General features: G+C 38.0%; 1 protein-coding gene across 2 annotated transcripts; it reads left to right on the top strand.

Moving 5' to 3' along the window:
* Window positions 1–39,129: 39,129 nt before the first annotated feature.
* Window positions 39,130–226,414, top strand: myrip.L (myosin VIIA and Rab interacting protein L homeolog). 2 transcript variants are annotated; one of them, XM_018267523.2, is made up of 18 exons: window positions 39,130–39,893; window positions 59,478–59,601; window positions 112,173–112,394; window positions 148,933–149,069; window positions 153,010–153,090; window positions 156,602–156,699; window positions 168,496–168,576; window positions 170,694–170,843; window positions 174,391–174,568; window positions 178,420–179,054; window positions 187,126–187,359; window positions 208,150–208,338; window positions 215,595–215,756; window positions 216,840–216,944; window positions 218,426–218,486; window positions 220,880–220,998; window positions 223,574–225,006; window positions 225,742–226,414. In XM_018267523.2, exons 2-17 carry the CDS (start codon window positions 59,492–59,494, stop codon window positions 223,604–223,606), a joined length of 2,595 nt encoding a protein of 864 aa, XP_018123012.2. In that variant the 5' UTR covers window positions 39,130–39,893; window positions 59,478–59,491; the 3' UTR covers window positions 223,607–225,006; window positions 225,742–226,414. The 2 variants fall into 2 exon arrangements, with proteins under 2 accessions (XP_018123012.2, XP_041422021.1); XM_041566087.1 differs by lacking the exons at window positions 220,880–220,998; window positions 225,742–226,414 and having other exon boundaries at window positions 223,574–223,673.
* The last annotated feature ends 15,573 nt before the right edge of the window (window positions 226,415–241,987 follow it).

Raw genomic sequence — 241,987 nt, 5'->3', positions numbered from 1 at the left:
TTTTGTTTCCTATAATAGCTGTCTAAAAAAAACTGCAACAAATAGTATGGCAGACACAAATACTTTAACAATACTATCTGTGGTTGGATTTTTAGCTGTGTGCTTGACTGGTGTTTACAAGGGTGAATTCATAGGGTCAACAGGATTCTAAAAAGCTGAATGGTAAGCTTGGGCTTTAGAAACATGTGTGTTTGTGTGTTTTTTCTTTTTAAATCAAGTATATAAGCCATATTGTTAAAATGTTTCCATTTCGCTACTCTACTATCCAGTGATGGCAGCCCTGAGCTGATACATAGAAGTTTCCAGTTTTGTCTACTCTGTGTGCTACGGACTCCCTGATGTTTTTCTATGTTCCCAGGACTGGGGGGAATTATAAACCTGCTTTTTAGCTGTACACACACCAACCGCCCTATCTCAGGCCCCTGCTGTTTGATTACTTTGTAATCTCAGCCTGTGCAGTAATCTCACTGTGTTGTCCAACAGCGGGAGTGCTGAAATAACACAGACAAACAGCAAACTCACTAGGGAATCCTGTTCCATCTGCAGTACAGTAGCAGGGTGTTGACACTGGATTCCGAAAGAGCACAGAATTTTGCGGAAGGCGTCTGTTCAACAGACATAGAGTATATCTCTATTCAATCTAAGCCCACATAAATATGGTTTATGATAGCATGCACCCTTTGTAAAGCATAAGAATATATTAGATTATATTAGAAGTCACTGAGGAGTTCCATGCTCATATAAAAGCATGAGGCAGCAAGGTGGATACTATCATAAAAAAATCAGAGGTCATTTGTAATATTCTTATACTTTACAATGTGGATACAGTTTTAATAAATAATATAACACAAATTACATCAATAAGCACGGACTGCAAATGATTATGCATCCTTTATACCTGTATAAAGAGTATTGTACTTCCTATTGTAAGATACAAAGGATATTAGACAACATCAAGGAGACCAAGTCCTTTTATACAAGTCATGGACCTCCAAGGTGGACTCTAATATCTTAATAAAACAAGTACTGATGTTTTATTATCTATATAATAATACACACAATTCAAGAGCCACGACACAAGTAGCATCATTAAGCACAATGATCCCATAGTTTATAAAGTTACCAGTGTGTTCCATGGCCTGTATAATATCATTCAACTTTCGTCCTCGGTGAGTTGAAATATCCTTATTTTTTTTACAATATAGATACATTATTCACTATATCCTTCACAAGAATATTCTGTCATTTATATCCTTATAAAGGGTGCTTAGTGATCTCATTAGTTGTAATTGGTGCTCAGTGATGTCTTGTGGCACATGAGTCACAAAACTTGTATATTATAAAAAATATTGTATCCCTGTTGTAAAATATCAGGATATAAGAAATAACAAAGATTATATGGTTATAAAACTCCTTGGTAACCTCTGATATGATTATAATTTACAAAAGGTGGTACATTATTCTTTATAGGTTACTTTCTTGAGCGATAGATAGATAGATATTTTGTTGTATTTTTTAAATAAACATTTAAAATTGACTTCTACTTTTATTATAACTGCATCCATTGGATTACAATAACTGCTGACAAGGAGTTAATTTACTTCCTTGATGAATACTTACTGTACCTTTTGCCTGTGCTTTCCAGCATGATAAATTTGAAGGAGTTCATTAGTAAATGAGTGCCACCTGCAGGTTCCCATCAAATACAGATTTTTGCCACGTTTCTCTCTGATTCCCCATTATTGCAATAATGTCACAATTCAGTGTAAATTACCCTGAAGGCACATGTTGAAGAGAGTGATTATTTTGTGCAAACATAAACATAACTTTGTAGCATTTCACTAGTACTCACCTTACATTTTGGATTTGTTTTCGCTGGGTGCAGTTTCTGTTTTTTGGATAGTAGCTAATTTGTATAGTTCATTGTTAGAAAGGAAATCCATCCTTTGTCTGGACACTGATATTTTAGGTTTTCATTCTCACTAGACAATCTCTATTGTGCCTCATTCTTCACCTGAAAGGTTGCTGCTGAGCGAAATAAATTAGTAATGGGTAGGAAGGGGGTAAAACAAATTAATCATGCTTCCCAGGTGCTTAAACTGACTATGTTCCAACAAAAGCCTTACATTATAATCATCTCTCTTCGCATTCTTCCGCTGACTGAAACAGAACTATAAAATGTCATCCCCTTCATATTTCCAAAATTTCTCACTTGCATCTTAAGTAAAACTGGGATGGTTTGGAGGAAAGTGTAATTTAATAATGCAAGCACAATTAACATGTGTTTTAATATTTAATGGCATATTGTGTTCTCTGTCTATATTTATTTAACGCTGAGCTAAAATAATCAGGAGGTTTCAAGATTCTACAAAGCGTTGTTGTTTATGTGAACTTTAACGTCATCTTTCTAAAAATTCGGACTCACAACTTTATTTATTTACCGCTGCATATATTCTGTGGTATAAATTGCAGAACACTTATTTAGCCCTGTAAACCACAACATACAGTCATATAAAAAAGTTTGGGAACCCCTCTTAATTCTTTGGAGTCTTGTTTATCATTGGCTGAGCTTTCAAAGTAGCAACTTCCTTTTAATATATAACATGCCATATGGAAACTGTAGTATTTCAGCAGTGTCCTTAAGTTTATTGGATAATAGAAAATATGCAATATGCATCATGACAAAATTAGACAGGTGCATAAATTTGGGCACCCCAACAGAGATATTACATCAATACTTAGTTGAGCCTCCTTTTGCAAATGTAACAGCCTTTAGACAGCTCCTCAAATTCCAAAATGTGTAGAACATGGGCACACTCCACATAATGCTTCTGCAGACAATCTTTTGAAGAAAACTTCTTTCCAGTGCCACTGGATGAAGGGGCACGTCCCCGAAACGTTTGCTGGGATCTCATAAATAAAATAAGTTTTCTTCAAAAGATTGTCTGCAGAAGCATTATGTGGAGTGTGCCCATGTTCTACACATTTTGGAATTTGAGGAGGCTTTTTGTTTGCAGCAGGGCCTACGTGGAGCACCACCTGTGAGTAATTAAACAGTTTTGCATACGAAACAAGTAATTACAGGGAATGAGTTTACAAGTTTTAGACAGCTCCTATAGCCTTTGCAGAGTGTCTGGATTCTGGATGGCGGTATATTATACTTCTCCCTCTGTATAAATGCCTTTGTAGATTTCGAAGTGTGTTTGGGGTCATTGTCTTGTTGGAATAAAAACGGGCAGAATTCAAAAATGGCAGTGGCAGGATCTGTAAAACAGAATCCAGCTTGGGCACCAGGAAGAGCAGGGCTTAAGAAAGAGATTTGGCACCAAAGTTCTAATTGCGCGCCATGATGACATCATGACACGCCGTGACAAAACGCGAGCTTCATGAACTGCGCGAACGTGGGCGCCAGCGGCATCTGGGACCGCACGCCAAACGTGCATGTGCCCATGGGACCCGAAGACAGATGCGCCGGTGGGTAAGGAAAGGCGCCAATCTCCCGGCGTGTCTTCAATTGACAGTAGGTAGCAAGTGTTTTCTTCCGCCATGCAAAGCGCTTTTTGTTATGACCAAATAACTAAATTTTTGTTGCAAAATGACTGTGGCTTGTCTAAATGAGTTTTTGCATACAACAAGCGACTCTGTTTGTGGCGTGAGTGCAGAAAGGGCTTCTTTCTCATCACCCTGCAATACAGATGTTCTTTGTGCCAATTGCTCTGAATTGTAGAACAATGTACAGATACACCATCTGCAGCAAGATGTTCTTGCAGGACTTTGGAGGTGATCTTTGGGTTGTCTGTAACCATTCTCACAATCCTCCGCATATGCTGCTCCTGTATTTTTCTTGGCCTGCCAGACCTGGGTTTTACAGCAACAGGGGAGTTTTTAAAAACACATGAATTCGAAATACAACCTTTGATAAATGTGCCTCCAAAAGTTCACTTTAAGGTGAACGACCCCTTTAACACTAAACAATAAAAAGAGTTATTTTTTATCCCGAAAAATTCAAGTTTTCACTGAAACAACCCTTGAAAACTTGAATTTACGCTTAGGGTACACTGAGGGGGTTATTTATTAAAGGTCAAGTTGTGTTTTCCCGCAAAAATTTTAGTTTTTCAAGGGTAGTTTCACTAAAAACTCGAATTTTTTGGGATAAAAAACCCTCAAATTTTTTGGGATAAAAAACCCTCAAATTTTTTGGGATAAAAAAAAGATGTATTATGCCTCGAAGTTGCTAAAAGCCTGAATCTGAAAATACTCCAGCTAAAACGTGCCCAAGTCATGTAAAAGTCAATGGCAGAGGTCCCTTGAACCATTTGAAGATGTTCTTTGCCTTCATGATTTTCGAGTTTTTTAAGGTGGTTTACACTAGAAAAATTTATCAATTCAAGGTATTAAAGGTTTTTTACTCTGATAACTCTATCAATTTGAGTATTCACGTTTTTCCCTCCAATTGCATTCAATCAAATTTTTTACATTCAGGTTTTTTCATAAATAGCAAATGTTCAAGTTATGAGTTTATTCGAGGTAGAAAAAACCTCACAAACTTGACGTTTGATAAATAACCCCCAGAATCCACTATTTTGGGATTCTGCTGAATCCCAAATGCTTCATTAGATGCACCGAAACCAGAATCCTGCTAAAAAAAGAGGTGAAATCCCAACCGAATCCTGAATCCGGTACATCTCTGCTACATTTGCTTCATTTTTTTTTTTTTTTTGGTCGAATAGGTCTGTATTTGGCCGAATGATACGAATTGAAGGAATAGCGCATTCGATCGAATTTGATTCAAAGTTTCCCCCCAAAAATTTACTCTGAATAGGTTCTAGGAGGTCCCCCATAGGCTAAAACAGCAATTCGGCAGGTTATAGATGGTGAATGGTTTAAGTCTAATTTTTAAAGAGATAGTACATGATAAATTTAGATTTTCAAATTTTTTAATTTTTTTCAAATTTGAGTCGAATTTGGACTATTCCCTAGTCGAAGTACACAAAAAATAGCTTGAAATTCGAATTTTTTTCATTTGAAAATTCACCTTAACCTTTGATAAATCTGCCCCTAATTTGCGACGAAAAATATTTGGACGGCCATTGACTTAAATGCATTTGGAGCAAATAAAAATTGACACTCGCGTCAAAATCTACGGGCATCAATATTATTTTGACGCCATTGACTTTGCTTTTCGCAATTTTTTCGCTCTTCCGCGGCACAGAATTGCCCCATCACTAATATTGACCTTTAGGATTATATATTCCTCATATGCATTAGATAAATATTTTCAACTAGTTGGGCCCTTTGTTACACCAAGTGCTAAAAAGTGGCAGAGCCAGGTACGGTATTTACTGTGTTTATTGCAACTAGAACCCAGCATTCTTCGGTATATTATCAAAAGTTAAAAAAATTTTGGGAGCTGTTGTCCAGCAGCTACAGAGTATACAGAATTACAATTTTCAGAGTCCTTCAAGGACAGCGACTCAACTGATGCCAAACAATTCTCCAATGAGATACATTAAGGGCCAGAGCTATCAAGGATCGAATTGGAAATTTCGAGTTTATTTTAGTGTAATTCAACTAGGTAATAGTCCAAATTCGTCTTTAGTTTAAAAAAAAGATTGAAATTTCAAAATTATTCATATAGAGAGATATTTATTATGCAATGAACGAAATTCACCAAAAAAAGTGTAAAAAGCTGTGTAAAATAAATGGCGAGTTTATGAAGGTATGTTTTCTTTTACGCCATGCCATGGAAGTCACCAATTTTTTTTGCCGTTTTTTTACACGCCAAAGCCTGGCGTGTAAATGTGTGGCGAATTATTCCACCATTTTTTACACCACATAATAAATCTGCCCCATAATGTGCTAATCTATGTAGCCTAAAATCCTTTTTTTCCTTTTTTCTACATTTCTCAGCATCAATGTCAGCCCAATTATACCAGCTCCCCAAATGTTAATGATGTCTGTTACAGGGCAATGATTTCAGTCTGATACATAAACTGATGACTAACGTATCAAATTTTGACCTTTTCAAAAGTTACATACCTGTCTCTCTGAGCTATTGTTTCAAATATACATTTTAGAAAACTATTAAAAATATTTGAGAACAGTTGGAGAGTGAAGCTGAACTACCCTTAAATCATATTATAAAAGGACATTTCAATCACAGTAGTGTTAAATGTACAATGCACTGTATATGATTTTTAACATTTTTAATATTCTAAATGTTGGCAAACATTAAAGCCTAGGAAAATGTTTTGTGATTAAATGGTGTGATGAAATCATAGGGCTTGGATTTGTTGTCTTAACTGTTCAACGTTACATTGCGTGACCTGCTACATAGTTTAAAGTCTATTGGTGCACCTAAGGTAGGGTTTGTTCATCTTTTTATATCCATATTTTGGTTCTGTCAACATATTAATTCAAAATGTACCTTTAAAGGGGTTGTTTGCCTTCCAACACTTTTTTCCAGATCAGTTGTTTTTGGCTGGTTCACCAGAAATAAAGACTTTTTTTTAGTTACTTTCTATTTTCTATTTGTGGCCATTTTTCTATTATTGAAGCTTAAAGATAAAATTTTCACCTTCTTTTGTCTTAAAGGACCAGTAACATCAAAAAATGTTTTAAAAAAATTAGTTAGTATACATAAAAAAAACACCAGGACAAATGAAATTTTAAAATCGCGAAGACTTTATTAAGAAATAATTTACCGAAACTCTGCTTGTGCTCTTCTTCAGAAAGCGATTGGGCGATCTATTGTGCGACGCTCGATTTCTCCTCCCTGCCTCCCTTATCAGAGATAGCCAGGAGGAGAAATCGAGCGCAGCACAATGGATCGTCGCCATGTCGCCTTTTCTGAAGAGGAGTGTAAGCGGAGTTTTGCTTTATGATTTTAAATTTTAATTTGTCTTGGTGTTTTGATGTTACTGGTCCTTTAAAGCTCTGGGAAACTGTTCTAAATTGATACATTTAGTAGATACATTTCTTATCTTTGTCCCTGCGGAGCAGAATCCCTGGGTTTCATTACAGGCAGCTGTTAGAATTGATACAATAGTTGCTAATACTCCAGAGATGCTGCTGAGAAATGTATCAACTAATGTGGCAAAATTGTAACAGTTCTGCACCTGAATTACTGAGCTGCCAGACTCAAATACCAGAAAATTGGTGGAACCACCCCCCCCGACAGCAATCAAAAAAGACATGTTTATTTCTAATGAACAATCTGAAAACAACCAAACTGAAAAAGAGTTTGGAAGGTGATTACCATGAGATAAACTGGAAGTTGTGAAATGACCATGAGAAGTAAACTCAGTGGCGTTACTATAGAGGAAGCAGACCCCAGGTCTCATGGGAGCTGGGACATAGGGGTCTGCTTCCTCTATCGCTAAAAAGAAAATCCCCATCCCCAGCTTCTCTCTCGCCTGTGGTGGAGAAGTGGTGCGCAAGTGGGCACAGGGCGAAAAGTGGGTGGAGAGTGGTTGGAGGCAGGGCAGAGAGTGGGCAGAAGCAGGGAGTGGTTAGAGGCGGGGCAGGAAGTGGACGGGAGGTTGGCGATCAGAGTGCGCCAGCCCCTCTGAATATTTTTTTGCAAGGGGAGCCTGGCGCACTCTAGTTATGCCACTGAGTAAAGTATTTGAGTATTTAGTTCATATGGATATGGCCCGAGTTTAGAATTCGTGAAAAAGCCTTTTGTTTTTTGTCAGCAGTGATTGCAGTATTGCCTAGCTTTGGCAGAATCATTTGAGTACATTTTCAAAAATCCTAATGCAATTAAAGGAGAACTTTGTCATAATATACAATCCATTAGAAATTAGACTGTAGTGGATGTTGATACATGAAATAAATCTGTTTCACAAAATAGTTTATATCACTTTTTTTTTGCTTACAGTCATTGTATATAATTATTTATTTAATGATATTAAGTTTTTTTAATGGTATATATTTTGCAGTGGTTCTGGCCTAAGAAGTTTGTAATATTAGTGCAATGCCCTCTTTGTGTAATTATTAGGTCGTAAAAGAAAAGGCGCAACGTTACACAACAGCTATTTACACAACAGAAGCTATAAATCTATAGGAGTTTCCTCAACAGCTATATTTCTATTTAAAGATGTCTGCATTGCATAATGTATTTACACTTATCCACTGAAACTCTAGTGAAAATGATATACATTTCCTTTAAATAAAATGCAGGTATTTCTTTGTAACTGATAAATTATTTTGTAGCCAAGCAGCTTAATACATTTTCCCATTTTTATTAGAGTTTGAAATATTAATATGTACAATAAAATATTAATAAGATTCCACCACTTATGATGATCGTTTCAGGAATATTTCAGCATTCTTTCAAAATTACAAATCAAGTATCCAAATTAGAGAATTATATAAAAAGTTACTCTGATAAAAAGGCAGTGTTGCCTTTCCACAAGGTCTGTAAAACAGCAGATAAAACCCTATTATAACGATTAGAATGTGTTCAGAAGACTGATTTGCTAAAAGAAGATTGTGGCTTAGAGAACCTGAAGATCTTTTTTTAATTCTGGGGGCGGGTGATGAGATCAGGGAAATTAATGGGGACTTTTCCTTTTTTCAGAGTGATTGCCTGCAAAAGTCCTAAATAAAAATTGTCTTTAATATGGTTCCCTGGACATGTGGTTTAACAGTGGAAATGTTAAGTATTTGAACCAAAATTGACAATAAAGATGCCCATACAGCTTTAGATTTCCCGCCCTATGCAAATTGACCGGAGCGCAAGATCACTAGCGAATTTTCGCAAGGCAGAAATGAATGCTAGCGCATCTTAGCTTTGAAATGCTCACATTACCGAAGTACTGCTAGCGAAAAGTCACCAGCGTTCGGTGCCCAGGACGAAACTCCACATATTAGAGAATTAGCTTTGTTTAAGCACATTTGCGCTTGGCGAAGAGTTGTGCTAGGTGCAAAGCAGTCGCTGGCGAATTTTCGCTGGTTAGTGAATCTGCCCCTAAATTGGCTGCTATGGATTAATGAAGTGGTAAAAACTTTCCCACACCTGCTGTACAACACCCTATGTGTTAAGACATTAGATTCATACACATTGGACACGTGCAAAGAGCAAAGAAACAAAGAAATAAAGGAGAATGCATTAAAATTATTCGCAATAACAGAGAGGTATCAATTATTTATTAATGCAAAAATATCCATGCTATATAAACTCAACTCTTAGGGGCATATTTATCAAAGGTCTAAGTTAAAAAAACTTTGAACTTCAAATTCAAAAAGACCAAACGGATGGTGCTCGAAGTTTTTTGGGGTCGAAATGGGCCTACTTTGAATCGTACGATTCGAAGTAGCGATAATTTGATCTACTTCGATTCAACATTTTTGTAACTTCGACCTTCGATCTCCCAAACTCCCCCAACTGCCTCCATACAGGTTCTAGGAGGTCCCCCATAGGCTAAAACAGAACTTTGCTGCTTTTAGGTGGCGAATGGTCGAAGTTGAAGTTTTAAAGAGACAGTACTTCAAAAAAATGTCGAAGTTTTTTTCAACTTCGAATCAGAGTTGGACTATTCGATGGTCAAAGTACCCAAAAATTACTTCGAAATTCGAAGTTTTTAACTTTGAACCTTCATTTATTTATGAAGTTAATGGGTTATTTATAAAAATTCAAATGTTTAATTAACTAATGAACTAATTAACTAATAAAAAAGTTAGACCAAACTAGAATCCCTTATTTATCAATTAAAAACTCAAAAAAATCGGTTCAGGAAAAACAAGACTTTTTTGGATTGTCGTACAAACAATTCAAATTGACATGGGGAACAATCTATAGGAGTTGGCCATCCTGTTTTGGAGCTTTCTGGATAATGGGTTTGCAAATAACAAATCCCATACCTGTACCTGGTTAGCCCATAGTGTTCAGCTGACCTGTGATACAAATATGCACCTTTTGTTTTGGTCTAGTTAAATTTCTCAGTGGTAACTGTGCATTTATACATTGAGCTGGGGACTGTGGATATCAAGCGTATGCGACTATGTTGAAAGCATCATCTCTCATGATCAGTAGATTACTGCTGGATCAGTAATTATAAGATATCTATTACCTTTTGTTGTGACATGTTTTTATTGATAAGGGATCGTTTTGTATGTAAAGAATTTAGGTTAGGTGACAAATACAGTATGGGAACAATTATAGTTTGCAAAAAAGATGGCATATCTAGCCTAAACGTTAATTCAGCTTATACAGTATTAGAGCGGCTGGATGCAGAAAATATTAGCCTTTCACTAGTAATTAAATTATTAATAGTTGGAATTTCAGGCTAATTCCAGCGCATACCATTTTTCCATTCTTGGGGTATACCGGTAATAAATCTTAAAAAAGTCAAGGTTTTTTTTCCACTAAAAATTATAATTTTATAGTAAAAAAATAACTCAAATTACACCTTTATGTACTGCACCTCATTGTATTAAAAGGTGGTTCACCTTTAAGTTAACTTTTAGTATGGCCTAATTGCCCTTCATTTTTACTTTTTTATTCACTTTCAAATGGGGTCACTAACCCCATCTAAAAAATGTTCTGTAATAGTACATATTCATTGTTATTGCTCATCTTTTGCTTCAGGTCCACTTCTATTAATATTCCAATCTCTTATTCAAATTAATGCATGGTTGCTAGGATAATTTGGATCCTAGCAACCTGATTACTAAGTTTGCAAATCGGAGAGCTGCTGAATACAAAGTTAAATAACTCATAAACCACAAATAATAAAAAAAAATGAGAACAAAATGCAAATTGTCTCGGAATATCACTCTCTACATCAAAAAAGTGACCAATCCATTTAAATGGTGTCAACATGTAGAATATAGGATAGAAACAAGCTCAAGATTAGTAAACAAACCTAGATACCAACATAGAAAATCAAAGAAGATATATGAATTCTTTAGCAATTCAAATAGACTGGTTATTTTATTTCCATAAACTTCAATGGACTTGGCCAAATCTATTGCAGTGTATGACTTTGCTACAAATTCAAGCAAAACTCTGGTGTTATGCACCTTAATACTTACCATATACAGAGCCTTTGAATACAGAGTTTAACTATTTAAAATGATTTTTATTGTTTTACCAAGTTAAACAAGCAGAAACTCTGACAAAAGATGAAGGCTGAACAGTGAAGCTCATTTAGTTATAAAACAGTAGATGGAGCCATCTTGATTGTTCAAGAGATTACGACACATGTACAGAGTTTACATCAAGTAGGAAGTTCAATGTAAGACAGCTTTTATACTTTTCATATAAAATTAAATAAGGACTTTTATAAAGACAATGAAGCATCAATTTAACATCCCCTGATTTTAAGTTTCCCTTCATTTTAGATTTTTTTCTACCAATATATAATGCATTTCCCTGATTTTACATTTTCCCGGATCTTACATCATTTTTTTGTTGTAAAAAGACTTAAAATGGGGGTTCTTATGTATTTGCTTTGCATAGAAGGCTTCTCTATTGAGACATTAGCAGTGAACCATAACTAACTATTCATAAACATGCTGGTCCGATTTATCAATGCCTCCTACAAATACAAAGAGAAGGATATTTTTCCACGTTGAATTAATGTGTGTACAAAATATATAAATAAATAATAATATATAGGCTACAGCTGCTCAGTGCAGAGCTCACTCAGCATAAAATTGCTAACATGAATTAAACTGCACTGCATAGAGCCATTAAGCTCCTGATTTTGTGTTTATTATGGCTCCTTAGTCTGAAATTGGTTCCTAATGCAGTCAGTGAGAATTGTATATAAAGCAGAATTCTTAATGAGGCTTTGAAACAAAGCTTGTAATAGTAATAACACGCTAAGAGAATAATGACAGCTATTGTTAAAAACAAATAGTAAATGAGCTTTTCAATTTTTACATCATATTTAATTGTTTAACAAGGTATGGTATTCTTTGTCACGGATGCAATCACAAATGGCACTGCAGGGGCCTGCAGAGAAGCAGCATTTTTTCTATCCTTCTATCAGCTTGTAAAATTGTACTATTGGTCTTTTCAGAGTTACCAATTAAAGAGGTTCTAAATAGTGATGAGCGCAATGGTGAAAATGGCTAAAATTTAACAAAACGCATTGAAGTTAACGGGGTCAAAAATATTTTTACATGCTACAATTTTTTACACACGCGACAATTTTTCTCGATCCAATTGCATTAAAGTCAATGGGAGTTTTTTCTTGTAGCAACTTTTTTTGTCTCTGCGACTTTTTTGTCCAAAAAAAATTAAAGTCATTGGGTGTTTTTTCTTATTGGGACTTTTTTGTCTCTGTGACTTTTTTTGTTGCAGCAAATTTTTCCGCTGCAAATTTCCCAGCGAATCCATGGCTAATCACTAGTTCTTAAATTTTGATGATGGTACTATGGCTTAAACCAATGTCACAGAACTTATAATATAAAGTGTGAAGGCATTCTGCGATCTGTTCTTCAGCAACATCAGCTACGTCCCTTATCTTATTGTTATTGTGGTTACTGTGCAATTTCTGCTTGCCAGTGTTAGATGGTAATTAAATATCAGAAGGGTAGATATGTACAGGTATTCAGAGTTAGCAAAAATCAGTAATTATTGTTTGACAACAAGAGAAGAGAGAGAAGAGGCAGCATTTTCATTAATGGTCTTAGAAAAAGTTTATCATGTAGTGTCACTTTAAGAATCCATCTCTATAGTAAGTAGATGACAGCTCCCATCATGCTCTAAACATTGATAATATGATGGATAATGGGGGAGTTGTAATCCAGTAACATTTGAATGGAGCATTAAAGGGGTGGTTCACCTTTAAGTTAACCTTATAGTTTTTGAATTATTTGCCTTCCTCTTCAACATCTTTCTAGCTTCTTTCAAATGTGTCACTGACCCCAGCAGCCAAGAAACTATTGTTACTTGAGGCTGAAATGTTATTATTATTGTTTTGTTTAATTACTTATTTTTCTATTCATTTCCTCTTCAATTCATATGCCTGTCTCTCATTCAAACCACTGCCTGATTGCTAAGGTAAAGACCCTAACAACCAAATAGCTGCTAAAAATCCAAAATGGACAGCTGCTGGACAGGCGCAATCATGGGGGGAGGGGCACACTTTTCTTTTTTTTTAAACCCTGGTTTGCTTGGCCTAATAGTTTTTAAACTGCTTGTTTCAACCCACCTCCCTCTTGGCAGATGCTAGCGCAGGTAAACAGATGATCAGGGGAAATATGATCGATTTTTGGCTCCTGCTGGCACAGGTACATATTTGGGAGCAATATTGTAGATTTTTTGGCTGCTGCTGGCACAGGTACAGATTGGGGGCAATATGAGGAATTGGCTGCTGCTAGCTCAGGTACATGGGGCAATACGGTGGCTGCTGGTACAGGTACACAGATGTTATATGATGGATTTTTGGCTCCTGCTGGCACAGGTACAAATTAGGGGCAATATGTTGGATTTTTTTGACTGCTGTTAGCATAGGTACAGATTGGGGTAACAATATGATGGATGTTTTGGCTTATGCTGGCACAGGTACAAATGGGGGCAATATGAATGGTAAGGTGGGAAATGGTAATGCAGGACCGGGTGGGGGGGCACTGATTAAAGCCCTTGCCTAGGGTGCCAAAATACCTTGGCTCAGCCCTGGTCTCAGAATATCAATGTCTCTGTCATATTGAAAGTTCATTTAAAGATGAACAACCCCTTTAACATAGACAATTACAGGAGTCCAACTAGCAGGAACAGTTACCAACTACACAACCAAATATTAGCGAGAGAAACTATTGCACCTATATACATTATAGATATACAAGTCTGAAGGGTCCCCAAGGTCAAAGCAAGGAATGGGTCGAGGGGATGGGCCATGACATTGTTAGGTAATGCCCAGTTTAGTTTCCTGTTAGTAGTATTCTGGCAAATGTAGGCAGGAGATTTACTGACTAAGTTGGGGGGGGGGGAATCTTCTAGGTTAAATCATGCAGAACTTCAACTCTCAACTGCAGCCTTCCAAGATCCCTTGTTACCCGATTTACATTATGTTATTTAGTGCTGTTGGTATATTACTATTATCTAATGTTGTTTAAAGATTAACTTTATTGTTAATAAATTGAGTTGCAGACTTTCCGATCCAAAACATGAGTTATGTATAGGGTAAGGGTTTATAAGGGGAAAGGGAATGAAGCTAAATGGGTATAAATGAGGCCAACGCATTGGTACAGCCCAAGTCATGTACATAGACAGAAGTTACATATAGGTTTAAAACAAAGAAAACTAGATTAATAATGGTTCTGTACTAAGAACTAGCTGCTAATTCCATTCAGGTTTACTGTGATAGATTTCTATTGGTAGGATTTCATTTAATAGTTCAACACGTTTTCAAAACAACTTATCCAGCATGAAAGCCCCCAATGTTTGAATGTCTTTAACAACATAGCATTGCCAAGTTCACTGAAGTAAATGTGTTATTCCTCTCATCTGCCAGTGAATTAATCCATTAAAGGAACAGTAACGTCAAAAAGTGTTTTAAAGTAATGAAAATATAATGCAGTGTTGCCCTGCACTGGTAAAACTGTTGTCTTTGCTTCAGAAACACTACTATTGTTTATATAAATAAGCTGCTGTGTAGCAATGGGGGCAGCTATTCAAAGGAGAAAAGGCTCAGGTTACACAGCAGATAGCAAATAAACTCTGTCTGTCTACTTTAAAACACTTACATTTTTTGGTGTTATTGTTCCTTTAATGACTACATTATTTGCACCATATTGACTCAAGGTCTTGCTGCCAAGCATTTTCCATGTCTATAGCTTCCAAGAAGCTAATTTCTATCTGGCCATTTCCCAATATTTTATTGCTGAGGTAACTTCACAGCAACTTATTGTATAAATTAAAAGCTCTCCTTTCCATTACACTAGTAAATCCCCAAGCTTTTTATAATTACAGCAGACTCAAAAGTCCAGGCTAGTATCTGGACCAGGGCTGCATTCTTAAAGCAATACAAAAGGCATTAGAGAGGTTATTGTACAATCCTTATATATTTATACATAGTTATCATATCCCCTAAAGTGCTTCTTGTCCAGCGTGAACAACCTCAACTTGGCCAGTCTTTCCTTATAGCTGAAATTTTCTATACCATTTACGAGCTTAGTTGCCCTTCTCTGCACCCTCTATAATTCCATAATGTCCTGTTTGAGCACTGGAGACCAAAACTGTACGGCATATTCTAGAAGGGGCCTTACCAGCGTTCTGTACAGTGAAAGAATAACCCCCTCCTCCCGAGAATCTATTCCCCTTTTAATACAGTTCAAGACCTTGTTTGTAGGGATGTAGCGAACGGTGGAAAAAATGTTCGCGAACATATTCGCGAACTTGCGTCAAAAATGCGAACGGTTCGCGAACGTCGCGAACCCCATAGACTTCAATGGGAAGGCGAATTTTAAAAGCTAGAAAATACATTTCTGGCCAGAAAAATGATTTTAAATTTGTTTAAAGGGTGCAACGACCTGGACAGTGGCATGCCAGAGGGGGATCAAGGGCAAAAATGTATCGGAAAAATACATTGTTGACACAGCGCTGCGTTTTGTGCTGTAAAGGGCAGAAATCACACTACGTCACTCAGGTGATGTTTCTGGACACGGAATGTGAAAAAGCTCACACAGCTAGGTGGCACTTGGTTAAAGACTGGGCAAACAATGCCTGCAAGGGCAACGTATACAGTAGTGGATACGGAATATATTATTGCTGCTGTAAAAACATCACTCAGGTGATGTTTACGGACACGGAATTATTATTGTTATTTAGACAGAATGTGAAAAAGCTCACACAGCTAGGTGGCACTTGCATACCTCCCAACTGTCCCTCTTTTGACCACTCAACCCCCTGTCCCTCTTTTGTACTGGAAAGTCCCTCTTTTCTCTGCACTGAACAGCCAGAAAAAAACCAGTTTCTAACTTAATTAGCTTTTGGCAGAGAGCTCAGAACAGCTAACAGGTGCAAATAAGATACTTTGTAACAATTTTGAATCTGGTTGGTGCTGGTGGTGGTGAACTACTAGGAGGAGCAGCACACCAGTCCCTCTTTTCTCTGAACTGAACAGCCAGAAAAAAAACAGTTTCTAACTTAATTAGCTTTTGGCAGAGAGCTCAGAACAGCTAACAGGTGCAAATAAGATACTTTGTAACAATTTTGACTCTGGTTGGTGCTGGTAGTGGTGAACTACTAGGAGGAGCAGCACACCAGTCCCACTCCCAAACACAGCTAGACTAATAGCACTGGGCTCTTACAGTAGCAAAGTAAAAAAAACAAAAAAGAAAATAAAAGCAGTCCTTACAAGGACTATTGGGTTACAGGCAGCAGTCAGCAGATGAGAGATCAGAAGCAGTGCCCACAGCAGCTACATACAGAGCACTGCAGTAGAAGGTAGATTACTAGCCAGCAAAGCTACCTAACCTAAAATGTCCCTCAAATCCCTGCAGAGTTCTGTCCCTACAATACAGAGCAGTATCAAGTAGATTACTAGCCAGCAAAGTTACTATCAACTGTCCCTCAAATCACTCAACAGCTCTCTCCCTACACTAGCTCTTCCAAGCACACACAGGCAGAATGAAAAAACGCTGCAGGGCTTCAGTTTATATATGGAAGGGGAGTGGTCCAGGGGGTGTGGGGGTGGTCCAGGAGGGAGAGCTTCCTGATTGGCTGCCATGTATCTGCTGGTCTGGGGTGAGAGGTCAAAAATAAGCGCCAGCTAAGGCGAACCCAAATTGGCGAACGTTGCGCGACGTTCGCGAACATTCGGCGGACGCGAACAGTCGATGTTCGCGCGAATTAGTTCGCGGGCGAACAGTCCGCGACATCCCTACTTGTTTGCCCATGAAGCTGCTGACAGGCATTGCTTACCATAGCCAAGTTTATTATTTACAAGTACTCCATTATGCCCAATAGCCCTTAGTTTAGAAAGCAGTCATTTGTGGGGCACTCAAATGACTTGGCAAAATCCAAACAGATCACATCCGCTGCCCCCCGCTGTCCAGCATCTTATTTATCTCATCATAAAAAAACATCAAATTTGTCTGACATTACCTATCCTTCATATAGCCATGCTGATTGTTGCTCATAATGCCATTCACTGGGATAAAATTTTGAATGTGATCCCTTAACAAGTCTTCAAATAATTTGCCCACCATGAATGTCAAAATTACTGGCCTATAACTTCCAGACTGAGATCGATCGTAATCCCTTTTTAAATATAGGAATTACATCAGCTTTCCTCCATTCCATAGGTACCATACCAGAAGAAATGAGTCTGAGAAAATCAGAAATAGTGGCCAGTCTAAAACTGAACTAAGCTCTCTTAGAACCCGAGGATGTATTTCAGCTGGTCCTGGGCCTTAGTTCAAACTAATTTTTAGTAAAGCTATATGAACCATGTCCTGAGTCAGCCACTGACTAGATTGAGCTGAGCCAACAGTGCAGCTATGAGGTGGGTCTAGGAACATTTGCTTTTCCTGTATCTGTTACAACCATACTGGTACCATTATTTAGAGGAGCCACTCTCTCAACCCACATCTTTTTACTATTAATGTACTTAAACTTTTTGAGGTTAGTCTTAGCCTCTGCTGCAATGCGCTCCTCATTTACAATCTTTGCCTTCCGGATTGCTATTTTACAACATTTATTATAGTGTTTATATTAGTTAAAAGCAGCTTCTGTCCCCACACACTCATAATAATAATTTTTAAATGCCTTTCTCTTTATTCCTAATAACTTCTTTACTTCTATTTTAATCCACACAGGGTGGTTCTTGGTGCTTCTATATTTTTAAGGGAATAAAAGTAGGGAGAAAAGTAACCATTTAATATTATTTTAAATGACAATTATTGCTGTTCTGTGCTTTTAGCTGAAAAAATAGTGCTCCAAACTATGCTCTGAACGGCAGAGCTAAACTTTGCTTTTCTGAAATTCAGGGTTTTTGCTGCCCAAGTGTATATTTGGTTTTTTTTTGCACCAGATATTAAATGAGATCACATTATGGTCACTATTTCCAAGGGGTTCATTTAATAGCACATTTTTAGCATTAGTTAACCAGCATTTTTTCTGGTTGGCTCCGCAACAGCCTGCGCCATAAAGTAGTCATGCAAAAAGTTTATAAACTTGTTCTCATTAAGGGGCAGATTTATCAAGGGTCGAAGAGAATTCGAGGGAATTTTCGAAGTAAAAAAGTTTTTTGGATACTTCAACCATCGAATAGGATACTACGACTTCGAATTTACTTTGACTTCGACTCGAAGTAAAAATCGTTTGAATATTCGACCATTCGATAAGCAAAGTTCTCTCTCTTTAAAAAAACTTCGACTTCAATACTTCGCCAACTTAAACCTGCCGAAGTGCTATGTTTGCCTATACACATCGAATAAAAATCCTTCGATCATACGCTAAAATAGTTCGAATGATTTTTACTCGATTGCCAAATTCGGTGAAAAAAACGTCAAATTCGATATTTGAAGTTTTTCAAGTCGATGGTCGAATTTCGAAGTTTTTTGTACTTCAAAATTGACCCTTGATAAATCTGCCCCTAAGTGTCCGGCCTTCAGCCCCTCATTTTCTAACATCACCTCCTCCTTTATATTAGATTTTAAATCCTGCCTAACAAACAGACATACCCTCCATCCATTTCCCTCCTCTAAAACAAAGTATAGCCAGTGATATTAACTGCCCAGTCGTGCAACTCATTCGGACATGTTTCACCAATACCAATCACATCATAATTGGTGTTAAGCACCTGATTATTGCTGAACATGTAACTTCTTTGTATTACAGTACAGTATTTGCATTCCATTTAAAATATTTAAATGTGGACATGATGTGCCAATGGCCCATTCAGAGATTTGGTGACATTTTAGCTTGTGAGAGAGGGAAGAGTTATGATATACTGACAAGTGGATTAAATTCCAGTCACACAGCAGCTAAAGAAGACGTGGCAAAAATAAATTGCCTGTTTAGCATTCATGTGTTCAGACTCCACTTCTGACGCATTGACCTGAGCTGAAAGGCCAGAACATCTCTTGGAAGCAACATTTTATAGTGTTTGTTTGTCATTTCTGTGTAAATGTTTTCCATGATAAATTGACCATCTTTTTGTCAGCTGCCATGCGCACGATGTTTTGATGAAAGGAGGAGAGACAAGTTTCCTTTAGAAACCTATTGAAAGCCTATAATCACCGTCGGATAAAAATGGATCCTAGATACAATATGAAACAGAATTAAAATACTTCTGCATAGAACAACATTACTAGCACCATATAAATTGCTGCATTAGTCCTTTCAGTAGGGGTGTACTGAAGGTATAATTTTACATTCATCTGAATGGCAAAGCCTCCAAAATGAAAAAATGTACTGATTTTATGTAAAATTGCTGTGTTTAGTTGTCCAGTGCATTAATGTCACAGGATGAGACATGAGATAAGAGTTTACAGTGGGTCCATCTGAATAGTTGAATCCCAAATCAAATCCTAGGCTTGGTATGCCTAACTTTTAGAAATACCAGTCGGTTGGTTTTCTGAAATTTGTGGCAAAACTTTTTGGTTTTCCGAATTTAAAAAAAAGACTTTCCTTCTCCTTTAAATAAATGCCCTTTTACCTTTGCTGCATCAGGGAGCTAGCACATGGGCGGATTCAGGGAGATTTAGTCGCCTGGCGACTAATCGCCTCTTCTGCGGGGCAACAATCTCCTCGAACTGCCTTCGCCGTGCCTGCCGCCTGCTATAATGACATAATGCTAGCCGCTGCACTAACGGCACTTTGATTTCTGAAGTCACCGTAAGTTTGCTCATGAGGCAACTTCGGAAATCGAAGTGCCGCGAGTGCATTGGCGCTAGTGTTGGGATGGGCCACATCTGCACTAGAAGAGCTGGATTTCCGGTTTATTATTCTGGCTGTTTTGCCATCCCTGGTAACTTGCGGGGCAATGTTGTCAATGTTTCACCTTGCATCATGGCAGGTGCACCCCTGGTACCAGGATTATTTAGAATAGAGAATCACCATTTACCCCAATTGTAGCCCTATCAGCTATTAGCATATTGTGTTAAAAAAATAATTGCATTGCATGGTATAAAGCAACTACATCATAGTATGTCTGTGTAATTCTGATATTGATGGCTAGTTCACTTTTCACATATACCATACAAGTATGGGATCAGTTATCAGGAAACCTGTTATTCAGAATGCTTCGAAATTATGCGAAGGCCATCTCCCATGGACTCCATTTTATCCAAATAATCCAGATTTCTTAAAAAAAGATTTCTTTTTCTCGGTTATAATAAAACAGTGTCTTATACTTGATCCAAACTAATATATAATTAATAATTATTGGAGGCGAAACCATTTTCTAGTAGATTTGAGGTATGAAGATCAAAACTACGGAAAACCCCAAGTCCCAAGCAACAGGTCCCATACCTGTATCAGCAAATACATTTGCTTTTTGTAATACTTGAGTGCACTGTGCAAAGGTTCAAATACAGTGGCGTAACTATAGAGGAAGTAGACCTTGGTCGTCTTCCTTTATAGTATAAAAATCCCCTCTCCCCGTCTCTCTTCTCCTTTAAATTGAGGCGCTTGACCGCCAATTTGTGGAGGGGGGATCAACCAGCAGAGTGGGAGAGTAAATTAGTTTTGGCGGGAGGCCCAGCTCAGTCTTGTTTCACCGCTGTTCAAATATTATTAGCCACAACCATAAGTTAGATAACAGCAATATGACTGATATAATGCTGGCCCTCAGAATTCAACATGAATAATCTGTAAATAGGTCTGGGCTTCAACTTTGGAGAACTAATGGCTGCTGTGTGGGAGTTTGTAGATCACCTCTATGGATAATGTGACACGTGAGAGTGCCAATCAGTTGTCGCTCGCCCCATGTCCTGGCAGCACTGACAGTGACAGGCATGGCATTTGGGCAGATTTTGACTTAAAAAATTCAGAGTTGTACATTTGTTCCTTGTGAGCACTAACAGGTAGATGCCATGCCATGGAATAAATGCCATGTGTTCCATTAGGATAAATAGTAAAATCATTGTATTCTTATCTGTTATTTGCTATTTGCTATGCAATTATGGACTCTACAGTATATGGAGATTCAAATGAATGGGAGACGCAGGAGGCAGTTTTATGTGCCACTTGTCTCATTGGCAGACCCTTTACAACTTGAATGCTTGCATAACAGCCATATTATTTATGTAATTAAGTAGATTGAAACACATGCCAGTGCAAAACACCAAATGTTTTTGTTGTTGTTATTCATCCTTGTATGCATTTGTTCTCCTAACAAGCACATGTTTTAGTGGAGTTAAGAACGATGACAGCAAGATTGCATGTGTAACCTAGTTCTCTACTATAGAGAACTAGGTGGTGCAGTGCTTCATGGCTGGTTTTAGTTCTAGCTTTTTTTACTTTCCAGTCACATGATTCTAGATTAGTGTTAATAAAAAAGGTGAAAATACAGTAGCCTGCTTATTACTTTTTAAATAAATGATCTAAAATGAATCTTGACATCACAATTTTACAGTATATGCACTTGCAGTATATATGACTGGAAGATATTATTGCATGCTATAATATTATCTCATCGTGTCTTCTAAGCTGCAGAATTTAGTAATAAGTCATTCTGGCTTTTCACCAGCGTTGCCAGCCGCAGGGACATCGCCAATTCACTAACAGACGCAGGTGCCAATTCGCTGGCGAATGGGACCGTCGCTAGCGTTCATTCCCACTCTATCGCCAGACGCCAGAGTTAACTTCACCACCTCAGACCAGGTGAAGTGCTAAAAAGAAGCTAGTTCTTCCTCAATCTTCTGTCACTTACATCATATCTTGTGTGCCGAAAATACATTAAAGTTAAAAAAAAGCTAGCGACTTTTCCATTTTTAAAGGAGAAGGAAAGGCAAAATTAAATACTTATCTCCCATTAATGTACACCCCAAGGCCTCTACAATCGCTAAGTTAGCACGTCACAGAGGCCACTGTATTGTTCTGTAATACATCTCATTGGGCGTAGTGCTTATTTAGGCAGGCACCATCTTGGAAAGGTAACGGACGCTTCCTTCACCACCATCTCGGTACTGCGCATGCTCCAAAAAAAACCCCCACCTTGACTCCGTGAGTGCATCACTAATGACGTAGCGCTCATTACAAATCTGAGCAAGGAGGCACCCACAATACTAAAAATTAATAATTTGCCTTTCCTTCTCCTTTAAGTGGTATTGGCTGCAAATGTCCTAACTTTGACTTTTTTTGGGTAACCGGTTTTCTCCACACATTTTATAACACATGGAACATTAGTTTTACAGGGGCTCATGTGTAGGACATTATATTAACTCTCTTGTCTTTATTAAGGTTCCCTGGACATGTGTAATAAAAAGTGGTAACTTTAAGTATTTGCACCAACATTTATAATAAAGACCTCTATACAACTTTAAATTTCCCACGGTATGCAAATTGACCTAAGCACAAGCTCAGCAGCGAATTTCTGGTAGGCACAAATGAATGCTAGTGCATCTTCGCTATGAAATGCTCGCACAGCCAGACAGAACGATATCGAAAAGTTGCCAGCGTTCGACGCCCGGGAAGAAACTGCATTTTAGTGAATTAGCGTATTCGTACATAACACTATGGGGCAGATTTATCAAAATGTGAGATTATAGTTCACCACAAAAAACGCATCCACTTTCTATTCATTCGTATAGGAATTTAAGAATTGCATTTCTCTTCCCTAGATTGGGAGATGCAGGCACCATGAGGATGTAAATCCTGCAGCTGGTGAAAGGACGCTAAAAGGATATCTGCCACCTTTAGCCTTCCCACTCCCTGGAGGCTGCAGACTCAAGCTCCCCCCTCTGGAGGTCTACCAGTCCCTGCTCTCTGGAGGTCTGCTCCAGTAAATCACTACCCTTACCTCCAGACCTCATTATGCTGGGCAGTTGGATAAGGGCTGTAAGTACTCTACACCCCCGTTCCCCTCCCCTTCTCTCACTCTCTCCCCAGGCTCCTGCTCCACTGGCCCCTCTGCTGGCTCTCCTCTGTCTCTTTCATCCCCTGCAGCTCGCTTCTGCCACTACAAGTGCGAGCAGTTCTGATCTCCAGGGTCCGTTGACTGACATCTCCTCCTCAGAGCCATCCCAAGAGGGACCCTAACAGCCTCCTAGGCAGCTCTCATGCTCTTTATAGACTTCTTTGGAGGGACACACGTTGCAGATAAGTGGATATTCCTCCTGCCTGCTTTTCTCACTCTGCAGCAGCCTATACAATGGCAGACCCTATAGAGAAGGCTTCCCTACTCAAAACAGATCCAGCACCTTGGTGTCCTATTTCGCACTTGCTTTTTGCAAAACAAAATTCCAGGCGCCATCAGTGGACCGCTAATGCGCTCCCTCCCTGTAAATCCGCTCACCCTACCCCTGCCCCTGGTCTGCTCCATGCAACCTTCCCAACCAGCTGGTCAAGTAAGCATGGACTATGAATAAGCATGCATTCTATCCCCTTCCCTTGTGAGATTGCAGAACTTAGCTAGCATGCGGGAAACTCTGGGTAGAGTGCTAGAGTGGCTTGCTGCTCCAGCCCAAATACTCCAAGATCAGCCTCCTTCCAAATCCAAGAGAACACCCCCTTCACCTCTGGGGGCCCCTGTAGATCAGGACTTGTACTCTGAAGAGGAAGGCCAGGTGCTTTTAGGTGAGGATTCGGAACCAGATTCCGATACCACAAGATCTCAGCAAGAAGTTGAGGGCCTTATTCAGGCTGTACTCAAAACATTAAACTTAGAGGACTCTGTTTCCTCTGCCAAACCAGGGAAAAAGACATGAGGTCATCTACGTTTTTTCCGGCTTACTTTCAACTTAAAGTCGTCACCTTTGTCAGTTGACCCTCCAGTGTCCAGACTGTAAAGGATCCCATGGACAAAAGAACAGAGGGCTTTTTTAAGGCTGTTTACACCACTTCAGGAGCCACCTTCAGACCCATCTTTGCCATTGGACCTCGGTGAGTGTCTTTCCCAATGATTCAACGCCCTTTCAAAGTTTCAATCAGAGAAGGAAGTTTATTGAGATACAGAATACAGAAGCATTCAGCAGTTTGGGGTCTGCCCATTCCGACCCTTACACATGTTTATTAGGTTTCATAACATATCATATTTGGTTTTCATATCATATGCATTGTGTTATACATGATTGGTTAAAATACCACTGCAAAATCTACATAATGAGGCTACGAAAAAATATTCTTATATGGGCATCAACTTTATCCTTGGTACAGTTGTTTATTCACCTGACCACAAGCAATTTCATAATAACCAGCTAGCTAGGCATTGGCTATTAGGTTCTGCTTTTATAACCTAATATAACTTTTATAACTTTTATAACTTTAATAACACATAGCTGCATCTTATAAAATGATTACTGTTGCAAGAAAATATATACTTTATAAGAGATAGAAAATTGCATAGAAATTAACCAGAGTTCAAAGGTCATATAGGCCTTAGAACAGGCTTCAGGCTAATTAGGATTAAACACTATGGATCGAACAAGTGGCTCAGCTGTTAGGATCAGAAGACCCCTCTACGGACCTGTTGCTCTCATAGATAGTGGACATCAATGCATACCTGTGTGACGCAGCCCTGGATGCAGCCAAACTAGTAGCCAAGGCTTCCACCCAGTCTATATCAGAACGCTGCTTCCGCTAGCTCAAGACCTGGATGCCTGACCTCACATCCAAAAAATCCCATGTCAGTTTACCATTCGCTGGCAAGCTAATCTTTGGAGCCTAATTGGACAAAATTATCTCTCAAGCAACAGGGGGCAAGAGCACCTTACTACCTCAAAATAGGTCCAAGCGGCAGAATACCAAATGCTGTCCATTTTTTGTATATATAGCATAGATAAGATATATAATCAATTACAAGAAATCCAGTCTCTCCCAGCACCAGGAGTATCTGGGCCTACCCATAGACTCCAGCAGGCAGAAGGATGATCCTTCTTCACACCAGAGAAGACCTTAACCAACGCCTATCCCTCTTACAGTCAGCAGAAATTATTAAAGCCATGAGGGCACAGCGGACGATGGTATCAACCTTTCCATTGATCCCATACGCTCAACTTCACACCAGACCCTTACAGAGTGTGATCCTGAGACACATGAAGTTGGATCGTCAAAATCTGGACCGTCTCATACAGATACCATGGAGGGTTCGGGACTCGATTTCCTGGTGGCTGCTACCACAAAGACTGTCATCGGGCAGGCACTTTCCCAACCACATATGGACAATTGTCAAGACGGATGCCAGCCTCAAGGGGAGGGGAGAAGTCTGGGGTGGATCCATCGGAACGACTCCTCCTACTTAACATACTCAAACTGTGAGCAATACTCCTCACTCTAATGCACTGGACAGATCTCCTGAGAGGTTTAGCGGTTTGGATTCAGTCAGACAACATGTATCTGTAGTCTGTCAAGGTTGGGGTTGTTTTTTTTCTGGAGAAAAGGCACTTGCAAGGAGATATGATATCATGACAATTCCTCTATACAAATACATTAGACAACTGGTCGTTAGATGCTGATGGATCTTTTTTTCCCATAGGAAAGATCAAAGGACCAGAGGCCAACTCTTCAGAATAGAGGAACAGAACTTTAATTTAAAGCAATGAAAATGGTTCTTCATGGCACGAGCAGTGAGTTTGTGAAATACCCTGCTGGGTGATAAAGTGTGTCTGAGTAGAACTCTTTTTAATAAATGTCCCCAACAGTACAGAGAGCTTTCCTGAGAGCTGAGGTATTACCTACAGTAGTAGGCATGCTCTCTAAGGGACTTATTAGGAGTCTCTAGATTTCTACTGAGTGCGCTGAGGTAAACCTCATTGTAGAAGGCATGCTCTTTAAGGAACAACTTATGATTCCCTAGGGTTCTTAATAGTAAGTGTGCTCTATGGCCCATATTCTCTATGGTAGCAGGCAAGCTCCCCAAGGGCATCTTGAGGTTAACTGGCAGTTCAGATTGCAACTGTAGAATTGATACCATTAGTTGAATTTTGTATGAGTGTGATCGGGGGAAATGCTTACCCTAAAGGCAGTTGATGATGAATAAATCACTGAGTATTAACATAACCATAAATTAACACTGAACGCACTAAGCATTCCCATCCTAGTTTGTTTTGAGAAAATTTTACATGTATAGAAAATAATATTCTATCTGAACAAATTTTTTTCCCTACTGGTTGTCAATAATTTGAATAAAATAAATAAAAGTTATGTTTTAATAAGTGAGTTCCCAATAACAATGTTTCCTATGTTTTCCAGTATTTAACTCTTATGTGGTGTGATGGCAAATTCTGTTAATGCTTTTGGATGACATCTTGAACAAGCATAATATTTAAGGCTTATGTGATCGGAAGATCTACAGTTAGTATAGGTATCGGTATGTATAGTTTATATATGAGAGTGTATAGATAAGTCTGTATATCTGTACATTTATGTGTGTGTATTTACCTGTATATGAACTGGGGTTAATTTGGAACTCAATGGAGTTTTTTAAAATCCAATTGTGCATGTGCAATAACCCATACCAACCAATAAGACATATGGGGGTTTTGCAATGAAAGGCACTAAGTTTGGCCAGGAGCAGTAATGGATAGCAACCAATCAGCAGGTAGGCTTTCCTGGTCACCTGTTAAAAAGCAAACATCTTATTGGTTGCTATCCGTTACTGCTCCTGGCCAAACTTAGCACCTTTTATAACATATGGGGGGTTACTTTTTAACAGGTGACCATTAAATGTTACTTGCTGATTGATTGCTATAGGTGATTAGACCTGTACCAAACACTGCATTTTTCATTACATAGCCCACTAAGTCTCTTCTGAAGACTTGTGTATCAGGAACGACATAGTGGGGCTCATAAATTTGCACCATGGTAGTAACCCCTGAAATTTTCTATTTCTTTGTTTTCCTTGCAGCTTTCCGAAAATAAATCACTAATTGGGTGCTTTGGTTTACTGCCCAGGTACAAATGTAAAAAACCTCCAATATTGGCACATGGCAGTGTCGGACTGGCCCACCGGGATACCAGGAAAACTCCCGGTGGGCCCAGGTGTCAGTGGGCCTCTTGCTTCTAATAATTTGGCCTATTTCATGGTCATACCCTATTTCTTAATTGGAACAAAGTGGCTTAATAATGGAAAAATAGAGTATAGTATGTAAAGAAAAGAGACCAGGAGAATAAAGAGATTGAGTGCGGAAAGGAGGAATAATAGTTTGAAAAGTGGGCCCATGGTCTATGTTTTCTGGTGGGCCCCTGGCATCCCAGTCCGACACTGGCACATGGAGTGCATCTACTTAGCTAAGATAGACTGGCCAATTAGTCCTTTAAAATATATAGTCCCTTCAACAACTCAATAGCCTAGTCTTTGTACAAATTCACTTCTGAAGAGCTCTTATAAAAGCACAGGTAGCACTACTTACCCAAAAGTACATTTGCTTAAGGCAGATAAGCTGCTCCCATATAGCAGACACTAACTCATGATGTCAAGTTAAGGTCATATACCCATGGTTCAGTCAGGTGTGGAGTATGAGCACCAGGCTTACCTCTGCAGGGCTTCCTTTTTCTCTGCATCCCTGTTTTTATTCTTTTCTGAACTTATCTAAACCTATTAACAAGGTTCCACTCTGCTTAACATAGAGACCATCTCCTGCCTATAGATAACAGAAATCTACAACAGTAATTTAATGCCTTTTAATACAAATGCAAGAGGAGCAGAAACCAAGTTCAAATATACTACATAATTATTTTACATCCAGACATTGTTCTTCTCAGAAATGTACCCTGTATACCAGCACTGTCAATCAGTAATGTTAATCACTAAGCTGCACCTACAGTACATACATTAAGTAAAATGAAGGTTATTATCACTGAGCTGATATTGCACATCATCACCTACATCCCAAAATAATGCCTGACACAGAGTAATTTGCAGTGATTTTCTCAATAAATCTGTCAGTTATAGCTTGTCATCAAGAAGCAATAATCATATATACTGTATACCCTGCTAATGGAAACAACTGTGTTACAGATTGTCCACTAAATTACTGGGGGTGCAATGAGGCCGTGACCACAAAATTCATACAGACAAAGGCAAGAGGTCCTCTGTACTAACTCATTATCTATATATAGGACATTAAGGGGGTTATGTAATAAAAGACACTAAGTTTGCCCAGGAGCAGTAACCCATAGCAACCAATCGGCAGGAATCATTTACTGGTCACCTGCTTAATAGCATCTTATCTTATTAAGTATCTTATTTGTTGGTAGTTGTCACTGCTCCTGGGCAAACTTTGTGCTTTTTAGTACAAATGGGGGTTAGACATATATATATATATATATATATATATATATATATATATATATATATATATACACTACCCTTTTTACTTCCTTGTTTTGTGACAAAAAGTTACATGATTTCCCTTCCTGTCCCTTATTTGCATATGCAAATTAAGATTCGGTTCAGCCAGGCACAAGGATTCAGCCACATCTGAATCCTGCTAAAAAAGTCTGAATCCAGACCAAATCCCGAACCAAATCCTGGATTCTGGGCACCCCTAGCCCTGGGAAAACCAGATTAACCAAGTACATGTACAAACTTCTTCACACCAAGAGAGGATGCCCCGCAAAGTTTTAAAAAATGTGGTCCCTATGGCTGTATATACACAACATGGAAGGCTAAACACTAAGGTACCAACCCTAACATTTCCCAGTATTGGCTAAATATGAACAAATACAAGATCCCTAGAGTTAGCATAACCAATGAAAGCAATGCACACTTTGTTTGATTTACAAAGTTTTCTTTATTATTTAAGTTAGTTACAAAAAAGAAAAAACGAAAATTCACAGATGAACAAATATACAGGTTGTGTAGAATGTAATAGATAATGCAGAAGGTCAAGGTAATTGATGTGTGCACTACCAATTGTAACCCATGGATTGTATCTGATAATCTGTATCATAACCTTGTTTATATACTTTGTTCAAAATTTAGTTAATTTTTGCAGTGGCCATCTCCATGTTGTAGCTCCTATCATTTCCAGCTACAGTCAGGTGATCCCAGTGGTGGCGAATATAAAGGGCAATCGTTGGGGAATTGTAATCTTGAAAACTAATGCAGGTAAAACTTAATCTATGTGAAAAATAAAACGTTTAATTCTTAATGAATCAGGACTGACCAGACCTGGAATGGCTTTGACGTAGTTGGCCATCTTGAATTTATAGTAATATATGGAAAAACAGTGCCTGTTTTGTTGGGAGGAGATTTTTCAATAGCTTAATCCACAAAATGTCTTAATGTGATATATATATTGATAATGTGTGAGTGGAAAGACCTCTTGTCCTGATTGCAAAACAGTGCAGATCTACGCATCCCTAATTTCCTGATTACAAGATGGTTGTCAAGGCTTTCTATGTAGGATTTATCTTGAAACTGGTTATAGGTTAGCCCTGTATAGCTGAGTGGTAAACTAATGACAAAGCTGGTTCAGCACAAACCTGGAGAGTGTTCAGCACTTATATTTTCATAAGTGATTGCAGCACTTGCATGTGATTTACTTTAATTGGTTTATTAACGTGCAAGCCATACTCGTATTCATGAGCTGCATGTTCATAATGCTAATGGACTACCTCTTAGAACAGTGTACACATTTTGCATAGGCTAGTAACAAAGGCTGCTCTGCTGTTTTCCTGCTTCTCATAACTAATCGATACATTAAATTTAGCTTCAGTCTGATTAGATTAAATAAGCACATTGAACTGATTCTGAGCTAACATCAACTGCAGCTCAATGAAACTACTACTCGATACAAAGAAAAAAAGGGATTAATACAAGGGTCGTCTCATGTTTTCCATTTTTGTAATCCTTTGATAAAACTGTGCTTTTGCGAAGAAAACCTCATTGACATACTGAAGCATAGCATAGGTTTTATCTCTCTTGTAAAATGTTGTGCAAATTATTGAATTTTAGAATTTTAGAATTAATTTTATTCCTTTCTTGCTAAAATGGTGACTATGGTTGCAATTCACTTGTTTGGGTAAAGTGCATAGATACATAATTGACAGATTTATAATTGTCAGAAACAAGAGAGAATGATTTAAACTCTAGGTTTGGCCTTTGTTTCATTGGAGCAAGCAAGGGCTTGGAATACCCAGGGAAATGCTTTCCTCTTTCCATAATGCAAGGCCAAAAATTATTTTGTGGTCATAAAGTTAGCACCTAAAAAATTGTTCGTACAGTATTTACAAAATGTGTTTTCTGAGGCTAATGCCACATGGGGCTGATTATACACATACTAAGAATCTGTCACTCTGTAGGCATCCACTCAGTTGTGTATCTGCATCCAGAGCCACTGAGTCAGCCTGGGTGCAGATACATGGAGAGGATTCCGGAGCCAAAATGCATACACGTGTATTTTGGTGCCAAAATCTGATCCATGTGTCTGTGCCCAGGCCAACAAAGTGGCTCTGAAAGCTGGGAGGCTGCAAAAAACTGAGCAAAGGAGCTGTTTCTTGGTCTGCACTTATATATAGGTGGAGAAACAGCCCCATGTGATGTTACCCTAAGGACAAAATTAATTCTGTGAATACAACATTTGTTTTTCATAGGACATTGTAGATAAGAGGCTTAGTGGATATGGTATATAACAGGCTTTGCCGTTCTAATCAGTGTCTGCTAATAATAAGCTAATAAAGTACTCAAATGTGTATATATAAGTGAAATGAGACCCCACAGGGTTGCATTCCCCTACTAGTTCAGGTAGTCCCAGTATGTCACTTATTCCATGTGGGAGGGTGGCTTTCCCCTGTTGGCCCAGAGATCTAGTAACTGTTACCTGCTCTTAAGCTGCCCATAGACGCAAAGATCCGATCGTACGAATCATCGTACGTTCGGACTTCCCCATCTCCCGACCTGCCACTAACCATTCCGATCAAATAAAGTACAAAAGAACAGAACAGCAGATGTTCTGCCCCTGACAACAATCGTACGATTATATCCGACAAAAGCTAGTGACAGTCTCCCACTGAAAATCGTTCGATCGCCAATACATGCAGAGATATTATCGGCAGCCGACAAATCTTTTAACCTGTCCGATCGACCAAACAACCGATCTCCGCCGGACGAAAAATGTCGGGACTCTCCACACACGGTCCGAAAATGGTATGAATCCTTGATTCGTACAATCAGATATTTGCGTCTATGGCCAGCTTTAGTCTATATAAGGGGAGCGGGCACATGTCTCTCTCTCTTCTTGGACTACATCCTAGCAGAAGGTGGATCCGTCAGCAGACCTGCAGTAATCCAAACCTTAGAGAAGTCAGGGAACAGGGACCCAATAAACGAGACATAGAAAGTGGATAGTAAAACTATATAACACAGTCTCGGAGTTGTGGGATATAAAGTTCAGCTAGCAAGAGCAGAATCAGCTCCACAAGGCTTAATAGGTTGTGGTAGCTTAACCACGCAATACTCTGCCTAACAGTACAGGACTGGGGGGGGGGAGGTCCGGGCCCATCAGAGGTGCCACATCAGAGGCCCACACATCCCCCTGGGCCAACCGATGGCCACCCGCCCGGTAATTGGTTTTTATTTTTTACTTTGTTGTTTTTGAATTATTTCGCTTTTTATTCAGCAGCTCTCCAAATTGCAATTTCTGGTTCAATCAGTTCAATCTGGTTGCTATAGTCCAAAGTACCACAGCAACCATGTTTAGATTTGAATAAGAGACTGGAATATGAATAGAAGAGGACCTGAACAGAAAGGTGAGTAAGAAAAAATAGCAATAGCAATCAATGTGTAGCCTTACAGAGAATTTGTTTGTCAGTGACCCCTATTTAAAAGCTGGAAATAGTCAGAAGAAGACAAATAATTAAAAATCTATGAAGATCAACACATTTAATAATGTTATTCATTAAGGATGGCATGTCGTGTTGTGCATCCAAACCCTGAATGAATTATCAGTATTTGATAAGCCTTATAGATATCCTCTAAAACCCTTCTGTGTTTGTGTGAACAGAACACTGTAGTATAATAAAGTATAATTATAAACTATCACTATGGTGATTTCCCAGCTTTTGCCATACATGTTTGAATAACAAATAGGAAGTGAAAACAGACAAATGAACCTGATTTCACTTATATTTTCTTACTGTTTCATCTGAAGGTTGGTGTCATTGTTGTTCTTCAGTGCAGTCAAGTGATCTGCTGTTCCTGTAAAAAAAATCGTTTGCTTGTCTGCAGAATGGGTCATGAGAGAAGGTCGTTGTGAAAAATGAAAAGATGATGCAGTCAGTTTAATTGCTTAAGGCACATTTGGCATCTGAGATCACATTATATCATTCTGTTGAAAACATTTTTTGTAAAGAAACAACAAAAATATTGAAATTTCTGATTCTGTCAGGGAAAACATGCTTTTTTCAAAACGCATTAGTTTATAGTGCACTGCACTGAATTCCATTTTTCAAAAGAGCAAACCGTTTTTTTTATATTTAATTTTGAAATCTGACATGGGTCCAGACATGTTGTCAGTTTCCCAGGTAACCCCAGTCATGTGCTCTGGTAAACTTTAGTCACTCTTTACTGCTGCACTGCAAGTTGGAGTGATGTCACCCCCCTAGCAGCCTAGCCTAGCCCAACCTAGCAACAGAACAATGGAAAGGTAACAGGATAACAGATCCCTGACACAAGATAACAGCTCCTTTGTACAGCACTCAATAGTAAAAATCCAAGTCCCACTGCGACTTCTTCAGTTAGATTGAGTTGAAGAAATAAATTAACTGAAAGCAGTTACACCATAAAGTGCTTGCTCTTTTTGAAAGCACAGGATCAGGTAAAATGACCTGAGATGGCTGCTTACACACCAATATTACAACTATAAATACATTTGTTGGTTCAAGAGTCAAATTTTATATGGTATACATAGTAACATAGTTAAATCGGGTTCAAAAAAGACAAAGTCAATCAAATTCAACCCTTCCAAATGAAACCCAGCATCTATACACATACCCCTCCTCCATACCTTTACATAAATTATATATACCCATACCTATACTAACTATAGAGCTTAGTATCACAATAGCCTTTGATATTATGTCTGTCCAAAAAATCATCCAAGCCATTCTTAAAAGCATTAACTGAATCAGCCATCACAAGATCACCCGGCAGTGCATTCCACAACCTCACTGTCCTGACTGTGAAAAACCCCCTACGTTGCTTCAAATGAAAGTTCTTTTCTTCTAGTCTAAAGGGGTGGCCTCTGGTACGGTGATCCTCTTTATGGGTAAAAAGGTCTCCTACTATTTGTCTATAATGTCCTCTAATGTACTTTTAAAGTGTAATCAAGTCCCCTCGCAAGCGCCTTTTTTCCAGAGTGAACAACCCCAACCTTGACAGTCTATCCTCATAATTCTTCCATCCCCCTAACCAATTTAGTTGCACGTGTCTGCACTCTCTCCAGCTCATTTATATCCCTCTTAAGGACTGGAGTCCAAAACTGCACTGCATACTCCAGATGAGACCGTACCAGGGACCTATAAAGAGGCATAATTATGTTTTCATCCCTTGAGTTAATGCCCTTTTTTATGCAAGACAGAACTGTATTTGCTTTAGTAGCCACAGAATGACACTGCCCAGAATTAGACAACTTGTTATCTACAAAAACCCCTAGATCCTTCTCATTTAAGGAAACTCCCAACACAATGCCATTTAGTGCCATTTTTTGGTAGACTGTATTATTTGCAGTGAAAAGGGTGTAATTAAGAAATAAACACCATAAATATCATGACACAAGGACTTTGTGCGTTCTGTTTGTGTCTGTAATATTTAGTCAAACACCTGAAGAATATACTCCGTCATTCTATTTTGTAGCCAGCAGTGCAGCTGCAGTCCCATACTACTAGGTTAGCAAGATCTTCTTACTTCCCACAAGTGGGAAACGTCTGTATGTAGAGGGTAGAGGGTAGAGGGTCCAATACTGGTCCTTAATCACAGTCTTATGTGCAGCTTCTTTTCAATATTATTAAATGTATCACTTCAAGACCATTTAAAAAAATGCACACTCAACTTTTAGGGAGTTGTTTTTGGGGGGGGCAAAAACTCAAATTTTTAGTGGAAAAAAATCTTGAATTTTTTCGAGATTTATTATATCCCGATGCTGCAAAAAGCCAGAATCTGAAAATCTACCATCTCAGACCGGTTGAGGTCATGTATAAGTCAAGGGCAGGTTCGATAAATTCTGGGTTATCAGGCAAAAATGAGAAAAAATCGAGCGATTCAGAAGAAAAGTAAGAAAAAACTGTATGATTCTGGATTTTTTTACCAATTAAATTGAGTTATTTTATTAATAAATAAGGCTAAATCTGGGATGGAAATTTGGTTGAGCTTTTTTTTATTGAAACAATGAGATAAATTCAGATTTTAGTAAATAACCGCCAGCTCTGAGCATGTACACTTTTTTTTTAAAAAAAATTGAAATTCAAATGCTTCAGTAATTTGCAGGTTTTGTCCCAAACTTGACTTTTTATAAATTTAAATATTGTTGTGCAAAACTGCAATTTTTACTGTCATGCATGCAGGAAAATTGATCTGAATGTTTGTAAATAGACCCCTAAGTGTCTGACATTGGAGGTTTAAAAAAAATTTCTTTCATCTGATGATAGGGAGGATTTATACTGGACAGTCCTCTAATTAGGTGGCACCACAAAGCTAAAATTGGAACTGGGGATTTGGTGCATGCCATATATAGCTTTCTACAAAGTATAACTTCTGTTTGCATATATGGGAGTGCAGAGGGGGTTCTTTCATGTTTTGTGTCTGTGCATGTTTTCCATTAATACAGATGAAAGAGTCAGTACCGAGACTGAAAGAGAACAGGAAAGAAATAATTTAATAAGACAATGTCTGGTTGCAACCATTTCATAGTGGTTTGACAATGCCCTGAACATGTGATGGCACATTCTAGCACAACTGCAGCTCACTAAGGAGAAATAATGTGACCTCTCTGCATTAAAGGGGTCAGAGACTCTTTGTTATTTGTTCTTCACTTCCTTGAGCATGTGATAGCTGAAACCCAGAAGAATGCAATCAGGAAAATTGTATAATTTCTGCTTCTTTATTAACACAATATTCACCTTCTTAAATCCTTCATACCAATTCCCTGTCATGATCTTTTAACACTTTCCACAATGAAATCCAAGGAAACCTGTTCAAGGAATAACCTTTTCATTATATTTGTGTCTTACAGTAGTATACGCTCTCTCTCATACACACACAGAGGTATGGTATCTAATATCCAGAATGCTCGGGACCTTGTGTTTTTTGGATAAGGGTCCGTTATTTGAATCTCCATAGTATAATTCTGCAAAAAATCGTTTAAACATTAAATGAAGCCAATATGATTGTTTTCACATTAACAAGAATTTATTGTACCTTAGTTGGGGTCAAGATCAAGGTACTGTTTTGTTATTACAGAGAAAAAAAAATATTTTAAAATTTGGAATTATTTGATTAAAATGGAATCTGTGAGAGACAACCCTCCCATAGACTGAGCTTTCTGGATAATGGGTTTCAAGATAACAGATACCATTGGGCAAATTCACTAAGATTCGTAGTTGCGCCGCACTTCGCCACACTTCGCCAGGTGTAGTTTCGCCAGCGCTCCGCAAATTCACTAAAATCCGAAGTTGCGTTTAGGGGTAGCGTAAGGTTGCGAAGTTGCGCTAGTGTTGATTCGCTAAGCGAAGCGAAGTTACGTTAGCGATGGTTAATTTGCATACGGCGCCAAATTCAAATTTCAAATTTCAATGGAGGAATACGTACAATCACTACAAATGCCTGGGAAACCTTCAAAACATCAAATAAAATTTTTTTTTTGCCCTACACATGTGCCCACTGTATAGTTAAGTTGCCATGAGTTAGGAAATGTAGGGGGGAAGGAGGGGAGCCCCAAAAAAATTTTCGATCTTTTTCAGCCTATCACCCATAATATAGAAAAAACGCCAGCGTTTTTTGGGACTTACAGAAAATTTTAACTTTTTTGAAGCAATCCCTATCTACTCTATTGCGCTTCGCCTGGTCTGAGGTGGCGAAGGAAGTCTAGCGTAAAAGGTAGCGTTCAGTACAATGCGCGCGTTAGTGAATTTGCTTATATCTGCTCGTGTATGGGGGCCTTTAGTGTATATTCTGAGCTGTTCTTTCTCAGCATTACCTGACTTTAACCTGGATTCTTTCAGATGACTTCAGATGTTATAATCACCATATTATGTAGATGGGTATTGTTTACATGTGGGAATGAGTCTCAAGTTGCCTAGCGACATGTTTTGGCGCCAAAACCCCCCTAGAGGGGTTTACATAGATGTGGGGGGAGGGTAGTGCTCTGTTTTTCCCTTCAGATGAAGGTTTCTGTGTGAGACCCAAAACTTTGAGTGAAAAAAACTTTTTTTTTTTTTGCGTTTACAGTACATTTTCGTTTGGCAATTCTTTCAATTCTAGTTTGTCCCTGGTCCTATGTATTTTTTGTACTAGTACCCAGGTTTTGTTGCTACATATATTTTAGATTGGCCAGACACTTTAGAGGCATATGCTTTATTTTCTTGAAAATATTAAAAAGCCGTACAATGTGTAAAATGTGTTCAACAATAGAGCTGCCCATGACATAAGAGCATCAATGGCCACCAACACAAATAGAATGAGTTTTAAGGGATCCATGACATGATTTTTATTGTATATTATATATTTGCTATGGCCATTTCATAGTGACAGTGAAAATATTTGAAAATATAATTATTTGTCGCCACAGTATCCTTTAGATGCTCCTACAGTGTTTTTAAGAAAAGTAAGGAAGTTTTGTATATGCAAATTAGGGGAGAAAGAGTGAAAGAGAACCGTCTGTGCAACAATTTTTTAACTTCCTTGTGTGTGTGACGAAAAGTCACATGATTTTACGTATTTGGATTCAGTTTGGTCAGGCAAGAGGATTCGGCTGAATCCTGCTGAAAAAGGTTGAATCCTGGCGAAATACCAAACTGAATCCTGGATTGGGTGTGCCCATGTTTTGTGATTGAGAGTTCTATGTTCAGCATTTACATGAAGAAGGGAGTTTTAAACCTCTCAAATATTAGGGATCATTCATGCCCCGTATGGGTGCAAGTGTAAGAGCACTAAAGGATGCAAGAGCACACCCCTTTGTGCTTATTTCCTAAGCACTAGTGCTAGTTGTGTTGAGAGGCACACCTTATCATCTTCCTTAGAGCCTCCTCTTGCCAATTAAGCACAGTATTGATGCAGGGGAACCCTGGTGATAGAACCATCATCAAATGTGGTGGTATTTCCAGGGTTCATACAGCAGTACACATTAACCGACACAGCATACTTGCATCTAAAGGATTAGGCACAGACACTGTTATGATGTTAGGATTCAAAGATTTTCAGTATGTGTTTTAATGTATCAGCTGCCATTGCATCTGCACCATCGCCACTGTAGGGGGAAAACTCTGCACTGTAGGTAAATATGGCAACTTGTGGCCAAAATTACACTTTGCACACTGCAGTTACTGTCATAAATCACAAGTATATACTAGAATGCCGTTTTTTAAAACCTTTAAATTTGACATCATTTTTAAAAATAATGTGCTATCCAACAATTTTTTTATTACATTTTATATCCATTCAGGGCCTATTCTCTCATTCAAACTACAGCATGGTTGCTAGGGTAAATTGGGCCTAGCAACCAGATAAGTGATACAATTTTAAATTGGAGTGAACAATTGGGAAGGCGATCCCACAAATATGCAAGACAACCATTTGATTAGATACTCTAGGAACACTTGTCTAGGCTACAGTATATAGCTTGGATGGAGCTTGAAACTTCAGCTACTGGAGTCAACCTCATTGTATTTTACTGCAAAAGTGCGCTATAATGTCTGTTCTAGGAGCCTGATAGTAAGCACAGTATCCCTGAGCTACTGTGTTACATAAGATATTTAATCTTATTAAACATTCCTATGGCACATACAATTACAAAGTCTCTTAAATTGTTTTTAAAGGAGATGTAAACCCCAAACAATAATTTAAAACGTATTCAGAGTGCCTCTGAGCACTTTTGTATATGTTTTACATAATAACAGTTTCAGACAGGTTTTTCTATTGCTAATACCAAGCTTTTAGCTCAGTTTATCTCTTAAAACTTTGAGCGTTAGCGACTCTAACTATCTGCGTGCTTTCTATGAGCTTCCTGTAAGAGCCAAAAGCCTAGTATTTGAAGTCTAAAATTGCCAATATCTCAGAAACTGCTTAAAAAGAAAACAAATGGAAATTACAAAGTGCTGAGTAAGTTTACATCAGTATTTTGGGTTTGGCTCCCCTTTAAAGAGGACCTGTCACCCAGACATAAAAAGCTGTATAATAAAAGTCCTTTTCAAATTAAACATGAAACCCAAATTTTTTTCTTTATTAAAACAGCCATACCTGTTATAAACTTTTTTTTAAAAATCTCAGCTGTCAATCACATCTTGTTTCCCTTCCTCTATTCCTTAGAGGCGGTGCAGGCAATTACTTCCACTTTTGACCCTGCACTTACTAGATATGACTTTCCCACTCCCTCCTCACCATCTAATTGTGAAGCCAGTGCAGAGCGGGCACTCTGGCCAGGCACTCTAGGCAAGCAGGGCAGTTGTGGCGCTGGATTAGCGTGCGCATGTGTGAATTTGCGCTCACGTGCGTGAATTGGAGTTCACGCACATGAGCAGAAGCGGAAAAAAGCAATAAAAAGTACAGAGAGTCGGGCAGAAACCGGACTTGGGGTAGGCAACAGAGGAGGTACGTGCCTGGCGCCTCCCAGCTTTGCACCCTAGGCATGTGTCTACTCTGCCTACCCTTAGTTCCGGCCCTGAGCCAGTGTATGGGCTTTGGCATCAGGTTCCCCATTCTGAAAAATAAACAAGATTTTGGCATGAAGCAAAACTTTCCTTAATAAGTGTCCACAAAATGGCGGCTGCCCGCTTTAAATGATTGTGAATTCCAAGAACAGAAACAGGATTTAAATAATTTACATAGTGTAAGTGAAGTTTATTTTGCTTGATTAACATCAAATAGGATTTGGAATTATTTCTTAGGGCGACAGGTCCCCTTTAATATGAAGTAGACCATTCCCCAAGCAGCAAATACCTAACCCACCTTCTAACCCTAACCCACATAAGGACCACGCTTTAGGCTCATAATTCAACTTTATCCTTTTCAATATAGAGACTTCCTAGTTATGCATTCGGTACCAGACTCTGTGTGTGTGTGGTTCTTTGGGGGTGGGGTAGAACAATCAATATACCAATAAACAGATATATTTAGAGCGTTTCATGTTTTCCCTCTGCAGTGGCACAGAATACGTGACAAAATAAATATGAATAGCGATTCCAGCACAGGACACATTCTCGGTGCTTGATCTCCAGGGAGGATTCTGGGTGTTGACAGGGAGCTGCTGTGCCAGGGCGCACACATCACACGCCTAGCCATTCACTACAAAGCCTACGGGCTCGGTCTGGCTCAGCCCCTTCTCCGCGCTAGTGATTATCCGTGTCCTGGCACTCAGGTGACTTTCAGTAGCCTGCCACTGCCGTGACCCCGCTTCTGCATCCGACCCCCAGCCGGCGAGCCAGGGAGCAGCGCTGCAGTGCGCGCACATACACACTCACACATCACACACAGCAGTTGTATCTGCAGGCTCTGCACTCGTGTGAGATCTGCCAGCAGCAGCCGAGGTTGTAAGAGAGCGAGGAGTATCTCCATCCAGCTGCAGCCTGAACCCCAACACTGCCTGCGGATCTAGCAACTTGGGCTGACACACAGGTACCATCTTGCCTTTCCCCTTCTTCTGGCATCTGCATTGGAGGGGGAGGGAGGAGGTCATGGACGGTGGCTGGCAGGGCCACTTCCTTCCATTGGGAGAAGGATGTAGGTCCTTGGGATGGTGCAATGCCATGCTGTATTATAAGGGGAAGTGAAGGAGCTGACCCTGTGCCCTAGGCTGGCAGTGGCACTAGTTCAGACCTCTAGTTCACTGTGGCTTATGCCATTATAACAATCTGCTCCTGTTCTCCTTACAAATACAGCAAATGGCAATTACAAAGTCTATCAATCACATATGAATGTCCTTATAGTGGCTGCTGGGAATTACCAAGTCCCCATGGGCTGGCTGCAAAACTGCAGACCTTGCAGCAGCCAAGGATGTTATACATGCCATGCATCAAGGTTTTCAGTGAAAGAAAGTGATTTGTCTGTTACTGGATAGTGTTAATGTACAACACTGTATTGTATAAAAGGATATTTTATAATACTTTGCTAAATGACAAGTTTGGCAAACAAATGTTTGATAAAAGTGCTGAAAACAAGAATGGAAAAGGCATTGATATTGATCTAACTGGGCGCAGGCTGTTGCTGTTGAAACTGCAGTTCATTCAAATATCTATCATCATGTGAACTTGCATTTCTTTGGGAAAAAAAGGAATAATTTGGGTCATGTCTGCCTCTCTGGATGGAAGTGGTGCCCTAGAAACCACCTCACCCCACACATTGGGAAATGTAATGGAAAATACATCTGAGAAGTTGGGCAGTATTGCTGCATTATCACACAACCTAACCATATACGTAGATCTTGTTCTATTCAGTGTCAGCTTAGGGAATTATTTCTGTAGTGCCCCTACTTGGTATTTGTTTATTTCTATACTTTATATCCATAGGTTTAAATGCAGCAGCTACCAACACCTGAGCCTCTAAGCTACTGGGAACAGAGTTTGATATGTCACAACATCCTCCCATATTTTCTCATTGTTGTACTCAGATACTATCATTACTATATAGGTCTAATTTTCAGTGAATACATTTGCAGGTACTGATATTGAGCTCACCAGATAAGGCATCTTTCCATCATGCAGAGTAACATGCCTGAAAATGAAAAATAAGGATTAATTTATCATTGGCATGGATATACTCTGGCACTGTACGAGTCTTACTATTACACAGTAAAAGCTTATGGAGAATTGTTTCAGTAGAATGCTTTGGCTTATTCTGAGCCTTGTGGATAATAGGTTGCCAGATAATAAATCCTATAACTGTGTTTCAGTAATCAGCAGTTATTTTCCTCTCATGATTTTACATTTTCTCTGTGCATCTGGAAGCAAGTGACATTTTTGCATCCAAACCACGCTTTTCATTCACAAAGGCTTTTAGCAAACCATTTTATTTGCTGCATTTTGGTACACAATATCTTCTTAATACAGTTTTTCCCCAAGTTTACAATTATCGTTGTGCTCATTTATACATTTATATGAACATATTTGCCAGATAAAGATATGACTCCTTGAGTGGAAGGTAGTGAATGCCAGTGCTGAACTGGCAGCAACCTAAATGTCAGACACAGGTAGTGCAGTGTATCCCTTCTGAGCCTACACCCAAAACTACATGTGATTTTGAAGGAAAGTGTGCTCTGGACTATCATAGCAAGACACTGCGTTTATACTAAATCTTTTAGGGACTGTAGGAAACAATCACAAAGGCACTCCCATTTGACAGAAATAAAACTGCCTTTATTTTCACATATGGCAACTCCAGCAACTTTTCAGGCCTTCCTGGTCCTTTTTCAAGTTGACAAAGTATCATTAAAAGAAACACTTGCAGCTTCCTTATATACCCACATAACACATTGCCCCATAGTGGTACATACTGTACATAATAATATAAATATAAATAATACATATTACCGGTTTCCACCAATAGTCATTCATGTACAAATATAATCAGGGTCAGACTGGGCGGGAAACCAGGAAAAAAACCCGGTGGGCTTCAGCCTTCATGGGCCCTGGCCCAGACCCACTCCCCTGATCTGCTGGCTCCCAAAAGAAAACAATGATTTGTGGTGGCATTCGCGCATGCACGCTGGGGCCCCTGACGTTTGGAACCCGGTGGGCCCCCAATGCTCCAGTCCTACCTTGAATATAACCTCACCCAAACCTCTTAACATGTGCTGGAGGAATGTTGTATTTGTGGACTGTAGGAAAGGTCAAAACTATCAAAGAGTGTGGCCAATACCATGACCCTATAGTCCTGAGACTGCTGTACATGAAAGTGGTTACTATTATATTTTCTGATGGATTGAATAAGAAGGCTGGTGGAAAGCTCTTGTCTTGCACATGGGTCCATTGTTTCAACCAACATCAGGACACAAAAAGCATTTTTGAGGCTGTTACATTTTTCTGGGAAGGGTAGTGGCATATACAACATGTTAGTCAGTGTTTGATAAAGGGCTTTGCTCAAAACATGTTGTGTTCACCACTTTATTATTAAAGATTATTGTAGTTTTACTACTAGTTAGAAATAATTCACCTGCACCTTATACTAGTTCCCCTTGCATATGCCCTTTACACATTACAAATGATGGGCTGGCACTTCTAGTCTCAATGCCTCTTTTGTATAAAACAAAATCTCTGCACAAAATGGCAATTGCAAGTGTTGCAGAAACCTGTGATTCTTTATTTGCAGTAAAAATGTAATGTTATGTTTTTTTTCTGCAAAAAATCACACAGGTGCTTATGCCCTGCTTGTAGTTCTACATTGTGCCAGGATTTTGGTGTGATGCAGTTCAACTACAGCCTGGAGCTTACGTCTCGTAGTTGTACATTGTGGCAGGATTTTTTTTAGTGTGATGCAGTTCAACTACCTGGAGCTCTCATACTTTATTTTCAAATTTTATTTATTGTATAATATTGCTTGCTATGTGCTATATTTATAAGTGAGGCTTACATGAGTATTTATTATCTTCCCAGAAGTCAAGACAGAAACAGAATTTTTAGTACTTTTTATTTTTTAAAGATAGTTCCTAGCTGATTCTTCACCTTTATCTTTATTTCAAAATATTGATACAACAAATAAGTAGATATGTACTTGACACTGCAGCTTTTATAATGATTGTATAATTGACATAGCTGCAAACATTTATCACAAGTGCTATATAACAAGTGATAACTGACACTGTCTGTCACAACTTCCATGACTTGTTGGAAAACATCATTAATATAAGTTTCACAGATTTAATCAAATATTGTAGATTTCTCTTTTATCTATTGCATAATGTATAGGTTTTTAACATTATTAAAATACACAAATGGGAAAACTGTACATTTTAAAATTAGTTATTTTGTGGTTGATTTAATGACATTTTGTAGTGTGTAGTTATGAAAGGTTCAATTTGTGACAAAATGTAGATTCAGATTTTGCATACATGACTCTTCACAAGTGTGATTTTTCTTTCTATTCTCTAATTATTTTATTAACTTTTCGTCTGCTCTAAAATGAGCTGATCTATTAAAACCGATGACAAACTTATTGTTTATTTTCTTAGCAATCAAAATATAAATTTTGAAAACAGAAATGTTATTTTTATATCTTTTTATACTAGACATTTATGAAATTTAGAAAGTTCACAGTAAAATCGTGAAAGTCGAACGTTTTCACGAAAAAATCATGACATTCGAACCTTTTCACAAAACAATTGTGAAATTTGAATGTTTTCACGAAAAAATAGAGCAATTCGAAAGTTTCACAAAAAAATCAAGCAATTCGAACGTTTTCACTATAAAATCGAGCATTTCAAACCTTTTCACGAATAAAATCGAGCAAACAAAAGTTTTCACAGAAAAATCGGAAATTGACGCCGGCGAATTTTCACCAGCAAATTCTCGCTGGAGTTTCCCGCCGGAGGCGAAACGCGGGAATTCACCGCAAATTCGTGCCAGGCGAATTTATTCGCCCATCACTACTTCCCATGGGGAAAACAAGAATTGGTCTATAAGAATTGGAAAACTTGGAATACTTTTTTTTTTTTAAAAAAAAAAAATAAAGACTTTTTTCAATTGCTTTCTATGTTTTATTTTTTACTGTTTTACCAAAATTAAAGTTTAAAGGGGAACACCACACAAAAATAACTTAAGAAGCTTTTTGAAAAGTAAACATAATTCAAGCAACATTGCAGTATATACATCATTTGAAAAATATGTAGACTTTTCATGATTTTTAATGGTTTCTGACAGTTTCCTAAGCCTAGCCCCCTGCTCTCCTGCTGATCTATCTGACTACTTTGCTGAGCTGGCTGACTACTGTTACTGGTTGGATTATGTAGTTCCTGCATGCTGTCTGTGAGCTGTGGAGAAGTTGTTACAGTTTGAACATCGGAGTTTAGTCCCTCCTTCCCTGCCAGGATTTCAAATGATGCAGAAAGAGAAGAATTGTTAAACAACTGGATTTCAGCATAGAGAAGGGCATTTATTAATATTTTTTGAAGAAACAGGTAACTGTGATGGGTATAATAGGGGTTTATGTGTTATGTGGGCCTCTTTATGAAATTTTGGTTTGAAAGCCGGAGTTCCCCTTTAAAGTTTAATGTACCTGTCTGGTGTTTGATTCTGGCAGCTCAGTAATTCAGGTGCAGATTCTGAACTGTTACAATTTTAGTTGATACATTTCTCAGCAGCATCACTGGAGTATTAGCAACTATTGTATCAATTCTAACAGCTGCCTTTAATGAAACCCAATGATTCTGCTCAGCAGGGTCAAAGATAAGAAATGTATCAACTAAATGTATCAATTTAGAACAATTTACAGAGTCGTTGACCTCCCTCCTAGAGCTGCTTCAGAAAGACATAAGGTGAAAAATGACACCTTATAAATAGAAATAAATAGTAAGCAATTGAGAAAAGTCTTTATTTCTGGTGAAGTGTCTGAAAACAACTGAACTGACAAAAGCGTTGGAAGGTGAACAATCCCTTTAATAGCTCTGTAACAGGACATCAATGAGCATTCATTTAAAGGGGCAGTGTATTCTTGTTCATTATGAGTGCAATGATAGGGGCTGTGCTAAATATATATTTGCCTGTTATTTTTATCACAAAAATGTATTGTGTTTATTTTTACTAGAGCTAAACAGGGCAAACATGGAAACTGAAGCTACTCTATGTTTGGTCCTTGTCAAGGTAGATAATTAGATTCCCAGTGCACAGATAATCTCCCTGTATAAAGGACTTCATTATGGTCAAAACATAAGGTGAAGGGAGGGGGTATTTACTTGTAATCTAAATATCTACTCCACAAGACCAAACATGAAGTACCTCAAATCTACCTGTTTGACCAGCAATTGCCTTGGGATTGCCTAACGCAATCCCAAAGGTTTTGACACCCAAGAATCCAATAATTTTCTCAGAGACACATGGAATTGTTACCGGTGTCAGTGCCCTTACAGCTTACAGTTGTGCTGATTGCTGCTGTATGTAATCTGCAATGTCACGGACCCCCTACTAACATTGGCTTTAAAGTGATACTGACACTAAAAATGTATTTTCAAATTATTAATTTACATTAAAAGTTACAGTACCTAAAGGTCATGTTGATTTCACGGATAGTACTGCTTTTGTAAGTAATTTTTACTTGAAGTTCCTTAACCCGACTTGCCAACCTGACTGACTCTTCTCAACCTGTCAGTTAGAGTGTCTAATGCTAAAGACCACCTGCTGCACAAATATGGCTGCCCCCTCATAGAGGAACAGGGGGGTAAGAAAGGTAATGTAAAAGCATCAGGGAAATACATTTATGGCATAATTATAAATAGTATGCAAAGACAATATTATGACAGATATAATAAAGTTATTTTCTGGTGTCAGTATCTCTTTAAGAAAAGCTTTATGCGGTTTCAGTACAAAATATTTTCATATTTTTTTCTCTTACCTGATTGTTGTTTAATAGATTCTAGTTCTCGTTGCAGTTTCTAAAATTGTTTCCAGTCTGCCTTAAGCCACATATATTTTCTTTACCCTAGATCTGTCACTCCAAATGATCTCAGATGACACATATTACTTTTAGTTATATGGGACAGTTGAATGTTGGTACTGTACAATAAACTAAGAAAGGATAAGGAAAATAAGGGATGAGGGGAAATGGGGAGACAGAGAGAATAAAGGGTTAGGTGATTTTCTAAAGATACTAAAGAAGCATTTAGTTACCAAGCATTTTCATTGAAATATTTGTATTTTGTTCATTAATAAATCAGCACTGTTCAAGTTTAAAACGTTGAGTATATTTGCAATCACATTTTATACTTAGATTGTTTTGGATCTATTCCTTTGGGGTGTCTGAAGGATCTGAAGCCTTGCAATGAAGAGGTATTAATACTTTTGTGCCATTTTGTAGAAAGGCAAAGGTTTAGCCATGAGGAACAATGGTATGTGTTTGGTCAGTCTGGGATATTTTGTCAGGATCATGTTAGGTTAGTTTTTTTCTGGGTCAGTCCCTGCTATTTTGGCCCAGCTCCATCTTGCCATCTTAAACATATATGTCAGAGTAGTATGTAGTATGTGATTTCACCTTCCTAGGACTAGTCGAATATCCCTATTACGTTCAGCTGCATTGCAGCATCCATCTATTGAGCAGTAGATTTCCGTCTTTGATAAATATACGTTTTCAAAAGTGGAAACAAAACATGGCGTGGTGTATTGTGTATTAAAATAACATTTTCACTTTGTAGATAGCTGGTACTATTCACAATGTTTTTTAAACATTAGTAATAAGTTACTTTTTAACTAAGATCACAAGATGCAAATAAAACATATCTATTCAGATGTGATCTTCTGAAATCCTTTGAAGTGCTGGCAGTGACCTTAGAGGAGGCAGTTGCTGTTATTAATATCGCCTCATGATTAGGACTTCACACAACTTTAGTCTTTTTTTCTATAAGAGAAAAGCCCATAAAACAGTCAATACCCCAAATAAAGGACAATGAGTAATCTGTTTCAAGCATATTGTTGAAACCCCCTGTTGTAGATTGCCCCAGCACCCTTGTACTGCATTACACAGAATTACCACAGATTTCCTCACTCTGCAATGAATAAGTAAAGATGTTTTATTTATTTATTTTTTGCTCTGGAACTGATCAGCATTGCAGCATTCCTGTTGCTTGTTCAGCGTAGTTGCAGATCCACATAAATTCTCTCAGCCAGCCCTGCAGGGCCTTGTAGCAGATCAGCACAGGTTCTGCCCTTAGCCAGACATTGTAATGATGCGGGACAGCTTACTCTGCCAGTAGCTCATATAAATTATCAACATACGTTCCTCCTGAATGCCCTTTCATAGATCGGAGCAGTTTTGTCCTTTACCAGATGATCGATAACTCTATTTGAACCCCTCCATTTGTGCATTGCAGTGGATTACCAGAGGGTTTCCCAAGCCCTGTAATGTTTCAGTGCATCTTATGTCCCATTTTGTGTAACTGATTAGCATAGGCGCTTTGTGCCACCACCCACTATAATGCTGATATACCCAGCACATGACTAAAGGAACAGTTCAGTTGGAAAAATAAAAACCGGGTAAATAGGCTGTGCAAAATAAAAAATGTTTCTAATATAGTTAGTGTTACATGTAATGTATAAAGGCTGGAGTGACTGGATGTCTAACATAATAGCCAGAACAGAAAATGCACTGGGCATTGTAACATTGCATAAAACCTGCAGGGTCCAGGCCTTAATTATAGGCCTGCCTGCTTAGCCTCCTCATTAATATAATATGATCCTCAAGCTATATTTCCTGTTATCATAACTGTATTGTTTATTGGAGTAAAGACAATTTTCTCCTTATGGAGCAAAGGAAGTAAGCGTGTTAGTGTAGGCATTTACTTTTGCCTTGATCCTGCCACACTCTTGCCTTCTAGGAAATTCTACCAGTACTAGGTTGCAGCTCATGGATTATATTGGTTATTGTTACTAAATGCTTAGTTTCTAGGCTAGTTTGAGGATGTCAGGATACCATTAGTGACATTCCTGGGGCAGTCTGGCAGACCACCCTCAGGATGGCAATGATGCTGAAAACACAGGAACCATTTTTAATAACAAACAGATATATGATGGCAACTAAAATCCTACAAAATGCATTCCTTTCATATAAATGATCAATAAGTTCTAAAATGGAGTCAGTAACGGACAACTTAACAGATGCTCAGGGTAATGCCTGATATTTCTGAATTATATTTTTAGCAGTCAGTGAAAATAAACATTATTGTGTTTGTTTCGTAAATCTCTTACCCTGAAACCTGATATTCACAAAATGTAAAGCCATTTGTAGTAGTAAGCATATAATCCTGTTTTTCCAAATGAGTTTTCTCTGTAAAAACAAAATGGTACATTTTACTTGATGGTGACTAAGATGCATAAATGTTAGCAGCAAAATAAAACTATTTGTTTTATTAAATGCTAAAATGTTTGTTTTTTTCAAATATTTTGATTTGTACATTTATCCAATGTGACACACATAGCCGTACATTTTACACAATTGAGTACAGGCAATTGTAGACTTTCCATGCGTATATTTGGCTTAAATGGAGTGGGAAATAATCCCACTGGTCACAGAAAAGTAACGTTATATCCTTTCGTCAGATAACATATCTTAAGTTCAGGATTGATAAATATATCATATTGTAGTACAGTAGTATACAGAACTATGAATGTTATTTGTAAGTTATAAGAATGAAATGTACATTCAATTTCCTGTTTAATATCATCAATACATTAACAATTTATGTAACTCGGAGAAAATAAACTGTTTCTAAAACAATCTAATGGAGACTGATGGTCATTTTTTTTCGACATCATTTAAGCATTGTTGGGTCTGGAGTGAACTGATGTCATTCTATAGGCAGGAGTCAAGTAGGGAGTGTACCATTAAATCTATATTTAACCCATGGCTGCCACGTTTTTTGGACTGATTGGATCCTGTCTGTAGCTGTCTCCGTTAACCTCTCAATATAAATCCAGTTGATTTTGTTTTTAAACATAATGTAATTTATGTTAGGGGACATTTTGCTATAGATTGTCTAGCCCAGGGATCCCCAACCTTTAGAACCCGTGAGCAACATTCAGAAGTAAGAGAAGTTGGGGAGCAACACTAGCATGAAAAATGTTCCTGGGGTGCCAAATAAGGGCTGTAATAGGCCATTTTGTAACCCCTATGTGGACTGTCAACCTACATTGATGCTCTGTTTGGCAGTACATCTGGTTTTTATACAAGCAAAACGTACCCCCAGCCTGGAATTCAAAAATAAGCATATGCTTTGAGGCCACTGGGAGCAACATCCAAGCGTTGGAGACCAACATGTTGCTCACGAGCTACTGGTTGGGGATCACTGGTCTAGCCGCTAGGATTATATGGTTCGATAATTTACATTTTATTTTAGGGACATCCTTAGGTGGCAATCCCATTAAGGCTCCGTAAGGATTTTTCCTTAGATTCAGCTGTAGGACTGAAAAAAGAGTAAACTCTTACCCAAAACCTGATCATCTTAGGACATGACCAGCATATATGCCCCATAGATCCAGGAATCATACATCCCCAAAAGCAGTGGTTATTGGGGGCTTGGTATATCTTTGCTATGAATTAATACCATCGCATAAGAACCTTGTAACCTGCTTCTATTAGGATCGTGTTGGCTGAGCTATGTTTCAGGTTAGACGAAGCTTGTGAAGCTGTGTCTGGATTCATTAGTTTCCATCTCTCCTTAACCCAGTGTAGGAGTTGGGACGCTCTAAATAATTCTGTCTCCGGAAGGCCATGGGTGTCAGTTAAATAGGGTATTGTACAAGGACTCCTAACTGTAAATAGGTCAACTAGTCTGTTTAGTTTCTTGGATATCCACCACGTAAATGAATGGGCCTGGATCCCGGGTGAAAACATGGGGTTACAAGTGATTGGTGCAACCTGGTGGTGTGGGAACATTAAAGTGTATTGTTTGGCATTCAAGTCCCAGAGAGTAAGTGTGTGAAGCAAACTTGGGCTTAGTACCCGTGGTGGATTTTTCTGTGGGGTCCACACTAGAGCTTCAGCAGAGTATGGATGCGTCAAGAAGTTTTCTAATCCAACCCACAGTGGTGGCTGGTGTTGTACTGTATGTGAAATGTTGGGATCTGTGCGATTTGGGATGATATAAAATATTTTTTTAAGTTTAGTAAGCCTAGGCCACCTTCTAGTGGTCTTCTGTATAATGAAGCTTTGTTCGCTCTCAAAGATTTGCCCTTCCAAATGAATGCCATTATGTGTTTTTCAAGCTTTTTGAGATCCTCTGCTTATTTTATTTATTTATTATCCTCTAATTATTATATTTATTGGTATCACTCTAAACAAATAGAGGATTTTTGGAAGTAAAGTCATTTTTATTGCCGTAATCCTGCCTATCCAGGAGATATAGTACTTGCTCCAATCCTCTAAAATCTTTTGTAACTTTTTGTAGATGTATGGATAATTAGCTTGATATAGCTGGTTATATAATGAGGTAAAGCAGATACCTAGAATTGTAATGTGTTTTTTACACCAGTGGAAGTCAAAGTTGATTGTTAATAATTTAACTAATTCTGGAGGGAGATTTATGTTCAGGGCTTCGTTTTTGAAGGATTCAAAACTAGAGCAGAAATTGACCTGAATTTTTGCAGTATTCTGCTCATTAGTTCCCATTCGTAACCCATGTATATCTGGGTCTGTTCTGATGGCTATTGTTAATGGTTCAAACAGATCAAACAGCAAAGGGGATAAGGGGCAGGCCTGCCTTGTTCCTCTAGCTATAGGAAATGTGGGCGATGAATGTGGGCCTATAGTGATCCTGCCTAGTGGGTTGTAATATAGTTCTTCAATCCATTTGTTAAATTTGAGACCAAACCCTCACTCTTGGAGTGTGTGATACAGATAAGGCCAGGCAACCAAATCAAAAGCCTTTTTTATGTCTAATTTTAGTAACTTTGTTGGGATTTTGAGCCTTAAAGCATAGTTCGTCAATATTGTGATTCTATGGAATTCTATTTAGTCTGTCAGTCAGTGTTTTGGCTAGAATTCTTATGTTAATATTTAATACGGATATTGGGCGAAAATGTTTACAATCTGTAAGATAAGTGTGAGGCTTCGGATAGTTGAGATATTTGCTGTGAGGGTTTGGTTGAACATTCTGGTGAGATGAGCGTTTAAGATGTTGGAGAATTTATTATAGTATATGGCCGTAAACCCATCTGGGCCCAGCACTTTGGGGAGTTTAAGGTCATAGATGGCTAATTGGACTTTTTTTCCACAAAATCTCTGTATCCATAATAGATTAAAAGTCGTCTGAAATTTTGGGAAGCTGTAGTTCCCTAAAAAAGGAATCAAGCTGGGTTTGTGGTATGGAGGTTGGGGAGGCATATAGTTGTTTATAAAGCATGTAAAACATCGCATTAGTAACTTGCAGTGTAGAAGTTCTAAGATTTGTTATTGGGGTATATTCTAGCCTATTTCTCAGTTGCTAAAATGTTTTTTTTTTAGTAGATGGTGATCCAAAGTACAGAAAAAACTAGAGGTGCCAAGGATATACTGTCAAACAAGTAACATGGCTTGTGGAAACATTTTATGTAATAGCAAAGTTAAAATATGTATATATTGTACTAAATCTTGTGCTGTTGCTTTGCAATATAGGTAAATAAAAATCCCAGAAATCCAGGGATTTGCAAGACATTACAATGATTCCTTGTATGATCTGAGTACTCCTTTACTCTCTACCGCTTCAATCACTACATGTCTCAGCCATCACTTGCTTTTGTTTGAAGGCCACAGAAACATTGTTTCCTTTTGAAGAGAATGGTGCACTCTGTGAGCCATATAAGAATATATAATATCTGTGTTACCTTTCATGAAAATAAATAATTTTTTCCTCAAAACAGATACTCTTAAAACAGAGTTCAAGTCCTTCTGGTTGATTAAAGCGTAGTCAGGATAAAATATACAGTATATGTAAGTATAAAATTAATATAAATTATGGAATCTCTGGAATCCATTGGAAGGCCATATCCCAAAAAGTACTTTTTAAGCAAATCTCATTTTATTTATTAATACTTGATTAAAGCTAAACTGCATGAATCCATATTGGTGGCAAAATAATCCTATTGGGTTTATTTAATGTTTAAATTAAAATTATAAACACTTGTTAAGCAGACTTAAGGCAGTATTCACCTTTAAATTAACTTTTACTATGCTGTAGATATTAATATTTTAAGATGATATACAACTGGTCTTCATTTTTTTATTATTTAGGTTTAGGGTTTATGCGCCGTTTCGCGAATTTTTCGCCGTTTCTCGTATTTCGCAAATTTTTCGGCGAAACAGCACAAATTCGCCCATCACTATTTATTTGCCCTAGCACCCAGGCAGGAATTTGAATGAGAAACTGGAATATGAATAGGCTAAGGACTGAATAGGAAGACAGAACAACACAATTGTAGCCCCAGAGAGCAATGGTTTTTGTCTTCCAGCGTCAGTGACCCCCATCTGGAAGCTAGAAAGTGACAGAAATAGAAGGAAAATAATTTAAATCTACAAAAAATAAATATTTGAAACAAATTGCAAAGTTGCCAGGATTAGGACATTTTATAACATACTAAAAGTTAACTTAAAGGGGACCAGTCACCCAAAAAAATTATTCATAATCCTATTTTATCATATCAGTCAGGAAAAAATAACTATAATTACACAATATAAATTTTTTGAATTTTGTTTCCTTCAGTCTGGGAATTCATAATTACAGCAGGCAGGCAGCAGCCATTTTGTGGACACTGTTATTAAGGCAAGCCTTGTATCACCTCAGAATCTTGTTTGTGCACCAGAATGGGGGACTTGATGTCCATCCCCATGCCCTGGCTACACAATTAAACGGTGAAGAGAATGGGGGAATGTGGGGCGAGCAGCGATTTCTAGGAAGTGCTGAATGGAAAGAGAAAGTAATTGTCTGCCCCGCCTCTATGACCAGGGCAGGGACCAGAGGCGTGGCAGGCAATATTTGATTGACAGCTGAGATGTTTAAATGAGTTTACAACAGCTATGAATGCTTTAATAAAAATAGAAATTGGATTTCATGTTTAATTTGAAAAGGACTTTTATTATAATAAGACAAAGTTTTTAGGTACCAGCGGATGATTTCCAGATGCTTACAGCTGCATAATTCCTGGAGTTTGTGTCACACTCCCAAGGCAATCAGGATAAGAGATGGCTGGAATAAACAGCAGTTTAGAGGCAGTAATTTAAACTGCAGGTGCTTTCTTTATTTAGCAGTGCAAACACTCATTTAAGGTATTTTGGATAATAGATCCCATACCTGTACTCTAGATGAAAATAGTTGTGACTGCATTGTTATTTCTTACCATCTGAAGTTCAGCTCCATGAGTTGTGCTTCGGATAAATATAATTAAATACACAGAAAGTCAGCACATCTTTACCACGCTCCCTAAACAGAGCAAAATGTTTTTGCTTTCCTGTTGTTTTCCTGGTTTACTGCACTGACCATCCACAGATATTATGTACGACTTTCAGAGAATGAGTGGAAGCATTAACGTTTTAATAGGGCTGTGACTGGTCAGAGGCTTGTTATCTTTTTATCCTTTCGTTAGAATTGTCCGAAAAGGAAATGTATGTGAAATTGTCTGGAAGTCAGTGATATTTTTCTGTGAGTGTTTAGAAAGGCACAGCAGCATATACACTCTTTTATATAAAATCAGTCAGTCCCCAGTGCTGATTGACCCCTCCAGTGCCTTTCAGTTCCCTCACAATGAAGAGAAGAAATTGATGTGCATTTTCACCTGCTGAAACCCGATTGATCCACTTGTAAAAGTTTTTTTCAAAAGTCAAAGTAGAAGTTGGTTGGTGCTGTGTGGAATAAGCCAGTTAATTGTGATGTTTTTGAGTTGTGGATAGAAAACTCATTAGCATTTTGAGGAATCTGGTATATGGCTGTTTATTAATGTGTAACCTGCTATAATACAAATTAAATGATCATCCAGCAGAAGATGAAACGTACATAATGTACACTTGTACATCTAGGTTGACATAGCATGAAAGCAGTGCTTGGGTATGAGTGTAAACGGGCATTATACTATTATTCAATAATAAGAATTTGTGCCAAACATACTTTTTGTCTTTATTGAAATCACATATTTATCATATATGTATTTATTTTCTTGAGCTAAACAGTGCAAACAGGGAAACTGAAGCTACTCCAGGCATCCATTATATTCAACGAACTCTTGCTGATCAAGGAGCAAGCTTCCCCTTTAAATTTGGGGTAATCTAGAGAAAGACTAAAATAAAAATTTGACCATGTCTCCAATATGTTGCAAAAGGGGACAATCTAGTTACTGTACTATATTCAGTATGTAAAATGTTTACCTCCCCTATCCATATTATATTAAAATGGTCAGATAATACACCATCCTCTTGTCATTTTCAGTCTATCACAGTACGGAGGTGTTCCATTAACTGTCATACAATCTACTTCTAGATAAACACTGGAAAACAACATGAAAGAAATATTGTTTGGAATATATTATGTATCAGCTTTGCCCTCCTAGAATGCAATTTTATACCTTCCACTTTCAGTTTGCATTGAGTATGACATCTTTCAAATGGACTATTGATCTTAGTATGGTATTTATTATAGTATAGTATTATAGTATAGCTTTGTACTTTACGTGCAGTGCTTTCCCTTTTCCTTGCCATTAAGTATAATAAAGCACTGTGCCATAATTATAATATAAGTGGATGTGTTCTGTATAGATTTAAAATAGCTTCATGATTGTCTACTAATCATTTCAGATCTGTGCTTCTGTGTGATGTATATTGCACTTTTATTTGACTTGGTCCTCTAGTAATTCAGCTTTTTTCTTGTGTATTCTGAACTGGAGAGATCTCCAAAATGTGTTTTCATTAACAATGTCCCTGTGTTTATAAACCTCTGACTCTTTTCTAGCTGAACTATATATTTTGCATTTACTGAAGCATTTGACATTGTGCTCCTGAACTCAGTGTGCCAGGTTATTGAGCTGTTGTTCTGTATGCAGCATCAGTGACCATTAAAAAGAAATAGTAGCCAATAGAGAGGTCAGTTAATAAAAGGTCATGACATATAGATGGATGATGTCCAATCCTTCTCTAAATTATTATAGATATTACAACATGTGTCTGGCACATAATGGTTAGTACAGAAGACATGTAACCTTTATTATATGAGGTATTTAAAAAGTCAATAAAAACCATGATATGTAACTGTACAATTCTGTTAGTTACAGAAGCAACATTCCTGAAACCCCAGTTCCCAACATGCCTTGTAATGGAAAATGAGTGGGAATATGCCACCCACCACAAGAGAAACACAGAAATGTAAACAGGGTGTCAAATTAAACTTAAATTTAAACCGTCATAATTGTTGGTATATGTAAAAACAGTTGAAATGAAAAAAAAGTTTGGAACTATTTAATTCAGTTAAAATGAGCAAGCACAAAAGCAAACTAGTGTAAATGAGGGCAGGAAGCATCTATGTGGAAGATGGAGACAAAACATGACTGAAAATAGGATCAGCATTCTATTTATTTCCTTTTCCTGTTACTGAGGATGGTGGTGAAGGGGTAGGGAATGTGTTACAGATCTGTTTTTATCTGTAGGGGAGACAGGTTGAATGCAGTATATGGAACCAAACCTGCTGAATAGTTACACTCCACATTGTCCAAACCACGGTCCATCAGAATTGTGAAGTTTGATGAAGATGAATTGCAAAAAATCCTACTGGATTCTGGTTTCCCTAGCTCTTTAACATGTTTATCTCGATGCCGCTACATAAAAAAAATCCATTTAGCTATGAATAGAGAGTTAATGTATAGGCAACTTGTATATTATGTGAACAAAGGTTTTTCACCTGCTATTGTCCAGTATTTTGAAGTCATAATAAAGTGTTTGGTTGAACAAATTGTTTCATCATTATTAATGGAGGATTAGAATCATGTAAAACTATATACACTTGCTTGGTAAAGGTCTGTCTGCCCATTGGTGAATCTTTTTATAAGTCCCGCATTGAAATTCAGTCATATCCGTCCGTCCTTTTTTTCCATTGCTGTGCTATCAAACAAGCTAAAAACCATTTCTTGATGGAAAGTATTTAGGACATGATCAGTAGTTGATTCAATTTTAAATACAAGTGGAAATGAACAAAAAAAGGATTTTATCTTAACGTTACTAGAACAAGCATCCCACTTCCTTAAAATAATCAGAGAGAGCTGCTGTTTCAGTATAACACATTATTTTTAGCCACACTTATCACTGGGTGCTGATACAACATTGATGCTATCGCTATCTCATAGTGCGGTGAATGAAAATGTGGGAAGTGTGTGGAGTCATAACATGATTGTAGTTAGGATTATTAGCAAGAAGTTTATTTATCTAGTAATCTTCATTTTGTATAAGTTTAAAAGTACCCAAAAGTTAAAAAATATATTCTTCTATTCTACTGGGTTATACTTCAGTAGTGCCACATTATTTGTGTGCTGACTTCTTGGTTTTTGACTGCTCAGCCTCTTAGGTCATACCATTCTATATATAAAACTCTTCCTGTCTTCTCTTCAGCACTCCTAGACCAGGTCCTATGGGCCAAAGGGGTTGTAGAAACTTCATAAAACTTCCCCAGTGTATATCCTACCATTGTATACTTAAATGCAGAAGGTTCACCAATCAGAACCAATATTAGGCAACATCTAATGATCTAATCATATAATATAAATACAGAGATTTCTGAGCAGCTGTGGCTCCCTAATTTGACACTGTAATTCAACATTCTAAGAGAGAATACTGTTGTTAAATTGTTCCATATTAGCAAAATAGTTTAATACTTCCATCTCTGCTAGCAGGAACATGGAGACAGATTTACACATATTAGGTGGGAATCCTCATTCACAAATTTTCTTGCATTTATTGGGCATACAGCTCAGGAGAGCTGGAGAAATTATTTATTTCTTTTGAATCACTACATGCTTGAAATGGGGATTTAATCCCAGTCATAAAACTGTGCCCCATAGTTCTCTATGAAACTCAAGAAAATGCTAGCATTGATAATTCTACCAGCCAATAACATACAGTATATATTCAAGAGCGTTCACCAGTTAGTATTCTGCTTATCTGTACTATGTCAGGCATCTTGCTATCGTACATAGAGTGGTTATTATGGCGTTTTACTTCATTGTATTGTACTGTAAACATGGAGATAAAGGACGTACTTGTTCAGTGCTTTTAAAAATGTGCTTAATTCCTGCACCTCCAGTTGCAGGAACAAAGAACATATTGTATATTTTAATCATTACTCTTGAACAAATTAAACTTCAAAATTAATCCATGAAAATCTGCATTGCCCCACACTGTTAATGTAACACGTTTTGTGTTTACCAACCCCTTAATTATTTAATTTCTCATTGCTGCCACTATTTGTTTTCGGTGGGCAAATATATTCATGTCCTCTGGTTGGTTTTCAAATGGAATACAAAAAACATTGAGCCAGGTTTATACAGCGAGGTGGAATTCTTCTTGGTATTTTATTTTGCATGTTCATGCAATTACAGATTACAATTCTAAATTACAGTGCTACGTGAGCCATTCTGCTGTTATGTAATGTATTAAAGTGTACACTTTTGTAAGCTCTTCTGACAAAACCCATGTCTGCTAATTTTCTGTCAGTCACCTGTGTGTAAAGATATTATTGTAAAGCACTGTGCATTATTATTATGATGATGAATTTTGGTTTGCCAAAATAACTCTGTAATAAAACAGTAAAAGGCATGACATACTTCTGTTTATATGATAGATGTTTCATCCCTCTAGTGCCAAAGAGAGGGAAGCAATCTGCACACAAATCCGGGCAGAATCTCACAGGAGAATCATCTTTTATGTATACTTATATATAAACTGTAAGTCATTATCACTGGAGAAGGGACGAGAGCTCTGGGAGAGTTTTATGGAAGATTTTATAAAAGGGTTGCATCTTATTTAGGCCTCACCATTCAGCAGGAATCTAACTGTAAACAATAGAAATGGGGTCATTTATCATTTGACTGTACAGATTGGACTCTTAATGGTGGCTGAATGATTAATGATACTACCTTGGTCTTTTCAGTAGAGCAGGGGTCCCCAACCTTTTTTACTCGTGAGCCACATTTAAATGTAAAAAGAGTTGGAGAGCAACACAAGCATGAGAAAGTCCACGGGGATGTCAAATAAGGCCTTTGATTGGCTGTTTGGTAGCCCCTATATGGACTGACAGCCTACAGGAGAGTCAGTTTGGCAGTACACGTGGTTTTTATGCAACCAAAATTTGCCTCTAAGCCAGGAATTCAAAAATAAGCTCCTGCTTTGAGGCCACTGGGAGCAACATCCAAGGGGTTGGAGAGCAACATGTTGCTCGCGAGCTACTGGTTGGGGACCACTGCAGTAGAGGATCCTTGATTATTTGTGACTTGTATCTAGAGTTGATCTGTTATCCAGAATGTTCAGGACCTGGGGGTTTTCTGAATAAGTGATCTCTCCATAAATTGCATTTCCATACCGTTTGCCTTACTTTTTTTTAAACTAAACCCTAAAAGTGAATATGGCTAGAAATACCAAATACTGAATTACCAGCCTAATAGTTCGGCATCCCTATAGTAGCAACGATCCAGGCCTTCAAAGTTGTCACAGGAGTTTCCCATCTTGGGTTTTGTTAGAAATGTCAGTGATAATCACATGCTCAGTGTGCTTTAAGCAGCTGTTGAACAGCTAAGCTTAGGGGTTGTCGCAAATCATCAAGCAGAATGTACAGGTTTACCTGAAACCTATGGTTGACCACCGGTTGGGCAGCTTTGGGTTAAAATGATACAATAGTATAATATTATACAATAGTCTACTTGTGTTAAATAACCAAAAGATGATTTGGCATTGTACTCAAGCCTGAATCTCACTGAAGGATTCTCGGTTATCTGTTGCTAATGGATACTGGGCCTTGAAATGTAAAGAATGCACTGTGCAGAGGTTTAAGCTAGCTCTGTCATTCATTTAGTCTGAGTTGTTTTAGAAGCTTAGCCATATTTACAGAGCTATTTAATGCTTTATTGAGAGCCTCTTTTCTCAAACCATAGAGAATATATGGCTATTTTTTCTCAAGCCATTTTTATTATGTTATATTGTTTATGTATTAAATGGAATGGCCTATGATTGCTGTACAACCTGAACAGCAGGCTGTTATATCTGAGTCATTTATAGCGCAATTGGTTTGTTCCGTAAATACTTACGCATTACTTGTGAGATCTGCTCTACTGTGCCCAATGTGAAGTGTAAAAAAAAGACACTAAATTCTGTCTCTATTACTTCCCATAAAGCAAGCATTTTCCCTATAAAGTGAAAGATAATACAAGTCACACTGTGATTCTAACACTGCAGACATTTTACCAATTCTAAATGCTCACATTATATATTGGTAAAAAATCCTTTCTTGTATAATCTGCTGTTTTTTTCCTATCGAACTGCGATTGATTTTTATATCTTTGGATTTAGGATAAAAGCAAAATATGGGAAGGAAACTGGATCTTTCTGGCCTGACAGAGGATGAAGCTGAACATGTCCTTCAAGTAGTCCAGCGAGACTTTAGTCTGCGGAAAAAAGAAGAGGAGAGGTTGAGGTAAGACAGTACTTTTTATTTTTCTGAGAATTGCCTTCATAACTGTGTATTTATGAAGAGGTTAAATAGTAATTTGCCTGAAAAGCCATTTTCTTTGCTGTAAGATCGAAACACACTGTAGACTAATATAGTGCACATTGCTCTATAAAATCCATACAATTTAGCTGAATATCTAGAGGGCTACTGTAAAGGTTTCTTACCCTCCTTATATAAAGATTCCCAGAAGAATATGAAAATAAATTAGTCTATATATAAGGCAGAGCCATTTCACAGCACATACTGTATTTACCCAATGATTGCTGGAATTATTACATGACTTCTGGAGTACAATCTGTACAGTAGGTAGTCATAAACCATAATGCCATTGTTTCTCCTTGCTCACTGTGTGGATCCACAATGTTTGCCAGTGAGAACTTACCCCTTACTCCAAATTTTGACAATTTCTCAACACTACTTACCAAGGTAGTAACAATCTATGGGGCAAATTTAATAAAGGGCGAAGTGACTAACGTTGGCGAAAATTCGCCAGCGTGACGTCATTTTGGTACTTCGCCAGGCATAACTTCACTAGCAAAAGAGACTAACGCTGGCGTTCATTCAAACTCAATCGCCAGGCAAAGTTGCGCTCTGGCAAAGGGACATAACTGCACAAATTCACTAAGATGTGGATTTTACTGAACGTTACCTCTTGCGCCAGATTTGCCTTCGCCACCTCACACCAGGCAAAGTGCAATAGAATAGATAGGGCTTCCTCAAAATTTTCTAAGTCCCAAAAAACGCTGGTGTCTTTTCCTTTTTTCAGGGTGATAGGCTGCAAAAGATCGTAAATTTTTGTGGGGTTTACCGGCTTCCCCCCTACATTTCCTAACATATGGCACATAAACTATACACTGGGCTCATGTGTGGGGCATTATAACAACTCTATTTTATTTTATTAAGCTTCCCTGGGCTTGTGTAATGTAATGTAATGTATTTTCTGCAACGTATACGTCCATTCAACTTGCGTTGTCTGATCGAATTTTCTCCTGGCGAAGTTTTGCACTGCCTTTTGAAGCTGTCGCTGACTAATTTTCGGCGCTTAGTAAATTTGCCCCTATAACTCTTGCTGGTCTACTGTGACGGTTTACATCTTAAAAGAAGGCTGTGGCGTCTCATTTGCTCTGTACAAATGCTCTGGCGAAAGAATACTTGTTTTTTTTTATATCTGGCAGCTTAAATTGATTAGTGCACACTGCTGGTAGGGGATGCAGAAAAAAATATGACAGCCTCATATGTCCATGAGTCAGAGACTAAAAAGGAGACCAAGAAAACAGCTTTTGTTTTTGTAACCTTCTACCTAAATAGATAATTAGTCTACCATTTTCCAGCAATTGACAAATGCCATCCGTCCTACAAATGTCATCCTGAATGAAGTCTGATTTTGGAAATCACTGAGTTATTTTTCAACAGATAGAAACAGTGTCTTTATTTGAAACTCTAAATGCATGACTCATGTTCTTAAGTGTAAGGGAGATGTTGTCTTACTGTATCTGAGTGCTTTAAAATGTTTAGCACCATTACAGTATGGTGTGATGTTCCTTGACACTCTAATTTATGGACTACAATTCTGTGGGTTTCATCTGATGGCAGTCAGTCATACCAGGGATACCATGCTTTGGTAAAGTAGGAAAAGTTGGTAGTGCAATGAAATTCTGAAGAGGCCTAGCAAGGGCTTTGCCGTACAAACATAGTTACATAGTTATTTGGATTAATTTGGGTTCAAAAAAGTCTCCAAGCGACCACCAATATCTGAATATCTATCATCTATCTATATACATCATCTTCTAAATGAATAGGTAGTGGTACCCACGAATGCAGAACCTAATTAAGATCTTTTGGTAGAGTATTTTCCATTAAACAATCTTCATAAAGTATTTTCATTAAGCAATAAACATAAAGATGGGGCAAGTGCAGGAATAGATAATATTGATCCTTTCTGCTCAATGAATCTGAACAATGACCCCCTAAATTCAAAATGGAGCCCAGGAAGAAGTGATAAGTAAGAATCACAGCAGATTCACAATTTAGCTTAGTGAACCACTATTATACCTACATCTCAGTTTTTCTTGGGGGTTATATTTGTCTGTACTAATATTCTACAACATTCAGAAATACATAGACCTGCTTATTCAGCACACTGCCTGGGGATAATCTTTGACCAGTCCCTATCCTTCTGTAATCCTCTTGTTGCCACTGCCAAAGCCTGTCACTTTTTTCTCTATCATATTGCCATGATACAAGTTTTTCTTTCAAAAGTAATTTCTTAAACACTATTACATGCCGAATCCTATGCCGAAAGCTATTACAACTTCTTAACTAACTAGTGAAAGCATTTTGCTGTCATTATCGCATAGAAAATCCTTCCATTAACATTCAAAGCCCTTGACCCCTGTTTTCCTTACTTCATTTCTTCACTTGTCACCCTGTATGTTACTGGCTGTCTCCTCTGCTCCTCTCAGAGCCACCCTCTTTTTACACCATCCACACCCACTGCTATTTCTTGTCTTAAACCTTTCTATTTCACTGCTTCTTTGGCATTCCATCCCTGAATTCCTCCATAGGGAAAACTCTAAACCCCTTCAAAATAAAACTCTAATCCTTCCTTTTGGAGCACTAGAACATTATCTGACCAGTCTTAGAACTGGAACTTAAGGGCCAAATCTTTGCGCACTTCTGCCTCCTATTTTGTGCCTGTATGTTATCCTCCCACTTAGAATGTAAGCTCTAAAGGGGAAGGGACTTCCTTCCTACCGCGTCTCCTATTGCATGGTATTTCATCTCTGTATATTTCTGTCTTTCCTGTGTGTATTTTTTTATATTGTAAAACCAGAGCCGTGTATCCTAGTAGCTGCATGAAACGTTGCAAATGCTTAATGCTTTTATGGCAAGCTAATGCTCTATGTGTGGAGCCCTGGTACAAGCATTTAGAATGGTAAAAGGGTGTGTGTTACTGTGCATGTGTACAGGTATGCTTTGCTAGTTTGGTGTAGGTGAGAATACATACAGAAACAAAGATAAAGTGCTTTTGTGATATGTCTAGCCAAAAGTGTTGGTTTTTGAAAGGTAGAGCAGTAGCACAGTAGATATTTCCCTAGGTTTTCTTGTACTCTCCTCTGTGATGCTATAAAAATGTACTAGGTATTCCTTGTATTAAGCACAATGCGACAAATGTGTTTAGGATATCTTTAATTCTTAGCTGATGTGATTGTATTCGATTTTTGAAGGGAGACGTCTTTCATATGGAATCAGGATCCAGCTAGTTGCAAGGAAATCAACACTCATCTTGTTTCCAAGGTGACAACAAAAGTTTTAAAGTTGCAGCTTGCAGGATGTGCATGTACATGAGCTCCATTGAAAAACTCTATGACTAATAAGTTTTACTATTTATAGTGTGATCTGAATTCTGGGGAAAAAATCACCAGTGTACATGAGGTCCATCATTCCACATATGTACACATTCTATATTTAACGCTATCTCTGCTAAATAAATTCATATTTATACATGATTAGTGGACCCCATGCACAGGCTAAAGGTTTAATGTGATGGAAGTAGTCTGTGCACCAAGAATGCATTTCCAAAGAAAATTAAACCACCTCTGCAAGTGAGTAGAAGGCCTGGCCAGAAATATAAATATATAAAGAACACCTTTTCTAAAGGGGATGTCAATCTTTTCCTGGATAGATAAGGTAGATAAGCCTAGATAGCAAAATACTAAAAAGGGTAAAAAGTAATTGAATACATTGAGGGCTTCCTAACACTGGCATTGGCATCCTGGGTGTTTACTCTGTCCTTGTCCTTTAAATAAAGTTTCTCAATTGGTATATTCTGTTATGTATTAACTGCCCAATATATTAAGTTCCAAATGGAACTTACTAGTAAGTTCCATTTGGAACTTAATATTGGCAGCATCAGACTTCTAATGCTTTTAGAGAATAATAGACATGTATTGCTATAGTTAGTTGTCTTTTTTCAAAAGAAAAGCAACTGGAAGGCCACTGAAGTGAACTATTCCATTGTCAGTTATATTGCTACTGTAGGAACTTTGAAGCTTATTCTGTTTGCATTTTTCATCTCATGCAGTATATATGCTGTGTTACACTCTGGGAGACTGGCAGTGTTCCTTAGACAAAAAGGGGAAGTTAGACACACCCTGCTGATTCACAGCTTGTTCCAAAGCATTTTACTTCAGAGGAAAAAACAACTTCCTATTCATTAACCTCATCAATCTTCAGATAGTAAGGCTTAGATTTATGTAGTGAGAACTTTTGCTATAGCATTTCTCCGGAACGTAGTTATAAAGATGTATTGCCAGTTTTGTCTATAAATTTTATAAGTTTCTTAGTTTAACACAAAGGGGTTTTCTGACTTTCTGGCTTCAGTCACCCAATATGTAATCAATTTCTGTAGGTCAAAGCAAGTCTACAGGTAAATAAAAACATAGTTATACTATAATCTTTGCATCAAATAAGCATTCACAAAATATATCACCCTGATGTGGCGCGTAGGCTGCACCCCACCATGCTTTGGACGCCACAACTTGGGAAGTATTAGTGAAAAATAACAAATTTAATATAGTAACATAGGAATTTGAGGTTTTAGAATAACAGATGTAGATCATTTTAAGAAATTTGTATATTATGTATATGTATATTATGCTATATATGTATGTAACATAAACCTGAATAAATAAGTTTAACATCTTTTTAATGTAGAACGTAATATGGCCCAACAGTCAAATAGATATTTATTTATATGTAGTTATTCAAAATTGGTGGACTTCCATTTTATATTTTTATCCAGGTGCACTGTGGTTATTAAACTGGAAATTCAACACTTCTAGGGGCAGATTTATCAAAGGTCAAGGTGAATTTTCAAATATAAAAAATTCGAATTTTTTGTGTACTTCGACTAGGGAATAGTCCAAATTCGATTCGAATTTGAAACAAATTAGAAAATTTGAATATCTAAATTTATCATGTACTGACTCTTTACAAATTCGACTTCGAATATTCGCCATCAAAAACCTGCCGAATTGCTGTTTTAGCCTATGGCGGACCTCCTAGACCCTATTTGAAATCAATTGGTGGACTTTGAAAAAGTTTTGGAAAAAACTTTGAATCGAATTTGATCTTATTTCTTCGATTCGTACACTTCGATACGGACCTATAAAACAAAGACTTAATTTCGGTTGGTCTTTTTGAAATAGAATTTTCGAAGTTTTTTCAATTCGAAATTCGACCCTTGATAAATATGCCCCGTAGTGTAGAGAAGGCAATTCTACTCTCTGGCCTAGCGATGCTGCTCACCCTTGTTTTTATGGTAATCATGCATATTTAACAAGTGCTTTGAAAGTTCTAATCTTTGTGCAGCAGCTTAACAGAAGGAGAAGTTAGCTTATAGTTAAGTATTCAGTTTTGAGGTGGTATCTGCATAGTAACATAGTAAGTTAGGTTGAAAAAAGACACGTCCATCGAGTTCAACCTTTTATACCTATATAGAACCTGCCTTACTGCTATTTGATCCAGAGAAAGCAAAAAAAAAATCCGACCAGTCCCTGGATCAGCTTTGTACTAAGTTATTTTCAATAACTGTGTTTCCTCACTTGCTAAAAAGCCATCCAACCCCTTATTGAAGCTGTCTAATGTATGTGACAGTATAGCTGATTCAGGGAGAGAATTCCACAACTTCTTATATCTCACTGAACAAATATTTAGATGGAACCTGCTTTCTTCTAATCAGAATCAATGCCCTTTTGTGACTTTCCAGGTATCAGCCTATTTGACCATCTGTGGACTCTTTTTAATTCAATAATATCCCATTTGAGCAATGGAGTACAAAACTACACAGTATATTCTAGTTGGGGCCTTACCAGTGCTCTATAAAGTTGAAGAATGACTCCCTCCTCCCATGAATCCATACCCCTTGTAATACCTTGTTTGCCCTTGATGCTGCCGACTGCCATTGCTTGCTACAGCCACGTTTATTATCTACAAGGAGACAATGTCCTTCTCCATTATGGATTTGCCTAGTGCAGTCCCATTAAGGGTAAAAGTGGTTTGGTTACTTTCACATCCCAGGTGCATGACCTTACATTTATCAGCATTGTATCTCATTTTCCACTTTATCGCCCATCCTGAATTAAATCAATTGGGCTGCTTTGCTGCTCCAGCAGTTAATAGTTATATCATGTTTAATATTCATGTTTAATTGTCATTGATGCATACAAATGTTGCAACCTGGTGACCTAGGTCATACTGCAATATGTTTATTTCCTTGTCTGTATACCCCTCCTATTTCCCCTTTCTTATATGTGATGTCAGTTACTATCATCCTGTTCCGGCATCCTATGTGTGAGGAAGTTACAAAGGGAAATATTCCTTTTGGCCGCTAAAATTTGTTCATCCAATCGAAATAAAGAACCTTGGTGGATTCCTAGTGTCTGGTAGGTTCAGATATCTGGCTGCAGTGGTTGTTATCAGTTCCATTTAGGCCAGTTGGAAATGTATCTTGGGAAAATCAATCACTGTCACAGCAATTTGATTCAGAATAGCTGCTTAGTTTTGTGTAATCTGCAAACACTAATACATTACTTACAATACCCTCCCCTAAGTCATTAATGAACAAGTTAAATAAAAGTGTGCCCAATACAGAACCCTTAGGGACTCCATTAAGAACCTTAATCCAAATATAGAATGTACCATTAACAACCACTATTTTTACCCAAGATTCTCTTACGTGCAGCAGTTCTCCACGGCCACAGCTTAGTTTCTTGTCTAATGCAGTTCTCTAGGGAGAAACTACGGCACAATTTTGGCTTTAGTTGGAGTTCCAGGGAGAGTATTATGGTAGGCATAGAGTCATGTTTATTATTCCTCAGGAATAGGATTTTAGGGCATATTTTCTATATATATTTTTTAGGGCATATTTTCATATAAAATTCATATACAAGTGACCAGAGAGCTATGGAGCAGCCTACTGGGTAACTCTGGTGACTCTATTTTCACTCTTTTATCAATACACCACTAGGATTCGTTATCCAGAAACCCCTTATCTAGAAAGCTCCAAATGACAATATGGCCATCTCCCATAGAGCCAATTTAATTAAATAATTCAGATTTTTAAAAAATGATCTCCTTTATCTCCAGTACCTTGTAGTTGATCTTGCCTAAGATATAATTAATCATTATAGGAGGCAAAGCAAGCCTATTGGGTTTATCTAATGGTTAAATTATTTTCTAGTAGACCTAAGTTGTGAACATCCAAAATACGGAAAGATCCTTATCCGGGGAACCCCAGGCTCTGAGCTGAGCTATCTATCTCTCTCTCTCTCTCTCTCTCTATCTCTCTCTCTCTCTCTCTCTCTCTCTCTCTCTCTCTCTCTCTCTCTCTCTCTCTCTCTCTCTCTATCTATCTATCATCTATCTGTCATTGCACACACGACATAAAGTTGTTCGTTTATTCAGAATATGTGCCTATTCATGAGATAAATAGATGATTTTTTGCTTGAACTCATGCCAATTCTCATTAAATACAATAAGAAAAAATTATTTTGAGTGTTTTGTTTATGCAACTTTATCCTAGATATGTCACAATTGTAGAACTCAAGTGTGCCAGAAGTTTCTCTATATGTAGCATGAAGTTCCATTTATAACTGAACTGGTGAATTGTGTGGGAGGCTTACCTGTAAACTGGATACTGCTGCATTTTTCATACATTTTCATTCACTGGGATTTCACCTGAACATCTAAAAATAATGCATCTAATCTCCTAGGGCTCATTTTCATGACAAGTTTGTTATGTATATTCTGCATGCATTATTCTTAGCTACATTGGAGATTCCAATTTGCTTGTCAGTTTCTGTCATTATCCATCTTATACTTCACAGTAGAGCTTTCAGAAGTTACTTGGTGGCAACATATTACAGAGTTGTTATACCTATTCCCTAAGGTATTTATATACATTTATATAAAACAAAAAAACTGGTTCTTCATGGGGGATTTATTAGAGAACAATCAGATCTATACTAAGAGGGACATGTTCTGTAGATGCCTAAATCTGTATTCCTGGGCAGTACATACTTCTTGGTGGATGATCCATCTATGCATGTGGTCATATGATCTGGATCTGATTGCCTAATCCTCTTTTCATGGTGCTTCCTAAATTTAAATTGGGCAATGTGATTCACACGAGATTTGTATTAAATGGTATTGTTTACATCTTTTAGCTATAGTTTAAAATACTATTATTTCTGGGGAAGCAGACACGTTGGGGGACATGCATGTGCAGAATTAGCTCCCTGTCTTGCTCATTATGTGAATTTATATGACAGGGCCGGCACTAGGGGTAGGCAGATGTGGACCGTGACTAAGGGGCATTGGGGGTGGGGCACCAGGCATATAGACTTCTTACACCACTTCTCTGGGCCCTTGTCCCCCTGCCTGCTGCTAATTACTGCCGGCTGTTCCCTGACGCTTTCTCTTTATGTGTCCACGCCTGCTCATCATTGCCATCACTTTGCATGTATGTGCACTTGTACTTGTGTGACAGGAGGGAGGGGCAAGGTGCCAGGCTGCCTCGGGCTGGGAACTGGTATGTGATGTAGAAATGATTGCATATAGAACAAGCTGGGGTGCATGCTGGTTATGGGCATGCATGTGCCCCAACATGTCCACCCACACCAGAAGCTCTCTGCTGGTGCAGGGTGCATAGCACTTGGAAGAGGGTGTTTTATTAAAGAAATACTACTGCATACTATTATATTTTTTAACCAGTTGGTAAACCATTTTTGATGTGAAATTTAGAAAATCATTATGACAGAACATGTAAATATGTGCATGCTTCCATCAGTCATGTTTTCTGCGTCTTGATTTTTCCCCTTTATAAAACAGAAAAATTATAATTAGGCTTGCACCAAATCCAGGATGGGGTTCGTAAATTAAATCGGTATTCAGCAGGATTTGGGTTAGGCCGATTCCCTAAAAGGAATTGAATTTTTACTGCTGCACTCTTTCATAATCATATTTAATAAAATTCAAACCGTAGCATCTTCCTGTGAATTTAAATGTTTAGAATAACAGGATGATGGTAAATTTGGGTCCTACATAAAGAGGCCCATTTATCAAAGGTCGAATTTTGAATTCATGTGATTTTTTTTTTAATTCAAATGTACTCACAATTTGACCGGGAGATGTTTAATATTCGATCTAATGATTCAGATTCAAATCATATTTGATTCGTACGAATTAAATTTTTTGCCCGGAAAAAAAACTTGGTTGTCAGGAAGGCTATTAAAATCTACAAATGGCTCAACGGACCTCTGACTTGTACACGAACACGGCAGGTTTTAGGTTGACTATTCAAATTAGGACTGTTTCCATGGTCGAGGTTTGATAAATCTCACATTCAAATTTACATTTGAATAGGGGGACTTGAAAATACGAATTTACTATTCAACCCTTAATAAATCTCACCCAAAGTGCTGAAATTTGAGCATATCCTGGATTTAGTTGATTCCTAAATAAATCGTTATTTATTATCTATCATGAACAAAATTTAGCACATGCAAGCTAGGGAGCACCAGGATGCTAGGAGATCCTATATTTACCACCTGCTTATGGCAGACATTAATTATGGGGCTCCTTTGCACCTGTCAGTAATTTGCTCTGCTTTCTGGGCACAGAGTGCAGTAACGGCTTAATGGACTAGACACAAAACCGTGGGCTTGGCACACCAGAGGCCATGATTGGTACTTACCACTCCTGCAGTTGTGCCAAGCCCTTAGTAAATATACCTTACAATATTTTATACACTGGCCTCAATATCTCATAGAAATAAGGAACTTTCTTATAATAAATTAATCAGTCTTATTGTATTTTTTGTGCATAAAGCTACTTAAAATGCCTTCACCTTTGAACAAAACAGTGATTATCCATATATTGCAATGTATTCAAGCCTGCCAACTATGTCAAAGTCATCCCTGGGTTGGACCAGTCTTACATTCACTTTCATCTAATTCATTAAGTATTTTACTATTTCTTTAGGCAATTTCTTTAGGGACTACATTTTTGTTGAAACGTGCTTTACATGGTTGAAACGACCAAATGGCTGCCCTTTGTATCAGACAGCACATAGAATATATATATATATGAAGTGGGGATGCACTAATGCTATGGGGGAAATGTAATAGAAGTATCAAATGACACAAATACGCATAGCAAATTTTTTTCCATTACCGACTTTTATTACATCCCCAATATAAATTATAGTTGCTAAATAAAGAGCAAATCCTTTTCAATTAAATTAGGGTAACATCACTCTATGCTGAAAATGTTATCTTGTAAAGACTTTTCAGTTGTTACTATGCATTCTTTATGGTGGCAGTGTAACCTAAGGGTGGTCCAGCAAGGACTGCAAATAAGAATGACATAGCTGCTGTGTTTTTAGTTAGTCAATTTTTGCTTGGGCAAACCCCCTTTTTTCCAATAAAAAAAATAGTTTTTTTTTTTTTTTAGAATAGTGTATTTTTTTCACATATTCTTTTTAGATATGTTAAATGAAGGCTACAATTTAAATTGCTTACATAAGTGTCTCTCCCTTACATTTTTATGGTAATCTCCATATCCATTCCTGCTACAGTACTTTTCTTTTTAATTCACATTGAAAGGGGTTATAGACAGTACTATGTATTGATGACTCCAGAAAATCAATTAAGCAGTCTAGTAATAAACTAGAGAGGTACATTTCCTGAACATGTGAGTGGTGCTTGCCGTGGCAAAACTCAGGCCCAAATCTGATTGGCTGTTGTTGCCCCGCCCCTTTTTTTCCTAATTGTGAACCACAGTCACTCAGTGACTAACATACCAAAGTTTGGGAATGCTGTCATTTAATGTGTAAAAATGGCAGCATTTCTATTTTTTTCTATTGAAAATCAATGAATGAAATTTGATTGGTTGTTGGTGGCTCCGCCCACTTTTTCTAAACTTGAAGTGGAAACCCCCAGCGACCACATTTGTGATATTCAAGGTCCCTGACATCAATACTGAGAGAATGGCAGCCTTCTTAATTTTTCCCATTAAAACCAATCAAAGAAATCTGATTGGTTGGTTTTGGCTGCACCCACTTTTCTTAATTTTAATCCCAGTCCCCCAGTGACCAACTGTGCCAACTTTGAGGAGGCTGCCATTAACCGTCTAAGAGCGGCAGCAGTTTAAAATTTTCCTATTTAATTGAATGGCTGAAATTTGATTGGCTGTTGTAGACTCCGCCCACTTTTTGTAAATTTTGGCTGCAGTCACCCAGTGACCCACGGTGCCAAGTTTGGGAGCTCTGGCTTTATTACTGTGAGAATTACAGCTGTTTACATTTTCTCATTGAAGTCAATAGGGAAAATCTGATTGGTTGTTTGCGGCTCCGCTCACTTTTTTGGGTCCCCAAAATAGGACAGAAAAGTCACAACACCCCATTCCCGAATAAGCTGAACGGTTTGACACCTCATTCATGGGTCTGCGACAAACTAATTATTCGATAAATTCCCCATTATAAGTCAATGGGGCAAATTTGGGGACCTCTCCTGCCCCGGGGGTAAAACTTATACCCTCGTGTGGGGTATCATCTGACACAGGTCGCAAACCTCTTCAAATGTGGTAAATTTAACGTTTCTACAAGATTCCCTCTCTGCGCTAGAATCCGTCAAAAGTTGGCCTCAATGTTAATCTATGGGACTTTTCGGGGTGGTTAATTGCCCCCGCAAGGGGCAATTAACCACCCACCCCTTAGAAAAGTCATACCACCCCATTCCCGATTAAGCCGCACGATTTGACACCTCATTCATGGGTCTAGGACAAACGGTGCGGGACTAGTTACGCGCCAAACTTTCATACGGAAGAAGAATAAAAATAAGTTTGCAAGATAACAGTAGTGATGCTTTGCTTCGCAAGCACCGCTAATAAGTTTGCAAGATAACAGTAGTGATGCTTTGCTTCGCAAGCACCACTAATAATCCTATAGACCAAGAAATGGTGTCAAATGAAAGACCAGTATTTGTTATGCTAATTAAGCCAAATTGTGCTTTTATTTATGTAATTATCATTCATCATTTTAGAAATCTGCTTGAAATCTGAAATCTGCTTGATCTCTACCAGTTTAGTATAAATATGAATAATGAATCCATAGAACTATTAGAGAGTTCAGTGGCTTCCTGAGCATGGTTAAATTGTAAGCTTTTAAGGTAGCAGAGTTTTCTTGATTGGGCGTGTATATTTTCTGAAGCTGAAATTCTGGATGTTATAATAAAAAGTAAAAATGTGCCGTCACCGAGTATGTACTTATGCCACAATGCTGTCAAACAATGCAAATGGTTTATAAAACTGGGTGGCTAGCACAAGCTGTACACAATCAGTAGCTGAGTCACTCCTTATCCCCTGATAAATACATCCCATATAGTAGCGCTGTGGCAGCCTGCTGTGCTAGAGCTTTTAATACCCGCAGGATTCCATTTTTAATGCAATTCAAATTTGTTATTAAACTAGGCTTCCTGCTGACTTTCTCTTATTCCGTCTGCTAAGTCATCATATGAGACTGTATGATATTTGTGGCAGCCTTTATATGAATAAGAATAAGGGGCCGATTCATCAAGAGTCGAATATCGAGGGTTAATTAACCCTCGATATTCGACTGTGAACTAAAATCGTTCGACACGATTTTGGGCAAATCCTGCGATCGATCGATCGAAGGATTTTTCGTTCGATCGAACGATTAAATCCTTCGAATCGAACGATTCGAAGGATTTTAATCCAACGATCGAAGGAAAATCCTTCGATCAAAAAATCACAGGCAAGCCTATGGGGACCTTCCCCATAGGCTAACATTGACTTCGGTAGCTTTTAGCTGCCGAAGTAGGGGGTCGAAGTTTTTTTTAAAGGTAAAGTACTTCGACTATCGAATGGTCGAATAGTCGAACGATTTTTCGTTCGAATCGTTCGATTTCGTTCGAATTCGAACGAATTTAACCAATTCGATGGTCGAAGTACCCAAAAAATACTTCGAAATTCGATTTTTTTTCATTCGAATCCTTCACTCGAGCTTAGTGAATCGGCCCCTAAGTGTTAGCAAAGTTATGGGATATGTTATCCTGCAATCAATTATCCAAAAACCCCTCAAATTACAGGAAGGTCATTACCTATAGAGTTCATTGTAAAGAAAATATATTTATATTTTTTATTTCTTTAAAGGGAAGCTATTGTGAAAAGAGAAATTTAATATAAGTTTCCTCATACTGAAGTAATAAGCTTTTTAAATACAATCAATTTAAAATTCTGCATTGTTTCTGAAATAATCAAGTTTATTTTCACTATTCCTCTCTCAGTTTCTGTTTCTCTTCATTCTGTCTTCATGCAGCAGTTGGGTGTCAGATGAATGATCCAATAAATCTTATAGGGGGCTGACTTTCCCTTCCTTTCCTAGCAGATGTATTAGAGCTCACTCATATAACTGATTCCAGTACAAACAAAATCTAACTAAATAACTGCCCGTTGCATAAATTCTGCATGTAGAGAGACAGGATTTCTGTTGATTTTAATAGAGTGAGCTCTAATACATCTACTAGGCAAAATGAACCCCCTTATAAGAGATATTGGATTAATTATCTGACACCCAACTCCTGCATGAAGAGGGAATGAAGAGAAACAGATGCTGAGAGAGGGATAGTGAAGATAAACTTCATTATTTCAGAAACTGTACAGAATTGTTAATTGATTGTATTTAGAAAGTTTCTTATTTCAGTATGCTGAAGCCAATGTTAAATTTCATTTTTGTGATAGTTCCCCTTTGATAATAAATCAGCAGAGCTGTCAACTCCCCCTATTTTTTTGGCAGTTTTTGGGACTATTACACATTCCCTGATTTCTGACAATTTTCCACAATTTGCAGGCAAAAATGCATGCGCAGAAATTTTCAGTGATGTGCATATGCGCAGCACGGTTTCTTTGGCTTCAGGAGAGGTTGCGCACATGCGTGTGACATCACTTCCTCTGATGTCACGTCCGCTTACTTCACAGACCAGGAAAAATGTTGGAGGTGCAATGTAAAAAGTTGACAGCTCTGAAACAGTACCTACTACTTGATGGTTGTTAAACTAACTTAAATCCACATTGGTGACAAAACAATCCTGAATAAATAATTATTGGGTTTATTAAATGTTTGAATGTATTTCTTAGACCTAATGTATGGTGATCCAAATTACAAAAAAAACCCTTACCCTTAAAATCCCAAGCATACCAGATAATAGGTCCCGTATTTGTAATGCGTAGATTTCTTGTCAGCGTGTATAGATCATGTGTTCATAGACAGTTGGGCATGAAAGGACATGCTCCTCCTGACCTTTGTATCTTTTTCATATGAGGTATAATGCCTGTTGAGTCAGATTTGTTGTTGACTGAATGCCAAGTGCAACAGTTGGAAAGCTCTGATTATGTTTAATTGAGCCCAAACAATAATTGTCTTCCTGTTGCTGTCGTAGCAAAGGTTACTTTCATCCATACTGTGCACTGCCATCAAAGTATATTTTTCAGCATTACAAATATACTGTATTCTTCAATAAAGGCGTCTTGCATTGCTATTTATAACATGAGGGCTAATGACAGTGATTTGCAGTCCTGCAGGAGTTTGCTTCCATTTGTAGATAACCTAGATTAGACTATATTGAAGGAAATTGTAGCAAAATACATTTAGAAAAAGGCCCCCTTTTCGTGGAATACTCTGTGGTACGGTATTTCATGTTTCACGCAATCACAGCTTTTTGGCTTGCATTATAGATATGTCTGTTGTTGTCTGAAGCTGCAGTTTTTCAGCATAAATAAAAAAGTACACATAAAGAATTCATTAAATTCTTGTTTGGATAAAACTGAAGAGCTGCAATAATACACCTTGATGGGGCATCTGCACTAGTGAAGCTATCTATAGTAAAAGGCACATAAATACACTCTCCTGGGTACCTTTCTTATTTACTTTTTTTAAAAGTATATTTTCTCTGACAGCTGCTGCAGCAGTCAAGCATAACTGCATGTCTGGAAACACAGGGTTTAATCTCATATGAAGGAGCTTTTACCATTTAGAAGCCTTCCTGCAAAGGCTGCTATTCGTGCCTGCTAACCTGATCCCTGTGCTTGTCTGTGAGAGGAAAACACAGCTTCCATAATTATCTCTAATTATCAGACAAATTCAATATTTTCTGATTATACCATTCAACAGTATTACATAGGTTTTGAAAGGTTTTAAAATATATAAAGCCTATGCAAAAATGCAAATTGGAAAAAGAGAGGAACAGTACTAATAAGCATGCTACCTTTCTTAGAACTGACAGTAAGTCATGCAGAATGCTCATTTAAAGAGATATGTTAGAAATTCTGCAGTAGGTGACATTGACCCATATCTAAGCAGGAATCTTTCATCTGGTATGGTATCTATGGACTGGAGAAAAGATGATGTAATTCCTATATTTAAAATGGGATTACGATCTCAGCCTGGCAATTATAGGCTAGCAAGTTAGACATGCGTGGTTGGCAAAATATTTGACGTCTTGTTAAGGGATCACATTCAAAATTTTGTCCCGGTGAATGGCATTATGAGCAGGAATCACCATGGCTTTATGAAGGAAAGGTCAAGTCAGACAAATTGCTTTTTATGATGAAGCAAGTTAGATGCTTGTAATAGGGTGAAACAACGGATGTTCCTCTCCTGCTGTAACTGCAGTATAGCTACGGCCAGTATCTGGTTTAGGGCGAGTTGCAAATGAACCAGCTTAGTTGTAGAAAGCTGTAAAAACCAATTTCTGGGCTGAATATAGAGACACATGTAATAGGGTGAAATGTTAATTGTTTAATGTAAATGTGTAATTAATGGTTTATATATATATATTAAAGGGGAACTATTTTAATTTAATATAAGTTTCATCACCCTGAAATAATACACTTTCTAAATAGAATCAATTAAAAATTCTGTTCCGTTTTTGAAATAATCAATTTTATCTTCACTATCCTTCTCTCAGCATCTCTTTCTCATTCTGCAGCAGTTGGGTGTCAGTCATTGGCAGTTAGATCCAATATATGTTATTCTGGGCTTCCTTTCCTAACAGATGACTTAGAGCTCATTCAAATAACTGATTCCAGTACAAACAAAATCTAACAAAATAACTACCTTTTGCACAAATCCTGCATGTAGAGAGACAGGATTTCTTGTTATTTTTATAAAATGAGATCTAATACATCTTCTAGACAAAAGGAGCCCCCCTATACGATATATAGTTAATAAAGCACCCCCTCTTGTTAAATATAAGGATATTATAAGTTAACGAGGAGTTTCATGACCATATAAAAACACGAGGCCGAAGGCCTCGTGTTTTTATACAGGTCATGGAACTCCGAGGTAACTTATAATATCCTCATATTTTGCAAGTGGGGGTACTTTATTTATTATAATACACAAATTTCAGTTTATAAGGATATAATTTATAAGATAGTCATAGCTTTTGTGTATTATATTGAATATAACTGTCAATCACCATCTGATACCCAACTCCTGCATGAAGAGAGGAATAGTGAAGATGAAAGTTATTATTTCAGAAACGGTACCGAATTTTTAAGCTATTCTATTAAGAAAGTTTCTTATTTCATTTTTACTATAGTTCCCCTTTAAGGTTGGCCACTAGCATGGGCTGGAGTATAATTGTTGAGAGAGGCCCCAGTGGGTGGAGAATAGCAAGTTATAAAAGTGAAGGTTTCAGGAAGTAAGATCAGAGATGCGTCATGGGAAGGAAGCTGAGCAGTGGGCTCTGCAACAGTAGAGTCATATCCTGGAAGAGATACTGAGCCTAGGTAGTGTGAGGCCTAGTGTTATAACAGTACACTCTCGGAAGTGTAAGAGAAAAAGGTAACTAGCATGGGCATCTATGGCCCCAACTAGAAGTTAGTGGGCATAATGTTCCCAGTGGGAATTCGGTCAGCCAGGGCATTAGAGGAAAGGTGTGATCTGGAGTGAGCTGGCCAGGGCCCAACAGGGGTGCCTGTGAGCGTGAGTCCCCCCTGGCAGTGTGAAGTTACTGGAAGTGTCATATGGAAAGCTGGGAGGTTGAGCCCTGTGAATGTGCTGCTGCTTAACTGAAGGCCATGACAAATAAAGAGAATGTGATTGAACTACAACTGTCTGTCTAGTGTGCTTCACTCAAAGGTTCCCCCACACAAAAGGTTGGTGGTACATCAAGGGTTAAATGATGGTCAGGTAAAAGCCCATCTGCAATATCAAGTATATAAAAAGCAATATTTTGGGGAGGTTTTTCAGAAGCAGCAAATCATTGTCACCTAATTAGTGTGTATGGAATACTATGTTATAGTATGTAGTATTCTGTCTAAATCACCTCTATCATGTACTCTGTGTAAAGAAACTTAAAGGGGTTCACCTTTGAGTTAACTTTTATTATGATTTAGAAAGCGATATTCTGAGACAATTTGCAATTGGGTTTCATTTTTTATTATTTGTTTGCAATCTGGTTGCTAGGTTCCAAAGAAACTGGAATATGAATAGTAGAGGGCATAAATAGATAGAGGAGTAATTAAAAAAGTAGCAATAACAATACATGTGTAGCCTTACATTGCAATTTTTTAGATGGGGTCAGTGACCTCCATTTGAAAACTGGAAAGTGTCAGAAGAAGAAGGCAAAAAATTAAAAATCTATATAAAATAATTAATGAAGACCAATTGAAAAATTGTGTAGAATTGCCTATTGTATAACATACTGTACTAAAAGTTAACTTAAAGATGAACCAATCCTTTAATGTTTGGTTTATTGGTTTGTCCTATGTAATAATAAGACAGTATCTGATATTTGTATGTGTTCATGTATATGTATATATAGCAAAATACAGAAATGCCATTTCCCATATTGTGCTATGTAAATAAACAGTTCTTTATTTATCTATTTGCTTTTTAGTCATTTAGAAAACCTCATGCCTCAAGCAAAGTGGATAATATGTCCATATGGTGTAAACTAGAAAAAATATGCAAGGAAGTTTCAGTCAATGTTTAAATTCTTATGAAGACAGTAATATCAGACTGCAGTGCATGGCTTTGTTTTCATGGACGGTGTGCCTTTAAAAGGATAACATTACAGAGTACTAAAAGAAAGGAACACATTGTGTAATGTGTTTTTTCTTGCTAATATACCTGCCATATCTCTGCAAAATGTATGTAGCAGGCTCTGACTGTAAGAATAGCAGCAGCCTATGATTTTACCTTAGCACAGATCTGTATATATATATGGTTGGAAACATATACATTGTGAAACATTAAAGATATGGGGGTTATTGAGCATTCTTTTTTGCTGAAGGATTTTTAAAGGTGAAGTTCATCGTAGAGCTGGCTTTTAGTATGTTGTAAACGTTGCTATTCCAAAGCAGTTTTCAGCTGGCTATCTGTTTTAAAATGCCACCTGGTTGCTACAGGAAGCAGTGGGAAGCAACCAGTAAGCAGAATAATTCTAATGCTGGATTAAATTTACTGTCTATGGGTATTTATGTATTATGCCAACTCTATGAAAGAGAGTTTAACAGGAGCATGGGCACTGGAAGCCGATCTGGTTCTCGCATCAGCCCCAGACCAGAAGTGAAGTGGTGAAACAGGCCATTCAAAGGGTAGGCAAGGCCATTTTCATTTGTCTGGTTACTGTAGTGGAGAGAAGGCTGTGCAGTGGCCCTCTGCTCTATAATTGACTTTACTTTTCATTTAAGCCCCTCTTCTCCATTGTAAATAATCATATATTGGCTAGCCTTCTTTCATAACTGCATAATTGAAATATTCCATAGCACATATCCAGAATGTTTTATGCATGGGCATCTTGTTTCCATCAGTGCTGCCCGAGGAGAATAGAGTATCCTGTTCTGTCTGGCAGAACAAGTGTTTAGCACATTGTTAATAACTATATTTGCTGAGGTTGTAAAAAAGCACTTTGAAATAATAAACATTAAGGTGTGAGCTGAGATGGAAGAAACAAGGTATGTGTTTACATCATATATTTGTGTGATACCTGTATAGAGAAATACATGTCTTGCAAAGGGAACCTTGGAATAATCAGGAGGTAATATTGTAACCGAATGACCCAAAGCCTTAATATGGAAGCAGGACATGGCAGGGTTAGGGTGCAGGCACCCCCTCCTTCCTGATTGATTGGCAGTGTTTAAGGGAGGGCATAGTTTCCCTGGACTTGCCAGGGGTTGGCTTATGGGCTGATTTTATAGAGGAACCTTGGGGGGCAGCCCTGTCAGTGTCCCATCCTTCTTCCTTAAGATGTCTGACTAGGTGCATGCAGGAGTGGGGGCCAAGGTGTGGGATCCAGCAGACATGGTAAGCAGGGAAAAGTTCCATTAGAACTGGGGTGGTGGGAGATTGGTGAATTTAGGGGGAAGTAAGATAACTAGGTCAGGTGGGATGGGGTTAAAAACCGTACAGGATTCAGGCAGTGGTTAGAGGATCAAGTGATTAGCTTTGGGGTTATAGTTCTTTGGCCAGTTGTTCATTATAGAAGCTGATCATAAGTAAATGTTGTTCTTGGTGGTCCAATTACAATGCAATGTATATATAATAAGCTTTGGTACAAAGCTATTTATAATATTTGTATTTAGTAAGCAAGTTTTCTGCAACCTTCTGATTCCATGTCTGTATCCTGGTGATTAGTTGGAATGTAAAATCATTATTCTGGGGCCAGGAAAATAGCTTTTGTATTTTAAATGTTACCATACTTAATTCTTGCATACAGCTACATCTGCTTCTCCCTCACATGCTTTCTGCTTAGGCTTTACATTTGACTAAACTTGTAGTCCACGCCTCCTCTCTCGCAAGTCCTGTTGCTTTCCACTCCATAACGCTGAAAAAATGTAGCCATATCACAATCCAGATGCTGAAAGGTATAGGTATCTAGATATATACATCTTTATACATATCTCTATATATGCATAGGCGGAAGGGTGATTTTTTTGTTTGGGGAGGCTAAAGGTGGTAATATATAGGCAGTCTTAAGGCAGAGACAGACGTTGCTGATTCGGGAGATTAACAGCAGCGTCCCCGAATTGCCTTCCCACCAGGCTACTGCCTTCCCGCCAGCGGAATGGTACTTCGAACGCTTTGTTTTCCAAAGTCGCGCGAAGCCGAATCGATCCAAGTGCCATCCCACCAGCGATTTACATTCTAGCCTTCGGGAAGGCAGTTCGGGGAGATTAGTTGCCCAAAGAAGAAGCGATTTGGTGCTGGGCGACTAATCTCCCGAAATAGCAGTGTGTGTCTCTGCCTAAAAGTATTACCGGTAACTAAGGAAGGATCAAGTCTGAGATAAATTAGTCTAAATGAGTTTTATTTACTTTGTTTTTGAACTAGTGAGGGTTAGAGTTTTCTGTCTTTTCCTTAAAGGGGTGAAAATAATTTTCATTGTTGTCTGATGGGCACACTTATAGGGGCAAATTCACTAAGCGCCGAAGCACCTAACGCTAGCGTTAATTCGCTAGTGTTGGTCATTTTCGTTACTTTGCAAATTCACTAACGAACGCTGGCATAAATTCGCTAGTGTTACTTCGCACCCTTACGCCTGGCAAATTTTCGCAAAGGACGTAACTATGCAAATTCACTAACGCGCGCATTGTACTGAACGCTACCTTTTACCCTAGACTTCCTTCGCCACCTCAGAACAGGCGAAGCACAATAGAGTAGATAGGGATTCCTTCAAAAAAAGTTCAAATTTTTTCTAAGTCCCAAAAAATGCTGGCGTTTTTTCTATATTATGGGTGATAGGCTGAAAAAGATCGAAAAATTTTTTGGGGCTCCCCTCCTTCCCCCCTACATTTCCTAACTCATGGCAACTTAACTATACAGTGGGCACATGTGTAGGGCAAAATAAAAAATTTTATTTAATGTTTTGAAGGTTTTCCAGGCATTTGTAGTGATTCTACGTATTTGGCGCCGTATGCAAATTAACCATCGCTATTGTAACTTCGCTTCGCTTAGTGAATCAATGCTAGCGCAACTTCGCAACCTTACGCTACCCCTGTGCGCAACTTCGGATTTTAGTGAATTTGCAGAGCGCTGGCGAAACTACGCCTGGCGAAGTGTGGCGAAGTTACGCCTGGCGCAACTACGAATCTTAGTGAATTTGCCAGATAGGGCACACAATAAGCACTGACAGGCAGACAGCTAGTGTATGCTGGTAAACTAAGTATTTCATATGTTGAGAAGCAGTGGGCAGTACTATATGGGACCTGTTAACCAGACTGCTCATGGATAACAGATCTTTCTATAATTAGATCTCCATACCTAAAGTCTACTAAAAAACATTTAAATATTAATTAAACCTAATAATTGATATACCTTAGTATAGCATCTAGTAGAAGGAATTATTTTATTATTACAGAGAAAAAAGAAAAAACATTTTAGTAAAATAGAGTTTAGAGGTAATGACTTTCCCAGAATTTGGAGCTTTCTGGAAAAGCTTTCTGGATAGGTATCACAGGTTTTATATGGCAAGTCAGTGGGTACAGTCCTAAATATAATAAAAGTTAGTTTGTACTGGCACCCCAAGTATATTATACAGTACCAGCATGTGATACATGGCAGCGGGCACTGATACCTAAAGCACCCCAGCACAATTCTCTTAGGTTATAAGATACAGTTTAAACACTTTGCCACTGTTGTACCACCAACATAGCCAACGCTAGGCATGAGGCAACATGAATCATAGGCCCACAACCATATACATGTATGGATGTACAAAAAATATACCTGCCCCCTATTTTCATATTCTCTCCTGTTTTTCTTCATTTTCTATTTGTTATTCCAGGATTTTTTGGTTAATTTTTGTGTTTTTTTTTTATATTTCACATCACAAAAACCGCCCTTCGTTCTTAATTTTTTTTCTCATACTACTCTCACATCTGAAAGTTTATCAGCCACTTTTCCCAAATCCACTTGCAGGTTCTCTGTACATTTATATGTGTCCTTTTCTGTGTATTTTAAATACTTCTTCCCAGTCTTCATAACATTCTATGACCCATTTTCTTCCTTGTTTAATATTTTTTCTCCTCTTTTTAATATTTTACTCTACCCTACCTGGTACCCACTGTCTCTTCTCCCCCATAATGTTCTATATTGACACTGACTGCTCCTTTACTGACCTGTTAGTGCAAAGTCTGTTAGGGGTAAAAAAAAAATCTAATAAGAGTCATTTGGTTGCTGTAGTTATTAGTCTAAGAGATATATGTCTGCTTAGACTATTACTATGTGCCTCTTACTTTAAATATCCAATATATTCTTCTTTTTCGTCTGCAACAGCTTCAATGCTACTGATTTTGTCCACCTAGTTCAACTCTCAGGGGAGGGGAAATTGGATTGGCTGTTGAGAATGTCAGACTTTAGACTTCAGCCAATCTGGTTCCCTGCAGCTGTAGTGGGCGGGACTTAAACTTTATTGGTACAGGAAGCTGAAGCAGACGGGCAGATAGTGCTTCGTGAAAGCTTAAAGAAGCAATCAGTAATTGTCCTTCCATTAATATGTGTACAGTCGGCTACTAGTAAGATTCTCTGCCCCAGATGGATACAGACCAGCAGAGTTAGTAAGGGAGCCGTCTTTTTTTTTTTAACTGACAAGCAGGTTTGGGGAGGCTTAGCCTCCCCAAGCCTTATTGAAAATCCGCCCCTGTATATATGTATATATACAGTATATCTTCTAGACCTCTGCAACCTCTGGTTGGTTACCTGGTCTTCAAATGTGGGCCAGATTCCTTTCAGTGAGAAAAATGTTTATCACGTGAAAACTCATGGACATGATTCAATTTATGATGCAATTCAATTTAGTAAAACTTATCTCATGGTTTATCACGAGAAAACTGTATTGAAGTCTATGGGAAAAACTGGAACTGAATTAGTAGAAAAGCTTTTTCTGTTCTAGCTGTCTGCTCCTATTTTTTCTCCTTACCTTCTCTACTGAGCTCAGCATAACCATTACAGTGCTCAGTCTAAGCAGAAAAATTCTCCAAAATTTAAACTCCAATCCGTAAATTGCAAGCTCTTGTGGGCAGCACCCTTTGACCTCATATTTTCATTTACGCTTGTTTCATATTTTATTTTTTCATACTGTTTGTGTTTTCCCTCTAATTCATTGGACATCAATGTTATAATAACAGTGTGTATGCTGTAGGAGTTTTTTTATGTTTTTGTTTTAATGCTTCCGTGCTAAGCATAAACAAATACCATTGACCCATATGCAACAAGAGCAGAAAGGGTTCTAACCAGATAATCCTTTAGCACATGTAGTATGGTATGTAATAAGACAGTGAAACCTCAATTTTATATCCTGTGATTTTAACGTTACCTTCTTTAACAGTTTTTTTGAGGCCCCACCAATATACTGTATAATGCATGATTTATTTATCTGGTTTCACATTTTCTCAGATTTTACATAATTTTTCTGGTCTCCTGAAAAACATAAAATGGGGGTTCTACTGTTTATTTTAAAAGGCTGACTATTAACCCCCTAGTGGTAGTCCCTGTTGGTAATTACTGTGGTTAAATAATGCTTTCTGTTGTGTTGGATGTCTCGTGTTCTAACTGTCCCACCACTGGCTAAGTAGTTTTTTGGAAGGTGTTGGCACTTTGATGTTCACCTTAGGAGTGTAGCTCCTCTAATAGCTTGCTCAAGGAGTGCATGACAGTCAGGGGTAGTGTCGGAATGGAGTCCACCCCAGTCAGGAGCTACAGCCCCAGCTACTCCAAACAGGACACTCCTGCACATCCATACCCCCCAACCGTCCCAATTTTCACGGGACAGTCCTGATTTTGACAGTTCAACCCGCATGTCCTGGGTTTGTTACTTTCTCTCTGATCTCCTGCACAGCCAGAAAATGATACAAAGTTTCTAACTTAATTGGCTTTTGGCAGAGAGCCAAGAATATGTGCAGGTGCACTTCAATACATTTGTAACAATTTAAGATAAGCAAGTCTCTTGGGAAAACCTTCCTTAGCAAAACTGTAGTATCACATAAAAACCACACAAATGTGTTCAAACTTTCATAACCTGCCAAATTTTGTAAAATGAACATGGAAAATAGAGGGTGTGGTAAAAAAAAATGGGCATGGCCAAAATTGCAAATCTTTTTGTCCCTCTTTCTATTTCCAAAATGTTGGGAGGTATGCACATCGCATACCTCGTAAATTACCTCCTCCTACGGCAGGGATGATGCCCCTGACATCAATCGTACGAAAGTTATTTTCGACTAGTCTAGTGACAGTCTCCTACTGAAAATCGTACGATCGGAAATACATGCAGAGATATTATCGGCAGCCAACAGAACAGGCAATCGACCAAACGACCGATCTCGGGACAAAAAATGCCGGGACTCTTGACAAAAGGTCGAAAATCAGATCTTTGCGTCTATGGCCAGCTTAACAGACATTGCCAAGGCTTAGTCTTCTTTTTGATCCAGCTCTTAGTTGCTTCTGGCATGACAATCTTGCAAGCCATTTGATTTCCTGTTTGGCACACATACACTGTACATATCTTACCTTCAAATATAGATAATAACTTGTTATAATAACTTGTTACATTTCAGATATATTATTAAATTGTTTGAACAGCTATACAATGCATATTTTGAATAAAATGCAGAAAGTAGAACATGCTGTTATACGTCAGATTTTTTCTGAGGAAATATATTTTTTTGGAGCGATTTCCCCATATGTTTTCATTTGCTGCCATTTAATTCATACTGAAGGATCCTAAAGTTGGCTAAACAATGTAGTATTCAGTCAGCGTTGGACAGATTTCAGATAAAATCTACATATGTGAATGTCATTTTTTTTTTGCACAATACCTGCATGGAAATACAGAACTGCACCCTTTCTCTGACATTCCATTCCACATCTTTTCAGATTTTCTCCCATTCTTTCAATTTTTAAAAGAAATCTTAAAACACATTTATTTAGTGAAGATTGCCCTTAGTTAGTCTAACATTACTTTATGGTTGCTGATGCCTAAAGGACATGGTTTTTTGCAATTTACTTCCTGCAGGCAGGCACAGGCCTTCGGTAAGGACAGGGCTGCCTTGTGCCACTGACATGCTCTCTGCACCACATGCCAGATATTTTATCTGCCGTGTGGTGAATAGCACAGCCAGACCCTGGACAGAAGGGGAAGGAGCCACCAAGATGCACCTGGATTACTTTGGATCCATACTGACATCTCTGAGCACTACAGAATATATTAGCACCTATTATTAATAAATATTCAGCAACATCAAGGATTCTTAAAGCATCACTGCTCAAAAAAACCTTAAATTTGAGCCACCTGAAGAACTGGGAATGTAATAGAAGAAGTTTATTAATGGTCTACATCCCCATTTAAAATAAGCAGGATATTTGCTGTAAAACATGAACCTTCTATTTTCAGAAACACCCCTAATTAGGCAAGCAGTGGTAACATCCATTCAAGTACCCTATAATCCTAGTACAATTTCTTGTGGTTTACGGTAAATAAATTCATCCAGACCATGTGTAAAGCCTGTGAAGTGATACCTGTGCAGAAGTGAATAACTAATTTAATTTCTACTGTGTATCTGTAAAGTTAACAAGTTATACATACTGCACTAGAGCTGTTGGTGTACAGGTGACTTATAGGTTTTTTTAAGGGGTTTGTACAGATATCGCTGCTAAGTATCACTAATACACATCATTATACAGCTGTTTAGTAAGCGCCCTTACTCCTTTTTTTAACACTACCTCAATATTGCACAGATCCTGCAACCCCCAATGTTCATCACTAAATTAGCATTACTACTGGACTCAGCATTCTACCTGCTCTACCAGCATGCGCCTTTCACAGCTAAGCATTTATTGAGGCTTAAGCATCTTACCTGCTTCTTCTCTGAATTACCACTGCATCACAAATCCTCACCATATCCTGCATACCTCACTGCATTGGTTGACGTAATATGACTCCATAATCCCATTCTTGGCAGCTATTCAGCACTCTTAGTATATTCTCAGTATATTATTGCTGCACATTTCTGATACATAGCATTTCACTCCATGGCAATTTTTAACATTTTGATTGCTGACCTGTATGGAAGAAGGTGCTCCCACTGATGCAGATGCATTTTGCACTGTTATTTAGACCTGCACAAGCTGAACTAGTAATTGAATTAAATTGCAAAAACAGGTATGGGATCCATTATCCAGCAACCCGTTATCCTGAAAGCTCCGAATTAAAGAATAAACATTTTCCATAGCCTCCATTATAATCAAATAATCCATTTTTAAAAAAAAAAAAAAAAAAAAAGGATTCCCTTTTTCTCTGAAATAATAAAGCAGTACCTTGTACTTGGTCCAAACTAAGATATCATTTATCCTTACTGGAAGCAGAACCAGCCTATTGGGTTTATATAATGTTTACACAATTTTCTAGAAGACTTAAGGTATGAAGATCCAAATTACGGAAAGATCCGTTAACCCGGAAAACCCGAGCATTCTGTATAACAGGTCCCATACCTGTATATATATATATATATATATATATATATATATATATATATATATATATATATATATATATATATATATATGCATGCTGATCATCAGCAATGAAGCTGGCAGTTAAAATAGCTTTGCCTTAAGGTAGCACACAGGGTAAACTAGCTGTATTTATCTTTTTTTCCATTTCTGTTACATAAGATGAAAAAGAGGTTGTATAGACAAGATGTGTGGCCATGGCAAATTTAATTTATTAGTAAGAATGGCAATCAATCAGTAACATTCATTGTCATGTAGAGAATCTAGGAAATGCATGTCATGCCAAGAAACCCAGGACATAATACACTTTAAAGATCAAAAACATTTCCATATTTCACATATTGTCACCTTTTGTTCTTGAGCCACTCCAGTGCTACTTTAGCCTGGTTTGGGATCACTATCCTGCTGCAAGATTAACTTTCTCAAGAAAACATGCAACACTATTCTACAATATAAAAGCTTGGCTCAGACCGTAATAGCAGGCAACACATAAGGCTGCCCCTGGCATTTTTTAATACTTTCACCCAAGCTTAATTTCTAAGCAGATACATGTACACTTGCAGTATTTCCATGTCTTTGGTACCGTCTATTCTTTTTAATTTTAACATGATGTCAACACTGATGATGAAAAACAGCCCACAGTGTGTGTTTACCACCACCATACTTCACTGTTGTATAAGCCAACGATACGAAAGCTTAACATAACAGTAGCTTGTATGGAATTGTGGTACAAAAGAAGCCATTGCTCCAAATGATCCAAAAAAGCAGGACAGTGACCCAGCTGACTGCTACCATAAATGCATATTGATAGAGTTACAATCCTGCTTGCTTAAAATGCTTGTGCAGAATCCAAAATAGCAAACAAGAAAAAAAAGCTCTTTAAATGGAATGGCTGGCCTGTTTATTGTTACATTATTGTCATGGTATAAAAAGTGAAATCAGTCACTTTAATTGGTTATTTGCAATTGCTCTCATCCCTCATTACTGAGCAGGCTTTTGGCAAGGATATAAGCAGTGTGCAGAAAAAGTACTCCATAAACTGTTACAAAGATATTATTTTTTCTGGTTACAGTATTTTATTTTAAAACATCTTCGGGGGAATGTAATAAAAATCGCTAACGGAAAAATTATTCGCAATGCGAAAAGTTATGCCTTTGCGCGAACAAATTTTGCTTTGTGCGAATTTAATATAGCTTTTGCGAGCCCGGAAACTGTTTAGCGACCACTTCCGACAGTGAAAGACCATTTGCGAATTTTATAGTTTGCACCAATGCGCAGTCAATGTAATAAAACTTCTTACTGAAAAAGTCGTTATGTTTGCTCCAAAAGATTACGACACCTTCAAGCACTTCTTATGAGTGCGCAATTAAAATTCGCAATGCGCAATTAAAATTCGCAATGCAATAACAGTTTAAGGAACAATATTACATTGCGAGATGTGGATTTTTAGTCTTATTGGTGTGAATTGTTTTGCTCTTTGCGACTTTTATTACATTCCCCTGCTTGTGTTACTTTGTTAGGACTAGAACTATCTCTTATTTTGATTATAAGGAAATAATGTCATTCGTGTTATTCTTATAAAATGTTATAGTTAAATGAATGGATTTTAACAGGATTACAATTTACTTGAATATAATCCTATTTTATGTGCAAGTAAATGATGTCCCAGCTGTTTTCTTTATTTCTAATAATGTTCACATTTGAAAGGCATATAGCCGGCGACCAAGGACCACAAATTGTTTAAAATAACCTGCTTTGAACACACAAATATAGATCACACATGCAGGTAAATACAGAGTAGACTGGATTCTTATTGGATAATCCTCTTGCATCTATAATTAAGCAGTGAGCCACTGGTGCTGAGTATAATGGGAAAGTTTTAATCAAATGCAATTAATGTCACAGTGATGATTCTAGCCCTCTGTAGCAATATGCATAATTGGTAAAATTGTACATTAAAAAAAAAATTTCAAGGAATTTTGGTTTCATACGGTCCACTGTTTAAGAAGCTCTAATTTTACAGAATAAATACAGTTAAATCAGTGGGTTGTCAGTGTTCAGGTGGCACAAGGATATTCAGTCAGTAGAACAAATGCTACTGTATGAGATACTGCTTGTATATCATGAAATAAAAGTGAGGCTAGTACAGGGTCCTCTAAAATGTAGTTAACAGTTATGAGAAATAAGGATCATAGTATGAAAAAGAAAATCAAGAACAATTATATACATAAAATGTCTTCCTCCATCACAAGCATCTTTAAAGAGCCATGAATGCCATTCATGATGAGCAGACTTAAGCTGGCCATAGACGCAAAGATCCGATCGTACGAATCAACGTACAATCGGACTTTCCCATCTCCCGACCCTCCACTAACCATTCATTTCTAACCTGTCTGATCGACCAAACGACCGATCTCCGACGGACGAAAAATGACGGGACTCTCCACACATGGTCCGAAAATCGTACGAATCCACGATTCGTACGATCGGATCTTTGCGTCTATGGCCAGCTTAAAGGATATTACTGTAACTACTAAAACTCTGTAGAACTCAAATACAGGCTGAATGCTATAGCTCCAGTGAAGCTACCATATATTGCGACCAATGAATAAGCAGTGTTAACCTTCTTAAGTGTTGAGATTGATCGTGAGTTTAGTAAGAGCAGGAATAACTTTGGCCTCTTGGTTGGAAAAGGCTACACATACAACACATCTTTCCATCCATACAGAAAAAACATTTACAATTTATAATACATTTCAGACTTCAAAGAAAATACCTTCTTCCTTCTGCCTCATTTTTTATACAGGTCATGAACTTCCGAGGTGACTTCTATCCTCATATTTTGCAGCAGGGGGTACTTTATTTATTATAATGCACAAGTTTCAATTTTGGACCAGTTTTTTCTGAGATTGTGAAATCTAGATCTTCCTCTCATTTTCATGTAGGGTTGGTGCATGTCTGCATGTCTGTATTGTCTGATGCGAGGCAGCTAGTTATGGGCGAATTTGTCCCATTTCACTTCGTCACGAATTTCCTGGGAATTCGCGAAACTGGTAAAAAAAATTCAGAACGCTGACTCAACTTTGCCGGCCCCCATCTTGAAACAGGTGGATTGTCGTCAAAGTTGACGCCGTTGACGAGCTTTCCTTAATCGTTGCTGGCATCTAAATTATCACGGCGTCAAATTCTCGCCTGCCGAATAAATTTGCCCATCGTTAGAGGCAGCTATATAAACATGAGATTAGGGGGCACATTTACTATAAGTCGAGGTAAAATTGAATATCGAAGTCAAAGGATTTACCGCATTTCCTTCTTTCAAACGATATTCGAATCGTAAAGAGAAAGTACTTCGAATGGTCGAATAGTCAAACGATTTTTAGTTCGAATCGAAGTCGTAGGTCGAAGTAGCCAATTCGACGGTTGAAGTAGCCAAAAAAAAACTTCGAAATTCGAAGTATTTTTTATTCTAATCCTTCACTCGAGCTAAGTAAATGTGCCCCTAGGTGTGTTAGGTATGAAAGTTTATAGCAAATGGACAGATTGGGTTGGTTTCTGACCTTAGAGTCCACGTAGTGTCTGATTTGCAGATATCAAAAAAATTGTGTATGTGGGATGTCATGGTCTTCTTTACATTGTTAAAATGGTATGACTGTTGGTCAGGAGTAAATGCATGGAGAGTGAGCATGTTCGCAACTATCTAGGGTTTAAATTCTGCTGGGGCACATCCAGGAGGAAAATATTTGTTGTAGAAAATGGTTCTATATCTAGTGTTAGGAGTACTTAATTTCATTTTGATTGCTGTTGCGTCCCACAAGTCAAATGCTTGTTGTTATGGGGGGTAGGAACCTCAGTGAGGTGTCCCTGGACGTTTTTGGTATCCAGAACAGGTGGGCTAGTTGTAGCGGGGCTGAGAAATGATTCTCAATGTCTTTGTATGGTTTGCTGTTTGGGCATGTGTGTGGGCCATTGCTTCTAGTCTGCTAGTCTGTATAAGTGTGGTACTTACAGTCCTCCTAGTGACTTGGGCTTGGTTATAATCGCCACTTTAATTCTATTTTTTTCCTTCTCCAAACAGGTCTGAGATGGCTTTTTGGAGAGAGGGGGCTATTGGTAGTGTCCTGAATAAATATAAGAGTTGTGGCAATAGTAGTAATTTTGACCACTGCTATTCTGGCAAACCATGAAAGGTTATATGTATTCTAGGTGGTCAAGTCTTTTTTATCAGTTTGGGGTAGTTTGCTTTGTATAGGTTATCGTATGAAGGAGTAAGATAGATCCCTAAGTGTGCCAGTGGGTCTGTTTCCCATCTGTAGTAAAAGTTAAGTTGGCATAACTGGGCGCGAACCTCGTTCCCATCGCAGTCCCACAGACTTGGAGATAATGGTCTCCATCATACCAGAAAAAGTTGTGATCTAAGATAATTTAATACAGCCCTTATACCTTGTTGATGTTGGATACTCTTGTATAATGATTTAACATCTAGGGTATCCAACATCCAACAAGGTATAAAGGCTGTACTATATTTTTTATCAAAAGATGACAATATTAGCCAGGAACAAAAGGAATTTATTATAAACAGCATACAATTTATCTTAGATCACAACTTTTTCTGATATGATGGAGACCATTATCTCCAAGTCTGTGGGACAGCGATGGGAATGAGGTTCGCACCCAGTTATGCCAATCTTTTTATGGGGTACTGGGAGAAAGTAAAAGTTAAGTTGTAGTAATTTTAGTTCTGTTGTACACATTTTCAATGGAAGTGCATGTGATCTTGTGGGATTGATTTTTTATCCTAGAATAGTTCCATAAGCCGTAATGTGGTTTGGGGAGAGGTGAGTGTAAGGAGAATGTCCTCTGCGAAAAGATTGATTTTGTATTCCATGTCCTCCACCTGGAAGCCTTTGATGTGGGTATTTTGTCTGAAGACATGAGCCAAGGGTTCTAGAGAGTGCAAATAGTAGTGGGAACATTGGGCACCCCTGACGTGTGCCTCCCTTTATCTCAATGCAGTGGAGTGGAGACCCATGCTGGGCATCTGAACGGAGGATCCTGTATAGAGTTGTTTCAGTCCTGTAAGGAAAGGCTTAGTTATGTTTAATTTTCTAAAACTGCGAACATGTAACTCCAATCTTGCCTGTCAAAGGCTTTTTGTGCATCTAGAGTAGGAAGGAGAAAGTCTGTTTCAGTGCCAAGCATACCAGGTCAGTCACCTTGCCACTGCTTGACAACCTGGTACGAAACCTACTTTGTCATGGTGGATACATTTGGGAAGTATTTTAGCAAGTCTTTTGGCTAATATTTTCACACACAGCTTAATTTCAGTATTGATCAGTGATAGTTGAGTTGTGGGGTCTTTCCCTGGTTTTAATAGCATTATGATGGATGCCGTTTAGTCTAGATTAGAATCTTGCATGATCTGTCCAGATTGTTGTTTACTGTTGTGTCAAAATCTCCCCCTCAATTACTCTGCCTTCTGAGAGTACTGAGAGTTTGGTAAAAAAAAAAAAAAGCCTTTGAAAATGCTTGTTTTGAAGTGTTGGGAGCATAAACTGATGCTAGAGTTTTGAGCTGTTTTTATAGGAGGCCTGTTACAATTACATATTCGCCCTCTTGATCTGTGTTTATCTGCTTGATTTGAAATCTGGTCTTTTTTGCTATAAGGATGGCTACTCCTTTGAATTTAGTTGTGGAGTTTGCTAGGTATACCTGAGATTGTGTTTCAAAACATATTTGGGTGTGGATATTTTAGTTAAATGTGTCTCTTGTAGTTGTAGCAGCAAGACATCTACCGAATAGCATTCAAAGATAATGTTGTGATAGTTATTAAAAAAGTCTATTTTCTGGTGTATCTCTTTAAAAGCTGAGGAGGATTCATGTATATTTATATTTCAATTCATTTTTGGTACATAAAGACTCTGGCTCTTGTTCCACATGCAAGAAAGATTGGTTAGTAGGTTTTGTAGACGAGGCTCCACTTTTAAAAAAATCTGCAGTGCCATCATTTGGGTTATTTGCTTGTTTCTGCCTGCCCCATGTCATTTTGGAGTAAGGAAGGTGTGAGGGTATAATGCTTGTAGTACCAATTAGTGCTGCACCTTTTCAGACTGTGTGGAGCTGGATGTTTGCCTTAGACAGAAGAAGGTTCAGTATCAAATATTGAGCTCCTTTGTCTTTGTGGTTTGAGTCCTAAGTGAACAGCGTAAATACCTCTCTTAAGAGTTAGTTGCAATAGGCAAGGTTCTGTCCACCCCCTAGTGAGGGAGAATTGCTAGAGGAAGACTCTGTGGGAACATAGTGTCTTAATCACTGGCTGGCCTGGGCACTGTTAATGGCAGTGTGAGTACCCATGTTTGTGGTATTGGGTTTGTGGGTATTGGCTAGTAGTGCAAGTTGGTGCCCCACCAACTTCCAGAGGATCCCGGTACTCGGCTTAAGGTGTCCCAGTGTTATGGTGCTTGCTTATTTGGGCGGGCGGTAGGACAGGAGGGGTCACCAGTACCTTTTCCAGGGTTGGGTAGTCTCCCGGCTGTGCTCTGTAGGCCTTTGTGGGTGTGTGAATTTTTATTATTTCTGTGGCAGTATGCAAACCATTTTCATGCTTTATTGGGGCATTAACATATATTGTAACTCTTTGCAGTGGTGTCACCTGAAGTTACCAAGGCTTGAACTATCTTTGAACTGGGTATAGTCCAACAGCATATACAGGACTAGACTGACCTATAATGAGTTGAACATTAAATTATTAAAAACATAAGACTTTGCTTGCTCTCTTTAAAGAAGTAAAGACATACACTTTCTAGTGAAAATAAGCACAGCTCATGTTTTATCCTGCTATATGGTCTCAAAGCATTACATACGGTATTACAGTTAACATTAAAAACCACTAAAAATTTTTAAAGGAGAACTATACCCCAGAACAATGAAGGTCTCTATAAAAATGCATGTAATAAAAAACTCAAATGTAAAACCCTGCTTCATTGTAAATAAACCATTTTCATAATAATATACTTATTAGTAGTACAGTATGTGCCATTAGGTAATCCTAAATAGAAAATTGCCATTTTAAAAAAAGAAGGACCACTCCTTGGAATCCTACAATTCACATGCTCACAAACAAACCAACCATACTTGTTAGCTCACATGAGCCAAGTAAAATACAAAGTTCTGTCTTTTGCTTCCACATTTCTTCCTGTTACAGTTGCAGCTGCAGTATTTCTGGTCAAGTGATCTCTGAGGCAGCACATGCATTGGTGGCTCAAGGGAAAAGATGTAAAATTACAATAATTACTTAAATATATTCCAGTTTGGTAAGATTCTTTAATTTGCCACTTAATATGATATAAAATGTCACTCAAGAATTCATTTTGGGGGGTATAGTATTGCTTTAATTAACATATATTTATGGCAGCTGTCCAAACCTAGCAACCTTTAATAATAATAATTGCCTCACTGAGAGGCTAAATTCTGGTTTCTAGGGCCACAGATTTTACCTTCATCTACAAGATACTAAAATTAATTTCACGGTGAGCTTCCTTTTTATAGGATGTCCAATTTTATATACGTGGCAGTAAATCTTCCAGCAGGGACAAATAAAAATGGCTAATATGACTGTGATTATGAGATGGAACAAAGGGAAATCGCAGGGCCTTCCACTGAAATAAAACACACAATAACCAGCAACATTATGATCCATGTTCTCTAGAAACTGTGCAAATGGAACCTTAATGTGACAGCTGTGTATTAACAAAGGAAACAGTTTGTTAAGTGACTAATTGGACAGGCAAGAGACAAACTGCTGTGTGGGATTTTCACAAATGCATTTAGAACCTAATCACATGAAGTTATTAATTAGGGAAGCAATAGAAGCAGAACAAAATATAGTTCCATAATGGTATGGGTATAGACTACAGCCATAGGAATACACTCCCACATGTATTGCTTTTGGAGTTTAATACATTATAGGCAGCATATACACAAACCTATCTAATGCAATAATTTAAGTGTGAAGCAGTGACTCATTCAGCTGTTGATTCTTAGAGCTTGGCAATCTAAGTGCTAACTGAGGCTTATGATTCTGCTGCTGGCTGGTGCGTTATCCAGGAAACCTGTTATCCAGAAAGCTCCAAATTATGGTAAGACCATCTCCCATAGTCTCCATTTTAATGATGAAACTATAACTTGTAATTGATGGTAACTAAGCTTTGTTACATTAATCAGTTAGCAAATAATGTCACATTACCACAGAAACCCCTCACACTAAATAGGTGATTTTTCAAAGGTCAGGTTTGCCTGGCATATTCCTAGCATTTGTTTTAATGATTTTGCCAATTTGTCACTTCTCCATTGTTTCCTGTGGGCTAAAATCTTTCGAGCCTTCTGCAAATTCTATTTCTGAACCCTTTCAACTTGTTTATTAATGACCTGGAGGTGGGCATTGAAAGTACTGTTTCTATTTTTGCAGATGATACTAAATTGTGCAGAACTATAGGTTCCATTCAGGATGCTGCCACTTTGCAGAGTGATTTGTTTAAGTTGGGAAACTAGGCAGCAAACTGGAAAATGAGGTTCAATGTTGATAAATGCAAGGTTATGCACTTTGGCAAAAATAATATAACTGCAAGTTATACACTAAATGGCAGTGTGTTGGGAGTTTCCTTAAATGAGAAGAATCTTGGAGTTTTTGTTGATAAGTTGTCTAATTCTGGGCAGTGTCATTCTGTGGCTACTAAAACAAATATAGTTCTGTCTTGCATTAAAAGGGCATTAACTCAAGGGATGAAAACATAATTATGCCTCTTTATAGGTCCCTGGTAAGGCCTCATCTGGAGTATGCAGTGCAGTTTTGGACTCCAATCTTTAAGAGGGATATAAATGAGCTGGAGAGAGTTCAGAGACGTGCAACTAAACTGGTTAGAGGGATGGAAGACTTAAATTATGAGGGTAGACTGTCAAGGTTGGGGTTGTTCTCTCTGGAAAAAAGGCGCTTGCGAGGGGACATGATTACACTTTACAAGTACATTAGAGGACATTATAGACAAATAGCAGGGACCTTTTTACCCATAAAGTGGATCACCGTACCAGAGGCCACTCCTTCAGACTAGAAGAAAATAATTTTCATTTGAAGCAACATAGGTGGTTCTTTACAGGGAGGTCAGTGAGGTTGTGGAATGCACTGCCAGGTGATGTTGTGATGGCTGATTCTGTTTGAAATATTTTATTTGGTTTTCACAATAAACCATAAAAATCAATATGATAACAAATAGTATGCAGAATAAGAAGATTAATACAATGACATATTACACAGAATGCATAACTTACAATGAAGTAATATGTAAAATAAAATAGAAACTAACAAGAACTAACTATCACTAACTAAGCCAGTGGGATGCATAGACATTCGTAAAAGAAAAAGAAAAAGCCCATTGTCTTGGGAATGTCAGATAACCCCCTCTATGAACATTTTACAATTGAAGAAACTGAGATATTTGACTTCTGGTATTGGAGTCACAGAACTCAAAGTAAGGAGACCATATAAGTCTAGATGATTCTTTGGAATTATTTCCTTTTGTTTTTACTAATAAAGCTTCCTGCCAACTAAGCTTGTTCATATAAGCCATTGTGTCTGTCAATGAGGGAGACTCATTTTGTAGCCAACAGTTAAATAAAGCCTTCCTGGAGGCAGCCAAAAATAAAATTGTCAATATTTTATTTTCTTGGGACTTAAATTCTATATTAAAATTTGAAGAGAGCATACTATCGTCTAGTAGCAACAAAGCAAAACCTGGAGATAATTTAATTTTTATTTTCAGATTAATGTAACTTCCTTCCAAAATATACTGATCTTTGGACAAGTGAAAAAGGGACACATTATACTCATCACACTTGGGACATTATGATACAGGACTAGAAAAGATACCTTTAGAAAAAATTTTCCCATAGCCTAAGTGAACTAACTTAAAATGTTGTATCCTCCAACTCTCTGCCAAAATGAATTTACTGTAATTACAAATAGACTTCACCAAATCTGAAGGGGATATTTGACATTGTAGAAACTCAGCCCATTTGTTGGCGGCTGATTCTGTTAATGCCTTTAAGAGTGCCTTGGATGATTTCTTGGATAGACATAATATCAAAGCTATTGTGATACTAAATTCTATAGTTAGTATAGATATGGGTATGCATAATTTATGTGAAAGTAGGGAAGGGTGTGTGCATGTGTATGCTGGGTTTTTATTTGGAGGGATTGAACTTGATGGACTTTGTCTTTTTTCAACCCGATTTAACTATGTAACTATATGTATAAGGTTACACAACAATTTGACCAAGGGGAGTTCCTCAACTATCATAGCCGCCACTAAAACTGGCTATGGATATCGGAAATGCTTTATACAATTAAGTCACTCTCTGTCAAAACTATAACTGGATTCTGTTTTAGCTTTTAAGGCTTCTTGCCAACTAAGTTGGTTCAGGTAAGAAATGATTTATGATAATGAGGGGGAACTCTTTTTGCAGCAAGTAATTAAATAAAGCTTTCCTGGAAGCAGCCAAAAACAGAATTGTCAATGTCTTACTCTTGTGGGAAAATTTGAAGCAAGCTTATTGTTATCTAGATTCAATAAAGTAAAACATGGAGACAATTTTATTCATATTTTCAATCTAATGTTCAAGAAGCTGGTAACCTCCCTTCAAAACAGATTCATCTTTGGGCAAGACCATAGATAGTGGAAAAGTGATACATTCGTCTCATTACATTTTTTTCCATAACCTAAATGGACTATGTTGTATCCTCCAACTCTCTGCTAAAATTAAGTTATTATAATTGTGTATAGACTTTATATTGTAAAACCCCATTTGGTGGAAACTTTTAGTAGCGGGTGCAGGTTTGACCCATTAACCATTCCAGAATTTTTGAAATAGAGAGTCGATTGAAATCAAAGAAGGGAGTTCCTTAAATCCAATCAAACGCATTAAATTATAAAACAATTATATTACATGAACTGAGAGTAAAATCTTGTCTATGGAAAAATCTTGTCCTATTTTAATTGAAAATGGTATCAGTTAGTAATGAAGGCCTATTCCTATGATGAAAACTTGTCTTTATTTTCACTAAACTTTTTGGTTCGCTCTTTCTTGTTTTTATCCTTGCCTTGTGATTCATGCTCTTAGTGAATTCTCTGTTTGCTAATCCAAATGGTATGATATATCACAAAGAATCTTTTATGCTGTGATCTCAACTGGGTCAAATCATGGGATTAACATTTCTCTGGATAATACATTTAGGCTATTAAAGTGTGAAAATCTATTATCTTTTTTAAATTACATCATGTTCTTAAATGTTATATATTTCTATGAACAAAACAGGGGCTATATTAATTAATATCTGCAAATTCTCAGAAGCCAGATTGCTGGGTAACTTGCAGCTTTTATATAAATACATGATAATGATTGCTTTTCTAAATCTTAGAATATACATCATTGGAACTTCAGCTCTACTGAAACTCACATCCTCATCTGTTATGTGATTCTGGGAACTGCAGTCCTGCAATCAGTTGGAGTGCTATTGATTAACCTCTTTTTGCCCCTATGAACATCTTACTTTATTGAAGTGTAGCTTCCTAAAGATATAGTATCACCTAAAATGAACTTGCCTTGCTACAGGAAAACTATACCAGCAAGCTTTGAAGCATTGCAATCATTGAATTAATTCCATACTTAGAGCCAATCAGTGTATTTATAAAACTGAGTATCTTTTTATGCCATACTAACCCCTAGTATTGTGTTCTTTTTTTACACCATCAGCAGCACAACTATAGACACATGGGCCTTTGCCACAATGCCTGCTGTCCGCCCGATGTAATATTTGCATTTCACATATATATGTAAAACATATATAAATATATTTACAGGTGGGAGGGTAAAGGTTTGCCATCCTTTTATTCCTTTATTCCCCAGGAGTGATTTGGCCAGCAAGGTTTGGGCCTATATTACAATTGGGAGGGGGGAGTATTTCTTTTGGCAGTTCAGTATTTGGGCTCTAAAACCGCACTGCATACACGTTACCAGGGGCAAAATTATGTTTTCATACCTTGAGTTAATGCCATTTTTTATGTAAGACGGCATTTTAGTTTCTTTAATAGTCATTAAATGACACTGCCTAGAGGTACACAGTTGTTACCCATAAAAATCTCCAAATCCTTCTCAATAACATTTAACACAATAATATCATGAGGCAGATTTATTATGGGTCAACTGAAAAATTGAATTTTCTAATTTCTAATTTTTAATGGTCAAAACTATTAGATTCGACTAGGGAATTATCCAAACTTGATTTAAAGGAGAAGGAAAGCTACGGAGTCATTTTATTGCCAATTGATTAGCTGAAATAGTGCAAGCTAGAATGCTATATTTATTCTGTAGAATGTTTTACCATACCTGAGTAAAAAGCTCTAGAAGCTCTCTGTTTGTTTAGGATAGGAGCTGCAGTATTAATGTGGTGTGACATCACTTCCTGCCTGAGTCTCTCCCTGCTCTGGGCTCAGATTACAGTAGAGAAGGGAGGGGGCGGGAAGAGGAGCAAACTGAGCATGCTCTTGCCCAGGGCAATGAGGTTTAAGCTGAAGGCAGGAAGTCTGATACAGAAGCCCATGAGTACACAATAGAAGGAAAGAAATGCTGTGTTTCTTTTGACAGGGGACTCAGAGCAGCACTACTTTGGGGGATTACTGGTATATTTAGATGGACTTTTCTGATAAGGCTTACTTAGTTTTTACCTTTCCTTCTCCTTTAAGTTTTTTTTTAAAAAAATCGAATAAAATTTTCAGGATTTATCATACTCTGGCTTTTGAATTTGACTATTTGCCACCTAAAACCTGTCGAAGTAATGTATAAGTCAATGGGAGAGGTCAAGTGACCAATTTGGAGATGTTTGTAGCCTTCCTGACATTCAATTTTTTTCAGAGAAAAAACTCGAATCAAGTTTGGTCGAATTCGAATTGAATTCGATTCGAGTTTTCGGGTCGGTAAAATTAATTAGAGTTTTGGATATTCAATTTTTTTTAATAAATAACCCCCCAATCAAATTTTGAGTAAAATCTAATTCATGTGAGTTAAAAGAAACGAACATGAATTTGAATTTTGAACCTTTAAATGTGCCTCTAAAAGTGTATAACTAGCATTTATGTTATTACTGCCAAAGTGCATTACCTTGTATTTATCAACACTGAATCTCATTTGCCAAAATGCTGCCAAGTTCTACAGGTTAGTCAAATCTCACTATACTTATAAAGCAAAAAGGACTGTCCAAAAAGCTGCAATAGCTTTGATGTTCCTTCCAGCACTTTTCACATTGTAAAATGTAAATTTGTCTTTTCAGCATTTGAAAAAAACAGTTGTGCCTGCTTACATTAGTTAGCAATGTTTATGGTTAGAATAGCATTCATCTTTCTGCTCTAGTTTTTTGTAATGATGTACAGTATGGCTAGCTGCCTTGGGTAGCTCCAAGATCTGCATTTACTGTACTTATTTTGTTGCATTCAGTGCAGAGTACCTTCTACGTTAAAGTTATGGTCCCTTGCTCTGCTCCAAGTACAAAAGAGGTACATTGGACATTGAGGGGTGGGGCATCTGCCTTTAGACACCATCAGGCCATGACTAGTCTTTGATTTGGATGGGTACATAGTTTAGCTTGAAAAAATATAATTAAGCATTAAGATCTTTTGCATGTACACAAAATAATTTTCAACAATAAAGCAAAAATGAAAAGATGTCTATAGAAGATGATTCTTTGTGTAATAAGTTCTAAAACAAAAAAGTTCTCTTCATTCTCCTGTGGCTCTGACTCATATTTCCCTGACTTCGTGACAACAGGATTTACTGAACCCATGGATACATTTTTCTTTATAACTTTTGACAGCCATGTTTGTCATAGATTATAGCACTACAATATATTTCACAGACCAACAGCTCTAAAGCCTTCATAACCAAATATTATTGGTATTTCCAGCTAACTTTTGTGACACTGACATTTGTGCAAAAGATATAATAAATATCCCTTGCAGCAAAAAGAGGAAAATAATATTTCTACTTAAAAGGCCCTTTATATCACAAACTCAGATTATAAGGTCTTTATATAACATATAGCATAATATGTAACATATTCCACTTTACAGTGATTATAACATTATTCGCATCAGTCCCTGCCCCAGGGACTTTGCCATTCACATACACTATGGTTAGTTGTATCAGGAACCAATTAACCTGCTCACTGAAGACATAACCTTTAACCAAATTGGACCAAAACGTGTAATGTGCATATAAAATGGATGTAAAAAGTGACAAACATTGAAATGTTTACAAAACAATTAGGGGCCAATTCTTTTCCCGAATCATATTTTTATGCTAAAAATCATGGATTATACAGTCGTGTGAAAAAGTTTGGGAACCCCTCTTAATTCTTTGGAGTTTTGTTTATCATTGGCTGAGCTTTCAAAGTAGCAACTTCCTTTTAATATATAACATGCCTTATGGAAACAGTAGTATTTCAGCAGTGACGTAAATTTTATTGGATTAACAGAAAATATGCAATATGTATCATAACAAAATTAGACAGGTGCATAAATTTGGGCACCCCAACAGAGATATTACATCAATACTTAGTTGAGCCTCCTTTTGCAAATGTAACAGCCTCCTATAGCCTATGATGAGTGTCTGGATCTCCATACTAATCTCTCCAGTTCAGTTAAATTTGAGGGCTGAGTATGGATAGCCTGCTTCAAATTATCCCATAGATTTTCGATATTCAAGTCGGGGGACTGTGGCGGCCATTCCAGAATTTTGTACTTCTCCCTCTGCATAAATGCCTTTGTAGATTTTGAAGTTTGTTTAGGACCATTGTATTGTTGGAATATCCAATCCCTGTGTAACTTCAACTTTGTGACTGATGCATTATCCTGAATAATTTGTTGATAATGGGTTGAATTCATCCGACCCTCGAGGCCCCAGTCCCTGAACTAGCCACACAGCCCCACAGCATGATGGAACCTCCACCAAATTTGACAGTAGGTAGCAGGTTTTTTTCTTGGAATGTGCTGTTATTCTTCCACCATGCAAAGCACTTTTTATGACCAAATAACTAAATTTTTATCTCATCAGCCCAAAGCACTTTGTTCCAAAATGACTGTGGCTTGTCTAAATGAGCTTTTGCATACAACAAGCGACTCTGTTTGTGGCGTGAGTGCAGAAAGGGCTTCTTTCTCATCACCCTGCCATACAGATGTTCTTTATGTAGAATGATTTACAGATACACCATCTACAGCAAGATGTTCTTGCAGGTCTTTGGAAGTGATCTTTGGGTTGTCTGTAACCATTCTCACAATCCTCCTCATATGCCACTCTTGTATTTTTCTTGGCTTGTCAAACCTGGGTTTTACAGCAACTGTGCCTGTGGACTTCCATTTCCTGATTACTTTCCTTACAGTTGAAACTGACAGTTTACACCTCTGAGATAGCTTTTTGTAGTCTTCCCCTAAACCATGATACAGAAAAATCTTTGTTTTCAAATCTTTTGAGAGTTGCTTTGAGGATCCCATGCTGTCACCCTTCAGAAGAGAGTCAAACAGAAGCACAACTTGCAATTGGCCACCTTAAATACATTTTCTCATGATGGGACACACATGCAAGGCTTATGAGCTAATCCAACCAATTTGGTGTTGCCAGTAATCAGTATTGATCAGATACAAGCATTCAAATTAGCAAAATTACAAGGGTACCCAAATTTTCGAACAGCCAGTTTTTCACATTTGATTTAATCCTATACAACTGAATATTGCTTCCCTTAAAATCTTTGTCCAGAAAACACCCCAGTACTCAGATGTTCCTGGGAAATGCAAGACATACCACTGTTATCTTTTTTGTTGAAAGTGGAGTAAATTATCATGCAGGCTGAGAGTGGTTCCCAAACGTTTTCATATGACTGTACTATTTACTCTAAATCATTAAAGGAAAACTATACCCCCCAAACAATGTAGATCTCTATTAAAAGATACTGAGTAAAACAGCTCATGTGTAAAACCCTGCTTCATGTAAATGAACCATTATCATAATAATATACTTTTTTAGTAGTATGTGCCATTGGGTAATCATAAATAGAAAATTGCCATTTTAAAAAATAAGGGCCGCCCCCTGAGATCGTAAGATTCACTGTGCACACATACAAACCACATGTAAGGTCACATGAGCCAATTAACAGAGAGAGTTCTGCCTTTTGCTTCCTCACTTCTTCCTGTTACAGTTAGAGTTGTAGTATTTCTGGTCAGGTGATCTCTGAGGCAGCACAGATAGAGTCACGAAATGGTGGTTCAAGGCAAGAGATGTAAAAGGGCAATATTTATGTAAATATATATTCCAGTTTGGTAAGATTCTTTAATATGTCATTCAATTTGATATAAACTATCTGTTGCTTAAGTATTCATTTGGGGGTATAGTTTTCCTTTAAACATTTTTATTTTATTTAACAAAAACATGAAAAACACTTCACCATCTAAAAGTTGTCAAGGTCATGTAGATGATGATTTGTCCTTTTCCAATTGTAAAATCTTTCTTTATTTCAAACTTTTAGAGGTTTTCGGGGGTTTTTATTTTGTTTGTTTGTATTTGAAAAAAAAATCGTATTCGTTTTTGTATTGGTTTTCATGTTGGTTTTTGTATTGGTATTCAGATCAGGTCTTCATTTTAAGTCATTCCTGCTTTTTATATTAGATTGTTTTCATAATTACTCTGCATTCATTGTTTTAGAGAAAATGAGTTTTTGGTGGTTTGTAAAAACCATCAAAACCCACTAAAATCAGAATGTTGTTAAATGGTCCTAAAAAAGGGAGAAAATGGAGCTGCTTAATGTACTTCTAGAGCTGAAAGGGGTGCTTCCAATCAACTTGAAAAGCAATACACTCTACTAAAAACTCTGCCCCCTGTAATATCAAATCAATATGCAAGCGCACAAGTAATAACATGTATTATCTTTACCGAAATGTATATAAAAGCACTGTCCCTATAAAGGCTGTTGGAATTTGTGTAAAAACCAATGTAAGTGGTTACTGATTGAGTACTTTGAGGATCCATTCTGTAAAGCATTTTTTAAATTTCTTACTGTTTATTGGATTATGGATTATTTTACTGGTTTATGAGTTTGGAGGGACCCCTCCCACAACAATGTTTTTATGGGTTATGGTTGCTTTTTTTTTTTTTTTTTTTTTTTTTGAAAGATTTTATTTATTTGGAATTTTAACAAGAAAAAAGGGAAAGAGAGGAGAGAGAAAGGGAGAGAGAAGAGAAGAAAGAGAAGAAGCAGAGTCTCAAGGGTCGGTGAGAGCGGACAATGTCATAAAGTACATCGGGTTATGGTTGCTTTTAAATGCATTGGAGTTGCGCTTATAAATGTTATGTATTAACCATTTCCATGTATATTCACACAATGATTTGAGTTAACAAAAGGAAGAGTTAAGATGGCCATACACGGGCCGATAAAAGCTGCCGACAGACCAAGTTGGCATCTTATTGGCCCGTGTATGGGGCCCCCCGACGGGCTTCCCCGATTGAGATCTCGATCAGATGTGACAAAAAATCCTGTTGGATCGCGGCCGTATCTGTTCGTTGATGTGGTCCCGCGATCCGACCGCCCGTTCCCAATCGTTAGGATCCTCAAGGTGGGCATATCGGAGAGAGATCCGCTCATTTGGTGACATTGCCAAACGAGCGGATCTCTCTGTGTATGGCCACCTTAATTTGTAGGGTGTATAGTTTGAAATATTTCAATTTACCATTAGCTCAAGTGATCCAATACAGAGCTGATCAGCGATGCCTTTGTCATTTTGCTGAAATGACCTTGTATCTGCCTTCAAATAGAGATGGCATTCATTTCTACTGAAGTATGATTTTTTTTTCTGTAGAATGTGTATTTACACAGTATTTTACACAGTGGTTGTTTTTAGACAGTGGTTGGATATACACCAGGGGCTTAACTACAGAGGAAGCAGACCCTGCGGCTGCAAGGGGCCCCAAGAGGTATAGTTGCCCCATAAGGCTCTAATTTATACCCAAGTCAATCAATATTTTGGGGCCTGAAAAATAATTTGTTGTGGGGCCCAGTAATATCTAGTTACACCACTGATATCTACATTTATCTGATATTTCCTGCCCAGCTGCATTTTTTTCATTTCAAATGCTATTGCTGTATACAGTTGGTACTGTCATCGATAGCACCTACCTCCTGAAACACAGCGTACTAACCATAGCCTTACCAAAACGATGCCCAAGGCAAGCCCCTGCCATCAATAATTGCTTTGAGAATTATAGGTGTCTCTGGACGAAAGTGTAAGGGCATTTATGGCACAATCTGCCATGTTTTTGCACTTTGCACACAGCCTTGCATGCTAAATTATTGTTTCTAGTTTCTGCCCTCCATTATCTGTGGACATCCCCATGAATGAATTCAAGCAGTGTTGGACTGGGGGTCCTGGGCCCTCTGGGAATGTTACCTCGGGGGCCCCCACACAGTGTCGGACTGGGACACCAGGGGCCAAACCAAAGACCTTAGACCAAGGGCCCACTATCAGTACTATTATTCTTCCTCTTCCTCATATTATAATCTATTAATCCATCTATTTATCCTCTTTGTTCTCATAGAAATTGGTAATTACTATGACATAGCCTAAATGTTTAGAAGCAGGAGGGCCCACTGACACCTTGGCCCACCGGGAGTTTTCCTGGTATCCCGGTGGGCCAGTCCGACACTGAATTCAAGTTAGTAAGCGGTGTCAAAAGCAGGCTGTGGCTATCATCATCAGCAAAGAAGCCCACACATGCAAATGTGCTCACATTGTGAACTACATTAAAAAAGGGGATACATTTGTTCTCTAGAGCAGGGCTGTCCAACTGGCGGCTTTTTTTCACATATGAGTGATATCTCTGCAGTGAGCACCAACCATTTGGTTTTTTGGTGTGCTATAATGTGGACATGGGGTAACATGGGTGTGGTTTAAAGTGAGTGTGGTCTAAAAACAGGGAGTTGATAACACTGGCTTCCATTATAGGCCCTCCACCATGTAGACCAGAAAAATTCCGGCCCTCGGTACCACAGAAGTTGGACAGCACTGCTCTAGAGTATATCCCTTTTTTAAATTTAGACTGTCATCTTACAGACTTTAATTCTTATATTTATTTCTTTTGATGCAATTTTTTCTTTGATCTGCAAAGAACAGGAGTTATACTATTAGATTTTGTTAGATATTGGTTAATGTCCTGAAGAGTAAGAACACGGATTCTTTATTCAGAAACAAAACTTTTGCACCAATTTCCTTCATAAGTTTTATAAAGTACTTATAAAGTATCACTATTATAACTTAAAAATGGTAAATTTGGAAAAATCCAGACAAACTCAACCCCTATATAATTTAATTTCTTATCAGGTTGGCGTTAAAAAAGAAATAAAAATAAAATAAATATATATAACCCGATCTTGCCCAAGAACAAAAGTGTTCTGCACAATGATATATTGTGCATGACTTTCCATGTGATTGAAAATGGGTTAAACACTATTATTAACAAAGGAATATATCTAAAGTTAATGCCTTTAAGGGTGGCTTGGATGATTTTTGGGACAGACATAATATCAAAGGCTATTGTGATACTAAGCTCTATAGTTAGTATAGGTATGGGTATATAGAATTTATGTGAAGTAGGGAGGGGTGTGTGTATGGATACTGGGTTTTCATTTGGAGGGGTTGGACTTGATGGACTTTGTCTTTTTTCAACCCAATTTAACTATGTAACTATATATAAAATAGCAACCTATTAATACGTGTAAAAGCTGAAGGAAGATATACAAACACATTTTAAAACCCATTCCAGTGGTAGCATGAACTCAAGGTGTGACTTATCTTGCAATTTTAAAGTTTAGATCCCAGATAGAAGTGTTCACAGGGTGTGCTAATTGACTTATTTGTCAAAGTGTGTGTTATCGAGCTTTGTGAGGTTCTTTATACTGTACCTCTAATGAACTTACAACTCAAATATTTTCTGATTCAAGAAAAAAACTCTGATCAGTGAATTTGGGGTGAACAACCCAAAAATATAAATGAATCGAGTTTTCCAAGGGAAAAAAAATTGAATTGCTCGGATTGATCAAGTTTTCTCACTGAATTGTTTCTGGCCCATTATGTGAAAAACAAGAATGTGCCAGTGCATTATATTACAGTTATGGGACCTGTTATCCAGAATGCTCGGGACCTGGGGTTTTCCGGATAACGGATTTTTTCGTAATTTGGGTCTTCATAATTCCTTAAGTCTACTAGAAATTCTTCTAAACATTAAATAAACCCAATAGGCTGGTTTTGCTTCCGATTAATTATCTTAGTTGGGATTAAGTACAAGGTACTGTTTTATTATTACAGAGAAAAAGGATTTTTTTTAAAAATTCCGATTATTTGGATAAAATGGAGTCTATGGGAGACAGCCATTCCGTATTTCGGAGCTTTTTGGATATCGGGTTTTCGGATAAGGGATCCTATACTTGTATATATATAAAAAATACAGAAGGAATTTCCTCAAAAAAGTAGTGTTTTTGGTCTGAAATTTTTGCAAAAATCCTACTATTTCAACCCATCTGTTCCACTACCTGCTGTCTCCTTTCCCAGAACAGCCCGTGGCACTCAGCACACTGCAGGATAGGAAGCAATCACCAGCTAGGCTGACCTGATAGGGAACTGAATCCTGTCTTTGCTTGTGTAACTGCAGGGCTGTGATTAGCTGTCCCTCTCCTACTGTGTTTTTGGAAGGGACTGTAAGGACATGCCCACCCCTTATATGAAACATGGACAGGGACTGTAGCAGATCTATAGGGAGCTCCAATAAAGGGCCCATTTTTGAAAACTATATACATTTTTAGCTCAAAGTAAAACCAGCACCATATATTATTCACTATTGCCTACAATTTTAGTTTTTTTTTTACTTATCCTATATGTCTCCTTAAAGCAGAATTAAACCCTAAAGTAAAAAAAACCCTACCTCCCTACCCTACATAGACCCCCCTCCCCCAAGCCTAGCTGCTACCCTGGATAAATGCCCCTAACTCTTTACTTACCCTTCGGTGCAGATTCTGTCGAGTGGAGTACATGGCAGCCATCTTCTTCTTTTCGGTAATGTTCGGGAAGTAAGTGCATCGGTTTGCGACAACAGTGCATGTGCCGAAAGTGACGAAAAGAAGCGCTGATCTCATTCCAAAGATTACCGAAAAGCCAAAAGATGGCTGCCGTGAACTCCGCTGGACAGAATCTGCACCGAGGGGTAAGTAAAGAGTTAGGGGCATTTGCGCTGGGGGGCAGCAAGGCTGGGAGGGAGGGGGTGTCTATGTAGGGTAGGGGGGTAGGGTTTTTTAACTTTCGGGTTGACTTTTCTTTTAAAGAAAAGTTCAGTGCTTACTGGTCTTGAAGGAATATACTGTTTATACCTTGATACATGCAGTCACATGTAGTTATTCTCATCAAAACAGTGCACAGAATAATTGCTTGTACATAGTTTTTCTCAAGGTTACTGAGAGTTCTTCTTCAATACATGAGAGAATATAAAATATTAAGCAACTTGGCATCATTAACATTTGTAACAAAATTATCTGAGGAATTCAAGCTTTGTGGAATCACTTACTTTCTTTATAGCTTTATAACCTCAGCATATTCTATATTTTGTCATTAGCATGCTGTTTTGTAGGTAAATTATGTTAAATGTATGTATGTACCCATACTGTATATTGTACTGAGCTTCAGAATATGTTGGTGCTTTATAAATACATGTTGTTAATAATAATAATAATAATAGTAATAAACACATTATTATAGTTTAATTATCTGAAAGGAAATGGTTGTCTGTTGCAGCTTAGAAGTTCTTATATATGTTGGCATGTCAAAAAAACTGGGTATTTTTCAACATCACAGTATTGGTATTTAAAAAAATACAATAGACACTCATGTAACCGCTGCAGTTTTAACCTGAGAAAAAAGACATGGCTCTGATTTATAATTAGCTGCTTTAGTTTATCCATTAGTATATACACGTTTGACAAGAGGCTGGTTCACACCAAAGAACCTTATGAAAAAACATGTATAAATATTTGTACTATTATATCTGTTAGTGCCAAAAGTCCCAATTTTGACATGCAGTCCTGCATTGTTACTGTAATCTCCTGACTTTCTCTCTATCTCCTGCACTGAACAGCCAGACAAAGATACAACGTTTCTAACTTAAATGGCTTTTGACAGAGAGCCCAGAATATGTGACAGGTGCACCTAGATACTTTTGTAAGAATCGAAAATAAGAAAGAAACAATTGTAACAATTTAAGATAAGCAGGTATCTTGGGGGAACTGAGACTTGCAGCTTACAGGACAATTTAACTTCATCAGCAAAACTGTAATAACACATAAAACATGGCCCTAAACCTACCAAAAAAGTTTTCCAAACTGTCCATAACCTGCCAAATTTTGTAAAATGGACGTAGTATTTAGGGGGTGAGGCCACAAAATGGGCATTTTGCCAGATCTTTTTGTCCCTCTTTTCATTTTTAAAAAGTTGGGAGGTATGCTTGATAGTTACACGATTGGTCACCCACACCACCCTGTGTCCAGTCTCAATGAAGCTAGATGGCAGCCCTGCATGTAGGTGAACTGATATACATTAGCAGGGGCCTTATAAAGAGGCAGAACCATGTTGTAAATATGGGTGTCATAATATATGACACCCATATTTACGGCCCAAGTCAGGGAGCCAAAACAGTGAAATAAACCTTAAAGTGGACCTGTCACCCAGACACAAAAATATGTATAATAAAAGTCCTTTTCGAATGAAATAGGAAATCCAATTTCTATTTTTTATTAAAGCATTCATGGCCGTTGTAAGCTCATTTAAAAATCTCAGCTGTCAATCAAATATTTTCTGCCCCTCCTCTATGCCATGGGCATAGAGGCGGGGCAGGCAATTACTTTCACTTTCCATTCAGCACTTCCTAGATGTCACTGCTCTCCCCACATTCCCCCGTTCTCTTTACCATTTCATTGTGTAGCCAGTGCATGAAGATGAACATCAGGTCCCCCATTCTGGTGCACAAACAAGAATTTGAGATGATACAAGGCTTGTCTTAATAACAGTGTCCACAAAATGGCTGCTGCCTGCTTGCTATAATAATGAATTCCCAGACTGATGGAAGCAAGATTCAAATAATTTATACAGTGTAATTAAAGTTCATTTTGCTTGCTAATGTGATAAAATAGGATTTTGAATAATTTTTTTTGGGTGACGGGTCCCCTTTAACTTTATTTTTCCACCTTATATAAGTCCTAGGAGTGCGTTTTTTTTGGTAATCGTTGTTGTGACCAGCACCCAGGCAGTTGCCATTTATATATATATATATATATATATATATATATATATATATATATATATATATATATATATATATAGAAGGATACCGGCACTCTCATAAAAGTAGTCACTATTATCTGGGTGCAGTCCACAATAGTGATTAACAAAGTTGTAAAAATAATGTAAATTATTTGTAAAAAAAATGAGAGAAATTATTTATTGCAGGCACAAACTAATGTTTTGGCTGCATTAACAGCTTTGGGTGTAGTTGCAAAACAACCTCACCTTCCTCTTCCACATATTAAAGCTGGCCATAGATGTTGAGATTTTTAAAAGATCAGATCCTGAATTTACCATTAACTAAAAAGACCAATTTGCCAGGAAAACAAAGGGGAGCTGCCTGCTTGGCCCTGCAAACATAGATAGATTGCACTGGGACCGACAAAGATTTTTTGACCTGGCCGATCAATTTCCTGACAGATGTCAGCCGAAAAATCGTAAGATGTACGATCGTTCGAATCCCACTAACCGCACAATAATTTCGAAGGATTGGTCGGACTTCCCTAAAATCGGTCGTTCGGCAAGAAGAATCGTTGCGTCTATGGGGACCTTAAGGCCCATTCTGAGTAAGGGCTCTTACACATGAGCGTTCTGACCTGCGCTCCCCTGCGTTCTGTTTTTTGGCGTTCAGCCGCAGGGGAGCGCAGGAATAGACGCAAGTCATTATTTGAAATGGGGCTGTACTCACTCAGGCGCGTGTAGGCGTCGAACGCAGGTTCAGACGCAACATGCTGCATTTTTCCTGCGTTCGGCGCCTACACGCGCCTGAGTGAGTACAGCCCCATTTCAAATAATGACTTGCGTCTATTCCTGCGCTCCCCTGCGGCTGAACGCCAAAAAACGGAACGCAGGGGAGCGCAGGTCAGAACGCTCATGTGTAAGAGCCCTAAGAGAGTCCAGTGTAATCCCATGTTCTATTGGAACTAGTCTGGGCAGATAAAATATGTTACAATGATTTCAACAGATTGTTTTGCAACATTTTGCCTGTTGAGGATTAGGTGATTTTATCAGTGGTACAGTGCAAACTACTACAAACGAAATGTTTTGGCTGTGACTACTGTGTTCCCATATCAGGTGAGCTATTTCATGCTGATTTAAATTTGCACTGACAACAGGAACAATTGTGTAACGACCAGATATGCAGTGCACTGAATTGCATTATTATCTGTCTTGTTAATGAAAATGTCCTGTTGGAGAGCAGAATTAGTATGAAAATAATAGTGATGTCTGCAATTATTGGGTGATTGATGTTGTATTGGCCAAGGCATGCTTAACCCATTCAACTCCTTTATTGAATTACCAATTTGTCAGGGATTTGTTAGTGCTGAACGCTGAACATCTTCAATCAGCTTCAGTCTCATTAGCGCGGGGAATTATTCTGCAGCCCCTGCCTAGTCTCTTCTTCATGCACGGTGGCACAGTTATTCTGCAGACATTAGGAACTACAGAGGAGGAGAAACCATTCAGTCATAGTGTATTACTGTTCATTGCACAGTAAAATGTATTAACTGACTTCAAACCTGTATAGGTCTTTAAAGGAATTTATGCGACAGGATAAACAGATACATTTCTATCATTCATTTCTATTAGCAATCATTAATGAACAAGGAAATGCAGTTATGAGACCAGAATATTGGGGACCTGGGGTTCTCTGGATAATGGATCTTTCCATAATTTGTATCTTCATACCTTAAGACTACTAGAAAATCATGCAAACATTAAATGGCAGATTTATCAAGGGTCGAAGTGAATTAGAGGGAATTTTCGAAGTAAAAAAATTCAAAATTCAAATAATTTTTTGGATACTACAACCATCGAATAGGATACTACAATTTCGAATTTACTTTGACTTCGATTCGATGTAAAAAACTTTTGAATATTAGACTAATCTATAATCGAAGTACTGTCTCTTTAAAAAAACTTCGACTTCAATACTTCGCCAAATTAAACCTGCCGAAGTGGTATGTTAGCCTATGGGGACCTTCTACAATCATTTTCTAAGTCTTTACGCGTCGAAGTAAAATCGCTCAATCGAACGATTTTACTTCGATGGTTCGATTGCAAAATTCGGTGAAAAATCCGTCGACTTCGATATTCGAATTCAAAGTATATAAATAAACCCAATTGGCTGGTTTTCTTTCCAATAAGGATTAATTATATCTTAGTTGGGAACAAGAACAAGGTACCTTTTGACTATTACAGAGAAAAAGGAATTCATGTTAAAAAAATTAGATTTGCTTATAATGGAGTATATGCGAGATGGCCTTCCAGTAATTCGGAACTTTCTGGATAACTAGTTTATGAATAACGGATGCTTTACCTGTATCTGATATGGGTTAAATAAGATTATCATCTATAATTATATATATATATATATATATATATATATATATATATATATATATATATATATATATATATATATATACAGTATTTTTTGGGTAAAGGTTCTCATATTTTCTTTACTTTCTTGCCAGTGAACTAAAGCAGAAGCTGGACGAAGAAGGAAACAAGTGCTCCATTTTATCCAAGCAGCAGAAGTTTAATGAGCACTGCTGCATCCGATGCTGCTCCCCTTTCACATTTCTTATCAATTCCAAGAGACAGTGTTTGGACTGCAAGTTTAACATTTGTAAAAACTGCAGCTCTTACCAAAAGAAAGAGAAGGCATGGATTTGCAACGTCTGCCAGCAAACAAGGTAGGGTGCTGTTGCCGCTTTTTGACTTTCACAGGGTCATAAATGGCGCAATGTTTCCCCAGGTCTTGTAACCCATAGCAACTGGCTGATGAGTAAATGCTACCTGATGATTGCTATGGGTTATTGACCAGTAGAAAAAGTTTTATTACGATATCCATACCTCCCAACTCTCCTGTTTTTCACGGGACAGTCCCAATTTTTGTAGCTCAGCCCACAGTACTGGATTGTTACTGAAATATTTAAAGTTTCTCTTTGATCTCCTGCACTGACACCAGAAAAAGATACAAAGTTTCTAAAACCTATTTAAACAAGATGCTTTTTGGCAGAAAGCCTAGAATACTCAGCACCTGCAAAGATACATTTGTAACAATTTAAGATAAGCAAAGATACAATTGTAACTATTTAAGATAAGCAGGTCTCTTAGGAAACCTGTGGCTTGCAGCTTAAAGGGCACTTCACCTTCATTAGCAAAACTGTAATAGCACATAAAAAATGGCCTTAAACCCCCCATAAATGTGTTCAAACTTTCCATAACCTGCCAAATGTTGTAAATTGGTGTGGCCATAAAATGGGTGTGGTCAAACTAGTTTCACCACTCTGCCTGTTAGGAAGTATGCGCTATACACTAGTACTTGAATGATTTCTTTTTTAAAAAGATACAAGAAAAAAGTGCTTTCATTTCTGCTATTCAGTTTGCAGCCATTGTGATTTGTACAGTATGTTCAAAGCACTGATAATCACAAGGCAAATATGTACTAAAAACAAATATGTTTGTCTGTGTGAGAGATGCTCTGCCAGAGGTGCCTGATTTTTAATCTGATTCAAGGATCAGAAAACAGCTTGCCCTTGCCTTAGTGCCCAAACCATATTAACCCTTATTTCTTTCTCACTAATATCTCTAAATACAGTGCTTTCTGGCAAAAACTGTCATGTTTTTCTAAAATGCATTTTCACCCTGGCATTTATTGCCTTTTAGGCCAGAGACATGCTCAGATTTGGGGAGATTAGTCGCCAAGCGACCAATCTACTCTTCTTCGGGGTGACTAATCTACCTGAACTGCCTTCCATCTGCAACTTTCCTCCTCGAGGCAACTTCTGGCGACTTCGGAAAACAAAGCGCACCAATTGCCATCCCGCCGGCAATTTACATTCTAGCCCACGGTAGGCAGTTCGGGAGATTAGTCGTTGGGCGACTAGTCTCCCCGAATCTGAGCGTGTGTCTCTGCTCTGATCCTGTAGGATGTTGTAATAAGAGGCCTAAAATGTGTCCATAGCAACCATTCAGATGTTTATTTTGAAACAGCTGACCAGTACATACTACCTAAGGATTGGTTGCTATGGGGTACACGACAAGTTGCAAAGTTAAGGCTGCCAAATAGTTTGGAACCAGAAAAATTACACACAATATACCCTAAAATTAAATTTTATATATAATTAAAGTTTTTATATGTAATTAAAGGCACTACGTTTGCCCAGGCGCAGTAACCCAAGGCAGCCAATCAGCAGGAAGCATTTACTAGTCATTTGTTTAAAAGCAAACATCTTATTGGTTGCTATGGCTTACTGCACTTGGAGCCAACGTTATGCCTTTTATTAAATATGGGGAAATGTTCACATTCTGAAACTGCACAGTAAGCTTTTAGGGAATACTTTTAATATGTTTTATCATATGATTCATTGATGGTTGGGATGAAGCAAGTTTATAAAATGAAACTATATCCAACACTATGGAGCTGTATAAGTTTAATTGAGTATATGGTAATAGACATTTCTTTTTTAATATTTGATAGATTCAGAGTCCTTTTATTGAACACATGACAGTTTTCATTCAATTATTCAGATGGCATCTATTAGGGACCATCAATCCCCCAATCTGTACAGGTTATTTGTTGAGCAGCTTTTCATTATTCAATTATATTGTACAATGTATGTGTCCCTTCTTACATGTAAATCTGCCTACTACTTTCTAGAGACAAGTTCTGTGTGTGTATTGTAGCATGTACAAGACAAAGTTGATTAGCATTCAGAAATTCATCTTTTGTGAACTGATTTATGAATATGAATTCGGGATGCACCGAATCCACTTTTTTGGATTCGGCCGAACCCCTGAATCCTTTGTGAAAGATTCGGCCGAATACCGAACCAAATCCGAACATTTTCTACTTCCTTGTTTTCTGACAAAAAGTCACGCAATTTCCCTCCCCGCCCATATTTTGCATATACAAATTAGGATTTGGGTCGGCCAGGCAGAAGGATTCGGCCGATTCCGAATCCTGCTGAAAAAGGCCGAATCCCAAACCGAATCCTGGATTCGGTGCATCCCTAATATAAATAACCAATTTGTCCTTGTCAGGGAGACGAAGTAAATGTGCACTTTGCTACAGGTTAAAACAGACTTTCAAAGGCTATGGTTACAATTACACCTGGTGTTATAAATATGAAAATAAATAGGTATATTTTGGATATGTGAATGGTTGTTCTGTATTGATTGATCAGTTGATTAAATCACAAACCCTAAGGGCTCTTACTCACTGGCGTTCTGACCTGCGCTCCCCTGCGTTCCATTTTTTGGCGTTCAGCCGCAGGGGAGCGCAGAAATAGACGCATGTCATTATTTCAAATGGGGCTGTACTCACTCAGGCACGTGTAGGCGCCGAACGCAGGAAAAATGCAGCATGTTGCGTCTCAACCTGCGTTCGGCGCCTACACGCGCCTGAGTGAGTACAGCCCCATTTGAAATAATGACATGCGTCTATTCCTGCGCTCCCCTGCGGCTAAACGCCAAAAAATGGAACGCAGGGGAGCGCAGGTCAGAACGCCAGTGAGTAAGAGCCCTAAGTGTCTTACATATTGGCCCAGGTTAGCTGTTGACCCTTTTTTAGACAACCATATGGGAGAATTCTACAAGTTCATGCCATTTTTCCTGTGCAGCGTCATGTAAGAACTGCCTTCAGTCAATGTCATTTATTTCAACGCTATGAAAAATATGGTACAAGACAGGCGTCTTCATTTAGAAATTAAAGCTTTATGGCAAATAGATGAAAATGGATTCATCTGCTTCACATGCTTCATGGCAACATCCACTTCCTCAAAGGCAAAAGGACCCCTAAGGCCATGTTTCATTTAAAACCATCTTAAAGGAAAACTCACTTTATTGACCCTTAAATGTGCCAGTTGGGTAGACACCAGTAAACTGCCTTTTGGTTGACTAGTTCTTGTGCAATAACCAGATTTAGATCAGCAAGCAAATTCATTCAGGGACATTACAAATTGACTGTTCATGGCTGGTTTTAATATTCTAACATAAGGAAAAATATATATGTAGGGGATCAGACAAATCCTTCCCCTGTTTTTCTGTCTGTGACATCATCCAGCCCAAGAGACATCTGATTGGCTGGGTGGCCCAGTGCATCCTTGGGAGAGAGGGAGTGCCTGAGTTTGGAGCCAAATGTACAGGGTTTCCCACAGAGCTTGGAAGGAGAATCCCTGCTGCAGCAGCTAGAGAGATTCAGATCTGTGGAGAGTGACCCAGCTGTTTTAAAAGGAGTTCCAGTAAGAAGGAGAAGAAAAGGCTGCGCTTTGTTTTGCTGGATAAAGTATTTGAGCATTAGGGAGAGCCAGTTTCTATCTCCTGTCTGTGGATCTTTTGGCCACTGTGTGTTTCACCAGGGTGAGAACAGGTCTTGCACGTGTACCTGGCATGTGGGAGCAGCTACTACTTTCAAAGGGAAAGGTAACTTGGGGCACGTAACTCTGCCTGTGGACATAATAGCTCCTGGGGAAGGGACATTGAACTGACCGGAGTGATTCTGTATTTATCCACCCGGTGTGGGACTGTGGCATTGAGAGACTGTGCCAGTTGTTGATAGTCCACACAGGTTCCCCAGAGTAAAAGCTATATTGTGTGATTTGCATTTACTGTTACTAAATACAGTTTTATATAAAGTTTATATTTATTTATTTCAAACTGTGTGTGTTTTATTTTTCCTAGTGGAAACCCCCCTGAGGTGTGCTCCTCAGTGTTTCCTAGGTGGAGGCACTGCACTGTAAATCCCAGTTCCCAGTACTTTTCATACACAAAAGGGACTCAGGGCCCCTGGATTGCCATAGATTAATTTCTATTTAAATAGAATTATTAGGGTTAGATATAGAAGTTGGAAAAAGATACCAACCCTAAAAAGTAATCCCTATTGGCTAACTCACAGGAGCTACAGCCCTTCTTGGAGAATAATACTGAGCAGTTATACTTTATGTATAATTAGGTTTATACGTAATCATATTCAATAAATTGAAGTGTATTCTTACATGGAAATAGTGCTGAAATTGCTCTTTGGAAACTGTACCTGTCATAAATAACCCCTATGATGTTCTAACATAATTGCAATATTGCATCCCAGCATATGCAAAAAAAACTGCTCAGCCACACAACATAATTGTTGCTGGCCTGTGGTCTCAGAATACTTAACATATTATGATGTTTAAGGCATGCTGGGAACTGTAGTCACAATAAAACTGTCCCAGACCCAATTAAAATGCAAGCAAATCCTGCAGTGAGAATTCTACCTGATCTCTGTAAATCCAAAACTCATGTTATTTGTTCCTTCAGCTAGAGCTGAATTCTGTCAAGTGCTTGTGGGTGCAGAATGGAACACAATCACCTCTGTTTCCCTCATAAATATATTTAGCAGTGTACAAGTTTGCCCTTTATCCCCATATGTGGTTACAGTGTAATATAATGAAGCGACAATGATATCCGAATGTGAGTTAACAAGATGCCTGGTAATAAGTATTTTCATTGTTGCATCTATAATTGAGTTTTTGGTCAGTTGAATTCTCATGAATTATCATGAATGTGTAATTATGTTTTTCATCAACCTTTAGAAATCTAGAGGGCAAAGTGGGATATCTATATGGTTGGGTTTAAATCCCCCTTGTAACTGACTGAAATTAGTCTGAATGCATTTATACTATAATCACGCATTCATTTCAATATATATATATATATATAATCACAACAGTTTAATAGACAATGTTGGATTTACAATATATGTGACAGCAGAGCCATGATGACATAGATGACATAGGTAAGTTCCGGAGGAAGTTGCTTAAAGAAAAAGTGAGTAAAAAAATTGAATTTTTATGCCATTTTTTACACGTCGATGTCTGGCGAGGTTTGGTGAATTATTGCGCTGTTTTTTACACCACATAATAAATCTACCCCTTATTTTTAAAAACATCAGGTCATAAATTCTCAGTAACATCTACAACTGTGTTCTCAGCCATTTTCTCCTCAAATGCTTATCGTAGTAACTGGAAACTTGCCTATATAAAAAAATGATCACCAGTACAGTATATTATAATTTGGTTAGGTGTCTGCAGGCACGGCTGTTACAATCATTGTACTTACCTCTATGAATAAGTAGCAGTAGCTGTTGCAATGTATGAGGAGCAGTTACATTTTAGTATGTGGTTTTGGAAAGATTCCAGATTCCGACTCTAATGATTGCTTGTCTTTTTTTTTGGGCTGATGCAGCCATGTCTGCTAAAAAGTCTAATTTCTCTAGCTTTTCTAAGGTATTTTCTCCACATGTCCTTCAATAATCTACTAGGTACTTCCTGTGTACAGTCAATTTTATGCTTATCTCAACCATTCTTAGTGACCCTAATTAGAGGAGAATGTCATTAAATACGTTCATATGTTCTGACAGTTCTTGGGTCTAATTTTAATGAAACAAAAGTACTTGCTCATGCATCAGACATAATGTATTCATTGTGTGCTGTGTTATTTGGACCTCACTGAATCTTTTTCTGTCTTTTATGTGTCTGTGGTGCTTTTATACTGATTTGTCTGCTTCAAGTGCCTACAAAGTAGAACATCTTCCTTTTATGTGTATTCTCTCTTTCTTCCACTGTTTTCTTTGCATTCACTTTTGTTTACCATGTTCTATTCATTCTCTCCTTCCTTGACTCTCCCACGTAGATTCCACAATCTGTGGCAATTAAAGGTTTAAGCAGGGGAATGGAATTATAATTTATGTACCAGGCTAACTCGGCATTTCATTAGACTGTGTTGCAGGGGTTTAATTAATTTAATTCATTAGTTGCATTGTAAGCTGAAAAGTGACCATGCAGCTATATTTGTGCACACATCTACTAAACAATAATTGGCCCAAAAAATGTTTCAACTAAAAGAGATATTTTTATGCCTCTCTATTCTTATTTCATGTAATACTCTAAAGCAATGACATTTGCTTATAGCAGTATATTTAACTTTAATACCAATGTTTTCATTGAATGTGAAATTCTGTGCTCCACTGATATTTTTCAATTACTGTAAACGAATCCTCTTCATAATATATAAAAAAAGGTATTCACATTTAGCATCTGCACAGTGTCCCTTCTAATGTGATGTGATGTGATGTTTCTCTTCAGCTGCTTTTCTAAAGACATAATCAGTGTTGTTTGTTTCTATGGCATGACTAATGATAACAAATTGGTTTGTAGCAAACTGATGTCTTCTTACCCCCATTTGAACACACTGTTAACAATAGCAATGTGCTTGTTAAAACACACTTCAAAGGTATATTTTACATTTTGTCAATGCATTTTCAAGTTAATGGAACCAGTGGGTGGCAAAGCAGCATAAATATATTTTGAGGGCCATTGTACACTAGCAATCATAATTTACAACTTTAACATTCATCTGACCCAAAACATCTGCTCCAAACTTTTAAATCCATTCTGTGCCCACCACTGCCTACCCCTCCTATCTCTCTTACAGCCCAAGATATTGCTGTATGCTTACAAGAAAAAATAGACATCATTAGGAATGAGATGCTAGCACCAAACAGCACCCAGCTCTAATCATGCTACACTGTCATAATTCTTCATGGTCAATAAGAAAGAGGTGGCTTGACTTCCCTACCTCACTCACACCCAACTACAACCTGCCCCTACTCTTCTCACTATATAATGCATTTGGGTCAACTCAGCTTCTTTAATACGATCTATATGATGATGATACCCAAATCTATATATCTATATCTCTGTCTAATTGTCTCTCTGTTATATCTTATATACTTGGAGAAAACAGAACTGAATATATACCCACCCACAAACACATGTCCTATCCCAACATTGGGCCAGATTCAGTTTTCACAGTTCCATTTTTTTCCAATAGACTTCAGTAGAGGGATGGGATAACCCGTGAGATATGTTTTTCTGAATTGAATCGCATCTCAAACTGAATCTCGACCATGAGATTTCACGTGATAAACCTTTTTCTCACCGAATCGAATCTGGCCCATTGTCTGTTATGGTAAACAATGCTATCTTGATTTCTACTTGATCCCACACTTGGAGGCACATTTTTCAAGGGTCAAATTTCGAATTCATGTGAGTTTTTTAAAACTCCCATAAACTCCCATGAACTCGAAATTCGACCAATCGAAATGTATTAATAAAATGATGCTTTTAAAACTCGGATGAATAGAATTGACTCGAAAACTCAAATCGAATTTGAATCAAATTTGAATTTTAAAAAACAAATTGTCAGGAAGGCTGCAAACAACTCAAAATTGATCCCTGGACCTCTCCCATTTACTTAAATTGCAAGTTTTAGGCAGCGAATATTCGAGTTTGAGTTCTTAAAGGGCCAGAGTATGATAAATGTCAAAAATCTCATTCAAATTTTTTCAAAACAAATACGAATAACTCCTTAGTCAAATCTGACAGTTTTGACCATTAAAAACTGCCCCTTACATTAATTTCTTAAATCGAAAACCCTTCCAATCCCTACTTAAAAATCTTAAAAGAAGTGCAAGAATATGCACCTTTCTACATCATATTTATACTCCTCATACTCACCTACAAAGCTCCACCTTACATTTCAAGCCTCATCTCCGAGTGCACTCCAAATCAACCACTTTGCTCCTCTAATCTTTCTTCCACCCTAGTTATCTTATTACATGCACACCTCCAAGACTTCCCTAAAGCATCTCCCTATCTGTAGAATGCATTACCCCACAGCATCAGACACTCCCCTATCCTGCAGAGTTTAAAATGTTCCCTTAAAACTCACCCCTCCCATGAAACTTACAAACTTAATAATAGATATAGGATATCCCATAATTCATCAACTTCTGCACACCACGGGGCCCATTTACTTAGCTCGAGTGAGGGAATAGAATAAAAAAAACTTAGAATTTCAAATGATTTTTTTGGCTACTTCGACCATCGAATAGGCTACTTCAACCTTCGGCTACGACTTCGAATCGAACGATTCAAACTAAAAATCGTTCGACTATTCGACCATTCGATAGTCGAAGTGCTGTCTCTTAAAAAAAAACTTCGACCCCTTACTTTGCCACCTAAAACCTACCGAGGTGCCATGTTAGCCTATGGGGAAGGTCCCCATAGGCTTTCTATCAATTTTTAGGTCAAAGAAAAATTGTTCGATCAATGGATTAAAATCCTTAGATCGAACTATTTGCGGTAAATCCTTCAACTTCGATATTCGAAGTCGAAGGATTTACATCCGGCAGTCGAGGGTTAATTAACCCTCGATATTCGACCCTATGTAAATCTGCCCCCACATTCTGCTGACCCATTACCTCTTCACTAACACTGTCACTATTTTTTTTTATACCTTGTATGATAACAATCCCAACCCCTATAGATTAAAATCCCTTGTGGGCAGGGGCTCATTAAATAATATATCCATTTTTAAATTTGTAAATAATTTACCCTTTTGTACAGCACTGCAAAAAATATTGGTGCTTTATAAATAAATGTAATAATAATAATAATTTGTTCTAAATGCCCACAATCCCTGCAGGTCGGTTAGCACTTAGTACAACTGGAATGGTTGTAGCTCACAGTTTGAAAATACACCCACACATAACAATATTTACTCTCTAATAAAGCATGAGCTCTTCTGTAGTGTTGATGAATATATATATATGAATATATATATATGAATATATATATAACTTTTAGTATTGTTTCTTTTCAGTTATCCGTTATATGAACCTATTTTTTTCAAATTATTTTCAGTAAAGTCTGTTTAAATCAGAGCTGTATTTTCATTCATAATTATTATGGCAATCTTTGAAATCTATTGATTGAAAACACGAGTTAGAAGATGAGTTGACATTCAATTATATTTTAATGAAATGATCATTAAAACATTAGAACATACAGTAGGTTAATCTGTGCGTAGATCCTTATTTATTTGTGTAGTTGTATTACTTCACATGAGTGACACTAGTGATAAAGTGCTCCACTGGAGCAGTGAAATGAAATGTCATCCTTACATCCAGTGAAGCATTTGCCCAATGGAAAAATCATTATTATAAAATAAAAAAATGTAGAGGCTCACTTGGATTTACTGATCAATAGATTTTGTAAAACTCATCTCTTGGACAAGTGAGTACCTTGTTTTACTAGGTAATAAAAGCCATCAAAATGTTACATTTCCTTGCTTCACAGTTGGCTTTATGTACACCTTTACAAAGTTCAATGTCTAATTAGCTTGTAGACTGCTTGAGATGCTTATCTTTTGTGTTGCTGGATGGTGGTGTGTAACCCCTTTAGGGCAATTACACATGGGACGTTTGACGGCCATTGTTAAATCGTGGGTGGCAAAATAAATTAAATGACCTTTTCCGTCACCAGCAATATAAATCATAAATTTTTGCATGAAAAAAAATCACTCAAGTATAGTAATACCCACAGTATTAGTGCTAATATGCCCCATGCGTCATTGCCCTTAAAGATAATATATACCTGCTGTATAAATATGTAGTGCTTGTATATGCCCCTTGGTCTAAAATGGTCTAAAATGATCACTGGGGTTGTAAACCTTCCATAAAACTGTACCACTGCACACACTAGTTTTCTAAGGTAGATGTGCAAAAAAAGCAATGGCAGATGCAAGAGAATTTGCCATGGAGCTTGCTGCTTACCAGCATGATGGGCCTCATTTATCAATTGCTCTGCAGAGTACAGCACTGGTGGGTTCAAGGCAGCCCAGTCCTTTTCTCTTTCCAAAGGGCATAGGCAGTAAATACAATGATCCCTGATATACCTACATCCCCTCCCACTGAATACTGACAACCCTGTATTCAGGGGTTAAAAGCAGTTAAATTTGCTCAGGAGTGCCAGCAGGCAATTTACACCATGTCTGCACCTGTCCATAAATAAGCTTTTATTTCAGGAATCTTGCTGTTATCCACATATAGAGATTATTGTGATATGTTGGGTTTATACTGGGACATACTGCTCTTTAAGCATGCATCCCTGATGTTTGCTGGACTTCAGTTCCCAGCGTATTTAATCAATTGATATTTACAACCCCTTTAAGTGAGCTTTATAAAAATTCTTAAACTTTTCTCAATTTCATTCACCAAACTTGCATGTGGGAATGAAAATAATTAATAAATCAATAATCCAGAGCCTCTGTTTCTTTTTGTTAAAGTTATTGCAACGATTATACTGCAACTTGCAAAGAACAAATTAAAATTTGTAATAAATATAATAGCCCCTAAAACTCATTTCACAGTCCCCAAATTGTAATGATCAGAACAAGGCATTTCAAGCTGGATGGAAGAACACTGATATAAAAGGTATACGTTTGCTCTAATTTAGAAGGCAGTGAAACTGAAAAAAAGCATTTGTAGAGGAAACCATGTACAGGTATAAGACCCATTATCCAGAAACCCATTAGTCAGAAAGCTCTGAATTTTAGAAAAGCTGTCTCCCATAGACTCCATTTCTCTGTAATAATTGAACAATATCTTCTACTTTATCCAAACTAAGATATAATTAATCTTCATTGGATGTAAAATCAGCCTATTGTGGTTATTTAATGTTCAAATGATTTTATAGCAGGCTTAAGGTATGAAGATCCAAATTACGGAAAGATCAGGTTCCGAGCATTCTGGATAACAGGTCCCACACCTGTACAATGTACTGTATGCTAATGACACATGGGTTGTTCTCTCCACTGGTGCACATAGGCCAGCAGAGAAAAGCAGATCTGTCTGCCAGTAACAGGCATAGAATCTGGCTGTAAGTCCAGAGAAAAGGTGAATTTTGGCACAGGAATGTGAATGTATGCCCTGTCTGTACACTTACAGGCAAATACACAGTGATGTCAGGACAGAAAATTCCTCATCTGACTTGTCCCTTGGAATGTATGTAGGCATGAATGGCTTGGAACTTTCTCTGCATAGGGAAAACATGTGCACTAAAACTCTAGGTTATGCCAGAACTTTTACCAACATTATATCAGCTGGTAATAGCCAAACTCCTTTTTAAACAATTGGTTAAATGTATGCATTTATTTATATAACATTATGTGGGCTATACAGCTTTACCTTTTTCTTACAATACATTCATGGTGCAGATGGGGAGCTATCAGATATACAGTATCAGATATACAGTTGCAAGGTGCCATATGTTAAGACGGAGGAGAAGAGAAGTGTTGATGCTGGAGAGCTTACAGTCTAAGCAGCTGGGTAATGTTCAGACAGACATCTGTGTTGTGGGGCGGCTCAATGGAATAACAGTTTGCGGGACTTGCACAGTAACTTAATCAAATAACATTGATTGGCTCAACAGTGAACAGCAGGTTTGCTTTAAGACATGTATTTGCCATTGAACAGTATTGACTCTGAGCAAAAACCACTAACTTCTACAACTCAGAAAAGCACGTTACTTGCTTGGTCTTCATACTGATATAGACTTTCCAAGATACATAAACAGGGTGTTAATCCAGCGCCTCCATCTCCCTTTAGCTACTGATGAACATACATGCGTTTTTTGGTAGGAGGGATTTTTTTAAAGATAGGATGGGCTGAAGACTAAAGAGCTTCATACATTGTATAAAAATATATAAATTCTCTTATTGCTATTCTTTCCATAGTTTATTTTGATTGACTCATCGGTGCACAAGCAAGAGAAACATCAGCAGCCAGCCTTAATCCTTTCTAATTGGATTTTTGTACATTCCGAATAGAAAAGTCAAACTAGTAAGAGGCTTTATAAGGTCACATGAAAAAAGAAAGCAAGGACATTTCCCAAACTGGCATACAGAATGTCAGTGCTTAGTGTATTAGTGGTGCTTTACAACAATAAATCATCCCGATCATAAGACAAGTGTTCATTAAACCGTTGTGTAGATGTGGGTCAAAGTGTTCCCATTTTAAAGAAAAGTAAAGCTGCGATTTTAGTTTCTTCTTTGCTAAAGGTGCAATAACACATTAGGATCCCTCCAAAAATTACACCAACTTGTGACTCTCATACTATGGAGATTTAACCCTTAAAGTACCAGATTTAATTAACATTTTTATTTTGAACATTTTGTCCTGTCTCCACATTAGGAGCATTTCTTGAGGGGGCTTTTCGTTTCTCTAGAAACTTTATATTGTTATTTTCGGGAAAATCTAAGCTTTTTAAATCTGTAATTATGTGTATTTCCACTTCTGTAACTAGATACAGGGCTTTGAAGGGTGGTTCACCGTCAAGTTAACTTTTAGTATGTTATAGAATGACCAGTTCTAAGCAACCTTTCAATTGGCTTTACTTATTCATTTTATTATAGTTTTTTAATTATTTGCCTTTTTCTTCTAACCCTTTCCAGTTTCAAATGGGGGTCACTGACCTCTTCTAAAAACAAATGCTCTGCAAGGCTACACAATTATTGGTATTGCTACTTTTTGTTTCTCGTCTTTCTGTTCAGGCCTCTCCTTTTCATATTCCAGTCTCTTATTCAAATCAAGGCACTGCTGAAACGGCAAAGTGGAGAGCTGCTAAATAAAAAGCTAAATTACTCAAAAACTACAAATAATAAAAAATTAAAACCTAATGCAAATTCTCTCAGACTATCACTCTCTACATCATACTAAAAGTTAATTTAAAGATGAACAATCCCTTTAAATACCAAGAAATGTAAAACAGCTTATATTTTTATAATATATACTGTATTAGAAGCATAATTCATGTTATGCCCTAAAATACTACTGATTTGGAAAGCCTTGAATCTGTTAAATGCACATATACCAAATATGTATAGTTTTATGGAGATTTATGTATAGATCTTAAACCAGAAATTGGTCAACCAAGCCTCTAACAGTAGGTTTACCCAAGAAACCATCAGCTTTTACAAAGTGATCCTTTGGTATCATTGTCTTGTTGAAACTTCATGATGTGAGGTTGTTTTTCATCAACACGAATTTTGCATCTTGTTAAAATGGAAGTGCAAAATGCTAGGATATACTCTAAGAGAACGTGTTTCAATCTACTAAAATTGGACTTTAGGAGAAAGTTCATCTTTCATTTGGGCACCAATACTACTGTAAACATGAGGCCAAAGAACATTGAAATGGCTCAAGAACCAAAATGTGCCCAGTAAAAACATTAAGCAAATACTTGTGCACCCTATATTTTTTTTTTTTTTTCAAACATATTGTAATACACATTTTAATTTCAGTAAAAATCTTTATTCAGCAAAACAAGAGAATTAATCAAGGGTTTGAAAACTCTTGCAGAACACTGCATATGTCAGTTAACAGTTAATATGGCTTGTTAACAAAGGCAGACATTGATAAGCACATGCTTGATGGACATTGGCCAAAATGCATAGATACTAGTGTAATGCCAAAATATTGTCCAAGGGCAGACTTAGCACCTTTAATTAAAATGGGAGGGGTCATTGAGAAAGTTACCTAGTAGGCAAATTGAAATCAAGTGCCTTATGTAGACTGTGTTTATTAAAAAGTCAGGGACCTGTATGTTTTTGCACCAAATGAATGCCTAGTTTATACAGGGACCCTAAACAACCAGAGCCATCTCTGTGGTTGCTGGACTATAGCTCCACCATACCTTAACTCATAAAATGCCAGAGAATTGTGGGAGTTGTAGAGCAACATTGAGTGGATCGACACTGCTATGGAATAATTTTATGACATCTACCATGCCCAATATCCCATGCTTTGAATAGATATTTCAGGACTTACTAGAGTGTCTCCAATTTCAAGCTGTCCAGTAGAGCATGTTTTTACCTGGACAGCCTGATTTTCAGAAAGAGCTGCCATTCTAGCATCCCCTTCCAGCCTTCCTGTAGAGCATGTTTTGACCCTGATAGCCCAATTTTCACACGGGCTGCCTGTGTGAAATTTTTCCAAATTAGGAAACCCAGGCAGGATTTTCCTAGTTTGATACAGTGATTGGCCAGTTACCATACACCACATTATAGCCCCTCCCTGTGATGGTACCACCTTGGTGTCCTTGTTGTGCTCTGCTTATGATTTATTGCTGTTCTCTATCTACCTCAAAGTGCTTGTGAATATAACATTGTGGAGTTAATAATAATAATAATAAACAGTGTTGCCTGTTTAAGAACCTCTGGAATCCTCAATACCTTTTCATCAGCAGCTAAGAGGTGTAGGTATGCAACACAATGCCCTTCCTCAGGGCTGGGTCTAATCTTCAGGATGCCTAAGGCATGTGCCCAACCCAATATGGACCCCAACCGAGGTGTGTCCACCCCACCCCCCACATGCATGTGTGTATAGGCTTGACTCATGCACCCACTGCGCATGCGTGGGGTTGCAGATTCAGATGAGCCCAAACTAGGGGAAGGTAAACACCCTTGCACCCACATGTGACTCTTCTGCCTACCCCTAGTCCCAGCCTTGCCCTTCCTCCACACAACATTGCAAGGGTCCAGCTAAATGTATCTGATGTCCATACCAGCTGAGCTAGATATTGTATACATTCTGGGACAGAATAGTGTTATAATAAGCATTAATCCTCAAGAATAGGGTCGCCATCAGCTTTGAATCAAATAGTTTGTGTTCCCTTGGGCCTGTTGGGTTTAAAACTGTCTGCCTGGGTTTCAGCATTGTGGAACCTGAACAAAATTCTGCCCAATACTTGTCCCTACATGTCAATGCCCCACATATAATCAGTCTGCCCCTACTGTCATGACTCTGTCTCATGATGTCATCAGGCCCAGATTTGTGGAAAGGCCACAAAGGCCTGGCCTTAGGGGACGGCATGCTGCCCAACCACATGAACTTGGTTTGGAAGCACTGGGGATGCACAGGAGATAAGATAGTTGTTAACATTTCCTGTGCTCCAATCCACAATGTTCGGGACCCAATGATGAAAATTTGCACATGTGCATAAATCAAGGGGCGACAAATGGCAGCGGGCCTAGGGGCGTCCGCTATGGAAATCCAGCCCTGGATGTCATCTGCCACCCCTTTGCCCAATTTTTTGCCAAGGCCAAATGTGGCAACCCTACTGAGAAGACAAGGACAATTTATATAATATAACATAAATAATCCATCAACATAATTCTGACCTCCTTGGACAGCCTGCTTGATAAGTCAAAAGCTTTCATTTAACTTTTGTAAGGCAAATCCATCATATTTGCAGGCAAATCCATCATATTTCAGAGACCACAAAATTTGCATTTATAGTAAAATAATTGACATTTACAAATAAAGGCTTGTGTTTGGCATTCAAATTTATGCTTTCTGAATACTCATTATGTATGGAGTTGCTAGATCTCGGTGCCAATTAAGCTGTTTTCTTCATTTCATGAAGAATGTTGATGGCAAGCATCATTTCTGCTTAATATATACAGTTTTAGAGTACATGCATTTTCAGTATCTTTATTTGCTGCATTGGATTCTAAAAGAAAATCAATTACTTGTTTATAAACAGACTTTTTTTCCAGTTATTTTTTTTTTTTTTAAAGGGGACCTGTCACCCAGACATAAAAAGCTGTATAATAAAAGTCCTTTTCAAATTAAACATGAAATCCAATTTCTATTTTTTATTAAAGCATTCATAGCTGTTGTAAACTCATTTAAAAATCTCAGCTGTCAATCAAATATTGGCTGCCCTCCTCTATGCCTAGGCTAGGCATAAAGGTGGGGCAGACAATTACTTTCACTTTCCATTCAGCACTTCCTAGATGTCACTGCTCTCCCCACATTGCCCCAATTCTCCTAACAATTTAATTATGTAGCCAGGGCATCAGGATAGACATCAGGTCCCCCATTCTGGTGCACAAACAAGATTTTGAGATTATGCAAGACTTGCCTTAATAACAGTGTCCACAAAATGGCTGCTGCCTGCTTGCTATAATTATGAGTTCCCAGACTGAAGGAAACAAGATTCAAATAATGTATATTGTGTAATTAAAGTTCATTTTGCTTGACTAATGTGATAAAATAGGATTTTGAATATTTTTTTTGGTTGACGGGTCCCCTTTAATAAACGAACATAATTTACTGTATGTGCAGAATGTCCCTGCTATGCATATTAAAATGTATACCTAGGACCCTCAGTGTTTGACAGGGGGAGGCCTATTTATTAAAGGTCAAATTTTAGTGGTATTAAACCACTATTAAACTCTGTTTCTCTAAAATCACAAATGCCATGAAAGTTATTAAAAGATCCGAATATAAAAAGTACGAATTAAAAAAAAGCGCAGAAAAATACGCATATCTCTAAAACCTCTAAAAATTTTAATTTTTGGATAATTACTAGTAAAAAAAAAATGCGAAAGCCTCTCAAATCTGAATGGCTAAAAAAGTCCAATAGAATCAGTACAGCTCCCATTGACTTCTATGGGACCTGGACTGCTTTTTCTTAAAGAAGTTTTGTATTAGAATTTTTATCGTTTTTACACATAATAAATCTCAAAGTTTTTGCATTTAAGATAAGTTTAAAAAAAATATTTTGTGAAATAAAAGAAAACCCAAATATTAGTAAATAGGCCCCTTACAGTTGCTGTTTTAAATTTGTTTTCATATCAATTTCCATGTTTCTACCCATTTTCTTAAATGATGCAAAAAACAGTTTGGGTGTTAATGTTCTGTGGTCCGCATGTGTTCCTTGTATGTCTCTGAATGTGGATTACCAATGGTAAAATGTACACTGGCCATTATTGCTACTGATAAAGTCACATATGCTGTTGAGTGGTTGCAGCCCAGAGCAGGGTGCTAAAATTGAGGATCATAAGAGTCCTTTCTGACTCAAGGGGTGCAGAACTTGAGAGAGTGAAAAACATAAACTGAAAAAAAGAAAATAAAGTGAAATATGAATCAAATGGAGGGGTAAAGGAACTAGATGAGGTGTGGAGGACAATAAGAACAAGGAGATTTTTCAAGGATAGCTTCAGTAAAAACTCTAATTTTTCAGGTTAAAAAAATCAAGCTCTTCAAGATTTATTATGCCGCACAGCTGTAAAAAGCCAGAATCCGAAAATACTCCAGCTAAAACCTGTCAAGGTCATGTAGAAGTCAATGGCAGATGTCCCTTGAACCATTTGAAGATGTTTTTAGTCTTCATGATTTTCAGGGTTTTTTCAGTGGTTTGCACTCGAAAACTTTATCAATTCAACGTTTTTGAGTTTCTTTTTGCTGATAACTCAATCAATTTGAGTATTCACATTTTTCCTCCTGATTGCATTGATTACAAAAATGTACATTCAGGTTTTTTCATAAATAAGCAAACATTCACAAACCTCACAAACTGGACCTTTGATAAATTATCCCCTCAATTTGAGGAGTGTGGAGATAGAATAAGTGTGGAGGGAGGCCACTATTGCTGTGGGTTGTTGTATCTTTAAGCAAGCATGACTAGAGTGGGCCCCATATTTTGTTGGGACAGCCTTGATGATTTATTCATTATAAAAAGACAAAAATAGTATGTACAAAAGCCCTGCCATTGTTCAAGTAGAAATGTTTTAGTAATGATACCCAGAGGTAAACTGGTAAATCAGTCTATATGAAATAGTTCTACAGCTTGCTTTCTATGTACATATGATATTGTATTTTTATATCTAATAAATGGTCACAGGAATGAATTTACAGAGGAGCTATGTATTCTGTGCTGCAAGCTTTTGTTTTGCATGCGCAGCTTGGATATTAGACTATTAATGTTTTTTTTTATTATGTTTCTTCTAGGTTATGTATCACATATTGATTATATGGATCTGTACTTTCCATCTCTTACTGCAGGGGATTTATTTTCAGCATGTTGTATCAAACACAGAAGAATGAGAACACAAAATATATCCATATTTTATACTTAATATATTTTGTAAAATAATTACTCTGCTTTACAAGTTGACCCCTACTGTATATGCTGGTGCACCCTTAGTAGAAACATTTTACAAGCCACTGTGGTTCCAGGATCATATAGAGGTGCAAAATATTCAAGCTGTGGTTTCTATTACAGAACTGCGTGTAGGTTGCACATCCCTGCCTTAAATCTTTATAAATCACATGTTGGTTGTGGGGTAAAGCAGGTGAATGTTGTTGCAATTACAACACACTATTGTTATCACTTTGAAGTTGGGCCACAAATAGTGTAATCTTCTTGTGATTTATAACCTATAATGCCATTTACCTGAGAGCTAGAGACTTGAAATATATCCCTACCGATTGCTAGCAACTGGACCAAATATGCAGTACCGGTAAAGCATCTATTATCCAGAATTATCCAGGAATCTTTCCATGATTTGCTTCACCATACCTGCTAAAAATCATTTAAACATTTAGGGGCAGATTTATCAAGGGTCGAATTTCGAGGGTTAAAAAAACCTCGAAGTAAAAATCTTTCGAATTCGAATATCGAATTCGAAGGATTTACCGCAAATACTTTGATCAAACGATCTAATAAAAATTTGTTCGATCGAACGATAAAATCGTTCGAAGCGAACGATTCGAAAGATTTTAATCGATCGATCGAAGGATTTTTATTCGATCAAAAAAAACTAAGAAAAGTGATGGGGAAGGTCCCCATAGGCTAACATTGAACCTCGGTAGGTTTAAAGTGGCGAAGTATGAAGTCGAAGTATTTTTTAAAAACAGTACTTTGACTATCGAATAGTCGAACAATTTTTACTTTTTTAATTGTTTGAATCATTCCATTCGATCGAATTTGACCCATTCAATGGTCGAAGTACCCAAAAAAATACTTCGAAATTCGAATGTTTTTTTCAATTCCAATTATTCCCTTGAGTTTAGTAAATTTGCCCCTAAATGAGCCCAAATAGGATTGTTTTGCCACCAATTATGGATTTATGTAGTTTATTTGGAATGAAGTACAAAGTACAGTTTTATGATTAAAGAGAAAAAAAATTATTTGAGTAAAATGAACATTATGGGAAATGGTTATCCTGTAATTCTGATCTTTCCAGATAACAGGTTTCCAGATAAGGGATTTCATTTTTGTACAAGCAACTCAACCAAAAGTGTAAATCCTTACTCTCTAGTACACTCCACATTAAATAGACTAAGGACATAATTTACTAGCATAGGTGCTAAACTGAATCAGATTAGTAATCAATAGAAAACCAATTAGCAAGTAGTCTCACAGTATTCTACAATCTAGATAATATATAATTGGAGACTATTTTTATCTGCCTTTCAAATTCAAACAGGTTTTAGATATAAGATATATTCGAAAGAGAAAAGGTATATCTATTTGTAGTGTAACTGCATTGACTGTGTGTGTGTGTGTATATATGCTGTATATAAAAATATATATATTATTGTATATATTATGCTAAGGACTATGGCAAATAGACATTATTTAACCTATATGATCCTTTCAGGGATAAATGTGGTATTATAATATTACTGGCCCTTTGAGAGTTGCTTCCCATTTACCGGTATGTAAAACATAATACAGTGGTGTGAAAAACTATTTGCCCCCTTCCTGATTTCTTATTCTTTTGCATGTTTGTCACACAAAATGTTTCTGATCATCAAACACATTTAACTATTAGTCAAAGTTAACACAAGTAAACACAAAATGCAGTTTTTAAATGAGGGTTTTTATTATTTAGGGAGAAAAGAAATCCAAACCTGTGTGAAAAAGTAATTGCCCCCTGAACCTAATAACTGGTTGGGCCACCCTTAGCAGCAATAACTGCAATCAAGCGTTTGCGATAACTTGCAACGAGTCTTTTACAGCGCTCTGGAGGAATTTTGGCCCACTCATCTTTGCAGAATTGTTGTAATTCAGCTTTATTTGAGGGTTTTCTAGCATGAACCGCCTTTTTAAGGTCATGCCACAACATCTCAATAGGATTCAGGTCAGGACTTTGACTAGGCCACTCCAAAGTCTTCATTTTGTTTTTCTTCAGCCATTCAGAGGTGGATTTCCTGGTGTGTTTTGGGTCATTGTCTTGCTGCAGCACCCAAGATCGCTTCAGCTTGAGTTGACGAACAGATGGCCGGACATTCTCCTTCAGGATTTTTTGGTAGACCATAGAATTCATGGTTCCATCTATCACAGCAAGTCTTCCAGGTCCTGAAGCAGCAAAACAACCCCAGACCATCACACTACCACCACCATATTTTACTGTTGGTATGATGTTCTTTTTCTGAAATGCTGTGTTACTTTTACGCCAGATGTAACGGGACGCGCACCTTCCAAAAAGTTCAACTTTTGTCTCGTCGGTCCACAAGGTATTTTCCCAAAAGTCTTGCCAATCATTGAGATGTTTTTTAGCTAAATTGAGATGAGCCTTAATGTTCTTTTAGCTTAAAAGTGGTTTGGGCCTTGGAAATCTGCCATGCAGGCCGTTTTTGCCCAGTCTCTTTCTTATGGTGGAGTCGTGAACACTGACCTTAATTGAGGCAAGTGAGGCCTGCAGTTCTTTAGATGTTGTCCTGGGGTCTTTTGTGGCCTCTCGGATGAGTTGTCTCTGCGCTCTTGGGGTAATTTTGGTCGGTCGGCCACTCCTGGGAAGGTTCACCACTGTTCCATGTTTTTGCCATTTGTGGATAATGGCTCTCACTGTGGTTCGCTGGAGTCCCAAAGCTTTAGAAATGGCTTTATAACCTTTGAAATTGAACTCAGGTGTGATAAACCACAGTTAAGTTATTTTTTAACAAGGGGGGCAATCACTTTTTCACACAGGCCCATGTAGATTTGGAGTTTTTTTTCTCCCTTAATAACGTAAACCTTCATTTTAAAACTGCATTTTGTGTTCAATTATGTTATCTTTGACTAATAGTTAACGGTTTTTGATGAGCAGAAACATTTAAGTGTGACAAACATGCAAAAGAATAAGAAATCAGGAAGGGGGCAAATAGTTTTTCACACCACTGTATATATAACACACACTTGTGGCAATAAGCATGCAGGGTACTTGGGAAATCAGTGATTATTAATACCACCGTCTGGCACAACCATCTGTCATAGACGAAATCTTTCATTCAGGGGAATGTGAAGCTCATTTTGATAACCACAGTTCTCTCTGAGAGGACCCCCTTCAATAAAAAATGATCCTATGCCAAAACCCTAATTGTGCAGCTGAGAAAAATAAGAATAAATAAATCAATAGTAACTCAAATGTTACCAATGCTATTTAATTGTATTTATTGTATAGTCCTTGCAAAGCCATAGAGTATTTGCTCAATGCGTTTACATCACCTGTCTGATGTCCCATGTTCCTGTATGAGGGGGCTGCCATATTTGTGCAGCAGGAGTCCTCTAATGTGCAACATTAGAAACTTTAACTGACAGGCTGAGATGGGACAGTCAGGTTGGCAAAACAGTCAGGTTTAGAAACTTCAACTAACAATTACTTCAACTAACAAAAACTTTGAACTTCGAATTCAAAAAGATCAATCGAATGGAGGTTGAAGTTTTTTTGGGGTCGAAGTGGGTTTTAGGTGGGTGAATGGTCGAAGTTGAAGTTTTAAAGAGACAGTACTTCAAAAAAATTTGAATCGAAGTATGACTATTCCCTAGTCGAAGTACACTTCACTTCACTTCGAAACTTCACCTCGACCTTTGATAAATCTGCCCCTTAATGTACATTCATATTTTAAAAAGTAGTTTTTTTAGTGTCCGTATCACTTTAAGGTATGGGGATCTTGAGGCTATTTATGTGATGCAGTCTGTAATTGTATATTAGGTATGGGATCCGTTATTTGGAAGCTCCAAATTTTGGGAAGGCAATCTCCCATAAACTCCATTTCTCTATAATAATAAAACAATACCTTGTACTTGATCCAAACTAAGATATACTGTAATTAATCCTTATTGGAAGCAAAACCAGCCTATTGGGTTTATTTAATGTTTAAATGATATTCTAGTAGACTTTAGTTATGAGCATCCAAAATACAGGATACCCCAGGTCCCAAGCATTCTGAATGATAGCTCCCATACCTGTATATTAAGTCTAATTCATTTTTATCTCCTAAAATTAACTATGAATTTGTCCCATATGTATCAGTTAATTTGGATTATAGTTTAATCAAAAAGGATACCAGTGAATACACTTTATAAATGTTTTGTATATAAAAGTAAATAACATACATAATTGCCACAGAGTTACTCTCACTTTTGTGTAAACCTAACCATGCAAATCTTCATGCATTTCTATAGACATTCAATTTGATTGGACTAGGGATACTCTTCCAGATTCTGTTTTTACCTTTTATTTTATTTTGGCTGTGCTGAAAGATGGTTCATGTTGATTGACATTGTGGAATGAGTAGGATCTGTATCCATGCACTGGATTTACTGTGCTTGTTACAAAACTGCTCACAACATTTTTGATGGGGTAAAATGGGGATCATGGTTCCCATGCACAGAGCACTTGGACTAGGGGAGTGGCTGCACACTGTACCTTACTGCTTATTACAAATTCAGGGCAAAGTACAAAATGCTGCACACGTTAGTAGTCCTGTTAGTAACACTACATGGTGCTCACTAGCTTATACTGTACATCTAAAGAATGTGCAAGCTAGGGGCTAGGGTGCATAATGGGAACTCCTAAATCTTGCCTGACCCATATACATGCAGAACAGGTAAAAGCTGATAGTGGAACAGCATGAAAGACAACCTCACAACTTTGACGAGGATGGTGCAGTTGTGCCTGTTTTAAAGGATAAGAATTCACCATAAATGTTAAAATTGACTTTCTTGAAGTATTTGAATAGAATTTTCTGAGTTAGTTGTGTAGGGACATATAGGGTTAATATGCCCCTATGGCTTTAATTCCCTACACTTCCTGATCTCCCTAGTTGCTGGGCAGATGCCCATGTAGCTAGATGTAATTTGCATAGTTGTGCTATTGGCCAAGAGGCGCTGTGACAACTTCCTGTCACACTTTGGTATAGTGAGTGAGAAGGGGTGAATCTTTCTCTTTGGCTTCTGTTTGCTGATCCAGCTGAATGTTTCCAGGGAGCCTGGGTACAACAAGGCCCAGTAAAGACATGTGCCCTAGAGGGACTAGTACCTCTAGAGAGATAAGTCAGGAAGCAGGGACCCCGTGAATGACGCTAGTGAGTGGCAGGAATATATTTGTTATAGACTCTCTAGGAGAGTAAGACAGTGAAGGAAGAGAGGAAGAGCAGCTTTGTGCTCCATCAAGGAGGTGTAGCAGGGAGTAGCTTCCCAGGCTGTAAGATTTGCCTACAGTGAAGAGACCACAGTGGATAGGGTGTCATGCTTCAGCTTCTCCTCTCTCACCACTCCACTGGGAGAGAGTGCCTCTGTACTGATGTAAGTACCCTGTGGATCATTTGTCTCTGACAAATAAAAGTATATACTGTTTGACTGCAAGAACCTCCTGGCGCCCTTTCTTTTCCTGTTTTATCGCATAGTACCTGTAGGAGTTGTAGTTATACTACACCATACCTGAAATTTTCCACGTAGCGAAGGCCCTAGCCTGAATTGTTTGAGTCACATGTAACCCATGCTCTAAGCACTAGCTGGACATTAAATCCTATCGGTCTGCCTAGCCCAAGTTAACGTTACAGTTATTAGAGGGATTCTGTCAAGGGAAAAAAACATTTTTAAAAGATTTCTGTTTGTGCAGGGACACTTAGGGTCCATAATCCATTGTTTTTAGCTATCTTGAAACTAAAATGGTGCAAGCAGAAGTGAGAAGAGAGACATACCTTCACTGAAAACCATAATAAACTGCACAGTTTATTAATAAGAAATCTGATAGCACTAGGCAAGGGATTGAAAAAACGTTGACTATATATTGATCAGTAACAATTTGATTTACCAACAAGATCAAGGATTATTATTTGGAAAACATTTTTCAAGAGAATGAATCATGTATAATGACTTATAATATAAAAACCCATTCTCATACTAAGAGAGATCACAGAAGCTGAACAAATATACTGTAGACAGTACACTACTGATAACATTGAAATGTGCAAGTATAATACACGTTTTCTATGTGTTGGGTATTATTACATTTTTCCATAGAGATATGGATACATACTGCATACTCTACTGCCACATTCTTTAGTATTATTCTTCCGCACAAAAAAATCGATATATTATTTTGTGAGCCATTTCACTAAGAAGCCGATTAACGGACACACAGGTGGGTACCAGGAAGCTGTATTTAAGAAGTGTCAGCAAATTGGATGGGGGAAAGCCTCATAATCTAACAGATCAGTCTTGTAAAAAAGGGAAACTTCACCTTGAAATAAACTTTTAGTATGTTATACATACATACATACATACATGTTACATCGATATTACATACATACATACATATGTACATGTTACATAGGTATGTTCTAAACAACTTTGCAGTGGTTTCATGGTTTTTGGCTCACCTTGATAATTAATTCTGCCTCTTCAATATTTCATTATATAGCTATGGCTAGTTTTTTCTCTACCAAGCATGGGTAAAATACCCAAAAATCAGTTATCCTAATATATACGACACTTTTACCCATTTGCATGTTAGTAATAACACACCATACCTCCCAACATTTTGGAAGTAAAAAGAGGGACAAAAATGTTTTTCGCACGAAGCACAGTGAATTTTTTTTGACCACGCTCATTTCTGTGGCCACACCCCCTAATTACCATGTTCATTTTACAAAATGTGGCAGGTTATGAAAGTTTCAAAATAATTCTCCTTATCTAAACTGTTTTTTGTGTTATAAAATTGTTACAAAGTATCTTATTTGCACCTGTTAGCTGTTCTGTGCTCTCTGCTAAAAAGCCAATTAAGTTACAGAGACAGAGAAAATAGGGACTTTCCAGTACAAATGAGGGACTGCAGGTTGAGCTGTCAAAAGAGGGATTGTCCCTCCGAAAAAGGGACAGTTAGGAGGTATGACACACTGTAGTGCCCAGTCATATTCCTTCATGCTTGCAACTACAAGGGGGGGTGAACAACTCAGAGATGCACATGTATGACAGATAAATAGCCTTTGGTTTAAACATAATAGTCATGGAGGCTTCATTCTTGGTAGTCTTCTCTTCCTGAAGCGGTGAGCTTGAATTTCTATGTATTAATAGAAATAAAATCGGTACCATTTTTATTGTATTGTACATGAGGAGTGGATGGTGTACTATGACCCAAATACAGTCCTGCTTGTCAGAACCACAAAAAGGCCTTATTGTCATATTTTTGTAATTAGAGGCCCTAATGACCATAACATCTGAATCCATTGAGAACTCGTTCCACTTTAAAAGTCATGTCAACTTATAAAATGAAATGTTTATTGCTGGATTATTATACAATTCAATAAAGAGAAATTGAAAAGAAGAGAACCCTCAATCATCCAGGAACGCTTTCATTTCCATTCATCCAAAACTAAAAATGAAAGCTCCAGTTGAGACCTTTATTTCAGAAGGAGTTTAAAGGGTAACTGTGTGGTCACTTCATATAATGAGTGTAGCTCACCGTTAGTTTTATGTGTCTAGTCAAGCATAGTCTTAACATGTTAAGCTATTGCAGTGGGCCCTCCAGTGGGAGCTTTATGTCAGGCCTTAAAGGTAATGCCCCAGAATCAGTTTTGTCAATTGCAATTGTCACGGCTGCAAAATGCAGAGACTTGTTTTTGCAAGTAATTATGCAATTTGAGCAGAGCAGGTTCTCAGTATCCCCTATGGCAAGGTATTTTCTGGCAAGGGGAACAGGTTATTGCATGCTTCGGAGGCCAACAAACTTCATATGAAATACTTATTAGCCCCAGAGACTAAGTTCCAGATTGCAGGGGAAGGCTTGGTGTGGCAGTACTTGCTATATATCATCAAAATTGTTATTCCGTAGAAAGTTTTACTGCTTTTATGTAATACAGGTATGGGACTTGTTATCTGGAAACCCGGTATCCAGAAAGCTGAGAATTGCGGAAAGGCCGTCTCCCATAGACTACATTTTATCAAAATAATCTATTTTTTTTTTTAACAGATCCCATACCTGTATTGAAATATGAGTTTTTATGTATTAAAGATAAGTTACAGAGAAAATGGAACTCGTCTTACAGGTCATAGTAAAAACAGTATGCCTTTAATACAAGGATACCAACAAAGCATAGACAAATACATGTATTTTTGGGATAATCAAACGTTTTATAAACAATATCGATGCAGCGAATCCAGGATTCAGTTCAGGGCCTTTTTCAGCATGATTCAGATTCGGCCGAATCCTTGTGCTTTGCCGAAACTAATCCAAATCCTAATTTGCTCTTGCAAATTAGGGATGGGAATGGAAATCATGTGACTTTTCGTCACAAAACAAGTAATTCAAATTGTTTTCCACTTTTGCCCTTTCCCGCCCCTAATTTGCATATGCAAATCAGGATTCACTAACGGTTCGGGGACTGTGGATTTGGTGGGACCTGTAATCCAGAATACTTGGGACCTGGGATTTCCCATATAAGGGATCTTTTAACAATTTGCATCTCCATACTTTAAATCAGAAAAAATCATTTAAACATTATATAAATCCAATAGGATTGTTTTGCCCCCAATAAGGATTAATTATATCTTAGTTTGGATCAAATACAAGGTTTTATTATTACAGAGAAAAAGGAAATATGCTTTAAAATTGTGGATAATTAGTTTGAAATGAATTCTAGGGGAGATCAACTTACCGTAATTCAGAGCTTTTCCAGATAATGGATCCTATACCTGTATGTATATATGCTATGGCCCTGACAAAAAAATGAATATAATATTTTCTTTATAAATATTAAAAATGCCATTTTTTATACTTGCCTGGCAGGGAATTAATGTTTAATGCTTCGTCTTTGAAACAGCCCTGACATTTTAATGTTCCACTAAATGAATTAGTAATTAAATAGCATATAGATTTATGCTAGCATTTATTGGGGGGGAATCACCACTGTTGCTATGGAAACCTTATAGTTTTTTTTCAGCTTCCTAAAGAATATTTGCAATTTTTGCTGACCAGACAAATTTTAAAGTATAAAAAGCTAAAACGGTGTTTGAACGGCATGTTATGAATTTCCAAAGGTATTGTCAAAAAAAAATCGAACATTTTTAATTATGATCCAGCCATTGACACAGGTACATCACTTACATTGCTATATATAAAAAAGGAGCTGCTTACTATATAGAGATAAAAATATATATTATTTATTAGCTAAACAGAATGCCAGTGCTTAAGATAAAATAAGGGTTATACTGATTAGCTGGCTATTTCTGAGTTTTATGTTAATTTCTGTTATGTGTATACAGTATGTGTGGCTGTTGATGGTTAGTAAATCCCTCTGCTGCTGCTGTGTGATGAGATATTTCCCAGCAGCCTTGCGCTAAAGCCAGGGATACCAGCACACAGCAGATACATCCTTAGCAAGCTGTGGTCTTAATCCCCCTCCTTCTATCCATTAAAATCAGCCTTTAGAAATACCCTCACAAGGAATCAGAGGATGCTTTTGCAGAGAACATTCTTTCCAGCTTCCTTCCCTGGGAAAGGTATGATGTTTTGCAGCTGACACTATTATCTTCAACATTTATTTAGTTGCCCTTTTGCACTGCTTATAGAGAAGGACATTGCTTCAGGTAATGTACTCAATGATGAAATAGAAGTATTCCTGTACCTTAGTATGTGCTGTATTCTGTTAATGGATTATTGAACAGTGCAATTTTGCTATAGTTGCATGCAGTATTAACACAGTATTGTGCTTTTTTTTTCTTCTCATCATCAGTTCATCAGTTTTAAGGCGAGGTGAAACATTTCTTCCACATACTGATTAGAATTAAAAGTGTAAATGTGCATTTGGCTTCTTGACTTTAAAAATCACGAGATTAATGAATGAATTTTTCTATGTAAGGAGAGTGTTTTGTGCATGATGATATTGATCGGCATTAATCTGAATGGCAAAAGAATAGGTAGGTTGAAAAGATCAAGTAGTGTACTTGAATGGAAAATTATGGGTTGCCCCTAGCAGAAAAACCTGGCTGTGAGTGTCGCTGATATAGAAGATAAATGAAATACAGACAGCAAGGACCGTGATAGGAATTGCTATGCTGCTGCTTTGCTTCTTTGCACTTCAGCTGAGCAATAAACCTGGATCAGTTGTACACCAGCACGTTGTCATTTGCTTCCTCATTCATGTTAGAAGCAGCAAATGTGTCCAGTTAGATTTCAAGGTGGGTGCTTAAGGTTCCAAGATAAAGGTACAGAAGCAGAGAGAGTCATCTAGAGCTGGAAAAATTACGTGCATCAGGGACACCCAACCTGTGTTGAACTGTAGCTGAATCACAATTACCAACATCCCACTGAAAATATTTGGCAGATGCATTTCAACCACAACAAAAAACGGCAGGTTAGGCATCCATATGGTGTATCTAGCATATATCTAGATCAGTTGTTTCACAGTCCTCCCCGACAGCACCTCAAACAGTAGTGGCTCAATGTAAATGCTTATCTTTATAAGACTTTGGAACAGGCATGCCTTTCTAGAGGGATGTGTTTAGCAGAAAAAATATTTGCAATCTAATGCATTTGCATGTTTTTAATATAGCTTTTGCAAACTCTGAAATATATAACAACCTTATATGCCAGTGGAAGAGAGATTACACATGTGTGCCGTGTACATAAAAACTTCTTACTTTTTGGTTTCTAAAGAATATGGTACCTTTAATTAGGCCTGATAAATGCACTGTGCACAATTTAAAATTGTGGATAATATATATATTCCAGTAAATGGACCCGCACTCTTTCATTTTGGTGAAATAAATCAATGTGTTTTATTCACAAAATCATGTCCAACATTTCAGTCCCTGGAATATATCATAAAGCTTTGGCCAACGCACCACCATCAACAATCCAAATCCGGATGGAGTGCGTTCACTGTACTAACATTATATATATATATATATATATATATATATATATATATATATATATATATATATATATATATATATATATATATAACCAAAGGAATGGTGCACTCCGTAGACAAAATTAATACCTGGGTGCCAGCATGGGAAATAAGCAGTGAAAAAGGATTGCGGCACTCACAGGGTTTTAGTGAAAAAACAAAAAATGTTTTATTATTAAGCCTCAACGTTTCGATCCCCCACAGGGATCTTCGTCAGGAGCAAAAACAAACAAACATATATATATATAATGTTGAGACCCAGGGTATATTTCTACTTGTTCCAGCTGAGTTTCATATATAATGCTTAATCGAGCTTAACTGGTTTCCTATACATAGATGAGTAATGCTGAAACAGTCCTGCTGAGAAATATCCTTTGAAATACACAAAACACACATACATAAGACATGGTGATATTTTTATTTTGTGTTTTAAGTTATAATATTTTATCAGGTACATTCAGGTACATTCAGTTACAAACACAGTTGCAAGTACAAGTGTGAATTCTATGAAGCGGTCTTCAGCCTGCTCTAATGTGGGGCTGTCCAACTGGAGGCCCGCAAGCTGGATGTGGCCCTCCAAAGGATTTATATGGACCTCAGTCTGCTCACAGGCTTCATAGAATTCACCGTATGACATCATCGTTTTAATTCATTAATTCGGTCCACCAACATGACATACAATTAGCCCACTATATGTAATAAGTTGGACAGCAATGCTCTAAAGAATTACATGCAAACAGTGTATGGCTGGGGTTCAGAGGGACACTGTGGCTGCCACCTTAGAAGCCCCCATACCCCCTCAGGGCCCCCCCTCCCCATTGGCAGATTTAGCAACTCGCTGATGCCTCCCCACCACGCATACCGTATACAACTGCTGTGGATGCTGTTGGGGAAGGTCCAGGGGGGCAACATAAGTTTTCGGTGCAGAGCGTGTCTGAGTCCAGTCCGACACTGCGTGCATTGATGCAAGAAATTCTGGAATAAGCACCAATGACCTAATTTCCAAGATTTAAAGGGGACCCGTCACCCAAACAAAATTATTCCAAATCCTCTTTTATCATGTTAGTCAAGCAAAATGAACTTTAATTACACTGTATAAATTATTTGAATATTGTTTCCATCAGTCTGGGAACTCGTAATTATAGCAAGCAGGAAGGAGCCATTTTGTGGAACTTTTTATTAAGAGAAGCCTTGTATCATCTCAGAATCTTGTTTGTGCACCAGGGGACAGGGACCCAATTTCCATCCCCATGCCCTGGTTACACAATTAAATCGTTAAGAGAGCTGGGGGAATGCAGGGAGAGCAGTGACATCTAGTAAGTGCTGAATGGAAAGTGAAAGTAATTGTCTGCCCCGCCTCTATGCCACTGGCATAGAGGAGGGGCTGACAATATTTGATTGACAGCTGATATTTTTAAATGCGTTTACAACAGCTATGAATGCTTTAATAAAAAAAAGAAATTGGATTTAATATTTAATTTAAAAAGGACTTTTATTATACAGAATTTTATATCTGGGTGACGGGTCCACTTTAAGGATTGATTGGCAGCTTGCTTTGGGCGGAATTCCGGTTTGGCCAAGCACTGTATGATCCCTTTATTTTTATTGGGGTTTTCTTTAAATTCTGACCTATCCATATTACTTGTCATAACAACTAGTTATACTACATTTAAAACACCATTACTTGATGAAAAGGATTCATCAAAGAGAATCACATCCAAGCCCAGATTTTTTGGCACATGCTACACTGTTTCGGTTTCCACTGTTTTTATTTTTATTTTTTACCCATGGGATACATACCCTTCTTTATTTTTCAGTGAGTAATTAAATCTCTGTTGCTAAAACAACATGTATATACTGTATTTGGAAAGTTGCAAACAGTGGATCTTCAAGTTATAGAATGTACAATTAAAATAGGCTTTCAATGATCTTAAGTGCCTTCTTCCTGTCTGGCTCATAGTAATGATACACTTTAGCAAGAAATCCCCATTATAGTGTTCAAGGGCAATCAACGCATCAGTAATTACCATTGGTAGTTGTTAACACTTATCAGTATATGCATGTTCTTCTCCAATTATCCCCTACTCCTGTTCAGATTTCTCATTTGCAGTGCGAATATTTTCATTAGATATTTGCTCCATTCTGTTTTTAAAGAACAGGTACATTGTTTAAATAAATAGTCTTTATTTTACAGTGGCATGATGTCAGCATTGTTGCCAGTCCTTTCTCGAGTTGGAAAACTGTTAAGCAGAATCCCTGAGACTTTCATTTAGGCTGATTGCACGTCAGATTAGTCGCCTGAGATAAATAAATCTCCTTTTCTGCAAGTGTCTAATCACCTGTAAATGCTTTCCCAATAAAGTAAATTGCTGGTGCTAAACCATATGCAGTGCTTCAAAGTCGTCTGATGTTTCCTCTTGAGGCAGGAAGGAGGAGGAGGAATTATGGACTTGTGCTGTTTTCATTGGTTTTGGGATAGGGCCCCTGGTTCCATTGAAAATGTACCTGAATGCTGTAGCATACAGCAACATTATTAACAGCTATAAAATACCCACTGCGTTCACGGACACACTGACACCTGCTGCTCCTCGTCACTGCTCCTGATTATGGTGCATCTGGGTTTGCGTGGTGTTTGGCTCTAGTAGGGTTTCTTCTGTTCCTGCGTGACGTAATTACGGTTGGTGCCAAATTCAATATTTAAAGGCGCAAATGCCTTATTCCCATTGCTCAAAGTAAAGGTATTTTCCTGGGTGGGATTTCTAGTCATTGCTTTCTGGTTTTGATCCTTGCCTGTCCCTGACTTATCTATCTGCTGTCTGAATCTGACCCCTGCCTGTTTTGACAATTCTTCGGATCCTGTTTTGGTGTTGCGCTCCCACATGCACACTGATGCTTTCACCTGTCTTGTTTACTGGTGCCACTCACCTTCCTATCCTCAAGCAGTTTAAAAATAAGATTGGCTAAGCCAAATGTAGTTAGGCTGAGTTCTCAGAAGGCAACAGTTGCAAGGCTTGTTTGTGGCTGAATTTGTTTTCCTTGGCTATTTGGGAAGGGAAATTCTGAATGGCATATGTACTTTTTCCATACTTGCCTGCTATAGGTTTTCTGTGGAATATATATCTATATATATATATATACCAGTTCCAAAGGTGCACTCCATTTACTTGGTGAAGACCCGGGTGTCAGCTGTAAATATTAGATATATGCACAAAGAGAGACATTCACTGTGATAACTCACCCTGGTGTTCTAGTGGGAGGAGGTCTGCAGGGATGCCTGCAGCCTCCTCGGTGGGGACGCCTGCCACGCCGCTGCTCCTCTGGGCCGCAATAGGCATAATGTTAGGGCGCGGCGCTTCCTGATTTGTTGGCGTGTGACATCAGCGTGCAGTGGCGCGAAATTTGAAAATATTTAAAGCCACAAAGCAGTTTTACACATTGCCTGTTATAGGATCTTGTTCCTGGTGCTTCTGTGAGTTTGAGCTTCTGATTACTCTGTATTGATTCCTGTTGTGACCCCCTGCCTGGCTTCTGACTATTCTGACCTCTTGATTCCTGACCCTTGCCTGAATACCGACTACCTCTTCTGCGTAACCCCTCTGATTGACTTCCTGGTTTGACCCTTGCCTGCCTGATTATGTTGATTCTCTGCCTGCCCCGACCCGGCCTGATCTGACTACTCTTTTGGCTAACGTCTTGTACCACGACCTTCTGCCCAAAGACTTTTACTAAACAGCTGAGCCCCTCTGTCTATCCAGAACATCTAGCCTTGCACCTCTCGTAAGTCCTGGTGGCATCCAAGTAGCTGAGGGCTCCTCCCGAGGCCAAAAGCGGTCACACTACAGGTGAAACACGAGCCGAGACCAGGGTGCTTGGCATTTGTTCTGGTGTTGGGTGCCGACTGTGACACTCAAGGGATCATTTTGAATGCAGGCAAACTGTGTTTATTCCACTCAACGTTTCTATCCCATCTTCGTCAGGAAGAAAAAAAAAAAATCTGCTGATGAAGATCCAGATGAAGATCCAGTGTGGGATCGAAACATTGAGTGGAATAAACACAGTTTGCCTGCATTCAAAATGATCCCTTGAGTATTGCTCTTTGTGTATATATATATATATATATATATATATATATATATATATATATATATGGGTATAGGATCCGTTATCCGTAAACCTGTAATCCATAAAGATCCAAATAACAGAAAGGAGGTCTCCCATAGACTCCATTATAATCAAATAATTCAAATTTTTAAAATGGATTTCCCTTTTCCTTGTTGTAATGAAACAGTAGCTTCTACTTGATTCAAACGAAGACACAATTAATCTATACAGAATGCAAAACAATCCCATTGGGTTTAATTAATATTTAAATGATTGTTAAGTAGACTTAAGATATAGAGATCCAAATTACAGAAAGATCCCTTATCCGGAAAGCCCCAGGTCATATACTTTGCTTAGTAAAACCATATCAAACTTTTCCAGAGGAAAGTTAAGAAAAGAAATTCTTGCACCAGTCATTGAAACATAATTTTATTATTATTATTATTATTATCATTACTATAATTGGTACTTGTATTTTATATTCTTACTTGTTTAAAATGACCCAACCCTTTTATAAAACTATTTTAACTGCCAGTACAACGACTTCAAGGATAGCATTCCACAGATTCACAGATCTTACTGTAAAAACACATTTCTCATCTTAACATAAAACTTCCTTTCTTGTTATCTCAAAGGATGGCTCATGGCCTCTGGATGGAACTACTGGTGATCATAAAAAGACAAACTACACAATATTACAAGTATTAAACACTGGTTTTCTCATTAGCGCTGCCTATGCAGAAAGTAATGAGACACATTTCCACTTGATAAGAAGATTCTAGTACATAGTCAACACCACAACTTTTTCAAGTGAAAAGCATCCCAAAGATCATGCTACTTTATAATTAAGTAGCCTTAGCATTATTGCCGCTGCTGGGTTATTTTGGAAAAATCATCTTCTTGTGGAATAATCATTCAGTCCTGGCAAAGAAACGTCTTCTTTCTGTTTTGTTACTACCATGCAGTCATTTAATTGGCAATTGCTTGAAAATATATGTGGTGCTTCATTTAAATTACCTATTTAAAAAAAGTAGATGGAGCCGACCTTCCCCAAGACATATATATATATATATATATATATATATATATATATATATATATATATATATATATATTTGTGTGTATATACAATTAACCATATTTCCCAAGTGAAATGGTGTTTAGTGGCCACCAGATGTTAGTGATGTCTGCTGTGTTTGGAAACCAGAGGCATAAGTGACAAAATGAGCATTAGGTTTAGGAGAGAATTTAAACCCTTGCTGTAAGGCATTCCTGAGCAGTGCTAGAGCCAGATCTCATAAGGTGCAAAAATCTTTGGTGGGCCACCTGTACTACCCTTAAGCAGGTGATCTAGAATATAATAAGTAGAAGTGGACAGACAGCCATTGGAGTGAATAAACTAAATTACAAAGTGGTAACAAAATATATTTTGTGCTCTTTCAGTCGAGTAAAAAGGGTCTATCACTGTATATAGACGCTTCAGTTATAAGTTATAGCAGATTAAGGGATCGTTTGATCGAACTATTTGCAGTAAATCCTTCGACTTCGATATTCGAAATCGAAGGATTTCAATTTGGCAGTCGAATATCGAGGGTTAATTAACCCTCGATATTCAACCATAAGTAAATTTGCCCATTCATCTGGGAAAAAATCTTACTGTGCCTTTCAACATGAGCAATCTTTAAGGAGACCTGACATGAATATACTAATCACCAAAGCTGCCAAATGTTTTCTTAGTTTCAAAAGGTGTTTGGGTAAAATGACAAAAATTGGCAAAATTCGGGCAGTCTTTGTCATTTTAACTTAAAGATTACTTGTGCTAAAAGGTATGAGCAATTTTAAATTACCCCACCCCCCACCAATGTCTGCTTTTGAGTCCATTTTCTTGGTGGGCAAGGTGGGACTTTTCTAAGGTGGCTATGTAGGACAGGGAAGCAAATATCTTACCCTGGTAATTTAAAGAGCTGAAATTCCACATTTTAAACCAGAAATTCAGCTCCTCTAGTGCAGAGAGTGCACTAGTGATGCAGCTGCTCCTTTCCTACATCAGAACACCTGAAAGGTATGTTTGGGGGGGGCATAGGCAAGATCAAAGTGGAGGATGTAGAAGCGCCCTCGGTAGTCATTATGCATGAGTTATACAGAACATATCGGTGATCCAAATTTAGCATTTTCTGAAGATGTCAAAAAACCAATACTGCAGCAGTAAGGTATCACCTTGATAGCACATAAGGGGAATTCCAATTAATTATGATTAGTATTATGGCTTATGCCTTCTGGAGACAATAACGTTTTTCCTATGTTTGCAACTGCCAGCTAATTATTCTTATGATTTTATTTTGTTCATAATGTTTTGGACATTATTAGTAGAGACATTAAAGGTAATCATCAGCCAGATGCATGAAGAAAGTAGAATTCGAAGAAGCTTCCAATATAGATATAAACGTTTTCAGTGCTTTTGAATTTATTTGCAAGTTTAATTGATATTGCATCTGACATGGCTAGAAATTGATATTGCATTTGCATGGCTGGTCTGCATTTCTGGTGCCGACTTCTGAAACAATGTAGAAAAAACCTGCTGCTTAACAGACCTGGAGGAAAACTGACCTGCTGCATTATCAGAAACAGAAAACAGAAAGTCTAAAAAATTGTGATGAGAAATAAAAAGAAGCAATAACAATGCATTTTTTTTAGATTTGGTCAGTGACCCCCGATTTGAAAGCTGAAAAGAGTCAGAATTAAAAGGCAAATCATTCTAAAACTATAAAAAAATAAATAGAAATTGCCATTCTATAACATGATAAAAATTAACTTAAAGGTAAAGCACCCATATAAGTCACAATATATATGTGTGTGTGTGTTCAAAACCACTATAAATGTGATTTATATTTGTAAAACTTTCAGTTCTGCTTGAATGTGAATTAACCTAATTTCAGGATGTACTGTACAATGTGGGAAAATTACCGTATTTTTAGGGTGATGGAGGGTGTGTTTAGTAATCTGAGTTGAGAAGAACGGAGCATGCTCATGAGCCAACAGCCAAAGGAAATTCCTGAGGGAGGGGGCTGAGTGGGTTAGAGGAGTAGAAGGAATTCTAAGTGATTAAGGGGATGCTGCAGCCTTACTATTAACCTTTGAACAACCAGAGTGGCAGGTATTTAGATATTTCAAAGAGGCTCTTTGTGTGTGTGTGGGGGGGGGGTTACATGTCCTTTAATAAATACCCCCCTAACTGTTTGTCGTGCTAACTTATGCCATTATGTTTTTTTCAGGCTACTAAGGACACAATCTCTGGAATGGTATTACAATAATGTGAAAAGTCGGTTTAAGCGATTTGGAAGTGCCAAGGTCCTAAAGAATTTATACAGAAAGCATAGGCTTGAGAGCGGGGCTTGTGCAGATATTGTAGGTAAGCATTTTTCTTGTAAACAGTTATTAACGGATAACACAAAGTTAGTTCTCTTGCTCTGACAGAACAATACAGACAAAAAAATGTTTAAAGGAAAAAATAGTGCAAGTAACTACAAGTTTACTCTTATGCAAAAGAATATCTTAAACACAAACAGATAAACTTATTTGTGCTTTTTTTGATTTGAGAGCGAAGAGTTCTTTCAGCTATATGGGCTGAGTTGGTTGAGAACTACAGGCAAGTAAGTGTTGATGTGGAAAGGAGCCAGTATCATGCCAATGCACTGCCGTGTGTTTTTAGCAGGACTGCCCTCTCCGCAAAGATGTGTTGCATTGACTCTCCATGATGTTGGCTCCTTTCCACATTTACATGTTTATCTATGTATCTCATGTTTTATGGATATTACAAGAATCTGTTCAGATAATTGAAGTTTAAATATAGCTTTTAAGACCTGCTGGAATCTTTTTCTATGCACAGGGTAAGTACAAAAGGGGAAGTAACATTCAGTGGAAACTAAATAAGCAGTATTTATAAATGTTTCATGTTAGTTGCTGTTTTATACACCTCTCTCATAGTTTGTATCTATATGCACTAATGAATTCAGTACAGGCATGGGATCCATTATCCGGAAAACTGTTATCCAGAAAGCTCCGAATTACGGAAAGGTTTTCTCCCATAGACTCCATTTTATCCAAATAATCCAAATTTTTTAAAATTATTTCCTTTTTCTTAGTAATAATAAAACAGTACCTTGTACTTGATCCAAACTAAGATATAATTAATCTTTAATTAGCAAAACCAGCTTATTTATTTTTTTAAAGGATTATTTAGAGGATTTTCTTTAAAGGATCAGTAACATCAATTTTTTTTAAAAAAAGATTTGTTAGTATAGAACAAAAAAAAAACCACAAAGACAAATGAAACTTTTAAATCGCTAAGTCTTTATTAAGAAATAACTTACCGAAACTCCTCTTCAGAAAAGGTAACATGTCGACGATCCATCATGCGACGCTCGATTTCTCCTCCCTGCTATCTCCTATAAAGAAAAGCAATAAGGAGAAATTGAGCGCCGCACGATGGATCCCTGGGTCACCTTTTCTGAAAAGGAGTTCAAGCGGAGTTTCGCTTATTTATATTATATTATATTATAAAGTTATTTCTTAATAAAGACTTAGTGATTTAAAAGTTAGATTTCTCTTTGTGGGGTTTTTTTCATTCTATACTAACAAATTGTTTGTTTTTTTTAAAAAAATCTATGTTACTGGTCCTTTAATGTTTAAATAATTTTCTAGCAGACTAAAGGTATGAAGATCCTGTTACAAAAAGATCCATTATCTGGAAAACCCCATACCTTATATTAGTTATTTCTTTATTTATTGGTGACATGTTTTGCAGCATTTCTAGGGTCAATGTCACCAGGAACCAACTTAAATGTTTATCTTAGTCTGGTGGAGGGAGCCCAAGCAAAAACTAACAGAACATCCAAACTCAATGTAGACAGATCCCTGATAAGAACTGAAACCAGGTGCCCTTTGCGGCAATGGAATAAAAATAGCCACCGCACTAATATGAATTCAAGAACCGGTAATCATTTACACACATGCCCATGTAGTATACGCATTTTGTATACAATGGTAATCAATCAGAATATAGTTAAAGCTTAGGACAAGTCCAAGGCAGCGATCCTGACTGTAACCCACCTCCTCAATAAAGCATTTTGCAGTCAAGATCTCTGCCTTGGACTTGTCCTACTCTTAAATATATTCTGATGCAGTTGGCAAAAAAATTGGCAATACCATTTTAACTAGAGCGAATTTTAAAGCGAATATAGGGAGTGTGACTTTATTATCCTGGACAGTATTTCCATGGTAACAGGGGTTTATACAGTCAATACTAATAAATATTGCTAGTTAATTCTAGATCCAGGAATTATTTATGCATGCTGTTAAGCCTATGCCTAATAAGATGCTATTTAAATCTACCAGATGATTTATAGGATTAGTAAATGCATCTTAAAGGGCAGCCTGACTTTGGAAGCGTTTAGCAAAGAATACACTGAGACCAATAGTAAGTGCATGCATTTAAGAGCTTGTTTCAATGAATGTATTCAAATCTGCTCATTCTCTTTTATAAATATATATATATATATATATATATATATATATATATATATATATATATATATCTTCTTAGCTAGTGTACAGTGTGTAGCCATTCACACTAAATACAGAATTAAGTCCATGGAAAAAGGCTTTATTAAAATGACCAGTTACAGTTTGTTAAAGGGGAACTAAAGTCTAAAATAGAATAATGCTAGAAATGCTGTATTGTTGTATACTAAACATGAACTCACTACACCAGAAGCCTAATTAAACAAATGAGTTATGCTTTCAAAGTTGCCTGCAGGCGGCTGTCTTCTTGTAACTATGACCAAGACCATGCACATGCTCAGTGTGGTCTGGGCTTCAGTTGGGAGTTTAAGCTTAGGGATCATCATAAAATTATGAAAACAGCACAAGTCAAATAATATCTGCCATAGCAAGATTAATAATCAGAATATACAGACTGGACTGGGTCTGCGGATACAATTCTAGAAATCTACACAGTCTGAAGTTTCCTATCCGCAGCAGTCAGAACAAGTAAAACAAAGGGGGAATTTCACTGCATATAGTCAGGTTTCTTATCAAAACGGTACACATTTTTTATATAGGAGATAAATGTATTTTTCATTAAAGAAATTAAAAAATGAGATTTTATTTTTTTGCCTTTACATTCCCTTTAAGAATTATGGAAACCTTGCAGTGTAGTTTTATTGGACCTCTGTAAGTAAAAAATGAAGCTATGTTTATATATCACATCTAAAAAATATGCTATAGTTATAGTTAATGTGCATCATGTAGCAGTTTTTTCCACAGTCCGAAAATTCCATTGAATAAAATCATATGGAAACAAATATCATATCCTTGGTCAAAAATGAATTAACATCGTAAATGACCATCAATGTGTCACAACCCCATAAATTTTCTAACTGCATTTTAAACTCATACTTTTCTTTACTCATAAGAACTCACAAGAAGCGGACTTCACAAAGTGGTTCTCTTATGTCTGTATTGTTTTTTTTATTTTATTGGATATAATTACTACATTACACTAGTCTAGTGTTTTATGCTATTGTGAGTTTGGTTAATATATTTATTAATACCATGCTGTGAATCTTATTATTACCAATTTAAAGTACATTTTTAATGTATTTAAGTTATTTATTTAGCTTGGTGATATTTTATAAGGGCAAATTGGAAACCTAATATCGAGGACATATCAATTCCTTTTTTAAATGTCTATCTCCTGCTTTTTTTCTATTCCCTTTCCCCCCATACTCTGTACTTGCTGAACATTTTATTGGACCTGACATACTATTTATTTCTATTAAGTTCAAGTAAAAATTATTTTCATTGTTAGGTTGCCTGTTACTGTGTGAAATATTGTTATAATCTACGGGGGTTATTTACTAAACCTCAAATTTATCTGGTCAGGCTTTTTGAGGCAAAAACTTGAATTTTTTGTGAATTTATTGAGATGCTGCAAAAAGCCCAAAATCCACCATCTCAGACCTGTCAAGGTCCTGTATAAGTCAACAGAAGAGGCACCTACCCCAAATTGAAGTTATCGTGGTCTGTGCTGGGTTTAGCCAGAAAATCTAACCTTTTTGGGGTTTTCGAAACAATTGAGAAATTTAGGGAAAAACCCCAAAAAATGGTAAGATTCAGGTTTTCGCTCCATTTTATCTAGTTTCTCCACAATCCAATTAAATAGAGGTTTTTTTATTAATAAATGACCTAAAATCAGACATGGGAGTTTGGTTGAGCTATTCTTATTGATATTATGAGATATTTAGTAAATAACCTCCTACATATGTTAATTTTTTTATTATTCATTTTAGAGGGGAATTATATTGATGAAAGCATTGAAAATGAAGGGAGCATTTGTGGAAGTGATTCAACATTCTACAGACAAACAGAAGGTAACTATTCCCTCCAGGATTGGTTAACTACTATGTATTTTATTGGTGTGAGGGATTTCATGGCTAATGGATTAGGGTTAGAGCACAAAGAGTATTTGAATCCCATCAAAAATATTGTTGATAAACCTTAAGAAATTTTGACTGGTGGCTTTCAATTAAATATAACAAACAAGGGAAAGTTGTGCTCACCACTAGTTTTTAAAAACATTAGGCGGGGGTGCAATGAGGGTGTGACCACAAAATACATATAGACAAATACAAGATTCCTCTGCACTCAACCCATAATGGGTTGAGTGCAGAGGAATCTTGTATTTGGCTTTCAATTAAATACCATGGAACAGGCTACTTGAATGGTTGCCCCCATGGCTACACAACAGCTTGTTTATATAAACTATAGCAGTCTTTCTGAAGTGAATATATCGGTTTTACCAGTTTAGGCCAACTATGCATTTATATTTTCATAAATTCAAGGCACTTTCATTTGTTGGTGTTACTGTTCCTTTAAAGGAAAACTATACCCCCAAAATGAATACTTAAGCAACAGATAGTTTATATCAAATTGAATGACATGTTAAAGAATCTTACCAAACTGGAGTATATATTTACATAAATATTGCCCTTTTACATCTCTTGCCTTGAGCCACCATTTCGTGACTCTATCTGTGCTGCCTCAGAGATCACCTGACCAGAAATACTACAAAACTAACTGTAACAGGAAGAAGTGAGGAAGCAAAAGGCAGAACTCTGTCTGTTAATTGGCTCATGTGACCTTACATGTGGTTTGTATGTGTGCACAGTGAATCTTACGATCTCAGGGGGCGGCCCTTATTTTTTAAAATGGCAATTTTCTATTTATGATTACCCAATGGCACATACTACTAAAAAAGTATATTATTATGATAATGGTTCATTTACATGAAGCAGGGTTTTACACATGAGCTGTTTTACTCAGTATCTTTTAATAGAGACCTACATTGTTTGGGGGGTATAGTTTTCCTTTAAACCAAACTTTTCATTGTAGTCTTCTCTTAGTTGTAAAAGGTGTTCGTTCATAGAATGTCCACATATAGTTTTTTCCAAATTGGACAATAGCAGTAGCTTTTAATGAATGTGTAGACCAATGCAGATATTCCTGATCATTGAATAACATTTCTTGCATTCATAATATTCAAGGTTTGCTTATACCTTGATTTGTCTATTTTCATTCTTCAAATGATGTATCATTATGACAAACTCATGTCAAACATTGTCTTTTTTAACATTGTTGTGATTGGAAACATAAAAATAGGCAAGTTGTCACATTCTGCAAAGTGTCAACTAACACATCTGCCATCCTAATTACTGTATGGCGGATATTCAAATAGGCTTACAATTCATTCATAATATGTCATTATAAATAACTACACAGTACTATACCTTGTAACTGCAGCGAAATGGATGGAAATTATCATTTGTGTATGTTTAGAATGTGAGAATACTGTATATACAGAAATGTGCATCTGAATAACAAAACAGACACAATAATAAAAGACACTAAGGAGAAAATTGAGAAGAAAAAATTGAGGAGAAAAAATTGCAGAAAATCCAGAAAAAAAAAATCACATTTTGCAATGCAATATTGCATTGAAAATATTAATTTGTGCAGAGGGCATTTTAATGCTATGCTTGAAGGGGTAAAGTAATAAAAGCAAGAAACATTAAAAGTTTGCACAGATAAGAAAAAACGTTTTGCATTTTGCAAAGTAGTATTCTCCCCTACCCATTTATTACAATGCAAATATTAATTGTACATAGAGCACTTTTAAGGGGTTATTGTATTCTCTTGGAGAAAAAACAACTCTTTTGGCACAAGTGCATATATAAAATCTGCAATCTTTCTTCCACTGGCTGATATGGTTCGATAAAAGCAGGAAAAAATGTTTGCGCAAAGGAATACAATTTTGCATTGCCAATATGTTTTCTGCTAGTGACTTTTATTACATTCCCTGACATTCAACTGACCATTTGCAATAACCCATAGCAACCAATCAGCAGGTAGAATTTTCTGCTCACCTGTTTAAAAGCAAACATCATATTGGTCGCAATGCATTACTGCATCTGGGCAAACTTTGTGCCATTTATTACATATGAGGGATAGTTTCTTGGCAGTTTCATGGCAGAAATGAGGCTACAACATATGCAACATATAAGGGTAAGACATTATTTCACCTGCAGAATCAGTGATCACTGAAAACCTTTTCAATTACTCAGCAAGTCCAGTTGTTTTAGATTTACCTATACTAGATATACCATGACCTGGATGAATGAAAATCTTCATAGTCTTTGGATTTTCAATTGCACTGCTTGACATCATTAGCTGTGCTTGATATAAGAGAGGCTTTATTTCACATTCACATAAAGGGGATACTAATCATTCTAGGCAACATACCAATATACATTCATTGCACATTTTCACTGGTTGTAAAGTTATTTGTAAATGTAATTGCTATTATAAACAGTATTTGTCCCTTTCTTTTCTCTTCCTTGGTGGCTCTGATTTTGAAACAATGGAACAGAAACAGACTTATTAATAGCCCTGGAGGACATCTGGCTTTAACAACATTATTAGCCAGGAACTGAGAAAGAAACAGACATACTGCTTTCAATAGCAATTACATTTACAAATAGTGCTAAAACCATTGAAAAAAACATTGAAAATGTGAAGTGAATGTATATTGGAAAGTTGCTTAGAATTAGAGTTATTAAAAGAGAGATTATTATTATTATTATTATTATTAATTAGAGAATTAAAATATGTTTCTATGTTTTGTTGAGATTATGGACAATTATAGCAGACTTTCCTGTAAGTGAAGCATTAATTGTGATCTCTTGGAAAGCAACAGAAAATAAGATGTTGAGGATTTGGGATTTTCTTACCTCTAATCATGGGAGACCAAGAAGCAAAAACTTGAGGTTAGAAAGCAATGTAGAAATATAAAATATTTCAGTGCCAAAACCTGAAAATGAAGTCCAGATAAATAAAAAACAGATGAAAAAAGGTAGCCAATCTCCAATCCAATCTCTCCAAACGCTTTCCTTCACTCTGCGCCGGCTAAAATGAAAAAATGCCGGCGCTCACAAGGAAACTTTGGGCAACTTCGGAATACGAATTGCCGCGTGTAATTAGCGCTGGCGGGTTTTTTTTTCATTTTAGCCGGCGCAGAGTGAGGGAAGGCGTTTGGGGAGATTGGTCGCCGCAAAGACGAGGCGATTAGTCGCCAGGTGACCAAATCTCCCCAAAACGCCCAGTGTGGCCTTACTCTTAAGGCACATTCATGTAATAGTTCCCCTTTCTCCAGATCTAATCTGTCTTATGTACAGTATAGAAGTCATTGTTCTGATTCTCTGTAAAAAAATCCTTTCATCCTTCGTAAACCATTCTATAAACAAATTATTGTGTGACTTTTCTAAAAGATAAATGCTGACCTCTGAAATATGTTATAAGTGCTATATGCTGTATGTTCTTATTTAGGTCACAGTATGATGGACACTCTCTCAGTGGCCTTGCGTGTTGCAGAAGAAGCTGTAGAAGAAGCTATTGCCAAAGCCGACTCATACAGAGACAGCCTGGTAAGGTTAAAGTGCTTTCATTTAATACATAATACATACTGTAATATACTGTACATAATAAAAAAATCTACACATATATACTATAATAGTATAGATATTAATATATAGATAATAATGTAAATATGGTAATAATATTGATGGTTCTGAAAAGTGCTATTAATATTTTACAAAATATTTTACATTATGAACACTGTTATATTGTAATGGGATTTAAGAAAATACATGTTTTTTTATATACATTAAATGCATCAACTTTATTACCTCCTTATAATAAGAAAATGCGTTTTAAATTAGAGTTTTCCACAAGCATTCATGGCTATATACTGTATATACAGTATATTAAAAAGAAAGTAGGTAAAGTATAAAGGAATACACTTCTAGTTGGCATGTTAATGAAAAACAAAAGCAACTATTTGGTACTTGTTAATCTGCCTGCTTGAGAAAATACTGTTTCTTTAATTTATCTATCTACCGGAGTACAGATGGGTCTTGAAATCTGTTTGTCTTGACTTTGCTGAAATCTCCAGCTGTAAAAATCTGCTATCAAGATAAGATCATGTGTTATCATTTTATCCCAGTTATAGCAATGATTTCCTGGATTAATGCATACATGTTGCCTTGACTTTATAGGCACTTTGTAGGGGATACAATTTAAATCGTATTTTTTAATTGCATGAACGAATGGTGAAAGAATAGGGAAAATGTATCAAGGCTTGTTACATTTTTACCAAGCTTTCTATATTTAGCATTTTTTTTCTGTTGTAGAACGATTAGTTTTAGTGCAGACAATAATTATCCATATCATTTCTTCCCACATGTGATACGCATTGGGGGGGCAATGATTCGAATATTTGCTCAGAGCTGCTGTTGAGCAGACTGATCAAGACTGATCAAGCAGTTGAATATTTTCTTCCAAACTAAATAGGGAAATATCAAACTGCTGTGATTCCTTAGTTTGATGTATAATTAATCAGTCCTTAAGTATAAAATGTAATTATATAAAATTATATATATATATTTCTTCACCATTGTTTTTTTAGCATACATTGGATGTATTTGTGTTTTAATAAAGCCATGATCCTTCTTGTCAAGTCTTGCAACCTATTTCCATACATATATATATAATACATTAGCCTGGCGATATAGGGGTCATAATCAGCAAAGCTGCTAGCTTATTAAAAATTTGGGGCATTTTGGTAACACTGTTTTTGCATTCAGAACTGGTACTGCCCTGATAAAACAAGTTGAATAGATGGTAGAAGAGCCAAAGGAACTTTTAACAGTAGAAGGCATTTCAAAGTAAGGTACACAAACTCCATTATGTTTGTTCCCTGAATTCAGAAAACCCATGTTCAGGTATGGGATCCATTATCTGGAAACACGTTATCCAGAAAGTTACGGATTACGGAAAGTCCGTCTCCCATAGACTCCATTATAATCAACTAATCCAAATTTTTAAAAATGATTTTCTTTTTCTCTGTAATAATAAAACAGTAGCTTGTACCTGATCCAAACTAAGATATAATTAACCCTTATTGGAAGCAAAACCAGTTTTGTGTGTATTTAATTTTTACATGATTTTCTAGTAGATTTAAGGTGGGAAGATACAAATTATGGAAAGACCCGTTATCCGGAAAGCCCCAGGTCCCAAGCATTCTCGATAATAGGTCCCATACCTGTACTACCCAAGAAAACCCCTTCAAAGCAGTTAAGCAGATTTTTCAGATACAATATAATTAGTTTTTATTTTCACAAAAGACTGTGCTATAGTATTTTCTTCAGCTGGCAATTCATTGGGTGCTGGCTTCCAGGGCCGGAACTAGGGGTAGGCAGAGTAGGCACGTGCCTAGGGCGCAAAGCTAGGGGGGCGCCAGGCATGTACCTCCTCTGTCGCCTACCCCCAGTCCGGTCCCCTCTGTTTCCGACTCTTTTTACTTCTCTTTGCGCTCCGGGAGGGAAAAAATAAGTAAAACCTGTCTTTCTTGCGCATGCGCACGAGAGCGCCACCTTGGGCATGCGCAGGAGCGCTAAGCCAACGCCGCATCCGCCGGCTTGCCTTGGGCGCCTGTGCGGTGCGGCCCGGCACTGCTGGCTTCCAACATTAAGCCAAACACAATTCAGTGAGAAATACTTATCTCAATGTTTATCATTTGACTTTATTACCTCCTTATAATAAGAAAATGCGTTTTAAATTAGAGTTTTCCACAAGCATTCATGGCTATATACTGTATATACAGTATATTAAAAAGAAAGTAGGTAAAGTATAAAGGAATACACTTCTAGTTGGCATGTTAATGAAAAACAAAAGCAACTATTTGGTACTTGTTAATCTGCCTGCTTGAGAAAATACTGTTTCTTTAATTTATCTATCTACCGGAGTACAGATGGGTCTTGAAATCTGTTTGTCTTGACTTTGCTGAAATCTCCAGCTGTAAAAATCTGCTATCAAGATAAGATCATGTGTTATCATTTTATCCCAGTTATAGCAATGATTTCCTGGATTAATGCATACATGTTGCCTTGACTTTATAGGCACTTTGTAGGGGATACAATTTAAATCGTATTTTTTAATTGCATGAACGAATGGTGAAAGAATAGGGAAAATGTATCAAGGCTTGTTACATTTTTACCAAGCTTTCTATATTTAGCATTTTTTTTCTGTTGTAGAACGATTAGTTTTAGTGCAGACAATAATTATCCATATCATTTCTTCCCACATGTGATACGCATTGGGGGGGCAATGATTCGAATATTTGCTCAGAGCTGCTGTTGAGCAGACTGATCAAGACTGATCAAGCAGTTGAATATTTTCTTCCAAACTAAATAGGGAAATATCAAACTGCTGTGATTCCTTAGTTTGATGTATAATTAATCAGTCCTTAAGTATAAAATGTAATTATATAAAATTATATATATATATTTCTTCACCATTGTTTTTTTAGCATACATTGGATGTATTTGTGTTTTAATAAAGCCATGATCCTTCTTGTCAAGTCTTGCAACCTATTTCCATACATATATATATAATACATTAGCCTGGCGATATAGGGGTCATAATCAGCAAAGCTGCTAGCTTATTAAAAATTTGGGGCATTTTGGTAACACTGTTTTTGCATTCAGAACTGGTACTGCCCTGATAAAACAAGTTGAATAGATGGTAGAAGAGCCAAAGGAACTTTTAACAGTAGAAGGCATTTCAAAGTAAGGTACACAAACTCCATTATGTTTGTTCCCTGAATTCAGAAAACCCATGTTCAGGTATGGGATCCATTATCTGGAAACACGTTATCCAGAAAGTTACGGATTACGGAAAGTCCGTCTCCCATAGACTCCATTATAATCAACTAATCCAAATTTTTAAAAATGATTTTCTTTTTCTCTGTAATAATAAAACAGTAGCTTGTACCTGATCCAAACTAAGATATAATTAACCCTTATTGGAAGCAAAACCAGTTTTGTGTGTATTTAATTTTTACATGATTTTCTAGTAGATTTAAGGTGGGAAGATACAAATTATGGAAAGACCCGTTATCCGGAAAGCCCCAGGTCCCAAGCATTCTCGATAATAGGTCCCATACCTGTACTACCCAAGAAAACCCCTTCAAAGCAGTTAAGCAGATTTTTCAGATACAATATAATTAGTTTTTATTTTCACAAAAGACTGTGCTATAGTATTTTCTTCAGCTGGCAATTCATTGGGTGCTGGCTTCCAGGGCCGGAACTAGGGGTAGGCAGAGTAGGCACGTGCCTAGGGCGCAAAGCTAGGGGGGCGCCAGGCATGTACCTCCTCTGTCGCCTACCCCCAGTCCGGTCCCCTCTGTTTCCGACTCTTTTTACTTCTCTTTGCGCTCCGGGAGGGAAAAAATAAGTAAAACCTGTCTTTCTTGCGCATGCGCACGAGAGCGCCACCTTGGGCATGCGCAGGAGCGCTAAGCCAACGCCGCATCCGCCGGCTTGCCTTGGGCGCCTGTGCGGTGCGGCCCGGCACTGCTGGCTTCCAACATTAAGCCAAACACAATTCAGTGAGAAATACTTATCTCAATGTTTATCATTTGAAAACTCTATTGAAGTATAAGGGGGGAAAAGGAACTAAATTAGGAGGATTTTTTCCCTCCTCAAATTGAATATTGCCCATTATATCCTATGTGTATATTGCAAACTGAGTGTCAAACAAACAGTCAAACAAACACACAATTTCTTGTGCTAAATATACTCAGGAATCATGAGGAATAATTTTGTGCTGAAGGCCACCCATACCTGGCAATTTGTATACAGGTAGTCCCCAGGTTACGTACAAGATAGGGTCTGTAGGTTTGTTCTTAAGTTGAATTTGTATGTAAGTTGAAAAAGGTGCATTCACTTATTAAATGTAACTTAGACAGATGTTTGTCTTAACATAGTATTTATTTTTACCTTTCTGTGCTCTGCAGTAGACAACACATGCCAGAGGGGATTAAGGCCAGTGGTTTATTAAAGATAAATGGTAATAACAGTCGAAAAAACCATAGTATGTTTCTGTAATAACCTTCATTTGTAAGTGTGAGTTGCCTACTTCCTAACATTTAGGAATGAAAGTTTGAACACATTTCTGTAGTTTTTATGTTTAATTGCAGTTTTGCTAATGAAGGTAAATTGCCCTTTAAACTTCTCCCAAGAGACCTGCTTATCTTATATTGTTATAAAAGTATCTAAGTATCTATTCTGGGCTCTCTGCCAAAAGCCAATTAAGCTAGAAACATTGTATCTTTTTCTGGCTGTTCAGTGCAGGAGATCAAAAAGAAAGTCGGGACATTTCAGTAACAAACCCGGGACTGCGAGTTGAGCTGTCAAAATTGGAACTGTCCCGCAAAAAACGGGACAGTTGGGAGGTATGGAGTCGTATGTAAGTCGGGTGTATGTAACTCGAGGACTCCCTGTATAAGCACTAAACAATATACAATCTCTTTTAACAAATTGTCCATAAACACAATTTATCTTTTTGTTGTAAAATGTAGTTTGAAATGAGAGAATTCATTTGGAAGTTCACGGAGTGTATGTACATGGGCTACATACAAAAAAACTTTTTAAGTGATGAAGTTGAAACAATGACTTGTTTAGACACAAAAATGGGAAGATTTCTTAGCTGCTTGGGCTCATCTAAAGTCTTATGGGGGAATGTAATAAAAGTCGCAAAGAGCAAAACAATTTGCGAAAATAATAATTAAAAGTCTAATTTCGCAATGTAATACTCTTCCTTAAACTGTTATTATATTGCGAATTTTAATTACGCATTGCCCACTTTTAAGAAGTGCTTTCTGTAATCTTTTGAAGTAAACATAACAACTTTTTTAGTAAGAAGTTTTATTACACTGGCGCTAACTATAAAATTGGCAAACCTTCTTCCACTGTCGGAACTGGACGCTAAACAGTTTCCAGGTTCGCAAAAGCTATACTAAATTCGCACAAAGGCAAATTTTTTCGCAAAGATGCATAACTTTTCGCATTGCGAATATTTTTTCTGTTACCGACTTTTATTACATTCCCCCATTACTGTCTTATTTTGCACTTAGACTTCAGCCGAGCTGGTAAAAGTTAATATGTTATAATTTCTAAATAGAGCTTGATTATCTTTGCATATAATAACAGAACACACATTGGGGAAAATTTACTAAAGGGCGAAGTGGCTAACGCTAGCGATAATTCGCTGGCGTGACGTCATTTTGCCACTTTTACTTACGGGTGCTGGCGTAAATTTGCTAGCGAAGTGGACCTACTCTAGCGCTACTTCACACCCTTACACCAGACGAAGTTGCGCTATGGCGAAGGGACATAACTATGCTAATTCACTAACTTGCGCATTTTACTGAACGTTACCTCTTGCGCCAGACTTGCCTTCGCCACCTCAGACCAGGTGAAGTGCAATAAAGTAGATAGGACTTGCTTGAAAAAAAGTTTACATTTTTTCTAAGTCCCAAAAAACGCTGGCATCTTTTACTTTTTTAAGGGTGATAGGCTGAAAAAGAACGTAAATTTTTTTGGGGGTACCCTCCTTCCCCCCTACATTTCTTAACATATGGCACCTAAACTATACAGTGACCACATGTATAGGGCAAAATAATAACTGTATTTTATTATATGAAGGTTTCCCAGGCTTGTGTAGTGTAATGTATTTGCTGCTACATATACGTCCATTGTACTTTAACTTGGCGACGTATGCAAATTAGGCATCGCTAGCGTAACTTCACGAAGTAACGCTAGCACAACTTCGCTACCTTGAGCCTCCCTGAGCGCAACTTCGGGTTTTTAGCGAATTAGCGGCGCCCTGTCGAAACCTCGTCTGGTTAGTGCGGCGAAGGAGTCGCTAGCACATTTTCGGGTCTTAGTGAATTTGCCCCATTGTCTGCTTGTCAGTTTTTTTTGTTGTTTTTTTTTTCTTCTTCTACCTTCATGGTAGCACAGCGGTGAGCGCTACTGCCTTGCAGCCCTGGGAACCTAGGTTTCATTCCAGCCAGGGCACTGTCATTGGAACCTTGCATATTATTTCTGTACTTGGATGAGTTTTTTTCTCCAGCATTCCAACACCATACAGGCAGGGTAATGGGCTCATAATAATCTGACCATAGTGTTAATGAGACACTGACCGTGTATTGTAAGATGTGCAAAACAAAAACGTGCGTGTCATATTATCCTCCCCTCTACTTCTGCTTTAACCAATGGGATTTGAGCAATTGGGAGTTGAGTACCTGGTATTAGGTGTTGGTGATTGGATAGTTGTGCCTGTGTTTGTAAGCTAGTAAAATAGATGGTACATATTGGTTAAACAGCAACATAGTTACTAAGTGTAGTAGTAGATACTATTACAAGTACACCAGAGGTAATGTCAAAAACCACAGACATGTTTTTTTAAGAAACTGGAAACATGGGAGTGTTTTCTTTCTACTGAAAAAACAGTTGCAGCATAGTGGATAGGAGGTTCTCTAACAAAGTAGGGCATGTGTGTAGCAGTATACTGATGTGAGTTTGCCTTCCCATTGTCAATTTGACTTCAATGCAATTGAGCAAATTTTGACGCCTGGCAACAAGACTTGAAAGTAAGGAAAAAAATTTTCTTGGTAGCCCAAAAACAAATTTGCCACGGAAAAATGCCCATAGACTCAATTCACTTTGCTACAAAAAAGTCACCATGACAAAACAGTCGCCCATAGACTTTAATGTGTTTCACAAAAATTTTCCCGTTTCACATGCAGTTTTGCAGGTTTTTCTGTGAAGCAAAATGGAACAGATTTTCTCATCACTACTAAACAGCTTTTATTTCGTACACAGTTGAAGCTGATTCCCAAACTATCTTCAGCTACACTTGCTCCTGCAATATCTGTATTGGCAAACTGTCAGAAGTGTATCCAAAGACAGGGCAATACAGTGCCAGTGAACTCTGCTGCACAACTCTGCAATGTTATGGCAGGTCCACACACAAACTTTTGAAGGGAAAAGATGTTGCTTGATGGAGGTCGATAGAGGGGGGCTGAGGTTAGGGGGGAAGGTTTACTTCTACTTTTAAGTCATGGACAGACAATCTAATTAAATTTGAAGCACATATTTCCAAACCTGGGAAATGTTTTCCTGTTCTTGCTATTCATCTCACATGTGTTTATCTAATTTGTCTCTCTGAAAGTCAATTTCTCACAACTATTAGTTCTTCTTATTGGACATTTCTCATTATGTGACATTTCTATAGGCTTCTACTAAATGGATTTACTAACCCAGCTGAAGAATTCTTAAGTACAGTTGTAGAATTATAGAAAAGCTTTAATGGAATTATAGAACATATTGGATTTCCTTCTTGCCAAATTTTGCATGGGTTCCCAAACTTTTAAGAACCCTCTAGATGGGAGGGTGTTAGTAGCAAGAAGGTCATCAGAAGGTCATCAGTTATCAAACCCCCCAATATTGGAAAATCAGAAAGAGGGACAAAAAGGTGTGACCACACCACTTAAATACCATGTCCATTTTACAAAACTTGGCAGGTTATGGAAAGTTTTCTGAACAGATTTCTGAAGGTTTTAGGGCCATTTTTTGTGATATTACAGTTTTGCTAATAAAGGTGAACTGCCCTTTAAGCTGTAAGTCTCAGTTCTCCCAAAAGACGTCCTTATCTTAAATAATTACAATTGTATCTTTGCTTATCTTAAAGGATAAGTAAACCTTTAAAATAAGTGAATGGAATATTGATGAGGGTGCAGAGGAGTTGCACCAATGAGGCGAGCACCCTTGCTGGTCAGTTTGAAAACTTTGTATCTTTTCTGATGTCAGTGCAGGGGATAAAACGGACACAGAAACTGGCATTTCAGTAACAATACAGAACTACATGCTGAGCTGTCAAAATTGCAACTGTCCCGCAATAACCGGGACAGTTGGGAGGTATGGGTTATAAGTTTATATTCCATGCTAGATATTTCTAAAAGACAGAGTGAAAGACACTTAAGGGTAACCCATAGTCGCTGCCTTTATGTTATTGGAACTGTAGCAGGTAGAGTTTTGCATTGTCATCTACTGAAGCAGCTGAAAACTGTAGCTTAGGTTCTTCTATTATAATGTACCCTTTAATTGCAAGATTTAAATTTTTACCACAATTCACATTTTATTAGGTCCCATAAAGCCATCGTCTGCTTGCTTTTTTGTTAATATACAGTGCAAATGTATTCCCCCTAATGTAATAGTAGTAATGATTGCTATCACAGATATATACTGTATATATATATATATATATATATATATATATATATATATATATATATATATATATATATATATATATATACACACACATGAATGGCATATGTAGTAAGAAAGAAAGAAAATGGACTGTTGGAAAGGTTCCCATTTTCACTGCACTTAACAACCATGTTAACTTAATTTCATGGTCTGTTTCTAAGCAATTTGTGGTGTGTTAATATATACTGCTCCAGAACTTATTTTCTGCTTGATAGCTAAGGAGCGTCAAATGTCATTTGTCGACCGGTTTGTACACTGTACTGTACGCCTGACTGCTCCCTGTACATGGAAAAAAAAGTTCAGAAAAAGTGGAAATTACTAGATTCTATCTAGCAACATGCTACATGGGTTTGACAAATGCATCATGAGAAATTTTCAACAGATTTTACAGCATACACTATGTACAAGATAGATGATAGATGGATAAAGACCTTGTCTTAAAGGGCCAGTAACCCCCAAAACAGAAATTATTTTGTATGCATTTAAATATAATGTACTGTTACCTCTCATTGTAGGACATGTGCAACATACAGATGAAACAGACCCTGTGGCTGCAGGGGGCCCAGGAGGTATAGGGACCCCATGAGGCCCTGATTTATATACAATTTTTAATACATATTGGTAAAACAATATTGGTAAAACAGGTCAACCTTTAGACATTTTGGGGGCCTGATGGTTGACTAGGCTTTTATCAAATGTTTTTAAGCTTGGGTATTGGCTATTAGGTTTAGAAATATAGATATATGATTCTTAATTCTCTGTAACATAGGCATCAAGATCTAAAAGGAAATAATAAGGGCTGGTTTAAGAACACAGCGCAAAAATGTTGCACATTAAAATCATTCTGTCTTGCACTTGCATACTGCACCAGTGATGCTCATTTACAATGCTCCTTGGCAGTAACTCATAGCAACCAGGGGTGCTTCGCCAATGAGGCGAGTTGAGGCTGTCGCCTCAGGCGGCAGCGCCCCACTAGGTACAAGCGGCACCAAAAATGCTGCTCCTTGTACTTTAAGAGCGAATTTCAGGGGGAGGGGGGCAGCAGCAACTGCTGCTGCCTCAGGCGGCTGATGGGCCAGGATCACCCCTGATAGCAAACCATAGTCAGATGCCGTAGAACAATGAAAGAAAACATCTGATGGGTTACTGCCCAGGTTTAATAAGAGCTCAGTGTTTATAATTGACCTCCCGGGTATCTGTCTCACCTCCAGTGTTTGTGCAAATGTGCCTTGTGACACAGAGGAGCTACTGCATCTTTCAAACTGGCAATAATTTGCAGGTTTCTCTTTGCAGATTGCATGTATGTATGTATAGTTTTATTTTGTATAGTGCTGCTCCCTACACATCACTCTATAGCAGAACAATAAATTAATAGAACAGAGGTTAATACAATAATATAAATACAAAGTAGAGTTACATTAAATATTAGGGTTTCCACCTGTCCGGATTTCACCTGGACAGCCCAAATCCAGACAGGGCATTGAAGTTAATGACATGGTGATCAGCCAATCGCTTATTGCCACATCATCAGTCCCGTCCCTGATGTCATCAGCCCCTCACCTGAAATCATCATTCCAGCCCCCGATATCACTGACCCACCCCCAACATCATCTGCCCCACCCCCTGCCCAGTTTCCCCGAACGGAAAAGGTGGCAACCCTATTAAAGTGCCTGATTCAATTCCATGAGAAAAAATTGTATTTAATTATCACATGGAAATGTGGGAGAAGTTCAATATGAAGAGAAAAATAACATTTCTATAGAGTTTTCATGTGATAAACAGTGAGATAAATTGACATCTGACTCGGAAAATATGGAATTGAATTAGAATATCTTTTCCTCATCACATTGAATCTGGCCCTAAGTGCTAAGTGTTAATGAGACAAAAAGAAGGAGGACTCTGCCCCTTAGCTCTTACAATAAAATCATCAGTAGGCATGGCAGACTTACACCCAAGGTCGGGAGGAATTATTTCTATCCCCTCTGCTCACAAACATTAAACAGCATTGCATTCGATTCTGCATTGTGGATATTAAACATGGCAAAATGGGCCAGATTCAATTTCTTGAGAAAAGTTTATCTCCTAATTCAATTCCATATTTTCTCATACAGCCAAATGCTGTTGTAAAAACTTATCTCACTGTTAATCACATGAAAACTCTATAGAAGTATATGGGGATCTTAATTAGAAGAATACGTTTTTTCTCCTTAAATAGAATCTCGTCCCTAAGTTTTCATGTGATAAACCATAAAAAAAAATTCTTATTTATTTGAATTTGGTCCAATCTCTCATTTTAAGAAGGGTCAGGGACATACAGTGTTTCTGTTCATGGCTATTCTACACATCAATTTGGCGAGCCGGGGTGAGATGGCGTACCTTTCAAACCTGTTGGCCAATAAATTGTGTGTGGGGCAAGTTCAATTAGGTAACAGAGTTCAGCTACATTTTATATCATGATATGAGTCTATAATATATTATTTCACTGTCTGACTCTTTGAACTAAATGTATTAATGTGGGTGATAATGCTTTTGCTGGGCTACATTTAAATCTTTATTTCCCTAGGAGTAATGATTTTACCTGATTTTAACTGCTCTGACATTATGTGTTTCCATGGGAACCTCAGTCTAAAAGAATTGCAGAGTCCACTGTAACCTTTGTTGGAAGCAGGTCCCAGAAATGTAGCAGTGAATTGGAACACAAATAAACAGCACTTAAGTGCAAACAGCCTTTGCACTTCCATGGATACCCACTGTAACAATAATATTCTTCTACATGATTTATATCAGTCTTTCTTTTTAATTTTGCTTAATATTCCCCCCACACACACATAGAATAATATTTTCAGTCTTTATTTCCTAAACCTACGCTGTGTGCAGAATTGATCTCAATTCAATCCCTGTAGCTGCTGACTGGATGTAAGCTGTCAGCATCCTAGAAATGAATCCTAACATTCAACCACTGTGCAGAATTACCTGGTATTATCTACTGCTGTGTCACACATTGTATAAAATGATGACTTATAAAAATGTCCAATTTTCCCTTAGGACAAACAGAATGAGGCCTGTTATTTGAGAGAACATAAAGAAGAACTGATTGAAGAACTTGCAACAACCATTGTCCAAAAGGTATAGATATTATATATTAGTCTCTGGGGGAACCTCGATTTATTTATTTATTTTATCATGAATTCATACTTCATTTAATATTTGATATGCCTTTAAATACGAATTTGATACGCCTTTAAATACGAATATCATTTTTCAATTCACATTTAATGCATTTACATGTTTTTCTTTTCCCATTAATAAAAATGTGTAGAGACTCAATATTTGATAAATGAATAGAGGGACAAAAAGTTATGCCACTCACAGCGAGTCGAAGAGTGTTTGTCCATGCTAGTTTTAAGGCCACACTCCCTAATTACCATGTCCATTTTTACAAAATTTGGCAGGTCATGAAAGTTTGAACACATTTCTGGGAGTACAATGTTTTATGTGTTGTTACAGTTTTGCTATGAGAGTGAATTGCCCTTTAAGCTGCTGGTCTCACTTCTCAAACCAAGAGACCTGCTTATCTTAAATAGTTACAATTGTTCCTTTTTTGACTGTCCCACAGAAAACGGGACAGTTGGGAGGTATGCTTATAGTTTATAGCCCCTATGCTTTTAAATAAATAGTAACATCAAAAAATGAAAGTGTATCAAGGTAATTAAAATATAATGTATTGTTGTCTGCACCAGTAAAAGCTGTATATTTGCTTCATTTTATATTAACAAAGCTGATGTGTAGCTATGGGGGTGAGTAACTATTTAAATTAAAAAAGGGCTAAATTATAAATATAGTTGTCTTTCTGAAGCAAACACACAACATTTACCAGTGCAGGGCAACAGTACATTATATTTCAATTATTTTGAAAAACTTTTTTGGTGTTACAGGTCCTTTAAATTTTTACCCATTATTCAATTTAGTTACTAGGCAGAAGGGCGTGTGTGTAAGTTAGTTAATTTATATATGTATGTTATTGACCCATAGGTATGGCGACCACTTCCTTTCACACTTTAATAGAGTGTTGACAAAGGGGTGGCGCTTTCTTTTTGACATCGACCTAAGGAATCGTGTGGATGGTTCCTTCAGTAAATGAAAGGCTCCAAGGGAGTAAGGCCCTTGGTAAAGTTGGGGAATACATTCTAGGAACGTGAGATAGAAACACAGGCTAGGAAGAGCAGCTTGTGATCCAGCAAGTATTGATAGCTGGAGATATTTCTCTCTCTGTTAAGACTGGCCTGTATTAAAGGGACCACATTACTGAAATGGGATTCAGGCTATATTTTCTCTCTGAGCCATTTCAGCTGTAAGGGGTCTGGGCCACTAGCCAGAAGTCCTGAGGTTGTGTCTAGAAACCTGCCAGACGGATCTCTACAGGGGTACAACAAGTCTGAGCTCTGTAAGAAAACTACCTCTTAGGATTTGTGAACAAACCCTGTGGTGCTGAATAAACTCTTTTGGGGGAATGTAATAAAAGTTGCCAAGCGAAAAACAGTTTGCACCAACAAGAATAAAAATTCCCATTTCATAATGTACTATTCTTCCTTAAACTGTTATTGCATTACAATGTTAATTGTGCATTGTGCATGTTTAAAAGTGCTTTTGGAGCAAACATAACTTTTCCAGTATTACATATTATTACATACACTGTACATTGGCGCAAACTATAAAATTTGCAGACTTTCTGCCACTGTCGGGAGTGGTCACTAAATAGTTTCTGGGTTCACAAAAGCTATATTAAATGTGTGCAAAGGAACATTTGTTTGTGCAAAAGCCATAACATTTCACATTGCAAATAGTTTTTCCATTACCGACTTTTTTGCACTCCTCCTTTTTTGTTTGCAAGAACCTCTGTTGCACACTGTCTTTATTTTTTCTATATAGCAGCAAGAAAAGTGTAATTGTACAATACTCTCACTTTTTTGAGTCTATGATGCAAAAAAGCCCCTATGACAGATACAGAAGCAGCATTTACAGATCTTCAGTTCATGGAAATGTGGATTATTTTGCATACAGTAGTACTAACGGGTGCCTTCAAATACTGTGTCAATGCAGAGTAGAAACTTGCAATCAGTGTCTTAACGGGGCTATTCAGAATGTATTTGTTCAAACTTAATGAAACAACCTTATTGTAGATTTATTTAATTGTTTTATCAATAATGTTTAAAGTGGATGAAATGGTTCTGTCACTAATATAGATTATCAAAAGAAAGAAGAGCAAAAGTGAACAAGCTGAAGCCATTTATGAATGGCAACAGTCAAGAGGCAGTGTCATAACATCACCTGCCACGTCTGATCGAAGCATGCTGAATCTTCAGGATAGCAACCGAGGACCAGATGCATTGTGGGTAAGTGTACAGATATAACTTTCCTTTTTCTATATAACTTATCATCTGACATACAGTAGGTATGGCATACTATGTCTTCCACGTTTCATTAACTGTCAGATGCAGAGGAAGATAGTTGTATCTTCAGGCTTATAGTTTGATAGAAATGTGATGGTAAATGCATAAAGATAAGAGGTAGATCAGATAGAAATATTGTTTGTTAATTGATGTGCACTCATTTGGTTAACAATTTAGGGGTGCTGTAACCTGTTTGAGGCTGAAAGTAGGGATTGGGTTGCACCAAATTCATGATTCAGTCAAAACATGGTTGAATATTTAGCGCTTAGCCAAACTAATTCCACACCCTAAAGTCTTTGGATAAAGTTGTTGCTGTTTCATCACAACGTTCAGCTGCAATTTATTTTGTGTTGATGCACCAGATGCTATTTTGGTTATATGGTATTCTGGAGGAGGTGTGTAGGTTTCTATACTGTAGTGCATCTTAGTGATGCTTATACAGGTATGGGACCTGTTATGTAGAATGCCCAGGACCTGGGGTTTTCTGGATAACGGATCTTTACGTAATTTGGATCTTATTTCCTTAAACCTACTAGGAAATCATGTCAGGATTACATAAACCCAACAGGCTGTTTTTGCTTCAAATAAGGATTGATTACCATAGTTTGTCCATGCTGATCAGAGATTCTTTCCCGCCAGTGGATTTATACAAACAAGCATTATGCTGCAATACATTCACGTTTTTTATCTGTTTGCATTTTTGTAGATATTAATATTAAAGGGGTACTGTATAATATTCCTCTTTACACATCTCTCAGCTTCTATAAAAGATTGCAGCGTTATGTCTCGCAGTTTGGCCCATAACCCTTCTGTTAGAATCACCATGCAAAAAACCAAGTTAAAATTACCTAGTATTCCTGGGGCCCTGCAGGGTCGGATATAGTGGGCAGGTGCCCTGAGGCCGTGCGGTCCTAGCACCCGCCCATATACTCTGCTCTGGTGCGAGTACCACAGCGATGGGGAGCGGTGCTCCCTGGTAAGCAGCTGGGCGGCATGGCACCCTTATTATTCTGCCACCCTAGGCCGGGGCCTTTGTGGCCCCTCCACAAATCCAGGCCTGGGGCCATGGTCTGACATTACTGAATGAGCTCATAACATTTGTATATATAATATCATAAAAACTGTCAGCATGTAGTATTCTCCTGTGCTGAAAAATATTTATAAGAAAAATATGAAGATTGCAGGTTTTGAGCTTTGAAACTGTAGTTGACTAAGACAAAAAGCATGCCAAGAGATGATGCTCCAATATTTAAATAAAGTTTGATTTAAGGGTGTATATATAAAGCACACATAAAAAATGTGATTATGTATGACAAATGCTTCAAGAAGGTTTGATCCCTCTGTATGATAAACCTAACTTTATAAAGGCTAGTAAAAATGTCAGTTCCAATAAGTAGGACAAAAGTTTTAATCTAACAACCAGTGAAAGGTAAGAACCTGCTTACAACTGTAAGAAAAATTAATAACTGAACTGAAGACTACTTGTGAGCAAAATGTATACACATCCACTACAGCAAGGTTATACCATTAACCTAATGGTATGGAAATGTAATTATATATATATATATATATATATATATATATATATATATATATATATATATATATATATATATATATATAGTCACAGACAAGCAACCATGATGCCATGTATAAAAACATTCTCTCACAAATATGTCTATATATATGTCTATATATCATTTTATTTCAGAATTCCATGCTACGGCTGAATTTGTGGGACTCATACTAAGTAATGCAAATTGATATGTCAAAGCCTGCCACTTTCTCATTTGCATAAGAGAGTAAATCACTTATATAATAATTGCAGAAGCACAGATGCCGCAGGATAGCAATTTATCAGTCACTGCTATATTACAGCACAGTTATTCAACATCAAGGAAGCCAAACCATATTTACAGTAGGACAGATTATGGGTAAAAACTTCTGGGCAAAACAATCGAAATTATTTCATTATATGCATTAATTATATTTCACAATAAATTGTTTCTCAGGCTTTTAAGGGACACCGTATTTCATGTCAATGTCAGCAAGAAGTTCAGTTATCCTCTTAGTACGTTGCAGTTACTGAGCAATATTGCCATCTGCTGGCCTTTTCTTGACTTCCTGGCCTTTTTCTTGACATGTGAATATTTGATATTTCAGGAACTTAGATCTTGTAGTTGGGTTACTGCTAACACAGGATTAAACATGTACATCTTTAGGGACCTACATTTTTGCTGTTTTATTATGTAATCCTTGTATTTATTGTAAGACCCTTATAAAATTATTGTACAGCATTACGGCTGATATGTATGGTGAATGTCTATTTGATCTCCTTGATACACCAGAAAATCCAGTATACAGGTCATTTAAAGTGAGATTTGAAGTTAACACTTAATTTGCTGTCTTACATATTCTTGCATCTGGCTGACTCAAACATCAACCTTTTTTATTTCTCTTCATTATGAACTAAAGCATATCCTGATCAAAGGAGTTGCTTGAACCAGAAAAATGCCACGTCCACTGCATTACACCACCAATACTTAGTTATCTTTTATGTCATGTCTTCCATAGGAAGAGCATAATGAAGATTTAGGGAGCCTTAGCCTCACCAAAGAGGTACAAACTGCTATATACACATGTATATAATTATTCATTCTTTCATGGAAAGCCTTCTACTACTAGCCTCTCCAAACAAATATGGCAGCTCTACCCCTGCCTTGAACAGGTATGGGACCTGTTATACAGAATGCATGGGACCTGGGGTTTTACGGATAATGGGACTTTCTGTAGTCTGGATCTTCATACCTTACATCTACTAAAACATGATGTAAACGTTAAATAAACCCAACAGGCTTGTTTTACTTCAAATAAGGATGAATTATATCTTAGTTTGGATCAAGTACAAGCTACTCTTTTATTATTACAGGGAAAAAGGAAAGCATTTTAAAAAAAATTGGACTATTTGTATAAAATGGAGTTTATATGAGACGGCCTTTCCGTAAATTGGAGCTTTTTGGATAATGGGTCCCATACCTGTAGCTGTACACTTGTGCAGGGTTAACCACTCAGGATAAGTGTGTCTTTTTTCCCCTCTAATACAGTCTACCCGGGGCCAGGTACAGGGCTTTCCTGCACAAAGAGGCAACACGCAAAGTGCAAACAACAGGTCTTTTTGCACTTTGAATATTGTCCTGCTGCTTGCACCCTGAGGCACAGCTTTTTGTGTTCTTATAGTCTGGTAACATTATGAAAAGAAACCACAGATTTAAGGAACCTGGCACTTTGGTATAAAAAGTAATAAAACATTGTGTTAATACAAAAGTGAGAACCTTGTTCTACTCCCAAGTCCTTTTATTGACTGAACCCTACCTTCTTGCTGGTTCCTATCTACTCTATTAATATATTGCATTCAATTGAAAGCAATTATTTTGTGTAACAGAAAACAATGGAAAGACTGTATTTACAATAACTGTATGTTAAATTTCAGAGGTCTCATTCGGCATTTTCTCTGATGAGTGAAGATACCCCAAGCAACAATGCTGAAATGAAATCTGCCCGACTGGAAATGTTTTGCCAGCACCCGAGAAATTTCAGTAAAAAAGCAAAACAAAGGAGGCCATCTACACTTCCAAGCTGGAAAAGTTTTGACAGCCTATATGATTCAAGTAAACTATATGAATTATTATCGTTACAAATGTTACTGATACTGGCTGAGTTCTATATGAAGGATGGTTGGTCCTAAACTTCCTGTTCTTGCATGGAGATATGTAGCCAGCATTTGGCAACTCTGTATTCATGAGAGTCGGGGGAGGCATGTAGGTGTCCACCCTCCTGCCTCCTACCAGTCCTTTATCCACTGCAATGCTGCTCTGGGCCCTGTACTTACCACCTGCCCCTTGATCTATAATTTTGGTTGGCTGCTCACCGGCATCTAACATGTTCAAATCGTTTGTAATAGACAATCTTCCCAAAGGCTAGAAATTAACTCTGATAAATAACACCAAGGAGACCAATGGTGTTGCAGTCATTTTCCTATTGCATGTGTGCAGAAGGGTTAATGATTTATTATAATAATACAGAACTTGCATGAAGTGCTTTTGAGCAACACATGTAAACTGTTAGCTGTAATGGAAAAAGTGACCTAATGGCATTGTTTATTAGTTGTCCCTTAGCAATTTTCTTCCAACAGGTCACTCAGTCCACCTCTCAGTCCAGCAGTTCTACCAATAACATGCCCGTCTCTTCTCTCCCAGGCTACATTTTGACAGTTAGAAGGAAATGAAAGCAAACCAAAAATCATGAATAATGCACAATGTAGATAATGCGTTTTTTTTAATCCTCCTCCTTTACTTCAGATAAATGGAATATCTGAATATGCATTCCTTGCTTTGCATTGTTACACTGGTTTATTTTGACTTTGAAGAATATTTCTTTTTCAAAAAGCATATGTCAGTATCACCAGTGGTTGACATCAATGCATTCCGGCATTTCTATGGAATATTCTGAAAAAGCATTTACGCTCAATGTTGATGGATTCCAACAAAATGTATACATATAAACAATATTGGGGCAAGTTTTATCTGCCTTTTTTAAAGTGATTTTTCCATGTTACGCATTTGTCCTCCCCCTTGCTTCAGATATTCTTTTATATATTCTTTTAAAGAACAACAAAAGAGAATGTCACATGTAGATCATGGGGCAGATTCCCTAAAGGACGAAGTGGCTAACGCCAGCGTCAATTCGCTAGCGTTACCGCCCGCATGTACTTTGCAGGCGTCACTTAGCTAGCACAAGGCGAATTTTCTCTCTGGCGAACGGACGCAAATTTCACTAAGATGTGAATTTTACTGAACTATACCTCATTCGCCAGACTTGCCTTCGCCAGCTCAGACCAGACGAAGTGCAATGGAGTGCATAGGACTTCCTCAATTTTTAGTGCAAAATTTTTTCAAGTCCCAAAAAACGCTGGCGTTTTTTCCTGAGTGATAGCCTGCAAAGGTCCATAAATTTTTTTGGGGGTGACCGGGTTCCCCCCTCCATTTTCTAACATACTGTATGGAACATTAACTATACAGTGGGCTCATGTGCAGGGCATTATAACAACTCTATTTTATTTAGGTTCCCTGGACTTGTGTAATGTATTCGCTGCAACATATATGTCCATGTAACTTTATCATTTCCCTCCGTATGCAAATTAGGCAACGCTATCGCATCTTCACTTTGATTGCCGAAGTAACGATAGCGAAAATTCACCAGCAGTCAGCGCCCTGGACGCAACTTCACACTTAAGTGAAATAGCGTTATCCTAGCGAATTTATGCCTGGTGAAGTGTTGCGATGGCTGCAAAGCCGTCCCTGGCGAATTTTCGCCGGTTAGGGAATTTGCATTATAACTGGGGGAAAAAAATCCCTTTTTTGTAAATGTATCTGGCCTTCTTTGCTGGCAAATGGGATTTTTGACTACAGTATACAAATGTACTCCTAGGTCTTTCTTAGCTGAATTAAAGATATAAGTAGCTTGCAAATATTTACGGTAAGGTTACGACCTTAGATTTATTAATATTGAATCTCATCTACCACTCCAAAACGCAAATAAAATTTTAAAGCACCCTGTCCAGAACACTTACAGAGAATCCCTTATATCATTCGGTATGGGACCCAACTGTCAGAAATGCTTCTCCTTAATTTTCAATATAGAGGTTTTAACCTTCAGCGGTCAAGTGGGTCCTTTTCATTTACTAAACATCCAATCAAGCATGTAAGTGAAAATAGTACTACCTGCTCAGAAGGACTAAATACAATTGTAATTTTTCTAATTTATTAAAGTAAAGTTTTTTTTTAATTTCAAAGTTGGTACTAGAAACTGCCCTATTGCGAGTGTGGAGCTCCCCCATTCGTCCAGACCATTCAGGTGACCTCTAGTCCCACATCCTGGCTTTGGATTCCATAACTCTTACTTTTAGCTTGTCTAGTATACTGTGCCAATGCTGACAACTTTTATTTATTCATAATGATAAAGGATGTGAAGATTTCTAACAGGATCCTGAATGACGCGTGTCCTTAATTGATGTCCGTGTTGTGAGAAAGTTGGTACTAGGTTTATGTCTGTGGCTTTTTCTTGCACATTTATTACAATTTACCAGTTAGATTCCACACCGCACTATAGTTGCAGTTATAACCCTAATATGCAATGCAATCATAATTATATTTGACTGGGGTGATGCTAGGTGGAAAAATAATCAATCAAAAAAAACAAAGAGAAAAAAAAACCCACTGATACAAGCACTCCTGCAGTTCCTGAAGGGGAAATGTGCACACTACAAATTACAATGCCTTTATTATATACTGTACATATTAAAATACAAATGTAGAAACATCCTATGCAAATTAAAAGTATAGCTGTATATTGATGATCTAACTGGATTAAAGGGTAAGTAGACTAGACCAATAAAGGACACAGTGCAATGTATGTCTTTTGCACCACATATAGTGGAACTGGAATCCCCCTAATGAGGGATGATGGATGACAACTTGTGTCATATAAGAGTGTATTGGTTGGAATTTCATTATGGTATACTTCTATATGCAAAATGCCATCTCTTAGTAACCATAACCATGTTATTTTTTCACGAACATGTAAAATATACATTAAAAGCAATTAGAATTTAAATCCTTCACAAATGACTTGAGTTGTTCAGGGGTAATTTCCTAGAGCATGGGAAGTCATCTATATACCATAGCCAGAGGGCCTCTTGACTTCCAGTGGTTGTCTTAGACTTGTTATATGTCTTACAATTGGGAGATACCTCCTCTATGTCCTATATCCCCAAGGACAAGCATAAGGCGGGGCCCAATGGCCACTATGGCCAGGCCTTATGTCTGCAAAAAGAAATGATCAAAAATAAAAATGTCTTTTACCAGTACTAACTATAATAAATCAAGTCAAATATTAGTATTTTGTGTGTATTGTATACCCATAATTTTGAGATAAGATTTGGTAGCCATAAATTCCCACTTCGTGAATTATAGATGAGCCACTACGAGGGTGTCCTCTCTTTTTCTTTTTTTATTGATTTATTTACATTTTCACAGATTTAAAAGAACTACCTCAATTAGCTAGTTTTGTTATTGACTTCTAATATCCTAATATTTTACAACACAGGGAGCATTACTACTATTACTTTATGTCATTACACTATGGGCTAGACTAGATTATCTAACATTCTGAAAAGCTATTTTTGCCTATTTAGGAAATAGGGAGAATACACACACTTTCAAAAAAGTCACACAGGATATAAATTAAAAAAATACACCATCCATAATTTTGATAAATAGGAACATTTCTGTATTATGCATATATTATATAGAGAGAAAAAGAGAGCGAGAGTCTTTTTGGGAGACTCTCCTTGCTCCCATTGAAGACCCTTAGTTCCTACAGTATCATATATATTGACCTTAAGTTAAGCCTGGTTTAGCTACAAAGAAATGCAATCACATATTGTGCTTTTTTTATACAGGTCCCTCACCAGTTCTGCAGAGTTCTGATGGAAATTGGGTGGCCCTTCAAAGTATTACACTGCCTCCTCCAAGAATGCTTGCTCAGCCAAAGAGTCAAGTCTTTAAGGTTTTGGAAGACGAGTCCAGAGTTGTGTCAGCCTATGATGAAATGGGCTCAGACAGTGACGAGGAAGTTGACTGGAGCTTAGCCCTCAATGCATATAGACGAAGACAGTTGTCAGATGATTCCTGCTATGCAGACTCCCAGTGTAATCCTGAATGGGCAGGCAGTAATGATTATTATCAGCCAGTGACATCCCCATCATCTGGCCTATACACCAATACTGAAACTGTGTATTCTGATTCAGAGACCTCATCACTGAACTCATTGAAGGAGACAAGGCAATCGTCCAAGTCACTATGGCCAAACAGAAAAGTCCCATTTAATCAGATCCAAAAGGACCACGACTATGGGAAGATGGATATTAACTTTAACCCACAATCTAATAGTATGGAATATTCAGACAGTAGTGAAGCAGAGAAAACCCATTTTGACGTAGAAATAAAGTCTAGGAGGTGGAAGAGGAACAAAACAGGAATGGAAGAGCAAGGGGATTTAATGAAGGGGCAGAAAAGGTCTTTAAGCACAACTAAGGTATAGTACTTGTTGCTGATCTTTATTTGCTTCACAAAATAAAACAATCATATAATCAGATATATTTATTTGCTTTAATAATTTATTATTAAATAGTTGAAGCTGTGTTTATTGATTTCCATTCTCCAGGAAACCCATTATCGAGAAAGCTCCAAATTACGGAGTACATTATTGACTAGCTCAGTCAGAGTTGTATTCTTGAGGAAAGCCTCAGTTCCAAAGCAATGCAGCAATTTTCACATAGAAGAGCACAGTGTGCAAAGTGCAAAAGAATTGCTGACTGCCTATCTTTGCACAATGTGTTCAGCTTTGCAAATAACCCCTAATCTATCTAATGACATTAACCCATAAGTATGTTATATAAAATATCCTATTCTATGCATTGTTTCACTTGGTTATTTGCTTTTCCAAATTATTAGCCTTCCTCTTCTGCCTGTTTAATGTTTACTGTTCTTAAATGGCAAATAAAAGCAGCTGTCTGTTGACAAAGCTGTTTGGTTGTCCGGGTCACTAATCCTGCCAACCAAAAATCAGATTGACTATAAGGCTTCAGTTCTTGCAATATTCTTAATTTATTTGCTTATATTGTTGTTCAGATCATTTACTGTTATCTTCCATTCTAACTTTCTAATGGTTGCCTGATTGCTAGAATTATTAAGCCCTAGCAAACAGATAATTGTAAAAACCCACAGCTTCACAACAAAAGATGTCAAGATAAATCGAAAGTGACTTAGAACTTTTGTCTGCATCACAGTAAAGGAGAACTCAAGAAGAACTACGCAGGGGGAGCTATTTCTTTAAGTAAGGGGGACAGTTTTGTCAGAATTGTTTGGGGCAAAATAGGGGCAATATTCAGTCTAAGCTGAGTGCTTGTGTAAGAACACAAGTACATGCAGCAGGTCTTAAGGTGGCCATACACGGAGAGATCCGCTCGTTTGGCGATGTTGCCAAACGAGCGGATCTCTCCCCGATATGTGGGCCGATATGTGGGCAATATCGGGCTGATCCGATCGTGGGCACTAGGGCCCAACGATCGGATCCTAACGGTGGCTTTACGGGCAGTCGGATCGCGGGACCGCATCAACGAACAGATGCAGCCGCGATCCGACTGGATTTTTAGTCCCATCCGATAGAGATCTGGCCGACTTTCGGCCAGATCTCGATCGGTGAAGCCCGTCGGGGGGGCCCCATACACGGGCCAATAAGCTGCCGACTCGGTCTGTCAGCATCTTTTATCGGCCCGTGTATGGCCACCTTTAGAGTCCTCAGACAATTTCATACACATGAATAATTCACTAGTTGAGTTTGTTTTAGTGCATGTTAGCTGCACCTATTTATGAAACCCGCTGTGGGAACCACATACATAGGATAGAGATCACAGTGTCCTCTGCGTCAGCATTGTAAGCTCTTTTGTGCAGGGCAAGTTCGCCATGTCTTTTACCCACAAAGCAGCAATTTTCCCGCACATTGGGGGTCAAATGCAGTTGCGGCTTATGCTTTAAAATGCACACTATTGCACTTTTGATACAAGTACCTATAATGAATGTGATTTTTTACGCAGCTGACTACGTTCATGACTGCAGCTACATTTAGAGATTTTATTTGACCTCCCCACCTAAATCTGTTTTTTAGCTCCCCTATAACTTGTTGGTTTTTAGCTGTTTTTGTTTTTTTCTTAGTTATGACGAGTTGTTTAAGATTGTACAGCAGTGTTTTATCCGGTGGTGTTTGGCTCCATCCAGTGGTGATATCTGGGTGTGCTTTTAGTATAACACCAACTAGAACCATTTTTGTTCATGATCTCCTAATTTTTTCTTGTCTTATTATGAGAAGGCTAAATCCATCAAACCATCCCTACTTGTAACGGAATTTGTTGTAATGTAATGGTATTATAATTGGGATTTATGTAATGGTATTATAATTGGGATTAATTTTTGTACTGTTTCAGTTTTTATTATTCAGATATCTTGCCTCTGTTTTGAAAAACAAAAAACTTTTTGATGCCTTATACATTGCATACTAAAATTCAAGATCATTAAAGGGATGGTTCAGCTTTAAGTTAACTTTTAGTATATTATAGAATGGCTAATTCCATGCAACTTGTTTTCATTATTTCTTATTTATAGTTTTTGAATTATTTTCCTTCTTCTTCTGACTCTTACCAGCTTTCTGTAAGGCTACAAATGTATTGTTATTGCTATTTTTGATTGCTCAGCTTTCTATTCAGGCCTCTACTATTCATATTCCAGTCTCTAATTCAGATCAATACATGGTTGCTAGCAACCAGATCGCTGAAATTGCAAACAGGAGAATAATAAGCTAAATGTCAGGAGCTACCTGGGATCGAACTCTGAACTATACTCTCACAAGCTCCTGCATTATTCCATTGAGCCACTGGAGACCTTTGGAACCTGCTTCTATTGGTATGATTAAAGACGTTCTACCTTTTACATTTGCTCACCTCCTCCTCCTCCTTCTTGCTCTACCAGGTGTTGGTAATATGTTAATTAAGGGCCTTTATAAGCCTGTTAGTAATGTTACTCCGGGGCTTGATCATTGAAGCTCCCAAGCTAGATCCTGTGACTCCTTGTTCCTGTGACTCCTGATTCCTGCTTTTGTTCCTGAGATTCCTGCTTTTGTTCCTGAGATTCCTGCTTTTGTTCCTGAGATTCCTGCCTTGTTCCCTGTGCCTTTGTTCTCTGCTACAGTTCCCCTTACCTGCTCTCTGTTGGACCTCCTGGTAATTGACCTCGGCTTGTTTTCTGGACTACTCTCTGCCATCAGCCTGCCTCCGACCTCGGCCTGCCATACGGACTTGTTTTGCCATCAGCCTGCCCCCAACCTCAGCCTGTTTCTCGGACTTGCTTTATTGTTGCCTGCCCTTGACCACCAACCTGGTGTAAGAACTTTATTATATTATTTATCTTTTGTTCATCTGTTATTTTGCCATACTTTTCATTATTAAAATACTATTCTGCATAACATGTTTCCGGCCTATCAAAACCTCAAATACCCGCTGTACTCGTGTTATACAGCACCAAGGCTCCTAACTACCAGCCACTCACCTGTGGCCAAGCCTGACAGAATGATCAAGCCATTTAATCAGGAGCCTGCTGGTGACACCTCTGCTGTACAGTCTGAACTACAACAATCTGCAGAATGGCTTTCCTCCATTAAAAGGTATGAGGGTGAAGATGATTCCTTTCATGATCTACTTGATTTGTGCAAGAAGTTTTCTATGGTTCCATTTGTCAAAGAAGCCCTTGATAATATGATAAGCAAGTTAATTATTCTGTTTCTTTTGGGAGGTAAGGCCTTGGAGTGGGCTGAGGCATGTATTGATGAAGAAGCTCATTTTTTAGAGGACCCCTGTTCCTTTCTATCTTTTCTAAAGGCAACATTCACCGGAGATTTGTTGCCAGTTGCTTCCAATTTATTTTCTTCCAAGGATTCTTCTTCTGTTAAACAAACCAAGCCTTTCCAGCTCACCCCTCCTGTTCCAAGGTTTTCTAATTTTTGCTCCAAGTTACAAAGACCAAGTACCTGTCAACCTGTTACTACCTTTTCCTATGAAGATTCAGAGGTAGATGATTCTTTCCAAGTTGATTGGGGGAATATATCGGATGAGGAAGATTTGGAGAATTTCTCTATTGAAGAGGACTGTACAGATTTTTCTGATGAGGAAGATTGGGAAGATGTGGAATCAGATGAGGATGAAATACCTACCGCATTTACCACTAGGTTCAAGGGCCGATCAGTCTCCCAGTGTCCGCCTGTCTTCCACTCTCTACCTACTCCTCAGTCTGCTACCATGTCTGTTACCGATCCTGTATCAGCCTCTCTGAGTCTCAGGCCTTAAACTCAATTTGTTTCTTTTTCTAATATAACTGTGCCAGCTCCCCAGTCTTTTCCAGCCTTTGTGCCTGCATCCCAATGGCTGCCTCAACCTGTGCCACTGCCTGTTCCTGTGCCGGCTCCCCGAAAGCTGCCTGTTCCCGTGCCGGCTCCCCGAAAGCTGCCTCCAGTCTGCAGCCCCGGTGCCGGCCCTCCAGTCTGCAGCCCCGGTGCCGGCCCTCCAGTCTGCAGCCCCGGTGCCGGCCCTCCAGTCTGCAGCCCCGGCGCCGGCCCTCCAGTCTGCAGCCCCGGCGCCGGCCCTCCAGTCTGCAGCCCCGGTGCCGGCCCTCCAGTCTGCAGCCCCGGTGCCGGCCCTCCAGTCTGCAGCCCCGGTGCCGGCCCTCCCGTCTGCAGCCCCGGTGCCGGCCCTCCCGTCTGCAGCCCCGGTGCCGGCCCTCCAGTCTGCAGCCCCGGTGCCGGCCCTCCCGTCTGCAGCCCGGTGCCGGCCCTCCCGTCTGCAGCCCCGGTGCCGGCCCTCCCGTCTGCAGCTCCTGTGCCGGCCGTCCCGTCTGCAGCTCCTGTGCCGGCCGTCCCGTCTGCAGCTCCTGTGCCGGCCGTCCCGTCTGCAGCTCCTGTGCCGGCCGTCCCGTCTGCAGCTCCTGTGCCGGCGGTCCCCTCTGCAGCTCCTGTGCCGGCGGTCCCGTCTGCAGCTCCTGTGCCGGCGGTTCCGTTTGCAGCTCCTGTGCCGGTGCTTCAGCTTCCAGCTCCTGTGCCGGTACTTCAGCTTCCAGCTCCTGTGCCGGTACTTCAGCTTCCAGCCTCCGAGCCAGCAGCCTTGCCGCTTCCAGCCTCCGAGCCAGCAGCCTTGCCGCTTCCAGCCTCCGAGCCAGCAGCCTTGCCGCTTCCAGCCTCCGAGCCAGCAGCCTTGCCGCTTCCAGCCTCCGAGCCAGCAGCCTTGCCGCTTCCAGCCTCCGAGCCAGCAGCCTTGCCGCTTCCAGCCTCCGAGCCAGCAGCCTTGCCGGCTTCAGTCCGCCACCTGTAATGGGTGCCTTGGCTGATTCTTCTGCTCTGCTGGCTGACTTTGGCGACTCTTCTGATTTGGCTTCCGACCCTGGCGACTCTTCTGATTTGGCTTCCGACCCTGGCGACTCTCCTGATCTGGATTCCGACCCTGGCGACTCTTCTGTTACAGCTTCCAACCTGGCTGATGTTCCTGCTCTGGCTCCCATTTCTGATAATTTATTTATCCTGTCTCCTGGCTCTGTTCATCCGTTGCTGTGGTACCAGTTCCTGGCAACTCTGCCACTCTGGCTCATGTTCCTGTCAGCCCATCTGTTTTGGTTCCTTTTCTTGGTAGCGGTTCAAGTTCCTGGCAACTGTCCTGCAGTGGCTCATGTTTCTGCCATTCTACCAGTCTTGGCCCCTGATTTTGATGTTCCACAAGTTTTGCCATTTCCTCCACTTGGGTTATTTTTGGAGCAACTCTTTCTTTTTATTTGTTTTGTTCTAAGATTGAGTTTTTTCATATGTGCTTTTTCTTTATTTCAATTTATCCACATGCCACAATGTTCATGTTTCCTTGCTTTATTCACTATGTACTCTGCTAATCTTAACTATAATTTTCTGTTGGACAATATGTGGACTATAATCAAGAACTCTGCTATAAGGGAGGTTCCACCAGATCCTGGGATCGCCCGGTGGTCGATCCTTGAGGGGGGGTAATGTCAGGAGCTACCTGGGATCGAACTCTGAACTATACTCTCACAAGCTCCTGCATTATTCCATTGAGCCACTGGAGACCTTTGGAACCTGCTTCTATTGGTATGATTAAAGACGTTCTACCTTTTACATTTGCTCACCTCCTCCTTCTTGCTCTACCAGGTGTTGGTAATATGTTAATTAAGGGCCTTTATAAGCCTGTTAGTAATGTTACTCCGGGGCTTGATCATTGAAGCTCCCAAGCTAGATCCTGTGACTCCTGATTCCTGCTTTTGTTCCTGAGATTCCAGCTTTTGTTCCTGAGATTCCTGCCTTGTTCCCTGTGCCTTTGTTCTCTGCTACAGTTCCCCTTACCTGCTCTCTGTTGGACCTCCTGGTAATTGACCTCGGCTTGTTTTCTGGACTACTCTCTGCCATCAGCCTGCCTCCGACCTCGGCCTGCCATACGGACTTGTTTTGCCATCAGCCTGCCCCCAACCTCAGCCTGTTTCTCGGACTTGCTTTATTGTTGCCTGCCCTTGACCACCAACCTGGTGTAAGAACTTATATTATTTATCTTTTGTTCATCTGTTATTTTGCCATACTTTTCATTATTAAAATACTATTCTGCATAACATGTTTCCGGCCTATCAAAACCTCAAATACCCGCTGTACTCGTGTTATACAGCACCAAGGCTCCTAACTACCAGCCACTCCTACCGGCCAAGCCTGACACTAAACAACTATAAAACCACAAATGATAAAAAATGAAAACCATTTGCAAATTGTCTCAGAATATCACTCTCTACATTATACTGTCAGGTGGGGAATATCAATACCTGCATCATGTGAATGGGAAGCAGCTGCTCAGGACTGCAGTGGTCAAATGCCAATTGACAACATTGTGTTTCACATTTTCCAAAATTTAGAAAACATTTTTATTTGATCATTGACTTTTCTGTTTTCCCTAGAAGAAAAATATTTATTTGGTGTAATTGCTTTGAAGAGCAAAACTTTCCCACAGACTGCAATGAAACAAATCTCATTGAAAAATAATTTTTAGGGGCTTTTTGAATCAAAATAATTACAGAATGCTGAAAAGCTTGCTACAGTTTTTTCCCCTATAGGCTATAATATTTATTAACCCTTCAGAGCAGACAAATACATATAGATGGAAAAAAAGATCAGTAGTTTTTATTGGGCTGTCTCTGTTAGAGATATTGAGTATAATACGAGAGTTTTATAGAGGGCATACTCCACCGTTACTGGTTACTGATCGTCACTTAATCCTATACTCTAAATAGGAAATGGTTAAAGGGGTAAGCATATGAATATGTTCTTTCTCATCTTGACCATGACGGTATTATAGGGATGGTTTTGCAAGCTGAATTGTTCAACTCAACACTTGTTTCTTCATACAGAAATTTAGCACCAGTGGTTCCAAACTATATAGGTAATGTATTGAACAACAATTATTAAAAGTAAGGTGCTGTTGTGAGTGCACCAATAGTGAGGCAAAAGAGTATATATATAAAAGCAGTTTTGCAGAGGTTCATCCACCATTACCCATATGAGATAGAATAATGTGAAGGAACAGTCTCATCATTCAGGAACGCCTTTGTGAACTGGATCCCTTCAGTAAAAGCTTCTCAGGGATGAAAGATAGCCTGAGTCCTTTTCCACTCGAATCGTACAACTTTTTCGCTTTGTCGCTGAAAAACCTTGACTTTTTTGGATTATCGCACTATAGCCGTGCAGATCACGATATCAAGAAACATTGTCAAATTGTAAAAGGGACATCTGCCGTTGACAGGATTTAGCTGGAGTAGTTTCTGTTTTGGATTCTTAGCAGCTTGGGGGTATAATAAATCTCTCAAAATTAAAAAAAAATTGAGTTTGTCCCCTTTAAAAATTTGACCAGCAAAAATGGATGTTTAAAGGAGAAGGAAAGCTTGTGATGCATTTTATTACCAATAGATTAGTAACATTACTATATTTAGTAAACAGCCATAGAAGTTATCCTGCCCTGTCTGGCTGCTCGCTCCACTCTATGCTCAGATTACAGCAAGGGAAGGGAGGAGGAGTGAAGAAATGTGCAGGGATGACTGCCTCTGGCATTGAGCTGTGAGGAGGAAATCAGATACCGAGCCCATGTATAAACAATAGGAGGAAAGGAACATGATGGCTCTTTTCACAGAGGACTCAGAGCAGCATTACTGTGTTTATGGTTGTATTTACCTGGACCTTTCTGATAAAGTTTACTTTCCTTGTCCTTTAATAAATGGTCCCTAAGGGTTGGAATAGGTCCCAATACCCCTGGGCCCATTGGGAAATCACAGGGCATAGGCTACAAACGGGGGACTTCCTGAGCAGCAGTTGAAGTTAACTCTGAATAAGGGCACCTGACCTATAGCTTTGCACCTTTATAAAGATACAAAATTCTTTAGTAGTTTTAATATACCTTATTGGTTACTGAAGTGGATGCTCCATATAGTGGGTAAAATTGATAAAAATATAAAATATTTTTTTTTATTTGTAGTCTTTCAGTGACATATCAGAAACAGATACAAGCAGCAGAGGACCACATCACAGGACCTTGACAGATAATCTAGAACAAAAACTAAAAACTAGATTATGTGAATTAACGGCAAAGATGAGTGACAAAGAAAATTCATCTGGAGAAGAGCAAGATCCAGAGTTGAGACTGGAAAGCAGAAACCCAGAGATGTTATCTGAGGAGAGTGGCATGTATGTGCAAGAGGAACTAAAAAAGGTACTTATTTCTATTTTTTTAGTGTGGTAATTAATTTCATAAGAGTTATATTGGCTGGATGTTTGCACTTTGCACTTATGTTAGGAAATGAGCCCTGTTCAGTGTCATGGGTTTTGTTTGTAAGACTGAAATGTTGGCCAACTGTTGGGTCTGGACCTCGGTGAGTGTCTGTTCCAATGATATAGTCCAATGCCATTTCAAAGTTTCAATCAGAGAAGGAAGTTTATTCAAGCACAGAATACAAAACCATTCAGTAGCTCGGGAGAATTCTCTACCAAAACTGACTGTTACATATAACTTTATAATATCACATCAGAAAATATTAGCCATAAATGATTGGTTACATTCAGCATAAAGGCGTGATTACCTTTTTTACAAAATGATTTTAGTTCTTATTCTAAGTAACCTCGAAGCCCAAGACTGTACCATAACCTGTTTGTAGACTGTTTATAGCACCATCTTCCACCTTATCTAACAGCTAGCCTTGAAACTTATTATGTTCCTGTACAATCATGTTTCTTTCTGCATACATGCATACATGCTGCTGCATGTAGTCATGGGCCAGCCCACAATTCTGAAAACCCAAATGTAAACAGATTCTTTAAAATTCATACAAAGATTTTAAATATACCTGATCAAGTCTAGCCAAATATTTCTGAACTATGGTAAGTTTCATCTCATTGGGCACTACTTATACCCCTGGTGGTGTTAACATTTACATTTAAGTTTACATTTACAAGGAAAAGGAAGGAGTTAAATGACTGGGGGGGTGTCAAATGTTAGGTATCCCCCAGTGATTACAATTACTTACCTGATATCCCAGGACAGTCCTCCTGTTAACAGAATACTGCACCGGCCTCGGGTATTTCTCAGTAAGACTATATAATAGAAAATCATAAAAAGCATGGACATTTTGTAGTATAAGGATAAGCTTACCGCTTTTCAAAAGGGGTCCGGATGCTCATGCTCCAAAACCTCAGCAGGGGGGGAAATGCATACAAAAACCTAGAAAAAAGAGCTGGCACCATTCCGTCACCCCAAAAAATATTGAAAAATGAAGTAGAATCCAGGAGTCTCAAAATATTAGTAAAGTAGTACAAAAAAGCTTTATTTACATTTTGTATAAAAAAATAATAGCCTGACGCGTTTCGTGTCCCCACAGGACACTTAATCATAGGCTAACTAGTTACCCATACATACAAAATATTTAAAGGAAAAAGAGCCAATAGGAAAGTCGCAAGGGCGGAATCATAATTAGTCATCAATGTAGGTGTATGTTATTGCCCCTAGTGGCTCATTATTAAAAATACATTTAAAGTACAAATAGTTAATCTAGCATAAATGTATATATATATTTTATACAAAAGGAGTATGGCAAATATATTTCTACATAAACAAAGATACAAAAATATAAAAAATCAAATATGAAAAATACAAACAAATATGAAAGAACAAATAGGGTTTTTTTTGGAGTTAGATAAAGCAAGAGATATCAAAATCATAATTTAGACCCAATGGTTGTCTAGTTCCTAGGTGAAAAATCCATTTTGCTTCCGTTCTCAAAAGGTCCGAAGTAACGTTTCCTCCACGAATATTAGGTGTTATTTTGTCAATGGCAGTTACACATAGATATGACACATCTCTATTATTACATTCGGCAAAGTGTTTTGCTACAGGGGTTACGCAATTTTCTTTGGTAATACTAGATACATGTTCCCTGATTCTATCTTTCAGTTTATGACCTGTCTGGCCTACATATTGTTTCTAGTAGGAAGAAGAGAGGAGTCACCTCGCACACACTGGCCGCCCGAATCTCGTGACACCTGGTGCTCGATGAAGGAGGTATTGGCAACCTCCACAACAGTCAGACAAGAGAAAAATCACCAGCACAACAGGATATTTCGAGCAGGGAAACCCTTGCTCGTTTATTTGCGGATGCAACGTTTCGGGGCGTGATGCTTGACAAAGGGGTTATGCCCCGAAATGTTGCATCCGCAAATAAACGAGCAAGGGTTTCCCTGCTAGAAATATCCTGTTGTGCCGGTGATTTTTCTCTTCTCTTCTCTACATATTGTTTCTGACATTTTTACATGTTAGTTAATATAACACATTTCTTGTGTTACAATTGATATAGTGGTGTATTGTATATTTCTTATTTTTAGTGGAAGAAGTAAAGTCCAATGTTTTCTTTAAATATTTGCAAGTGATACACCTATTGGCCCCACATTTAAAACAACCTTTAGTTTTTAACCAAGTGTTGTGATGTTCTTTAAATCTAATAAGACTGGGGGTCTATTTGTTGCCTATTGTTTCAGTTCGCCTGGGAATGTATTTTTGTCCTTTTTTAAGAATTTCCTTCAATATGGGATCAGTTTCTAAAATAACTAGATTTTTCTTTATATTTTTTTTTTTTTTTAAACTGTTTATTTTTTATTTTCAGCATATATCAGGAAGGATCACAATACACTGGGAAGACACCATATACAATCACTAACAATGGTAACTAGTATGTATAGTGTGAGAAAGCAATTACCCAGATGCATGCCTTTCCAGGGGAGAAAAGCACGCGTCTACAAGAAACAAGTAAACCACTGTGCGCTGTCAGGGAGCTAGTCAGTCAAGGTGGGGGTCAGTCGAATGGAAGGTGTGTACTGGATCAGCAAGGTAACATAAAAGAGAGAGAGAAGGAAAGGGTGGAGGGGTCAGGAAAAAACAGAAAAGAAAGAAAGAGAAGGAAGGGGAAAGGGAAGAAAAATGCAGAGACTCCATCAGTAGATCCCAGATTGCGTATTACATATATCTTGTCAAGAGAAAAGAACATTACAGTAACATTACCCAAATGGTAGCATAGCCTAGCACACATAATAAAGCAAAATATGCAGAATAATGTCCCAAGTGAGGCAATCCAAAAAAAGGGGGGGTGGGTTGTGTTTGGCAGAGGACTCTCTCAGACACTTTTAGGAATAGAATCAAGATATTGTAGCCACGGGCGCCAGGTCGTCCAGTGCTGTAGCATCGCCTTAGGGGAGTGTTTCCTCAAATTTGCGTATCTCCTCCATTTCCCTCAACCACTCAGGCAGAGTGGGCGAGGCAGTACTTTTCCAGTTGCGGGGAATCAAGAGTTTAGCTGCATTTAGAGCAACCTGAGTTAAGGATTTTCTGTACGAGGACACAGAGACCATATTATGGTGCAGGAGAATTGCAGCTGGGTCGAACGGAATATCAAGGAGAAGTTTATTCGTGCAGGTGTCCAATATCTGTGACCAGAATTGCTTAATGAGAGGGCAGTCCCAGAAGATGTAGAGATGCCAATGTGTTGTTTGCATCTCCAGCATTGGTCTGTTGTTCCAGGGAACATAACATGCAGTTTCGCAGGAGTGTTATACCATAAGGAGAGCACTTTGTAGTTATTCTCCAAAATTCTGCAACTTCTGGGGCCAGTAAGAGATTTAGCCAAGATGTTTTCCCAGTCTTGTTCGGACAGTGTGACATTCAAAACAGTTTCCCATTTTTTGAACCTCGGTAAAGGAGAGTGTTTAGCCGCGGCTGGACCATGCAGCAGTTGATAAATAGCAGAGATGGCTCTGAGAGGTGGAGAAGTATGACAGCACAGTTTTTCGAAACCAGTGTACAACGAGGCTGCAGTAGGTTGATTGAGCACTCTTCTTGTGAAACTGGCAATCTGTTGATATTTAAATCGTTCAGTGGTCGGAAGCGCATATTTATTCTGTACCTGTTCCCATGAGGGCAGGACGCCTTTAGGGCACATGTGAAAAAGCTGCTGCACCTTTCCACCTAGCCAGTTATTGAAGTATCCAGGTTGTAGGCCTGGAGGGAAGTCCCGATTGTCAATAAATGGTAACAGAAGTGAGCAGGTGGAAGTCAGGCCCAAAGGGCCGCTGATTTATGATATTTTTTATTTGATTAAATTGTGGACTATATGTTAATACACATGACAAGGCTTCAGAATGATCTTTTTTTGTAATTTTTCTTGTTGTTTTTAAGTCAGTTTCAACACTATCGGTTTTAACACTATATCTCTTAAACAGGTCTTTTCTATTAACACGAACCACTCTTTTTAGAGCCCTATCTAAGTGGTTTCTTTCATAGCCTCGTTGTAATAGTTTTGTATAAAGGTCATTTGATCTAGCAAAAAAATCTTTATCTTTTTTACAGATACGACGTATGTGCAAAAATTTACTATATGGTATGTTATCTGTTATATGTTTGGGATGACACGAATGGGCATTGTGTTAACTGAACATGGTTTTCTATATATTGTCGTAACAACTGAGTTATCTTCTATACAGAGAGTAACATCCAAAAAATTTATCCAAGAAGTGTTCAATTCATTAGTGAATCTGAGGTTATAATCATTGTGATTAAGTTCAAAAAGAAAACTACAAACGGCCATAGTATTGTATATATTGAGATATATATTGTATATATTGAGAATCTGATTGTCACCTTGAAAAATATGCAATTCTTCCCACCATGCTAAAAATAAATTTGCATATGACGGTGTGAATTTAGCACCCATGGCCGTTCCACAACATTGTAAATAATATTTGTCATTGAAAAGAAAAAAGTTATGTGAAAGTAAGAAGTGAATTGCTTGTAATAAAAAAGAAATAAGGTTAGTGTCTTACGTGCTGTATTGTTTCAAATGCTCTTAGGCCTAAATTATGTGGGATGCAAGAATACAAAGAAACGACATCAATAGATGCCCATTTATATGTGGTATCCCAGAGCAATATTGAGAGCATGTATAAGATGGCCACTGTCTTTTTAATAGCTGGGTAATTTAAAGACTGGAGGTTGTAAGAAATAGTCTATAAATTCACATAAATTTTCACCTAAAGAGCCAATCCCTACTATAATTGGATAGCCAACTGGTGGTCTGGAGAGTTTGTGTGTTTTAGGAAGATAGTGAAAAATCGCAGTTTTTGGATGTTCTACATTAAGAAAAGTAGCCATCGTATCATCTATTATATTGTAGTCTAATGCTTTAGATAGACCGATAGTGTTAAAATTGACTTAAAAACAACAAGAAAAATGACAAAAAAAGATCATTCTGAAGCCTTTTCATGTGTATTAACATATAGTCCACAATTTAATCAAATAAAAAATAACATAAAGAAAAATCTTGTTATTTTAGAAACTGATCCCATATTGAAGGAAATTCTTAAAAAAGGACAAAAATACATTCCCAGGCGAACTGAAACAATAGGCAACAAATTGACCCTCAGTCTTATTAGATTTAAAGAACATCACAACACTTGGTTACAAACTAAAGGTTGTTTTAAATGTGGGGCCAATAGGTGTATCACTTGCAAATATTTAAAGAAAACATTGGACTTCTTCCGCTAAAAATAAGAAATGTGATATATTTACTAACATGTAAAAAATGTCAGAAACAATATGTGGGCCAGACAGGTCGTAAACGGAAAGATAGAATCAGGGAACGAGTAATCTAGTATTACTAAGAGAACTTAACTACTGTAGCAAAACACTTTGCCGAATGTAATAATAGAGATGTGTCATATCTAAGTGTAACAAAATAACACCTAATATTCTTGGAGGAAACGTTACTTCAGACCTTTTGAGAAAGGAAGCAAAATGGATTTTTCACCTAGGAACTAGACAACCATTGGGTCTAAATTATGATTTTGATATCTCTTGCTTTATCTAACTCCAAAAAAAACCCTATTTGTTCTTTCATATTTGTTTGTATTTTTTATATTTGATTTTTTATATTTTTGTATCTTTGTTTATGTAGAAATATATTTGCCATACTCCTTTTGTATAAAAAATATATATACATTTAAAGTACTATTTGTACTTTAAATGTATTTTTAATAATGAGCCACTCGGGGCAATAACATACACCTATTTTGATTACTAATTATGATTCCGCCCTTGCGACTTTCCTATTGGCTCTTTTTCCTTTAAATATTTTGTATGTATGGGTAACTAGTTAGCCTATAATTAAGTGTCCTGTGGGGACACGAAATGCTTCAGGCTATTATTTTTATACAAGATGTAAATAAAGCTTTTTGTACTACTTTACTAATATTTTGAGACTCCTGGATTCTACTTAATTTTTTAATATTTTTTTGGGGTGACGGAAGGGTGCCAGCTCTTTTTTCTAGGTTTTTGTATTTCTCAGTAAGCACCATTTTCCAATGGCCCTCGGCTGACCCATGCACAGTAGAGTAAAATAAAGTTTTTTTGCAAAAGGATTAAGAAAACTTAAAATTACACTTTCTAAATATCTAGTATGTGCATTATTGTACAGTACAGATCAGACTGGACTTATTAATGCATCTAGGACACTTGGTACAGTATGTCATCCTATTCTCTAGAAAATGTATGTGTGCTGGGTGTTTCAGTAAAGTCTGCGCTGACTGTATATGGGATGGGATCTCATCCAGAAATGCTCCAAAAAAGCGACAGTTCTATTCCCTAATGTGTACTGCTTATAGAAGAAGGAAAGGAATAATCACAGAGGGGTGCTAAAATCTTAGGCACCTCCCCCCTGGTGTGTATGATCACTTGCCTGAAACCTCTGGCTGGTGTTCCCGTTTGTCACCCCTAAAGTAAATATACCTTTCCTTCTCCTTTAAATAAACAGCAATTTATTCTTGCATAATTTACTCTACCTTGGAAAATCCTGGTTGCAAGCAATCCAGATAATTGACCCCCCATCTGTTTTTTATTCCTTCTAGTGACCTTTTATTGATTGCCTAACAAATATAATTGGGGTAAAATAAAAACAGCAAACTTAAATGCACCTACAATGACCCTATTCTAAAAGAACTGCGATTGTTGCAGAAATAGCCCAAATGTGCATAAAGAATTGCCCAGAATCCACTCCACAGTTTCTGTCATAAACTCTCCAGTATCCAAGGACCGATTATTTAAGGCTGAACTATTTCTGAGGATGAATTCTGATATAGATCTATTCTTGTTTATGATATTATTACTAAGCAGAAGGTCCAGCTGAAAAATAACAGAATAACTGAAGCTTCACCCATTAGGAGAAACTGTATTTAGTGTGTTTGAAGTCCTCAAGGGACCTCTAACTCATTAAAAATTTGTGCTTGGAAGTAGGGCTCATTAGTGACGCCTAGCCATGTTACTTGTTTTGTCACAGTGTGAAGTGCTGTAGAGTGTAAAATCAGGCATTTTGTGAATTTTTACATTCTTAAAAACCCATGGGAAAATGGAATGTTGCTATTTAAAACTCATATTCAACTCCCATGGCTATTATTTACAAATGTTATATTTTTAATTTCACTCTACTCATTTTGGGGGGGGGGATTATTCTAATCATTCCTGTAATTAATTTAACCTATCAGACATACATATAAAAAAATAGCTCCATCTATAGACATATAAGCAGTTGTAACTTTGATAAATCTGCCCCAAAGTATGAGAAATGTTGGAATTGTACTAAAGTCATTGTAGTTGTAGTACTCTGGATAATAGGTCCCATACCTGCATAAATGTGAGTTATACTCTAAATGGTGTGTTGGGGCCTCCTTTATTGAAAAGGAGTTGGGGATTTTTGTGAATAACAAGCTTTGTAACTCTAGGCAGTGTCACCCATTGGCAACTAAAGAACATAAAGTACTATCTTGCATAAAAAAGGACATTAAGGAATGAAAACGTGCTTTTTCCTCTTTTATAAGTCCGTGGTAAGTCTCATCTTAAGCATCATTGGAAGAAAATAATCTGCACTCTTAGCAAGTAGCTAGTCTATTATTCAAACTCTGAGGTCCAGAGTTTACTAATTTATCTATTTTATATATTTAAGCGCTAAATTGCACAGAAGAATTTGTTTAGATTTTGTGCATCCAATTTTACCTGATCTTTTCACCCAACGGCAAAAGATTTTGTTGTATCTTACAAAATATGATCCACATAGCTATAAATCAGATACAGTCAGATGGTGTGCTTTCCTCATGCATCTACAGCCGACATTCAATGTATTTTAATGAGAATAAAAGTCTGTCGGACACCATCAGATTTTATCTTGTCGGATGAAGACACAGCATTAAGCTTTCCCTTCCAGCAGGTGTGTCGTGGATGGCAAATCTTCCATGTTTACATATCAGATTTTTGTACCAGTCCCATTATATTTTGACCCATGCGACTACATCTGACTTGTAGGATGCGTTCTGTCGATCCAACACCATCCTAGAAACCTCCCGTGTAGTTTAGCCCAAAGAGAGGAGAGAAACTCTTTATTTAGGGCACACTGTAACTCACTTACAATATTCTCCGCAGTGACAGAGGCGCAACTTCTTCATTATATTAAAATGTTTTTCATTTAAAAAATGCACACACATCAGACATGTTAATAACATAATGTACACTCCCTTATTTTGGGTACTATGTAACATATTTGGTATATGTCTACTCAGTTTTTTTCTACATAATATGCTCTCCCCTGACCATATACAGATCTATCAGCATTATGGGGAGACTATTGTAGGGAGTTCTGGTATGCCCCATATAAAGGGTTTCAGCATTAACATTGGGAGGTTGGGCAGATGATGTTGGGGACAAGGTGATCGACAGGGCATAGTGATAATGTTTAGGGACAAACTGTGACGTGGCATGCGGCATTGACTTAATTCTGGAGTCACACAGGCAGAGTTTTGTCCCAGTTTCAGAAATGTCTCATTTTCTTAACCTATATCTGAAGATCCAAAATAAATCATCATGTAGTTTTTAATAACCTTTAATACAGTGAACTTTGGTTCTACAAGAGTAATACAAATATTACATGTCTAGGTGCCTATTACATCATACAGTCTAAGTCTTTGGAATCACAAGATTTAAGTTCAAGCATAGAGTAGTGCTATATTCAATATACACCCTCCACTCAATGATGGGGCACACGCGTCATGACAACTAGTTGTGTTGGCTGTAGTCCCTGATGAATTGCTATTTTTAATATAATGAAATGAAAGTCATCTCTGTCACTGGGGAGAATATTGTAGGATAGTTCTGGTATGCCCCATATAAAGGGTTTTGTCGAGGTTGTTGCCAAGTACAAAAGGGATGTCAGTTGCAGGGAGATAAGAGAATGCAATTGCAGAGAGCAGATACAAGACACAAAAGTATCTATTTTTCCTGTTCTATCCCCTTCTTGATAGATACCATATGGTGAGGGAAGTGAGGTTGTGGAATGCCCTGCTGGTCATGTTCTGATGACTGATTCTATTAATACTTTGATTACTGTTTGAACAAGAATAATATACAAGGCTATTCTGATCTTAAGCTATACAGTTATATTAGTATAGGTATCAGTATATATACTTTAGAAATGTGAGTGTATAGATAGGTCTGTTGTGTCTGTGATGCACTGGGAATCATTTTGAGGGGGTTGAACTTGATGGACTTTTTTTTAAATATATGTGATTGGTGTACATTTAGGGGCCCATTTATTAAACCTTGTTTTTTCTTCTGGTCGAGATTTTTAGGGCAGGAAAACTCCATACTATGTGAAAAAAAAGCTGCTAAAAATCTGAATCCGAAAATGCGATATCTCAAACCTGTCGAGGTCATGTAGAAGTCAATGGCAGACGTCCCTGAAGTTGTTTTTGACATTGTGATCTGCCCTGGATAATCCGAAAGATTTACGTCCGATAATCCAAAAAAAGAGTTTTCGCAGCGTAAACTCGTTAGGATCGGATTTTCAGAATGTCAATCGCACAATCCGATTTGTCATGACATTTTGCCGCTTCAATATTTTTTAGAGAAAAATTATTGATAAATGAGTTCAAATCATGGAAGAGAGTTTGGTTGGATTTGTTTTCCAAAACAATTTGATTAATTCAAGTTTTAGTAAATGTGCCCCATAATATCCTAGATAAACAATTGTATTTTTAATGGGCTGAATATCAAAGCTTGGTGTTCTACATTCTGCTACATCATTTTTGATAATAGATTCCATATAGTTTCATTTAAAAACTGTGCATCCTTGTGTTTTCATTATTTTATTAGCAATTACTATGCTATTGCTACCAGGTTTGTGTTATATTTTAGGGCACAATGGAAAATTTGAATATCTGTGGGATAAAATATTGAAATTAAGGTGATTTCTCTGCCAAATACCAAGAATCAGAACTGACACCATTACATTGTTGATTATTGGATTATTTAAAAAAAAAAACATAACTCCTTTTAAGTTCCCAGTAGAAACATGTTTAATAGTTCCATTAAAAAAACAAATCAGAAAAACAGAGTTCTTTTATTTTCATGTTAGTGCCCCTCTTTTATTTTGGGTTATGCTTAAACCTAACTGGGTGTCTTCAAAGGTGATTGGTCTATATCCAAATAGGCAATGTTGGGTAGGGTGGTTTTCCACATTTCTTCCCACCTTGGCATTGCCCCATGATCGATATTCTGAAGAGGCTTAAGCTGTATGAGCTTTATGAGCATGCGCAAGGCTGGAATTGTCATTTGTGCGCAGAAGCAAGGTCTTGGTATAAGACTGAAGAACTATAGGAAACTGACACAATACAACTCAGCAAAATTTGCAAGTGGATTACAGTGCTACAGGGAAAGCTTGCATTAGTGCGATGAATTGTGAGCGCCTATCAATTCTTAACATTAGGTTTATCTTTGAACACATTATCTTTATGGGGTTGCCTTGTCCTTTAAAGGGAATCTATTGGAGGAAAAGTGTTTCCCACACCAGAGGTGCGGGCTTATAGAAAAAAAGTAATATTTTATGAAGAAAATTCTGGAAGTGGGCACTATGCCTCCAGCACAAGGAGGGCGCTCCCATTGTAGGCTGTCATGTTTTTTGCATTAGAGTGCTGCAGTGGGTCAGGTACCCGCAAAAACCTCTGGTACCCTGCAGGTTGCGAGTAGAAGTTGCGGGCCCGGATATAGACGCAGGTTGGCGGGTTTGAGGGTCGCGGGTCGGGCCGTTGGTCCTCTCAATAGCGCTTTTTACTCCTTTTTTCTGATCACGCCTACTTCCAATATTGTGTCTTCCGGTTTACAATGACAGCACTTTCTGTTTTACTTATTTTTTCCTGATCATGCCTACATCCGATGAGGTCACTTCCGGTTTAAAATGACAGCACTTCCTGATTATTTGATGGTCAGTAGGTCGCAGGTCCAGGTTGTGGATCAGGTACTTGCGCTTCGGGTAGCGGGTCCAAGCCGGTAAGAATGTGGGTTGCAGGTCCGGGTTGCGGATTGCAGGTTGTGGGTATGGGTTCCAAAAAATGTACCCGCGCAGGACTCTAACATGCATACAAATATCAAGCAAGTTGGGACACTCATTTGCATGCTTGTGTCCCAACATGGCCTCCTGCACTGGGATCCAGATTTGGGCAGTATAGCACTCACTACCAGTATTTTTTCCACAGTACTGCCAACAAAACTGTCACAACATGGGGTGAAGGATTGCCTTATCCCTGCAAGGTCCAACCATGAAATAGTTGCAATTTCCCTTTTAGTCTCATAGCCAACAATGAGATGTTGTTTATTAACAGGTGACCAATAAATGCTCTTCTGACCAGTTGTTTTAAGTGGCTAGAAAGTAAAAACTGGTGCATCTTTTATTACATAGCCCCTCATCCCCAATATATGATAAAATGCATAAACTTTGCACCTGGAGCTGTAACCCATGGCAACCAATAAGATTCTTGTTTTTAAATAGGTGACTAGTAAATGCTACCTGCTGATTGGTTGCTATAGGTGAAAAGAGGTTTTGCAAATGTTGCTCCTGATATTACATAATCGATAAGTTTTGATTAATCTGCATGTGACAAAGATCAAAGCACTGCTAAGCGTGGTTTACCATTCACATCAGTAGGAAGTGGAGTAAGTCATCCTTCACTGGCAATCTGAGCTTGAAATAGGTTCATAATTGGTTTGCAGTAAAACCAGTCCTCGCTTCTTCTGTTCGGCAGTTCAGCATAGTTCTATGGGCAGATGCCATGTGGGGAAGGATGGACTACGTTAAATCCTTTAATGTATGAGCCCTAGATGAGCTTTGTTTCCTGTTCCACTTTTCCTTCCCCGACCCCCAACACTGTAAAGCAGTAATAAAATAGCATTTAAATAAGCAGTGAGTTGAGAGTAAGGTTGGAAAGTTTTACACGCCTATTCTTTTCTGTTGTGACCCACTTCAGCCATCTGTTAATTCCAATAATAGAAATGCCTTAAAGGGGTTCTTCACCTTCCAGCCCTTTTTTGCAGTTCAGTTAGTTTCAGTTCACCAGAAATAAAGACTTTTGCCAATTACTTTCTATTTTCTATATGTGTCTGTTTTCCTAATATTGAAGTGTAAAGTTCAATTTTTTACCTTCTAAAGCAGCTCGGGGGGGGGGTCGTCGACTCTGTAAACTGTTCTAAATCGATACATTTAGTTGATACATTTCCTATCTTTGTCCCTGCTGAGCAGAATCCCTGGATCAGCTGTTAGATTTGATACAATAGTTACTAATACTCCAGAGATGCTGCTGAGAAATGTATCAACTAAATGTTGCAAAATTGTAACAGTTTAGAATCTGTGCCTGAATTACTGAGCTGCCAGACTCAAACACCAGACAGGGACATTCAACTTAGATTTTAGAAAAACATAAAAAATTTAAAGTAATTTTAAAGAGTCTTTATTTCTGGTGAACTATCTGAAACCAACTGAACTGAACTGAAAAAAAAGTGTTGTGTCTTGATCAGCCTGTCACAGTTTCTCAACCACTGAGGAAAATTCATGTGCCTGTGTAATGAACCACATTCTTCATGTAAAGAATCAAACTGATCCATTAAGATTTCAGGATTGAATTGTGCAGAAAGTAACAGTTGTTGATGCATGCAAAGTGCACTTGTGTATTTCCTCCTGCATGTACTGTACTTTATGGGGTTTTAACGCCAGGATAAAGGACATCTTTTCTAATTGTGTACTTCTAACTCTCTCTTTTAACTGCTTTCTGAAAACTAGGAAAAATGCCAGAGCTTCATTTAAAACTACAGTTTTTATCCTCTGTACTGCAACAGGCGAGGCTACTCTTTTGTTGATCCATTATAATGTCCTTTTATTTGGAATTCCTAGAAAGAAAGTGCAGTTTATTGCATTTTCAAAACCCACATTTTTTCACATACAGTATATTTTAAATTATTTATTCAACAAATTAAAGTAATTCTTTATTTTTGGGTAAGAGGGAAGAAAAAATAGGTTTAATGCGCTTGGCCTGAAGAATAGTGGACATGGTGTAAGTTGATGATGGTGCAGGAAGATTCCCCAGTGATTTGGCTTTAGGGTAAATGGTTTTATTACTGAATGCCACACATGGCAAACTGTTATCCACTTCAATGATGTGCCATAGGCTCATCTATATGGTCAGCAGACTATGAGGCACATGGAAATACTAGCTATACTGAAAAAGGATGTTTTATGTCCAAATTACTCAATAACCTCTGATCAAGTTCAAGAATTAAAGCCGGTATAAACAACAGTTACAATATAATCAATGATAAAATGGGTCTCAATAAGTTGGACTCTGTTCAATGGCTTTGATCAATGAGTTGAAATAAATGAGACACTATTATGTATATACTTTTACATACTCTCCATATTGGAATCAATTAAGTTGAAACCTTTTATAGACACATAATTCTATTTTTGCTTGTGATGTGTTGAGTATTTGAATGTGAATTACCTGCAAGTATCAGATAATGTACAACTGGTGCTCAGCATAAAATGTATTTAATGGAGTCAGTTTCTGGACTGAACTCCCAGCATACTCCAACTTTTACAAAAATCAAGTAAACGTTAAACTGGAATTAAAGATATTTTTGCATTAACATTAAATTCAGGAAGTTGGCGCCAGATTGGCAAAAATGTGTTATTCTCCCTTTTAAACCTTGACAAAAAAACATGGTGAAAAAATAAAAAATTACAGTTCAGATTAAATAGTTTTCCGGTGATTTTATGGTATAAACAAATATTTAATTACAATTTGAATTTTTGTCTTAATATTTCTTTTATGACCCCCCTCCTTCCCCCCATTAAAGGAAATGTAGTCCAGCAACATCAGGGATGTATTTTAAAGTATAAGTAAACCTTTTAAATGAGTAAATGTAAAATTGATGAGGGTGCTATTTTAAGCACTTTTGTAATGTACATTCAGTATTTATTTTTTTTAATTCCAAGATATTAAGGGATACATGTACTGTTAATATGAATGAATTTCGTTACAACAGCGACACCTGCCGGTTAGTTTCTGACCATTCTGACCACCAAGTAGTCAAGGAAGTTGTCAGGAGAAAGAAAGAGGCTGCTCTGATTTTCTTCTGCTTAGGAAAAAATAGTAGAAACCTTTCTCACATCTTTCCTAAGCAAAAATACACCATAACATTATTTTGACCATGCTATTGTAATGATGCTATTTCAGAAATGCTCAATGTTAATATAGGTATGGGATCTGTTATACGGACACCCCTTATCCAGAGAGTTTCGAATTAGGGGAAGGTCATCTCCCATAGGGGCAAATTTACTAAAGGGTGAAGTGTCTAACGCTGGTGAAAATTCGCCAGTGTGATGTCATTTCTGCACTTTGCCTATTTACGCGAAAGAGCGTTACTACACAAATTTACTACGTTTTTGATTTTACTGAACGTTACCTCTATCGCCAGACTTGCCTTTGCCACCTAAGACCAGGTGAAGTACAATAGAGTAGATAGGACTTGGTCCAAAAAAACATTTTTCCCCAAAAAAAAAAAAAAAAAAGTCCCAAAAACGCTGACGTCTTTTCCTTTTTACAGGGTGATAGGCTGAAAAAGATCAAATTTTTTTTGGGGTACCCTCTTTCCCCCCTTACATTTGATAACATATGGCAACAAAACTATACTGTGGGCTCATGTGTAGGGCAATATAAAAACTCTATATAATTTTATTAAGGTTCCCTGGCCTTGTGTAGTGTAATGTATTTGCTGCAACATATACGGCCATTGTACTTTAACTGCACGCCGTATGCAAATTAGCCAACGCTAGCGCAACTTCAAACTGCTGATCGTATTTTCGCTAGCACAACTTCACAAGCATTTGGTACCCTGTGCGCAACTTCGGATCTTCGTGAATTAGCGGTGTCCAGGCAAATTTACGCCCGGTGAAGTGTTGTAATGTGCGCAAAGCCATAGCTGGCGAATTTTCGCAGGAAAGTAAATTTTCCCCATAGACTCTATTTAACCTTAAATAATCCAGATTTTAATAAACTAACTTTTCTGTAATAATTGAATAGTACCTTTTACATGATCTAATCTAAGATATAAGGAATCCTTATTGGCAAAACCAGCCTATTAGCATTCTTTTTAAAAGATTCTCTAGTAGATGTGGAGGCCTTTTTATCAAAGGTCAGATATTAGTGGTTTTAGAGGTTTTTGAAACCACGACTAAACTCATTTATTGAAAAGTTCCAAATAAAAAAGGTAAACAATGCTCTAAAAAATACAAATACCTCGAAAACCTCTACAAATTTTCAGTTCAGTGGGATCAGCTTAACTCCAATTGACTTCTATAGGACGTCAACAACTTTTACCTGGCAAAGTTTTGTATTAGTGGTTTTCGTGGTTTGTACACTTAATTAATTTTTTTTAAAAATAATGAGATAACTACTAATTTTTAGACATTAGTGGGGGAAAAAAACGTAAAATTTTATTTGAAACAGACCCCTAAAAACGAAGAACCAAATTATGGAAAGATGGGTTATCAAGAAAACCCCAGATTCCGAGCATTGTAGATAATAGATGCCATACCTCTATATGAAACAGGCAGTGAGGGAAATCCTCTTGGCTGGAAAGGGGGGATAAGCTCATTAGTAAACAAACACCATATCATCTTCTGTGTGTATGTATCTGTAAATGCCACTTATAAGTCCAATGAGTTCATTGGTTTTATTATAGTATTTTATTTTGTTCTTTTAAGTAGCTGTTTCAAAGTAAAGGTGATAATCTGCAGGACTATTGATTGATTAAGTGACCTTAAAAAGTTGCATATCAATGAAATGCATTTTACTGATTGTAAATGTAAGTAGTCCCATGAGTGTAATAATGAGAAGGGAAAGAGCTCCAGAATCTGGAACAGACACAGTAAGCCATTTTAGCCTCTTTTAAGATAAAATAGCTGTGCATTTATCATAGCCAGAAATGGTAATCATTAGTATTTAGTAATGCAATCAAAAAAAAAAAAGAATTTAGAAGACCAGGGCAAAGCATGCTATTTATCAAGTGTACATCATGTACATTTGACAAAGGGCATGCTTGTCCGAAACATGTTGTGTGGTGCATTACCAATAAACAAACATGGCAGCATAGATCTGCTCCTCCACTTCCTCCATATTTTTTATTCTGAATACTACAGGTATGGGACCTGTTATCCAGAATGCTCAGGACCTGGGGTTTTCTGGATAGCATATTTTTCTGTAATTTGGATCTTCATACCTTAAGTGTACTAGAAAATCATGTAAACATTAATTACATTTGTTTCCAATAAGGATTAATGGGGTATTTTTATCAAAGAGTGAAGTTAGAGATCACTACAGTCCACTAGAGTGAAATGCCGCCCCTCTCCATTCATTTCTATGGGATTTTTAAAGGTGTATTTATTTATCAAAGGGTGAAAGTTCACCTTTTGATAAATACACCTTTAAAAATCCTGTCGAAATGAATGGAGAGAGGCAGTATTTCATGCTAGCAGACTGTGGCGCTCTCTAACTTCACTCTTTGATAAATATACCCCATTATATCTTAGTTTTGGATTGAGTACAAGGTACAGTTTAATTATTACATAGGAAAAGAAAATAATTTGTAAAAATTTGGATTGTATTTGGGGCAGATTCACTAAAAGGTGCCTGGGTGCCGAACGCTGGTGACTTTTCACTAGCGTTACTTCGGCAGTGCGAGCGTTTTTAAGCAAAATTACGCTAGCGTTCGCTTCTGCCTAGCGAAACTTTGTCAGTCCTCTTATGCTTAGGTCAATTTGATTAGGACGGGTACATTAATGTCATATGGACGTCTTTATTAGAGATGTTGGTGCAAATGCTTGAAGTGGCCACTTTTTATTACAAATGTCCAAGGAACCTGAATAAAGACAAAAGAGATCCGATAATGCTGTACACACATGAGCCCACCCTAAAATGAATGTTCCATGCCCCTCATATGTCTGGGGAAAAATGTTAACCCAAAAAGTTCAATAGTTAGGACTTTTGCAGGCAATCCCACTTAAAAAAAAGTCGCCAGTAATGCATTTCCGGCAGACAGGATATGCTGTAACTGACATAAGATTGAGGAAGATCTAGCTTAATTTTAGCAATTCGCCTGGTCTGCGTGGGCGAAGTTAATGCTGGCGAAAAAGGTAACGTTCAATAAAATTCGCACTATATTGAATTTGTGGATCAACGACTATTTGCTGCATCGAACAGTCGCCTAGATATAGTGTGCGAACGAACGCTAGCAATGGTCCCATTCGCTAGTGAATTGTCGCCTACACCTGTTAGTAAATTGGCGATGTCCCTGCGAATGGGATTTCTGGCAAAATGTCGGTAGCGTTAGCCACTTCACCCAAATCTGCCCCTTTGAGAGACAGCCTTTCTTTCATTTAGAGCTTTGTAATGTAAAGGGTTTCCGGATAACGGATCCCATACCTGTACTATTGTGCTAAGAAAAGGAACACAGAGTTAAGTTGAACGAGGATCTGTGTTTGCTATGTCTGCTATGGCTGATGATATTGACTGGTTGATTCCCTGCAGTTTTTGTGACTCCGATTCGGCTGAAGTGATTTTGAACCCATGTGAATGCCTACGTTTTCTTTCACATGATGCAAACTTTTATATACGAATTTAATTTGACTTGTATTTATAAAGAGTAGAAATATCAAACATACAAATGATACAGAAATGCTGATTGATACAATAGAAAAAAAGGGTCCTGCTTATTAGAGCTTACGATATTTAATGCCATTATTGATGCTGTGCTGCAGAATAGGTGCCATTTGCACACACGTTCAGTAATAAAAACTTGCACCAAAAGTCGCTCACAATTTACCAAAGCAGACACTAATATGTGCCTATATTGGTACATCACAAGCAAGTGGTGGTGCATGCTACTTATTGGACTCCTAAAATAACAATCGAATTCAGGAGAAATTATAAAGCATAAAGTATGATATAGTTAAAGTTGATGTGCGACTCATTATGATGTTTTTAAAACCAATTCATATAGTAGCAAGAAATATTGAATTTTGATGACTTAATAAAGGTGTCTTGTTTTTAAGGACCCTAAGAAAAATATGGAACACTTGGGTATTCATTAGCAACATAAAGGAGTATGGGCTCACGAAGACCTATCTATATTGATAAGGAGCATTGATTTCCAGGCCTTTTACTGTAATGCTCACCATGGTTGTATTTCTAATTGGCACTTGTGAGTGTAAAAAGCACTCAGCACCCTAAGGGCTTCGCATAACTCTGTTTGAAGAGAATGAGCAGCTTTTACCGCTGTCTTAATGACTCATTGGCTTTCCAGCAGGGTCAAAAAAGTCTAAGTTTATCGGTAATTTTCCTACTTGCTTTTGTTCTCACACACAATGTAGTTTAACCACCACTAAATAGCTATATAATATGTATGTGCATATGCACACATACTACCAGGATAAACTTTTGTATAAGGAATTTTTTGACATATTTAAGTGATTGTTCACCTTCCAACACTATTTTCAGTTTAGCTGGTTTGAGATAGTTCACTTGTGGTATGTTAATGCACATGCCATCAGAAACTGTTTTATAACTGTGTATTATGTGCAAGTAATGTATGTCTGCAGCTTCATCTTGCTAAGGGGGCCCTGGAAGTAAAGCCTCATCCAGGCCGTTGTTCATTCCAGGGATTCAATGCCATTTCTGCCATGGGGTAAGTTGATATACTTACCTCAGGAGGCATTTTGGCAACTTGAAGATTTTAATTGAATATTTTTTAACCAGAAGCACATCTCTGTTAGAGAAGGCAGCAGGCCCAGAAACGTCTCTGCAGGGATCTCTTGCATTCATGTGCCCTGTACTGGCAAGCAAATTGTCAAGTTGCAGAGAGAGTGTGTGTAGGTGGAAGTATCGTGTAAATTCATCCCTTTTGTGACATACTAGTTTTTAGATGACATGCCTCACAGTCAGAATTCTCAATGATGAATCCTTTTCCATTAAATGGGCCACTGGCCCTAGCGATTTAGGAAAATATTTTATTGAATAGTGTTGGTTTAAGAATATTTTAAGAAGAGTAGTTGTTGTCCAGCAACATTGGTATGGAACATATAGTAATTGGACATGAGGGCATACAAGTTAGGAAGCATCAGAGGACGCAGCTCGCTTTGGGGCCCTGTTCTTACTACCTGTCCTATTATAAGTGATAAGGACAGGGCTTACTTTGCCTCCCGATGCTGTGCTTTGCTCCGGGTACAGGATTTTCAATCCAGTGTGAGGAACAGAGCATAGTTTACCTCGGGGAGCAAGTGCTACTTGAGTGAACACTAAGGGGTGCACACCTGTGCCCTGTGGTAAAGTAGATGACCCTCAAATCCAAATGGCTACTGTTCATTGTATTTTTAGGCCATATGTAATAACATAATTTCTTCTGACCTTTATCATGTATGATTTATAATATTAAAAGTGTTTCTGCCCTTCTAGGTCCATACAATATAGAATCTGTAGCACCTATATAAAAAAAAACAATGTCGATTCTACATTTTGGCTCTTTGATCTATGATGTGTTCATTGTGTATAGACTGAAGATTAGTCCACTAATTTACATTTAGAAGACTATGTACTAAGTACTATGTACTAAGTAGTCCTTGATATTATTGTCATTTTGTGTTATTATATTATAATAAGTGAGATGATTTCCTTCCCGTGCTTGCTATGTGACGGGCCATGCTCTGAAAAATGTTTAAAGAGGGTGATGTCCTTATGTTGAAAATGGCAGGATTTTAAAAACATCTCAATGTGAGGGGTAAATGGGATATGGGAAGGTCAAAAATGACCCGTATGTTTGGCACCTGAGAAATGCTAATATTGATAGAATGGTTTGGCAGGGTAAAGAAATGTTTTTTGAGGTAGTAGGCGATGTAGAAAGATGAAGGAGGCAAGTTCAATTATTGAAATGTATGCAGATGTATGTAAGATATATATATATATATATAGAATGTATATATGAGTAAGAAGACAGTGCTTCCCAAAAGTCTTGTAAGGAGCGTTTGTGTTTGAAGTCTGGAATAAACACAGGTTATAATATAATGGGGTAGTTAGATTTTTTTAAATGGTTTTAAGATGGAGCACTATCTTAGTATCGAGTTTTTGTGCTAGAATGTCCTGGTGAGTAGAGGCTGCTGATTATTGAAGGAAAGAACTATTTTACCATAAACCACAATGCAGAGTACAAGCAGTACTATAAGAGTAATAGACACATAAAAGTGCAAATTGGGGTAGTGATGTATCCTGCAGCATCGAGCAGTGAAGTAAAATCTAGATGTACACTCACTCCTTTTGACTCTCTTCTGATGGTCTTACTGGATTTTCATTGTGACCATATACACAAGCCAATAAACTTCCAAACTAGTCAAGTTGGCTGTACAGACAGATTAGAATACATTTAGCATGTACACAGTGTAAAAACGAAGGCAACGTCTACAAATTATGATGACTTTTTTGACCTCCATGTATTTGGTTCGTTTTCTAATGCTCTGCTATTTTATCCCCATGTGCTCTTGCACATAAACAGAAGTACTCTGCTGTGTCTCTCTGCAACATATCAACAGAGGTCCTTAAAGTGATCAATGCCACGGAAGAAATGATAGCAGAATCCTCGGGTCCGTGGGGATCCCCAGCAAACACGCATGATCTCGGGTCTTTTCCTATAGGAGCTGATCCTGTAAGACTAGATGAACAGCTCACCAAGCTGGAAGAAAATGTAAGACTGGAATTATTTTATTTTTTTAAATAGAGAGTAGCAAATTCATGATATAATAATAATTTCAAAAAAGCCATCTTTACTGCTTTAATTTCAGTCTCTGTTAGACTTGAGAATAGCACTAAGTTTCATTATAGTTTTCATCTAGTTTTATTTTTATTCATGAATGGTATTTGTTTATGTGAAGGGTAGTGGCACATTTATTGGGTCAACGTTTCCTTTGTTTCACAGTCCCTGGTGCCATTCATAACCATTGTAGAATGCTGAACTAGTTGGTAATGGTTTGCAAGTTCATTGCAAAAGGCTGGAGTGCATCAGCTGCCATATGCAAAGGAAGCCATAGAAAAAAATCCTGTTTATAGGTAGTAAACTTTACTTGTACAGTACAATATTTAAAGTGCAATTTTTAACATGAGCCATTTCCATTGGGATTTATTTATGGGTCCAAGTCTAGATAATATATTATTATTTTATTGCTAAATCTTGTTTTATTTAAGTACAGGGTGACTATGTACACTACAATGAATCAAGTTTTCTTGTCTTTTTCCTCAAATTTGCTGTGTCTGATGGGTCAACCTATTGGTCTTTTTTCATTTATGAACTGTTGGGTGTAACCAGAAGATAGCTGATAGAAACATATGTTCTTTGTGAAATCACGAGCACCTCTTTTTGCTCTTTTTCTTGTAACCTGTTCTGTGGAATCAGGAACAACCTCTCTGCTTGAGCAAAATGAATCCTAGTACTAAGCACTTACAATATTCATTTATTGTGTCTCTGCACGTACATTTTGGTAAGTGACTGGTGATTGTGTCTCAGGGGATTAGGAAACTTGGTCAAGGTAAAATACAAATAAGCCAGTAAAATAGGAAGGTCGGTTATCGCACTTTGTGCTATAAGACTTGACATGACCAGAAGACATCAAAGACCCCATTGGTCAAAAAATAAGGTGTTGCTGTTATATACTGGGGAAATACAAATTAGGTTTTCTCCGTCATTTAACTGTGTACATATGGTTCATGAATGTTAAACTCAAGGGTGAAATAATTCACCACACATTGCCAGGCATCGCAGTGTAAGAAAAGGCATAAAAATGGCATAATTCTTTTACGTGCTTTTTAACTTCCACCGGAACTTACAGATCGGAAGCAGTGTAAAATAATAGCAGAAAATATGGCATTCGTGATTTATTTTACACAGCTTTTTACACAGTTTTTTTCCATGAATTTTATTTATCATTATTTTGAATTTTGTTTTACACAGCATAATAAATAGGCCCCTAAATGTACTATTCCAGGCTTGAAGTTGATGTATAGTGCTACAAAACACTTTTAGGGGCAGATTTATCAAGGGTCGAATTTTGAGGGTTAATAAACCCTCGAATTTGACCCTCGAAGTAAAATCCTTCGAATTTGAATATCGAAATCGAAGGATTTTAGCGCAAATACTTCATTCGAACGATTCGAAGGATTTTAATCAATCGATTGAACTATTTTTATTCGATCATAAAAAACTTAGAAAAGTGCTAGGGAAGGTCCCCATAGGCTAACGGTAGGTTTAAACTGCCGAAGTATGTAGTCGAAGTAAAGAGACATTACTTTGACTATCGAATGGTCGAATAGTCAAAACGTTTTTTTAGTTTGAATCGTTTGAATCGAAGTCGAAGGTCGTAGTAGCTTATTCGATGGTCAAAGTACCCAAACAAATACTTCAAAATTCGAAGTTTTTTTCATTCGAATCCTTCACTCGAGCTTAGTAAATGTGCCCCTTAGTGTAGTCACAACTTTCCATGGCTGTGCTGAGAGTACAGATTCCTAATTCAGAGCCTAGTTAAAACACAGAGCCGACCCAATTTTGAAACTGGAACATATGAAAGCCTCATTTATCAACAATTGGATAAAGGAAAAAGCTTACAAAGTATATCATGACTTCTCCAAAAATGCCAAATGGTTCCAAACTTCAGACCTATATCCTAGAAGGTGCGAATCTGCAGATGAAATGCAGATGTACATTATTAAAACTTATTGATCATTTTACTTACATAAACAATACTTTGCCTGTAGATCTTATTCCTGATACCCAGTTGGCCATTTTGTTTTGTAAATCTCATCACATCTCTAACAATGTCTATGGGTTCTGTATTTAGCTATACTTGACAACCAAAAGCTTTATTGCAAATAAATGGTACGGTGTATGCCCAACTATGCAACAAGTTAAATGCATTTTCTGATGGATTATAGAAATGGCTAAACTTACAGCCTCATAGAATAATAAAATGGACAAATTTGAAAATGTTGTGAATCTGCCTATATTGACAGGTTTTGCTCCATACGCTTTAATAAAACAAAAATCCTTTGTGCATCGCAATACTCTTTCCCAATCCCCCTTCTCTCCTGGTTATATGTTTTTACCAGATACATCATCTTGAAAATTAATCCCAACAATTGTATGAAATGAGGAGGATTCACATCACTGTTCTGAGAATTATTAGATGACAAATTGTATGCATATGATTTATAAAGTTGCATTGTCAAAGCAGTTCAACTGCTCTGTATTATAGGAAAAAATAAAGTAAAAAAAAAATTAAATGTTAAACATAACAAGCTAAAAAAACCCACCTATCTTACACATCGCATTTTAGGTAAAAAAAAGCTGTAGAACCCCACTTCCATTTGCACCATGCCTTTTGCAGTCCAAGAGATAAGACTGCGCTTCCTCAGTCAGGACAGTTGTGGGATGTGCTATCAATTCAGTTTGTTTCATAAAACTTTCTTTAAGTAGTGGAAAATCCCTGAAATATATACAGTAGTTGTGAAACAGGATATGCAGTGCAAAATATCTCTTTAGTCTTTCAGCCTATATGCAAATAAGTGTAAATCATTTCCATTGTTTGTCAGAAAAGTTTGGTTGAGTAGCACATATAGAAAGCTGGCATCCCTTTAAAAAGGAGAACTGGACCCTATAAATTAATATGGCTAAAACTGCCATGTTTTATATACTGAACATATTGCACCAGCCTAAAGTTTCAGCTTGTCAATAGCAGCAATGATCCAGGACTTCAAACTTGTCACAGGGGGTCACACTCAGTGGGGTCTGAGCAGCTGTTGAGAAGCTAAACTTAGGGGTCATCATAAAATTATCAAGCAGAAACTGGGGTTGGCCTATAAGCTGATGGTACAAGGCTGATTATTACATTTTGATGCTAATTGCACTGGTTTCTGTGCTTCCATGTAGTTATTATCTGTATTAATTACTAATCAGCCTTATATTGTGACATTTATATTCTATGTATACTATATATTATGAGTCAGTCCCAAAGCTCAGTAAGTGACAACAGCACAGAGCATGTGCAGTTAATCAGCAGAAAAGAAGATGGGGAGCTACTGGGGCATCTTTGGAGACACATATCTTTACTGCTAAAGGTCTGTGGTTGCCTTGGGCTGGTACAGAAGCCCAAAACATAATGTACAACATTTTCTAGCCTACTTCTTTAGCTTAACTTTCCTTGTCCTTTAACGAAAGCAATGTTCCCTTCCTGCAGCTGTAAGATGCTATAAGGGTGCACTTAATTATGTCATTTTGGAGAGGTGCTGGAGCTGTGCCACTTTTTGGTAAAGAGGACACTGCCTTTTCTTACCCAGCTTAGTTCTGGTAAATCACATCTCCCAGTGGAGCATGTTTTAAATTGGTCTCTCTCTGAGTTACACTCAGGCAGGGAGTGAAAGTACTCACTAGAAATAGTCCAGTCCCCAAAGTACAAGGCCCTCTCCAGCAGATTCTCTATTTCTGAACCTGACTGCTTGTGTCCCTATGCTGGCAGACACCCAAGGTTCTAACCCTTTCTGCTGTCCTACTTGGAGCTATGGACACTCTGTAATCTAAGTAGTTTTAGTTTACTTTAAGGTAGTCTTTGCTACCTGTGCGCTTCAAAATAATGAATATATAGAGTGCATATACTGTTCCCTAGACACCTGGCAAAAGTGTCATTATACTCAAAGTAGAGAAAATAGGAAAGTGCTCTTGCATTTTTAGCAATGGAAAATTGTTCTTGGTTTCAGGGGAATAATCCTTCCAACCTCAGGAATATGCCCCTGAAATGTTGAATAGCAATTATTTTTTATTTGTGTTGGCATGCTGCCTGCAGACATGAACATTGCATATGGGCCTTCATATTACTATATTTGCAGTTAAAGCCATAGTGGCGTTGGTTATATTTTCCTTTTTTGCTTTTTATACATTTTGAGTGCAAGTGTATGTCTGTATTACTGGTTTTTGTGCTTGTCTCTGCACACATATGTCAGCTTTTTGTAAATAGAAGTGGCTTTCATTTATGAAATGGGGTGTATAGGGGTATATTGGTTCTCCCTTTAGTCCTGCATCATTAAATAGGAAAATTCAATCTGCACTAAGCAGTACATTTTTAAAACGGAAAAATAGGTTGTGTTTCCATGAAAGGGGACACAGTCCCTCCCATGAAATGTAAATGTCCTCTGGTGTTTGAAAAAAATCCCTGACCATTACTATAGAGAATTATTAGCTTCCCTTCAGCAACAAATACACAAACAACCTGAACTATCCCTCCTGCTTTTTGAATTGATAATATTAGCAATATGCCATAACATGATGCTCCTCTTGTTTTAGACTGAGCATGTGACTGAGCAGTGCTTCATATTGTTATGGAACTCCTCAGTGGCTTGAGATACAGGTAAATGCAAATAAAAGTAGAGCAAAAAAAATCTGCAACATAGATGAAAGGGACCAAGAGGGAAAATACATTTGTTATATGGATCATTTTAATTTACACTTATATTAAAGTTAAAGGTGGCCTTGAAATAATATTGTTGCCAAGGTGCATGCCGTCTTGAAGTTAAACTGCATTCAATATCATCAATATTAAATAAATGAAAGCAGAAGGCGTGCAGTTGTTTGCGAAAAAGAAATGATGGCTAAAATACAAATTTGCATTCTGAATCAAAACAGCTTTGCAAAACACTTATGATGCTGCACAGGCAGCTTAAACAATACAGGCTGTGGGCAAAAACAGTCAATTTTGGTGCATAGGAAAGTATGTTTTCTCTTCTGATAAAAAAATCAGTAGCTTGTAACTAAGATGCATTAATCCAAATTGGTGGGAAAACAATTCTATTGGGTTTATTGAATGTTTAAAGATTTTTAGCAGACATAAGGTATGAAGATCCAAATTACAGAAACAACCCTTATCTGGAAAACTCCAGGACTTTTGCATTCTGGATAATATGTCACATAACTAGTCCTATACCTAGTACTTCTCCAAATGGCACATTTTTTTTTAAAAAGACATTTGCTTTCCTCACTAGACACATAATTCAAGATAGTTTCTAAGAGCCTGAAAGCAGACTTGTTAATGTCATAGAGAGCAGTACCATGTTATTGATTTTGTAGAGGTCTCTATATAAAAATACAGGAGCATTTTACTTTGATGCTGACTTGCAGGAATTAGAACTCTGCAGAAGAACAGGTAGAATTAAGTGGCTCAAAATATGAACATTTTAAAAAAGATCTTGGTCTGTTCATGGAATGAGAATGTCAGAATGCTCTTTGCAGTAAAAATCTAATAACCTTAATATATGGAAAGTGATTGTTATACTTTGGATCGTTGTCTATTGTCATGCAAAATGAAGATACTTTATAAACATAACATAACTAAGCAACTGAAGCAGTCGTATAGATGACTGGCGAGATACTTATATAACCATATATGTAACAAATGGCAACAACTTGAACTTTCCTGGCTAGGTAGGATAGCCATAACAGATTCTACCACGCATCCTATACCTGTTTCGAACAATGCAGATTCACATACCCCCAAAGTTTCTCAAAGATCTCCAAAAAACCCTTCAAACCATCATATGGAAGGGTAAGAAACTTGGACTGGCTCAAAAAATATTGCAATTCCATTTACACCTGGGAGGACTAGGAATACAAAATGTCTCACTATACCACAAGGTGTCCATCCTGGAAAATGTGATAAGAATGCATAGCGCCCTGGCTATAAAAAATTAGTTGATATAGAGACTTTCTATCTGTCAGGACACACAATAGCCGACATACTGTGTACTCAAACAACCAAAAACCCTACCCATCCCTACAAAGAACCTAATAAACAACCAGGCTACTTCTTAAGTGCTGGGACATTTGCCGCAAGAGGCACAAGTTAGGAGACTTTCGATCAACTCTTACCCCCATCACTGCTTCCAAACACCTGATCCTGAATATAAACATAGGAGAACTGCTTACTTTAGGTAAGCATTTGAAGACCTCCAAAGGAAATTCTACATATCCAGCAATGCTAGATACCCCCTGATGCAAATAAGCCATTCATTGCAGTCGTACCTTCCCAACTACAAAACACTAAGGCACTCCACATTTATGGAATTCCTTTGCAGAGAAAGCAGATGTGGTAAAGGGGTGCTCTCCAACTGCTACAAATTACTTCTGCAAAAAGATCCTGATCAAAAACTTCCATACCAACTTATATTGGAACAGGACTTAAACATCGAACTTACAATGCAACAATGGGGCAATTGCTGCACCCAAAGGAGCCACCAGGTGCACAAACCATATTGAGATAAATAGGAAACTGCTCTTGGGATGAAATCTGACACCCTCCAAAATACAATGCATCAACCTCATCTCCAACAGCAAAATCGGGAGAGGCTACAATACCACTGGCATCTTGCTACATATTTGATGAGAGTGCCCTCGGGTGAATAAATTCTGGGACTCTATATTGAACTTTATACAGACACATTTTGAATGGACAATTCCCCTTAAACCTGAAATAGCCTGCTTAACATCCCCCCACCAAACTTTTTGTCTCTAAAGTTGAAACTATTCTTTCAAATTTTCTTGGCAGCTGCCTCAATTATATTGAAGAAACACTGGATACACACTGCAAGAGCTGTTTACACTGCTCTCTAGTCACAAACAGATGGAAAAGATGGCGGCTACCTTGGAAAATAGGAAGAGGTCCATGACAAAATATATGGCTGCCATGGCAACAATATACTGCCAAAATGAAAAATACACAGCCTTCACAAATTGAGAGATCATCACTTGTTCTGCTTGCAAAGATGTTATATAGTATTCTGATATTAGCAGAGTGTTAGTTGTATGTAATGAAATACCGTTTTAAACTAAGCACAACTTTATTCTTTACGAGTATGGTCTGCAGCTGCAGTATATAACAAAAATGTATATTTTTGATGTATATTTTACAGGTTTACCTCACAGCTGGCACAGTGTATGGATTAGAGGGACAGCTTAGTGAGATTGAAGACTCAGCACGCAAGATTAGCAGCGTTACTACTGAGTTAGAACTTGCTGACCTTGAAGATCAAGTCGCTACAGCAGCAGCGCAAGTTCATCATGCTGAGCGTCAGGTGATTAAATGGGGATTAAACATGAAGTATCTTCAATTCCCCTGTTTCTCCTATTTTGCTTACATTTTTCATGATTAAAACAATATGGAAAAGTATGTTCAGAACAAGCCCTATTGATTAACCTCATGTAAATATATGTTTATTTGTTCTCAGTTTTTGTTTGGTATAAGGTGCTACACAGTGTCAGGTTGGGCCTGCTCCCATAAACACCTACTCCTGCGCTGCTGCGGTGCACACACCAGGGCTAGATTTTGGAGGTTGGGAGGGGCCCACGGGGACTGCCAGCAGGGCCCTTGATTTTTCAGCACTGGTGGGCACCCAAGGCTCCAGTCCGACCCTAGTGCTACACAGCTATTCATCATTTTTTATAGATAAGTTTACAATATATAGGGGAAAATTTACTAAAGGGCGAATTGACTAACGCTAGCGAAAATTCGCCAACGTGATGTCATTTTGCCACTTTGCCGATTTACTAATGGGTGCTGGTGTAAACTCGCTAGCCAAGTGGACCTTCTCTAGCGCTACTTCGCACCCTTACGCCAGGCAAAGTTGCACTATGGTGAAGGGACGTAACTACGCTAATTCACTAACTTGCGGATTTTACTGAACGTTACCTCTTGCGGCAGACTTGCCTTCGCCACCTCAGGCCAGGCAAAGTGCAATAGAGTAGATAGGGCCAAAAAACTCTGGCGTCTTTTACTTTTTTATGGGTGATAGGCTGAAAAAGATAATAAAACTATACAATGGGCATATGTATAGGGCAAAATAACAACCCTTTATTTGATGAAGCTTTCCCAGCCTTGTGTAGTGTAATGTAATTGCTGCTACGTACGTCCATTGTACATTAACTTGGCGCCGTATGCAAATTAGGCATCGCTAGCATAACTTCGCTTTGCTTGATGAAGTAAAGCTAGCGCAACTTCGCTACCTTTCATGTCCCTGAGCGCAACTTCAGATTTTTGTGAACTAGTGACGTCCATGCGAAACTTCGCCTGCGCTTAGTGAATTTGCCCAATAGAGACATTGTAATACAGTATATACTTGAAATTTTCTTTACTCTTTGTAATACAAATTTTCTTTCAGATTTCTGATATTGAGAGTCGGATCTCAGCCCTTACCATCGCAGGCCTAAATGTTTCCCCTTGCGTGAGGCTAACCAGAAGACGGGAACAGAAAAGCAGTAGTCAGGTAGTAATGTGGTTGTATATGCATTCAGCCTTATTTTTTAGTGTAAAAATAAAAATGGGATAAATAGATAAAAAAATTCTAATATAGTTAGTTAGCCAAAATTGTAATGCATAAAGGCTGGAGTGAGTGGATGTCTAACAGAACAGAACCCAACTTCCTGCTTGTCACCTCTCTAACTATGAGTTAGTCAGCTACTATAAGGGGGCCACATGGGACATAACTGTTCAGCAAGTTTTGATTCAGCTGACATTTAAAGCAAACAGTTGTGAGCCATGTGGTCCCCCCCCTCAAGTCACCGATTGGCTACTGACTGGTAACCAATCAGTGGAAACCAAAAGAGCTGCAAAGCAGGAAGTAGTGTTCTGACTATTATATTAGACATCCAGTCAATCCAGACTTTATGCATTACATTTTTGCCTAACTAACTATATTAGAAACATTTTTTTATCTATTTATCCAGATTTTATTTTTATACTGAGCAATTCCTTTAACATTTATATTCTACATTACAATCAGTCTCTAAGCTCAGGTAACTGCCAGCAGCACAGAGGATCAGCAAAAAACAAAAGATGGGGAGCTACTAAAGACATATTTATAGGCACAGATAAAGGGCTGTCATTGCCTTTGATTGGTATACTCCAAAATTAATGTGAAGCATTTCTACTACTTCTTTGTTAAGTTTAAGTCCTCCTTTAAATACCAGGGACATTGTCAGGTCAAATCCATTGACTGATGCTGGAAATGAAAGATAGCTAGAAGCTATGAAATAATGTTCTGTGATTGATCCTAAATGCACTTCACTGTTTCTTAGATATAGTATTCCAATGAATAGAATTGCTGGGTGGCATTGGTGTAAATACAAGGGAGCTTACAATCATAATGGACCTGTTTTGTGGCCATTGGGCACTGATACATTTCAATCTGAGAAAGTGATAAAATTTGTGCTTTAAAAATAAGTATAATAAGAAAATATAATTCTTTATAATACACAAAAGCCATGAATATCCTGTAAATTATATCCTGATAAACGGTGAGTTCTGATGTCATCAGTTATAAACGGTGAGTTCTGATGTCATTTCTGTCACATGACTCACCGAAACTTGTGTATTATAATAAATAAAGTACCCCCAGTTGTAAAATATGAGGATATTAGAAGTTACCTCGGAGTTTCATGACCTGTATAAAAACACTCGGCCTTCGGCCTCGTGTTTTTATATGGTCATGAAACTCCTCGGTAACTTATAATATCCTTATATTTTACAAAAGGGGGTACTTTATTCACTATATTATCTGTCTCTGTGAGTTTACAATAATATTATATTTTATGTAGTAGCATGTACACTAAATCCTTTAGCCACAGACTATCACTGTGACTTTCACTTTGAATTGCCTCAAAATGTGGATGATTTTGACATGAGTAATATTAATATTTTTAATAATACACCCCATCTTTCATTTTAATAATCCGTTTTATTTTCCAGGTACAAACAATAGACACCTCTAGACAGCAAAGGAGAAAACTACCAGCAACTCCCTTGCAAGGTCTGTAGACAACTAACCTGTTTTTTATTATTCTATTTTTATTTTAGATATTTTTTTTTCTGAATCTCCTACCCTCTTTGATTAAGGGGCAGATTTATCAAAATGTGAGAGAGTAATTAGAAAAATTCACCCACTTACTAATCATTCCTGTGCCATAGAAATAAATAGAAAGTGGGTGAGTTTTTCTGTGGTGAGTTCTAACCTCACATTTTGATAAATCTGACCCTAAATGATGGGCATAAGGGCAAGGCCAGACGTGGCATTTTTACGCTGCGTTTTAAAAAAAGCTCCACCAGGCGTAAATACGCATAAACTGCACTACCACTGAAACTAATGGAAAACGCACTATGTCAATTCACACAGGGCACTTGCAAGCCAAAATCCACCAGAGGACGACAGTATTGGCGTTTTTCAGCAGAAACGCCAATATGTCAAGAAACTACCAAATCAATAGACTCTATGGGATCTGCACGTTTGAAACCACACTTTGCGTAAATACGCAGCGTATTTTAAATATGGCGTCCAAATTCTCAATGAGAAGTGCATGTTGGGAAAAGAAACCTACGTGCTGAAAAACACATGAAAAACGCATGTTGACAGGTCGCGTGTGGTTTCACTGGCGTATTTACGCCCGGTGTTTCTTTTTTAAAAATGCAACGTAAAAACGCCACGTCTAGCCTTGCCCTAAGCCTTCAGCTTCAGCCTTCTAATGCCTTTTCTCTTTATTCCGATTTGTTTTGAAGTGTTTACTTTGTCTGAAGTATATTGCAATGTACTACCAAATCCTCTTTCCTGTCTGACGTCTGGATAGTGAGACAGGCTTTAATTGAGCTCAATGTGTATTTTTACAGTTAAAATCAATACATAAGTACAAAATGCTTAATATTAATAGCTGTTGCACAGATTTCTGGGGGATATTTTGCAATGCTACCATTTAATATATAAATATACAGTACTCATGATATCCTTTTCTTCAAAAAATGTAAAAATAACCTCATTAGTACAAATAATTCTGTGCTGTTTTGAAAGATTGCAAGATTTTTTTTTTTACCTGCTGCTTAATTGCTGGAACTTCTTTGTATCTCTCCCTTAGCTTCAATTCTCCAGTAACCACTAAAACATTAATTTCTGCTCGGCAACCCCACATTATTAACATCATATAATTATCTCATCTTCTCTCATCTGCATCCCTTCTGCTCTGCAACCCCCATCTGTCACCTATTCTCTCTGCTCTCCCTTTCTGCTTCTTTTCTATTCCACTTTCCCTCCCACTCGCTGACCATGTGTACCTCTGCCCTCATGTTTTTGTCTTACCTGCAATTAACTTTGTTGACCGCTGTGAAAATGTTTTGGTGTTGTAAATCAGATTGAAAATTAAATATGATAAAAGTACACTTCTGCAAAGTTTGTGGCAAATTATTTTACATTAAAGTGTTACCTGTAAATAATCCAACATGTACCACTTAATTTGAAAGTAAGGATTATTTCCCCTATAAACAGCAGGTATTTAAAGTTTTGCATGACGCTTATTCTGAAATGCTGTTAGCCCTTGCAGGAGGAGCTAAGTTTACATATTGTAAGAAGGCACAGCTGTGGGGGGGGGCCACAGAAGGGGGGGGGGGTTGGCCCGCGGGCCACCAGTTGGACAGCCCTGGTATAAATTATGGAATAACATGCATTGTTCTGGCATTCGCAATTTTATAAATAGGTACAGGTATGGGACCTGTTATCCAGAATGCTCGGGACCTGGGGTTTTCCGGATAATGGATCTTTCCATAATTTGGATCTGCATACCTTAAGTCTACGTGAAAATCATGTAAACATCAAATAAACCAAATAGGCTGGCTTTGCTTCCAATAAGGATTAATTATATCTTAGTTTGGATCAAGTACAATGTATTATTTCATTATTACATAGAAAAAGGATTATTGGATTAATTGGATAAAATGGGAGCCAGCCTTTCCATAATTTGGAGCTTTCTGGATAATGGGTTTCCAGATAACTGATCCCATACCTGTACAAGGGAGGTTTTTACAGTGTAAATTTGTGTGCTTTGTACAAAAATGTATGCAGACCACAGGGTCCATTTTGGAATCACTGATTATGATGGATGTGCCAGGCTTTCTCTAATTTCAGGGTCTATTTTCAGGCGCATCTATGTCATTGGGTGCAATGTTCAAATATGTCATGTCCCTGCAACCTTCTCTTTGATGTGGAGGGACTACATATGCAGATTGTTAATAAATAAGACCCAGTTGTTTTGGTGCTCATTAATTAGCCATTCATGATAATAGCCGTACAAATTCTACATTTTTACATGCATTATTTAATTTGTTCAGTACACAGTATTCATATTTTTACAGTGCTATATATTTTTCTTTATGCATGAAAAGATGAAGAATCTGAAGGCTCAGTAGTGACTGCTATGAGAACATTTAATCATAACTTTGTTCTCCAAGGATCTTTAACACAGCGTACAAAGGAGCGGAAAAATGCTGCCAAGGATGTTATGGTAATGAAAGAAATAAAATTCATTTGACATAGTGAACTTTGTAGAATCAAGGAATGTTTCAAATACTGTGAGCAATTGTCCCATATAGAGCAAGACACAAAAGTGAGCGGAGACACTTACTATTGAATACATTTGATAACACTTATTAGAGGTCTTTGCCTTTACTAGCCGTTGCACATATAAGTATAGGCGCATCCTTCCGTTTTAAAGCTGCCAGCCGTAATGAGCAGTGACATCAGTGGTTCAGCCCAGTTAGCCACCAGATAGTTACAGTATGTGTGGGTTGACCTGAAGTCCATGGGTTGACTACCGGTTGGCCAGCCATTGTGTTTCAGGTTTGGGTCCTGGTCAGGCTGGGGAAGTACACTCGTCCTAAAGATTCCCTGTCTTGGAACCAGATGTATGTACAGAAGTAGTGTACTGAGCGAGAGGATTCGGGTAGGGGTTAGACGAGGGTCCTACAATGGCAACATTTTGCTGGTTAGGGTTGGGTGTGGGTTAAGGTTTTGCAAGTTAGGGTTGGATGCAGGTTGAGTTTTTCCTGACCCTGGAAACCCTATTTTCTAAAGGAATTGTTTAGTGTAAAAATAAAAAATGTTTAAATAGGCTGTGTGCAATAAAAAAGTTTTCAATATAGTTAGTTAGCCAAAAATGTAATGTATAAAAGCTGGAGTGACTGGATGTCTAACATAATAGCCAGAACATTACTTCCTGTTTTGCAGCTCTCTTGGTTTCCACTGATTGGTTACCAGTCAGTAACCAAACAGTGACTTGAAGGGGGGCACATACATCACAACTGTTGCTTTTGGATCTGCATGAACTGTTGTTCCATTAAAAGAAACTTGGCGAAAATGTACTAAAGGGACGAAGTGGCCGTCGCTAGTGAATATTCGCAAGAAATACAATCCGCAGGGACATTGGCAATTTACTTACAGGCGTAGAAGATAAATCGCTAGTGAATGAGTGTAGCGCTAACAAAGTTTTGTGCCCTTTTGGCAGGCAAATGTTCGCTCAGGCGAACGATTACTCCGTTACTCCGCAAATGTACTAAAGTGCAAATTTTACCCCTTTCGCAAGAGTCTGCTTCACCAGGCGAACTGATAAGATCATGCTACATCCTCATCCTCCTCCTCATTATGTCAATGACATCATATCCTCTATGCAGAAAAGTCATAAAAAAAAGACAAAACTTTGGTGTTTTTCATATTTTAAAGTGGGATTGTGTTTAAAAGTTGTAACTGTTAATTGTATATTTTTAATACATTTTTTTAACCATTTGAGGGTCATGCCACTTTTGTTTTAGGGTGGGCTCATGTCTAGGACAATAGGATCTAGGATCTCTTTTGTTTTTATGTTGCTTCCTTGGACATTTTTAATAATAAGTGGCCACTTCAAGCAATTTCACCAACATCTCTAATATATATATATATATATATATATATATATATATATATATATATATATATATATATGAAAACATATATATATATATATATATAAACATATATATCTATCTATCTATCTATATATATATATATATATATATATATATATATATATATATATATATATATATAACCTATATGTACATGCCCTATTCAAATTGAATATGTTAACAAAGTTTTGCTAGGCAGAAATGAACACTAGCAAAAGTTTACTATGAAATGCTTGGGCTGACAAATTTTCCCTGGCAAAACTCTGCCAGCATATGTCTGCCAAGATTTGGATGAATTAGCTTATCCTCTGGGAATTAACATCTGACGAAGTGGCGCAAAGTGTGACGGAGCTTTCTGAAAATTCACCCTTTAGTGAATTTCCCCATAGAGTAGTGAATCACTTTATTGAATATTTATTACAAAAATATGTGCTAGATATTGAGAGAACTAGAGAAAATATCCTATTACCACGACATTACAGGTATGGGATCCGTTATCTGGAAACTTGTTATCCAGAAAGCTTGAAGGCCACCTCCCTTATACACCTTTTAGTTATTTTAAAAGTAATTCAATTTATTATTATTTGTAATATTGTTAAAAATCATTTTCTTGTTCTCCTGTAATATAAAATTAGTTGTACATTGTACAGGCACTTGGTCCCAACTGAGATATATTTAATCTATAGTGGAGGCAAAACAATTGTAATGGGGCTTATTTAATGATCCAAATTACAGATAGAGTCCTTATCCATGAAACCCCTGGTTCTGGGCATTTTGGATAACAGGTCCAATACCTGTATTAGTCTGTTTAGCAAGACACTGGGGCTCAGTTACTATCACTGGGCAAATTTGCCTTAGTACCGTAATCCAGAGCACCCAATCATCAATTAATTCTGATAAATCCACCGCAAGTAATATAAAGAAGGCATCTCTCACAATGCACATTGTTCGTATATGAGCTCCACTTTGCACAAAACTACCACAGCAACAGAAAAGGCAGGGCCCCCTTTTGCAAAACGAATATGTTGAAATTGATCCTTTAATTGCAGCATAATAAAGGCCACCAATATCCTTGCTGGCATGTGTTATGTATAAAACGTAAATATATTATATATAATATTTTTCTGTGTATCTTTTCAGGAACCAACTAAAGGCTCCACCATAATGTATTGAAGACACCGTAAACCTGCCAAAATTATGATGCCTAACGTTGTACACAAGAGTGCCTTTATTTCTCTGTCATTATTGTTTCTTTTACTATGTGGATTATTGTGTGAAGCTCAGTAACAGGCCTTTATTGAGATACCTCACTGGAATCGTCAGCATTGTGTTCTGCTAAAAAAACCTCTGCCTTAAATATTTAGCAGACGCAGTGAATGGGTACTGAGCTTCAAATGAATGGCTCTTGGTATAACAATGCACTTTTTATTTCTGTCCAAGTAGCACGGTAATGTGTCAAAAAACATTTTCTATCCTTATTTACAATGTACTCATGCCAAAATCTGTAAGAACAAATCTTTTTTTTGTGGCAATGTATTTGCAGAGCGTATCATTGTCAGGATTACCGTGCAAAGTTTTTGTAACAATTTTAAATATTATAAGTTGTTTGTATATAAGCAGAATGATAGTAACCGTCGTAACAAAAAGTTACATTTAACCCCCAATAAAATTAATGGGATAGATCACATTATCTGCTAAAAAAACCCTAATAGAAATGCTCTTAGACGGTATAAACCCATTCTAAGGCTAATCACAGAGATAAAAGTTGATTATTTCAATAGGTGACGTCCTCTTGATGTTTTAATCAAGTATAAAAATAAATATTGTTACCCAAGTCCTGTATAATCTTTAGCTTTCTTTTCTGGAAGTAGTCCAGAGATTGTGCTTGTTTCATGAAACCGAATTTGTTTAAACCTTTATACTGTCAACGTTTCTGGGTTAAAGCCCAAGTTTTGGGACAAACATGTCTAGCGATGTGTTTTTCCTGAAGTACAACTAACCTGGCCAGATCGCTGGCAGAATAAGAGTTAAACTTGTTACTAAGCCACTGGCATAACCCTTAAACAGGTAATATTATTTGGATTTAATAGTAAATATTACTATAAACTGCTATTTATTAGCGGGGTAATTCCTGATATTGTGCTGTTTGTGATCTAACATGTCTTTACTCGGCCCCTAACTATTTTTATATGATAGCGTTTCATTAATGAAGCTGTTGTTGCAGTTACAATTCACACCTAAGAATTATAAACCGCTATATCCAGTATGCGCAAATGCAAAAGTGAAAATAAATCTTGGGTTCTACATCTTAATCCGAAAAAAAATATTTAGAAATGTTGCCACAGAGTCAGACCTAGAACTTACTGTATCAGCCTAGCGGTATAGAAGCTCTATAACAATGTTGATTTTTGTCTTTAAATATGGCCCCAAATATCCATATGCTGGAGCATGTATAAAGAGAACACTCTGCATGTGCTGTACGACCAATACAAGAATACTCCTGAGGATCTGAAGGATATAGAGTTATGATGGGCAATATCAGAGGCACAGAGCTTTACTGTACATCTTGGCTGGTTAGTTAACCTTATAAATAAGATACTTCATTTTAAAGGAGAAGGAAAGCTACCAAAGCAGTTTTTTGCCAATAGATAAGCCACAATAGTGCAAGCTAATATTTATTCTGCAGAATGCTTTACTATACCTGAGCTCTATAAGCTCTCTCTGTTTAGAATAGCAGCTGCCATATTAGCTTGGTGTGACATCACTTCCTGCCTGAGTCTCTCCCTGCTCACTCATAGCTCTAGGCTCATATTACAGCTGGGAGAGAGGAGCAAACTGAGCATGTTTAAGCCCTAGCCCTGGAGGTTTATGCTGAAAACAGGAAGTCTGATACAGAAGCCTATGTGTACACAATAGAAGGAAAGAAATGCTGTGTTTTTCTTTTGACAGAGGACTCAGAGCAGAATTACTTTAAGGGTATACTGGTATATTTATATAGACCTTTCTGATAAAGCTTACTTAATTTTAGCCTTTCCTTCTCCTTTAAGACACATCATTGAACAGTGAAACAGGAAATTTCTATAGGTAAATCTGCCATAATGGACAAGACAGGAAACACATATAGAACTTTCCTTGCTAAGCTTGACTGCTGGAAAAACGTGTCCCATTGCCAATGACCCCAGTGTTCATGTGTTTTTAAAACAGAGCATTGTCACTGTATAAACCATAATGCTAAAGCTGAAAAATTCCTCCCCATTGTGTTTCGTGGGAAGTATTATGTATAGTGTGTTTCTGTTTCTTTTCTAAAGAGCTGTTTCAAATGAAGAGCCAGGAGTCAATTCTTTTCGTTTCCGTGGTGATTTTTCTAACCAAAGGAGAATGATGGCTGGTTACCTAACTGTTGACTTCTGTAAAGTTCTATACGAAGATTCTCCCTATTCCCTTTGTCGGTGTCTTTCGAGCAGTTCTGAGAGTTTAATGTGATGTCAAATGGTTCTCATGCAAGCATGAATCGCAGCTACTGTAATGTACTAATGTAGAAACAAATATATGTACTATGTAAGCACTGCAAAAAAAAAAATACATACAGTATATCAGATTTTAATTTTTTAGCAAATTTATTTGTGCCAAATATATGTAAAAAGAATTTATTGGTCAGACATGTTCTATTAATGAAGCTGATGTTTATTTTGTCATGAAGTCAATTTCATTCTTAGTTTAATATTTCTAGCAAGATTTTTTTAAAAACAAATTAAAAAGTGAAAGATAATATCAAGAGTATATAGCAAAGAATTTTATTTGGTTTGAAAAGCTAAATGTTCTGTAATTTCCTCGTTTTTTTGAAAAGCTTATTGACTGGAATGAAAAAGGCAGTTAATATGGTTTGGTGTATCCTAAATGCATGTTAGCTCAATTTTTCTGGAAAATAAAAAGCCTCGATTACAGGTAAAAATTAAAGAAAGTAAAAGCTATAAAATGTAACATTTGTCTGTCCTGTTACTTATTCTATTTTTATGTACATTTCAATGAGCTTTTTCTCTGGGATATGTAAAATCCTGCCTTCAACAACAAATAGGGGCAGATATATTCATGGTCTTTATAGAACAATCCATTCTGATTGACCGGTAATAATCTATTAATGCAAAGATAGACTCAGAGCTATATTTGAGCAATATTTACTTAATGGATGGAACTAGCCTATTGAATTGATTGGCCAGTTAGATTCCATTAAACAACATTGATGCACCGAATCCACTATTTTGGATTCGGCCAACCCCCCGAATCCTTTGTGAAAGATTCGTCCAAATACCAAACCAAATCCGAACCCTAATTTGCATTTGCAAATTAGCGGTAGGAAGGGGAACTTTTTTTACTTCCTTGTTTTGGGACAAAAAGTCATGCGATTTCTCTTCCCACCACTAATTTGCATTTTCAAATTAGGATTTGAATTTCGTTCGGATACGCCCGAATTCTGCAGAAAAAGGCCGAATCCTGGATTCGGTGCATCCCTAATTGTTGATGTCACAGCGCCACCTGAAACTGAACCTTTCTAAAACAGAACTCATCATATTTCCTCCAAGATCTTCCCCTGTCCCTCAGATATCACCCACCGTAAACAACACCACCTTTCATTCCACCACACAGGCACACTGTCTAGGAGTCATCTTAGACTCTCATCTGTCTTTTTCACCACACCACTTGCAAAATCTTGCCGTATTCAACTGCGCAACATTGCTAGAATACGACCCTATCTCAGTTCAGAATCAACTAAAACACTGATTCAGTCTCTCATCATCTCCCGCCTTGATTACTGCAACTTACTCCTCACAGGTATTCCAACAAGTCACCTTTCACAACTCCAATCTGTTCTAAACGCGGCCGCTAGACTCATTCATCTAGCTCGCCGCTCAACATCAGCTGCTCCCATATGTATGTCCCTTCACTGGCTCCCAATCTCTTCTAGAATCAAATTCAAATTACTTACACTCACATTCAAGGCCCTTAATAATGAAACCCCTCCCTATATTTCATCTCTAATCTCCAAATACACTCCTTCACGAAACCTACGCTCTGCTTCTGATCTTCGCCTCACTTCTCCTCTGGTCACTTCTGCCATTCTCGTCTACAAGACTTCTCTCGGGCTTCTGCTTTTCTCTGGAACTCTCTGCCACAAGCTGTCAGACTTTCTCCTTCTTTCCAAACTTTCAAGCGCTCCTTAAAGACCCATCTGTTTAAAGAGGCCTATTCGATGTACCTTAAAGGAGAAGGAAAGGTTAAAACTAAGTAAGCCTTATCAGAAAAGTCCATTTAAATATACCAGTAATCCCCCAAAGTAGTGCTGCTCTGAGTCCCCTGTCAAAAGAAACACTGCATTTCTTTCCTTCTATTGTGTACACATGGGCTTCTGTATCAGACTTCCTGCCTTCAGCTTAAACCTCATTGCCCTGGGCAAGAGCATGCTCAATTTGCTCCTCTCCCCCCACCCCTCCCTTCTCTACTGTAATCTGAGCCCAGAGCAGGGAGAGACACAGGCAGGAAGTGATGTCAGACCATGTTAATACTGCAGCTCCTATCCTAAACAAACAGAGAGCTTCTAGAGCTTTTTACTCAGGTATGGTAAAACATTCTACAGAATAAATATAGCATTCTAGCTTGCACTATTGCAGCTAATCTTTCGGCAATAAAATGCCTCCGTAGCTTTCCTTCTCCTTTAATTAATCATTGCTGTATCAAAAATGACAAAGTGTTTATACAAAACTAATGTCTCAATTGTACCCTTACCTTTTAGTTTGTAAACCCTATTGTACTCTGTAATCCTTGTCTGTTATCCACCATTTATTCCCTGTTTGCTATAACTGCAGTAAAGCACTGCGTATCTTGACAGCGCTATATAAATAAATGATGATGATGATGATGATAATCAGTCCAAAATTAAGGGGCAGATTTATCAAAATGTACAATGGCAAAATACTATGGGATTTTAAGAGCCATATGTATCAAATGGTGAGTGCTAACCTTCACCCATTGCTAAATACGATTCTACTTATGCCATAAGAATCAATAGAAAGTGAGTGAATTTTTCTGTGGTCAGCTCTAATCTCTAATGGGCCTATTTATGAAAGGTTGGATTTTAGGGGGGTATGTACGAATCTTGAATTTTTCTCTATTTTAAAAATAAAAATTCGACCTAACTCCCAACCACAATTTAGCTTAATTTACTAAAAAATCAGAACGAAAATTGTACATGCTGGAAAAGTCGCGACAACATTGTGCAGCAATTCTGATCATGTGCTCATTTTTCAGACGAAAGCCAGCAACAAAATATCCGAAACCCACAAAGATCATGATGGCAGGAAACGTGTTCCAATTGTTAACAGGACATCTGCCATTGACTTTTACAGGACTTCGACAGGTTTTAGCTGGAGTATTTTTGGATTTTTAGCAGTTTTCGAGCATAATAAATCTTGAAAACGTAGAGGTTTTTTTCATCTAAAAACTCAACCAGAAAATTAATAAATAGGCCCTTAATGGTTTAGAGTGTTTTGAAACAATGACTAAACTCAAACTCTAAAACTAAGAATGTTATGAGCTTTATTAAAAAATATGAATAAAAAAACTTTGAAGGAAAATGACACTGAACAATGTGCTTAAAATATGAATACCTCGAAAACCTAGAAAAAGTCTAGTTTTTCAGACAATTCCTGGTGAAACAAAATACGAAAACCTCTAAAAGTCAGAATAGATTTAGAGTGGTTCAATAGGATTTGCACAGCTCCCATTGTAGGAGCACGACAACTTTTACCTGGCGTTTTTTTCATTAGTGGTTTACATGGTTTTTACACTTAGGGCATACTGTATTTATCAAGGGTCGAATTTCGAATTGAAAAAAAGTTGAAATTCGAATTCAAAAAGACCAACCGGAATTAAATTGAAGGTTTTTTTGGATCAAATAGGTCTGTTTTCGATCGAATAGGTTTTTGCGCATTTGATCGAATTCAATTCAAAGTTTTCCCAAAAAAACCTTTAATTTTTCAAAGTCCACCAATTGACTCCAAATAGGTTCTAGGAGGCCCCCCATAGGCTAAAACAGCAATTTGGCAGGTTTTAGATGACGAATGGTCGATGTTCGAATTTTTGAATTTTTTTTCAAATTCGAATCCAATTTGGACTATTCCCTAATCGAGGTACACAAAAAATATCTCGAAATTCAAATTTTTTTTCATTCGAAAATTCACCTCGACCATTGATAAATCTGCTCCTCAATCGCTTTTTTTTAAAAAAAAAATGAGAAAACCGTGAATTTTTAGGGGCACATTTACTATTGGTCGAATATCGAGGGTTAATTAACCCTAGATATTCGACCGTCAAAGTAAAATCCTTCGACTTCGAATATCGAAGTCGAAGGATTTACCGAATTTCCTTCGTTTGAACGATCGAAGGAAAAATAGTTCGATAGAACGATTAAATCCTTCGAATCGAACGATTAAATCCTTCGAATCGAACGATTCAAAGGATTTTAATCCATTGATCTAACGATTTTCCTTCGATTAAAAAAAACTTGGAAAGCCTATGGAAAAAGCTTGGAAAGCCTATGGGGACCTTCCCCATAGGCTAACATTGATGCTCGGTAGGTTTTAGGTGGCGAAGTAGGTGGTCGAAGTTTTTTTTAAAGAGACAGTACTTCGACTATCAAATGGTCGAATAGTCGAACGACTTTTAGTTTGAATCGAAGTCGTAATCGAAGGTCGAAGTAGCCAATTCGATGGTCGAAGTAGCAAAAAAAATACTTAGAAATTCAAAGTATTTTTTATTCTAATCCTTCACTCGAGCTAAGTAAATGTGCCCCTTAGAGTCATGGAAAAAATCTCATTTGATTGTTAGTAAATTACCTCCCTAAGTGTTCTCTCATTCCCATACCAGAAATGTTTTGTTCGCGTCTTTAATACAAATGTGGTCACAGGACAGGTTTCAAAATATAAAGGAAAATAAATTAAAAATTATCTAAGTGGGGGGGGCGTGGCCAACTAGCTATGTGAACGGACGCACGCACCTATAGCTCCCTGGTTTTAACCGCTTTATCCGGACTTTATCCTGCACATTTTTACGGCTGAACTTGCTTAAGGTCTGCCGATAACTACTAGTGGTAACCTGATGGGAAAGAAAAAACCGCCTGTGGCAGAAACCTCCGATATTCGGCCCCATCTTCGTGACTCGGTGCGGCCTTCCAAGATGGCGGAGCCACGCAGGCCTGAATTGCCTAAGGAGCAACGCGCACATCCGTCGAGGGTAGCTGCAGCGCTCCCTCAGGCGACGGAACCTTTGGAGGAGATTACCTCAGATCCTCCACTATCTCCTACCTTATCGCACCCAGCGGTCGCCAGCACTCCTGAGGAATCCCCTGGCACAGATGATCTCACGCTTGCGGAGGTGGTGGCGACTTTGCGTTCCACTATCCAGACTTGTCACGCCGCTACTATGGCGAAGGTGGAGGAACTCAAGGTGGACTTTGCTATCCTGCGGCAAGATCTCCAGACGGTCCGAGAGAGGACTGGTGAGGTAGAACGCCGGGTGAGCGATTTAGAGGACATGTGTACTCCACTGCCGGAGCGCATTGCTAACCTCACCCGCAGATTGGAAGCAGCAGAGGCCAAGTCTGACGACTTAGAAAATCGGTCAAGGAGGAACAACATCCGATTTGTTGGCTTTCCAGAAAGATCTGAGGGTCCGGACGCCACGAAATTCCTCGAATCCTGGCTCGAGCAAGAATTTGGCTCTGATACTTTCTCATCGGCCTTTGTCATTGAGCGAGCACACCGTATTCCTGCCCGGCCACCTCCGCCTGGGGCTCCTGCTCGGCCCCTCATTGCTCGCCTGTTAAATTACAGGGACAGGGATGCGGCCTTGGCAGCAGCACGTCAGAAAGGTGAGCTTACCTATGAGAATTCGCAAGTATCCTTATATCCAGATTTCTCGAATGAGCTTCGGAAGCAGCGCCAGCAATTTATGGGTGTCAAGCGTCGCCTCAGGGAAGTTGGTCTACAGTATGCTATGCTGTACCCTGCAAAGTTACGGATCTCGGCAGATGGCAAAGCCCATTTTTTCCTCACTCCGACTGAGGCTTCCAACTGGTTAGACCGACGCTAATTGCTGTTTCACCCTCAGGATGCGACTCTTACTATTTGTAAGTATAGGATGGCACATATTCTCTACTATTTTGAGGCCCTCTTACAGGCCCACGTATATGGATCTTAACAAGAAGTCTGCCACTTGTGCCCTGCTCTTGGTTCTGTCATTGGACTATTTTGATTACCCGCTTTGGACTACTGCCCTGCATAGCGGTTCCAGGGAGCCATGTTGGAAAGTTTATTTGTTTTGACTCTATACCCTCATAGTGTTATTTACTACGTGAACTGTATTCCTTTTCTTTTTTTTTTTTAGGTTGCGTGTGCTGTACAGTTTCGGCACACCCCTCTAGGCTACTCTATGTTTAGGGTTTGGCATTCCTCCAATGTCGGGGGATGTAGGGTGGGGGTTTTTGGGATTGAATGTCTTTCTGCTCCTTTTCTTCCTTGCTTTTCCTTCTTGTTCTTTCTTCTCTTTCTATCTTCTCTCTTCCTGTTTCTTTCTGCCTGTGTAGGAGGGAGTCTATACTCACAACTCGGGATTACAAATGTCAGCTGAACTTATAGCCATCTCCTGGAACGTGCGAGGGCTTAGTTCTCCTTTGAAGAAAACACTGGTATTCAATTTCCTACGGAAATATCGCCCTCACATTGTTTGTCTCCAGGAGACGCATATCTGTAAATCCTCGAATCCCCCTTCACTTAAAAAATCTGGATAGCTCATGCCTATCATTCGCTTTATTCCAATTACTCTAGAGGGACTTCTGTTTTGATAAGTAAATCCTTGCCCTTTCACTTGCTGAGTATTAGGAACGACCCTGATGGCAGGTTTACCCTTTTGCATGCCTCATTGGCAGGTTTCCCCTATATTATTATTTGTGTGTATATACCTCCCCCATTCAATGACTCCTTACTTTATGACCTTCTGCCATTTATAACTTCCTTACCTCCTGACCCCCTGCTTGTCCTAGGGGACTTCAATGCTGTGATGGATAATGACATAGACAGGATAACGACTTCGTCCACTTATAGAGCGGGCACTAGGGCGTTGCGGGACTGGGCACAAGTAGCGGGTCTGGTTGATGTTTGGAGAGTGTGTCACCCGGAGGATCGTGCATTCTCCTGTTACTCTAGAGGGGCGATGTCGAGGATTGATCTTGCCTTTGCCTCGCCATCCATGTCTTCCAAAATTACCAAAGCAGAGTTCCTTCCTAGAGGAATCTCAGATCATGCTCCTCTAAAAATTACTTGGCAGTCTCATTCTGCTCCGACCAGTAGAATTTGGAGACTGAATCCGTACTGGATTACCCATCCTGACATTCAGAAGGACATTGAGCAGTCTATAACCCATTTTGTTCAGGCTAACCTAAATACAGCAGAATTGCCCATAGTGTGGGACGCCATGAAGGCTTATATTAGAGGCGAATATATTTCCAAAATTTCCCATGTTCGTAAAAAAGCTAATCAAGACATGGCAAAAACTGAAGCTGATCTCAGTGAGGCGGAGGCGAGATACATCCAAGACCCCTCTGCTCATACTAGGCTCATGCATGTTCTGGCGCAACGTCGCTTTGCCCAGGCGCAGTGGAAATGTGCTCGAAAAAGCCTTATGCATTGCAAATTTGCTTTATATGAGAAGGGGGACAAGAATGGCAGGTTGTTAGCCCTCCTCGCTAGAGAGGAGTGTGCTAGGCCTGCTATTCACTCTCTTGTCAAGAATGATACTGAGATGATCTCTGACCCTTTAGAAATCAACCGAAGCTTGGCGGAATTCTATCAGTCCCTGTACACTTCTAAATTACAGAAGTCCTCCCCTGAGATTGCTGCCTACTTACAACAGTTAGATCTCCCTAACTTGTCCCTAGAACACAGAACCTTACTTGATGCCCCTATTCAGGAGCAGGAAGTAATGGAGGCAATAGCTTCACTGCCTCAAGGGAAGACCCCGGGCCCGGACGGCATCCCTAACTTATGGTACCATCAGTATGTTAACCAACTAGCCCCACTTCTTACGGATATTTTTAACCTGGCATCACATTCGGCAGCCCTTCCGTTGTCTTTTCGAGAGGCCACAATAGTTCTAATCCTGAAGCCGGGAAAGAACCCCCAATTGCACTCTTCTTATAGGCCCATCTCCTTAATTAACTCGGACGCTAAAATTTTTGCCAAGGTGCTCGCCCGTCGGCTTAACTATGTCATAACTTCAATCATAGCCCCTGACCAAGTTGGTTTCATTCCACATAAGGCTGCGGAGCTAAATATTAGGAGATTGTACACTAACTTGGTGATACCTCACGTGAACAGGGGTACCCGAGTCATCGCCTTCTTGGACAACGAGAAGGCGTTTGACTCAGTTGAATGGGCTTACCTGTGGCAAATTTTGATACAGTTTGGCTGCCGAAAAAATTTTATCACTTGGATTCAAGCTCTGTATACTCAACCCACTGCCAGAATTTTATCCAACCTAGAGCTCTCTCCCCCTTTCAGATTATATAGGGGTACCCGCCAGGGGTGTCCGTTGTCACCGAGCCTTTTTGCACTTGCCATGGAGCCGTTGGCGTGCTTAATTAGAGACTCGCCAAGTATTCGAGGCCTTGAAATAGGACATCTTAAAGAAAAGATTTCGCTTTTTGCTGACGACACGCTCCTCTATCTGAATGACTCAGGTCCTTCGCTCAACACAGCCCTGTCCTTAATTGATACCCATACCAACTTTTCAGGCCTTAAAATTAATTGGGCAAAATCATCCATAATGGCATTAGACCCTCTAGCTCTAACTAATATGGACCCGTCCCTTCCCTTGGTTCCAGTGGAAACGTCAAAATATTTGGGCATAGTTATTCATCCAATACTGGACAAATTCAAAGAGCTCAACCTGGATCCGTTGCTGGCCCAACTTGTCCAAATGATTGATAAATGGCTCAGACTCCCCTTATCTCTGATAGGCAGAATAAATTTGTTTAAGATGAAATTTCTCCCTAAATTTCTGTACCTCTTCCGTCAGTCCCCCATATGGATGCCGTCCGGGTTCTTTAGGGATCTCCAAAGCCAACTAACTAGACTTTATTGGTCGCCAGGGGCTCCCAGGGTGCAATATAAAGTATTGACCTCTCCACTTATGGAAGGGGGTTTGGCAGCGCCGGACATGCTAGGATATTTCCTGGCTGCCCACTTGACATCAGTTAAGCGCTGGCTTGGTACTGATCCGGAGGATCCAGTGACGTTACTTGAGGCACAGTTGGTGGGTTCACTGGAAGGGCTAAGAAATCTGGTTTACAGGAAACCCCCGGTGTTCCTTTCCTTACCCCTATGATACATAACACAGTAAGGGCATGGCAGAGGGGTTTGGCTAGATTACATCAGGGCCCTGGGTCTATGTCCCCACACACTCCGCTATGGTTTAACCCTGCTCTACAGGAGTTGGTTTCAGTCCCTGACCCACAACTGTGGGTACACTGTGGGGTAAAATGCCTGGGGGATGTTTTTGATGATGATAACTCCTTGCTCTCTTTCCAACAGCTCAAGGACACTTTTGCTCTTCCCAACAATATGCTGTTTAGGTTTTTTCAATTACGTCATGCCCTGACGCAACAATTCCGCACAATCATCCCTCGCATTCAAACCTCTTCACTTGAGGATGTTCTCCGTAAGGACAGTCTTCTGAAGCCTCTATCTACCATTTATGTTTCTCTTCGCCCATCTGGAAGTCTGCCTATGCCTGGGCTCTATCAAAAATGGATTACAAATATACCTGATTTAACTCAGGAGCACTGGACTGACATTCTGGCCAACTCTCTCTCCCCGTTGATACGGGCCCGCGATAGATTGATTCAATTTAAATACTTACACAGAGCCTATTATTCTCCAGCCGTGCTTCACAGGATGAACCCCGCATTCCCTGATGTTTGCAACCGCTGCAAGGGTTCTCAAGCGGACTTTTTCCACCTGACCTGGAAGTGCCCCTTAATCGAGGGATTCTGGACGGAAATTGCTTCCTACATTTCCCACCTTATGGCTCTACCAATAGAAGTGCACCCAACAGTGCTGTTACTCAATTACCTTGCGGATACAGTTACCTCCCGTACAGAAAAAACGCTCCTCACCTTCCTCCTTTTTTATGCCAAAAAGGCTATTGCTATTAAGTGGAAAGATGATCATCCACCTACCATTGCTTTCTGGATTACCCTAGTGGAGCAAGCGCTCCCGATTCTGGAACAAGTATATTACTCGAGGGGATGTCCTGCTAAATTTAACACTATCTGGACATTGTGGATACTCCAAAATGAGTCTTACTCGGCTAGGGAACCGGACTCCTCTCAACTTACACTTGAGTGGTTACTGGACCCGAACTGTGACTGAGTTACTGGATCTCGTCAGGGCATGTCTGATGGACTTTGAGGGCAAAAAGGCAGATTCTGTAATTGCTGTGTCTGCATATGACTAGATATGATTCCTAAGGTGTGGTATGTGTGTGATACTTTGGGTCTCCCTCCTCCATGCCTACACTTTCTTCCTTTCTTCTCTTTCTCTCTTGCTTCGTGCTTCCCGTCTCTTTATTGTTTCCCCGGGGTGTTATTGAAAAACCACTGGCGCAATGTGTCCTTAACCTTTCCTTTTATTATTATGTAACAAGTTTGTATCACTCTGTGTTTTGGACTGTGTGCTGGTAACAAATAAAACTTTTAAAAAAAAAAATTATCTAAGTGCAGAGTTACTTTTGAGAATATATAATAATATATAATAATATATATTCCCTTCTGCTGAAAAAAATAACTAGACAGCACTGTGCTATGTAATGGGACATATAACTTTAACCAGTCATTTTTATATTGGTGAAGACCATGCCTTCTCTGGCCATTACATGATCCCCATATGGGCTGGGACTGAGTTGAATGGGATTCATCTGTCACACATAGCAGATTTCAGAAAATGCTCAGATTTGCATGTTCTAGCTAGGTCAATGGTGTTTTTAATGCTAGTAGAGAAAATGCCTTATATGCCATAATGCCAATAGGGCTCAGAAGGCTAAATGAGAAATGCATAGTATGGGGCATATGCTTTAAAACCACATAACGTGTGATTTTTGCACTAGAAGAGCTGCAATTCTGCTTTACAAACTGGAATTCCGGCTCTTAAAGTTACTAGGTGCAGCTCTTTGCTGCCATAGAAACGTTTCTCAGCTTGGATCATGACAGGAGGGTCCGGCTGGTGAATCAGGGAGTTTCTCGATGAAAACTGAGAAAAATAGATGGTAAAAATTAAAAAAAAGACACAGAATTGAAACAAGGAAACGGAAAGACAGAAATGGCTAGCAAGTGATGGTGAGTATATAGATAACGGGATGAAAATGTAGATGGTTTGTGCAGGGTATGTATCTGCCTTGCAAGAAGAATGGTCTCTGGATATGTATTAAAGTGTGGCTACTGGAAAGCTATAAACAAGCAAGCTATGCCTTTGAAAATGCCCATGCACTGATAAAAACTGCCTCACAATTTAGACTTGCCTAGGCCCCATACTTTTTGGAACAACCATGATTATTGATAATCTGTTTAAAAACTAACATCTTGTTGTTTGCTATGGCCGAATTTTGCAACCTTTAATACAAGTCACTATGTGTAGCTCTGTAGTAACCAGAATGTTGTATACACCACACATGAATTTGCACTAAGAATGAAATATCAAAGATTATCTATATGAAAGTATAAATACAAACCTCCCCATCACTTACATGACTGATGTTACCTATTCACCACCATCCATGTACTGTTTCCACACTATACTGTGCCTTTGCGTAATATAGGTTAACCAGCCAGCTTAACACACTCCACATAAGACTCAGCAAAGAATACTCAGAATGCTCTGTGAGTTGAATAAACTTGAATGCTTTATCCTTATATGGGTTCTTATTTATTTTGTAAAAAGACGGTTATGTAACCAGGGGCCTGTGTAAAAGTGAAAGATCCTAAGGAGGTCTGTCCCTCTGCTTGTGAGCAGTCTGTGTGTGCTCAAAATGGATACTCCTCTACTTCCTGTGAACTTTAGTGGGAAGGCTTAACCTTGAATGACAAGTCTAATTAACATGTGGGCAGCTATCCTAAAATGGTCCACTAGGTGGCAGCACATAACAGCTAAACCAATACTAATGCATACAACCTAACATTACAAAGCCATCAGATAAGGTATAAACAGCACACTCCCTGCCTGGCATATTTCAATATGTCACTATATAACTTACTGCTATGCAGAATACAATTCAAGTATTATCAGAAACAAGAACAACAATGTCTGAAACTGGCCTCATATACGTTTTGGCAGTCCCTTGTTTGACAATCTTTACTTCTACTTTCCTGACTCTTCCATCTCTACTTGGCAGAGTGTTGATGATGAGTCCCACAGGCCATTCATTCCTGTTTTCTTGACTGTCTTTCACTAACACAACATCACCCACTTGGATGTTTGGGCGATTTTGGGTCCACTTTCTACGACTTTGTAAGTTAGACAAGTACTCTCTTTTCCATCTTTTCCAGAAAGTGTCAGCCAGATTTTGAACTTGCTTCCATTGTTTTACATGAAGTCCTGCGGTTTCAAAATTACCAGAAGGGGCTGACAAAGAGTTCACTTTCTGAGTCAGAAGCATTGCTGGAGTAAGAACCATAGGGTTATCGGGGTCTGAAGAGACTGGTACCAGAGGTCTAGCGTTCATAATGGCCATAACTTCTGCCATAAAGGTACTCAAAGTCTCATGGGTCAGACGCGTACACTTATCTTGGAGTAACATCGCATCCAAAATACGCCTGGCTACACCTATCAGTCTTTCCCAGGCACCTCCCATGTGAGATGAATGTGGAGGGTTGAAAACCCATGTGCATCCTCTATTTTGGAGATAGTCTTGTACTCCTGAATCAGCTATGCAAATGTCTAATTCTTTACAAGCTCCTACAAAGTTTGTTCCCCTGTCAGAGCGGAGCAACTTTGCTGGGCCACGAATTGAGAAGAATCTTCTTAAGGAATTGATGAAGCTGGAAGCTGACATAGTTTCGATCAGTTCAATGTGTACAGCTCTTGTTGACAGACATGTAAAGAGAACCGCCCAGCGTTTGTTGTCAGCACTACCTCCTCTTGTGCGGCGGGTCACCACTGACCATGGACCAAAAACATCAATGCCTACACTAGTAAATGGTGGTTCAGGAGTCACTCTGTCTTCAGGCAAGTCTGCCATCTTTTGACTTTCTAATCTCCCTCTCAATTTGCGGCAGATGACACACTTGTAGATCACTGCAGATATCAGGCGCTTGCCGCCAAGGATCCAGAAACCTTCAGCTCTGATTGCACCTTCTGTTATGTGACGCCCTTGGTGAGCCACTTTATTGTGATAATGTTTCACAATCAATTTGGCAATGTGATGATCATGAGGTATAAGGACAGGCTGCTTCTCTTGATCAGTCAGTGCAGCAAAGGACAATCGGCCGCCCACTCTCATCAGTCCATATCTATCTATAACAGGACTAAGTTTATTAAGCCGACTTTGTTTCGGAAGTGCTTTATGCTCACTTAAAAAGGTATACTCTTTTTTAAAATATTCGTGCTGAACAGAAGAGATTATTGTAGCTTTTGACTGTGAGATCTCTTCTGAGTTGACTTTCTCTGGGAAACATTTCCAACCTCTACATTGTACTTTGCTTGGCTCTTTCTGGAAACTCTTAGCTACATGGATAAGTCTGGCAATAGTCTTACACAGTGACACCCAGTTAGAAAATCTCTCAAAGATATGTGAATGGAGGAAAGTGTCAGAAGCTTTGGTGTTGAAGCTTGCAACTGTAGGTTTAATTTCAGGATCAGCTTCAGGCTCTATAAGTGGGTGTTTTTCTGCTGAATTGCCTAACTCCTCTCTGTCTGTGTGGTAGAGGAAGGAAGGGCCTGAGAACCATATAGAATTCTGCATATGAACAGTTTGTGTGGGTCTTGAGGCATAGTCTGCAGGATTTTGTTCTGTGGGCACATAAATCCACTGATCAGGGTGGGTTACTTGCCTAATTCTATTCACTCGGTTGGCAACATACAGGAAAAACCTTCTGGAGGTGTTGCAGATATATCCTAATACAGTTTTGCTATCTGTAAAGAATCGCACTGCATCTAAATCTATATCTATTTCATCTCTGATGAGCTCATACAACTCTACTGCTAGAACAGCAGCACATAGTTCTAGACGTGGAATTGTGTGGGCTGGTTTTGGGCTTAATTTAGACTTCCCCATAACAAATCCAACCGAACACTCATTGCAAACATCAATTGTTTTCAAGTAGGCTACAGCACCTATCGCTGTGTTGGATGCATCTGCAAATACATACAGTTCTTTTCTACTTGCTGCTGACATGGGAATAGACACATAACACCTGGGTATCTCTAAGTGTTCCAAAGCTTGCAAGGATTCCTTCCATTGAAGCCACTCATGTAGTTTTTCTTGTGGGAGTAATGCGTCCCAATCGCATTTCTTAGATGACAGTTCACGTACTAAGGCCTTACCTTTTATAGTTACAGGTGCTACAAACCCGAGAGGATCGTAAAGGCTGTTCACTGTAGACAAGATTCCTCTTCTAGTGAAAGGTTTTTCTTCTGAAGATACCTGAAAAACAAAAGAGTCTCTTTCTAGGTCCCAGCTCAGTCCCAAACTTTTCTGAAGGGGCAGGGTGTCTGTACCCAGGCAAAGGTCCTTGAGGTCTTTAGCTCTGTCATCAGCAGGAAAGGCATTCATGACCTGTGTGCTATTTGATGCAATTTTATGAAGTCTCAGATTAGACTCTGCCAGCATCTGTTTTGTCTTGTTTAGAATGTCAATCGCTATCTCAGGGGTGCTAGCAGATGCAAGTCCATCGTCTACATAGAAGTGTCTCAACACAAAGTGTTTGGCATCTTGTCCAAATTGTTCTGCACTTGTCAGAGCTGCTTTACGCATGCAGTATATAGCAACAGCAGGAGAGGGACTGTTTCCAAAGACATGGACCCTCATTCTGTATTCAACTACTTCTTTGTCTATGTCATGGTCCTTGTACCACAGAAAACGTAAATAATCTCGGTGGTCTTCTCTCACCAAGAAACAGTAAAACATCTGTTGCACATCTGCTGTAAAGGCAATAGGTTCTTTCCTAAAGCGTATGAGAACCCCTAACAATGTGTTGTTTAGGTCAGGGCCACTTAACAGTACATTGTTTAAAGAGACACCTTCACACTCTGCACTGGAGTCAAATACAACTCTTATTTGATCAGGTTTGTGTGGATGGTAAACGCCAAACATCGGCAGATACCAGTGTTCTTTACCTTGTTCCAGTGGTCTTGCAATCTCAGCATGGTCATTGTCCAGCATCTTCTTAATGAATTCTGTGAAGTCTCTTTTCATTCCTGGCTTACCATGCAGAGTTCTGCGAAGAGAGGCGAGACGTATCATGGCTTGCTCTCTGTTGGAAGGCAATTTACATCTGGGTGTACGAAAAGGCAATGGAGCGACCCAGCTGTGGCTGTCATCTTGATGGGTGTCTTTGTCCATGATTTGAAGAAATGCTTGATCTTCTATGGATAGAGCTTGCTTGTCATCATCTTTTGATTTTTGAAACACTGTTGTCCCCAGCTTATCAGTCTCTGGATTGAAGCTGATGTCTTCTTGGTTGCACAAGGAAGAGTCACTGAAATGTGTTAGGTTATCAAAACTTTCTTTGACTATGAGCCTGTTCTGACATGGGTTCAATGAGGTGGTACGCCCATTCGGTAACACAGACGTTCTTAAAGTACTGACGCTATTAGTCTGGTGTGTAGATCCCAGGCAAACTTCTCCTACTATTACCCATCCTAATTCAAGTCTCTGTGCATAAGGGGCATTAAAGGGACCATTGATTTTCTCATGCACCTTGTGTGCTTGTAAAATGTCTCTTCCTAAGTAAAAGTATGGAGGCTTCAGGATCAATAGCTGGTATGAGGTTAGCAATTGAACGGAGATGGAGATGGTAATAAGCTACTTCTGGAGAAGGGATTTCTTCCTTGTCATCTGGTAACATGTCACATTCTATTAATGCGGGTAAAGGGAGCTGTGTTTTTCTGTCAAAGGATTCAACAATAAAGTTTGTGGCTCTTCTGCCTGCAGTTTCTGTAACGCCTGCACAAGTCTTTAAAGTGTATGGAGCTACAGTAGTTTTAATGTTGAAGATGTTGAAAAAGTCTGACTTTGCAAGAGATCGGTTGCTTTGCTCATCGAGAACTGCGTACATTTTCACTGCTCGCTCTCTATGTCCAGAGGGGAACACAGTCACTAAACATATTTTAGAGCATGATCGAAAGCTCTTACCTGCGCCACAGATTTCAGTGCACTTAGACATTACTGGAGGAGATGAGCTGTCACTAGGCTCCCTGCCGTGATCTGTCTCTGCTTGTACAGTCTCTGCTG

The sequence above is a fragment of the Xenopus laevis genome, chromosome 6L (genome assembly GCF_017654675.1).
Source record: "Xenopus laevis strain J_2021 chromosome 6L, Xenopus_laevis_v10.1, whole genome shotgun sequence".
NCBI lineage: Eukaryota > Metazoa > Chordata > Amphibia > Anura > Pipidae > Xenopus > Xenopus laevis.
Note: the sequence above shows the minus strand (reverse complement) of the source record. Positions and strands in the feature narration are given on the sequence as shown.

Excerpts from the sequence above, each read along its gene's own strand:
- myrip.L (XM_018267523.2), top strand. The coding sequence starts at position 59,492 with ATGGGAAGGAAACTGGATCTTTCTGGCCTGACAGAGGATGAAGCTGAA. Across the intron at positions 112,395-148,932 it reads AACGTCTGCCAGCAAACAAG|GCTACTAAGGACACAATCTC; the intron begins GTAGGGTGCTGT and ends TGTTTTTTTCAG. Across the intron at positions 179,055-187,125 it reads GGTCTTTAAGCACAACTAAG|TCTTTCAGTGACATATCAGA; the intron begins GTATAGTACTTG and ends TTTTATTTGTAG.